At 42.1% G+C, this 288,358-nt stretch overlaps 1 protein-coding gene across 1 annotated transcript; it reads right to left on the bottom strand.

Moving 5' to 3' along the window:
- Positions 1–132,056: 132,056 nt before the first annotated feature.
- TCERG1L (transcription elongation regulator 1 like) lies at positions 132,057–251,035 on the bottom strand. Its single transcript, XM_068951385.1, has 13 exons — positions 250,678–251,035; positions 249,589–249,735; positions 248,549–248,729; positions 232,839–233,039; positions 174,829–174,954; positions 165,149–165,243; positions 159,534–159,622; positions 154,489–154,643; positions 148,530–148,599; positions 145,807–145,942; positions 139,472–139,561; positions 136,186–136,304; positions 132,057–133,038 (listed from the first exon to the last, which is right to left on the bottom strand). Exons 1-13 carry the CDS (start codon positions 250,963–250,965, stop codon positions 132,882–132,884), a joined length of 1,854 nt encoding a protein of 617 aa, XP_068807486.1. The 5' UTR covers positions 250,966–251,035; the 3' UTR covers positions 132,057–132,881.
- Between the last annotated feature and the right edge of the window lie 37,323 nt (positions 251,036–288,358).

The raw sequence follows: 288,358 nt of genomic DNA, 5'->3' as shown, positions 1-288,358 counted from the left end.
GCCAAGGACCATCTCAAACAGGGCAAAGCCTTAGCCACTAGCCAACAAACTGGCACTACAATTTGTTTGCTCCCTGGACCGATGACGTTTGAATTGTTTGCTACACAGTGGTATGGCTTCAAGCCAAGGGGCTGAAAGCGTTTGCTTCCGACAAAAGCTAATAGCCAGGGGGAGAGAGCACGTTCCCAAGGAGAAAGCTATCTACTTGAATTCTCTTAAGCTTAAGAGATGTTGAATCAGAATTCCTTATCTGGTAAGAAATCTTTAAGTAATGGACTGTTATATAAAGAGAAGGACTAGCAGTATCGTAAGCTGAGATATACTCACTAACTCGAAAAATTATTTTCTAAGTGCCCAGCTTGGAAGGAGGGCTTGGGCTCGGGCTCGGTAGCCCGTGAGCAGCCCGGTACACCGGGGCCAGCGCTCCACTTGGCAGCGGGCGCCCCTTCTGCATGGCCTGGCTCCCTGGACTCCACTGTCCGCTTGGGAAGTTAGGGAATAAATTAGGGTGTGAGGTGGCTGGCTGACAAAATGTGCAAGTTTAATTCAGGGCCTAAGGGGTAATAGACATGTATTATATGTTGATAAGTTTGTAGCACATAGATAATAAACTTACCTGGCGTGAATTACCTTTAAAACCAGGTAATTAACTCTGAAAATAGTGTGATGAATCTGTTCCGTATCTCTATAAAACCATTTGAACTTGAACTTAGAGAATATCTTCTGTGGCCATAAAACATTTTCTTTCAAACAAAATGAAGGTTTAGTTAGCAGCAAAATGCTAAAAATGTCATGATAAGATTTATATGAAAGAAATCATGAGAAAGAGCCTTGAGAAACCATGTGACCTATTTTGGTGAGAATTGTTTGTCAAAAATTCCCACTTCTGTGGATTCTTAGTGGGAGAAATTGGCTGCAGCACCAGGCATTTTTGGTAGTGTGTGTTTATCACAGAGAACATAAGAGTCTCATCTTTTTTGAAGAATCAAAAAAGAAACGGTGTCTTATCTCCCACTTCTGTAGCCTCTTTGGGTCAAGGCTTAGCTCAAAAGCTCTTTTGTTTAGTTTTTCCTCTGATTGTAGCAGTATTCTTGTCTTTTTTCTTTCTGTCTCTGACTTCAAAACCAAGAGCTTGCACATGTGCTTTCTCTATGCCTATGTTTTGATTGGTAAATATATTTATGTTATTTATGTTTGAGGGGAAAATATGATCAGCCCAACTTTCTTGTTCTATTGGAGGAGTACGATGAATTAAAACCTAAAATGGTGATAATTTCAGTGAGTATTGAAACTTCTTCCATAGCTTAGAAAAAAGGCTACAAAAGAACAAACAGGATAAATTGTAGTAGATAAATTAAACTGAAAAAGACCAGCTTTTATACAAAACAATCATTATGTACAGATCATAAATGGTTTTATATAGTATATACCACTAAAAATCCAGCCAGCTATACAAACGTTTTAAAAGGCTGTTAAAACTCACAGCTGTGATATACACTCTTCTTAAGTGCAAAAATAGGAATCATTTATAGTGCTTATTACTATTTATGGAATCATCCTTTACAGTATCTGGCAGGTTTTTCTTGTTCTTAGCGTGCTCTCGTAAGAAAACGTTATTCCCTTGAGCTTTTTGAGAGAAAATGAGCTGGCGGTCTTGCTCTTGGCGAGCTTTTCCTCAGGCTGGGTGCTTTGATGGCTTCGGGCACCTCCTTGGCCAGCACGCTGTCCCCCAGGTGCTCAGCGCCAAGAGCTGCCCTGGGCTCTGAAATCCGCTTGCGCAGGGGCCGGGAGGCTGGGTGCCTGCTATCGGCGTCTCGGCTGGGACGGGTCTCCACCAGGCTGGGCAGGCTAGCTCCCTCCCTGCCTGCAATCCGCCAGGATGCAATTGCCTTCAGCCATCAGGCAGCTGGCGTTTTGTTGTCGAAGGGGCACCTAATATTACGAGCTCATCAAACAGCGTGGTGCCTCCCAGGCTGGATGTCAAGGCGGCGGAGGAGGGTGTCGTTTGATGCACAATACACTTTGGTTCTAGTACAAAGCTTTTGAAGGATTGTCTAAATGGGTTTGCTGCTAGGCAGTTCATGGCTGTGTCTTCTAATACTTCCTTGCGTGCTCCTTGCACTGAGCAGGCATGTTATCTGGTTCCAATTCTATAGAAAATTAGTCATATCTCAGGAAAAACATTTAGGAGTCATCATCACTAAACTGATAAATATTGTATAACTGCTGAATGTTCAGCAGCAGTAATTAAGGCTGCTAGGAAGCTTGCAATTAGTAATGGGGAGAGGGGAATCATAAAAAGTAAAGCTAGTCAAATTATTTATTGCAGACATTTAGACCTTGATCATCCAGAGACCCTCATTTTTAGTAAGTGTATACTGACTAGTTACTTTGATTTTGGCTGTGGGCTGCAAGATGTATCTTTTTCTTTTTTTTTGGTAAATGTATTGTCTTTGAGGAAATGAGAATTTTTCCACACCATTTGCTATATGAAACTGTTCGACCAATGTTCTCTGAAATCAGATTCAAGCAGAGGCTTGCATATGAACTGTTGGTGGTGTGGCGTGGTCGTTCCGCAAGCTGTAACGGGGCCCTGTTGCACCATAGCTGTTAGTTGCTTGGAAGCTCAAACCCTGGTTAACTACTGCTATGTCAGGTAAAACGTGCCTTTCCTGTTGATGTGTTTTTGGATGCAGTTTGCAAATATACCACAATTTGCTTGCAAAAGAGAGTTCTTTGAACTCAGGTTGTTATATGTTTGTGCAAATATACTAGCCTATATGGGATGGCCAGGACTGTGGGAACCCGGGACAATAGAGTCCCTGTCAACAGAGATGTCAGGGCAACTGGCAACAAGGATAGTTAGCAACAAAAAACTGCTTGAACTGGCAGGAGATACATAAGACAAAAGAAAGAGGCAATGAAAAGAGAATATTATTAATTGCTGCAAAATAACCATTTGTTGCCTCAACTTGGCCAAAAGCACTTTCTCCTAACTTTCTAATTGCTTTTCTGATGAGTTGGAGATTCACTCACCCCTCTACAGACCCACCAGGCGTGGCTGCTCATATTTTCCGTATTCATCTGCCCTGTATGCTGGGGACTTTGCTTTATGAAAGTTAAATACGGATCAGTCCAGGTGGCATTTCTCTGAGTATCTCAACCTCACCAATTACTGTTAATAAACATTCACTGAATGTTTAATTTTTACTTCTGTCTGACTCAGATATCCCTGCTTATTAATCCCTGAAGGATTTGAAGATCAACTGTTAGACACAACTATTGAGTGAAATCACAGAAATACCCTTTGCAGGGGAAGGAAAGTTTCAGCTTCCAAGGCTGTGCTAGTTGGTAGGTGGCAGTTACATGATGCAGTACAGTAACTTGCCTTTATCTGAAGTACCTTTTGCATCAAACCCTCATAAAGAAATACTAATTTTCTACCACTGCTTCATTGTTTTTACTGCGGTGAAGTCACCCTCCGTTAGGTAAGTGCTGCTGGGCAGCGAACCAGGTTGTGCTGCAGTCCTTTCTTGCCTTCGACAGCCATGACAAGCTTAGCAGACTAGTTCTCTCTTCTTTCTGTATGCAGAAAGATTAACCCACAAATGCACTTGCCGTATGTTAAAGGCATCATCTGAATTAGGTGCTTTCCTACTTGGTAAGTGAAGATTTTCTTTAAGCAGCATTTTCAGTTTACATTTCAGTTTACGTTCTGGAGAAGAGAGTTGTCAGACTATGTACTGAGCAGATCAGAGGACTGCAGGCATTCATTTTTCATTTTAAGCTTTATTAAAGAAAGAATTTAAGACAAGTGTTTTATATTCAGTTTTAGTTGGTGCTAAAATGAAATCACAGGCCAAGCTGAAAGAGCATGTGTAAGAGCTGGGTGCTGAGAAGTAGACTAAGCCCATAAGGTAAATCTGGATGTGCAAATACCAAAGGGGCAAAGGGCCTCTGCTGCACGTCTGTACTCATCTGTGAAAACTTTCCGTCTGCACTGTGCTTCTTTCCTCCTTTTGTTTATTGCTCTGCTGTCTACTATTTTGATTCTGAATTATTTGTTTACTTTTACAGAGACCGGGCATTGTGCTGCCTGGGAGCCATGGATGGCTCGCAAAGCAAGGCTGCTGGTTACAGTATTGTCTTGGAAGGAGTTAAAGTATGGAAGTTTTACTCTTTGGGATGGTTCCCATTTCTGGAGGAAGAACTTTCCATTCAGTTCTCAATTCATACAATGCGTTGCTATGTTTTTGCATGGCAAAAGCTCTGTGAGCTTTAATCATTCCTGCTATTCTGAAATGTTAACATAGTGCAACGCTTCTGTTTCCCCTGCAAAGCTGTGTGCCACTCCAGTAACGTGAATCTGCCCTGAAATCAGCTTTAATGGGCATCTGGAGAATTCTTCTATGGGGAGAAAGTCCTGTGGGGGGGAGGCATAAATATGCTGTGCCCCTCCGAGATCCCTGCCCTAACTGGGGAACAGGAAGCTTTGCCGAGCTCTCCCCCTACTCATGAAGTTACTTTACCAGCAGCTTGTCAAGCTTAGTCCGACATGGTAATCCTGTTTTTGAGCTATTTGCAGTTCCAGCAATAATCCTGATTGTTAATTCGGGTACTAGCTCTCTACACAGAACAATTTTTCTGGGAGGCATCTAGTATCGTGCAACCCGAGCATCCGCAATCACGGCGTCTTCCACAGCCTCTGGCAAAGCTTCTTACAGGTGCAGGGCTACTTTGTCAGCGTTACGGGTGCTGCTCTTCTACTCGTTTTATCTCCAGATGAGTACGAAACCCATCTGCAAACCAGACCCCAGATCTCAGGTTGGGCACACGGAAGAGGAGGAACAATATCAGTAATTACCACTTCAAATTTTAATCTTTTTTATTCGGCAGCACAGTTCTGGCTATATGAATCTAGCTTTATGTTGGTATTAAATACACCCATCTGCCACAGTAGTCCAGAGGGAGAAATAATTATGTATGTAGGCGAGAGATGTTGTTATGGGTTGGAAACACGCCATAACAAACAAAAAGGCGGTTCTTTAATCCTGAGGTCTTGGCTTCTGTACTCTTAAAGGCTCCTCGTGTTTGTTAAGCAGTACAAGGTTTCGATAGGTTGTCCTCTTTGTATTTAATACGCGCGTCTCAGATTCCTGGGCAGAAAAATAGCGCTGAGTGCTGCAGTTTAGCACGTGATGGGATGATTTACAGGAGTGAGAGCAGAGGAAGGGCATATAGATTCACATTGGCATGCCACCAGCAGGCTGGAACAAAAAGTATTGATCAAAAGTACTTTTAATTGTTTTTTTTTTAGTAAGGAGATTGTTACATTAGGTTGAGTTTAGACATGATAAAATTAATATTTGTTCTTTTACTTAAATTTCACTTTCATACAGAGATTATCACAGAAAGTCATATCCTTATTTCAGCAAAATTCAAATTAACATGATATGGTAGAAGGTTGGTTTTGAGAAAAAATCATAGGAAAAATTCTGAAGAACCACTCTTTCACCACCATATTTTATCTGGTTTTCATTTCCCAAGCTTTTCTTAACTGTGACACCTGGTAGTACTGACAAATTTATATATTCATAATACTGTATGAATTGCTAATTTATGTTTTTGTCAGTCTAACATCAGCATGTGTTAGTTTATTACCAAAGTTACATTATTGGTACTTAACCTTGATCCTGGTTAATATGGAAAACAATTTTACCAAAGAACTGTATTTTCCCTTCTAAGAGCAAATAAAGGTACAAATAATTGACTTACGTCAAGCAAATTGACTTATGTCAAGAAAATCTCTTAAGCCTACATTTTCCCTCCTTGCATTTTTGGAAAGCTAAGAAGTGTCTTAATAGGATTGAAAGGAACCATTCCAGCAACGGATGTCTGTGTTGTATGGAAAATCTCAATTATCTAGGCAAAACAGAAATCCCCCCAAGTGAGGAAACACTGCTGTTTCCCGTGGCTTAGCTCGCTGGCTGGTTCCTGGGGTTTCTTGTCTCTTGCCACTGACGCAGAGAGATGGGAGCTTCCTGGCAGAGGGACCGGAACCAAACTGGATTTTGGTTCCCTGAAGACCCGCTGCGTCGCTGATGAGAGAGGGCACGTTGTAGGCAGGGAGCTTGGACTGTGCAGGGCAGTAAACCACTGAATAACAGCTGCATAGGGAAGTATTTCAACTGATATTAATGAAAAAACTGATAATTACGAAAAAGCGTTCTCCGGTTAGGATATGCAATAGGTTTTCCCTGCCTGCTTTGAAAGCTTTGCAGGTATTATCCTCAACATGTGCAACGCAGAGGCAAGAGACCCCAAAGTGCCTTTGAACAGATGGGGGCTCTAGCCGTAGGTGGAGGGAAAGGGTGTCTTTCTCTTGGAAGTGGATCTGAGCTAACGTGCAGAATTCATTTTTGTCATAAGAAATGTATACTGTGAAATTTCCCCCAAAACCCACTGTGCGGCAATTATAAGTGATTAGAGTTCACTGAATCACAATGCTGTGGTTTCTTTTGTTTGGTTTTTGTTTTCAGCAATAAAGTTTCTGTTAAATGGAAAAGGGAAATGCTATATATAAAACAAAGCACAAAGTTAGGGGAAACATCAATTTACTTATGATATTCCAGGAACAATTAGAAATTGCCCATATACTACAGATACCCAGGTATTGTCATATTTATCACAGTTCATAGTAATTTTATGACGAGAAAAAAATTGTAATGCGGTTTTAGAAGAAGCTTTTACAGGGCCAATTTTTATGCCTAGTTCAGCCCAGGGAAGGAAGGTTGCAAAAAGTGATAGATAACATATCTGACTAACTTATAATGGAAGTTACTTTTCAAAGCAAATTCCTGGGTGTAAATGAATTTTTCATACCAAATGAAGTGGATATATTTTTATCATTTTGTCTTGGCTTGAGTTTAACTTGATTTATTTTTCAGTTATCTGAAGAACTGTAAAATCACCACAGACTAGTTGAAGTTGGCAGGGATCTCTGGAGATCATCTGGTCCAAGCCCTACTTGAGCAGGGTCAGCTGGAGTAGGTTGCCCAGGACTGGGTCTGGATGGGTTTTGAATGTCTGCATGGATGGAGAGTATCTCCTCTCTGTGCAACCTGTTCCAGTGTTTGACCACCCTCACAGTTATAAAGCTTTTTCTTATGTTTAAAAGGCATTTCCTGTGTTTCAGTTTGTGCCCTTTTTTTCTCCTGCCACTGGGCACCACTGAGAAGAGCCTGGCTCTGTCTTCTTCACACCCTCCCCTCAGGTATTTATAAACACAGGTACGATCCCCCTGAGCTTTCACTTCTCCAGGCTGAACAGTCCCAGCTCTCTCAGCCTCTCCTTGAATGAGAGATGCTCCAGTCCCTCAATCGCCTTTGTGGCCCTGGATTGCTCCAGTATGTCCATATCTTTCTTGTACTGAGGAGCCCAGCACCTGGACCCAGCACTCCAGTTGTGGCGTCACCAGTGCTGAGCAGAGGGGAAGAATCACCTCCCTCAACCTGCTGGCAATGATCTACCTAATGCAGCCCAGGATGCCGTTGGCAGCCTTTGCCATGGGGGTGGGTTGCTGGCTCACGTTCATCTTGGTGTGCACCAGGACCCCCAGGTCCTTCTTTGCAAAGCTGGCCTCCAGCCCGCTGGCGCCCAGCCTGTCCTGGTGCCTGGAGTTTTTCCTCCCCAGGGGCAAGACTTTGCACTTTCTTTTGTTGAACTTTGAGATTCTTGTCTGCCCATTTCTCCATCCTGTTGAGAGGTCCCTCTGAATAGCAGCACACCCATCTGCTGTATCAGCCACTCCTCCCCGTTTTATATCACTGGCAGACTTGCTGAGGGTGCACTCTGCCCCATCGTCCAGGTAATGAATGAAGATGTTGAACAGTATTGATCCCTGGGAGACACCACTAGTGACTGGCCTCCAGTCAGTTTCAGTCCACCTCACTCGCCATTTACCTAGCCTGTACCTCATCAGTTTGTCTATGAGATGTTATGGGCGACAGTGTCAAAAGCCTTGCTAAAGTCAGGGTAAACATCCACTGCTCTCCCCGTGTCCACTGAGCTAGCCATTTCATTGTAGAAGCCTATCAGGTTGGTCAGGCATAATTTCCCCTTTGTAAATCTACGCTGACTACTCCTGTTTATCTTCTTGTCCTTTGTATTGTTTTGGTTATCAGGATTATTTGCTCCATTATCTTCCTCAGGATTGAGGTGCAGCTCACTGACTTATAGTTCCCCAGATCCTCATTCTTGCCCTTCTTGAAGGTAGAGGTGACATTTGCTGTCTTCTAGTCCTCAGGAACCTCTCCCGATCACCATGACCTTTCAAAGATAATTGAGAGTGACCTCACAGTGACATCGGCCAGCTCTCTCAGCACTCATGGGTGCATCCCATCAGGTCCCATGGACTTGTGTGTGTTCAGTTTGTTTAAGCATTCCCTAACTTGATCCTCTTCCACTGAGAGTAAGTCTTTCTTGCTCCAGACTTTCCCACTGTTTTTAGAGACCTGGGATTTATGAAGGCCAATCTTGCCAATAAAGACCGAGGCAAAGGAGGCACGTATTTTTGAAATCGAGTACCTTGGCCTCTTCTGCATCCTTTTTCACCAGGTCCCCTGCACCATTCAGCAGTGGAGCCACATTTTCCTTACCCTTCCATTTGTTGCTGATATGCCCGTAGAAGCTCTTGTCACCTTTCATGTGCTTCACCAGATTAAACTCCAGGTGAGCTTTGGCTTTCCTAACCCTGTCTTTGCGCTCTCAGAAAGGGCCTCTGTATTCCTCCTGGGTCACGTGTCCCAGCTTCCACTCTGTATGCTTCCTTTTTGTGTTTGAGTTTAGTCAAGATCTCCTTGTTCATCCATGGAGGCTTACTGCTGCTTTTGCTTGATTTCCTGTATGTCAGGGTGGACCATTCTTGAGCTTGGAGGAGGTAATCCTTGAAGATCAAACAGCTCTCCTGGACCCCCTCTTCACTCCAGGTACTCCTAGGCATAAAAAGCAACCATTGACATCTTGAGTTATGGAAAGAAGTGTCAGAAAACAAACTCAACAGCCAGAATCGATCAGAGAGCAAAGGCTAAATAGCATCTGTACTCTTTTTTCCTAGTTGACATACTGTTAGTATGAAGGACTGGGCAGTATATCTCAAGCTATTGCTCTGTAACTGCAAAAAGGGATGGATGTAGCAAAGGATGGCTTGGAAGGGTTTCTGCTGAACACTGTTCAGCAGAGTGTTTCGGGATGTATCATTGGGGAGCATCGGCGGGAATAGCTGACGCTCAGACGTGTATGAGCTACTTCTGATCTGTGCTGGAGGCAAGTCTGAGTAGGGAGGCCTGAGCCACGGTGCTGTCTGCAGGGGATGACTGACGGCAGAAGTCATCCTTTCCTGCCTTCACAGTTTTGGAGAGTAGCTCTCTGCAAGTAGGTCTCAAATCTGTAAGGCTCACCTCGGGTACTTTCATTGAACCCTTTATGAGAAGCTGTGTAATAGCGGGTGTTGTGTGACCTTGAGACGATGTGAGGAGGGAGCGTTCTCTTCCGAGTGCCTTTTCTAAGCCATGCATGTCTTTGAAGGAATTATGCCTAAGAAAAGAGGAGTGGACATGAAGTGGAAAAAAAAGTGAAAAGGGAGGTAAAAAGACAAAAAAGCGTATAGAAGCGAAAGATGCCTGGGCAAAATCCTCAGAAGGGATCAAGCAGTTCAGATACCTGACCCGACTGTCAATGAGGCATTGTGACTCATTTCTGACACCGAGTCTTGCGCTTCTGTCACCTACATGGTTTTGAAAGGGTCATCCTTGACTACTATCACATTTCACAGGATTTACAACTTCGATGGAAGAATTTGCAAAGAAAATGAGATGCCAGTAAAATGAAAATGAAGGAAATGAACTGTGGAGAAATGTCAAGTGAATTATTTCAGAAATGTCTACCATTTCACAGTGTCTTTATCTAAAAATTTGTGTAAGATAGACCCTCTAAGGATTCATATTATCTTAAATTTCATCTGACAGGAAGGGGATTAACTAACACTACCAAATGGATTTAAATAACAAATGTACACAAAAATCATTACCAAAAACATGCTGCGAGCTGCTTTTAGAAACTCTGAGCTTAATGATCAGATATGTTAATAATTCATCCTGGACAGCTTTCTGCTTGGTGACCGAGCAATCTAAGGTATGGGGTAAGGCTCCTGTCTCCTCAGGACCGCAGGTTACTCTTTGCCAGGGCTGTTTTTGATCCAGGCAGTTGCACGTGGCCGTAGGGTCCTCTGTGACCACAGGGCACTGAGAGTCTTCTCAGGTGATCCCGGAGTTGACACAGCCAACCGAAGGAGCAGTTTTAAGTGAGCAAACCGAAGGAGCATGAAAGAAGGATATACATCACCTGGATGAATTCACAATTTGCAAACTGTGCCTTAGCTGTAACAGAGCTAAGGCAGCGTTTCTTAACATTTCCTGTGTTTTGTTCATTGTCAGAGCTGCGTGCCCTGGTGGAGCCAGGACTGAGCCGGATCCTGCCTTGCCCTGGCACCTGTGTGCGGGGTAAAGTGCTGTTCAGGGACTTCGGCTCCCCGGGTCTGGCCCCCTGAGACTTCTCCTGGTGTAAGGACAGCGTGATAACAGCCGCAGGTGAAAAACCCTAGAAATACTGACATTGGAGGTATGCAGGGGACGGGCCCAAAATAGGAATGTTACAGAGTGCCGAAGGCGGGACCCTCCCCTCCTCCCAACAAGCACCAAAACTGCGCTCTGGATTTTAGAGATGCAACACGGACTCTCAATTCCGGAGCGATTTTACGTCCGCAGGAGAACGGCGATACCTGACAGGGACGGCTGACAGAGACAGGTCGCTGCCGGTGCCGTGGTGTCGACGCCTTTGTGGCTCCCCGAGGAGTGCAGTCGTTGAGGCTTCGGACCTGGAGCCATCGCTTCCTCGGAGTAACAGCCCGGCTTCCTCTCCTTCCAGTGCAAATCAATGCCATCCTCTTCGCGTCTCTCCTGAGTACCGTCACACTAATGTGCGGAGTAAGTGCTCCACACATTAAAAAAAAGAAAGTAGAAAGCCATTTATTTGGGATAAAAGCATTGCAAAGCAAATACATATCACAAACAGAAGGTGCAGCTTTCATAGGCACATACCATGACTTCCTGTCTTCCCCCTAGGTCTTGCAGGTCCCACTCAAGTTTGATACGTGTTGGGTTTATTTCTTTTTTTAATAGATCATGGCTGTCTCTTTATGCAGTTTTCCTTCTTTGTACAGCAAGCTTCTTGAAGCAGAACAAGCGTATATATGAACATGTGCAGTAGTGATTTACATTAATTACTCCCTAAGTGATTATTTTCCACAGGAAACTCGCCCACTACGAGATGTCCATAGATGGAGGCAACACTCACAGCAACGATACAATGTGCTTTGAAGATTTCATGTTCCCACTGCCAGAATTGCATTTGTCACATTGGAGAGTATCAGCCTTTTGGAAACTGCTACCCTGAAAAGACAGGCAACATATGCTAGAAATACAAACCTGTGTCGTTACATCTATTGAGGGAACCACTGGTGAAAATTAAATGCAGAATGAGACCATTTTCCATTATGAGCTTGACCATCTTTATGCATCATAGGAGAAAATGTGATATGACCACTTTGTTGACCAGTACAGATAATACAGAAATTAGTAAACCACAAAAAGCTCATAGTTCTCCAGAGTCAGAATGTAATTAATTATTTTCTTTTGGTTTTGAAGAGAGAAGGAAATGGAAATTTGATGTCATCTAAACAGAAAGATGGGAAGCTTAAACAGTAAAAAATGATTGAAAACGCTGGATGTATGCACTAACATAGATGTACAGAGATGTATAGTCTTAGGAAATATGGATGTAAAATAGTTGACCATTCTAAAAATTGTTGCAATAACAAAGGGAAGGGGAATGGAAGACAAGCTTCTAAAGCCCTTATTCTCCACTAGTAGGTGATACCCTGTGTGTTAATTGTTACAGCATGTGTTTTACTTTTGAGATTTTCCAATGGCAATAAAAACATGCATCTTCTACGGCTTTCTGGGTCTTGAAGATGCAGGACTCTCTTGGAAGTATTAATTGCTTTTGCATAAAAGCAATCACCTCCAAGGAGCATTTCCCTCTGCCTGCCTTGGCAAATGATGTGGCTATCTACAAGCTTGCATGACTTCTGCTCTCTTCTCTGCAGGGCTGCGTATGATGTTGTCTCTGCAGCTCTGCCTTGGAGCTGATATCATCTGATATGGATGTGGAGGCTATTTCTTTATGTTTGGATATTATTTGTCCCCTCTTTTCCCTGGTGCTTTATTTTGACAGTATTTTTGAAGTTCCCCGTTGTACGTTCCAGGCTGTGAATAACTCGATGCAGCCTCGTCAGACGTTTCTGTCCTCCGCTGCTTCTGGTGTCCTACATTACCGTTACTGATCCACTGACAGTGATGCTTGGAATGCTATGCCCAATCTGGCACGATATTGTGAATGCCCACCAGGCTGCTGAGCCTTTTACATGAGTAATATTTGTTGTTTCTTTATTCCATTTGGCATATTGTGTGTTTCTTATTTTCCATTTGCAATAGGGAAGATCAGGCACTCAATTTTTTCTAATCCAGCTATAGCAGCAACAGCTCATAGCTGGTTTTGTGTCAAAATTCCCAGTGAAGCCTCTCCTGGTTATTTTAGACAGCCCTAATGTGTCACTCCATTGTCCTTTAAGGTCACTATAGCAATGTGGCCTTGTAGGTTTGGGAGTCGGAAAATGCAAACCAAGAGCCCAGCTCTGCCCCATCCCTGCCCTTCCACTGGCTTGGATGCTCTGGGGACAGCGAGATTTCGCGAGTCCTGGAGAGGTCACCCGGCAAGGGCACCACACAAGCGGACGCACACATGAGTGGCAACCAAAAAGCTTTGGTCAGGGAACTATGGTCAGATGGAACTAATTTCCTTCTTTGAAAAAGTATGAGGCCTCAAGGTTAAGGGAGAAAAAGTAGAGGTTGTATAATTTGCCTGAACGGTTTATTAGAAAAGAGGGTGTGAGGAACAGAACGTTTTACCGTGCCGCTTGGGTGATTGCCGAGACCGACGCGGTGTCCTGGCTTGCTGTTCCACCTAGCAGATGCATGGTGCTCCTCTCTTTGACGATGAATGAACTAGAAAATACCTCAACTTCCTGTTACGACACAAGAACATCATTCTGCTTCTTTCTAAGTTCAGAAAGAAAATATCCATTGAATAGCCTTGATTTCTGTCCGTCACTGCTAACATTTGTTGTGCACCCCATCTATTAATGGGCTTACATGGTTCTTAAGGTCACTTTCGTTGCTGTTACACAACCCCCTCTCTGTCCCTCACAAAACCCAAATGCCCCTTGTTTCTGTATGGTCTCTACTGCTGCCAGATATACCTTTTCCCATGGTGTCTTTAACTTCACTTACCATTTCTTTATGTTTTCCAGGCTGCTTGAAATGGTAATCTGTGCCACAACGGGGAGCAGGCGTGGGATTCTCTACATTGCTGCTGTTGCAGCCAGTGAGTACTGCAGCTGGCTCCCGGCTCTCCCTTCCCTACCGCTTCTCTTCGGTGGCCTGGACCCTCCTTATTTTTTAAACTGCCATTTCACTTCACTCTGCATCCTTTTCTTTAGTTTCTGTCTTTGCATTTGCAGGCAAGAAAAGGAGCTCACTGGACTGAGCGCTCTCCCTCTTTGCCTCCTTCTTTGACCTTCTAAATGTTGCGTTGCAGGAACTTTTCCTTTGATATTTTTTCCAGGAAACCCAATTCCAAGGCACTTCCTTCCTTCCTTGCCAGAAAGCAAGACTACATTGCAGCATTATTGAAACCAAATCCCAGACATAAAATCTTTGCGCTTTTATGTAGATATATCTATGTGGGTATGTATACATGTGCACAAGATAGGGGACATATATACATATGTATATATGTACATATGTACACATACATATGTATGTGTGTGTGTGTGTGTGTATAAATAGTAATGCACCTAATGGATGATAGCGAATGCTACGTTTACCTTTTAAGAACAATCTTCTATTTTTCTAATGCATTTTTTAGAGACAAAGTCAATTTTGTCTGCAGAAAAACACTGAAAACTAAGGGTTGTGAGAAACCGGATTTGTTGTATCTTTTTGAAATGCCAAAGAATTAGAAGGGGAAAAATGCCAGTCATATTATTGTGCCCCTGGTATATTTAAGCCTTGAACTTCAAGGCCAAAGAGGTCTATAAAGCAGATTTTTAGACAAGTGTCTTTATTACTGTTACCTGGGTTGTTCTACAAATCCCTTTGGGTATGGGTGTCATTCCTGGCTGGATGTGGCAAGTCAAAAGTACAAATTGAAATGAGGATATAGTCACCCTCTCTACACCATATCCATTTACCTTCCAAATGCTCAAGGCCTGGAGGAGTAGAGCTGAAGTGTTTTTTGTTTTATTTGGCCACTCATTGACTTAAAAATAGGGGAGTTATTTGCTGAAAGAGGGAATAGTCTGGAGTGAAGTCTCTCCCAAGGAAATTGAATCTGTTTTGAGTAATTCTGCCAAAAAATGCCCACCAGACAAATGCAAAAGCTAGTTCACATATATCGTACTCTGAAACAGGCTCTGACTTAGCAATTTGAGTACTGCCATATATTCTTTCTGTTCCACTGACATCTTTGAATCTGCTCCACATTTATATTTTTATATATATATAATGCCAAGTTTTATATTTTTTTGCCAAGCTTGCAGTACATAACTAAACGTAACATTTGGGACTATGACAATGTTTGGACAGAGTAACACGGCTTCAGCGTCAAGCATAAAAAAAAAAAAAGATTAGGCAGTCCTTGTAAATGAAAATTGCTGTTCATGGTAATTCAAAGTAGGAGATAATGACTGACTAATTTGAATTAAATCAGTTAGTTTTTGCTTAAAATGGAAAACTAGAAAAATTCTAAATCTAGCACAGAAATGATGAAACAAGAATCAACAGGTCGGGGAGAGGAATTGCAATAACTGTAAAAATCTCAAAGGCAAAGAACTGCTATGAATGCCATCAGTCTCAAACTGTGACTTAAACCCGCTGTACGCGAAGAAGTGACAGCGTCATTTAATATGAAACTCAGTCCTGGTTTTCCGAAACAAAGACTTGAGTCTGAAAATTAGACGGTTAATTTAACCCACTCTGCCATTAGTGTAGTAGAAATAACTAATACAGACAAATGTGTCCTCTTTACAAGTTTTTTTCCTCTAAACAACACATCATTTAAAAATGAATTTATCCTTCAAGGGCAGTAATACCCAAGGGTATTACTATAACACAAACAGGATTGTTATTTTGCAGCAGAGAAAATCTCAGAGTTTTTAGTACAGAGGAATGTGTTAATAAATGTTGCTCAGTGTATTACAGAATTGCATAATTGGGCCCATTACGCAATTTTGTCTCTGAAGCAGTTGAATCCATTTATTTTCTAATTTAGGGTATATAAGCCATGTACTACTTGTTGCTTCTGTTGATAAAATACACTCTAAAAAATGGTTTAAGCAGTTGCCCAGTTTACCGTAGGTTTACCTTTTGCATGCAGCCCTTACGATAACTACCCAGACACGTCCGTTTTGCTCTGCGCGACGCTACCTCTCCCAGTTGGCCCGAAGCACACCCGGAGAGCCAGGAGCCAGGAGGCTTTCTCATCCCTCTTGCACTTGTTTGGCAACCTAAGGATAGAGGGGTTTCATCTGTGTCCTCCGGATTTCCTGCTTGCTGCAAGCCCAGAAGCATCCCTAAAAGGTGTGAATTATTCTTCCGTGGGCACTTCCTGACTTTGTAAAGTGAACGTACCGCTGAACAAGTGGAGAGGCATTCACCGTCAGGCTCCTTTCTCTTCGTTTGGTTAGTTAGGCTTTCTCGTTTCGACGTTTTCTTGGCTGTAGCAGCTGAGTTTATGAAAACAAAGTCCCTGAAATGGGTCTGGAAGCTACTCCCCTGCATTTGGTCACGGGGATGGCGGTGCCTGGCCGGACCTTCGCTGCGGACCAGGGTCTCCTCTCGATGCCGCGCTGACGAAGAGGTAGAGGTTTCCCAACGCGCTCTCTGCTGTGGCGTTTAATAACCCGGGACTCACGTGCGTGGGCCCAGCGCCTCAGCCAAATTTCCAGCCTCCTTATCATCCCCTCACCGGTGCCTTGCTGGTTTGGCTGTACGGACAAGGAGGGAGGTGGGGCTGACAGCCTTGCTTCAGCATAACCTAAAACATGGGCCCAGCATAGGACAGGTTAAGTGGCAGCTGGTTTGTGGGCAGGGGATAGTGAACAGTAAGGGGAAGAAAATCAAAAGCAGGATTTTTTTATGTCACTAAGAGAAATCTTTATTTGGAAAGCGGAGTGGCAAAAAAGAATGTTTTAATATAAGATACTTTTATTACAAGGCACTTAAAAAGAAGGAAGAACATCTGAGTTTAGAAGAGTAAGAAAGACCAGAATGAAAGTAACTCATGCACTTAGTTCCCTCTCCCTCTGAGTGTGGCTGTACTAAAAGAGCCTTTTTGCACAAATTCTGCTTTCCTTATTGCTGTCTTGTACAAATGCTTTCAGTTGTAATGGCTCCAGGAGCACATTGTTTATTGGCATAGATAGCACTCAGGCACAACAGCCATTTAGGCCCGTCTTTCCCTCCATATTGAGTTAAAATTGAGACCTTCTCTGCTTCAAGGGATATGTGTGTAGCACAGGCAGTACCTGCTAATATGGTGAGAAAAAATTCCTCTTGAATTGAAAAGCAGAATTACTCAGGTAAACTTCACTGCTAGCGAGCTTAGCAATGGGGTGTGTTGTTATTGCAGTCTACCTGCTGAGCTCATGGCAAAAAAATGGCATCACTGACTCTCTACTAATAATTATGGAACACACAATTTCCAGTAGATGGTTTAATTGCTTTTTCCCTCAACAAAATACGTTTTACAAACCTCAGCCTATTATTATTTATGATACATTTAGAGCTTTTTCAGTAATCTCAGCAGTGAATTATTTTACATGCATAGAACATGGGAAAGTCAGAGGTGCTAATGCTCAGCACTATGAAGCCCCATGAAGTATTTGCACTATTGCTTTTGTTGCCGTGGTTTGCTTTGCCATTTGCACATTAAAATCTGAAATTATGATAATCTTTGAACTATAAAAATAAATATAATGGCTTTTAAAATAGGTTTTCGGTGTAATGAGCTACAGCAACATCATTGTATTTCTTTATTTGCATCTATGTTTTCTAAATACTTCGGATCTGTTATCCTGTGGAGAGATAAACTTACACCCACGCAACCAGCACTTTGTTTGCAATTCACAATCCAGGCCAGCTTGCAACTGCAGTTGTTACCAGCTGAGTACTTTCAAGTGATCTAGGAGAATTATTTAGTGGCCTGTTTCAGTGCTGAGGAGAGGACTGTTTTTATTACCAAAACCATCACTGAAATCAATGCTTTGTCGGCAATTAGCTTCCTGGTTATGAAGAGCTAGATCAAAAATGGACTGGGCTGCTGTAACCAAAAAGCCCTATGGCTAGTTATGCAGTGCCAGGAGACGCTCTTGTAGCCTATCTAATGAAGAAATAGGTCCCTAAAACTAGGATTTGCGTTTGTCGACACAATTAATTTGGGAGCCTGGAAAGGAGAGTGGTTTTGGTCTCACGGCAGCCCAAGAGACCTGCAGTGCCCACCTGCAGGATACTACCTTACCTAGCAGACTGCGGGAGTTTGCAAAAGTGGCTATTTTGCACTGAGAACATTGCTTCATGAAGCAGAACGTGCTGAAAACTTGTGGGGAGGAGGGAGAAGAGAGTGCAAGCTTGCCTGGGTACCAGCACAAAGTGACGTTTGCCTGGTGCCCGCTGCTGGGAGGTCGAAGCCAGAGCTCAGATCTGCTTCTCCCAGGCTCAGGACCTTCAGGGCACCGAGGCTCCCTTGGAAGGGTCCAACTTGGCTATGCTAAAGGGAGAACTCTACTACCCTAGTATGATGTCTACAGCTACCAACATTTATTAGCTATCCTGATTTTGTGAATGTGGAAAAACACAAAAAATGATGCTATAATCTGAATATTTTATGTGGTGAATGCAGAATTTTAAGGTTTAATTTCGTCTGTAGTCCGGATAGTGGACTTAGGAGATGTCAATACTAAATTTATTTTCAGACCTTCTCATAACGGTACAACTACAAATTATTTTCTCTGTAAGGATTCATACCTCCTCCATGGTCACCTCTATGGTGACTACTCTCTAGTCAAATGATATCAGTTAAAGTCTTTCTTGCCTCATAGGAGATTTGAGTATTCAGGTCTTCTGGACATGTGACTACTTATCTGCTGTTTAAATAATGAATTCAGAACTCGTTTCTGAAAATCATTATCTTTATTGGAACAATTTTGGATTAAAGCCACAGAGGCAAAAGCACACTTTCTATCTAATCAATTCAGTGCTTTTAATTCCATATAAGTTCTAGAATAATGAAAGCCTTTCTGACTCTCTCTAGTGCTCCTGTGTGCCGACTGTGCTCTCATCACCGTTTCAGGTTGCATTAGCATGCTGAGCTGAAGCACAGGCTCCAGCATGCCGTGCCATGCAGTATGCACAGACCTGTGCGAGGCCTCTGCCGGCATGGCGGGGCATGGAAAGGAGGGTGGCCTCGTGGCTTGGAATGCCCCAGGGCTACTTTTTCTTCTAGCAGCAGGACATTTTTGCTCCGCACTGTGCTAATACTGTTCTTTGTTAACAGGAGAGCCTTCTGGTGTCTTGGCACCACACCACGTTATGACATGTAGACCTACTTTATCTCAGCAAAGCACTTTTGCAGTGACTTGAGCTACATGAGGAAAGAAACCAGCTGCTTAAGTATGTATTGGAAAGATGTGTGAAGAGGGAAAAGTGTGAATGAACCTGCTGCATTGCCCCTGCGTGAGGTGTCCCCTACAGCCATCTGCGATAGTCCTCGTGCAGAGGCCTTGCGCTATGTACACTGTGTTCATTGGCAGCTGGGGGCCTTCTCTCCCTCCTCTTTTCTTCCTTGCCTTCCTTCCTCTCTCTCTTTTTCTCTCTCTTTTTCTGCCTTTCTTTCTCTTTTCTTCCCTTTTCTTTTCCCCTTCCCTTTCTCCATATAGCTGTTACGTGACAGGGATCCCATTTGCAGTGTCAGAAGCTTTTGTTATCACATGCAATATTCTTGGGTGTCAGTAGCATTATTCCTGCTTAGCTTCTCTGCTTGAAGCTTAGCTGGCTTTACCTTGCACCAGGATGCAGCAGGTTGGATACGTGGACCGGTGCTGGATCTCACTGGCTGTGAGGGCCTCCGGTCGTGTTTTCAGCACTGCCGTGGGGAAAACGTGATGCAGCCGGCGTCACAGCTTTCCCTGGCATGTGTGTGCTACCCACTCAGTGCTCTGGGAACGCTCCAGCTGCTCAGTCATGGATGGAGCCCAGTGAACTTCTTGTTTCGTGACCTCTGTGAGACAGACCTTTAGATATCTTCCCTTATTTGATTCTTCATTTTATTGCTCCCTTGAAAATTACTTGAAATACACAGTTAATCGATACTATTCTGTACGCATCCGTGGCTGAATTTTACTTGCACTGTTGCTGCTTTGTAGGGATTTTAAACTATGCCCGTATCAGAGTAGAAGCTTTACTTGACTGCTGTACGTAGCCTGGCAAATTTGAACTCTATATAAGGAATGCAGTTTTTGAAAAGCTATGTTAAAATGAAGTTTTTAGATTGTAAAGTCAAGCACTTGAAGGTCAGATTCATGTTTGTCCTGGCAACCTTAATGCTTCACCATACATTTCCATCCTGTGCATTGAATGGAAAAAATACCGTGCGATGATGTGATTACAGAGTGTATTATAGTGCAATAATTCCTCAGAAAGACAGCTAAAGACTGACTGCAAGCTAATCTATCCAAAACTAATATAGCAGTCCCAGCACAAGCTGGACTCAGGCCAGGATGTAAGACAGAAACGGCTTTTATGATGCTGATGAGTGCTTTTTAGCTGTTGTTGTTTGGAGAATAGGCATGCCCTTTTATCCTTCTAGACCACCATGGCACGCGTTCCTGTACCTCTGTCCTGCCCAAAAGTAAAGGCAAAATCTGTAAGAACATATTGATACATTTTGAGCTTGTTTTCCAAGAAGTGATGACAGAAGATTGCATTTCTGCTGGTAGACCTGGCCACGAGTTTCCACAGACTCAGTTTCCTGCCAGGTGGGTCAGTGGCACAACCTGATTTCTCAATGTGCCATCTTTTACCGTATGCAATGCTGACACTGTAGGGAGAGTCCAGCCCTAGGAACAGACCAGCGCACAAAGCTCCTGAGGCCAGCGGCTGACTCGAAAGGAGGAAGCCACAGCGATGGACAGGGAACCGCTGGATGTAATACTTCAGTGTGATAAATTAAATAGTAGGAAGGTAAGTGCCGGACTCAAGAGCTCCGTGTTAATTATGGCAGAATTGCACGAGGGGTCCTTGGGAGCTTGGCTGCGGAGGCACATGCTGGTGGTGGTGCTAAGGCCCGTCCCTGCCTCCCTCTGCAGCTGCCTGGGGTTTCGAGCTGTTTTCGTGGCAATGTGTCTGCTGAGCGGCTCTGCCTTTGCTGTGCCATAGACCTGCAATGTAGTTCAATGTAGACCGGTCTCTTCTGTTGTTATTTTTGACAGCTTCCTGAAGGATACAATTGAGATAGAGAAAGCGGCATTTTTTGACAGTTTATAGCTCAGCTAGACCTGAAAAGAATGTAAAGGGACAAGTGAATGCGCATCTCAGACTCCAAGGCTTTGTCTTTACTGAATTTGAAGACCTGCTTCAAAGAATTGGGACTTAAAAGCTTTTGTTAAAACACCTCCATCACAGATAGTTTTCATAAAGAAAAATACAAAGGAATTTAAAAGAAAGTACTTATTATGGAATTTACTATATCATTTGATAAAATCTCCGGTTATCAAACCAAATTGAAAGAAACTTTGGAAATTTCAAGATACTTTCAGAATAAGTGGATGTTCCTGCTATGTTTCTATCTAATGGATCAGCTAAAATGACAGCTAAACAGAAAATCCATTAGAAAATTTATATGTGTACTGTTGCTTGGAAGTTGGAAGAAAACATATTTTGATGTTTAGATACAAGAAGTGTGATGTTCGGGGACTGGAATAATCCCCATAGGACGCAGTTCACTCGCAGTACATCATCCAAGGACAGGCAGCTTCAGGCGCCACTTTAATTTCCCAGTGAACTTCACAGTAATATTTATTGTGCAGACAAAAGAAACTGCATCTAGTGAATATTTATATCAGAAAGGGAAGGATTTTTTAATAACTGGTAGTGCATAAATCCATGAATAGGAGAGACTGGAACAAAAATTGAAAGGTCTAACTATGCAGATAGTTTGGTTATCGTTTCTAATTAGAAAGGAGTAGAGAAGGTAAGTATTGCAGTCATGATTCATTTTTATATAGGTAGAAGAGTAAGAGTTTCAAGTCAATATTTTGCAAGACTGTTCCCGCAGCATGCATGCTGTAAATCTGCTGGGTGTAGGCCTCGTCTGTCATGTCACCGGCTGTTGCCGGCGCGCAGTTAATAGCGTAGATCATCCTGCGCTGATGCGCCTGTACAGCGTTCTCATGTGCTGTGGCCTGCAGAGGCGTGCAGAGTCACTTCTGCTGTATAACAATGTCCTGAAAGAGAACGTCAGGAATCTTGGTGCTTGTCTTCTGCAGAAGTAAGACCCATCTTCAGATTTGGGTATGTGCTCGGTGAAACACCCCGCTAAAATCCAAGCCGAATGTTTGCATCTTTTGGCAGTTGCCAGCTCCGCATGAGTTACAGTAAGTCTGACGCTCTTTGGTCTTCATTTTTTCTCCCAGTTGTAACTCTCTGACTTCAAGTGCTGTGGCACTCTTTAGCCTCCTTAGTAAGAGAAACATAGGTTGCTTAGGGTCTTGTCCAGGTGAGTTTTGAGTATCTCCAAGGATATTGAAAATATGAGAAAATACTGGGTAATTTAGAGGCAGAAATGAACAGTAGTTTAAATAGCTAATTTTATTTGAAGTGCCATGTAAACTTCAGATTGGAACATCATAGCTTGAAAACAAAAGCTCCTACTGAAATTCCCAAAACCACTGTGCCACTTCGGATTGGCAGCCAGGATCCGTGAACATCTCATTAAACAAATCCTTCACTTACAAAAGAACATGAAAGATGAAGAAAAAGTTGCATATATTTCTGAGCAAAGGAAGATCACATGGGTAATGGAAAAAGTTCACAAGACTTGAGAGTGTGCTAATGTTGGGATCAGGGTAATAAAATCTAGCTGATGGAGAGCGCTGGCAAAGTCAAAATACCTTATGAGAAACAGTCGTTGAGACGGGCAGAAATTTCCTCGGTGAGGATAAATCCCTGAGCAGCTGAGGGAAATGCACCCGAGGGTAGAGGTGTGTTTTTCAGTTTGTTCTCAGTTTGGCTTCCACTTTGTTATGTCAAACTCCACTTGCACATTGGTGCATTGGTGCCAGCGGCAGAACTCCCCCCTGTCCAGAAAGACAGCGAGAGGCTTTTCAAGCAGTGAGCGTGCACCCTGGCAGGGGCCAGCCCCCGAGCTGCCGGGGTGCTCTGGTTGCAGCACCCACATATAATGTCACCCCTTGGTCCTGCTCACAGAGCAGGTGTGAGTTTTGGCAATTGCAAAGACGGAGGACCTCTCCTCCATGGACCTCTCCTGCAGGACCTCTCCTGTGGAACAGATGTTGAAACAGAAGCTACCACCTCTGAGCCGTCCATCCTCAGGCCCTCGGCTGAGGTGTGCTAACCGAGGACTGCGGCACTGGTGGTCCACCTCGCTGCAAAGCACAGCAGGTTAACGCCAACTGTTTGCAGCAGTGGGTTGAGCCAACCTGACTTACTTTGCAATAAATGCCTAGACCAGGTGGGGTGAGTGCATCTCGGCCGCGTGGACGGTGACGCACAGCCAAAGCGGGGTGTCTTCTTCCTCTGCCACAGCTGCTTCGTGGGGAAGCGCTTGGTTAGAGCCCAGGAGGCCCTGCAGATGCCACAGTTTTGGGGTGCTGCGACATGGCCCATCGGAGTGTGTGTGCAATTCGGACGTGTCCGCTGTCGCTCCCAGGAGTAACCCCCAAGAGCCAAAGCTGAGGTCTCAATCTGCGCTAAGAAGGTGGGCTGTGCCGTGTCTCAGAGTGAGGGATGTCCCTGCTCCAGCCTGCTTCGTCTTTTTTGAGCGAATCGTGAAGGTAATTTTAAACACAAAAATATGAAGAAACACACTGGCAAATACTGTCTCTTCTCTTTTCAACACCTGCAGATTTTTCATTGAAAAATGAATTGGTTGGAGGAGCAAATAATATTATAAATCAAGTTATATTTCTATTATAATGATGGAAAACACACTCTTTATATGCCAAATATATTCATGCCATTATATTATCGTAACATTCCTTAAATTGATGATATTTATCAGTTGGGGAAAAAAAATTGCTAGATACAGAGGAAAATAATTAAAGGACAGAGAAGAGTAATAGCAGCATCATAGCAGTCAAGTCTAGCAATGTCTTAACAGAAATATTGATGTTCTTTTGGATATGTATCAAGGAGAAATGAAAAGATAGCAGGGCAATTTCTTTTACAGCTACAACTACAAAATATCTTTAAACTCTCACAGTCATATATACTCAGGAATACTGGCTTGTCTTTGCTTTCTTTGATAGGAAAAATAAAAATCGGTTACAAGGGAGTTTTTGTTTATTTGTCTTTTTGAAAACTGTTGAATGTCATCTATGCTATGCTTAACCTAATGTATCACTGCGAAAAAGAGCAAAAAATACAATCTGCGCATATAGGGGACATTGCGGTGAGACCCAGTGGTGCCGTTACACTTATTTAAGGGGGCTATCAACTTTTTCATCACTTCTTCTCGTTTTTTTTTTTCCAGCTGCTAATAATTTGGCTGATACGTTTGCCGTGGGTGAGGCTTACTGTGTAAATTTACGGGTCAGGAGCATAGTTGTTTTATATACGTGGATTGAATTCAGCTCCGTATTGTCAAGGAAACGCTTTATTTTTTTGAGGGTAAGAGGCACACATCTGGGGACTGTGCACGTGATTCACCAGCCCGATGCATAGTTGTCCAACGACACAGCCACGTCTGACCCAGTGCGGCACCAAAACCCATGTCCACGCTTGCCGTTGCATAGGGCTAAGTCTGTCCTGCCCGGGAAAGTGTGGCGGCCGATGGGCACCTATGAGCGTGTTGTCCGTCTGTCAAGTGCTGCTGGGGGTCTAGAAGCTCACGTATACGTGCACCTAATGTATGAACGTGCCCGAGGTACCTGATGGGCCTTTTCCTGGAAGCCTGGAGTACGGGGCCGTTGCTAGAGCTGTCAGAGCGTATATCGCTAGGAAAGTAATTGTCCGGTCTCTGAGGACCTGCTCAGCGCTTTACACAACAGTTTTTCTAGGCCATAATATGAAGCGTGGCATTGATTTACTGCTGCTGCGCTTGGTAATGCCGGAGCTGACTTCTGAGGCCACCGCTTTCCCCCTTCCGCTGCGGACTCGGGGGCTGAAGCACCTCTCCATCGGCGACTGCGCGCGAGGGGACGCGAGGGAGGGAGGAGGAGAGGCAAGGGGATGGCAACGGCCGAGGGGGCCGGTGGGAGCCCGTCGGTGGAGCCGCCCGCCCCGAGGCCAGGCGCCGAGGAGGAGGCTGGAGCCCTGGCGCCCGGCGCGCAGCCTACGCCTCCCGCCGGCGTTTCCCTGCTCCCGGCGTAAACGTCGCACCGAAAACCCGCGCCAGCGGTCGCCTCGCTCTGGGGGCTGACGCGTTGGCTGCTCGGCATCCGCGGCGCTCCCGTCCCCTCCTGAAATCGCAGGCCAAACAAATAAATAAGGGAATAAATACTTGGCAATTTTACATTTGAGTCGCTCGAGAGCTCTCTCCTAACCGTGACTTCGCCCCGTACTTACCTTTGGGAGACTTGATATATTTAGGCTTATATATTAAGTACAAATAAGTGAGAACTGATAGGTTGATAGATAACTTTTCTGAAGTTTTTCTAACCCACTGCACGCTCGTTTTTAACTCTACCTTCCTTTACGGATGTTCTCGTGAGTAGAAAACAGCTCGTTAATAGTGGCAAAATGGAAATTTCCTCTGTGCAAAATAAATTTAAGCAATACATGAATATAAAATGCTCAGTGTAAAACTACACTCTTCTTTGGAAAAACAAACGTGCATCTACTTTACACAAGAAACTAATGCATTACAGTCATCAAGAAATATGTAATGTTGACTTTAATAGAATTGAAATGAGGATATGCTTGAACTAATAGAGCTGAGGGGAAAACAGGTGAATTGTATTTTGTAGCTAATGTAGCTACTCTGTAGGAGAATAATTTTCGTGCCTGCTGTGACTATAATCCATCAACAGTAGGTAAGTGAATGGGATTTTGGTAACAGCATCTATCCAAAAGTAGAAATTTGGGGTAGCTTCACACGAACGGCTGTGCTTGCACATTGTAATTAATGCAGATGAGCAGAAATATGTTTGTAAACAGTTCCTGTAATGTTACCCAGGCACATTCCCTTGCTGGAGACAAGATGTTGCACAGGCTAGGAGCAAATACGTAACACACACTTCTAAAATTTCTCTTGTTGATTGCAGGTGTAACGAGTATGTTTCTTTCAAACATATCTATCTCTTTGGTAATATCACATTTCTTACTGTTCTTTTACTGTCCAGTACCATATAGTATATACATTTTCTGTTTGCCAAATGAGGACAAGTTTTTGTCAAATAAGGCAGCAGTCATCAGTAGCCCAAACATGAAGGAATATACTGACTGAGTGAGTCAGTAAAAAGATATTTCTGAATTCTAATGGTTCTAGTGCAACATTTATGTTACTACTTACACAACTCAAAACCTGTCAACCTGGCACTGAAAAAAGTCTTGGACTGAAGTAAGGCAAGGGTATAATTTTTGCTAATGGATTATTACATTTAATTTACATGTCCTTTCTCAATAATTTTATGCATAAAAATCATCGGCCTTCTAAATTATGTGAGGCTCTTTCTTCTGTGAGGTTCAAACAATTTGTGAGCCTCATATGTGTAATTATTTTAATTAGCACTACAGCTTTAATGAGCTCATCAGTGTGTGCTGTATCTTTACTGGGTGATATTGAAAGTTATGTTTCTTGTTCAGCTGGTGGTGCAGTGTTCAGCTCCTTCCAAGTCTTTGTGTACTGTCTGATTAGAGGTAGAACATTTTGCTTTTTCATAAAACATCATGCTCTTCGTTTTGGCTGAAATGTCTGTATCCATCTAGTCTACACTAGAACACGTAAATACACGCTGGGCATGTTTAGTAAACTAGTTTTCGTAGCTTTTAAAACACGTTACCTTGGCCTTTCAGGTAATCCCTAATTATTAACGGAACACAAAATAAATAACATTCTTACAGACTGTGAACAGTGTATGCATAATGGATGTGGGGAAACAAATGCAATGCATCTTGTTAATATAGAATAAAGGTATTTCACCAAACCCAGCAAAAGCTTGACATTGAAAACAACTCTTGGGGAACTGTCAAGATGACAATAGAAAAGCATTAATGCTTTATCAATGTGCCATTAGCCCTGCCTGTGAGGCCTGACACTGTACAAAGTCAATAGATCATTTTTATGTTCTGCAATAAAAACAACAAAAAAAAAGAATGGAAATGGAAGCCAATGACCTCTAGGCTACATTAAACGAGTGGTATGAAAAAGATCATTATATGAAAAACATAGAGCCTATTAATTCCATCTGTCTGTCTGACAGTTTGTTTGCTTCTGGTTTGTTTGTTCGCCTGTCACCTGGTTATCAACGCAGAGGTGGAGCTTGGAAGCTCAAGCTCAACGTTAAGAGAGACAGAAAATTTCCCAGTACGAACATAACCACCTTGAAAGCAAACGGTGTTTGTTTCCTCTTCTAGCCTCCTCTTCCAGGGGTGATGAGGGCTGCGTTGGAGAGGCCGTTGAACAGGACGGCACCAGGGCTGGACGTGCAGCCGGCCGGGGCTGCAGGACGCCGAGGAGGCGAGCGGCTCCCCGCGGCCACCGCCGAGCCCCAGCTGCCGTGGACGAGGGACTTGCCTGAGCACCGCAGATGTATCGCTCCCCGGTTTTCTCTAGATACTGTGGTGAGCTTAGTGCTCGTGTGAGCAGGGGACTCGGACTGGGCTTCCAGGGAGTACGCGGACCGCCTGAGTTGTGCACGTTCAGCTGAACACCGAAGACACCGTCTTTTGAAACAAACCCACTTTGAATTCTGGTTTCCCTGTCTATTTTATGTCCTTTTTGTCTTTTAAGAGAAATAATTTTAAGCAGTTAAAACACAGAGAAAAAAATAGTTTTTCTGCTTAAAAGCACAGTCTGCTTTGGTTGCAAGGATCATGTTTCTACTCATCATTCAGATACCACAAGTGTGGTATTTGACATGTTAGTTCACATACTTACCACACATGCCAAGCTGTGTGCCAAGCCTAAGATGAGCTACTTTAAAAGTAAAGTTATGGGCTATTTTATTGTCAAAAAGAAGCTGTCATCATCAAAGCACCACAGTGTGTCATCTTCATTTTGTATCTGAGGGCCAAACTGTTTTGGAAGATTGCATTTTACCTGCAGATATTTGTAATAAAAAGTGTCTGAGTACTTCTTTTGTTTATGTGCTGACTGCACGGAAACTCATATAGTGCTTAATGTTGTGTTCCTATTCATTGGAGAGACAGTGCTATCAATTCAGGAACCTACTGAAATGAGAGATTTCATTTCTAGACTCACTCCTGGTTCAGATAAAGGCTACCCTGACAATAACAGTTGTTTTATATTACACACAACCAAATTGAAAAGGACTTCTGCTCGAAGAGGAAAGTGCTCCCCTGGCCCATACGACTTTCTTTTTAACGGCTGTGCTCGGCAGTGGATTCAATTGATTTTAGTTTAATTTCAGTTGACTATATTACTCCATTACATGTTGATTTCTAAACAGCTGTTTTTATTGATTTAAGAAAGTAAAGCTGTCATAATGCAGTAATAATATGATAAAACAACAATAGGTCTTAGTTTTGCTTGGCTGCAAAATGGTGTAATCTTGGAATGTGTAGCAGGTCCATGACAGAAATGTCAGCCATGGTGTTTAAAGTTTGGCACAAAAAGACACATTTAGATGGCTAAACGCGTGATCTGACTTTCAAAGGAAGAGGAAAGCTTCACCTAACATAAATACCAGCTGTGAGTGTTCACCTCGATATCAAATAAGCGGAATTTGAGTGACTAACTAAGGGTAAACAAATACGAAATGCAATATATAGGGCTGTTCTCAGACATATTATATAAAAAACTAGGAAAATTTCACAGAGGCTAATGAATTAAGCTGCTATAAAACCACCAATGAGAAGCAACCCATTAATACTTAGAAATCACCTAACTAACACGGAAATTTGCAGTAATAGCGAGTAAATGGCCAGGCAGAAAACACTATGCATGGATGGAGAGCAATGAACTGACACCATTAGTATTTTGCACAGCCTTTCTTCAGTACGGACAAAGCTCAACCTCACAAAAGTCATGCTAACTTCAGTGGCCTGAAAAGCAAAGCCCAATTAGGGATTGGTAATGAGTGTGGACCGTGAGGGAGGTTAGCTAGGAATGCCCTCTTTCCTCTTGCTTAGATAATTTCCATTATTGTGTGTGATACCTGATTTAAAACTAGAAGTTTTAACCGCTGTTTCTCATCATAGTTCAATCCAAGGTGAAGAAGATGGTTTTCACTGTTGACATAAGGGTCTCAGCTGATTCTTCGTGGCGCGTGTGCACTGCAGCATAAGTCCCCGCTGAGGGACGACGGCTTTAGATACTTTATTTGTGAAACATTTGCCACTGTTGGTATTTTTATTTTAACGGGGAAAGGGTTTGAATTAGGAGTTATTATGTCAAGTGAGAGTAACCCATTATAGACCTGAGCATAGGTTTCTGGGGAAAATTATTCGAGCAACAGGTTTTTGAGTCATAGATACGAGAAACAGTCTGGTGTTCAGAGCTGCAGTTCCTACTGCCTGGGAGGTTTGGGGACCTCAGAGGAAGAGGTTGGATAATTGTGGCTCATGTCACCAAAAAGCAGGCGAAAATGTTACTTTTTGTTTGAGCAGGAACGTATGCGGAGTTGGAGCTGGTAAAATTGTGAGATGAAACAGCAGCACAAAGATGTTCAGGTGCAGTGAAGACATAACGATTCATCCTGAAGTCTACCTTGGGGAGGAAATTCTGCGACAGCTCCATGAGGACCGTCAAAATAATATCATAGACCTTGCGAGGTGGGAATCATGTCCTGAGCCACAAGTAAGTTGGTAGGGAGTCACTGTGCTCGTGTATTCTTTTTGAAGGCTGGTGCTGTTGCTTTGCTGCTAGATAGCTAAACCTGTGAGAAGACTGGGAGACATTTAGCATGTCTAGAAAGCTTACGGTAAGAAGCAGATCTGAACTGTGACGCCCGTAATAGCTGTACAAGAGACACCTGCTATAGACGTGCTGAGTTAAATGGTTAAATGGTTAATGGTTAAACTAGTTAAATGTCAGGGCTCTGCTCCTCAGGTGGGACCAAGGAAGGAAGAAAGAGGGTCGCTGGCGACTTCCAAACCATTGCTTACTTTCCTCTCTCATACTTGGCAGCTTGGCATTTCAGTCCCTGTTGCGGGGCTGTGGCGCTGTGTCCCTTGTCCTCTCGGATGTAACAAGTCGGGAAAGAACAGGAGAGGGGAGACTGTTTTGTGCCTCATGAGCAGTGATTTATTTCTCTAATTTCTTACCTAAAGATCACTGCTCATTTCTCTAAGATACTATTTAATTATTATGCAAAACCCAGCCATTTGTGAATGTCCTTACTGAATAAAACAAAAGGAAAATATTTAATTTTTTTTAAAGGATTAATGTATTTGTTACAAAAGAATTATCTTAATCCAGTTGCAGACCTTTAACAATTTATAAATAGAGCAATGTCTTTCTGTCAATGGATTTTATTTAACCAGCTCAGATAATTTATGAGAAGATGTTTGTAATTCTGAGCCCTTAACAGTAATAACTTGTCCAAATAAATTAACATAAAAACTCCCCTGGTACCCCGCAAATAATGAAATTCTTTTGTCAACAACGTTGCACAATAATTTGCATCAGCTGTACCCGAAGTCTGTTAGAAGGAGAGACGTAAGGTGGCACGAGGTTCTTTGGATGCGGTCTGAGGGCTGTCGGTTTCCAAGTGAAATAGTTGTTGTGTTTAGCAAGGGTCTCTCATCACGTTCTTTGGACAGCAAATACAGGTCATAGGAAATTAAGGACGTACGTGTGAGATGCATCAAGTGCAAAGTGGCCTGACTGTGCCTTTTTCCTTCCCTGTGACCTGCACTTGAAGACAAGGTCCGTGGGGAGAGACACGCTTGAGGCACACGTGCCCTTCACACAGCCCTCAGAGGGCTGGCAAGTGTGCCAGCGCTTGTTTTAATACTTGAATAATACTTTAATACTGTAATATAGTACTTGTGTACAGCGTATCCGTAAGCGTAACAGAAGTGGCTTCCTCTTACAAGCCTTGCTGTGATGGCTCAGATCACTGGACCGTCCTGTTTCCAGATTGTGTTTTTTGCTAAAAGCACTCTATTCATGCTGCCATGTGGGGACAACATTTATTCATTGAACTCGGCCCATCACTTCTTCAATAAGCAGGTTCTGGTAAGAGCCCTGGGAGCTGGCGCGTCTGACGCGCGGGCCTCCCGTCTCTTCTGGAAAAACCCCTTTAAATACCCATTTCTTCTCTTCTCTGCCACCAACTCTTCCAGCTTAACTCTCACCCTTGGGTGAGTAACATCCTAGAAGTTTCAGGAGCAAAAATTGCCAAAATGCCTTTTCTTCTGAAGCCCGAATTCCTGCTGTTTGTGTAAGAACCTCGCAGAAGTACCGTGCAGGCGCAGGACGGACACAAGGATCACAGCAGAAAAGCACGAGCAGACGAAACCGTCTGATGGGGCTCATTCGTTGTGACTTCACCGATCGTTCAAGACAGAAGCAGATGGCTTTTTCTTTACTTTTTTTCCTTCAGAGATACTATGGCAAACCAGTACACACAGGTATACTGCGTATTTTATGCACATGAAAATAGTAAAAAATTTTAATAAAATATTTGAAACTCCTAGAAGATCTTTCTGTTGGGAGCTGAGCAGACTGTAAATAATTGAAGCACTAACGATAATTTCCACCCCTGGGACAAGCCTTAGCGGATTACAGCCTCATGGAGTCATTTACCTTGAGAAAAATGATGGAATTTCCAAGGACTGATGGTTTCTGGAGAAAAGATTTGAAGCACAGGCTGCACCTGGCTTGAGCCTCTCTGCTATCAATTCCAGTTCATAGAGAGGCAGTTGCTCCGATTATTATTATATCCGTGCCCTTTCTTGCCCTTGAAGTATTGGCATTGTGGCACTGAAGACAGATTCAATTAACAAAAAGGATAGATTCTGACCTTTCAGGGACTGTTATTCTATCCTTGATTTGCTTTAGGGAAGAAATACTTCTTTCTTGTATAAATATGAACTAACAAATAAATAACAAACAATTGATTTGTAGTTTCAAAAAAAAAAAAGGAGTAAGAAGAGAAATGAGAGAGTCAAACGTAGGTATCGGTATTAGCTGAAGGGCTTTAGCACCTTATGTGAGGATTACTCACGGTGCAAGTTGCTATCCATCATGATTAAAGACTTGCTGTCAGAGGATTTCCAGAGCAGTTTTTCCAGGGAATCAGGTAATTTAAACGACATCGCGCTTTTCACTTTTTTGTTAACATCGTGATTTATTTTCTGCAGACCGACGAGGAAATTTTCTACTTGCTGTGTTTTTATAAATTACAGACCGCTGTCTCATGCGATCGCTTGTCGTTGCCCGGCAGAGCGAGGCGGCTTCGGGCAGCGCGCGCTCGCTACCCGCGGACCCTGATTTTGGTAATGCTGCTTCTCTCCGCGTAGATCTGACTTCCATCCGGGCTGGACCTGACCCAAGCCCTGGTGAAAGGCCTTGGCGCTCACTTCGTTCGCCCCGGATCAGGCCCGTAGGAGTGCCATTATCTTGAAAAGCAGTCAATGCTAGTTCGTGTTTCAGTTTTCCCCAGTAAAGCTAAAACGCCTGCTCTGCTCTGAAATTCTAAATACAAAGAGAAACAAGAATTTCTCTTTGAGCCCGTTCCAACAGCGAGATGGAAATGCAGCTTTTTACGGTTTTCATGACCGGCTGAAGGAAATACACATTTTGCCTGATGTACTTTTGCAGCTTTAGCCACAAGCAAAGAGCAGTTTGAATGATACATGAAAATTGCTTTCTGCTCAACAAACACATCTGGGCAAAAGCTACCAGTCCTTGTTTCATTTATAGTCACATTCCAAAAAATGATAGTTTAACACTTCAAAACTGCTTTCTTTTCCTCCTCCTTTCCCCTCCCCACCATGTAAACACTTGGGAAAAGATCAAACGGTGCTTTATTTTTCTTTAATGAGGATGTAATTATTAGTATTAATGGTAGAGAAATTCTAGGATAATACTGCTCATGCATGTAAAAATAGATAATTCCTTGATGTAATTATGTTCATCATTGCTATGCTCTAGCGTTAAAAGTATTAAATTTAAAGATTTTTTATACACTACTCTTGAATGTGTTATTCTTAATCAGACTGATTAGTAGGTTGTGCCCCTTGCACCAGCTGGGCTGTGTCTTGTTGCTGATGGGTAGTATTTCTGCTAAAGTAACTTAAGTTCTTGACATAGATTTATATCTTTTTGTTTTTAGTTTTTTGGATTTGTGTTAGCCAGGTGGGCATTGTCTGACCCGCTTATCACCCTCCTTTGGGCAGAAAGCTGTCAAGGAGCAAGCTCAAAGTTATAGAAAGTGCATCTCCATCTTGGGCCAAATGGCTGGGCCAGCCTAAGATGCGGAATTGCACTGGTGGCCTGGGACATATTTTCTGTGGCAAATCCATGCTTGTGTATTCAGTGATGCTTTTTAATTTAAGATTATCTGCATCCAATCAACCTGATTTTATACAGCAGGATGCTGGACAGACTGTGATGGCACCAGCTGGCTGCCTTATCTCTTGGTTTTTTCTTGGTATGGTTGCACAGTGAACAGAAGGACTTTTATTCATCTCGCTTCCTTTCCTATTGGAGTCCCTTGAATCCCTCCTTTCCCTTTTCTGTCTATCTGCCCTTCTCTGACCATTTTTTCTTTCCACTTTTAGCAAGTAACAAAATGCTAAATCAGTTGCACAAAGTCTGGCAGTTCTCTGCCTCAGAGGCAGGCGTAATCATTGATTTGTGGTTGCGGTGCTAGCAGCCCACGGCACTCTTTGGGAGGAAGAGGTGAAATCTTTCTACCAGCTGGAAATAAGAGAAAGTATTTCGGATTATAAATACTCATAATTTTACAAAGAACCGGACCTCAGATTGGAATGAATCTCAAGATTAAAAAAAAAAGTGGATTCGTGCGCAAGCTATTTGTTCGGTGGACTGTTTAATGCTGGAGGCAAACAGTATAAAACAAAATCCTTCTTCTTGGACATCATGGTAGATAAAGGAGAAGTTCATTTTTACCGGTAGTTCATAAAAACCTTTCCTTTCAGTGGTGGAATTTGGAAAACCTTATTATATCATATGACTGTAATCTTAGATTATGCAGTAAAATCAGAATACTCTTTATTGGAACAACAGAATTAATTTGGTGTTTCAGACTGGGCTATTTTGTGAACAGTTGGGTAATTTTTGTGACATGCGTTTGCACAAATGCACTCCTTTTCAAGCAGCATTATCACATGACTTCCGTTACTTATAGTTGAAGCATATTAACTGCCCTTCCATTTTCTGAATTTTTTGTCAGTAAACCCAATAATATTTATTCCTAAAACTCATGAGCTACAAGGGAAGCAAACACAACCATCTCCCGAGATGCATGGTACTGCCAAGGCAGTGACGTGGCAGCGTGAGAGGGTGGCGTGGAGATGTCAGAGCTTCCCCCTGCTTCCTTGACCCTTCTGGGAACGGCAAATACAGCATATTTCACAAAAACGCCACCCTGAAGTCTGGCAGCAGCAACAGGTGTCGCCCGTTTCGCCGTCGCCACCATGCTGTGCGGCTCAATCCTTCCTGGCTTCCAGCAGCACTAAAAACCTGCCCGAGAAATCGTAAATTAACGTTGCAGGTCATCGTAGGTTACCACTCATTATGAAAAAGCAAAGAGAGAGGTGTACAGTTACGCACCTTGAGCTAATTATAGTATATAGATGATCTTTATTTTGTGTGCTGATCTGAAAATCTATTGATCATCTAGGATTTTAACTTGATGGAGACAGCCTTGGTGATTTGATTTATAAAAAAAAAAACTATTTTCTATTTTGACAGAAACTGTAGACTAATTTAAAATATAGATTAAAAGTTGCATGCTGATTTGCTACTGACTTTGAGGATTTTTTTATACTGTTTACCTCCAGCATTAAGCAGTCTGCTGAACAAATAGCTTGTGTATGAATCCATTTTTTTTAAACCTTGAAATTCATTCTAATATTATGCATGCTGCATTCAACCAGAAAAAAAAAAGGAAAACAGAAAGAATGAATTTATGCCAGCAAGTCACAATAAGCTGTGCATTGGCAAAGTATTTAATCATGCTAAAATTGTATGCTAGGCCTTCCCACAAGGCTTTATTTTGGCATTGTAAAATGCACGTTTTGTAAAGGTCAGAGTTTCTGATTTCCATATTCTTCTGTTGCTTTCTTTTTCTGATTCCTTTTAATACTCTTTTAAGTTTGATTCCTGTTAATACTCTTTTATCGAATGTTTCACTACCAGGACTTCTGACCTCCTACTGTGATTTTGTTACCTTTGTAAATGATCTGTCGTCACTGCCTATTAGCTCCGTGCATGCGTATACCCACTTACAGTCATCCGAACGCTCGAATAAGAGTCAGGCGGCAGAAGGATGCCAAAGCAGCAGTGGCAGATGTATTGCGTACACGACAGTGCACCAGCACGGTGCCGAGATCTAGCAGAGCACTCCAAATTTAGGCAAGTATGATTTGGAGCATGTAGTTCTTTAGCTGCTGAATTTACATAGTTTAGCTCCTCCAAGTTACAAAGAAGACAGAATCCAAAGCAGATGCTGTCATCGTGCTTTGGTTTTCCTCTTTGCTCTGCCAGCTGTAACAGCTACTCACCAGCTGGACAGGAACCGGTAAAAACCCAGCTCCGTTTCCGACCTGAGTGTCTCACATAGTGATACGACTGAAAGCTTTGATCTCTCATAAACCGCAAGTCAGTCTTGCGTAAACAGCAGTATTAGGGGTCTGTAATGCAATCAAATAGCCACAAGCCATCGTGGCCTTAACAAACTCTGAGAGTTAAAAACAAACACCTTCATTATTGTTATTTGAATATTAACATAATAGGCCCATTAGGACTAGAAATGGCTGCACAAATGGCCTAGGTTAGAGTCATTGTACGCAGCCGTCCCTCACCACTTTCTCTTTAATAATGTGGACGGTATCAGTTTTTGCTTATGTTTTAGCATGTCGTTTTATTATTTACTTTGTTAGTCACTGATCGTGTGCTCACTGAGGTAAAGAGCAAAGGTGATGGTCTGATAATGGTTGACTTCTTGGCTATAATTTGGCTTATATTTTCTATTACTAAAACAATCTTGCAGCTCCTTCTCGTAGCATCAGTCTAGGATCTCATATAAACTAATCTGAATGGTACTGTTTCCATAACATAATGTTTTGACCCTTACAAAATATCATCAAGCAGCCTCTTTTACACTAGACACAGTGTTGGCTTGACAGGCTTTGATTGGGATGTCAACCCAAACACTGATGTGAAACCAGACAGAAAAAATTTGCTTTTAGTTTATCATTTCAATTCGACCCGACGGAGTAATGTCAATGTCGTTGCCGTTTAATCGGAACGATAAATTAGAAACCAAGACTCCCGCGCGAGGAAACGGGTGCTGCCCACGGGGAACCTCTGTTTTTGTTATCTAAGACCAGGAGATCTTATTTACAGTGGATGCCACTTAGTTGATGAATTGTCTTTACAATGTCCAACTTCCTAAAGCAGTGATATGTTAGCACAACTGTCCCTTCTGTCTCCTCTAGACAGTAATACCCTTCTGTGTTAGGGCTGGATCTGTTCTCAGAGCTGATTCCACTCCAAACTGCAGAAATAAGCTGGAATGTGGAATCTCTTTTGTGGTTTTTGATCCTAATGATTCCAGTCCCAGATGGCTGGAAAGAGAAAAATCTCACCTTTTTTTCATTAAGTTTATGGCTATATTTCAGAACTAGATGTCTGGAACTGGACATTTTGCAGAGTCTGACACAGTTTCTCAGCTGAAGCCGAGTGTTCTTTCTTTTCAAGCCACAAAATAGCACTTAGGAAATTACCAGCTCATTTTCTCTTTCAGAAATGCTAATTAAAATCCCTCTTCTGACGAGTTCCAGTCTTTCCAGTCTCCTGTTTTTCAGGCATGCCTATTTTTCCTCTCCGTCAGCTTTCAGACATTTCCTATCGCCGATGTCTCCCAGCAAGGCTGCGCAGCAGGCTTCCCTTTGATTCTGCGTTCCTCTGTTGAATCCCTCGGTGGTTTTGGCGCTGGGAATGTGAAGAGCGATTTACTCCTAATGAAGTCCTGGGTAATTTAGAGGATTCCTGTTTCAATAGTACTTCACAGTCCTGCCTCCGGGAGGTACCGAGGGACTACTGTGATCTACCATATGTTAAGAAGAACTCAAGCAGAGTCAATTTGCTTCAGGAGCTATAGTCAGCTAAGGTTATCTAAGAAGGCTGGGACACAGCAAGGAACATGTTTCTCATGTCCCAGGCTAACACCTTATTGCTGTATCAATTTTCCTTAACAGTTGTCACCTAGTGAGTATTCTTACAAACAGTGCAGTATAATAGAAGATGAGGCTATCATTTTCTTCACCTTCCTTTTCTTTCCGTCTTCCCCCTAGATTAGGGAAGATGTTCACTTCGCCCTCTCATGAATTTCGGGAATTTGCTACTAGGGTAGCAAATTTGTCATTAATAGAAGTTACAGATAGAAATAACATGTATTTGAAGATCATATATTTTCTTTAGAAAATAGTAAATAAATTACAATTGGTAAGTAATTTTCCGTTTTGGAGATGTAAAAGAAAGAATATAATCCCTATAAATATTAAAATCACCATTCTAAAACCAAAATGCCTGACATTGCAGTACTTCTAGGAGTATAATGTGTTTCCTCATGAATGAATAGGAGCAAAAAGAAAATTAACAATTTGACCACTTAACACCAGAAGTGTTAATTTTCTACTGTTACAGCATTTACTAGCAAGAAACTTAATATATTTCTTCCATATCTTTATCACTATGTTTTCTGTCAAAGCTCTATAGAGTCTAATATTCTGCTCAGTGAACTGATATATCTCTCAATATAAAACCATCTTCTCATAAATGCATTGGGAACTGTTATGGTATATTGTTATGTACACTAGTATTACCTAAGGAAACATTAAAAGGTGTGAAGAATAGACATTTTTAGAGAGTGTGGAAAACAAAACTTCTAAATTAAAAACACGCTTTTTCATGATTTCCTTCAATAAGATATTTCATCCTCTAACAAAAGTCATACACGTGGAGGGAAGAAATAATCCTTTAAGTAGAAACAAAGAAAAAGAAAATGTTTTCCGATGTTTGGACTCCTCTGCATTGATTTGTCTCCCTCTGTTTGTAAGACTGAAGCCTCAGCTCCTGTATCTTTTCCTGTCGTTTCCATACTTTGGACACTGTGGCGTGCTCCTGACTTTCCAGGGATTCGGTACTGCTTCCAAGAGGGATGCCAGCTTGTGAGCGCGCGGCGGGAGGGACATCCCTTCCAGAATATTGCGCTGGGCAGCACAAGCCTCCATACCAGCACTTTGCACACTGGAAGGAGACTCTTCCCAGTCTTAAGAGGCTTCAGACCTACTCATGGACGGACGTCTTGCAGGACAGCCAGCACGTCACTCTTGGACCTGCTGCTCCGCCAAGGCCGTACCTCCAACGACAGGCACTTCCCCCGTCTCATCCTGCCTCCTGGGAATGGGATCGCCTTACGGGTGGAGCAAGAGAAGGTTCGTGTCACTGCTTTAAAAGAAATGTCTTGGAGCTTTTGATGGCAGACTTGGAAACAGAAAAGATAAATTTATTGTAAATAAAACATAAAAAAGTAATTCTAACTCACCAAGCAGAAATCTTTCCAGTAGCTTAGGTTGTCTTTATGAGAAAGCTTGAAATACATCCCAGTCCCCTGAGATAGGGATTTGCGGTTCACAGAAAATCTCTCTCTTCTAGATCATGTTCTTCTAAATGTCTTTCAGCTTTCTCTAGCCACAGTTATATCTTCTGGAGTTAGACTTTTGATAAAAAGTGCCTTTGTACTTATTTAAAGGTTATTTCTTTAAGTATATCACATGTAGTCAGCCAAGAAATGTGTTATCTGTGTAAACATTGTAACCGCCCAACTACAGCTCTTCTGCCCAACATTTCTCCCAAAAGAGACATCTAAGGGTGGATGATTGACAACTACAATGTAAGTTTTCTTGAAGAAAAGCCTCAATGAAATTTTCTGAAGAAAAGCAGGAGCCTTTTCAGAGCAACAATGATACTTTTTGGAACTACTTGGAAACCTTCAGGTTTCACTGCCTTTTTGAAATAAATCTTATTATTTGTTAAAACAAATCATAGACTGAGAGCTATATCCCAAGCTAAAGCTAATGAAAGTTGACCAATATTTGGCAAATGTATCACTTTGCCAACCTTAACTCTCATTCCAGACACAGATTGGGTGGAGAAAAAGCACTTGGATTGAATGAGGAGCAGCCTCCTCTTTTTCCCCCTACCAGGATCCTTGTTTCTTGCATGAACACAGGTACCATATGTAATCACCTCCTCTGTGACATTTGCACCATATGGACCATCCATTTCTTATAAGGTGTGACCCTGACACAGCTCCATCCCCAGGAAAGACATTAGGCAGAGTACGCCCAACCGCAGTCCAAGCTGGGAGACCTTTTCTATTCAAGGCAAGGTTTATAAGTACCTGGCTTACTGCTGTGATCTAAGAGAGGATGAAACATTAGAAAAATGTTAAGAACTCTGCAAATAGGAAGCAGAACGTGTTGGGGAGAAGTTTAGTGGGAGTCAGGGGTACATTGACATTCATTTCAGTAGAAGTTGGAATACTATTTGTATTTTGATTCTGTTGCCTACGGTAACATAGTGCGTGCTACTGCTTCATCCTCACTGTATTTCATTTGGGATGTTCCTTAGGCTTTGGGCCATTGAGTTTGCTCATGAGTTTAACAACAGACAGCACAACGTGCGTTGTAAATATTAGAACTTTACGGAGTGGATATCTGCAATGTGAGACTGCTAATGTAATGTGAATATGCTGATTACTGTGAAACTTTCAGCCAGGGAAAAGTCCAGACCTTATCATTTTGAGGAATGAGTTTTTTTCCATCTTATTTACAGTGCATGGTTCACTGGTAAAGACTTTTAGGACTGAAATTGCTAAAGGAACTCAACCTCAAAATATGTTTGAAGACATTCCTTGAACAGAGCAGAGAACACTCATAATAATGATAATAATAAATTCATTGGAAGGCCTGTCCTGGAAAACACATTGTTATTTGACAGTACTACAGAAATAATGTGCAGACAATGTTGGCACTCGCAGTCCTGGTCAATTTAATATTGGCATTCTGCTTTTTATGTAGTAGCCATATGAAAAATTGTAAATCTGGCTGTCCGGCAGGGTTTTTCAGTTTGGACTCAGAGGAGGGCTGTTTGACACTCGCCACGTGACAACGTTGGAGGGTAGTGGTGACAACTTGGCTGCCCGGGCTGGCGGCACCGTGTGAATGAGGGACGCTACATGGGTCTCAACCTCGAGCAACCGGTGGAGAGCAGCACGCCAAGCTTGGCAGTCCTGGGCTTGGCACCCAGGGGACACGGTGCTGGTCCCCACCACGCCAGGAGCCAGGTGGTCCTGGTATGTCCTGCGCAACAGCTAAGTTCTACAATTAGAGACTCCAGATATTTTACATTGTGCATGAGCTGACTTTGGCACCTTGGGAATATCAAGGATCGGCTCTGGGAGATCGGATGTAATACTCGGGTCTTGCAGGTTTGCGTTCTGAGTTGTTGTCTGATACTAATCTTGTTTGTAGCTACTGTCAAGTAATTTAATAGACTACTGCCTCAGTTTGTCCTCTCTGCAAAATATAGAGAACTGTAAACGTGTTACAATTACTTAGCTCGGGGGGTGTATTGAGAGTGAACTAAAATGTCTGAAAACTGTTTTAATCAGGAAACTCTGAAAATAACAAGAGTCTTCTGTATGTGGAATGGAAGTTATCTTAAATATATATTACATAAAAATATACGTGTGTGTGTGTGTGTGTGTGTGTATATAAAATATACACATATGCACACACACACACACACACATATACACATATATATATAACCAAAACTTTAATAAAAACATATCTTGTAATGAATCAGAAATTGATTTCATTTTATTTAACATTGTAGGGGTACTTGCAGCAATGCGCTAATCAACTGTTAAAGCAGTAGAACCGCTCACTCCAGTTTACCTGGACGTGATTCTACACGAGGAGGTAGATGACCTAAAGTGTTTTCATTTTTAGCATGGCTTAAACCACTGAGGTATGCTTGAAACAAAGACACTTGTTAGTACTTTGCTTTCACAATTCCTTGCTTAAAACCAACCATCTAAATGTAACTGATGGAAAGTGACAGAAATGAATAATTAAAAACCAAAAGGAGCTGAAATAAAGAGCTCACTGGGACTGAAGAGTCTTCCAGGGGGTGCGTGCTTGGTGGTGGTGGTGCCAAGCTTGGGGGATACCTGGAATGTCAGAGCAAATCTAGATTAATAATTGACCATATTTGCTCTTTCCAGCATCTCCGGGAACCCTGATAAATCCTTATGCTGAGAACTAACTCTGATACCTGGAGGATATGGAAAAGAAGGTAAGCAAGGCCAATGATTACTTCTTTTTTTACACTTATACCTCGTTCGGCCTGTGTCTGTTTCCATTATATGAATGACCTTCAAGAAAACTAGGAAGAAACATTGCATACAAAAAGCTATTGGAATGATCAGTGCATTGGAGGGAGCAGCAGCGGTCCTTATAGAAACCTCTTGCTTTTTGTTTTTTTCCGATAACGCTGTTAACTACTCTCTTCGCCCTTTGAAAAGGCAGAATAACTTGATTCAAAATGCGAGAAGTAAAACCCCGGAGTCCCACTGCTCATATGCACCATGTAACAAATAAACGGATAGGGGACTCATGTCTCCAGGGCACATATGCCGGACCTTTGCTAAGACAGCAGTACTTGCATGCACTTTGTGTGGCACTGTCTGGATACGTGAAATGAGGCCCATGCGTGAGCGAAGGTGGAGATCCAAGCGTTAAACCCACTGCTCCAGTACATTGCTTGGACCAGTGGACTTTCCTCCGTGACAGAACAAACGGACCAGATCCTCTCTTTGCAGGAACTGGTACAGCTCCATGGACGTCTCGTAATTAATCCAGCCTGTCCTAGCCGTGAATGTGGCCCAGTGTCATTCGTGAGTCTGGCGTGTGCATCAGAAGTGCCGTGTATAAGCTACTGTGTGCAAACCGACTCACTGAACAAATCGTTTGTACTGAATGTTATCTCCCAGTTTCTACTGAACACTTATTATTTAATTTAGACCGTGAAATGAATAATAACTTGCTAATAAGCTTGCCATATCTAATGTTGTTCATTTTTGCTGTTCTTTCTTTTCTTTTCACATGAAGTAGTTTGGCAGCTTGTTTTTTGCTTTAGGGAAATGATGAGAATAAGTTCACTTATAATTGTTTTGATGTAAAGAAAAGTTCACTGCAATTTTAATAACAATATCAGCTTAAGAAAATTTGAATTCATGACCTTGGTGTTATAATGAAGGCAGTTTATCTGCAAGGCTGGGAGAATTTCATTACCGTACATGGGGAGACCCAATTACTGGCACTGTGAGAACATTTTCAAAAGAATTCGGGATGGTTAATTCTGTCCTGGTTTTACGCAGTTCTGTGTCCATTAGACAGACAACATTATATAGCATATGACATTAGCTTTAGTCATAATAATAGATATTAGTTCTGGTTCTTTCTATATACATTCTTATCAACTATGAAATGTTTGGGAAAGGTAGGCCTAATTTAGGGTGTTCCTCTGTATTTTGAACCGAGTCCTGTCCATGGCCAGTGTCGAGCCATAGTCTTTGCTTCAAGTGAGGGGAGCCCTGGGGACTCAGCAGAGTTTTAGGCTGTAAGCCACTCTGGGCCGGCAGGATTACATGCTTATTAGCAAGCAGAAGCCAAAACCCTTTAGCAGTGTCAGTGCAAGGTCACCGTGTTAATATTGCTCGTACACATGTTTGCACGGTGTTTACGTTGCCTATGTGCTGCAAGTGTGAGCTCAACTGCCAATGGTCTCACGTACCTTTTTGCAAATTAAACGGTGCCAAGCCAAGCCTCGCTGGGCACGCTGCCGTTCACCCAGCATTCACGTGGTGCTCCCCATCAATCTGTCACTCCTACGGCATCCGCTACCTCGCTCAAATCCATTCCGCTTGTAATTCAGCAGCGTGTTCCTGGTGCCATCAATTAGCTTCAAAGCAAAAGAAACCTTGCCTAAGAAGTGCTGCGACAGCCCGCTGGCGTGACTTGACCTCCTCTGGGACTTCTCTGCCCAACAGTAAGTTACACAGTAAAGTAGTGGGATGAAATTTCTTTGACTGCAGCCTGTGTCGTGGTGAAAGCAGCAGCATTTTCAGGCCGTAACATCCTATCAATGTTACGTGATAGGATATCACGCATGGTATCAAAGCACGGCAAAGCTGGAAGCTGGCTGCAGAGGTCTTATGCTCTTAGAGGAGAATCCCCAGCCCTGATGGAAGGAGGCGAGATTGCCAAGCACCTGTATCTGTTGATCACCTCTTCCCTGGGTACTGCGTAGCACAACTTCTTTACCCTCCATCTCGGTAAATATTATGAAACACCTTCGCTTGGTGGATGCACTAACGTCATTCATGAAAAGGAAAATTGTTGCATCAGGTGTATTAAATGGATTTCAGTACTCTCTCTCTGTTCCATGGGAACACGCGAAGGTTTCCTCAGTGTTTAAACAATGAAAAAGGAGTTTTGGACGCAACCCTCAAAATGGAAATGAACAAGTAATGCGCTTAACTTGCAAGAGTGTGGATGTTTTAGCAAATCATGTATAAAGGAAACAGTTACACAAGGGAATGGAGTGCTTAGGAGGGTTGCAGCTGGCTTTGGAAATGCTGTGACAGAGGTTTTTGAGAACAGATCAGGCCACCACCAGCCAGAAATGACACAGATATTTATCCAGTATATAGATCCAACTTTTGGGTCTTGGCTTGGACTAGCAGATCTATGGAGATCCCTTCCTGCCTTGCTCTCTCTGTCCATCATAAGGCATTTAGCATTTGCAAATTGTATTAGAAGAGACAATAGCTCTTAACTTACTGGTAGGTAAGAAATGAATAAATTATGTGCTCTGAAATTCATAACAGCACTCAAGATGAAAATGACCTTTTCCAGGTAGGACTGAGCTCGTGTCTGTGGCTGGCCCTGTCGCAGCAACACGAAAGGACCCGTGCAGCTCTGCGGAGGTTTGCGTTCACCGGCAGCTTGGACAGCCCGCTAGCTGGGCTTCGCTCGCTTTCGGGAGCTTTCAGCTTCTTGTCCGTTTCTAGGCGCTAATTATAACAGTTAGCATGTGACAGGGAACGGTCCTCATGCAGAGCAGGGTGGGGTTTCCTTGTGCCGCAGGACTGTGCAGAGCAGGCGTGAGCTCTGCCAAGGAGGCTTTTTCTCTTTTCCTGGAGAAAGGCCAACAGTTTGCTCATAGCTCATCTTTAAATTCAAAGGCTGAAATTGTCACCTATTGAAATCAGACCAAAGGGATAAATTTTAAGTCTCTGGTTCCTAGATTTTTACTCTGTTCCATGGGGAAAGTAGTTGGCATTATACCTATACTCTTACTATATTTGTATGTTGTTAAGTGCTTTCTTCTCTATCACCATGTAACCAATACTTTTAAAAAAGAAAAACATACTCTTTAGGAAAAATATATATGCATATATATATATATGTATATGTATGTTTTAAAGCCTGTAAATCTTTTAAAGGAGTAGTTTTGTAACAAACTGAGTTGACTGTTAGAAATGGGTGAGCTGAGAGGCTTCTTTCCCCTTCTGGCAGTGCATCAGTAATGGACAAACTAGCTGACATGGTCTATAGATTTCTACCTGTGTGTTGACCTGTATGCCAGGGTTGGCTTAGGTTGAATGCGGTGCCTAAGGTTACAGAAAACAGTCAAATCAGGCCCACATCAGCCTTGGTGATTAAAGACAAAATACTGCAGTCAAAAATATTTCTGCAACTCCTGCCATGAGGTCTACAGAAATACGCAGCTGGTGGAAGTGGTTCTGAGCTGAGAACTCCTACGCGGTCACAGGGATTGCTTGGAAATGCAATGGGAGATCCAGGCAAACTTTATGTTGTATTTGTTCACCTTCAGCTGTCCCAGAGAACTGCAGGTGTTACTAGGGGCTTCTTCATATGCAGTGGGCAGCTGTCCTTATTTATGACATCCTTTCGTTAACATTATGAGGCTTCAGCCTTACACATCATAAAGCTCAAATTAAAATGTGCCCTCTGAGCTCTCACATTGTGTGTGCAAGTGCCGTAAAGTGAAGATGAGCAATGACAGCATACTGCCTTATGCCTCATAGTTAATGTTAACTTGGAGTGTATCCTGCCAGGTTTTATCTCCCATTGTACCTATAAGATTTTGAAGAGCATCCTTTAATGTTCCTTAACACTAGATTAGTTTAGATTAGGATCTATAGAGATGTTAAAAATGGTCTGTATCTATACACTCTTGGTGCCCCTGACACAACAGAAGAATATTCCCTGCTTGCAGCAGTGGGATTTAAGATAACTCACCTTCAATGAGACAGGCAACTTGTAATCTCAAAGCCTGTTACTCCGCTTTTCTCTCTTTCTCCTGTTTTCAACAGAAAGCAAGCAACACAGGTACAACAGCATGAAACTCTTCTGGTTGGAGCTAAATTTTAGATGAAGGAATAGGGGCTGGGGATTTTATGCTCCTAAACCATGGTATCTTCATAGAGAATATCTTGCTGCAGCACTTCCTTAATATTATTGGGCTTCATCCCAAATACTGGAGATTTCAGATGTGGCAGCATGACATAACAAGCCTCTCTGAAGAGAGGTAGTCCCTAATGTACCCAAAATGTCAAAGGTGGAAAAAAAATCCCTCAAGTAGAAGATATTGATCCTGGCATGTCCTAGAATGTCCTCCTAGTAGAGCCAGGATCAGATAAACACATAGGAATAAAAACCTCCCAAACTTTTTAAAATCTGAACTCCATCCAGATTCATCTCTAGGATGTGTAACAATTAAAGTGTTTTAAAATGATTAGCAATAAGCTTGGAAATGAGTTTGTCGTGTGTGACTACCTCTACTACAAAAGCAAGAGGAAGTCTGTGTAAGGGTATTTAAAACAAAAGTATGTCTTAGAATGGGAAGATCTGCTGTAACGCACTTCCCCAAATACCCTCTTGCTTGGGCATAGTGCGTCTTCCTGACCCATCTCTTGGTTGTGTGTCACTCGGAAGCAAAGCCTGAGCAGCTGGTGTACTGCATTGCAATGGGCAGATACTAGACTGCCCCATTACAGGTGACAAATGCTCAATTTCATAACACACGTATGCATCTGAGCAATGTGCTACATGCTTTAGTTCTGTTTGTGCAACTTGTTTCAATGCCAATTGCTGTCATGTCAAGGCTTCCCCAGCGAATCCACCTGGTTCTCGTTGAGAGCTGTGCCTGTGATGCTGGGAGACCGACCGACCTGTCCTCACAACGCTTGAATGAACAAAGTGCAGTGATGGCCACAGCGAGCGTTGGCAGCACCCTTCTGAACTGCTGAACTGCTGAACTCGCCTCGGAAGTGATCATGTGCAGCCATGTATATGTTCCCAGCATACTGAAAAATCCCACCAAATGGGATTTCTGTGGCAATGTCCATGGGGACGAGGGCCCCACCTCTGCTGTGCAGAAAGACATGGATGCCAGCGCTAAGTGATTGGGCTCGGATATAACTATCAGTCTGTTACTGGCATTCGTATATATTATACTGTGCTATCACTTTAAGTGAATGTCTTTAGTTTATAAGTAGAGGAAGAATAGAGATGTTTATCAGGGAAAAAAAGAACAGGGACCTGGGGTTGGGGGGGTGGGGGGAACAAAAGACTTTTCACCTTGCAGAAAAGAGATGAATATTGAAGGAGAAGAACAAGTGGATTGGGAACCCATTTCTGAAGGTTAGGATGGTTTTCACTTTTCTTTTGTTTCTCCCTTATTAATTTCAATGAGAATTGCACAGAATAATAATATACTTGTTTTGTCTGTGTGATAATTGCATTGATAATTTAGTATGATTCAAATAATCAAATGCAGAGTGTTTTGTATGGCAGAATCTGAAAAAGGGTTTTCTTTAATCTCCAAAGATGCATATTCATGATGTCATTATATGAATAGCTAAAGAAATTAGAGTGCTATTGTCTGCTTCAAACAAGTCATTCATTCTCTGTTATTTAAGAAAAAAGATGAAACAGTCAAAGCAGTGGATGATTGATTTGTACATTCAAAGTTCACCTCCTCTCACTTTGGTAATGGATTTCTTTATCTGTCAACAGCTATCTATCTTCGTCATTTAATGTCTGTCCAGTGCAACCTATACTCAAGTTTAAGTGCTATGTCAAGCAAATTTGTGCTTTGACATTCTTCTGCCATCTCTCTAACCCATGTTTTGCTCTTGCAGCCATAATAGCGTAGGACCTTAGCATGGTAGCGATGTGCGTTTTGCCTTCGCACTGGATGATGCCCATTATGTTGTAAGTCATCTTAAACACTCAGCCTCAGGATACACTTGGGGACTGCTTCTGCGCACGTGGGGCTTGAGCCAGCTGGGAATCACAGTGTCTTCATGGGTATCTCAGTTTCTCCTCCATCTGCTGTCACTGCTGGGCTTCAGTTGTCCAATGCAGGGGTCTCACTTCATGTGTGACTATTCATTTTCTGCACACAGTATATCTGTATTTTCTAGTATTTGGTATGTGTAGTTGAATTTCTGAATATTATTAAGTGAAGAAAAATAATAGCTGTAAAGATGAACACAAGAATGGCCCCACTGAAGACTGTGGGAGCCTTGCCCAGAAAGTATCTAAATGAATCGGCTCAAGAGAAACTCATTGCAGTGCATGAGGTGATGAGTCCACAGTAAGAACAACTCAGCTTTTTATGACAGCCTGTTTTTCTATTGGATTTGAATATTTACTGGATGAGGATATAACTAATTTATAGTGAAAATACTGTAGGAAGCATCTTTATTGTATAGTCTTTGCCTTTGAAGGATAAAAAAAGAGTATCTGTTCTAGAAACATGAATATAAATGTACCACAGGTCAAATATCTGTAATTCAGCTGAGTTTACAATTTGAGCCTTTATATATTACTGGGTATTAATAGAAAGATAGATTTGTTAAGAGTGACAGCCACTGACGTATATGGGTGAGACAGATAACTTGATATTGGTGAGGCCTGGCTTTGCTATGTGTTGTTACACTGCTGTCATGGGCTGCAGAGCGGAGGAGGCCAGCAGGGACCTCTGGAGATGGTCTGGTCCAAGCCCTGCTCAAGCAGGGTCAGCTGGAGCAGGTTGTGCAGTCAAGTGTCGAATGTCTCCAAGGTTGGAGACTCCACAACATCTTTGGGCAAGCTGTTCCTGTGTGTGACCACCCTCAGTGGTAAAAAGCACTCCAACTGTGGCCTCTCCAGTGCTGAGCAGAGGGGCAGGATCACCTCCCTCGACCCACTGGCAGCGCTCTGCCTGATGCAGCCCAGGATGCCTTTGGGATATGGGCATATTCCGTATAGCTCCACATATACATTCCAGATATGGAACATGCTATAGTGTGACCATTTTGAAAATCACCGCATAGTGTGGAGCAAGTTTCAAGATGCATGGAAAAATAAAATTATTTTCCATAAAAATTGGCTGATAATTGAGTATGAAAATACAATCTTGAAATCAGTTGAATCAGCCATAGACTAAGGTACTGTGTTTAAGACAAGATAAAAGACTCCAGCTGAGAAAACGAGATGTTAGAGATGGGTGACTCATTTATTGCAAATTATTTATTTAGCTATTTTTGCTTCCTTTTTGTTCACAAATTTTCTTGAAACAGCTCAGGATTTTTCTCAATTATATGAGCTTTAGCTTCCAGAACATTTTTGTAAATAGCTTACTTTGTATGTGCTATGAAAGATGCTTGTTGTGTCTCGTTTTTGGTATTTCGTTTGGTGACTATTTTTTATTCCAGCCATTGGATAGATATAGAATTTAGGCTTCCTGCTTGAGCAGTTTTACATATATTTTCAAAATGTATTCACCATTATTGTTATTTAATGTTTGCATGTAATAAAAACAACTTCCAGGAAGATGCTCTTATCAAATGAATCCATAAAACATTCACACAATGGAAACAGCAGTGTGATATATTCATATTCCAGGGGCCAAATTCTCCCACCCTTATGCTTATAGATTAGTTTTTTACACTGGCAAAAGCAAGCCACCAAAATCTCAGACAGATCAGCTTTACCAGTGGGAGCAGAACCTTGATTTATCTGAAATGCATTTAATATTTTGACTGAATATTCAGGGAAAAAATACAAGATAGTTACCTGGTTCCACTGTTTGCTTAGCAACAGCTGCTGCGAACGCCCCGCAGGCTACTCGGCATGGGCACAACTGGTCTGGGGTCTCGGCATGTCATTGCCAGCTACATTTCAATGCTGCCAACTTGAATAAAAGCAAAATTTAGTATGACCTAAGGAATAATCAAAAACAGCCAAACTTTGCTCTTATTTTATGAGTATAAAATAGCAGCCTCAGGCATTTCATTAGCATTCATACCAATGCTAGATAAGAATTAGGTTAAAATCAAGCAAAACAAGCAGAAGTAAAACGTGATTTAACAAGAACGGCTGATTCATGCATTGATGTAAACCTAGGCAGGATAACTGAATCAACAGCAGGACAAGGAGAGGATAAATTACATATTGTCCACGCACTCACCCCGATATTTTGAGTGCGCGTTACTGAGCTGCGCATGGAAAAGCTTTTGCTAGTTTCTTGCTCTTGTACCTAATTCCCTTTCAAAGCAGAAGCAAAGTTTTTTCCAGCTCGACCAGCTCGTAACAGCAGGGATTGCTGCAGGAGGGACAGTGTCGCTGGTGCCTGCCTGCGCGTGCTTGCAGCCGAGGCCGCCTGGAAAAGGAGGACGTAGCATCTCCGGCAGAGAGCAGAGCCTTGCCCGTGCCCCCCGCAGCTCCTCTCCCGCCACTGTGCCGCGCTCATAGCTAAACTGAGGGCTGAGCCCGCTCCCGGCCAGGCCGCTGTGGCTGGTGGCCTTCCTGGCCAACGTGGCTCGGCGAGGAGCCGCTCGCAATTCACCCCTTCTGCCATATAACAGTCCACAGCCCTGCGGTTGTAGGGGAGGACGGAGGGCCTGGAGGGGACTGCGCGATGAACTGGCTCCCTTGCGGAGAGACAGCGAGAACTTGCCCGCCTAGACAGCCGGTGCCCTAGGAAAGGTTAAAAAAACCCGGCTTTTTTGAAAGAGCAAACGTCAGCGTTAGTTTTGTTTGCGTGTTTTATAGCGGGTTTTCAAAGTTTATGATTATACAGACATAGTGTGTTTTAGGTTTGAAAGATATTGGCTAGAACATGTTTACTGCACTTGTAAAGATCGTTTTAAAGTTCATGCATTGACGGGAATAAGGTTGACCCCGTCCCTTGTCACCCACAGAGGCCTGGCATCGCGGAGCTGAAGGCACGGCACCGCCACCCGCCTCCCGTCGGTCACATCGTCACAGCCGCAGAGGTTTTCCCTGCCGCCGGCGCCGTGCAGACGCCGACACAGACAAACGCCGTTACGAGCTACCGCGCGCGAGTTAATCCGTGCGTGGACGAGTCTCCCGCGAAGCGCTGCGTGCAGACACGGTGATCCCTTTGGATAATACCTTTAGATTTAGCAAAAGCCCCCCCCAAACCCTGGCTGAAGAGACGGGATTCAATATTCGTTTATATTAACTTAGAATGAGATTTAAGCGCTCCCTCTTAGACTAGGGAGCTCCCTGGCTCGTTTTTCCCAGCAGAGGAAAAGACCGAAAACCAGGAAAGCAGAGTGGGGTCTGTGCGCGGTAGGAGGGCACCGGCCTCGGGTGCTGAACGGCAAACGTGGAGAAACCGTCACACCAGGTACAGGGAGCAAAGTAAGTGTATTTCTTTACTGATGATCACTATTGCAGCACGAGAACTGGTTTCTCCCTGCTCCTTGCCAAGCTCCTTCTCGTGCGGGGCCCCCTCCAGCTGGGGGGCGCTGCGGGACACGGCTGCGGGCGTTCGTGGGGCTCCTCGGCACTGCTTATTTCTCCAGCCGTGCTTGAGCGCTGTCTTTCCCCAGAACATCAGTCTTCAGGAAAGGTCGGGTGAGTATATCGGCTCCAAAGTTTCATTTGCAGTGTTTCTTTCCCCTTTGGCCTGGGCATGGTTTGGACGCTGCTCATTGATTTTGTGTAAGAAGAAACTTAGGATCACGGGAGCAAAATGCGCTCGTGCCCACGTGGCGTGTGTGCAAGCAGACGAGTGCACGTCATGCATCTCTCTGTGTGCTGCAGGCCGTTTGGACCAGGAGCTGGTTGAAGACCTGAAAATCCTGCTGGCTGGGGCCCCAGAAAGTGTCGTGCAGGACTGGACACATCATGCCTCTGTCCCAGGTGCCGGGTCAGCAGCAGATCTGTCCCCTGAAGCTTGCAAGAGATGTGGCAATAGGCAGTTCTGCACAACCTGCCCATGTCGAGGGGTCGCTCTAGCCCTTGCCACAACGGGGCTTGCTCTCAACCCCAAAGAAAGATGTTTTAACCCTGTTCCAGCAGCTGGTGTCACAGCTGCTGCAAATGGTGATGCTTCAGGAGGGACTTTGAAAAGCCACTGCTGGCTTAAGAAGAGCTAGAGCGATCCCTCTCATCTTAGGGAAAAAACAACATCAAAGGGCCACTTCTTTCCATAGCAGCTGAATGTCATTCTCTAACCAAGTTCAGTGAAGTTCAAACAGGTTCAACTTCATCTGTTGCTTAAAAATGCTCCAATAAAATAGGAGATTGTGAAGAAAAATCCTTCCTGAGGCAACAATTGGTGCAAAGTGGTGATGTGCTGAAAATTAATAACAGCACCATAGACTGCTGATTTTTTCCCTGTTGTCTGGTTGTAAGAGTTAATATTAATTATTTTTTATTATTTAATTACAGATTCAGGACTGAATTACCAAATCACTGAAAATGCTCTAGTACAAGAAATGAACAGCAAGAGAGAATTTTTTTGGCATGGCACTGCTTAATGAAGCTTAAAGTCAGGATATACATTTGAGAGGGCTGTAGGAAGATGTCATTTCTCGTCGGTTGTATTTACATCATGAAACTCTCTTCTGCTTGAACTTCGCTGATGATTGATTGCAGCAGTGGTCGTAGATGAAGGAGTTGGCTCTAGCTGACACTGTCCATCATCACATACTAAATTGCACCGCTTGGAAATATGGAAAGTCAGGACTTCAGTTTCTAAAGCAACAAAATTAATGATTCTTTTGCTTAGCTTATGAGGGCTCTGAGTCTAATTAATTTCCTGTCACATTGAGCAGCAGTTGCAAAAGAGGAAACAGTGGGGATAAGGAGATGAAGCTCAGGTGAAAGAGGCATTAATTAAAGGCTTAATTTGCAGTTTCTTCCTGGTAACTGTATTTCCATCTTCTTTTCAGACTTTTTGTTTACCTCATTCGTGACAAGTAAAGCCCAAGTCCACCATTGTATTAACTTAGAATAGAAAACTCTGTAATATCAGATCCCTGTGAGAAAAAGCTCGTTTTCAAGGTAATACTGGGACAGCATACATCTTTATCCTATCATAATCCTTAACTTAACAGCTGAAAATACTGCATTAGGCAACCAATTACGTGAAGCAGTCTTGAGAGTGATAAGTGTTTCCCCAATACACTGCAATGATCTCCTGTTTTTGAAACAGTGAGTAAGCTGAGCAGATACGAGAAATTAAAGACTACTGGGGCTGATTAGACATTGAAGCATGCTGGTTTTGCTTCACCTCACTATAGCCCATTTCCCTGGATACAGGGAAACCTGGAGCAGTCAGGCACTGTATTTTTTCTGAAAGAGGCTAGTCATTGGCATCTTTCGAATATTTGTCTTGACGGCATGCAGGTTATTTAGATGCACCCTTACTTTTAATGGGAGCCACGTTAACTGCGGCTGGCTGTGTGGTTGCTTGATAATGCAGTAGCCATCACTGCTAACTCATACAGCAAGCAGACAATAGTATTTGGGTAGCTAAGACAAGTCAGGTGCTGTTCACACAGCATGCGCATGATGTGTGGGAGGGCACACATGGGGATGGGGAGGGCAAAAGGGTAAAATTTCAGGAGATTTAACTCATATATTTGAAGCAAAAAGTAGTGATGATGCTTGGCTGAGATTAAAAATTGCATGTGTTTGTTAACTGCCTATGCACTCATGCAAAGCGAAAAATTTAAATAGTGGGTAAATTCCTCATTTTTAGTTATTTAATATTCACTAGCAGAGCACCTTGTCTTAAATGCCTTGGAAGGCTTAAAACATGATGTATCTTCTCACAGGAGAAAGTCTCTGTCTAGGAGTATTAGGGACTTCACAGCTGGAGAAAATAAACTCTGCCTTCCCTAGCTAATGCAGCTTACAGCATGAATCTAATTTTAGATTCCCTCTGTAGCCCCTAAAACTCTGCTCCTTGTCCTTCCCAATGTTATAGAGAGGCACATTTAATTATCAAGACTCACATTGGTATGGATAGGTCTTTCATCAACAAAGTATATTTATGTTATTTTCACGATTGTTGATATTCCATTATTTCTAATCTTTGAGTAACTGTATGAACATATCAACTGCATCTGCAATACCTTTTTGAAGCTGGTGATCTGAAGTCATAAGGAGGTAACTGCTTTTTTGAAGAGCTGTGTGTGTGTGTGTGTGTACATATAGATATACTTTCCATCTAACTTTCATTTTCAGTTCCTAAAATATTAGGCAAGTTTGCCAACACCTCCCCCTGGGAGGCCTCTGGGTTATGATTACTCATTATCGTTTGCACCTTCTCCCATCCTCGTGTTCTGGCTTTTAGAAGGCTTGAAGCACAGATACTGGTAATGTCAAACTCGTTATGGCAAAAGGGAACACGCCATATATAGAGGCATATATATATATCGGGCTAGTAAGTATTTACTGTTAGTATAGCCAATGCTTAGCAAACAAATGCAGACAGGATTCACGAAGTCTGAATCAAGAAAAATGAGAGATGAGTGTGAACTGTTCTTTGTCAGGTTTTTTCAGTGTTCAGGCTTCAAATGTGAACAGGTCTTCCCCCCGCTCCCCCCTTCAGTTGTGCTGAGTAATAGAGAAAATACTAAGGATATCTACTTGTTCCTTTCAAGTAATAAAAATGAGACACTTTCCAAAAGTCAAAGCACAGTGTTTGCAGTAGATTATTCCTCCCTAATCTAGTGACCATTTTACAGGGTGCCAAGAAACACTGAATAAAGAAGATATAAAGCACCTGATATAACTATCTAGACTGCCAAAAGCCTCCCACAAAACATTGCAAGAGGCTGTTAAGGATTAAATAGTAACGGGGCAAGAGGTGAAGTACTTTGACACTTGCCAAGGCAGGAAACAGAGACGGACCAACCAGGCGCTTGGCAGGGAGGCAGGAGCTCAGCAAAGGGTTGCCAGAATACACACTTGGATCAGTGTTATTTAATATATTTCTTCTGTATCAGGAGAAGGCATAAACAACAAGGTGGCAAAATGTGCCAAAGGCAAGCTACTTCAGTTAGCCAGAGTTAACAGGAAGACTGAAGGAAACTCCAGACAGATTTAATAAAGGTAGGAGAAAGGGCAGCAGGATGACAGATGAAATACTCTGCTGTCGAGTGCAAAGCAATGCACATTAGCAGGAATAATATGTCACTTGTGAGTTCCAAATTAACTTTCAAAGCCATGAAAAAGACATGGGCATCATTGTGGAGAGTTAACAGAAAACATCTGCTGAGTATGCAGCAGCGCACGAAAAAGAGGAGCAGAACGTTAGGATGTGTAAAGACAGGACGTGAACCTGAACTGTGATGATGCCACCACATACGTAGGTGATATTCCCTCACTTCAGCTAGTGTGGTTATTTCTAGTTCTCTCACATTCAAAGTCATGGAAAAGGAAAGAGATGTTGGGGAGAGCAGCCAAAGCCAAGGGAAGAGAGCTGTAGGAGTCTGTTGTGGAAAGGTGCTACCAGGTTGGGTACAGTACAGTGAAATCAAGGAGAGAGGGAGGGTTGGCACAATTCCTTCTCCTCGTCCATCCAAGCCACTTGAGGAAGGCAGGAGGCTTCAGATGATCCCTCAGTGTCTTAGTGGCTGTGGTGAGCTCTTGCCTTTCTCTTACTTCTCCCCCAAGAGCAGCTCTGTGTAATCTCCAGAACAGGAGCAATTGTGCACTGATAGAAGTTATATTAAATTTGAATTAATTTCTATTAGCAAAAAATAATCATCATTTTTCTGATGTTTATATGTCAGACTTTTACATTACAATTCTTATTATATGCTACTACAGTGTAGGTTTGTTTCAAAAATTATTTAAATAACTGTATGAAAAACAATAAAAAGAACCATCGGGTCGCAGGTCAGTGGGCACCTCTGGAGGACATTTAGACCTAACTCCTGCCCAGGTCAGGCTGCTCAGGGCCCTGTTCAGTCAAGCTCTGAACACTCTGCAAATATTGTAAGCCAGAGACTCCCATCTCGGACTCATTGATATTCCATTTAAAGAGATGATCTTCAGTCTGTAATTTTATTTTATTCAGAGCAATATAAGAGAAGTCATAAACCAGTTTGCAAGCTTAAAAATGTTCACCTGGACTGGAAGTGCTACTTACTCATCTTACCAAGCCTTACTGCCACAGCAGTTTAACACGTGTCCTACCATAACTGTGGCTTTCTTAACTTCTTTCTAGCTTTGTGAAGGAAGGGAAGCTATAATACTGCTTCAGGAGTTGTTCTGAGGAACAAATCTTCACCATAAACTAGAAGAGGATGTCTAATATATTCACTGAACTATAATGCTACAGACAAGTATCTATAAGGTTTTTTCTGTTAGCAGGACACACACTTCAGTAGTATCTGATAAGAGAGAGAGAGATAAGTTTGTGTGAATGGTACAAAAGATCTTCTAAGTACATGTTATTTTAGTCTGATTCTTTATCAGGCATGTAGGCATGCGTCACGGCGTAGGGCTGTGCCTTCCTTGAGGAACGAGCCTGCATCTTTCTGTCCTATCAGAGGAGCAGAAATGGTTTCGTCTGCTGACAATCTTGGGGAAAATTATTAGACGGTCAAGGAGTTTTGGCCCACCTCTGTTGCTGGACGATCTCCCGTGGGGGCCCTGGCCTCGTTCCCTGTCGCTGTAGCCTCGTTAGGACTTGGATGCCCTCTCAGGTGCTACCTTTGTAGATGCTGCTTTGCCAGTTCACCTGAGCTGTGGGGTTCGTCGTCCCTGCCGCCTTGTGCCTCACAGTGCCCAGCGCCGTCAGCCGGTCTGATCACACATGGCCCTTGCCCATGTTCTGCCTTGTTTTCTGCCACTCTGTTCCAGCATTTTGCCCTCAGGTCGTTCAGGTTTTATTCCATCTGTCTCCTTTGTTTCAGTCCTTTCCAGTCTCTCTGTGCAGAGCCTTGAAGGAAGCTCAGCCAGGGTCATCACCTTTGTGCCCCTGCTCTAGCAGTAACGGGAAGGTCCTCCCAACTCGGCAGTGCCTCCCATCACTCCTCAGGTCCTCTTCTGCATATCATGCTTCCTTTCAGCCATCAGCAAGCTTCCTTTGAACAATCAGCAAGAAAAAACAGAGAACCCGACTTCTGGGGCCCTTACCAAAGCAAGCTGAAGCCGAGCTCAGGAGGTGGCTCAGCGAGCTGAAAGCACGCAGCAGTTTGGCTTTGCTTGAGCCATCCGAGGCATGCGCACCCTCCCGCACAGCGCAGAGCTGCCCCTCAGCGCCCGGGATGGAAATCCCTGGCTTAAAACGTCCCGGTCTTTGGGCCAGATTTGCTTAAGCACTACTTTTGAATACCAGGCTGTATGTATCCATCACAATGCAAAGGGCTTATTTTTACTTAATCCACCGTCTTCCCTAAGAAATCTCAATACGGAGCTAAAGTGATTCCCTTTCATTTTGATCTGAGCCAAGCAAGATTTTATGCTGTTTAGATATCATTTTCTTGTCATTGGGGCTGTAAAAAACAGGTAACCGTGACACCAACACGCCGCACCCGGTAATTTTCTAATCTGCGATATTGTGCGATATCTTTAGGTGCTGTTGTGCTGACGGCTTTGGTTGTCCCCAGTGGGATGTTTCCAATGTGATTATCAGTGTCACCTGGGTACAAGCCCATTGTTGAGATACACAATCGATGACGCCTACTGAGCCACAGCATGTGACCCAGCCACATACTTAATTTCTCTTTATTGCAGTCAGCAAAGCGAAGCTAATATTGAGACATTTAGCAGTGCATATGAGAAACACAAAATAAATGCATTTTTAGGACTCGTACAGAGGCCTTTTTATAGTCAGTGCAACAGGTATCAGCGTTCTTTTTGGGAACATGCGCATTTTAGACTTTTAACAACATTGCCAATCATCAGTAGCTGTAGCTCAGTTGCGTGAGAAATAAGCTGGAAAAATCAGACAGATTCCTTCCTGTTAATTACTTAACAATCCACCGTTAACGCTGCAGGGCACATGGGTATTACTGTTTGATTGTCACATCCCATGTTAGGGAGTAACTATGGTTTTTAAACATATTTCAGCCTTGGCTCCCATTGGTTTCAACTGGCATTAGGAGACTAAATTTTTTAGGTATCTAAGGAGCTGAACAACATTTTTTTGTCATTTACACCAATGGCTAAAATATAAACTACCTTTATGCTGAATATATTGCTGAATTTTGTTTTTTTTTATTGCATTGAGGTTATTTTAGTCAGGTTCTTGGTGATTTGATGATATTCTTCAATTTTCAGAGGATTTTTGGAGCCTATTTTAATTTCCGTTTGTAATAAATGAGATTAAAATGTTTAATCGCCTGCCATGGCAGGAGATGGTTACTGCTGGCGTAATTAATTAGTTAACTCTTATTTAATACTAATTCTGTTTGTATCACTTAAAAGTTAATTCTTACTTAACACTGTCAAGAATAATTCAGTAATCTGTGGAAAGATTATAAAATGCTCAGTGCGGTTTTCTAGTTGTTTTCAGAGGACTCTCTCTGGAAGAGAGCTGCATTTTGCCTTGAGGGTATTTTACATGGGACTTCCAGTGAATGTCATGCCAAGAGCCCAAATCGGTGCCGCTGGACGGCTTTGCTCGGTGGCTTGCTGCAAATGTGAAGGCGCCAGAGCTGTTCCTAACTGGCACACGTTGCCCAGAGAGGTGGTGGAGTCTCCTTCCCTGGAGATATTCAAAACTCACCAGGATGTGATCCTTGGCAATGTGCTCTAGAGGACCCTGCTTGAGGAGGGGGGTTGGACTGGATGATCTCCAGAGGTCCCTGCCAACCTCAACCGTTCTGTGATTCTGCGAAATAAAGGCAGTGAAATATGTTATTCCTTTGCTGTTGAGATGAAACATGCCTGGTGTGCTATCATCTGAGGATAACGTTAGTTAAATCCCGCAATAATTGCGGTAAAATCTTTTAGCTGTATAATCTTGAGCTGCAGTTGGTCTCCGTCTCATCAGTCAATTCTTGTGTGGGAAATTCCCGTGGAAAACCAGCCGCGTGGCTGCGCGGTCACTGCCTGAGCGGACGACTTGCTCCCTCCGAAGGTGTGCGGCTGGTGAGCCGGACGGGCCGTGCCGGCAGCGTTCCCGACAGCCACCGGCTCCCGGCTCGCTCCTGCAGCTGGGAAACCCCCTGACTCAAGCGACACCACGGGCTTTGGAGAAGCGATTTTCCTCTGCAGCCCTGGCTGCTTTGGAAAGCAGCAGAGCACCTTCTGCATGAGGATACAAATCTGCCCAGGGTAAGCGCTGTTACAGACCGCGGATGTAGACTTAGGGGCTGTGTCTGGTAAAAGGATGGGCAGCCTGTGGCCCCCTCTGCCTTTTTGCAGGGAGAACCAATGTAACTCTGAGTGTCACATTTAAATTGAAATTAGTCTTGCCCGTTCCACCAAATGCTTCCCTGCTGGTGAGATGTTTAAAAGGAAAATAGCAACTTGCACTGTATTTTGAAAGCTATAAAATTTGCATTCTACTCGTTTTCCCTCTTCTTTTCCTTGTATTATACTGCAAAGAAAAGAAGACAGCAGTTTCTGTATTTTAGTCACCTGTGAAAACGTCACGGTGTCTAGATCTAATAAAACTTGCCAGTTTTACAACTATTAGAAGATATGATTAAAGCAACGTAAAATCGGGATTGATGCACTGAGATATTTGACAGATCTTTGAAATATATACTCGAAAATATGTCCACAGGTTTTCTACTATATTCATCCTTTACTTGACAATAGACATGAAGCCATTGTTTTCCTGTCAGCTATCAGTCCGCCACCTCAAAGCAGCAACTATAAGAGCTACTGAAATAGTGAATTCAGAGCACACAGAAGCGACACGGAAGGTGCAAAACATACGCAGTTGTGTGAAGTTCAGGAATAAAGCACTTATTATTGAAAAACCCAATATTTATGCCTGTGCAGCTTGAAGGTGAAGGTATCACAGGTAAGGCAAGGTACAGCGCAGCGGTTCTGCCGGTAAGACGGGGTTTGCCATCATCAGGCCAGCGCGGGGTGACGGGAGACGCCAGGGTGTTCGCCCACCGCTGCCCCGCAGAGGATCCTGGTTAGCAAAAGCCAACAGGAAACCTCACAGATCTCCTTTCTTCAATACATTGGCAGTGACAGTTTAAAATACTTTCTAATACACTCATAAATCCGGTGCTGTATTACGCATAAGTGATGCCTGAGCAGGGTGAAACCTCCCAGCGCTGCGTTCGCCTGGCAGTTTTCTCCGGCGGGTGGGAAGGCTGCCAGTTTTCCAGCAGCCTGGCAAAGTGCGGATCGGGGAAGTTGTGTCAGGCACCATTCACCATAATTGCAGGCGTAACTGAGGATAATGACTACACAGACAGGTCAAATCTCCGTTTTCAGGTAATTATATATGATGCATACAAAAGATGTAACAGTGCAGAGATACAGGTGCATGCAAATTTGGCAGTGATTTCCTTGGGAAAATGATCCTAAGGTTAACATCAGCTTCACTGCCTTGAATTTTAAATTATTTTAAACTCAAAGCATTAGGAGAATCATCTATCACACAGAAAAAAACAAAATTTCAGTCCTTGCAGGTGCGGACGGGAATGCCGAACACCTGAACATCGACCCTCTGCCATATTGCACATAGGCTTTCTGTCGCTGAATATCTAAGTAAATATTTGAGAAAGTTCAAGGTTTGCAGAAGCTTTTAATTCCCCCAGAGTTGGCTGGATCGAGGGATGTTTCTCAGAAATTGCATGCAAGTCTGTAAGCTGGGAGGGATAGCAAAGATATATTAACCATGAATTGTAAGGTTCATTTGGCTTTAAGGAAAGACCAACAAGAACAAAATCAAGGCCTCCGGGTATGCTCTGTTCCCACCACAAGCGGGTTAGTGGAGGCAACTCACCTGCATCCATCCTCGATAGCTTTGGAGCAGTCTATGTGCTCTGGTGTGGGGATCTGCCATGAGAGGTGACACGTACAAAAGCTCATTTCAGATTTCCAGGGTGTTTTCCTCCCCAGCTGCAACACAGTCCTCAGGAGTTTCTCAGTCTTCTTGGAAGTGCTTTGACGTGCTTCAGGCCCAGCACCCGTAGGGTGGCCCCTTCTCCAGGACGGCTGGCAGTGATGGGGACACGGTGACTCTTTCGTAGAGGAAAGACATGCAAAAAGGCTGTATTTCCTGACAAAGGCGGCTGCGTAGCTCTTTGAGCTAAAGTTGGCCACAAAGGACACTGTAGGAAGAAATATAGATACTGCTGGGTTTTTAAAAGGAAATTCCAAATCTTTGGTTTTTGGAGGAAGGCTCTGATGTTAGCTATCGGCATCAGATCAGATCACATCTCTGCTCGCGATTTCACCATCCTAGCTGTCAGCCACATTCCCAGGGTGCTCAGGCATTTCTGCCGATCGGAGGAAACCAAAGGAGGTGCAGGAGTCTGGGGAGGGGGAGTCCGGAGCCCCCCTGTGACAGCCAAGGTGCCCCTTCACAGCTGCGTACACCATCACAGAGGCACTGTCACGGGGAACGAGCAGAGGATGGAGGGGAAAGAGGTGCTGGCACAGGGCAGGTGGAGTTCCCAAGGAGGCAAGGAACCGGTGGTTCAGGAGACACATCTTTTGGAAGAGAAAGGGGTGGAAAAGCCTATGGTGCTTCCTTAAAAATCATAATGTTAACCCCTTTGTGTAGGTAATTCCAATCTGGGTAATTTTGTGGCTCCCATCTGTAGTTTCGGTGAGGCACCACGTTCTTCACTTTCTGTAGGTCTAATTGAGTTTACAGCGTGCAGCCATTAACACCTCGGCCTTATCTGAGCAGGGCATTCATGTTTCTTCTTAACATTAATGGGATTATTAATGCAACTCATGGCCGTGTAATTTCAATGCGGTGGGACCTGCATGTACAAAAATCCCCAGGTCAGGTGCAGATTTTAAACCTCCAAACACGGAGTCAGAGCTGTTCCTAGCAAGGGGTGGGCACAGACGTGGCGCCCCCTCCGCCTGCCGAATGATTGATTTGATTTGATGCTAAAGGCACTTTTTAAAGTCTTTTGATTTATTTACACTCTAGCAAGTAGTCCAGCTGTGTTATTTGTATATTGAGCTGATATTTCTGCGTTCATAACGCAAGAAATAAAACCGTATTTCTATCAGCACACATAAATAATATGGCAGCTTAAAGCTTCCGCTCTAGCACCTGAGCACGCCGTTAACCGGTGTCCTGCCGCAGAAACCTCGAGCCCCTCTCACGAGGTCTGTCTGAGACTGCAAAACAAAAATAGCAATTCAAGCATCCCCTCCAGCTCCCTGGGAGAGCCCATGGTGACAGGACGCCAAGAAATGCGCAAAAGGTGGTGGGGGGCCGAGAGCGAGGTGGGCCAGAGAAGGTGCATATTGCTCCCAAGGTATTTCACGTATCGGTGCTCTTCGTGTGCCCGAGAGCTGGTGAGCAGGGCATTGCCGCAGGTCTAGTAAAAAGGCTCACAAAGCAGTTGCTGCACAGTGAGCTTAGATACATGCACACCTGTGTGTGCCTGTACATACATGCATACACACACAGATATGTATACACATAAATATCTGTGTGTGTGTGTGTATATATATATATATACACATATATAGAGACAGCAACAGGAGAGATTTTAAGACTAATATATAAAATAGTATAGCTAATAATGAGGACTTCCTTTCAGTGAGCATCACTCTCAGTTTGAAATATCTCAGGAAGTACACACAGCGTTATTTAAAATCCTGGTAGAGCTGGCCGTCACAACTTGCGCTATTGTTTTTGCATTAAAAAAAATTAATTCTGCTGTCTTGCAAGTACTGCACAGTGTTACATGAAAACATTGCAACCAGCTTTCCCTTCTTTCCCTGGCTCCATTGTCTTGCTAACTGAATAGCTACACGGATCTGCGCGCTCTTGGTCAGTACACGCAGATCTCGGTGGTGTCAGTTGGGTGTCTCCAATGGGGTCAAATGGCAGCACAAGACCTTGTTTAATGGCCCTGTTTCTAATGTTGTATCTTCAGGTACTGAAGCACACAAACAAAAACACGTTGAATCATCGGTCTTCGAATTCTTTTTATGTTGTTTTAGCCAGACTGTTTTCTACCTCCGTTTAAGACCTCTGTGTTGTTGATGAAATGAAAATAGGTTTGTCTGGCTAAGCAGGGTTATGTAAACTGTTATTTGTATTATTTTACATATGACATCTCTTAATCCCACAGTGTTAGTTTAAGAAAACTTTTCATGAGTTTTTCTGTGGAAATTTATTATCTACAAGTATGTCTGAGTGATACTTGTAGAAGTTGTGGCATATTCCTTACACCATGCTTTCATGTAGATTATGTTGCCTTACAAATGCAGCTATGTCTCTGAACCATCAAATACATATTTTCCCGGGATAACTTAAAATACATATTCAAACTGCGAGTCAAACACCAGAGATCGGCAGCTAGTCCTAGCCCAGGGCCTTGGGCTAGGTCTTACTCAGGGAAGGTTGGACTCAGACTTTGCCCCTCGCTCCTGACTCCCCTCGGAGATGGATGCTGAACGTCAGCATCGGCAGAGGGTCTGCTGCACGCTCTGTTAGGACGCACGTAAATTGAAAGAGCTAACTCGCAGGTAAATTTTATGGGAGAAATAGGAAGCTGCTTATTCCGCATACAGAAAGAATGTTTTGATTTGGGGTAGGTTAAATTTCTGTTATTACTGAATTCTTACTTTTCAGAATGCTCAGCTCTGAGATTTTTTTTTTTATTAAACTCATCTGTCAGAGTAGAAATAGTTTCTAGAGAACACAGTGTTGTAAAGGACATATTAGATGAATGAGTGCCTATTACATCCGTAAATGTTTGTTAGAAAAATTACACCCAACTGATATGACAAAGATATGAAAAATTAGATCATAAATCTCATTAACTACACAGACACCGAAAGAGAAATGAAGCCAATTAATGCTGATAGCGCCTGTCAAAAGCGCGTGTCTTGGTTCTGCTCTTAATACCAGTCACATCCGAGAACTGAAATAACTTCACCAAGGACTACTTTTCTCCCGTCGGCAGCAAGTTTCAGTGGAGAACGAAGGCAGTTTGTGTTTTTCTCTGTGTACATCCTTTTACCTCGGTTTACCTGGCAGGTGTTATGTTAAAGTCGCCAGAGGGACGTGTGATAGCAGGGGCCGGGGCTCGCTGACCTGGGAGAGCTCCTCCAGTCCGATCTCCTGCATGTCGTTAAGTGGAATTAAATATTGGGTTGCTCTGTTACTATGGCAACTTTACTTTTCATGAAAAAAGTAGTATATGGTCTATGATTTGAGCACTTTGTGTCTATGTGGCTATTAAGCATCATCCACTTTGTCACTGGAAAACGACCCTATCCACAGGTGTTGGTGGGGGGCATCACAAGGAACTGAAGATACCTTTTGCCTTTATATGCAGCCTGAACTTATACAATTAGATTTAATTCCATCTATAGTCTCTTTAGTTATTAATCTCTGCTGCCCTTTCTGTCCTCTCCAGCAGAGTCTGGAAATGAGCTGGATACAGTGGGCTGAACCACGAGTCTCAGCTGATGTGGAAACAACAACAACAAAGTATGTGGTTGCAGAGGACATTGATCGGGGGGTGGGTGTGAGTCTCCCTCTCCCGGAGGGGTAAATCCGGAGTGATCCCCGTGGGGATGGGGTGGTGCAGAGGGTCGGTGCTGGACACGTTTGCATGGACACGTTGCGGCCTCCTCTCTGCTATAACGGGGGACACGGCAAATTCTGGGGAGAAGAGTGAAATAGAATAAAGAGCAAGGTGGGTGGCGGGGCTGCGGGGCGCGGGCGTCCCCACCGCCACCGTCCCCCTCCCAGGTGGCCCCTGGCCACGGCGGGAACGTGCAAAAAACGCTGAAAGGAGTGCTTTTTTTCCAGTGTCTTATTAACTTGACAACTGCGGGATGCTAGGGCACCCCAAAGTTTCTTTTATTTTGAACTTTAGTATTACAGTCTGGGTTTTACCATGATAAAGTTGAAATCACAGCCAGTGGTTTACTCAGACAGTTTTAGCAGCTGTCTACAAGCAGATCCGGGTTTCCTCCAGTTTATACACTATCCAGCTTAACTTGCCTGAGCAGTTCACATTAAGAGTGAGAACAGTATGGTTTGTCTTATGTGATATCAGGCGTAAATAGTGATGTTTCTAATACTTACCGGTCCTGCCTTCAATACCTGATGAAACGCTCCAGTTGAACATTTTATTTCACTGAACATCATCTCATATTATTTTGGTCTCCTTCAAACCGTCTTTCCAGGTGTGTGGTTTCTGGAAAGCTAACATGGGAGAAATGTGAGCATCCATGAAGCCACACAGGCTGAGGGCTGTGAACCTGCTGGACGTTGCCTAGCGTGCCGGCTAGTTGGTGTTACAGTGCCACCGAAAGCCCCCCTAAAGTCTTTTTTTATATGGACACAAGGGTAACATGGAAATGCTAATATATGTGCTTGTTACTTAGTGCTGATGTGGTATAACTGATTATTTTATGCAGTAAAATTATTTAGAAGTCCTCAGTGCCTGCAAAAAGGAGTATGATTCTACAGAAATTACTTAGCAGAAGTACAATAAAATTTAGCTTTTCTGTACATTTTAAAACGCTGTTGATTCTCTAAGCAGCTCCAAATATCATTCACAGTATACAGGAATTAAAGAAAGTTACAGAAAGGCTACGATATCACATTATGTTCTTTAGGACTTTTCCATGTGGACTAGGTGAGGCGGCAGTTCGTGTGGTTTCGGTCCTTCGTACGGAATTGGAGTCGTTGCTGTTATTTCATAAGCAACATATGTGCAAGTATACACGGAAAAGACAGAAAATACAATTTTCACAGCTTATTCAGCACTGGATTTCACAACGCAGGTGCTGGATATATTATCCTTCCACTAAATTTCATCCTTAGTGAATAAAGGAGCTGATCCTAAATTCAGCTGTGAGGTCCTGCTGGGTGTTTATTTTGAAATATATGGGGTTTTTGTTGTTTTGCTTTTACAATTTATTCAATAACTATTTTGGCATGCCTGCCTCTTATGCTGCCTTAATCTTCTCTTCTTGAAATTAGCATTTGTAATTTATTCGCCCAGAGAAACAAGAAAGGCTCCGCACTGGTCTCTAATGGATCGCATAACAGATCAGAGGAACACTGAGTCAGCACAACACGCATTTGACAAATAAACTCATTGCCTGCATTTAATGTAATAGAAGATATGGCAAAGAGTGAAAAAGCTTTTATGTCTGCCCTGCATTTAAAAAGATAAGATCGTTAATGGTGCTTCACATACTTGTTTCTTTAATAAGATACAGTCCCTGAGAACAGAGCATCTCCTGCAAACAGAAGCACGCGGGGAAGTGCCCGAGCGCCATCCCTGTGCCAACCACCTGGGAGGGGGAAGCTCGTGCCCTAACTGACACGGTTAAACCATTAACGGCTACGCCATTAAACTCAAGCCACTTCTTGTCGTTAGAAAAAACATTGAGAAGATGCCTATTTTCCTTTGAAATAGTGGATAGACCAGTTTTTCAAACAGTTATGTTACCAGGAGACGTAATGGCAGTCTCTGATCAGATTAATTCTTTCCCTGACCCAGCTCCACGCACGTTTGAACAAATTACCTCTAAATAAAAACAGCTCAGATCCCCACTCTACGGATTAAACAGCAGTTTCATTTGCTCGCTCTTCGCTCTCAGGATGAGTTATATGTCTTTTTATTAGCTCGAGATCTAGAGCTCTTTTACCGCCTCTTAACCAGTTAGCACAAAACTGCCGGATGCCGCCCGCGAGGAGAGCGCCGTGCCGAAACGGCGTGAAGAAGCATGGATACGGCCGGGGTCAATGCCGAACCCGGCCCGATTCGGGGGCCCGGCGCTTGCCTGGTGCAGCTGCGCCCGGCGCCTCTCCCCCGCGCGCCCTCCCGTAGAGCAGGAGCACGAGACGGCGCGGGTATTGATCACCGGCCGCGATCAGCACGGATCTTTCCTCCCTGGGAAAGTCTGCAAAGCCGCTCGACAGGCAGCCTGCCTACCGCCCGCACTTGTGCACGTTCGTCGTCGACGCTCTCATTTGCTAAAAGGTGGATTTTCTTCAAAATAGGTTGCTGGTGTGTGGGTTGTTTTTTTTTTTTTTTTTTTTGCACCCATTTCTTCTTTTTCGTCTCCATTAATCATTTTTTTCTTATTATGATGCAGCTTGAAGGACAGAGGCAGTATTACAATCAGTGCATTTCTGAGAAGCAATCCCAGCGAATGCGGTTTATGAGAGGTAATACCATTGATTTTTACTTTTTAAATGAGATAATGGGCACTTTGCATAGCGAATTTATAACCAGAAACAACCTTCCGTATCGGCATATGAAATGGGCATGACTTTTATTGCCATAGTATTTTACTGAGTTTGTAATACGCCGTTCTGCTCCAGAAGCAATAAGTCTAATTTTGCCATACCTGGAGTAAGAAGTGCTCCCATGACTGCATACTCCTGATTTACCTTCCCAGAGCCATTTCATGGGCGTGACTGGGCATGACTGTTACACCAGTGTTTTGCTATTGACACAGCATAAAAAATACAATAAAAAGGCAAAATGTGGCACCCGGGCCTGGACTCTATGCTTACCTGCGAGTCTGAATGCGGAAGCAGGAAGGAGGTTTAGAGTCCGAATCTGCCATTGCATTTTGCTTTTCAGCGATGACGTACGCTAGGGATTTGCTCTGTTCTAGGAAGGGTCTAACTTCTTCTCTCCTCCTATCTTGCAGCCCCTCAGCTCTGCGGTCTGTAGCATCACCTCCTGCACAGTGTTTCCGGAAACAGCCCGCACCGGGCTGGGGTTCAGCAGGGATGATGAACCTTATCGTGGCTGTGCACTAGGGGACAGAGGAGCAGCTAGTTACTCTTTCCAGTATGAACTACTTGACTTTTTTCTCATTTCTAGTTTGTCGTAACCGTAACCTTATTTAAATTTAGCTTTTTTTTTTTCCTTTCTTAGTGTGACTATCATAATTTCGTAGAGAATATATTTTAATAGCTTGACTGTATGCTCAGGATTTCTGTTTGCTTCTATAATTGCTTCTTAATTATTTTCCAATTGCTGAAACAACAGTTTTCATAGTTTATTAAAACGCACTTTTGAAAGCATTACCCTGAGGCATTGTCAACATTTTACTACTATCACTAGCAGCTAGTGCAAATGAATAATCAAAAGCGCTGGTAGCTTGTGTCAAACAGATGAAAACTGTTTGAGGCTTATGTAGAAATTGTAATAAAGTTTAATGTCAAACTGGAGTTATTTTCATGCTAGGAGCATAGGCAGCCTTATGCTGCAAAATGTCTGAAAACAGCTCCATTTTGATAGCTCCAAACTCCCCAAATCTCCAAGGGGTGAAACTCCTCAAAGACGAAACTTGGTAATGGTGGGTGTGTTTCTAAGGGCTCATAAACTCCTCCAGCTCCTGGACCTGCGGTTTCGGGGGGACAGGAGCTGGGCCACCATGGCGGGACTGCTGGTGCTCGTCGGTCGAGCTGTCGGTGGTGCGAAAGCCACCATTTAGGTTTTGTCTGTAGTCTTGCAGGGACCGTTTAATACGCCTCTCCCAAGAACGGAGCCGAGGGCCGCGGTTAAGTTTGCAGTTACATGTGACTAAAGGCTAGTTCTCTTTTAGGGTTAGCACTTTTCTAAATTTTCTGTGGTTCTAAAACTAGGAGGTTTCAGCGATCCTCTTCTTGGTGGCTCGTTGCCTTCTGCGGGCCTGGCCGGCGTGGGACGGCGCGAGGTGTGCAGGTGCCCATTGAGGTTTCCCTCAGGGAGAGTTGCCTCCTTCGCATGGTTGCAGTCAAGACGGGGATTTGTGCACCACCACGGAAACCTTGGCTGGATCAGCCCCAAAAGACTATTTCTACTGTTCTTTCCTTAGAACTGCAGCCCCTCTGTCTACAGACCATACGGTCTGGAGACGAAGAGCTAAGCTGAAACTCAGCGTGTCGAAAAAGGCGAGCAATGAGCTCAAGGATGTATAATAGCACCTGATACACTGATAACAGCACCTGATACACTGATAAAAGCACCTGAAATTTTAATATAGCAGAGAGTATATTGAAGGTGCTGCACAAACTTCTAGAATAATTAAATCAGAAAAAAAAGTATAACAAAGCTATTACTAAGTGTGTTTATGTTTGCCAGAAATTGCCTTAACAAGGATCTGTATCATACTTGAATACTGTAAAACTTAAACCTGAAGAAGTAGTGCCTTGGTGAAGGACCATGGGGATTTCTATCTGTGGTTTTTAGTTCATTTAATTTAATACACACTGTTTCTGCTCTTCCCTAGCTGTTGAGCGGAGCACTTTATTCACAGATACTCTTATCCCATGAGACATTTAAATACATGTTTAAACTAAAAACATAAAAGAAACCCTGTAGACTCCAAAGACAGTACTTGCACTTAGTTAAGGATGTACCTCTGGGTTTTGCTGGATCGGGCCCATGCCAAATCTGCATCTATATTCACAGGTGAGACCATGACTGAGGAAACAGCCCACAGGAAACCTGTTGCCACAGCCTGAGGATTCAAACACCCAGGGACATATGTGACGGTTGAGCTGCTGTGTCCCTGCCGAGGCCAGCAGGTGCTGGGTCCTGCCCCAGCAGCCGGGGAACGCCGCTCGCCCGCAGTTACCTGGGATGGACAGGCGGACCCTGCAGCTGTGTCGTCCTGCCGTGGTGTCCTGCCGTGGCACGTGGCTGGGAGCACAACACCTTCTGCAGAAGGTGTCACAGGTGAGCTCATGCACTCATGCAAAGGCATCTCCAAAACCTGCCTGGGACATCACACAGCAGCTGAACTGCTGCTTACTGGGTGCCAGTATCAGCAATATTTCAGTCTCATAGGCATCCTTTTTACCTCTATTTTTTTAAATGCCTCCAACCAGCCAGGCAGGTTGCAGGGAGAAGTTTCCAGGCTGTGTCACGGCAATCCCTCAAAACCAATTTAACCCGATTAGCCCTTCCAAGAGTTACAAAATGAATAGCAGCAAAATACAAACTGACAGCATTCCCTTTCGGGAGCAAAAAGAGCACAGCGTTAACGAAGCCACGTGCAAAATCTGAACTGCAAAGCCCACGCAGGAAGAGGTTGAACCATGCAAAACGTATTTCGCTCACACGTTCTTAAACACTAGACTGTTTCATGCCATTGTACTCTTTGGGGCCAGAAGGAAACCTCGCCGCGCCGAGCTGGGAGAGGCCCCCACTGCCGCATCTCCAAGAGCCCCTCGGCCCCTGTCGTGTGGGGCTGTGCTGCCTTCTCGGGGCCATGCAAAAAGAGCATCCTACCTGCTGTGGTTTTGCACTTTCCATCCCCAGATTGTCGTGTGGGAAAGCACGCTGTCATCTCACTGTTTTGCAAACAAAAACGTCCGAGACCCAGAGAAACACGACAGGTCTCCAGCACGGGCAGCAGGTTTCCCAAGCTCCGACCCTCTCACCCTGCTACAGCTGCTTTCCTCATTGCCACCTTCCTCTGGCCTCAAGGCGGTATAATATAGGCCAAATTTGGCTATCAGTATTTAAAAAAAATAATACTGGATACCAGGTATTATGCTTAGGCTCGATCTTTTTTGGTGGGGATGACAGTGGGGTATGTTTTTTACGGGATTAGCTTTAAACCAGCCAGCATTTCTGTCCTTGCTATAGTATTAATGATAGATATGACGTCACTGTATCGGAAAGCAAAATTGTCTTTTCAGAACTTTTGGAAAAATCTTAGGGCAACTACTTAAGTCAGAATTTTTTCCACTGTAATTTATTTTAGAGAATACTGGGCCTGATCTGTTTTGTTGCAACAAGCTGGAATACTGTGAGACCTACATCATTAAAAACCGAGAATATTCAGTGTATAGAAGGTATCAATTTTAACTGTTTTTTATGCATCATCCTGATTATACATCCTTTCAAACTGATACTTTAAAAGACATTAGTAGAGCTCGCATGACCTTATTCTCACCTACATAATGTTTCAAGTCAAACACTGTATAATTAAGACTTCATAATCAGAGCATTTACAAAAGAAGCCTGTTTCCCAGCTATTTGCAGGTGCTTTTATAACAGAAGGTTTTTGTGAAATACCAAATGGTGAGAGGTGGCTCAAATGGCCAGGCTGGGCGGGGGCCGAGCACAGATTTAGGGTAGAGGTTGTTTTTTCTGGAGTCTCACATCCCAGCAGCAAGCTACCAGAGAGCTCACCCAGATGGAAGCACGTCATCTTTTCCTAATGAGTCATCCTTGGCGGTGATGGTCTGACTCATAGATATGCCAAACAAGACCAGTTTCTATCTCTGGACTAGATATGAATTTCCAAAATGCAGCTCACTCTAAATAATTTTAAAGAGAAAAATGGAAAGGTAACGGATCCTTCTTCAGGGGATCCCTTGCAACTTCTAGTCCACTAAGAATTAACCCTTTTTCTTTTTCATGCGCTTGCTTAGAGGGTAGAAATCTAGAAAACACCTCCGTCATGATATATCCCATACTTCACATTCTAAAGTCTAAAAATTTTAAAAAATGGTTAGTTAGGAGTTTGATGACAAATTGACAGGAAAGTGCTGATTTGTCAAACCTGAAATCTTATAGGGAAAGATGGATTTTGCTAACTTTCCCAGAAGTAAAAAAAAAAGTGTAAAATTTCAAAATGTATTTCTATTATGAACTACTTCTGTCTACACTAAGGAAAATAATGCTCAAAACTGAAAAAAAAGGCTATTATTTATCAAGTTATTAGCATTTTTTCAAGATCTTAATCCTCCCCCCTTAAAATTGAACATATTTCACTTTTGAAAAATATCCCAAAGAAAAATAAGAAAATATTCTGGGGAACATGTCCAACCTCAGTTCTGCAACCAGCAGATTTCTGCCTAGAGAGGCTAAATGACCAGAAGACCAAACCTTGGCTGAAAGGAGCTGGGGGCTGAAGCACCGTCAGCATAAGAGCCTCAGGTCCCTCTCCCTCGTCTTGCGTAACAATGGCATTTCTTGCAGCAAGATGTACGAGAAACAGCAACTGCATGTTTATAAAGATGAGAAATAAATGTTTTGCTTATTTTCTCTTCCTATACTCTTCTCACAAACTAAATCATAAAAAGGATTTCTGGCTCACTTTTATTCAGTCCAGGTATAGCAGTTTAAAATAACTTTCTACTAAAAGAAAAAAAAAAGTTGCATTGCAACTTTTAAAAATACTCTAATGGGAATGCAGGTGGTTAGTTAAATCCTTTTGAAATTTGGGCTACCGTGGTTCCAACCAAGAGACGTTGCCACTTACCTACCGTGCTGCGAGCAGACAAGCACTGCCTGCCCTCACTGACTGAGAGGACTTCCTTTTTGTGTAATTCATTATTAAGTATGCAAGCTGTATGATTATATGATATATATATATATTATGATACCTATCCATAATATGTATATTGTATCTGCATAGTATAGGTATCTAATGATATTACATATAATATTTATATGCATATGCATAATTTCAGCCTCAGACAATTTTCTAGCTTTGCTAACAAAGTGACTTCAGCATGTCAGCCTAAGATTTTTTATTCCGAACTTTTCTTTGTGCAGCTGTGCTCACCATCTAACAAGACATGTCTTGACAGCATTATTTATATGACCAGTCTCACCAAACTGCCCTACAGAATTGTAATTCGTTATTGATTTAAGTGAAGTATGTGTATAATTACAGAATGCTTTTATGAGGTCAGTTCAAAGTACAAAAACTATTCACAGAGGGCAGGATTTTCAAAGAGGCCCAATGTTTCTGAAACTGAAATAAAACAAAGAGGTGGAGGGTCTACTACTCACAGACCCTCATGCAATTCCCAAGCGTAGAAGCTGAATTTGCACCCATTAACTTAATCTTACTGAAGTTGGATGCATACCAAGGTGCCCTTGACAGAACATGAGAAGTTGGTGCCCCCAGGAAATGGAGGGCTGTGAAGTGCCTTACGGTAACGTCCACACCGTTCAGTATTTCTGTGCTGATATTTTCCTGAATGCATTACTTCAATGCGTGCCATAACAATTTTTTCACTGAAGGTTTTTCTTTTGGGATAGCAGAGAAGAGCTGGGAATACTTTGAAAAACACTATCAACAAGAGAGTCATTTGGACCCACCTAAAAGAATTAAATGTATTTGAGAGTTGCTTTTTCAAAAAGTAATGTACAAGCTGCTGGAAACAAGAAACCCCTATGCTCTAAGCGTGGACAAGACAACCCTAAGCTATTTACTAACACTAAATGAAATCATATTATTGTTTGATACCACTTGCTATTAATTCCTCCTGTGATGGAGCACACTTTACAGGGTCCCATGAAGCATGGGTGGTGATCTCACTTACAAGATGTAATCGAGGATCCAGGCTGTCTCTTCTCTTTCTTGAGAAACAACAAATAATCCCAAAGATAACCAGTTAAGAATAGAGATGGGGATCTAAGAAGATGGCAAATGACAGAAAAGAAGGGATAAAGCCAGCTCCAAAGGCTGAAACAGTCCCTTCCAGATGTGCAGGGGAAGGATCAGCTGTAGAAAGGTGCAGCATGTGGAACCTGCATAAAAGCTTGTGAGAAGTGACCACAGGCAAGGTCCTACAGGAGTCTCTGCTTTCATCAGTCCACCACACATAAGCAGTAGGATGGTGCTGATGGATGGCTATGGGAGTGGCAGACAGGACTGGAGAACTGGCGGAGTATTGTAATAATTTACAGCTTTTTTCATATTATTTTGTGCCATTCACTTAGATTTGTCTTCAGACAAAACCGTTGGTAGCTCAGTTCATCCATGTCAGTGAATTCATTGCCCCTGTCCAGCCAGAGAGCATCTTCTGCTTGCTGCTCCACACGAAGCAAGGCAAGGTTTTGTGCAAAGGCTAAGTGTAATCCACCCAAGATGCCTGAAAGGGCGTAAGTGGAGGCAAATTTTCAATTTAGGGTTTGTGAAGAAAGAGGAACAGAGGGCGTTTTCCAAAGCCCTGGCAGATCTCCAACGGGCAGCCAAATGGCCTTCGGCTGGAGGAGGAGTGGGGCTCCCTTCCCAAGCTGGTGAAGAAGCCGTTGAGATACGGTGGTGCACCTGCACTAACACTGCCTGCACGCAGTGCTCCTTGGGCAGACTGAGGCTTGACAGACTTGCTGGCCACATCTGGGGAGTTACAACAAGGTAAAACCCCAGAAGGAGCAAGAGTTTTGGGAACGCAATTTCCACTCGATGCAGGAAGCAGCCGTGCTGCTGCATCAGCTGGTGGCCCTGCTGACTCCCAGTAAAGCGTAACCCCGATATGGAGCAAAAGTCAGCTATCAGCACATTTATAGCGGTGTAGATGGTACTTGGTATGTTCAGCGCTTCATTACTCCCTCAGTCGTAACTTTATATGCAATGTTATAGTTTATTTGCTTTTTTTTCTTTATAATAGGATAACTACAGTCATTGCTGCTGCTGCTGTAGCAAGCGATTCTCTGCACTGCTGAGATGCAGAGTTTGTTATTTATCAGGAGCATCTGCAAACAACTGAGAATGCTTTCACATACGGTATTGTACCAATGTATCATGATCCTATCAAGGAGATCATAGCAGCAAATGCCTTATTTACTCAAGAAGTGCTCTAAGGAAGAGTAGAGATTTCATCAAGGAATTTGCTTTTGAAATTGATGTTAGTTAAAGTTTATCACATGCAACATTGATTTATCTGCAATGGCTGCTAGACTGAAGCAAGATAAAAGAGAAATCTGAATAATAATTGATAACTCCATACTGGAATCGATGCTATTAGACTTTGTTGATGTAGATATTTATTTATTTTATCTATAAAGACAATTAAAAATTGAACTGAGTGAGGATCTTAAATGTTAGTATCACGGCAAGATTCATGGCTGTCAGTGTCTGAACTGCAAATTGCAAACACGCAAGCAAAAGTATCCCCTGCTAAAATGCTCAGGAGCTCATTTGCAAAGTCTGCTTTCAATGAGACCAACCAGCATACGGTGCACGAGATCACATGCCTCTGTCTGCCTCCAAGAAGGGTTTTATCAAACAAAAGCATATTCAGGACGGGCAGGCTTGTCTGTGGCGCACAGATAAAGCAGCAACGGCAATTTCCATGATCCTGTCAAACCTATCGCCTTAGCCTTTGCTATTTATCATGTTATTTTCCAAGAAACCCCCCCCACTCCCTGCATACGCGTTACGAATCTCAGTCTCGGTGCTGCACTAAAATGCCGCTGCGCAGCTGCTTCGTTAGGCACTAAGGAGTGCGGGGAAATGGCAAAGACCCGCTGACAGCGATTGCAATTCTCAGAGTGGAAATTTTTGTATTACATGATGTGCAGGATGCCAACGACGGGCTCTTCATTAAACTCATTTACCCATTAGAAACACAGAAGAGTGCTGACTCTTCAAGGATATTTCAACATAAAATTTTAAAGCCTACTTTTGGCACCAAATAACAACATGAAGCCTTACACTGGTCTAAAAGTAATACTCACATGAGAAAAAGAAGGCTCCTATGCAGCACTGACACGGTTTGGGCGTTTTGCTATTGCACCCTGAAAGCTGGTGAACTGCAGAGGCTCCACAATTTCCCCACGCCCCAACTACCTTGGGGTGGGCCAGCTCAGCTTCTAGGAGACATGCTCTTGGAGAACATAACAGAAAATGTTATGGCAGTGTTGTTGACAATCACGCTTTTTGTTATAGTGTTTATAGTTATTGTCAAAGCTGAATTTCCGGTCATGGTGATCATGGTGCAAAACCATGTTTAAGTATAATGCAGCTACCATTTTCCTTACAGCCTCTCACCTACTGCTGTGAAGATTATATTGCTTGTTCTGGGTTTGTTTTGTTTCGCTTTGGTTTTTTTCTTCATATGCCTTTTTTTTTTTTTTTTTAAAAAGGCAGTGCAATCATCTAACTGCTAGCTGGGGAGGCAGTCACAAATGGTTTTTAGTTTGCAATATCTAGCTCTGGACGAAGGCCAGACGCAGATTAAACGTAGCAAAACCAGCTGGCGTTTTTCTGTTTCCCAGCTTCCTTCGTGGCACCCACAGACCCTCCTCTTGGCTTCCTGGCACGGCTCAGGCACAGAATTAGCCTTCTCAGAGTCACTGATAATAAAAGTAATGGAGAAATAACTCTACATTTTAAAAATCATTGGCCATTTCCTCCAATGAAGCAAACGCCCTTAGCTTCCGATGAAGTTTGTCACAGATCAGCGATAACGTCGTGCCTGCTCTTCTCATCTCTCCCCTGGAGCGCAGATGGCCTTCGAGCCCGTCAAGTTGGTGGTGGTGCTTGTTCTCAAGGCATTTAAGCACCTGCCGCACAAACGCTTCTGTAAACTCTGTCAGACTGTTCGTGAATTCAGTCTAACATTTAAGCCTGAGTATCTTGTTTAACTACATTTTACCTTCTCTTGTCGATAATAACTAGTCTTTCAAACAGAACAGAAGCTATTTGATAAAGAGTAATTAAAACTGTCTTGTTATTTTAAATACTGTTGCGGTTCCTGTTTTCCCCCCTCGGAAGGAGCACAGAGGGTAGGTTCAGGCTCTCACCTGGTGGGACGTATGAAGGAAGGAGGACCTGGTCCCACCTGTAGCTGCTCACTTGAGTGAGGCATTCTTTGAGCTTCAGGGACATGGAGGTGACTTCACTCTGTTTAGAGCCTGGAGATACAGAAAAAAGGGTGATGACTTCTATCAGCAAGAATTATGTCTCAGTTTTAATTTCTTAGTTACTTTCCTTGTTGCTATTTCTGGTGTTGCAACACATGTAAGTCTACAATGTCCACGTTAAGATTCTGACAGAAGGACGTTGCCACATGCCAGATACGATGCTCATATCGCCGCTTTTCAAGAATGGTAATATAGTCGCAGGATACTGCTGCAAATGTCTTGAGATGAGACTATGCTTCTTCCTAAGCTGTGGCTGATGGCTTGCAAGAGTTCGGGCTGGAGACAGAGCCTAGGAATTACCTATACCCACTTCATAAGTGCATCGTGTTGGGCCAAATTCGCACTGGCTCTTATCAGTCTGACCCGCTGTGATAGAAAGTGCTGCTGCTATCGACGTGGGGAACAAATGCCATTTCTAAATTAGCAGATTCAAAGGTTGATGACCTTCCCATCCTGTCAAACTGCTGCAAATGTCAGTGTTAATTAAATAACCACGGAACAAATGGGAGAGCCTGGTTGTCAGAAATGTAACTCTGGGAAGACAGCAGCAGCTTTGATGAATTCAGCGAGAGTTTTCCTCACCAACATATCAATGCACAGCTGTCTCCCAGCACTTCCCAAGATGCAGAATGAATTTCAAGTTTGGAATTTGAAGCAGTGAATTGACTTCAAACTGAAGTACAAAATATGGCCAGCAGCAATGTGAGGTCTGCTTAAATTCGATCTTAATGAAGGAGGACAATGAATGCTGGTTACTTAAACAGCCCTGTTTGAGCTGCCTTAAGGTGGCAAGAAAGCTGGGTAATAAGAAATGTCAGTGTACCACAAGCGGTATGATTATAACCCTACACTGGATTCATTTGAACGAATGTTTTGATAACCCCAAGTGATTTCCTTGTGCATCTGTATTTTTGATGTGTTCTACAACACAATATTACTTTATGTCATGCTAGAGGATATAGGCAATTGTTTATCAGAATTAAGCATACACATTAACAAAATCATTTCCTATGACTGTATATTAGGAAAATACCATTTGTTTTAACTTGATACAGAGACTTCTGTTTAGCATCTTCATAAAGCAGAAAGCATGATGGATTTTACTTGGGGCTTTTCTATTTTTCCATGCTTAGTTGCTTGCTTTAACCTTATGTATTTACAGACTATTTCTATTTTGAAATTCTATGTTTTCTCAACAGTTCTGTAAAGTAAAGGGATCGGAATCTGTATTACTGCGTAACTAGTTATTTGAATGACTTACCTAAGAGAGTGATTTCAGCTAAAAAATAAGTATATGTGGATGCATAGCCACATATATGGCTTATAAAATTAAATCAAAGAAAAATAGCTTTATAATTCAGTGCTTTACGTGAAATGCTAACTAAAACCCCATGGAACCAAATTGCAAAAACTTGCAGAAGGGAAAGATCACCTGTGTTTAAAGAATAATTAAATTGTCCAAAAGAAGTGTTTCAAAGGAAGCAAAGATGAGTGCTTAAAATATACCAAAAAAGAAGGGCAAAAAAGAAATTCAAAGTTTGCCGTTACTCTTGGGGCTTAGCCTCTGTTCTATGGCACAACGTATCTGTCTTCTGCAGCCTGCAGTCCAGAGCAAATGGAGCAGAGACGACGGTCTGCAGCATTCGTGTGGTACACACTGAGTCAGACGCACGTGGTGTAACCTGAAGTCCTAACTCCTCCTACCTGGTGATTCACAACCAGTTCCAGACGCAGCTGCTTTGTTGCCACAGTCTCCAGTTTTCCGGCCAGTTGGACACTTGACTGAAGCTGAGAAGGCTTCCTGGCAAAATTATGCTGACTACGAGAAGACTCGTGATTATTACTTCAGAGAAGGGACTACGAGGGTAACAACTACAGGTGCAATCTCCTGTCATCAGCAGAAGCAGTTGCCCATGGGAAGAGCACAGTCATGTCCTGTGTGCATTTGGGACAAGCACTTTGGTTGCTAGTGAAATAATGATCTTACTGATGGATTTGAAATGTTCAAACTTGGCAGAAATATGACAAAAACATTATGATTACTTGGACAAACTGATGATTTGAGGCTCTCAAATGCCCGACATACCTGGGTTGGTCCTCACGCATACATCACCTGAATCCAGAAGCTGTCTAAGTAGCTGCAGGGGTCAGTGTGCAAGGGCAGACTGCAGGCTGGGACTCAGGTTTTTCATCAGCACAGTATTATAGATTGCTGTGGTGTTTATAAAGCCACACGTGCATAATTTTCACCATATTCAAATGATATAAAGATTACAAACAATCTTTATTTCTCACCTGAGTTTTCTTTAGCTATACCACAAACATTAACTAGAAAACAAAAGAAGAAAAGGCATAATCTATTTCTTGCATGGCTAACATAAATTCAGGGTTTTCTTGGTCTTCATCTTCTGTGGAAAATGAACATAACTGCTGAACTCTATCTGTATCGCTGCGCCCTTACTGCTCCTGAACCTGCCCATATGAAATGGGAGATGTGCCCTGGAATATTTTAGCCTTGCCAGCTAGTTTAGGAGAATTTGTCAGACCTCCAGGAAGACTTTGGGAAGGGTAATGGGGTGTTTCCACATGGGGAGCGAGAGCAAGGCAGGAAGTTTGTGCCACACAGCTGCTGCAGGAGCTTCCCACAGACTCCATGCTGATCGGGGAAAAAAGGATGTGTGGTGTTATCTTCATCAGCCATTTGCAGCATAGACTGACTCATTAAAGGGGATAATTAAAGAGAGTCAATTGCATAGTTAGTTACTGCCAACAATTAAACCTTGAGGTACATTGCAATAGATAATTGAAGGGATCTGAACTGAGAAGTGGCCTCGACTGCCCAATGTTTCTTCTCCGGCCTGAGCAGATGCTGCCACGTTCTGCCCCGGATAAGCTTTTAAAAGGACACGTTTCTTTTCTGGAATGTAATTTCCATCCTCTAGTGTAGGAAAGCTGCAAGCTATAAGCTGGAGACGGCATTTTCTGCCAAGACCCTGATTCACTAGAAATCAAAAGGCCAGTTAACCATTTCACAGTGGTTCATGAACGAGATGGAAGTCCACAGAAACGCACACGTTGCTAATCAACCAACGATAAGGCTACAAGGAAGTCTTTGTGCAGGTGGCTGCAAGGTGGAAGATCTCACAGTTACAAAGTGAAATGCATTCATCACAGTTTAAGAGAAACTTTGAAATTTTGAAGAGAAATTTGAATCTACAAATTTTTGTGTTTGGGAACAACAGAAGAGCAAGTAAGACCGAAAGGAAGAATTTTTGGCAAAATAATTTAAATGTTAATTTTAGTATTAGGTGTTGTCCATAGTACCTTGCAAAATATGCAGATACCTTGGGCTTAAATGACCTGGTTTATGAACCTGCATTTAGATTATAGCTTGCTACAAATTAAAATTACACTAAAAATTTTCTGATAAACTTAAGCTCTGATGATAATCAGTGATTGAAAAGTCAAAGATTTGTCACCTTTAAAATCTCTTAAATGGTTAGTATTCAAGTCATTCCACCATCCTTGAGATTCATTGGGAAAGACAGAGGAAGGACCACTGCAAGGCAGCTCTAACTGAGGAGAAGCTCACATTCCTGTCCCAAACCAGTGCCCCATTCAACTGATCGTAGAGATTTTCCCACCAAATCCTCCATGTCAGACCCCACAAGCCGTCTAGAAGGAGTGTATTTAATTGACAGAAAATATTTTGAGTTATTTGCCAGTTCTAAAAATTTCCTTACGTATGCAGCAGTGCCTGTATTTATTTGTGGCTATCAGAAGAAGGTAAAACGGAAGGACCATCTTTGCTATAGTGAAGTTCGGACACATCTGATGCAGCTGGTGACTCAGGGCAAAGAAGAACTGCCTTTTCACAGCTTCGGATGAAGCTTAAGAAAATGATCACGGTTACCCAGGATACAAGAAATGCCTTTATATTATTGATTCGGACTATGTAGTATTTCTGGCACTGTGTGGTGGTATCTCCTGTTGGTTGTTGACAGCACAGGATGATAAAGTTTGATTTCTTCCCCGCCCCGAACTTCAAATTTATATAAACCTTCCTACCTTTTTGCTAGCACCAATTCCAAATGGTCATTTTTCATTTCCAAAGCATTTTTGGCCTCCTTGCCAAAGCTCCCTGAGAAAACAAGGCATGTTGTAGCAGTCTACAAAAACATGGAGGTTTCACATGCCCTAAGCCCATGCATGCACCATAGCAAAGTGTTTGCAGCAGGGATACCACATTTTCCTGGGAGGCATGGAAAGTCTACCATGAAAGTCAAGCCTATACCCCAGATTTTAGACTTGTCTAGGTGTAACCCGCAGCTTTAATACCCACCCTTCCCCCATCTTTGTTTTTTTTTTTTGGCCTTTGGATTTGTTAAGCCATCTTTCAAATTGTTATATTTATTTAGGCTGACAACATGTCAGGGCAAGGAATTTTGCGCGTTTGCATAGCGCTTGACACGGTGCGGGGGCGAAAGCAAGCTTGTGTGTAGGTGCTACTGAGTGGGAGATATCTTGCTTCGCTCCTAGAGTGATCTCAGACAAGTCGATTAGGCTCAGATGCCAGCTCCTTCAGGCTTAAATCCTTGAATTCAAAGGACCTTTTGGACCTAGATGGGATTTAGGCTTTAATCATACAAGAGCTTTTTTTGCTCCAATTAGGTTGCTATGACAAGTGCCTTGCCCAAAAACAACCCATGCTGCAGCTTTCTCCCCAAAACCTCTTCCAAGCAGACCAGGGTGTTGGGCATCTCTGGGTCTTAGAGCAATGCTAAACAAGTGGAAATTCGAGGAATAACTGCCCAGGTGTTGGCTGCGGGCTGGGAAGGCGCTCCAACAGTGCGGCCTGCATGCCTCCTTACTGCAGCCCTTCAGTGAGGCGTGCAAGAGAATGGTTTGATTAAATCATTTTCCTGATTTCTAGGAAATCAGCCCTTACCGACTTTGCTTAAAAAAAAAACGCTTTGATTTGTGCAAAGCGCTGACCTTCTGTACTAAGGGCCTTCCAGGAGTATGAGCTAGAATCACCATATTTATATCTGCCCGAGTGTACCATCAAAACTCTGTAGAAATGCTCAATTTGATTTGTTCCTTGTGATCCATAAATTAAAGCCATAACCTGGTCTACTCTTTGAAGCTGTTCCAGAATAAAACACTCTTTGCCCCATATCCATGTACCTGGCCTGGAGGTGTAGCAGGAGTGACCATACAGCTGGAACATAGTTGATAATGGGTTGAGAACACAGCTGAGATGTTTGGTCTGTGCCGCTCGCTCTTTTTCCAATGTCCTAGTGAGACATTAAGCATTGCTTGGGTGGAAACCCTGAGCTCCAGGCCCTGATGGATATCATCTGCGCGGGCAGAGTTACAGAGCAAAGCTCCTGCCAGGTTTCATAAATCGCCTCTGCGTTCCTCAGCGTAGATCTGAGATGCGGTAACTCAAGAGGGGGAATTCGTTCTTGTGGGCATCAAGCAGTTTTCAGATTGGGAAAGCTGCCACTCAGTCTAGACCTGCAAAACTTACCCCCCCCGCTACATTAGGCCTGATGCAGATACCACATGGAAGTTTTACCTTCAGATACGGTAACGTTAAACAAAGCAAAATAGGGCAATAGGGAAGTTTCCCATTTACGCTGCTTCAAAAAGTGGTCAGTGGCCCATCCTTTACTAAAGCAGCAGGCTTGCTCCCTGTTTCTAAGCTGATGATTAAGTCTGTCCAGCTCAGTAAAATAATCTGTGCAGCTGGAATAAAGCTAACATTTATAAAGAGCTGTGATTTGTGCCAGTTTGTTCTTTCAGTTTTTACATACCGTTCCACTTCGGTGGGCGGTTGGTAGTATTTGCCCCTTGCTGCTCCTTAGTTTGTGAGAATATTTTCATGGCAGTGTTTACCCTAAATATAACATTTGAATCAGACTGCTTGCTCTAGCATATACTTTCTCTCTTCCACAAAGCTTTTTTCCTCCCAACTACTTCTAGAGATTGCCTTTTTACTGAGAGATATTTAAACATAAAACGGTATTTCATATCGGTGTCCTGCCATTATTCTTAATAAATGATAACCTGATAGCACTTTTTAGAGATGACAATATTAATTCTCTCCTTGCATAAGAAAGTTTTTTGTATTTTCTGGTCTAACAACTTTCTAATCTTTTTACAAGCGCAGGGAGATTTCAGAATGTATTTCACACTCAGTTGAAATCTTCCTGGAGCTGCATTGAAGACTAGCAGAGTCAAGCCAAAAAACCCACCAAAACCAAATAGAAGTCTAAAGCAAAGTCTCGGGGGAAAAAAAAAATACATATATATATATAGCAAACCTCTTAAATGTGAGGTTAGTTTACCTTTAGAGACAACCGATGTAGCAACCTAAACATTTATGTTACAAATTTCACAGCTGGAATTCTATGATGCTATTGTACCTCTCACTAACAGAAGAAAAAGCTACAATAAAGCCAGATATTGATTATCTCAGAGCACATCCTGCAGGAAGAGGAAAACATGCATTTTAATGCACTGTTCAGCTTTTCCTAAAGTGAAAGCAATCCTCATTCTGGCAGCCTAAAATACACCTATAGCCATAATATCCATTCTTATATTGCAACATAATCATTATAAAGGACCCAGCTTTAAAACAGGAGGCTAGAGATGACTTAAGAAAGCAATTCAATCTTACAAAAATCTGCAGTATCTGTTCTAGGAGTAGCTATTGCTCTGCCTGGACTATACAGCATTTCTGGGAAGACTAGCTAGGGATCCAGCATGGCTAAATACAATATATTTACACTTATCAAAATGCATCAATTGATTTCATGGACACATGGATTAATAAAACTCCAAACAGGTTGGTACTTTCCATATATTACTATGGATAGTAGCATTTTTCTGTATCGGTGTGTATGCTCCTCACTGACAGGCCATCTTACTACACTAACATTCATTTTAGTTGCATTCTTGCAAAATTATTTCTCATGAAAGGATAAGCAATTTCAAAATTTTTTCTCTACTTTGTGGTAATTTGGACCTTTTCCATTTTAAAGCTGCAGGCAGCCTGTACTCCTGTTCCGGGTGCTTTTCATCCGGAGCAGTGCAAGCACAGTACGGCCATCGTTTGTCCCAAGCTCTGGTTTTACAACATACAGAGCTCCAAAGTTTTAAGCTAGGGCTTCAGGGCTCAACAAGCGGACAGCAGGTAGGTAACAGTGTCTTTTCCCTAAGTGACGTTTACCTTGAACGTGGCACTTTTAATAGTGCACTTCTAAAGTGAACGTAGTACTGAAAGGTTTGACCTTTCCTGCCATGGTCTCCCACAGCTTCTGTGGTGGCCGTTTCCCGCGATTTCTCAGTTTAAACGCCTGGTTGATCTAAACTCCGGCGCGGTGCCTGACCAGAAGGACCCCCTGCGGGTGTTGTCAAAATTATACATTAGCCACATTAAACACATCTCACAGAGAAGGAGAAATATACCTTCAGAAGGTCACTGGTTGTATCTGGCAGAACAGCAAGCTTTTCATCTTCTCCCTAGGACAAGGCTCCCAATGGTTTCCGGACCAGCAGAAAGTCTCCTCATGTTGTATCTCAGTGGGTGAGGAGTAGAAACATTAAATGTTACAGAAGGGTGCTGAGACCTCAGATTTATATGACCAAGGACATATTTCCTCATCTGGCAGACAATATGTAAATTAGGCAAACATTTTCTGAAGCAGCACATAAAATGCCCCGAAATACCAGAATCCCTGGATAGAGCCCCATATGTAAACAACAGGGACAAAAAAATGCAGCTGGATTACACCTATCAGAGCAAAAAAAAAAAAAAAAAGAGCTGGCAGGCGATACATATGCAAAGCAGCATGTTCAAAGCCAGTTTAAAAAGCAACTTACTGCATCCTACGGTGAGACCGAGGGTGCCCTGAGCCCTGCTCCGCAGCCAGCAGTGCCGGCCTCTCCCCATCACCTGCAAACAGCACATCTCTGTCTCTTCCCTGCCCCGCGGTAACTCGCCCCACAAATAATCACCCAAGCACGTTCCAGCTAGCCATATTCTGTTATCTTTATGGAGCTAAAAACAATAAGAATTAATGTTGTTTACTAGGCGATATGCAGAAAGGGATAGGAGATACGTATAATATATATAAAAATAGGACATATAGGACATATTCATATATACCTCATATATATTTATATTAAATATATAAATTTTATATAATTATATATTTTTATGCTTTCAATCTCCAATTCTCTAGTTTTCCTGAATAGCAGAGAATGTATTTTTCTCCAAATTGGAATGTGACCGTGTCCGTGCCTTAGAAGCCCAACCTACATTCTGGGGATACAATATCACAAGCCCTCAGAGGTATGAAATGAAATATCCTAGAAATAGGCAAACTCTTAAATTTACACAGGACTGAGTTGTCATGGGGATACAAAGGGATTTCTTTGCTTACTTTCTGAATGATTTGTGCAATGTAGAAGTGATAGGAGTTGCAGGACATCAAAAATACGAGCACCTAATGAAATGAGGGACATGACCAATGAATACAAATTGATGTCAGAGTTCTGCTTCTCCCAGGTGAAACGTAAGCTGATTTTAAAAAGAGAGAGAAAGAAACCCAGTTACAACTCTCCATTAAGGTCTGGCATTGCTAGCTGATCTGCGAAGAAAGAAAAACGACACTATTTTATACAGCCAGCATGCTTAAATCCCATATTAGTAGTCTGGATAAAACTGAAATATGGTCCTTCAAGTGGACCAAGTATAAAGCATTATAAATGATGCTGAAAGCAATAGCTACTACTGCTCTGGGGGGACCATGCGGCCGGACACGTGGGTGAACCGAACTCGGAAGCAGCGAATAGCCGGTCCTGAGCCACCTCCTCCCTGCGAGCTCTGTTAATAAACTCAGGTTACAGAAGCTCCCAATTTATCTTCGCTACATATATTTTCACCAGGATAGCATCTAAAAAAAGTATACATAAATATGCATATACATATACACACACATTTGAGAAATCGTGCTCCACTTCACTTTTAATCTCATAATGATACCAGGTCTTATTCCCTTTAATGCTTCAAGCAATCAACCAAGAAGGTACCAACGTGTGCGTGTAATTTAAAATTGCCAAGCCAAAAAAAAATTATCATACTTATCACATCTGTGATGTTACTTTCCTTTATGCATTGCTTTATTTGGCCAAAGAAAATGCTTTAAACCTATGACACTAATGCAGAGTGGATTTTAGTTTATTTCAGACTGCATTATCAATAATTACAGGGTTTATATTCCAGCTTGATCTTTTCTGTCCGAGAATGAATTTGTTATGAAAGAAAGCACTAGGTACAGCTTCCCATTGCACTGTGCTGAAAGAACAGTAGGCAAATGCCATCATTTCGGTGAAATGCAGCTGGAATTACAGCATAATGTAATGAGTCATACTACTATAGTGCAAGGAGCAGATGCAGTTAAAGTGAGTTATCCTTGGCCATCAGTGATGCAGATTGACAGGAGAAAATACGAGCTAGGAAGAAGTAGCAGTTGTAATAAGGGAAAAATGAAAATAATGTAATTTTCCAGGGAAGAATCGAAAGGCCAACATGCACAAGTACTGCAGTCTTCTGTATCCTGTCTGCAGGCATATCATCTACACCTTTGAAAGTTAGTCTTCCACACACTCAAAATCTTTGTGCCAAAACAAGCAGTGCTACAGCCACTTTAATAAAAGCAAATGCTGAAAATACTGAAGGTTTGGGTACCTGCAAGCTTGTCTGTTTTCTCCCCAACAATGTGAACCGATCTAACAAAAGACATTGTGTCTCCAGCACATCTTCATTTAAGTCCTTAGGCCATTGCAGCTGTAAATGCCATTGCTAAAAATAAAATGGTATAAATTTTGATGGGGAAAAAAAAAAAAAAAAGAGTTCATTTACCCAAATCTTCCAAAATGTGGGTTGTTGCAGATAGTCAAGAACATCTCTCAAAAATAACACTCAAATTGCCTCTTGATCATGCTGGGCTCAGCCAGCCCCTTGCAATCTTGTGGTTTTGCCATACTTCCCTGGAGCCCCAGTTCCCACAGCTTTTGCTGGCAAATCAGTGCCTACAGAGAAGCTGGACACATCCCCAGTTGTCTAGACCTGGCCATTTTGGATGCAGAGGGCTGAGGCAGGGTAACTCAGCCTGGGCAACGCGAATAAGGCAAGAGGGAGACTACCTGAGTGGCAATTTTCATTTTCCCCTAATCAGTACATAGCCAAGCAACTCTCCATGCCCCCTGGCATTTTATGAGCGCATGTAACCCACACCGCAGCCCAGCTTGTAGTCCCGCTCGCTCTCAGGTGAGACAATTGCCAGAGAAGCTGGTGCAGATGTGATGAGGTTCACCAGCAGCAGGTGTTCAGTCTCCCTGTCCCTTAGCGCCAGTTTAAGGAGGAGTCCCCTCCGCTGCGTTTTGTTTACAGGCCCCCTACAGTGTCATGGGATAATTAAGAAAAAAAAAGGCAGTGACAGTGCCAAGACTTGTTATTCCTGCCAAAAATATTGTCCAGAAGATAGGATTTGGCAGCAAGAATGTTCTCACAGAGGGTGAGGAGGAGGCCGGGGCAGGGCAGCCCCTGGACCCCACCAGGCTCCCACACACTTTGCTCTCCAGCCTGCAGCAGCAGCAATATGTTATTTTATCCCCAGCCACTGAATTACATGCAGGTGGAAGTCCTCAAGCCTGGTGATTTCGCCTTGCAATAAGCAGTATGCAGCTCCCTTGCCAGAGCTGGAGGGGGGAAAAAAAAGACAAGTAAAAATGATGAAGCTACTCAGGGAGCAAGCTTTCTCCCCCCCCCCCCCCCAACTAATATGTTCTGCCTTCAAAGCCAAAGTTAACAGAGATTTCCTCCCCTATGCAGAACTGCACTGACAGCAAATTTCCTTGTCAAGTACTATTTTTGGGGTGCAAAATCACCATCAAAGGTCAAGCAAGATGACTGTTAAAGCATCACCTACCTCAACTACAGGTAGCACCAAACACATTTGCTTTCCTCCATTCCTTGAACTGAAGGATGGAATTTTATCCATTTCCTATGGTCCTTTTATAGGTACAAGGCTAATTAAAATACCACACATAGTTAAGGAGCCCCAGTGCTGCCTGACATTCAGCATCTCTCAGGAAATACTTAGCTTATAAAAGCCTGAAAGTTTTGCTGATGGGGAAGTACTGATGCTATTAATAGAGTTAATTAGATGATAGAAAATGGGGTGGGGGCAAATGCAAAGCACTTGCTCTCCTCTTGCCGTGCAGGTACTCACTCTACCCCGGTGCAGCATCTCAGAATAAGCACAGTGACCCTTGAGTTGCCACAGACAGACCTACAACCAAATAGACGTGAAGCAGGGAAGAATTTGCTTGGAGAGTCGTTCCAGGCGTCACGAAACCTGGCTGCAGCCCTGCGTATAACCAACATCTCCTGGCTCGGTTCCAGCAGAGCAGCAGTGACCAGTGTGAGAGGAATCAATAACGATGCTGCACTTAGCCTAAGTAAATGGGATTCATTAGCCTAAAAGGAATAACTTCCCTTTCCTTGTAAAGGGAACAAGTAGGTTACTTATGTTACGGCAGAAACCCACCAAGCTCCTGCCCTGACGGGTTTGCTGCTGTTGTCCTTTGTTCATGACAGCGGCCCTTCTCATAAAGTGCCAGTTCTCTCTGTATTAGTTCTCATGTGCTTTATAAATCTGACGAATTTCCCCATGGAAAACTCAGCCCTTGGGTGCACATTGTAAGGGTGCTCTGGTATGCTGCTGCATCACCCCATCCTCAGGAGAGGAGGTGTGGGACCAGCCGTAGTGGATTACTGCTACGGGGATAGTGTGCTGCATTCTACATTCACTGAAAGAAAAGGGGAAAAAAATCCGTTTTCTGCATTGCATGCAGCCATGCAGCTTTCTGATTACAAATTTCATATTCTTCCTCCTAAAGTTGACTGGTTGAAAGTCTGGAAGTTGGTCAAGGAGAATGTGCTGGGCTCCTTGCGGTAGCTAACAGGGAGCGACGGGTGGCTCCCTGCTTCCCGAATGCAGGTCTTTGGGGGGACGCACTTTGACCACATGCACAATTTTAGATGAGTCATGCTTTTCTCAGAGCTAAACCTGACTGCATGTTGATGGAAAACCCTTGAAATTTGGTAGCTGAGACCTGGTTGCACAAGCCCTGGAGGGTATGTGCGTTCAGGTAATTAGAGAGCTTCCTTAGCAGACGAAGGAGGCGGCTGTATTTGCCGTGAATGATACTCCCAAGCAGACTTTCTAAAAAAAAAAAAACAACAAAAAAGGAAGAGAGAGAGAGAGATCTCGCAGAGATCAGGTAGATGAGCCAGCCCAGGGGCTGCCGCTAGTCCTCGGTGGGGTGTTGCCCCATTGGGTGTAGCCAACAGTCAAAGCTTTTACTGCTCCAGCAAGCGCACAAGCCATTCCTGCGAAGGTGTAGAGTACACCACAAAAATGCCATTATTTGCCCCAATGTGTTCATCCCAAACGTGGGGTTTTGCCATCACAGCAACAACTCGCCCAGCGCAAAACCCACAGGCAGCTGCGAGACGGTGCTGGAGCGGGCAGCTCCAGCCTGCTCCTTAGGGGAAATAAACACATAACGACTAACCGTGTGCCACAGCCAACCGAATGCACCTAATAATTACCACTAATGGAATTTTTATTAGCACTTACAGGTTTTGCTGAAGATGATTTGTCGCTACAATTTTCCCATTAACACTCCTGATTTTTGCTAAAGCTTTCCAGTGTCTAACAAACCTCCCGCTGCCTGACAAAATAAAAGCAAAAAACCCTCCCGTACCCTGGTTAACAGGTTCGAAAGATTAGCAGAGGAGGTGGGAAGAAGTGAAGAACCACGGGGTGAACCGCTCTCGCTCACGCCGAAGCAGGTCCTTCAAAAATAACGAGTGACGGGGTCAGCACAGCCCGCCCTGGCCTCGCTCCTCAGCTCCCGTGCATCCAGGCCCCAAGGAAAATCGCCTCCTGGCACAGCCCAGAAACAAGACATCTGTCCAGACCCAAAATTGCTTAGCACTTAGGTGGCATTTATATAATGGACTCTGTGACTTTCATATTGAAAAACAAGAAGTTAAGAAAAGAAATGTGTTTTTTCGACGAGTTGCCAGCCTGCGCGCGCAACGAAGGCGGCAGAACCGAGCCGCACGCCCTGGCAGCCGCCAGATTAAGCTGCGGGCTGCTAGGGAGCTCATCTGCCAATAAATTCAAGTGTTTTAAAGGACCAAAACTAGTTTTCTTCCACCTTTAGACAAGATATACAATGCGGACTGAGCAATTCTAGAACCGAGCAGCGGAAATAACAGTCTTCCCCTTTCACCGTTTTCTGGGCCATGTTTGCATGGCTATTAACGGAGATCTTGTCTTTTGAAAGGAAATCAAAAATTTGAAGTTTCATTGGTCTGAAACAATTACATTTTCTTTCCACGTCCACTGACTGAGGAATGCTTAAATTCACTGGCCAGCGACCTGATGACTTGCAGGCGAGCAACATCAGAAAGACTTTGAAACAGGACAAACTCATAAATGCAGAAACAATCATGTCGGATGTCTCATACAGCAGGATTAGTTTAACATGAATGAATCCCAATAGTCCAGATGCTCTCGATGTTTCCTCTTTTCTGCCGTGGGATTTCCATGAGATTCAGCACTTTTTTGCAGAAGAGTTGCAGTCACAACAGATAACATTCCTGCCAAAACGAGTTTTGTACAAAACCTTTTCTGGACAGCTCTATTAGATGTCTCAGAGGTAGGAGCCCAGGGTGGAGGATATAGATGTGCAAGGCAGCTCCTGGGCTGGCACAGCTCCACGGATCCCTCTCATGCATATGTATGTGCAATATACTGGCTCCTAAAACCAAAACTCCCTAAAGAGGTGTTAAAGGCAGACAGGGGAGTTGGCTTTTGCAGGAAGTAGGTGTGAATTGCCCCCAAATAAATCAGCGTCCTATATGGCCTTTGAAAACCAGATATGTGCTCCTAAACCATCAGTGGCTCAATCCAAAACACGGTACAGACACCTAATCTGAGATGGCGGCAACGATTAGAAAACTAGTACCCGAAAGTCTTTTGGGATTTAGTTCCCAAGTACTTTTGAAAAATGTTATTTTTTCGTTTCCATGCAATTTAAAGCCGTGGGGTCATTTTCTAATTCTCGGCTGCTCTGGCATTTAAGATACGGGGCGGGTTTGTACGGCGACAGGGTGGACACGAGCTGCTCCGTCGCCACCGCCAGCCCTCAGCACGAGCGACGCCTCCGACGGCGCCTCCCGGTTCCCACGCAGGGCTCGATCGGCCCCACAGAACGGCTGTTTGGCACCGTTTGCAGGGCAGGGCGAGTCTCTGAACCATGCTGCAAAACATATTCAACGCCAGACTGCAGGAAATTATGAAAGCACACATTTTGTACGAGGAAAACTCATCCAAACGTGTCTCTGCCTGCTCATGCAAAACCAGCGAATGTTAATAGTTAAAAATCATAATCCTCTCTCCTGCTAAGCGATACACCTGATTTAGTGGGTTTACGCAGTCCAAAGCTATGGGTTGTTGTTCAAAAGCGGGGTTACCTTTACAGCAAGGGTGTTTCAGGGCTATTAACAGTTCTTATTACAACAGACTAATAAAGACTACATATAAAATAGTCTGGGACAAATGGCATTCAAAAGTCTGAAAATTAGATAAGTAAGAAAGCCTCAGTTGTAACTAACAGGTCTGGAGAATACATGTGCCAATTTCATACCAGTTTTAAAAAAAAATTCAGACACTTAAATCTAGGTATCTAAAGTTTATCCTTGCCCAAGTTAAGACACTCTCAATTGGAAATGACCTGCGGTTACATTTGGAATAAGGCAATTTAATAAAGGTTCTTTAGCAGAGCTTCAACAGAGATAGACAGAACAATAAATCTGAGATTTTTATCAGCATAAAATGGCAAAATACTGTGATATCAAGGAAAAATGTAAGTTCCTGTACAAAACAGTGAGTGGCAAAAAGCCCTAACACTTTCTTGGTTGGACTGATGACTTTACAGTTCCCTGCCCCCCTCCCAATAGCTATTATTACATATACAGATATACCTCAGTACAGAAAACCTAACTCTGAAACTGCAATAAAATAATTGTGGTATACTTTTCAAGGAGCTAGGGGAAAAGTCAAAGTACAATAAAATTATGTTATGTCACATTTAATGGTTAATTGAAGTGTAAGACATAGGGCTGATTAATATAAATGCAGCTTCACAGCTTAAAGCTTTATAGCTTTAAGAGCGATGAATGTTAGCTAATATTAATAAAGTAGCTCATAAATATCAGAAAATGCATATTAATGTGATAATTTACAAACATAGTCATCATATACTGGCAAGAAACTCAGTTATATTCAATAAGCTTCACAGTAGATAGCGTGGTATTTGGAGCTGTTATTTCACTTGATGGATGTTCCAAATCTGTTCAAGTGCTTTTCTGTTTTACCTATTTTCTTGCTGTCTCTTGTGTGTCGGACCAATTATTTTGTTACTGTGATGGGCTAATGAGTAACTCATTTGAAAGAAGAATATTTAGGCAAAGTTGCTCCTCCCTAAAGTCTTGAAACTGAGTATATCCAGAAACGACGTGGAACGAACTCTTTTAATGATCGTTTAAGAGAGTCAGAAGGGAGGCAAAAAACACTTATTGCTTTATCCCTATGTTCATGTTACGACATTTTCAGTTCTTCTTCTAATCTCTAAAATCTTAAGGATAAAGTTGTAGGCTTATTTGTTTTGTGACAAAGGCAGATTATAGCCCGACAAGCAGAAACCCCCATGTGTTGATACGCGCCAGCATTTTCCCCCACGCAGCCCGTGGGCTTTGTAGGGCAGTCAAACCTCCTGTCTTCCCTTTGGTGGCAGATTAAAGCATATTTAAAAGTCTTTAGAGAAAAGAGAAGGGAACGTAGGAAGAAAGGCTTTGGAAAGACCTGTTGGAAATATTGGCCATCACCTCCAAGACAAAGACGTAGACGAATGTGCCACGCAGCCTCCGGGGAGAAAAAGTCAGTTGTATCCGATTGTACAGATTTGGAATACTCCCAATAACTGGCAAAAATAATAACTATTTTTCCAGTAAATAACGAATTTTACATCCTGAAGTTTTTTTTTGTCCCCTGAACTTCATTCTCTCAAGCTTCGCTCCCATGGGTGGCCCTGTCCGATCACCTCTGCCTTGCCGGAAACCTCAGGAAACTCTCGCAGGCTTCAGGGGATCAATTTTGAAGCATACAAAAGCAGAGCTTACATTCGTACGATAGCCCCCAGCCTAAAACTTACTTTCAAATATTTTGTATCATCTCTTCCTCATTATAATATATATGTCAGAAGTATTCATACAACAGAAAATTAGGCTTAATGAATAGGAAAAAGAGCAAACATGAAAGCAAGTAAATGGCCCTGGAAGTTCATTTTTATCTACAGATAAATAGTATTTTTTTAGCATCTTACAGAAGACGAAGCATTCACCTGCATTCTCAATACTGAAGCAACAGTGTCTTTTGCAACCATGGCATGTCTTTCAGAAAGCAAATTTCTTTCCCTTTCAAGACTCCGACACCTGCAGAAGGCTCCTTGAGCACCACATCAAAAGAAAACCTGCTGAGCTGAGCTGAGACATGAAAAACCACCGTCAAGTGCCAACAAGGGGAAGAGGGCTGTGGAAAGAAATCAGGATATTAACATTTTATTCTAGGACTGGATGATGTAATGTTTCCTCCATTTCTTGTCATGCCAGGGTTTTTTTTCAGCTACCAAAGTGTGTATTGCAACAACAGCAATTCTGCCCACCCCTCATTGTCCTTAGACCTCATTTTACCTTGACAGTGTCGCAAAATTTGTGTAAAGGATTTTTAATAAACGTGCATCCCAGCTGCATTCTTCATCGTGTGCCAAGACTTTATTTGGGGGACCTTCACCTCCGGCCAGGCGACACCGTTTGTTTCCAGGCTGGAGAGGGAAACTTCTTGCACAGTCTGATTTTGAAACTGTGACTTGGGCTTGGATGAAATTAGTGCTAACGACGAAATGAGTTAATAGCTGAAAAACAGCACGCTCTCGAAAGGTTGTTATCTGTCACCCCCACAAAACAAGACGACTCTGCAGAGAGGCCCCAGCTGTGCACGACGGCCTTGGTAATAGCGGGTGGATTATGCTCCAAAGGTTAATCACGTAATATAATATAATGTAATATACATCTCTCCTTTTCAGATGCATATATTTCCTGTTCAGGTAGAGTTATACAAGCATTGTGGCAGCTTTTTTTCCTCCTCCGCTGCATTATTTCTCTGTTTTTAGTAAAAAATAAAGCTTTCTGATTTTGTTTTCCAAGACCAAAGCAATTCTGTTGTGCACTGTGTTTTTATTTCTGAAGAATAAAATGAGACTGTGTTCGCAGAAGGTTCGTCTTCCTGAATTTCCAGACGTAGTTAGCGTTTATCTGCTCTGATCTGTGGCACCCTCTCGGGGAGTACAGTCATTATCATGCAAATTCTGTATAGGGCAATACAACTGTCAGGTGCGAGATATTCACAGAACAACATTAATATCCACAGCTGCGCGCCTGCAGCTGACCACATACTTCAGCATAAACTTGAGATAAAGCGTGGTCAAGGAAGAAAACGCATCTGAACTCTCACAGTACAATAAAGTAAGAGTTGCAAAACCAGTGCATTGTGTCCGTGTTTGTAGAAGCAGCCCTCTGCAAGCGGCACTCAGCGCAGGCTAGCGATGTGCGCAGCCCCGTGTGGTGCAGCGGCTCCTCTTAACGCTGCTAGCAAAGCCACTGCTGGCCCTGACAACTACTACCTGTCTGCACGTCAGCCGGCGCGCCTGCTGGCACGTGCGTTGGAGAAAACAACGGATGGGAACTGGAGAGGGTCCTCCCTTCCTGGTTCCCTTCCAGATAACAACGAAAGGGCCCACTCCAAAACCTGCCAAAGCCTTTAGGAAACCTCCACCGATGCAGCGGTATGGGGTGCTTTTAGCCCTGTTGGATGCTGAGGTGGGAAGCAGAAGTTCCCAGGGGCATAAAGAAATTTTTCAGCTCCTCAAGGACTCATATTTCAGTGGCATCTCTGGAACGAAGATGTTGGTTAGATGCTGACCTTGTGTAAACGGCTGTTATTTCCCCGAAGATGCTCAGCACCTTACATCCTGACAAGGCAAAGTTGTCCCGAGTCTGCCTCAACGAACCTGCATTAACTCAGAACGAAGCCGTCCATGGACCTGCCATCATGACTCTTCACAGAAAGCCTAAAATATTTCGTATTTCAACGTCACCGTGGTCAGTGCCGTAAGAAATAACGCCTTGGCTCTTAGCGCTGAGTACTTCATTGACTCCCGCTGTCTGCCACCACTATTACTGCACACAATTTAGAGAGTTTTGTGAAAAAGGAGAGACGCTTTGGTGTTTCTCTAGTTGGGTGTGCGCGCTCAGATGGTGCCTCGCACCAGGCATGTCTGGGCTTCCCACCCCTCTGTATTTTTTTATTGGCAGCTCTATACCCAGGATCTTTTAATTTTTGTATAAGCCCTTGAGACTGCCAGAAGATTTTATCGCTGCGCACTGACATCTTATTGTTAGCCTGGTTTAAACAAAACGCTAGCATGTAGGAATGGTAATGACGTTATGCTGAGAAAGTTTTAGGGTTGTGGACACCATTGAGGACTCCTGCGGTCGTTCACCTGCTGAAAGCGGGTGCTGAATTTGATCGCAGCACACCTCCGTTTTTTACCTTCCCACGGAGATTTTGGGAAACCCTGCCAAAAACCGTTGGCTCTGTTTGCCAAAGCAGCGACACCAGGAGGGAACGTGGGCAAGAGAAGGGGAAAGAGAAGCCAGTCTAGAGTGCAACTAACGCCCAGTGCGAACATTAGGCAACTCGCACACAAAAAAAGGATGGACGCTCAGCTCGCAGCTGTGGAGTCACTGCATTTCACAGACCAGGAGACTGCTGGGCCACCTCCATCCCGCAGCCACAGAGCTGCTGGGGTGAAGCAGGGCGTTTGGAAACGGTACCGGACCAAGGCTAGAGCGGGTGTCAGACACGGTGTACTGCAAAAACCGACCAATTACTACTAATGCAGTCTGCGCTAACTCTGATTTCAAAGGCAGCATGTCAAAAGTCAGTACCTCTTCTTTAATAGTAGGTTTTGCATTTCCTTTAGAAAGCCACCAGGACTGAGCCTCTTGCTTGCACACGCCAATATGAGGCAGATAAAAAATAAGAAAAAATAAAATCGCTCTCGACGTGCGCTACAGGAAAGCTGCCTGCTAGCCGCGTGGGGAGCAGCGGAAGGAGCTCACGCAAGCGGGTAAGAACGACGTCAGCTGGAAAGCGAACGATCTGCCCACCCTGGTCTGCAAACCCTGCGGTCGAGGTCGGGCCCACGGCCACACGTTGGGCAGGCAGCGCTGAGCTCCTCGCCGGGAACCCGGGGCCCCGCTCTGGCTCCTCGTTTTAAGGACATCAGCGGCCCGTCTCCAGTGGCCATCCCAAGCGTGGGGTGAAGGTCCCGCGCCGCGTGCCGGAGGCAGGAGGACAAACTTGCCGTTCTTTGGGAAAACACCTCATCTGGCTTGTATCCCTCCTTGCAGGCTCTGAGCCTGCTCGGAAACGCTGAACGTTGCCACCGGGACGGAGCGAGACTGCGCTTATTGGCAATTTTTGTGTGGCAGGAAACCTGCGATTTCCTGCGTTGGCGCAAATGCAAAGAGTAGCAACGTCTTCCCCAGCCCCATTTCCATGCACACCGCGCGGTGGGAAGGATCTGTAATATATTCAGTTATTAAGGTACAGTTCAGCAGGTTTTTTTTTTTTTTTTTACTTTTTAAAAGCTAACAAAACAGTACCAGAGAGCTTTTTTATGATGAATATAAACATGAATTGAAAGTGCTCTTGTAAAGTTTGAAGCGAGTTCTCCCGAATAAAAAGGAAAAGGCAAATTGTCACGAGTTGCTAAGTAACCAGCCAAAGCTCATTTCTCTTCAAGGGAAATCAATTAGGCCTTTTAACCTATTTTAATGGGGGAGAAAAAACTATAAAATTTAAACTTCTTGGATGTCGCTCTGATCTCGAGAGCATCCTCATCGGGGGGGGGGGGGACTCTGTAAAGCTAATTTCAGGTGTTTGCTTCAACGAACGTATTTGCAAACTCTTCTCGAGCGAGGTGCCGAGGGGGCCTGGGCTTCGCCCCGACTCACATTCCCTGCAGGACAGGCGGCAGTTCGGCCCAAATGCTGCTCCATAAAATGTCCTAACACCAGGGACAATTACTCTCCCTAAAAGCAACTACCATCAGTTCCTGATACAGCAGAAATCAGTTAAATATTTGCAAATAGGCCTCTGAAGAACCTGGAAGCTAGATCTACGCGTATGACAAGCTTTACGTAAGCATTTTTGAGCTTTTGGTGCTTGCTTTTTGGTTTGTGAGCGTGTGTGTTCCTACCTGTCTGTCAAGTCCTAATTTCCTGAAGAGTAAGGAAGATCTATTTATTTTCTTGGAAAACAGTGGCTAGTGATCAGATAATGGGTTGGCACGGTAATTTGCTTTTTAAAGTAGTATATGGCTCCAGTATGTGGTGAGAAGGCTTGTGGCATCTGCGGCTGTAAAGAGCTCCCAGTCAGGTTGCTGCCGAGCTGTTACAAACCTCCGGAGGAAAAACTGTTTAAAAGTAAATTCTTTGATGTCCAATTGTCGCTGCAGCTCTAGGAACTCTCACCAGCCTTCAGCACAGCGCCGAACTGCCTTAAGAATATAGATTAGAGGATTTAATTGGGAAAGCGCTTCTGCTCACAAACCTCTAGAATTTGTTTAATTAAACACACCACTATTAATGCATGTTTTTAAGTTATAGAAATTCATTATTTTGTACTCTGTTTTCTGGCCCTGCAGCGGAAGATAAGAGAGAAACTCTGTTCCTGCATCCCTGACGATTACATTAATCATCAGTATTGGTGTACACACCTAATCCTCTAAACCTATTCCTACGTAAGTACTGCCAGCAGCTACTCCAGGAAAGGAAACGATGACTGATATAATTAATAGTGTTCACGAGCAGACAAATATGTACTACTCTTTTGTTATGAGACACAACCAGATTGCGACGATCAGTGCTTCTTATTATTCACCCATTGTCACAGATCTGATCAGTATTGCCGAACAGCAGCAGCAATATGAATATTTATGATTCACAGTTTTGCAAATTCCTATTTTGGCTGTGCTTTAAAATCAGCTTCAGGATGATAACAAGCGATAGCACGTCCAGCTAGAACGCACACCGGCGAGGCAGGAATTATGTCGAAGCACATTGCTAGCGAGTGCTGGTGCACGAAGGTGCAGCTGGAGAGAAAGCTGTTCCCGCAAATTGCTGCATAGGGCTCCCGACTTCTTCCCCAGGGATCCCTTAACCTCTGGATTTTCTTTCTCCAGAAGCTAAATTAAAAGTGAGGGTCAACAACCACTGATCATTGTCAAAGGCTGCAGTAGCCTTTTTCATGAAGAAACCTTAAATCAAAGTTGAACAGTTTCCTTAAAAATAACTACATACATGCATACAAAATACATTAACCAGAAATCAGGGACAGAATGCAGGAATGTGGCGTGAAATTCTGTTGCTATGTTTCTATAAGACATTTGGCTGGACAATTATAAGGATCCATACTTACCTGAAATATCTATTAACAAACTGGACCCAGGCAGGATTTTTTCCAAATCATTTTTAATCTGTTCTCCCTCTTCTGTCATGTACAGAGTCCATTCCCGCATTCATTTCCAGATGCTTACGTTCTCTATACTGCTATTTTAAATCAGTACCACTCATCTGAATTTCATATTATGCTCTGAAAACATCATATGGCATTCATCTTTCAGTTCATAGACTGTATTGATGCTCTTTTTATTTATTCCAGCTGCTGTTCTCAAATAAAGTAGTGGATCTTCAAAAGAAATCTTCAATCAAAGCACAGTTCAAACTCAATCATGCTTCTGACCAGGTTAAACATGTGACTTTCTGCCTGTAACAGAAAGATGATAGTGGAATATTTTGCTATTGGCCTCTAAAGGAAAGTCTTGTGTTTGATAATTTTCTACCTCATTCCTATTCCCTCTCATCTTCTCAGACTAAAATGTAACTTTTTTTTCTTTTAATAGAGGATACTTTGATGTTGCTGGGCACTTTGGGTTCAGCAAAATCGGGAGGATTTGATGTTTATTTTTCTCGTTATTTTCGTTGGCTTGAAGACTCCCATTTCGTTAGGAATAATTTCTTCAACTCCAAAATAATTGTGTGCTAATTCTATTCGAGGAGAGCAGCAGCGATGGGCCCCGTTTGCTGAAGGGCAGGCGGGCGGTTGAAAAGAAGTGGAAAATGGTGCTTCTCACCTCAAAAGGCAGCGAGGCAGAGCGGTAGGGTCACCTCTGGCAAACCTCCAGCATAAACTATGAGAGCAGACACTGAACTGGGGGAATTGTTAGTTGGGAGGTAGCTGCAGTCAGGGGACATTTGCTGCACGTTAAATACCCTGCAATAAGAAAAATTTCCAGGAAGAGTTCAGCATGGCAAAGCTCCTCCACATAAGCAAGTCACCCCTTGGACGTGCACAAATCAGGAAATAATTACAATAATATATAATAATATGCAATAATATGTAATAATAATTATAAGAATAATAAGTGGTTCCTAACTCCCTCGGGCACTTACAGCAGCCACTGAATTGGGAAGTATCTGAGGATTTAAGCCACTGTAGCTCGCCTGCCGAACGAGTGGGTTTTGACACTTTCATGCAAATGTAAAATCAAGTTTCATCAAAAATTACATCACTTTTTTACAACCCTGGAAACCGCCTGCGATGCTGTCAGTGCCGGCATGCATGGGAATTTAAAGAACACCCAATATCAACTCACACAGTTTATATTATGGACGATGCAGAAGAAAGTGGATTTGGCCCAAATGCAGCACAGAGCGATAACAACAGAAATACACGTAATTGGCAACTCTTTCAAAGCCCTGCAGCTATTTTCTTAAAACACTAGCTATCTTCCATCACTGACTTCCTCCAACAACAGCATGTCAAAAAGCACTGGATTTCCCCCATCCCGGCTTGCGTGGCCACACACTACTAAACTTGCCATTTTGGTCTGAGTGCCCAATTTTCGGCAATCTCAAAAAAAAAATATATATATATCAAGATATCAAGAATACGCCAGTAAACCTGGCCTCGCTACATGGACCTTTACTGAACTTGCCATATTTCTATGTGCAAAATAGCAAAATATGAGGATTTATTTCCTTAGTTTTTACGGCATTGTGAATTTTTATTGTTTTTTATTTCTGAATGATTTATACAGTGTGGTGATAGCCTAATAGAAATAGGATTTAGTACAATAATATCAATTATTCTTCCCCTGACGTTCAAAAAGACTCCAAAGATCTCAGCAGGGCTGATGTCAAGCTGTGCTGATGCTGAGTAGCCCATTTCTCTGCTAGTAAATAGAGTAGGTCTACTGGATATGCAGAATGTTACACATCTCCAGCAAAGTTAGCATTTATATAAAAAAGTGCAAAGACAAGAAAGAGTGCAAGAGCATTGCACGCTGTGCACATACGTGAATGCTAACAAATAAATCTTGATAGCCTAGATACCATTTCCCTATTGCACACAATGAATAAATATATCTAATTTCTCTGTCTGGGCTCCCTGTGATATGTATCTGTCAACAACATATATACGTATATACGTATATGTACACGTATAAATGGCAGATGTGAATCTTGCAGGCAGTGGGGCACCCCGAGGTGCTGTGCACGTGGCTGGGGCATGTTGAGTCAGATCCTCCAAAACTGGTTAAGAAGGGAGAGCACTTTTCATACTCCTTTCCTGAAGGTCTCCTTTGAAGCGTTGATCCAAACAGGATGGCATCTCTCTAATGCATGTGAGTAGAAATTTACTTCCTTGGCTTCAGTCAAGTCAATTCACTCTTCTACAACACGAGATTTCATAAGACAGAGAAATACGCACTGTTTTAAGCCAGAAAAGGTTTTGGGTTAATTACTATTTTAAGGGGAACTTCACAATGCAAATTGTTTGTCGAGGTCCGGTAGGCTGCAGGAAAGCTCACGGCTTAACATGACGTCCCGCTGTTTGGTTAGCCTTGCTTCCAAGCATGGTTTTTGACCCTTTTCGTATACGCTCTTATTCTCATTGACGGGTTTTCGGCGTTCGAGGACTTGGGTGGAAGTACTGATGTCTCTTAACATTTACAAGCCTGGGGTTTTTGCTTGAAATCTTTCGACTGTAGTTTGGAAGGTCAAGATACTAAAATACTTAGACTGAAAAATGTTAATATTTTAAGTCCTCACGTCAAAATAGAAGACCTGTGCCCTTGTCTGATTTAAAAAATTAATTTGAACAGTTATTTTGCCTCTAGTAGTTTCCAAAGTGTAGATCCTATGAGAATTGTCCAATTGGATTTCCATTAGCCTTTTTTCTTTACTACTGTATTTGTATTTGTAATTAATTCATTGGTGACTTGGAAAAAGTATAAATTGGAAGACACAAGTTAATAATAGACCTAAAGAATGAGAGAAAATTGTTCAAGCAATGTTTAGCGTTTTCTTGAAAAGATCATTATTATGACGCTGCTCAAAACTGTCAATCAAAGAACAGACATGTTGGTCTAAAGGCAAGCTGAAAACATATGTAATATGTATTCTGCCGCCTAAGCTGTAGCTAGAGGACTTGTGGGATATGATGTTCCAATATCAAAAAGGGTAAAAATACAGCTTTTTCCCCATTTATTTCCTAACAGAGCTTTTCTCAGTTTCCGACTCTTTGATGTTCTCCTGCTTACAAGCATCCTCTGTGAAGACTGGTCCGACATCGTTATTTTGAAGGGAGGAGAGAAAAGATGACTCTCCTTAACATATTGTATTTGAAAGGCTGGGGATCAAAAAGCCCCAAAACACACACTAACATGTGCATTAGCACAAAAGTCATAAAAAAAGAGAGGGAGATTTGGAACTTTGTAAAAGGAGCATTGAAACATTTGAGAAAAATGAATTAAGCAGAGAGATACTCTAAAGCATCTCTATACTTCACAGGTGACAAACGATAATATTTATCTGGACTTTTGTCAGTCTGGAGGAAAATTCAATTCTTAGATAACCCACAAATCCATGAGTGGAACGTATGAAAAATGAAAGTATATTTCAGAGCGCTGTATTCATTGGTTAGTTTAAAAGAAGAGTATCATAGAATTTAAAAAATAATAAAAACAAGCTTTTTACTTAAATAAGGAAATATTTGTCTCTGATTCGTATCCAATATAGTTCTGTGGAAGTCAGTGAAGTTGCAACAACACAGAAAGAGCGAAATTAGATTTCAACCCAGCAGTTCTGGCAGCACCAGGATCTACGTCATTAAAGAAACATCTGAGCTCTCCAAGGGAGAGGATTCAAACGTCAGCGCATGATCCAGAACTAGATCCCTGTTCTGCAGACGGCTGTATTATACAATAGAGAGAATCGTGTGTTTATCTTACCTCTGAACTGTGCTAACGGAAGGCTTGGAAATAGGGTGCATTTTAGCCAGGAAAAATATGGTCATGTGAATATTCATGAGGAAGAGAACAAAAAGGTTTGCAAATACTGTTGAAGTGGATGAACACATTTATTTCTAAGCATATTCCAAAAAAGTGTTTGGCTTGAGTCACACATCGTGAAGAATGGCTGACAACACTGCAGACTAAAAGCCATCTAAAAGCATGACAGGTGCATGCACAAAATCAGGACAATTTCTCCACATTTTTCTGAACGTGTGCTACTATCCTCTTCTGCAGCGTTTTTTTCTATAGCAGCTCACTTCCTTTTGAGGTTGTTGGTGAGATGACTATTATGATTTCTTCACCGACTTTCTAAGTATATAAATTGGCCTGCAAGAAATTAGCTGGAGGCCAATGTGCATCTTACGCATACATCTCACATATATGTCTTTACATGTCTTAACTTATCAGCACCTTTCTGTTCATTAAGCGTGTCAGACTTCTGACATGAGAACTTACTGAGAAAAACACTCCGTTATCTGTAGCAAGCACACATTTTCCTACCTTTCAGCAGTAGATTGCTTATATGAGAGATGGGCAATGGTCACCAGCTAATCTATTTGTGTTGCTGACGGTTTATTCACATGTGCTTATTTTTCAGCTGGGGACTTCAGTGGACTGGCTAACAGGGATCAAACTTTGGTGTGCAAGTCCTTCGATGTTTGCGATTTCATGGTATTAACCTGATCAGCACAATATAGTAAGAATAAGTTTGTGCTACTTGTTTTTGTCTGTGTGGGTCTTCCTACAAAGACAGAGATTGCGTTTATACCCAGATATATAAAATATAAGAATTATTTTTCAGCGAGAGATAGGAAGGATTTCTCCAAAATTCTCATCAAATAGACAACTTTGGAGAGCTCTGAGGGAAAAGAAACAGCTTATATATCGAGAGCCCTTAATTACGCATTTAATCTCAGCATTAAACAAGCTGATCCCTGTCACAGGTAGACTCTGAGTACGCAAGAATATTTGCAGAGAACAGTCACAAGTTTTCCTTCAAATCATGTGAGTTGAGATGATGGCAAGTGATGGGAAAGAGGAATATTTCATGCACTGCAGAACATAGAAATATTTGCATTCTGAATTCAAAAAATACCTCAGGGAGCTATTTTCCAACACCCTTGCCTTCCCGTATCTACTCAGGAGTAACTTTGCCAGCAAACACATGAGGCAGTTAACACAGGACACACTGAAAAAAGTACTAACAGCCAGCAACCTGCTCCCCGGTGGCAGATGTCTGCCATTGCAGCGGTGTATGAGAAGGACAGCAATGTAAATCTTTGTTTCTCCAAAGCGACAGAGTGGGCCAGCTCATTACGCATCTTCTCCACCTTGCTCCAGCCACCAGCTGCTCGCCCTGCCCACGCGCCACAAAGCCAGGGCCAGCCTGGCAGCTGCAACCCATTTGGACTAAACTTTGCTATTCACTGCCCGAACGCGGACGAGAAACTTGGCCTACGCTTGCAATAAAAGGGTCTGCCACAATGAAGAGGACGAAAGGGGGAAAACCCAGCATTTATTGCTTTAGCCTGCCGCACGGAGGGATTCTGAGAACTTACGAGCAACACGGATCAGTCTGAGGAACTTTAAAGTTCGAGTCATTATTCACGTTCTTCCACACGTTTTGTTGAGGCACATACATTTTTTGCAAAGCCAATGAATCTCTATTCAAGGTTTACCCAGAGGCATAATGATCTCTGTCAGCCAGCTACAGACGAGCACTTTGAGCATCAATAACACTTACCACGTCAGTTATGACTACAGAAGACAAAGTACTTATTCTAATATGGATCACAATAAAAAAGCATAGATCATAAAACTTGGTCAAGAAATTTGATCACTGGATAAGGCAATAGCTTTGAAATATATCTGCTCTATACACAGCCTTAAAATCGCTCCCCAGACAGTTCAGGTTGCTAAATTGAAAGTCTCTGGCGAGTCCATAAAGATTAACGTGGTAAGCTATGTTAAATACCATTACATGCCACCGTGATTGATTTAAACAGCACCGCTAAAATCTGGTTATGATGGTGAAGGTAAACTAGCCTGTGATATGGATTTATTACAATCTTAATTTCAAATTTGGAAAAAATAAATTTAAACTAATTTGCTAAAGACCATTTAATGACATGGGAAATTAGTTTTCCTAAATTAACTTATTCTTGAGTCCTTACTATTTATGAATGTAGGAACCTAAGACAGCACGACAGCTCATTGCTTGAGCTTTGTGCTACCTTCGTGCTCGGGGTAATCCATCTCTCCGTAAGTGCATAAAAAGTGATGTAGACACAGGTCTGGCAGGGTTCCTCTTTGTCCGGCCACGAGGCACCAAATGCTGCAGCAGGACCAGGCTGACTTTTTTGCAGATGCCCTCAGGTCTGCTAGACTTTCTTTGTACCTATCCAAACTGACTGTATAGTTAGCAGACCACAGTTTAACATCCCACGCCAAAATAATTTTTTACCCTGCTGAAATGCAAGGTATTTGGATGAGACTAAACTCAACAAGTTGGCCGAGAGTGAATGTTGGAGACGTAAATCTGAACACCACCAAGACCAGAGCTGGGGTTGCAATGACAGGAGTGGTTTCAGGGAGGTCGGTAAGAGCATGCACTGAATTCGGGCCCAGCATAGCATCAAAGTTCTCTTGCCCTGGGCAGTGTAAGAGCCGTTCTTCATTTACACATTTGTAAAAAAACCAGAACACAACCATTAGGAAAGTAGCTGAAATGGCTAGAGAGAAGTGGTGGAGCAAAAGGGTTTTGAACTATGAGCAGAGAAACCGTCTTCAGCCATCAGCTGAGGCTGTGCTGAGGGCCTCAGTGCCTTGCATAGTTTGTATGAACCAACCTACATCACAGCATCTGATGCCGTCTCCAAATTTCTCCTCCTCAGAAACCTAATTTTGGCTAAATGCTGCAATGACAAGCGTAATAAAAATAATGCTACAAAATGCATGAAGAATTTCCTTTCCTAAATATCAGATTTTAAAAGTAAAATAAACATTAATTCTCCCTTGTCCTGCCAGCATCACTGATATGATTCATGGCTATTCAGTTGCACAAGGCTATGTTCTTTTCTTTGAGAAAAAGAATATAAATCTTCAGATAAGCTATCAAATGGCTTGATGATTAATTCCATGTTATCCTTGAATTTAATGTGCATGGGTGGGAGGAAAAGAGGAATATCTCACAGGAGAGAAACAAAGCATCAGACAAGCTAGGAAACTCCCCAAGGTTAATCTCGCAGAATTTCTCTCTAATCTCTCCCTGGGAACGTGAAGCTTTGGGGCCTCCTGTCTCCAGCAGTCCATGTCTTGTCCACGGCTGGAAGGAAGGAAGGAAGACACACTGCAACTGTCTACCAGCAGTTGCTCACTGGCAGCTCCTCCAAGAACGCCCCATGGAGGGACTGTCATGAGGCTGGAAAGCACAGCGAGGATGCCGCAGAGTCAGCTTCTCCCTCTTCTCCCGCCATGCCTACATACACGGCATATCCCTCCCCTTCCCCTCACGGGGAGCCACGCAGCCCTTTGAAGCCCCAGGCTTTGCTGCTAACACGTCCAGCTGCAAAGATTGCTCTACAAAGGCCGTACAACGGTGCTGTGATTTTAGACTGTATCTGTCTGGCTCTGGAGAATACATACAGGTGTCTTATGAAAGGTTTAACAATCCTCTCTTTCATCATCTGCAGAAGCCCAGTAGGATTTTCCTAATTTCAATTTCAATAGGTCTGGAAATTTCTTTCTATTTGTTATGAGTTTAAAATTAAAGAGAAAATGGAAACAGTGAAGACATGCCTTTGAGTCTGACATAAGCATGGCATTCAGTAGAAACCGGTAAGAGATTTTCTACCAGCTCTTGCTTGTATTGACCACAAATTAGCCACTGTCTGCTCTGGTCTCAGGAGGTTCACTGCTACTCCGATAACTAGGATGAACCGTTTTAAAGAACGTCACCTCTACCAGAAGGAGTCAATAGCACTCATGATATATGACTCCTGGTAAAATACACCTGGAATTTTATTTCTGAGGTTCTTGTGAAAGGCATTGTCAAAGGTGGAAAGTTGTGTGCGCAGAAACTCTGCGGCAAAGGGCAGCCAAGCGTGGGTAATGCCAGCAGCGGTGCCCCCGTCCAGTGCTTAGGACCTCCCTTGCAGCGAGGAGAAGGTCGGTGGGCTCCAGGGTCACCTCATGCCTGGGCTCTCTATGAGGAGAGCCAACGCCAGTGTCGACTACAGTGAGGACGTGCATGCTTTTCCCGTGGGGTCACCTGTATATTTGCAACTGGACGGAGGCTGCTGTTCCCCAAGCTGGGAATTTCTGTCTCAGAAAGCTCAGGATTATTTTTGTTATGACCTAGAAGCTGATAGAAGTCAAGGTCAAAGTATGAATAGCCAAGACTTTCCACAGTTCAAATTGGTATCCATTACTGTCTGTGCCCTGGAAAAAAGGCCGAGCAATATAGAGGGGAAATTGCTGATGCCACAAATTACTTGAAAGCAGTCAAAGGTTGAGAAAACAGACTGTGAGAACCTTTGGAGGGCACTGACCAGTTAAGATAGTCGGCAGGATGACGGTGGATAAAGCCACATCTTGCCAAATACACATGAACGAATTGTGGGAAGAATTCACTGAACTATTACACGTATCACTGAACTCCGGATTACTAGCGCTCACTGAGGGGTAAGGCCTGGGAATCATTAGTAACAGTGAGCTCATTTTTGCGCTGTGGTATTGTTCAGTAAAAGTAAAGTGCAAGGCAACATAAAAGCTGGACAGAAATCAAACAAGACGAAACAGACCTCAGTATCCTCATCTATTGTAGCACTCCTGCCATTACCTGAGTTGATCTTTCTGGTGTTACAAAACACTAATGATTTCTAACATAAAACTAATTTTATTTTTTACTTGCTTTGTTTTCCTGAAAAATGGTACTCATCAAGTAAAGCATCGCATTTTACAAGGGCAGCATTTGAGACATTCGTAGAGAAGGACTTGACACATGCCCTCCCTAGAAACCAATGGCTAAACGATGGCCGGGCTCGTGCCCCTGGTGGCAAGCACGTCACCCCCATGGCACCACATGATGAGGATGACACCTGTAGACAACCCTGGCCCTTGATCAGAGCAGCAGGCTCCACAGCATTCAGAAAAAGCACTCCTGCTAGCAATGAAAACATCTAAGTTTACAATAAGTCAGATTAAAGCAAATAAGACACATACACCCTCATTCACCGCAGTAAAAGTCAACGATGAACTGTCTGGGTCCGCAAGAACGAATCCTAATGAAGCGGTTCTCTGCAGGAGACACCCAGCAGGAGGTCTCTCGCATCTGCTCTGAAACAACCCATCTCGTCATCAGAAGGGATGGACAGATTGATGCACAAATATGGGCCGTTACGTGGAAAAGCAGCGCCTGTGCTCAAGGGCTGGCACACGCTGGAAACCAGCGGTGGGTTTGGCCCACACAAACAGATCAAGCAACAGCTAGATCTTCAGATTGCTCAGCTTGCTCTGGCATGAAGTGATACATTTCTCTGCAAATAGGAAACACTTCTTGCAAGGCTGGGTCAACGGACTGGCCTACGAGCATGTTGGGGTAGATGTAAATAAACGAGTAGAAGGCTTAAAAAGGGGCCAGAACTGAGCAGAAACACTAAATGCAATTCTACGCAGCAGGCAAGAAAAACAGCATGGTCTCTGAATGCAAAGGGGAGCATAAACAAGTAAGAGGAAAATGCCAGTGTTTTCCAGTGCGAGTTTGTCTGGGCTGTGGTACAACCTCGGGTCCTCTTGAGAGCATCAGAGGACAACGAGAATAATTGAAATGCCAAGATTTTCAATCAGGTGATTTAAGCAATGTCCACCATATCTCCCTTACACATCCCAGAGAGAAGAAGCTTTAGACTCAGAAAAGATGTGGCTATTTCAATTCAGTTCATGCTTTTGAAAATCTCCATGAAATTTAAATAGAAAGGAGAGGATGAGAGGATGTGGCTGGTATATTTAGGAGTGACACACATGGAGAGAAGGGAAACACCAGGAGAACATCAGGAGGGTCTTCAGCGAATTCAGGAGGAAACCATTTGTTCAGAAAGCCGGATGCTTCAAATCTTGCGTCCTTCATGCAAGACTCCAGTGTGCCTGCTCAGAGCAGGGTAATGCCTACCTGACTTTCTACCATTTTATTCAAATTTGAAACACTGAGAAATTCAGGAACTAGTCCCAGTGCTGTCTGTATCTAATTCAGCTTTATTACTGCCTTGAATGTATTATACCACTTAGCACCACAATGAGAGGAGCTGTCACTGCAAGAGTGGGAGGGACGGATTGGACATTCCCGCGAACAAGGTCAAACCAAGACGCACTTAAACGACTTTGCCACATTATGAAATTTTGATTAAAGGCTGGAGTAATCTTCTTTCCCATAGGAGGAATTTTGAAGCCTAACAAGTAATAGCTAAAATTTACAACGGAGGTGGTAAAACAGCCATGGTTAAAGTAGCAGTGACTATTTACTTTTACTTGGCAGTCTGAACAACAAATATATGATGAGATCACAGCATACCGGAAAAGATATACACAGATAAATGTTCTAGCAGGTGAGTACACTGACCTGCAGGGATCGAGGCAAAAGCCTGCCGCGCACCTTTCTATCCATTAGTTTGAAATATATTCTATCTTAGACAAAAAAATGCAAAATAGAAATTGGTGACTGAACTACGAACTGAGAACAGGTGAATTAGGAATACCTAAAACAACATTAAATAATACTGTAATCTTCATTTCATTTTGCTTATGGTATTATTTTTATAACTATTACAGTCACAGGAATAAATGATTTAATTTCTGCAGCCTGCACCCCAGATAAAGTATTGCACTGGGAAGCTATAGACTATATATGTTAATCAGCGCAGCTACTGCCCCTGCCATTATCAGCCAGATTCATTCGTTTCCTGTTGTCATTCTTGATTACACATTTTTAGAATAGATTACAGCAATAACAGAGGGCAGGCAGGCTGTTCCCCTGCTATGAGTGTCCTTGGATCAATCTTTCGATCAGAGGAGAAACATATTTTGCTAATATATTGCCAATCTACTTTACATGTACTGTTACTTTTCAGTTTTGGGAACCAATTTGCAAATCAGGAGTTTTCCATTCACAAATATTTCAGGTTTGATGGCGGGGCGGTGGGGGGGATATTTTCCTATTTCTTTGTTCTGTCTTTGTTTGTTGGCTGATTTGGGCTATTCAGGTTGCTATCAATTTCTTCCTTTTCTAAAGCCACCCTGAGAAAATTGCCCCCCCAGGTTAGTCTCTGAATATGGAGCTGTGCTTTTCTCTGTGCGCGCAAGTCCATGCAGACACAGAGATAAACCAGCATCACTGGTGAAATGGCTGTTCCTTTCTTGGCTTCCTTTCTACGAAACTAGAAAAAACATTATATGTGGAATTCAGTACCGATGGATTAGCAAAAACACCGTCACGTACTACTCACTGTGCAGCGTACATAGCTGCGCTCTTTGAAACAGAGCAATTTCAGGCTTGCCATCTTGTGCAGCTTGTCAAAAGGCCACAAAACTTGGGACCTCGCAAGAAAAAACAGCTACCAACCCTTCCCTTTCGTTTCATTTGCTGTTTCACTGCTATTGCAATAAGCAAAAATCAATAGGTGCACCGATGAGTGCTAAATTTTACCTGAATGCCACTGACCAATAACAAAACCATGACTAAGGCACCACTGCCGGAAAGGAAAGGCCCCACCTTGACTTCCCGGCTCCTCTCGGGTCAGCCTTCAAAGACCATTTTCCACCTCTGCTGATGAGCAAACGTCCAATTACTCTCAGCGCTAAGGAGCTCTTCGAGACCCAAACTGCGGGAGAATCACTGCCCCACCTCCCAGGGAGCCTGGCGGCGGTCGGACACCAGCTTGCACCGCGCTTGCTGCGGTTTGGGCACGTCCCGGCCTTACGCTCTTTACAGAGGAGCAGCGGGAGACTTCACCGACACAGAAGTGCCTTGATGCTTTCCGGCAGCTGGAGCAAAATGTGGTAGGAGCCAGTCACACCTGGTAACTGGAGCACAAACGCAGGAGCAAAGGATGGCAGTACAAACCCCAGACAGATGAAGCTGGAATAAGGGAGTAAGTTGTTTCATCTTCTCGTCTCAGTTATTCACACAACGGAAAATTCCTCTTTCTCCCAAACCAACCGACTCCTTACATCACTGCAAGACGTAACAGCGACAAGGTTTGGTGGAAACCTTCTCCCTGCAAGCCACCAGATGGACCCAGGCTGCAGATGAGACCGTGCTCACCAGGCTGCTGCTCACCGGAGACCTGAGGCGGCCCTTGGCCCCTGGTTCATCCCAGCAGTAACCCTCGGGCATCCCGCGCAGCTGCGATGGCCAAGGCCCTGGGGCAGGCTTAGCCGACGCGAGAGTTCATCCGTTCCCCATCCCCTAGATGAGTTCCCGCGGTTAAGTAACTCCTGAGATTTGCTGGAGACAGACAGCGGCTCGCCCGTGGCGCTCTCCCATTTTAAACACAGCGCGACAAAACCCCGCGGCGTCCGCCAGAGCGACCTAGCGGCACGTTCAACGAAGAGCTCCGCTTCGATCCGTGACTTTCTCTCAATAATTGCTTCGCTCGTTTTGAGGGAGGAACCGCGACTCCGCTGGTGAATCGACCGCTTCGAAAGATTGGTTTCCGCTGCGGCGCCTCGATGCTCGACTCGTTTGCGGCGGCGTGTCCCAGCGCTTCGTGGCCCCGGTGGCCTGGGTGGCCCTCGCGCACGGGGCGGGGGGCCCAGGAGTGCCCCCAGCCTGCACCGCTTGCATCAAGGCCTGGCGCGTTTCCAACGTCGTGGGCTTAAGTTGTAATATATAATTAACTCCCCAGCGTTTCTCCCATTGCAGTGTGGGAGACCCAGAATTGCCTCGCTCCATGGCAAATATCGATGGAGCCTGGAGACACCTGCCCGGCGCTTTCTGCTGGGACGCCCGGCTCTCGTTCCCTAGTTCAGATGCAACTGCTTGAAACAAAATCGTCTGCCACCCATACTTGCCTCTGCTGTTTCATTAAGTTTTGCTGCTTTTTAAAAATTCTCTCCGCACATGGTCAACCCGTGAACGCCAGAAAATACTGTAAAATGTTTGACCTGGGTTAGGAGACATCGGCATGGGCGCACCGAGCTGAGCGGTGCAGGAAAATCCCGCTGCGTCACTGCGCTCTTTTGGAAATGGCTCCATTGCCCAATTTTATCACGAAACGGGGAGGTTGAACCCCGAAACTTATTTAATACCCTCTGAACACGGCTGTGCGGGAAACCTGCTTGCACCCTGCTGCATCCTCGGAGAGAAACGATATTATTTTTCCCTCCTGGTATTTCCAGGTCATGTCATTACAAGCAAGCTTCTGCATAGGAGACATGAAACCCCGACACTGCATACTTCCGCGGAGCTCTTTTTTTTAGGTTAAAGGTAAGCAGATTTGGTACTGAGAGGCTGGTCCTCCCGAGGCTCCCCGAGGAGCAGACCCAGGGGAGCGTGTTTCAAAGTTCACCGATCGCACCAAAAACCACCTCGCTGTGGCGGCGGCTCTCCATAACGTGCCCCACGGGGTCTGGGAGCCCGTCCGTAAACACCAGGCGCTTCCCCGCTCTGTTTTGTCTCTCTAATCTATCTTACTGCCCATTATAGGCTTGCTTATTCTCAGGTTTTTCATGGTTTTATCAGTTTAGGAACAGAAGTATTTGGATATAAGTCATCCTAATAGGAAAGCGATTTTAGGGGCACATATGCTGATATAGCAGATATCTATCCATTCACCAGTTACAGCAGTCCAAAAATAACTACATACATAAACTAACCAGCGTAATAATTATAAGAGATACATAACGGACTATTAAAGCTACAGAATTTTCCTTGTTCCTGCAGACTTTCATAGGAGTTTTCATACAGACTTCTAGCAAAGGAGGACCTGAAGGTACCAGCCCAAGTGCTCGCAGATGCCCCCTTTCCTCCAAGTAAATCATTTTTGAAATGAAGGACCTACCTAGAGGAGCGCTTGGGCGGAACGAATGCCCCAGGCGATTCAGATCACAGCCAATTTCCACTCTGAATTTAAATGAGCCTTTTACAAAACAGCACCATCGCAGCGATCGCCACCTTTGGCCCTTTGCTTTCCCAGCCTCTCTCCTGACACCACCACTTTTTTGAGGGCAACTTCAGCACAACCAGCCACCACAAAGCGACGGTAGAAAATCTGAATGTTCAAAGACCTTTGAGGCCAGGAAAGTAGAGAAGATATTTTTCACAGAGGCCCCAGGATTTTTCCCAGCCGCTGGCAGCACAGATTGGCAGGGTTTTGGTGCCTGCCTAAATTCAGTGACAACTCACCAATCACTGCTCCAAAGGCAGGAGCCCGGGGGCATTTCTGGGACCTCCCCGAGTGCGTCCCACCTCTGCTGGCAGGGCCCAGCCAGCACACGCAGAGGGGGCAAACAAGGAAAATTCGCCAAATTCCTCCTTAAATGTGTGGTGAGAGTGTGCTTTCACTTGAAAACACTAAAAGCAAATGAGTAGAAGAATTTAAGACTGATCTAGAAGTGAAGAACCAAGCTGCAGTTTTTTAGTGATTACTCAGATGCTTTGCAGACCGGCAGCTGGATCCTGGTAGGAATATCCCTGGAAAGGAGGAGGTGGGCTGCTGGCAGGCGCCGCGCCAGCAGGGTGATTTAAGCTCACAGCGCAGTGGAAACCCGACTGGACGGACCCTGCGGAGGCAGGGAACTTGGCTGGCACAGAAATCATAACCATTTTCAGGAGGGAAAATACAGCTAAAAAAAGAATTGTTATTGAAAACGGGGCTTCATTTCCTTTTTTTCTATCTGCAGTCAATGCAGAAATATGAATTATGAGTGGATGCAAAGTCTGTGTTCTGTTAAGCAATTGCAGATGGACATGAATAAATAATATCTCCGCAGGCACTTTGGCCCTTTTCTCCTGCTTCTCCTCCAGGCACAAGATGACTCAGTGTCTCCGTGCCGCGTCGGCACTACGGCCGAAGGACTGCCCTCCACCCGCGGGAACGTCGCCCTCCGCCCGTGGGAATGTCCCCGTCCACCTGTGGGAATGTCCCCATCTGCCTGCGAGAATGTCCCTGTCCACCTGCAGGAATGTCCTCGTCCACCCACGGGAATGTCCCCATCCACCCGTGAGAATGTCCTCGTCCACCCGTGAGAATGTCCCCGTCCACCAGTGGGAATGTCCCCATCCACCTGCGGGAATGTCCTCATCCACCCGTGAGAATGTCCTCGTCCACCCACGGGAATGTCCCCATCCGCCTGGGGAACGTCCCCGTCCACCCGCAGGAATGTCGCCCTGTGCCCCATGGATGGCCCTGTGGAAAGGGCCTGCCCCAAACACTGCGTTTCCTCCAAGTTCCTACTCTCAAATTCTTTTCGTTTGTAGGCCTGGTTTTTGTTTCCTGTATAGTATTTATTCTGTGAGTGAAAACATTTTCCCGTATTTCTAAATTACTTCTACCTCTGCTTTTACTATTATTATGTTTTCATCAGGCTTTCTAAAATCACACTCTTAAAATATGTTTCCTGGGGATGCAGCCTGACTTTGAGCCTGCCAGGAAACGTTTTTCTGCTTCTCTTGAGAGTTTTCCCTTCACCTTTTGCTTTTTCATTGCTGCTGCATTAAGACTTGGGGGAAGAGCTTTTTGTTTGGTGGGAAGGGGTTTTTTTTATGTTTTTTGTTTCCTGCCAGAATTAGAATGTGTTTGAGGGTGTTTTCTTAAACACTCCCTTTTATTGCCTCCAAATTCCAAGTATCGCAAACAAATAGATAAACCAGTGCTTTTCTCACCAGAGTCCCTCTGCTGCCGTTGCCACCACTGCACGGCACTGCTTTGGTAAAGGAACAGGAGACTTGACTCAGGGTGGAGTCCTTTACCACCAGGGAACATTTAAACTGGAATTTTTTCACAATTAAGCGTCCAGGCAAACTGGTGGGGCTCCATAGGTGCCTAGAAAATGATGGTGAGGGGAAAAGGAGGAGAAGAAAGACAGGGAAGAGGAGGAGGAAGAGGAGGGGGATGAAGAAGAAGAGGAGGAGGAAGAGGATCCTACGCTTGGGCAGTGCTATAGAGGACTTGGGTGATGAATAAATAGAATGAGGGACCAAACTAGTCCTAAACATGCTCCAGCTTTCTGATACCAACAGCCTAGTCCTGTTCTCTTCTCTGATTGAACCGAATTAAAAGGTTACCAGGGAAGGTCTGCTCTTCCGGAAAAGGGCATACGGGATTTCTGTTAAGGAGTCTATATGCCTAACCACATCCGCAATACCAGCAGTAACAAAATATCTTCCTGTGATCCTCGCAACTGAGACTAAAGCCTTCAAGCAGCCCACAAGATTAAGAGAACTACCTACACAAAGCATATTCAGTGTTACGCTTTCTGGACTGAGTTTAGCCACACGGTCAATCAGGAAAAGGCACTTCTACGACGAAAAAAAGTTTTATAGTGACACTTCTTTGCAAAAGTGAGAACTTTTCACCATAACAAAATCTGATTTTCTTTGACCTGGCTTCTGCTGGACCGCTACTACAGAAAATTAAATTAAAAAAAAAAATTGCCAAACGGAGTGTTATAAGCCACTTGTGCAGCGCCCCCCAGCTCCGCCGCCCTGGCAGCCCCCTCGTGCCCCCGCTGGCTGCGGGCTCTGCCAGCGCCGCGCCGGGGCCGGATGCGTGGAAAGCACAGCGTGGGAAACGGCAAAACGCCCTCTGGATACGGCTACTTGGAGCCACGCTTTGCCCCACGCGCTGTGCATAGCATGCACTAATATTAACGGCTGACCTTTTCTGGAGGGAAAAATGCAGCTATAAACATGTATGATTTCACAAAATCCACACCAAGTACAAAGATTGTTTTTCCAGTATGAAAATAATTATGTTTAGATTTTGACATAAAGAGCTAAGGCAAGAGATCCACATGAAGAAGCTTTGAGATCACCTCAAAGCAGACTCTAACTTTTACCTTCAGCTACACGTGTGCAAGAATTTATATACGTGAACTTCAGAAAGCAACCTGCATGCTAACACGTTCAGCTTGCGCACGGGAAGGTCCAGAACCAGAGCAAGGAAAGCAAACAACGACAGTTAACTATGATAAGAGTTTAAATATTTTTTTTCTAAAGGTTATTAGAAAGATAACTGCTTATGCACAAACTCGTTGAATTAGTACCCAAGTTAATTGGGTACTGATAATTGTGTAATTTCTATATACGTAGTTGCATATAAATATATATATATTATGTAAATGAACAATAATATTTCTTCTGTTATGAGACAGCCCACTAGCTGTTATTGCAATTTTAATATAAAATGCCATTTGCAAAACTGTCATCTGATCAAATGACTTGACTGCCTATGCTTGTGATCATCAGACTATCAGACAGCCTTTCAGCATGACTGAAGCTGCTGCTTAAGCTATATGCTGTTTTGTCCTCAAAATGATCATGAATGCTGAGACTCAGAAATCTTCACAGAGATGAGAAATGGAGAAGGAGATGTTAGGGAAGCTGAGAGTGTGTCTGAGCTGCAGACAACCATCCCCACCCTCCCGTTAACACGCTCTTGTTCCTGACCAATAAGTTCATCCAGGCCTTGCAATGCTCTGAAAAATACCCTTGATTATTGGTTAGCCATTTACAACACAAGAGACCCATGTTTCTTTTCCAAGTTTAGACTCTGAACATGCCTTTCATCCACAGAAGTCCCTGCTCTCTGGAAGTGGCTAATTTTTGGTTCATAATTGTCTAGTGCCAAAGTCATCCACAAAATTTGGTGGCCCGTTTCTGACCTGGGTCACTGAGGATCCTGCTCTAGCGAGCTGCAGCAAGGACATCCACCTTCCCCAAGAGCGACCCTGACCAGACCAGGTGGGACGAGGAGGCACCAGCTAGATCACAGACCATACAGCAAAGAAGTAGCACACTACCTTCACGTGATTCAGCTCCAAACTTTTCCCCAGTAATGTTAAAAGCGAGTCCACTTTCCCTTCCAAGGAAGGGAAATTGTTGGGTTTTTTTGATATTAAACTGTTCCCCCCAACAGATCTGCAGTTCCTCTATTTAAATAGTGACCTTGTTCTAGCCCAAAACCCAACAGATCGCAGTGCTGGAGAAGCGATGGTGTGGGCGCTTTGGAGGCAGCTGTGGGCAGATGCTGCCCAGTGCTACAGCTAACATCTGCTCCCGGCCACCGGCCAGGTGGACAAACTGCTCACGGTCACCGAAGTACAGGAGTTTGCAGACCTGCTTTGTGTCACGTTTGTTACAATCCCCTATTTCAACCAGAACTGCATGGCTTCTAACATGCTTACTGTCAGGTTTTGATTTTTTTTTTTTTTAGTTATTACATCAAAGTATAAATGATGGGCACACTAAGTGAAGAAAAAAAGAAAGAGGATGCTCAGAAACTGAGATATTACCAGTTTTAGGGAAAAATTAACAGCACATTAGGAGGAATAATTAGCTTCAAGTGCTGCTGATGAATGTAAGCATCAATTTGACAAAATTAACACCAAAGTAGAAGGCTCTGGGGAGCCTGCTCTGTTGCAAAGGAGCCCATCTGATGGGGGAAATGCAGATGTTAATGAAGTGTGTGCTTTGCTAAGTGGCACACTGGCTGTAGAAGTGGGCATTGCATGGGACTGACGCAAATTTTAACAACTGAAGTGTTGGAAAACCCTCCGCTTGCCTGTAGGAACCCATCGTCCATCTGTCACTGCGGGGGCAGCAGTGCCCGGGTGCGCGGGGAGATGCACCGGCATATTTGCACCGGTGTATTTGCACCAATGCGTTTGCACCGGTGTGCTGGTGCTGGTGCATTTGCACCGGTGCATTTTCCCTCTCCGGCCCCTTTCCACGGGGACCAGGTGGCAGCGGTCCCGACCTCCCCGCGCCCGGCCGGGGAAGGATGCACACGGCAAGCCAGGAGCCCTGCACCCAGGAGATACTCAGATTTGCCTAAGATCAAAGAAAGGAGAAGAACAACGTCGAGGGAGAGGTGATAAACAAGCAAAGGTCGCCGGCGTAAAAAGCAGTATTCCTGGCTCACCGCTTCCCTCTGTTCAGGAGCGATTTAACTGAAGTTGCCAACTGAAAACCACAGCCCAACGGACACGAGGTAACGTTTTGAACCGAGAGCACTTTTTCCCGGGAAGTCGGCGCTCTTCCACCACGAGTCAAGGCGGGCAGGAACAGAGACGTCGGCTTTGGAGCAGGCGCTTTCCCACAGCCAGCCACTTCCCTGGTGCTTGACCGCTCCGAACCGCGGCTGGTTTCCACCTCGAATAAGCGAGGCGTCACTTTTCCGGGGCGGCTCTGCGGAAATGGCGCTGTGTTTACCGTCACAGCGCCGGCCAGGAAAAACACATCTGAAAGCGCTGTGGGAAAGGAGTCTAAAAACAAAATTTCTTTTGCTTTGGGTCTCGACTAACGTCCCCGACCCTCCGGTTTTGGCCGCGACGCGCCTCCTCCGGAAGAGGCGGTGGGCTTTGCGGACGAACGGAGTCGCCCCGGCACAAGACGGGAACATCCCGATGCCGCATGTAATTCCAGGCGATTAATTCTCCCCTGCTCCCTGGAGACTTGAAATCTGTGTCCGTTGTATTTGCAAATGCAATGAAGAGTTGCAAGCATACCACCTCCGAGGCTCTTCAAGCAGTTGTTAAATATCACATGGCACCTGGGATCACTCTGCGGTCTGGCAGCGAAGCAGCCTGAGAGACGCAGCCTTCCTCGGACCGCTCGACCGTCAGGGATTTTCCTTCCAGCAGCCCAATTCGTCGAATAAGCCCCCGCAGGCTCCACGGATAACGTCGGCTGACGCAAGCACCCTGGCAGGGGATCGGCAGGCAGGGAGCCCGCGCCGCGCTCACTGCATTAACCTCGGGGGAATTGGCCCTTTTGCAGCTGTCCGGGATTAGGAGACTCATTTTCAAAGACTACATTAAAGAAATTCCCTTCAATAATGCTTTTTTTGTTTGGAAAAACACATAAATACGATGCACGCGCTTTACAGGATAAGCAGCCACATGTGAAACGCAAACTTAAGCGGCGTAATATGGTGGCAAGCAGTTTTTCGGCTGGAGCTTTCATCCCTCAAAGAACAAAAGGAGCTTCAAAGGAGGGTCTGCAAAGGCCTTGCTCGCTAAATGGGCTTATTATTTCCTGAGCTCTGTTTAACCACCCTTTTAAAGCCTGTGTTTGCTAATCGAATGCTTCCCTTTTAATCAGGAGATATAAAAGAAAGATGCTGGAAATGGTTGATGGTACATGTGTATAAGAAAGCTTTAACGAATCTGGTTGATAGGAAACCAGCTTCTTTGCCATCCTCATTTTGCGAGGACTTTCTTTTTTAACAGCTCCCCCTGAAAAAGGCCGCGGGCACCTCGTGCTGGGTGGAGGGCGTCCGCACAGCTCTTCAGGTCTTTCTTCCCACGTTTTCATGGCACAAGGCCCAAACGCAAAGTCCTGAGCGGCTTGACCTGGCACTTCCAGCTCTTTGGCGAGGGTTGCTCGCTTCTTCTCCGTGCCTACCAAACCACGCGCGGCAAACGTCCCCGGGGACCGAGCGCCGACATCCACGGGCATCTGGCAAACACGCCAGCGACGTTCAGGATTAACGTGCTTTGACCGAGCTCGTTCCCCGTGCTACTGCCCTGAGAGTATCTGGACGACGTCATCCACGCAATTGGTTGCGAAGAGCGAACTCCAGAAGCTGCGTGCGCGAGAGCGGCTGGAAAAGAGAGTTTAAGGTCCTCTGGGCAGGTGCTGCCATCAAACCCGCGTGCGGGCTCCTCTCCGGACAGCGGCAGCTCCCCTAGCTTGTGACAACCCTCGAGCTGCCCTACCACAGCCACTCGGGGAAAACCAAATCCCTCCTCTGCTCTCTTGCAGCGTGGACAGCTGCCGACGACTTTCACGTCGGCCGTGGCACCGGCGCCCTTCGACGCGTCGCCCCTGACCGCGGAGGCACGACCGCGCCTGCACACCTTGCGCCACGTTTTTTAAACAAATTGATTATTTTAATGCCAACAAGTACTGCAAGTGCAATTCACCGGGGGAAAAAAAAAATCACGTATGCTTCCCCAAATGTATCATATTAAATTGGGGAGGGGGGGACACAACGAAAGATTTATTCTATAATATTCTGCAATAATGAAATTTCATTATTCAGCGATAATGCAAAACGTACTGTAACGCTGAGAGATCTCTCACCTGCAGCAAGGACCCCAGAGGGGACCCAGGACGCCGGCCAAGGGGGTGCAGGCCGGCCAAGGCTTCGCCCCGCGCCGTGGCGGCGCCGCTTCAGGAGAAAGCAGCCTTTTTTTTTTTTTTTTTTTTTTTTTTTAACAACCCCCAAGCATAAATGACCAGTTATAAAAAGAAGCCGGGATGGAGTAGAGGAGGAGGCGCCTGGCGCCGCGGGGTGGGCGGCCGGGTGGGGAAGCCGAGCCAGGGATGCCCCGAGCCCAGGGGCGGCGGGGCGGCTCCGCGGCACCAACGCCCGGCGCTCGCGGCCCCCGAGCCTCGTCCCGAACCGGGCGACTACTCGCCCGGTCCCGAAGCCCCTCCTGGAGCTTGTTCCAGCCCATTTTCTGGGGCTGGGTGAAAAAGAGGAGCGCGTCCAGTTTGATTAAACCCGGGCAGCGCATTAGCCTGAATTATTGCTCTGGGATCGCACAGTGATGCTGTGGGGAGGTTTACTGGATATTTTCTTATTAAAAGTGTCAGGTAACAAGTGCAAGGAAAGAAGCAGAGCTACTGCATATTTCATGTTCGAATACCCTTGCAAACGTGCACCAGGCCTGTGAAGACAGCTTTATAAATTATTCTGGCTGGGGAAGGTAAGAAAAACAGGGAGCATCAACCAAAGGTGCGTCAATTGTTGGGTTTTTTGTTTTTACTTCAGAGCAATGTCACTGTATTCATATATCATGTATATAATATCTATTCATTTGCTGTAAAGCGGGTGTCAGACTCTAGCTACAAACTCAACACATGGATATGGTAATTACCGTTATTCACAGTAACAACCAAGATCATTTAATAAAGTATATATATTTAGCACAGCAATCAAAATAAATGTTTGTTTATAGAAATAGAAATAAAAACATGTGCAAAACCATCTGCTTCTGTCATTAATGTCACCAGGAGCTGAATTACTACCAGTCCCTGAACCATCAGCTTTACCATGGATTTGCGCTCGCACGACGGGAATCATCAAGGGCATCTGCACAGCGGAGCCTCCAGTTTGCTTTGCTTTGCTGGTTGCTTTTTCCTTGTCGTTTAACTGGGAATCAGATGATTTTTCACTCCGTGCTGGAGCTGGCTGGAATGAAAACCAACGTTCCCGCGTCACGTGGATGGAGACCAGCTCTGCTCTCCCGGGCTCCTGCCCCGGGTCCTGGGACCCCACAGCTCCACGGCCCCATCTGCTGACAGCTCCACTGACGGAGATGCAATGCCTTGTTCCCATAATTAAGGCCTAACAACCAACATTAAAGTAATCTAGAATCATGGATAGAAACCTAGAAACGTCTTATTCACGCAAACACGGAAAACCTAATCTGCCTAGACCTAAACTGAAAGTCTAGTCACAATAAATTAACAAGTTCTGGGCAACCTGACTGCACCGAGTACGATGTGGGTTTTTCTCAGGGGCTTCGGTGGGACCAGGATTCCCAACCAAAACTCTGAGGAAAATGCTAGTAACAAACTTCAGCAGGAAGACTATTCCTTGTCCTAAAAGATTTCCAACTTATTTTTGGCATTCTGCATCATTTGTTTCCTTTACATGCTGGGAATTGTAATACAATCTTACTTTTTGTTTTGGTTTTGTTTTTCCCTATTTTTTCTCTCATGGCAAAATTTTCTCCTAACAGAACAAGCGCAGAATATTTACAGACAACAGCAGAGCAGAGAGGGAAAGGTTGCGATTTCCCTTTTGGGTCCTCGCTTTGGAGGCAGCAAACACGCAGCTCCCCATCCGCGGAGCAGACGACCTCCGTGCTGCACGCAGCGCAGCACCGTCGGGCCTGCAGACGTGTGCTGCAAAACCCAGTCGCTCTGCAGACAGCTCTCTCTTCTCGGTGCAAACAGTCTGAACTCCGTCATCTTCTGGGCAGGCTCCCAAAGATACCCAGGCAGCTTGTGTCTTTGGAAAGGGCTGAGGCCGTGCTCCAGGAAGCGTGAGGAGCTCCTGAAGGGCTTTTCTCCAGGCTGCTGTTTGGCCACGATGCCACCCGAGCTCCTGGGCCTCTGGGGCCACATTGCAAAATTCATGAAGTTCTACATTGTCGAGTGGGACGTGAGCATGTTCCTCCTCCTTTTCCCCCGTTCATAACTAAATAAATGCGTGCACCAGCTTCGCCCCCAAGTCAAAACTTGACCGTACCGGCGTTGCGTGCGTCTTAACGCGCAGACACGTGCACGCGAATTATTTGCTGTAGAGGCTGAGTTTATCTCAACTCCTGAATTATTTCTACACCACGTTACAAGGGAAATCTGTGCCTGTGGGGTAGGAGTCGACTACAGCAAACGGCCTTTCCCGTTATCTCAAGCACTGCTAAATTACTTCTCCTTATCCCAGACTGCTTCAAAGCAATCATATTCTAGAGCCGCTTAGGTAAAATGTTATTTCTCTAGGCGAGGTGTCCCTACACGCCGTCAACTACCAACCGCAAGGGCTGGTTTCCCCACGAAACGCTTCTCACCCAGGCGGCGTCACTGAAGGGGGACCCCACGCGAGCTGGGACACGCGCGCCTCGAGCCCGCGACACCGGTGACCCTCTCAGCAGAAGCCACCGCTCCAGCAGACGTGCACCGGCAGAAACGGGCCGGGGAATTCAAGGCGCTCCCGCGCGGCGCAGACGTTCGGCAAAAGGAGGAAATCAAGATTTAACACGAGAAGAAGATGTCATTTATTTCGGCAATCTGACACATAGACAAAAAAAAAAAAAAAAAGAAAAAGAAAAAACCCCAGACGAACAAAGAAAACCCCAAGGCATCGCTGTTAGCCAGCCGGCTGGCGTGACGTTGCTCTGCCTCCTCGTGCGCTTCAGCTCAGCGCCGCGGGCCCGCGCCGCAGGGTCAGCGCGGACAGCCGGGGGGCCAGGCTCCAGCACAGGCGATAAGCGAGACCCTTTGGCCAGCCTATAGTTTAGTCTCTTTGCATTTTATTTGTTGCACTATTGGTATTTTGGTTATTTTACTTCAATAATTTTTTGGGGAGGAAAAAAAAAAAAAAGGTGCCGACAGAAAAAAAGTACTCCTGCGGTTCAGAGGAGCAGCTGGGCAGAATATTTGTGCTCTTAACTCCTCTTTGAATTTTGTCGTTTCCAGTTTTTTGAAAATGAAATATGCAAAATAGAATACATTTTTTATTGCCTAAAGCAAACGCTGCAATTTTAAAACAACACACTAACGTGCTTCCTACAAAAGCAACTGGGAGCAATAGAGATTTTGGTGCAATAATTCAAAAAACTGTCATTCTAGGAAACACTTTTTGTTTGCAGCAACTGCAGAGAGTTTAGCACTATGGAGAGATGGCAAAGATTTGAAGGATTTACTAATTTTTAATTAGCCCGTATTTGTGCAAATTAGCACTGACAAAAGTATTATCTGTAGATTGCATCTGTCATCCTTAATTCTCCAGCATGGAAAGCCAAAGCCCCTGCCAGTGCTTTTCTCTCTGCTTGTCTAGTTTAAATGTCAGAAGCACACAAATGAGCAGTTCTGCTTTACTGAGACCTTTCATTGCTCATCAACACGGGTAATTTATTACTCACTCAGCCAGGACCCACCTAAGTTATTCCAGTACAAAGGAATTAAGTTCATTTCTAGGCTGCCGGCATTAAGTACTGTAACGCGTAAGGGGCAGAAACCCCGCACGACCGAGAAGGAGGCGGCAGACCGAGCTCCCTCGCCACGCTCCCGGACCGAAAGCGGGGCTCACGCGGACACAGGCTTTTGCCAACGTCCTTTGTCCGGTCTGCGCTCTGGTCAGCTGCAAGGGCTGGGAGTTACCACCTCAATATATGTGGTTTCCAAGAGAGAGGACATTTCAGCACTGGGTGTTGTTATAAGTCTTCTCTAAGGAGGCCAAACACTTTGAAAATCTGTGGCATTTCAGGCAGAGGAAATAGGAAGTTATAACTTGCAAGAAATAAACACCAAAAAGCGTAAGACAAGATCCCAGGCTGTAGGAGACCAGCGTTGCAGATGACAAGCAATAAGTACCCTCAAACCAATTAAACACGTAGGAAACCACCTAAAGAATATATTGCTATACAACAAGTGTTTCTGATTTTTTTTTTTAATTATTAATACTTTTAGGGGTAATTCACAAAACTATCATCCTCTTATGAGTAAATCCCAAGATGTTTGTTCAGTCCTCAAAGGCAGGGTGGAGGGTCCCTGCAGCAGGGCGGTCACAGGCTGGACCCGGGCCCCGGCGATGCCCACCCCGGGGTGCTCCGAACTCGAGGGGACCTGGCCCCAGGCAGCTGCAAAATTAATGTTGGCATTATATGCTTGTTTATGGCCAGGAACCCGAGCTGCTCATTAGGGCTGAGCAGGATATTAATTTAAATCAAACATATATTCCCACTAGAAAGTATTAAATGAGGAAATGGAACAGAACGGAGAGGTCTCCAGCAGTCTGTAAATAGTATATTTTAATTAAGGCCAGAATTTCACCTTAGGTCACTTATAAAAAAAATTATGAATGAATTTAAATGTCTTTAATCTCCTTAAGGATTGTAAGTATTAAAAAGCAAGAGAGTGGAAGCAAAAAGCACTGCACGTTGTGCCACCCAAACCAGGCCATTAGTCTTGCTAGAGCTCTTCTAGTGCTTCTGTTTTTGCCGTTTGATTATTTCGCTGTACAGAACATCTGCATGTATTTCCATCGGTCGGGGGCGAGTTATCCTGCGAGTCCGCACTCTCTGCCTGCGCCTATTTCCGACTCCGCGAGGTCGGAGGTGAGGAGCAGGCTGCTGCTTCTTGCAGGCATTTCTGCTCCTTTTTAAAATCCTCCCTGTCGACTTATTTGCATGAAAGACAAAGTAGGTTTTTCATGCTTGTCCCTTCTTCACCAAAAATCCTCAGCCTGTAACCGCGAAACACGCAAAGCCCCTCTTACTCCTTTTCGCGCCTGCCTGCAGCGACAGCGACCGGCGCTCTGCAACGAAACGCCCAACGAGCTGCCGTGGGAAAGAAACGCCCCACGCTCTATAATGCTGCAGCTAGGCTGATTATTTCGGCGAAAATACTAGCAGCTTTTGTTTAAAAATAAAAACATAACGTTGCAGTTTGTAAGGAGAGCTCTGCCATTTAGAAATAACCTCTAGTTGACTGTAATGTTTGAATTATTAAATAAATATTTTATTCTTTTTGAAGGGAAAAATATCACAGCTTATTCAGAATTATTTTTAATGCAAACAAAACACAGGCCCTGGAAGTCTCAGCCTACCGCGCTTACAATCAGAGCCTTTGCAGGCGTCGACAGTCTATTACTAATGCTCTTTAAAGTTAAATGTATTCTTTTTTATGCAGTGCCTGTTCCAAGCAGAATGCTGCTTTCTTGTGATGTCAGAGAATAGCTTTTCTCTTCCCTCCAAAAAAAAAAAAAAAAGGAAAAGGAGAAATACCTACAGAAGACATCGTGCTTCATCTGGTGAAACCAGACCTAGGAACGCGGCAAGGTGACTCTTGGAGCTGGCACGGAAGCTGGCGCTGCACCGTTCGCTATTTCCTAACCCGTATCTCTTTTTCTCCCTTCAAATGTTTTAGTGGTTTTTAGATAACTAAGACCTGATTTGATAGCGTTCGCAGGTTACACTACTTGCAAAGTTGGGGCAAGGTGATGAAGAGGGAGGTTTCTAATGAGTTGTTTTGTTTTCTTCTGTACGTGTGAACTTGACTGCGTCCTTCAGGTTGCTCTGCTCGGTGCGGCGCCCCGGCAGGACACAGCGCGGGAGACGCAGGAGACATCGGACCGAGAATCAGCTGAGGCTCTTCCGGTAGGAACGGCAATATTGGGATTTAAGCCTCTCCGCGCGTGGGATTAGCCACGAAAGTTAGGAAGGACTGAGCGTCGCAGCAGAACAGCGAGAACGGGTCCCGCTCAACCTGAACGGCTCTCACAGGAGACGGTGCTGCGTTCAGAATGGTTTCGGTAAACACCAGGAATGGCAAAAAAGAGCTAGTCGTAGGAAAAAAAAAACAACTTTGGATCGTTAATCCCAAACTGATCTGGTTTAAAGTCGATGGATGTCTACACACAAACAGATTCCAAAAGCCAAATATGAAAACATTAATTTAGAAATTAAGATACAGTCTAGACTTTACGGCACAGCAACTTGTGTGTAGAGTAGAAGTGGAAACTCTTCAATTCCACTGAAAAGCTATCTGAAATTTGCACCTCAAGCAATAATGAATACTTATAAGGATAGGTTCTTTTTTCCTCTCTCGATAAATAAAATGCTCAAAGATAGAGCTCAGAGCCTACAAATGGAAAAAAGGCTGACTCAGCAGAGAGCTGTATCTTTATCTGTCAGAAGCTAACAAAAAAAATCTACAGAAGTCATCCTGAGATAGAGCTTGAAAATTCCTGTCAGATCTAAACAAATACTGACAAATTAGTTATATAAACATAGAGAACAAATAAGGGAGTGTGTGAGGATGAGATGATGTGAAAGGCTATCTAACCATAGTTAACAAAAATGAATACTTTCATACTTTCCTTCATTTTTCGGCCAGAAAGAAAACCATGCTGAACATCTGAGATAAAGAGCTAAGGAACAGGTGTATGGAAACACAATTAATCAGAAATGCGCTGGCAAGCAAATCCCAAGATGTTTGATATGATCAGAAGTCAAAAATCTTCAAAGGGGAGAAATGGTAGGAAATGCAATGCTCCTAGGAAGGGTGAAGAATAAATGGGAACAGAGCAACTTGCAGCTCCAGGACCGGAGGGCCAGGGAACTGATTTCCTCGACCATTTCTAGGCAAATGTATTATCTGCAGTACCTCTGGACCTCAGAAGAGTTTTTGACAAGGATGCCGCATTAGCTCAGATGGAGACAGTGGGAATTGGCACAAGAATGGTAAAAAAAAGAATTTCAGGAAGTAGCAGAATGGGAGAGAAACAGGGGAAGCGCAGAAGGAAACTCTGAGGCTCCCTGGCGTTTCCCTAGGGGGTCTGGGATGGTCTCCATCGTGGCCTAACCGCAGGTGTGCTAATGAAATCTAAACTGACACAAAGCTAGAAGGCTTCACAGCAAGAATTTGATAACCTTGAGGGTGGGATGAATAGCAACGGGAAAGGTTTATCCATATGAAATGTCAGATCAGGCACCTAGAGAATAATTTCTGCTAAAACAAAGGTGCTCATTAAGTGGAAACATGGAAGACTTAAATTTACTTCATACCTGTATGATGACTGCATCTAATCATTGCGTGTTGCTCTGATCACTGAAAAAAACCTCCATAAATACGAACTGTAGTAGGTGCAAGTGAAAAGCAGAAGACAATTAGGAGAAAGGAGCATCTAACCCAGGACGAGAGACCGGAGGGTCTGTGCCTGCCTCCGGGTAACGAGGGCAGAGGGGGCAACGACCCCTTTCTACGAACTCGTTAGGTGAACAACCACTAAAGGAAGAAAAGAGCAAATTGTCGTGTATTGTCTGTGATTGAATTTGGGCTGGAAATCAGGAAAAAAAAAATTGTCACTATCACAGGACTGAGGTCTGGGAAGGCATCCCACCAGGAGCAGGGAGGCAAGAGAAGGGACTTGTATACAGGAAAGAGCTGATAAAATAAGAATAAAATCTTCCCAAAGTGTCTGCATTCCTTGCTATTTAAGCAGTTACAACCCAAGAGGTGAAGCGCTGACTCTGTTGATGTCAGCAGGAAATTTGCCAAAGTGCTTTATCTATGCATTCATTTTAAATTACCGGTTCTTAGGTTATTAAGGCATTTGGGTGCTTAGAAAGATGTAAACATACTTTTCTCAGCTTCACGTACATTCAGCCAAACTAGCAACTGCAACGGCCTGCGTAACACATAACGACTCTTACGAGGTAGGTTCCCAACATGCATTTTGATACATCTAGCTATATCATTTACGTGGCTACATATTTTATATTGCATTGTGGAAAAAAAGACGCTAATGCACATTAAAGCTATGGTCACCTGCACACTTTTGCCCGCGTATCTTACTGACTCCAAATTGGTAGAGGTACCACTAATTTGCAAATACCCTCTTTTACACAGTTTCCTGCATTTATCCCCATTGACATCAATTTTCAGCAAGCATGGAAGAAGGAGATAGCACAAGACGTAGGCATACAACGTGCCAGATACCACACGCATTTTGGACACTAGCTTCGGAGCTGAAACTCTACCCTACTGTGCGGCACTCGAGAAAAAAGGGAGAGAAGTCCAGTTTACACCAGTTTTTAATCATACGGCATTTAGTCAGGGCTAGCCTGAGCATCTAGTTTACCACCTCAAAGGTAACAAGTCTTCAGAAATTAAACACTCAAAATCAGTTTCAGATATTATACATAAAAACATGGTAAGGTGAGAAAAATCGGTCCTTTTCACGAGGGAATGCGTTTTTGCTGTTTCTAGTAGATACCCTGTTTTCCTTCCACATGTGCAGACACTACTAAATACAAGACAAGTACCTCAAGACAAGTAAATAGAAGAAAGACATATGAAAAACTATCTGGATACAAAACAGCTCCCGTACAAGCCAACTTGCCAGAAGCGTATTCATTATGAAAAGCACGTGGAGAGGCAACAATTTGAGATGTCACAGACAGTGCTGAAGAAACACAATATATAGATATTTCATTGATGGTTGGGAGGATAAATCAAGTTAAATTGCTCACAGAAGCAAACCTAAAGCATCTTGCTGTGAATCTAGAAAACTACATTTGTCGTCCCCTGGGAAAGATGCCATCATTTGTTTTCATTTCTTTGACTTCTCTTCATTTATGCTAGAGATTAGCTCTCCAAACAATGATCACAGCAATATAAAAACGTGTTCCCAGAGGAACGGGATGAAAATAATATTTACCAAACTAAACCCAAGTGAAGAAAACAAAATAGGAAGAACTAAGTTGAAAAAAGAGCAACAAACTACTTAGGAGAGTAAAATAAAACAACTTTAACTATCATTGAGCCACTAAACTTCCACCCCAAAATGTTTAGCCTCTGCTGGCAAACCCAAAGACAGAAACAAAAACAAAAACAAAACAAAACAATCTGTCAGCAACAGTCTTCTGTATATTTTCGCTTTGCCCATATTTGTCAGAATTTATTAGCAACACATTTTTAATTTATTTTTCATTTTCCCTAAAGCAAAAACATTATTGCACTTTTTGTTTCTTTCTACTTATCCCATTTGTAGCTGGATACAATCCTACTAAGAATTTAAACAGACAAATTACTTTTTGAAATAGCATTATTCAAATTAAGTGGTTATTAGTGTTTTATCAGCATGTGAAATTAATAGGCAAGGAGTTCAAGCTTTTGGCAGTGCATTTCACCTTAGCTTTGAATTATAGCTTCCTTCATTTTAGTGTTTTGTTCTTAGGAGAGGCAAAAATAGAGCTCCACCTGAAAATTTATTCTACGGTAAGTTTAAATTCAGTCTTCCTCCTCAAGAGGCTTCCCCTTGACCTGCTCAGTTGATAAATATACAGTACACATTTCCTGTTCCGTACAATTTTTGAGGTTTCAGGACTGTTCTCTCTATGCTGTCGCTTGAGCCTAAAAATCAGTAGATGCTTTGCCTTATCTTTTTCACCTTGAAAAATGAGAAAGACCAGATTTCCAAAAAAAAAAAAAAAAATTAAAAAAAAAAAAATCAAGGAACGCACCTGAGGAAGAGGAGACCAAACCCATCCTGGTGTGAAATCACAGAGCAACTGGAGAGTCCGAGCAGGAGCAGCGAGGGACCACGGCAGATTGGAGACGCTCCCTTGGCCACATCCTTGTCCCACGCCAGGACTGAACATTGCTCCGGCAAATAAGCCAAGCGTTTAAACCTGGCAAGAGTTCCCAGGCAAGAGGGAAAGAAAATACTTTGCTTTCCATGCCCATTTGAGACAGAATGGACTTAAATTGCAGCAAGAGAAATTTATGGCAGAAGGGGAAAACCTTTCCAGAGAAGAGTGGCAAGGCAGGGGAATAAATGGCCTGGGAAACTCTGAAATCTCCATTTCTGCAGATTTAGGGATAGGAATTAGCCGCACGTCTGTCAGGAACAATTGCACGGAGCCGGGGCTGCTCGCTGAAGACAGGGAACGGGTTAGGCGAGCAGTGTGGTTTCTATGAATCCAGCCTCATTTCTGTGGCTCTTTCTACAAAAGAGAGCAGGATCTGCTTTACTCAAATACCCCTGAGAGACCCTGCCTGTGCTTAGCAAACACTGCAGGATCAAGCTCTTCCTTTAGATAAAAGTTTCTCTTCTGGTCCCAAGAAATCCAGCAGGTGGAAAGCTTCACCACTGCCAGCAGCTTCTTTCTAAAGGTGTCCTAGCTCGTTCTCACCAGCTGCGTTAGCAAATGCAAATACACCTACACCTGTGTTTAGTTCGGCCCCTTCCTGTAGTAGCAGGTTCAGACTGCTGACTGTATTTAGTTTCCTTGGTAGTCTGAAACATAGCAAAGATTTTCTCTCCCTTATGACAAAGAAAGGACATACGCATTAAAAGTCTTGCTGAAGATGTAGCTTTAATGTAGTTTTAGGTTTTTTTCTTTTTCCTGCAGAAGTAGCAAAATGAAGGCTGTAACCCAGAGTTTTATTAGCTTTTCAAAGACCATAAAAGGTCTTTCTAGAATTTTTGTTTCCTAACTCTGCTACCAGAAAAAGGTTTTTCTTTCCACAAAATCTCCCACTACACATGCTCCCACCCCCCCCAGCTTCAAAAGCCTAGTATAATTTGACCTTTTGCTGCTTTTAATGGCCAGATCATCTCGGGAGAAAGGGGAAACAGCCCTTGCTAGCAGCCTAGGAGCAGCCCTTTTCCAAGCCCTGGCCCAGGGGCAGGTAACTTGTTGCTGGGATGTGATCAGGGCAGAGCAATTAGGAGCCAGGTGCACTCATGAGCTGAGCAGTGGCTGCAGGCAGGGGTAAGCCTGCAAAGTCAGGCTAACCCGGCCCTTACCACTGCGTTATTCCGGCGATCTGGGACAGGGGAACATCCTTCTCCTGCACCCCATCTGTGCAAGGCAGTCCTGGCGATACCAGTCCTTGAAAGTGAGATGGCAATCACGTGAAACAAGTGCAATCCAACTTCTAAGGACTGGTATCGCCAGGATTGCATTAGAAAACATGCTGTCCCTGAAGATTTGAAGATGAATAAAATTTGTAACAAAATTATTGGAATGAACTAGTAGCAATCCACCTAGGCTGCTATTTTCTAAAACCATTCTTAAAAAAAAAAACCTCAATGGGTAACTCAAGTTGGGAGTAATGAAATTTTCCTCTTGATTACCATCGTTTTAAAAGGTAAAGAGAGCATCTTGGAAACTTAACTCCTGAGTCATCAAAATCAGTTTATTCTGATATGTCCTTGTGCAGTTTTTCAGTTTTAGTAAACCTCGTCTCCTTCGATGCTTATCCCCTCCTAGTGTGACCAGGCAGAACAGTGATTTCCCCTTCCACACTGAATTCAGCTGGCCAAACAAACAAAAATCTGAGGGTCTTTTTTTTACTTTTCTCCCACCTTAGGACCTCCACTTCTCTTCTAGTGTCCTGCAGTCCTCTCATCAGGCTCAGGCTCTGCATCACCTATGGTATTGTAACACAGGTGACCACGATTCAAAACTGCCTACAAGCAGCTCTTGCCAGTGATGCAATGGTATGAATATCTGTCTATCCTTAAATATCTCAGCTAAAGCACTTTTGAAGTATGCATCCAGAGCAGATAGAAAAGTATCTATGTTTCTGAAAAGAAATAACTCATTCCCAACAAACGATATATGCTTTTTTTTGATGGGAGACTTTGCAAAACTTCCGTGAAGTCTACCTTTTGAAAGACCTGCTTATTTGTGAGAGGTTCCTGCTGTCTCACTGTACCACACGCGCAAGTGAACTGCATTTGTCTCTACATGATAATCCATGCATGACTCTGAGGTAGACACAGGTGGAAGCATACTGGGGTCTTCCAGGGATATAAAAATAATCATCACAACAAAGTCTTGAGGGAGCAGATATGACAAGTCTCCAGCCTGGGGTGATTCTCAGCAATGGATCTTTGTACAATGCAACATTTGTAAAATCAACCTGTGTCTGCCACTGTGCACTCCAGCTCACTCTCTCCTGAATGAATCCAAATAATAAATCTCACTTTCAGAGATGAGACCAAAAATTGGCAGCATCTGTTTAATCTGAGAATTCTAGCACTACAACATATTTTCTCACTTATAACTATATAAACTTTGGGTCAAATCTTGCTCTCGTAGAAATAAATGAGAATTTTTCCATTCAGAAGCAACAGGAATAGATCCACTGTAGATCACATTCTTCTCTACAGCCTAAGGTTCATCAGAAGCGTTTCTGAAACCAGAGTGGAAGAAAGCCAGAAGAATGAGCATGAGAGGAAAAAAAAACCCAAGCAAACATGGAAACATGGAAAACATGAACAGTTTTCACTAAAATTGTTTGGGAGCTTTGGCACTCTACACAAGTTCTAAAATATGTCTTATGTTAAGCGCTCGTTTGAATTATTTTGAGTTCACTTTTTCAAAGCATTAGAAAATACGCTTGATTAAAACACACCCAGCATACATCTAAAGAAAAATTACCATTAGTTGGAGAAATATTGGTATCACTCCTATCAAATAGAAGTCTACAAATCTAATGAGTAACAGCTGAAAAATCAGGACAACTGAGAAAATGATTACGATCACAGGCAGAAGAAAAAGGATAGCGTATTTTTCATGCAGTGTAAAGAAAAGGAATATACTGAAATTCAGTGGAAGCTGTGCTGATTTCCTCCACCTGCTTTATGTTATCGTCACAGTCACATAGGCTGCTCTGCTCTCAAAACGCTCATAACTCCAGTAGATATTAGTGAAAATTTGCATACAAATCAGGAGTGGTAGAAACTTATGGTTTCTCTTTGGTATATCACCTCTCGAGTAAAAACTGAGAATTGTATTGTTCTGTCCAATACTTCCAAGAGTTGAGAAACGTAAAAAAAACCTGAAAATTGGCTTAAAATATTTATTAATTAAAAAAAGTTAAATATTTATTTATACAAAGATGATGAGAAAAAAATCTCATGCAGACTCTTCACATACAATAACATAAATCATACCATGATGGTTTTACAAAATAACTTCTTCATAGTAACTTTTATGGAGAAGTGTTGCTATCACCTGCGTGCCTGAAAGCACCATTCACAGTAATTAGAAAGCTATTTCCGAAATTTATAGTTTTGCTATGAAACATATGCCAAGATTTTCACACTCTTCACTATGATTAACAATCAATATCTTATTACAACTACTCAGAAAACTGGACATAGACATATGAACACTGAGTAATGAATTCCTGCATACCACTGTACTTCCAAACAATTTATGTTAATGCATAAAGTTGCCAAAAGATTGCTTTAGATAATTCCCCTAAATGATGAAAATATCTTGAGATCGTTATGGATGGCATCTGTTTCTGCTTAATTACAAATCTGCGTTGGATTCATAATTTGTGTATATTACAACTAATTTGCATAATTAAAACAATTAAGGGATTGACAATCATGGCAATTAGAAATGCATCAAACTCTGAATGTTGTACAAAAGAGAGCTTCAATATGAAACATTAATTCTTTGAAAACAAAATATCCTTCAGATTCCCGCAGAACAACCTGGCTTCACAACTGTAATATATGATCAGCAATCTTCATTTAGAGAGTTTTTCTCAGGGATATCCGGTTCTTCTTTACGCTGCTGGAACTCTAACCCCAAATGCGTTTTTCTTCATTTTAATTTCTACTGCTGTCACAGCATTAACTTGTATATTTATTGCCAATTTCAAGAATTTTTATCTCATTTTCCGTAGCCTTATCCTGTTTTCTTTGTCCCTCTTTTTAAGAATAAGTATGAATTGATTGAAAAAATGCTCTTGGTCCTTCTTCTTTTGAACAAGTCGAAACCGCTGATCTCTTCCATATTTCTCTGCAAACTCTTTAAACGTTGTTCTGCAGAAAAGAAAGACATTTTAAAGTTGCAACTTTGTCAATCCATTTTCAGACTCTTTGACCTGGATGCCACGTTTAACTTTTGATAGAGATACTAAAAATAAGAATGCGTCCTGGGAAACATTTACAGCAACATCACTGCAATCCCTGAGACAAAGAAAGCAAGACCAGTGCCAAAATTACTTGTGCTTCTCATTCACTTGATCTCCTTGCAGTAGCTACTTTCCTTTTTGATTTTGAGAAATCTGTGTGATCATTTACCAGACAATTTACAATCATTAACACAGTATTTGTTCCACTGCGGGTTACTGCTGTCTCAATCTATCCTTGTCAGTGGCCTGTGCCCAGGTTTTCAACGATTAGCCTCTAATGGAGTAGAAAAACACCAGTAAGTAACTAATTAAACAAATGCATTTTGACTATCAGTAGCACATGAGACCTGAAGAAATACTATAGTAGCTTGATCTTTCTTAAAAATGGCAACAAATTAATTGTAAATGTGATTATTTATAGGCATAATAATGCAACTGAAATCCCCAGGGAGTTTCAGCTGAGCATCTTCTAGTCAGGTCCAACATTATCAAATGCAGACACTGTACCTGATAACAAAAATGTTCAGTCATATTTTTTTTCCAAACACCTTCATTAACTCAGGTAAACAGCTAACCATGTTTGGCCCACGCAGTGAGGGGGTACATTTCCACTGTCTCCCCCCAGAATTTGGCAGCGGAAGAGCCAGGCATTATCACAGAGCGGTACCATAATTCAATTAAAGACCAGTAACAACTTTTTTATTTTTTAAAAACTCTTGGACTTTTAAAATCACTTGGCTGTACATTTTTCTAGCAGCAGTTTTTAGATTCATTTTGTTTTAGGTTACATTTACATTCCTATGAGGAATGATGGAAAACTAGAGCTAACGAAGGAGTGGAGAAAAGCAACGGAGATAGGAAGGCCAGAAATTCCTGTGCTGTGCTCTGCTGCAGGTCTCTGCCCGGGTCAAAACCACTCAAGAGCAGCACGCGGTAGCAGAACCCCCCGCGGTAGCACTCTGGTGACCAGGAGCCACGTGCACAGACCAGTAAGTGGCGTCCCTCTGACTGTTCACGCCAGCTAGCTGGGTAATTGCCGTGGTAACTGCGTCCCAGCAGCTCCCTGGCGCCAGCCTGTTTCAGCAACAGTCCCTGCCAGTATCTCGTCTAAGCTGGGACCAGCACGTCTGACTTTCATCCAAGGGGAGGAACGAGGCGGAGCGAAGAGGCCAGAACGGGTTAGCGAGGCAAGGGAGGAGATGAGAGTGCGCTCTCGGTGGTGTGGAACGCCGCTGGAGACAGAAGGGAGCAGGACAGAAGACCACGACTGAGAACGGTATTTCAGTGACTGCAGGAGGACTTACAGATGTGGATGAAGACAGGCAGGCAGGGAGACAGGCTGCCCAGGGACGCTATGCCGTCTTCACCCTTGAAGACCTGACCGGATGAAGCCCCGAGAAGCCTGGTCTGACCCTGCTCTGAGCACGAGGTTGGACTAGATGACCTCCTGAGGTCAGGTTCATCCAACCTGAATTTTTCTATGACCCTATGAGTTTCATCTTGCAGTGGAGGAGATGATGAAAGCAGGAAAGGGGATGACCATTAACAGTTTATATATAAACGAGTGCATAGTAAGTAAAAAGAGTGACTACCACAAAATTTAGTCAGAAGAACTGAATACACTTTATAAAAGTTTAATTATGAAAAGATCCAGAGTTTTACTTGATTAACCAAAGGCTGGATAGTTATATCAAACTGTTGTGGGGAAAACTTATAGTGACAGAAATGAAACAGTCATCACCATGTCTTATGTTTGGATTCTGAGCCTATCTAATTTCTATCATTTACTGTCTATGTCAATCCAGACAGGAATATGGAGGATCCTGGAGACATGCCAGGCCCTACTCACGTTTACTTTAGCAGTGCCAAGCCTGGTTACTCTGTTTACAGAGCCCACGTTGGGATGATTTACACTGCACATCTCTGTCGTTATATTGGCACTTTGCATCTCAGTTGCTGCTTCCTTGTTTGCTTACTTCGTCAAAGATATCGTTGAGTGACTGTGCTCTGCCACATGAATTTTGCAATATTTATTGTTGCCTGAATCTGTGCTCTAATTAGCGTGTAGATTTGTAACAGTCACTTCGGTAAAGGTCTGTTTTTCCAATTTGAGTCTTACTGCAGTATGAAAACAAAGCCAGAGATGACCACAGGCAGATGAGTTTCTCTGACTTTGGGCTCTCACATTTACCTCAAGACAAACATTAAGGCATACAATGCTCTCTGTTCCTGTAGGCCAGCATGGTTTTGCCCTTGCGGACTGAAAACATAACTGCTGGGGACAGTGTCTAGCTGTTACAGAAACCCTGATTATTCTCACTTTTGTTGTCAAAAACTTACTTACAATTATTTCCATACAGTCTGATGTGTTGTTTATATCTTTGCGTCTAGGCAGACAGTGCTGTACAATTATCTGCCTATTTTAGTAAGAGAAAACTGTAATTTCTTAGTTTCAACAATTTAATCAGAATTATAATACATCCGTCTCTTTATTTTCATGTAATTTACAAATAAAAGTGTTATTCAAAGCACTGCATTTCCTCTTGTGGAATTTTGGATCCATGACTTAAGTAAAAAAAAAAGTAAAAAAAAAAAAAAAAAAGAGTGCATTACAGGTTTTATTTTAATTTACTGATGCGTTAATAATAACTTTGTTAAATAATGTTTCGCTTTCATCAAAGACAAACCAAAATAAGTGTTTCTCACTAGTTATACCTGTATGCTGAATATTAATAATGTGACTTAACATTCAAGTACTAATTTTATATAACTAATACATGTGCATTATAAAAATATTATAAAATAAATGTTACGCAAAATATTACACACAACTGGAAAGAGAGGAAGAGAGATGATATATTCCCTTTCCCAGTAATATAACAAAATAACTATAAAACATTAGGAAGAAACAGCTAAGAGAGCATTTTAAGAACAGATGTATAAAGTAAGTTGATGTAAAGAGTATGTTCAATTTTACAGAGTTCCAGGACTCCGTAAAGCATAGCCTAATTTGAGAAAACTCATTCTAACAAATCTTCATAAGGTAATATCATACCTTGGTGATAACTTGGACTCTTCAAGAAGCTTTTTAAATTCTTCTTTGGCTAACAGTAGTTTATTTTTTTTTTCTTTGTACTCTTCTCTTATCCTGGTCTTGACAAACTGCTCAAATATCTTTTCAAAAAAGGAAAACAAGATACAGCATTTATTAATAAAGATGCTATGGTCTTTATGCTTGATCAGAGGGTTTTTAATCGCAAGAACTACAATTCTTATCTGCACTCAGTATTTCCTGACTCACATGTGGTTGAAGCTGCCTCATGGATGGCTGATCATTTGTTTTCATAAAATAAGCAGCTGGAAGAAGCTAAAATTTGGACAGATAATATCTTCATCCAATCACAAAGTGCAACATAAATAAAAATTTCCCAAACTAGGTGTAGATTACTTGGTCTTGCTCACATCTTAATGCTGACAGTATTATTTATTCTTTCTAGCTTGTATCCATGCAACAGACTTGTTTGGATCTTGCATCTTTCCCAACTTGCTTGAATTCTTGAATACGTCGATAACGCTAAACAGCAATATTCTGTAAGTCACCCAAAAAAAGCCTGAAGACTTTTCAGTTCAGTTGCCACAAAACATGAGCGTACACATGATCCTCTGTACAAACATACACAACAGCATTAATGTGTTTGGAAAGGTTGACAGTCCTACTTCTAACAGTACTTGGCAGCTAAATATGCAAGAGGGTGCTCAGCATCAGGATTTTCAGTTTCATCAAGAGCAGTTAAGGACTTAGGTATGTCTGGAAGTTCTGCCGATTGCTTTAATCACATTTTTATATACCATAAATCTGGCCCTGTCAGTTCGGTGCTCTAAGAAGTGGGGAACACTAACCCGTTGAACCAAAGGAGCTGTTCCTCCAAATGCTATTAGCTTTCCATATTCACCGTCCTTTCCTTGTTGCAACAAAAAGTATATGCATCAAGTATGATTACTACCACAGTCACTCTCTCTTCACTCATGAGGATGCACAAGTGCAAATCTACATTTCATGAAAGCTAAAGTAACCAAAATAAAACTGAAACTTAGTATGGTATGCAGATAAAGGAAGAAACAGCCCTGGAAAAGTAAACATCAAAAAAAAAGATATAAAAGAAGTACTGTGAAGACCTAGGAAAACTCCATTTATTATATTGTACCTGTTTAAGTTGAGTGTAAGAGCAGACTGGAAAAAATGGAAGAAATAAAGTAGGTGACACTGTTACTGCTCGCCTTTCTAGTATCAGTGAATCTATCATCGTGAACATAATAAATCAAAATTAACAGATAGCTTATTATCTAGTTTACCTATTATCTCCTTTACCCTTCACTGTTCCTTGACTTAAACACTGTAACATCTTCTCACAGTTAATAACCCCTTAGGAAATATTGATGAGTAAGGAAATCAGTCTGCAAATATCCAATACCAGCTCGTTGTGTTCCTCAGACAGCGCAAGGACACACACAAACACTGGAGTTTGCACTCCAAACTCATCCAAACAGAAGTTCAAGTCAAGAGAAAATTCCTTGAGACACTTGCAAGATAAAATGCAATCAAAATGCCTACCCTGCTCTTTTCACGCTACCCATTCATTCATTCACTCGCTCACTTTTCATTGTGAGCCAGAATTCACCTCTAAATCCTCCAAACATCAGTGCGTTTACATAATTCAAAACGTATTCAGATGCTCACTATTTGGGCCACACAGTCGGCCTAGTCAAGTCAAATGTTTTCTTGTATCTAAACAATTTTTTCTGCTAATTTTAGTTGTACTTAAATAGATGCATCCATTAAATCAGTGATCCATTCTTGTCCAAGTCTAACTTTCTTCTGAAATTACTGTTAGAGGAAAATGGGGTCTAATTAAATTAAACTGCTTAGAGCAAATGTCCATAAATCCACTACTTTTAAGTTTAGCAGCTAAAATGTATTACATACCCGGCACGTGCTCCCAAGTTTAATATTTTTTTAATCCTGTTTTGTAGAACAGCAACTAATGATCACCCTCTTCTACCTTAGTTTGGAGCTGGAATTATTGTCGCTCTCAGAACCGACATCAACATGACTACGGCTTGCTACGTTTAGGACTGCCGAGAACTTGCTTTTCATAATCCCTTTCCTTGGGCATTAAATACAGCCCACAAACGAGGTCCATGTCAGCAATGCTTTAGCAAAGGTCTGTGTTATATTATGTACATTCATTATATATTTTTATTAAATCATTTCCATGGCTGATAAAACAAAAGTAGTAATGAGTCTTGACTGACTGACCAAGATCTATATTTTGTCCTTGGCTGATTCACTGAAATAAAATACAAAACTCCTTCCTCAGTAACTTGTTTATCAAGATTTTCCATTCTACCAGTTTCTCTCACATTTTCATTCCCATATTTCATTATTATTTTATTCTACTTTTTATCTTACTACCTTATTGGAAGGGTAGTAAATGAAAATATATATGTCCGCAGTCCCTCAGTAAATACCTACAGGAAGCTCTCTGGAGAATCAATAAGACAATACGGGCCACAGTGCAATGGAATATGAACAAGTTCATTTTTCACCTTAGCTTATTTCAAAAATTGATAATTCCATATTCCAAATTCTTCCTTCTCCAAGATGACAAGAAGCTAGTAAGGAACAGAAATAACTACAGAGTAAAAAGAGTTTACCCCCTCTGCAACATCCTTGCATCTCTCCAAAATTTTTAGATTAATCTGCGACCCTGGGGTCCTTTTAGACCCCTAGTGATAGTTTTTAATGCCCAAATAACCATGGTAGTAAAAACTCTACTTCCCTTTGCGGCTTGCCAGAAAAGCTATACCCTTTCAAACAGACACAAGCAGAGCCGCTGTGCTCTATCCGTTTATGTCTACCAAGTTTAGTTATTGCAAAATATAGCAATAAATACTACCAACTCCTAGAAAACAGTCTAAGTAATAAAAATGAAGTAGTCCCTCTACAATATATAATATAAATCACAGCAGAAACATTACCTTATGGTCATTACCCTTTCTGCAGCTGAGTTTCCTAGACTCAGTAGGATTTGTTCCTACCACCTAAGGGACTCTCTCTCTTTGCTATGTGCAAATTCACTTGCTACCATCTGTTTTTCAAAGAAGGAGACCGCATCTTCTTAGGAACAGAACCTCAGCTATGAGTCTCACGGACAAATTTAAGAAGGACGCTTTAATTCTATTCCGTTCTTTTTATCCTACCAAGATAATTACTTTGTTATCACTGTTAATTTGGGAGACATCTGTTGACAAACAGAACCTATACTACAGATAACACTCACCTGTTTACGTTCTTCAGAATTCAGTAGAAGGTAGCGTGGATCAAATACTATTTTGTGTAACTCTTTTTCCCATGTAGAAAATGCTGAGACCTGTGAAGTATAAAGTTGAATTGAAGAACTCTATTAAGGACCTAAAATAAGGAAATGTTCCAAGGTGAAGCAAAGAGTAGGTCAGAAAGCTAATGAACCCTCTAAAGAATGCCTTGGGCAGATGGCAGTTGAATTTTAATGTTTCTGGCAATGCTCTGGCCCTCCCACGCTATTACTATTGATTTGCTCTAGGTGGTCTGAATGAATATCTAGGAGACATTCATTCCACAACTGTTAATGGAAAGACTCTGTAGTAGGAATGGAAACACCCATTTTACTATCTCCTTTGGTAAGTATAACAGAAGCTTTGAATTCCAGTTATGCAATTATCTCAGCTTTAGTCCCCCCTCCACAATTTAGGCTCATGCAAGCTAAATGCATCGTTTTTGTACTGATAATATGAAATGAAAATGTTACACTAATAAGGAAGCTTTTCTATGTTCTCAGATAAACTCTTCAGCTCTGTAAGCTGAACAAACTGTAAGGACTATCTGTGGCAAGCAGGTAGCCTATTCTGTTGCATTGGAACATTATTACCCTTCCACTACTCCTGGCTGGACTCTGCCACAATCAGTTACGTTACAATCAAGTATTTTCTTTCGCAGCCTATTTACCAATATTAAAAACATCACCAGCTAAGTAAGATTGTGAGGCCAAACAAATTTGAGAAGGTCCCTTACTTTCTTCTTCACCTTTGCCCAGGAAGTTTTATGAAACAGCACTCTGAAAGCATATGGCTTAAATTCCCAGCCTGGCTTTGATAGCTTACACAACATCACTGTTAATTAGTCTGTTACAGAAAACTCTGGAGTAACATAAAATATTTCATCTAATTACAAAGAAGCATAAAATCACTAAAAAAATTAATTATGTGAAGTATAAAATAGACTAATTAACAATCAAATAGGAAAGCTCTGATGATGCAAAGTGAGCTTAAATAGATTAGCTTTCCTACTAGAATTGTTAGCACTGGGAGACAGGAAATTTTGAAGCTGGACGCTAACTTTTAGAATGCAAACTGAATAACTTACCAATCTTTCTTGCTGTAAAATAATACCAACGTAAGTAAATCATTGACTGAGAAAGAACATGAAAATACATGAATCTTGAAACAAAAATCTTTATGGCTTGAATGAAAAAAGCTTATCTGAAAACTTATCTGTGGACTAGGTATCAGTGCAGATTGTATCTGCAGGGCAAATAAAGGAGTACAGAATTATAGGATATCCCATATTCAATTTTAAATTGGACTAAGTGTATTACTTAGCTAGCGTGTACTGAAAAATCATCCGTGACAAAGATGTTCTCTCTTCATCACACAAACTATTTAATTCAAGTTGAAGACAGACTCTGTGGAAAGTCTGCTAAGAGCTGTCCCATCCAATTTTTTTCTTCTTGCCATCTATGTTAATGCCTCCTTGTCCATACAGGTGGCTAAGTGCTGACTCTCTTCCATATAGAAGAATCAGCATTAGGAAGCCTTTCTCAGGATGTCTTCTAGACTCCCTCTTGGACATCAGCTCTGTTCCTAGTACTAAGCCCAGTTTGAACTCAAGGCTAGTTAAAGTAAAGGCAATTTACCATATAATCATTCATTTGTATGAAAGTTTCTGCAGTTTACATTTCACATATGGCAGACATACACCTAAAAAAATGTTGCTACTGATATTACTTATAATTTATTTGTAGCTACACATATCAGCTGCTGTTCAGGATATTCATTTTAGACCTTTATACATGAATATAAAATACTAATGGTCTGACTAATCTCCAAAACAGTATTCGATTGTGGTCTTCTTCATTACTATGTGACATTCAGCCATTGAACAAATGTATTGGGAGTGTTGGGAATGGCATCTCCTTACAGAATAAATAATGACTTCTGCGGCTCAATATCAACATACACCAAAGAGAGACCAGAGAGCTGAGTTTAACTTTGTTTTTCAGTTCTGTACTCCTGCTTTTAACCTGAATCCAAAGTATAGTGAAAAAAAGCGTATGAATATTGAGTTTGAGAAGTATGCTTAGAAGTGCATCCTCGCGATCCTGGGCAATGTGCTCTAGAGGACCCTGCTTGAGCAGGGGGGTTGGACTAGATGATCTCCAGAGGTCCCTTCCAACCTCAACTGTTCTGTGATTCTGTGAAGTGAAAGGGCATGAGAATAACTGATTTTACTTTTTCTTAGCTCTGGAAGCCCAAGCGCCCAGGACTTCAATTTAAAAAAAAAAAGTTATAAGAAAAGAAAGGTGAAGTATCTGATATTTACACTAGATCCATTTACCTTCAACAGTATAAAACTCATGGTTTTAATGAATCTTTGTTCTGGTGAAAAACAATGCCCACACCTGGCACAAGCTACCAAAACGTATGCAAAAAATAGCAAGAAGAATATAGTGACAGAGGACAGAAAGGCTCATTGATTCCAACTTTCTACTATCACGGGCAACCATGCCTAGTTTACAAGGTCTGCAGAGCTGAAATCCACTTCACGTATCAGCACCTACTGTTGGCTGTGAAATACTTTCCAGCATCCCAAAACAAATTAAAGACCTGTATTAAAAGATACTAAAAAGTGGGATTCAGTTGCCTAAAAACAGGCACCTAGCAAATTTTCAGACAGCCTAGGTGATCGAGACATCTGCCTAGAGCTGGCAGACATGACAGAGGAGCCAAGCCCTTAGGGACTGGCAGCTGGAAGCCAGAGAGGCTATCTTATGGCATCTAAAGGTCACAACCACACATGTCGTAGGAAGACAAGGAGAAATTAAGAGCATATACAATGCACTTGTTAACTACACCTCTCGATCTGCCATGGGAACCTTCCCTCATCACTCCCACCGCCACCTGGTTTGACCCTCAACACATGTGGCCTGTCCTTCTGGAAAGGGAGTTCTCTGGGTCGATCTGAAAAAACAGGTGGAAAAGCAGCTGGGGAAAAATAGGAAGAAAATCAAACTAGCCTGTTTGTTTATTCATTTATTTGGCAAAGTGTTTTGAGACCTAAGTGAGTTACATGCTGTTACTGCATGACCACAGCAGTAAGTCCACAGCGCATCTACACCATGATTAAAGCAGCTTAGAATCTAACTCCACTTATCAATACACCTCTTTGTTTACAAAAAAAGAAAGTAATATATAAATTAACCCTTCACACCCCTGCCAAAACTTAATTCACAGACAAGATCATCTTTGTGCTTGTCAGGAAGTGCTGTTCAGCAGACTTTGAAATCCTGAATCCGGGAAAAGTTGAGTTACAGTAAAGGTGTGTGCATCTGAACTCTATCCTCTTCAAGGACTGCTTCAATATTCCCCTTTCAAATAAAAACACTTAGCGGTAAACTTTACAAGTCCCTTATCTATCCATTCACCTTTACAGACATAAACATAAAGTGTACCATAAGCTTGCACAGCAAGAAAAAATGTATGTAATAAAGTGTAGACATTCCTGTAAGCGTAGCTCCAGGACTGCTCCAGTTTATGCAGCGTTACAGTATTGCCGCGGGGCTCGCAGAGGGTCTAGGGTTCAGCGGACAGTGCCCACGGGGTGCTAGGGGCCTCGAAGGCTGCTCCCTTCCAGTGGCAATATTGTCACTGAAGACCACTAGGTTAAGGCCCTAAAGAAGGAGCCGAAGTCTGACTTTAGAGCTGTAGCCTGCCGAATTTGAAATTTTTATTCTTCAGGATACTGTCTAGCCTGTAAGAATTGTCTTGAAACTGGCAGGCGGGGGTTTGAGTCCCTTCCCCCCTCACTTTTTTTCTTATGCTTTCCAATATAAAGAAGGCAAAACTATTAATTTTTTATTTTGTTAGCCACATAAAGTTATATCCTGAAAAGCCTTTATACCTTGAATGCAAAGCAATGTAAAGCAATCAGAAAGAAATTTAAAGGAGGATCATATCGGAAATTTCATTTCTACGTAGGAAATCTTGCCAATGACTTAAGAACAGTGCTATTGTCTCGGTGCTACAACAAAACCATGTTTTATTTTTATGTTACAATGAATATATTTTGTTTATATATCTTCTATGTACGGTTCACAAATAGAAGGCTCAGAACTAAGTGAAAGAGCTTTATCTAGTTAAGGTACTTGGTAATGCTTTCAGGTACCTTCTGGGAAATAATAACATTATGAGAAAACGGCAGGAGCCACTCATTTAAATAATCGGTTTAAAATAACACTAATGGCCTCACTACATCTCAAAGAATGACAGCCAGCTGGGACTAACTATCATCTTGTCTGGATATTAAACAAATGCTTTGGGCTAAAGACATAGAATAGCCTATCATCTATATGCTTTTTACACAACAGCAAAAACAAACAGTAAATTCAGTGAATTTCTTATTTTACAAGCTAGTCTGAATCTTATACTTAGAGAATCATATTATAGAATATCCCTCATACCTTCAAATTTTGACTTATATTCCCACGACTTAAATATATTAACAGAAGCCTTCAGTCAGTCTTCACCTATGGAACTTTGCATTTTTTCAAGCATCACCAAAAAGATACATTTATATAATAGTTCTAGCCTGAAGATAGTTAAGCTTCTGACATCCACATCTCTAACTATAGGCCTCTAAAGTCTACTGAGTACTAATGGTAAACATTACATGTTTTATTGCCTAACAGCCACCTTGAATTTTTTTAATGGAAATTACATAGACTTCTATGGAAAATATGTTTTGACGGCACTGGAGGGAGGTGTAAAATCTGCTTACGCGAGTCCATTATACACCTATTTACATTTGCAGGATCAGGTCCTAAATGTGTTCTTTGCATTAATTTCATAATGTTCATGCACAAAATCATTAGCTCTCTGGAAAGAGAAGGGACGCAGTGAGATGGATTTTTGCAGAGGTGATTTTATGTCTTCAGATAACTGTCTCCAAAATTCCTTATATTGATGGTAATCTTCATGAGGCCAGTTCAGCACAGGTTTATAACTGCTACTTGCGGAAAGCAAAAAATCAGGCCGAAGCGCTTTACAAAATCAGTCACTGGATGCCATTCCTATGATTTGTAATTCATATTTGACTGTTGGTCATGAGGCTCACAGCACTGATGTGGTCTATTTGCAAACTGAATTTATGCTTCATCTCCCTACTCTTAATCTTCATTAGGTCATGGTAAAATGGCTAAAATAACTCTGGTATCAGCTAACTAGTCCGAAGGATTGCTCCGAACTCAGCCACCAGCAGGACGGCACCGGGGACCCATGCCTCAAGGTGTTCTCGCCTGGCTGGCTGCAGTGAGATGGATTGTTTTCTTTTACAAGTTTGAATAAAAACCTCAGAGGGTCCTAGGCAGTTACTCCACCTTCTGCACTTCTGCATCAACTGGAATCGCCAGGTTTTCTCAACAAAGTGAGAAAGTCCAAGGAAAAAAGCAAGTTTTCTTAATCCATGTGTGACTCCAGGATCACCTTTCTTAATAGAGTGGAAGTGTAGGCCTTTCATCTTTGGAGATGAATAGTGGGGAATTTGGTTTTCCACTGCTGGGATCAGGGGAGCTGACAGTGATGAAATCTTTCCCAAGTTAACAAGAGCAGAGCTTGCAAGGACTATTTCTCAGTCTTGGGCTGTCCTTCAGGTGACACACAAGAAGCATTTTTCTTCCTCTGTTCATCATCTCTCGCGACCAAGTTCCTTCACATACTACTGAGCCACTACTCTGAGCTGGAAAGAGTCCCATTTTTGGTTATGTGTGTACGTGTGTGTATGAATTTATTTAAAGTTACACTTAAAAAGTGAGTAGTGTTCTGGATGGCCATATATTACTGCCTGGCATCAGAAGATATCTAAATAGCCATATAAACCTAACATTTTTGGACATGACATCAAGAAAATATTTTTAAATAAATGCTTTTATGGCAGTGCCATATAATGCATTTTTTACCTTGGCTCCTTAGAAGCCAATACTCCAAAATAAACCTCAATTCTATTACAATATTGCCAGTGTGAGAATACTCAGAAAAATCTGTTTTTTCTAACTTATTTTAAATTGCAGTGTATGCAATTTTATGAATTGTTGCAAATTTCTCCTTTATTCACATACCAGTAACAAGATAATATTCACAAGAACTGAGAAATACAGTAAAGTAACATGGGTAATAGACCCCCCCCCTCCAGTAATTGTTTATTTGACTGCTAATTTATAATTACAAAATGATTTCTGTAGTTACCATATATGGCGCCATATTTTCATAAAAGAGATGTTTCAAATAATGTAATCTTATTTCTTACCCCTCTTTCCAGAAGCATATCACGGAAATGGGTAATGCGTTCTTCTAGAGGAAGCATAATCTGATGGGCTGAGGTTTTCACATTTTTCTCCTCTGCATCATCCTTCCTCTGGTCAGCAATTTGGGAATCTTCTGTTCTTTATCAAGGAAAGAGAGAAAACAGTTCAGTAATTGTAAACTTGGGAGTGCATTTTAACCCTCTACTTTCTCCGGAAAATTCTGCAGGAACGTAGGATTTCTCTGTTTGCCCGAAGCAGACTCAGTGTCAGCAGACACAGACAGCTAATGAGCTCCCCAAATCGGCAGTTAGTTATTAAACTGGAGTTTTCTTGAGGGTCCTTCCCAGAGAATATGACAACTCTTTATGTCGAAGTACGGTATATCTGTACGATCAAAGAGCATAACTGAACAGTGAAATACTACCCTATGTTTCAAGCTACAGAAAAGTGACAGGTTTATATTATGTTTGTCAAGGAGTGAAGATTTTAAAGGAGTCACTGAAGAAACTCATCTTGTTATTTTTTTCTTTTGTTTTCTCTCTTTTTATGCCCCAAAACTTCTTGACTTCAAAGAACTAGGCAAACTCAGTTCCGGAATTCGAACTTCTGATTTGGGTCCCCCCTATTGTTTCTTAGTACTTTGAGCAATGAAGGGATTCAAGCTTTACTCAACTCGAACAAAAAATTAAAGATCAGGAGTCTGGAAATGACCACAATGTTCAAATCAGGACAACGAAAATAAGGCATATTGATTTTTAGCATCTTACGAGGAAGGGCTGCATTTTTAGCAATGCAATTTTCACTAATACTAAACAATACTTCTGTTTGAGTTTTTGACGTGAAAACACTTTTCTACTTCCAGGGAGTTCTATGATATGAAAGTCAAAATTTGCGTCCAAGAAAGTGAATCACATCAGTGTGTAATATGAATCCCAACATATTGCCTTCTGTCTATGAGTAATTACATTACTCTTAAATTTATCTAAAATTATATTATATTAGTGATTTGAAAGATATCAAATTGTTATTCTTCACAGAATGATAGTGACTTTTTATTGTATTAGCAATTTTAATTCTGTAATATGATCCACGAAATATCCAATCCAATTTTTAGTGTGCACAAAAGGCTTTGTCAAGGTGAAACTTAGAGAAATATAGAACACTACTCCATCATTTAATCATGAGGAGAGACCCTCTTTCCTTCAGTACGGTTAATTGAAAATGATGCTGCAAATCATACAGACTTTCTTTTTTCTCATGCTAAGAATTACAATAAAAAATAAAATATTCTTTAGCCAAATAATACAATAATCTGTAGCCGAAGGAATACAACGAACTATCTGACTTCGCAGTCAAAAGGACACACATACACAGCCTGCTCTTCGTTTTCTACTATCACAATTTTGGAAGCCCACAGATCTCAAAACAGATAGGACAGTAATGATGTAATACTGTTTATAATAATATTGTAATATTGCTTTTAAAATCCACATATCTGGTGACAAGACAAGAGGCAATGAGGACAAGCTGAAATACAAGAAATTCCATCTAAACATAAGAAAAAACTTTTTTACTCTGAGGGTGGTCAAGCACTGGAGCAGGTTGCCCAGAGAGGTTGTGGGGTCTCCACCCTTGCAGATATTCAGTCCCAGCTGGACACGGTCCTGGGCAACCTGCTCCAGCGGACCCTGCTTGAGCAGGGCTTCGACCAGATCATCTCCAGAGGTCCCCATCAACCTCAACTCTTCTGTGATTCTGTGAAGAAAACCTAGAAAACCTAAGTTTCTCTGAAGATTTGTTTCTTTTGTATTTAGTACTATTAGAGCATTGCCTAGGTAAGAATTTGACCGAAGTATTTTTAAATAGTCTAATTACCCCTCAGTGAAACAATAGCAAAATGTAGAAGTTCATAGATAGACCTTGAAAATGACTCATTTTTAAAATAAACTGACCTATTATTAAGGAACTACAGTCTAAATGCTTGTTTAAATGTATTAATATTGGACTACAGCTAACAGTTTATGGCAGTAGTTAGACCCCACTGATTTCAATAAAACGAGTATTTATCTCATAGTATCCGATTCTTCCTTCATAATTAATATAAATGCATGGAAATGCTAGGGATGTCAACAGAATTATCCAATAAGATAAGAATAAGAGAGAATAAGAGAGAATAGAATTATCTTCATAACATCCACCTTGAAAATACAGATATTTTTGTGTTAACTGGTCAAAATAACCCAAAATTCGTAACATAGTGGCCATACGAATTTATGTTACCGGCAATTGTTTTCATTTCACATCATTATCTTATGCAGATCCAGCACTTGTGAACAGCTGACCGTATTTGCAGTTACCTGGCCAGAGGTTAAATAGGATGACATGTCTCCAAGGTGCTCCTTAAAAAGCAAACTGTTTAATTTTTTTTTTTTTGCTTTGCTATTTTGGCAGGGATGAGGGAGCACTAGACTTCAATGGAGTTAAAGCTTTCATCCAATGTCTTTAATAGAAGTACATATCCTTACAGTTCAATCTTTTCATTAATTTCAGTATAATCAACAATAACAAAAAATGGATGATGGCTACGGAAAATACATATTTTAGAGGATCATGGAGTTTGATGACTTTTATCCATAAGAAAGTATTTTTTTTTATCTTTGCACTTATTTGTAGATGACTTTAGCTTCCCAACACTACAAATGGATAAATAAACTTTACAACTTACTTATTTCTCTTAGTTTTGATGCTAAGATCATCATTTTCATCCCCTGGGCATGAACTAACACTTTTATCTGCTAAAAGAAAATAAATAAAATTAGGGTGATTAGATTTGAACTAAATAAATGGGAATATAAATTCCCCAAATTAACCTTTCACTTCCTGATCTTTGGTGCCTGCTCCAGGTATTTACTATTCTCCGATGCGTGTTTTAAAAATAACATACATCTTCATCAGACACTCAGAAACGCTTTCATCAAAACTTAAGTGACAGTAACAAGAACAAACATTTTCATTCTGAAAAATTTCTCATTGTTCATTTGTGATGTGTTTTTTTTAAATCATGTTATTGTTTCACCTGATACTCCCTTAAAATTGTAACTACAAAGATGTTACCACAAAAACATTTCAGGCCTGACAGCCTGAATAATTTGATAGCCTAATTCACATCAGAACTTCACTCTTTTCCCATTTTTCCTTCTTACATAAGGAAATGCAATGGAATAGTATAGAAAGGCTACGTGGATATGAAGAACCTCCACATTCACAGTGCTCCACAATAACTGCCAAGGAATGTCCCACTCATACTTTTGCCTGGATGCTCTTCCATATACGACTTTGAAGTGGTATGTGTGGTTATTCAGAATGAACGTCAGGTATATGGAACAGATACTTATTTATGGAATTTTAAAATACTAATCTTTTTTTTTCAAGTATACAAACTACAGATTTCATCAAAATTCAGGCAAACAACGTGCCAGAATTCATGTCCATTCACTGTTTGGTTTGTGTTGGGGATTTTTCAGCAGATCAGACATTAGCTGGGGACAATAAAAGTCAACCTGTATGTGGTTGGCTTTGGACTATCAGGGATACCAAACTTGAGCTTTTTGGTATTAGACTCATAATAAAGACAGGTCTGGCTATATAGGAAATTATGAAAAGATAAAGAAAAAAAAGTTAAAAATAAATATAAAATTGAACTCAGTTTATGGAGATAAAAATGGGCTAGCTGCTTGGAACAATTCGATATGGTGAAATCTGAGTCCACTGAAGTCAATTAAAACTCTCCTAGACCTCAGTTAGATTAGGATTTCACCTCCAAGGGATCTAATAGAAAAAAATTTAATACAAGTAGAGAATGGTAATTATTTTTAAACTTATAACCTAATTTCAAGTTCTTATTTGTGCTGGTCCAATCTTCGCAACACTGAGGCTAACACAAATTTTATTTCAAATGGGACATAACTTAGTTCTTATCTCATTCTGTTTCCCTATTTTAGGGAAATTACTTGCATATTAGTGCGCTTTCAGCAAATGTTACCTTTTAGCTATATTAAGTGCATGAACACTTCTTGCTAAATTCTTCTTTGGGAAGCTCAGTTAAAAATATAAATAAATAAGAAAAACAATCTGCAGACCTAGATGGTGGAATATAATTCAATAGGCATATTATAAAGCTATTAATCAGAAGTTAAACAAGCTGTGGAGGCAGCAATGATCTTAACTTCAATAAATCCTGATGATGGTAATATGGAAATAAGAGAGTACTTGATGTTGTTTTTTAAAGAGAACTGAATTTAAAGATGACTCTAGGTTCGGTGATGAGTGGGCAAGCACGATCTTATTTCTACAAAATCTACTCTTGGTTTTAGTGTTTATTTCCTTCTGCTCATACATGACCTAGCTGAAGTTCTTCCTCTGAAAAATGAAAGCCTACTTGCAGGAGAGAGACAAATCCTTCTTGCTTTACTTACATGAGTGACTACTGTGGGAATTCTGTCTTGAATGGAACAAAATTAGAGTTAGTATCATCACTTAAAATTTCAGTGCGATAGAAAACTTGGTAAAACATGGCAAATGATATCTATACTCCCACTTAGGAAACCATTGAACCGCAGCGTACCATTGGGCCTCTACGCAAGGTTATATACTGACTGAAAAGGAAGGGGGGCAAAATTGGTTTAAAGCTTGAGGAAGAATATTACCTGATTGTAATCTTGCCATGAAATCATGAAGCTGAGCTCAAGCCCAGTCTGACCGTCTGCCAAGCTTAATTCTAATTAATTAAATCAATCAACTAATTCCAGTCACATAATGAATTCTAGTTCACCTTCCAGAGCAAAAAGAAAACACCACTCTTTACCAATAGACTTCAATCATTGTCAATCCATTGGCAACACACAAAAATCTGATGCGTAATTTTGTAAAGAAACGAAGCATAAATATTTCTCATCTAAGGCTAGGCGTTTATGTATCATATTTATATGGGCTATACTTCATATTTTTATCTGAATACTAATGAATCCAAAATATTTGTGGGAACAGAGTGGACTAAGTCAAAACTAACTGTGAGTATGGATCAGGATCAAATTTGAATCAATGTGAAGTTTTGTGTATCTAAAATGTCAAATTTATTTTATTCAGCTGGGGGGGAAAAAGAACCTCCTCAGCCTAAACATCCAGACAAACTGTTTTTTAAAAAAAAAGAAAGAAAAAAAATCTTTTTTTTCAGCCGGAGGCTTTTTTGCTATTACAGGGGTTTTCATATCTAATTGTCCTACTCGTCACTGTCCCTTAGTAACAACTGATTCCTGTTGCACTAGCTTTTGGGTGTTCCCACCATCTTTTTTTTTTTTTTTTTTCCATTAAGCTGGCAGAAATTCTGATAGTTATGATGGAGTGAAAATAGATGGCCGGAGAGGTTAAAAGTTTTGCTCGGGATTCTTTTCCATGGTGCTGTACTCGCTCTTGCTATAATGAGTAAAGTCTATGCTTAGTTGTTAGACCTGAGGGACTGCAGAGAAGTTTGCGGAGAAGGGCAATATCAATCAGAAGAAAAATATGATTTGAGTCACATCAGAATTCTGGAACAAACATTAGATTCTCCATATAGCCCTTACATTTAATACATTCCTTGCAAATGCAAGATGTTCTTGTTCAGTAGTTCAGAATCCTTTCCTGAGGCCCTGCTGGGTAAGTTGTAGTCGTCATTTTGTCTACTACATTTATATACTCTAATGACCTGCACAGATTGATGACTTTGACTGCACAAATCCCCGTGGACATATATTTGGGTACCACATGAGTTGAGAGGAATCTGAGTAGATGAAAATGCCTTTTCCACTGTAATAAGAAACATTTCAGGAAATCTTTGAGAAGAGAAAAGGATATTATGGTCAGTATACGATCCCAATAAGATACAGAGGAGTAATGATAACCAGTGAAAAGCAAATATGACTGTAATGAGAATATGTTGCACTACTCTGTTAGACAGCTCTAACTTGGTAAAACCGAAGATCAAACTATGCAAGTCCGGGAAACACCGCCTCCACCTTAGCCCTACATTTTGTTAATGAGGTATCTATTCAGTTTGACAGTCTGTGCGCTTGCAGGGAAACAAGGCTGGTGTGACGCCACTGAAGCCAGAGAAGAGGGGACGAGCTCCCACGTCCCTCAGCTGCGGAGCGCGCTGAACGCCTCCGTACGTGCCTTATCACACCCTGGCTCCAAGCACGCTCGCCGATTCTGGCGACAGCCTCCTTTACGATTGCAAGGAACGGCCTTATGTGAACCCATTAGTAAAGAATCATGACACCTTCATAAATCTCTAAGAACTAATACTTTGTGGAGACAGAATAATTGATAAATGAGTAATTTTTCACTTATGACTAAATTATAAATGCACCTGATCTTTCAGTGGAGTGATGCACAGACAAACTGTAACACTCCGTGAATAATTATGCTTGCTCACATTTTTTTTGTGCCTTTGATTTAAAAATTCTAATTAAAACTCCACAGCAACAACTAAACTAAATAAATTTGGCAACCATTGTTGCAAACATACAGCTCATTTCTTTTATTTATTTACCCGAGATTACAAGCTAAGAGCAATAGTATCAAATAATTCCTTTGACCTCACCAGCTAATATACAGTAATTATAACCTGATAGTCTCAAATACTGAGCAACCACAAGTCCTAATTATATTAAAGAAGATGAAGACGATTAGCACCAATGAAAACCATAGTCATAAAGAGCCTGGTGTATGAGTCAAGTCTTAATAGTACACATACATAATAGAATATAAAGGATAGAATGCAGAATAAAAAATAAACTTTAGAAATGACATGTATCAGCAGTGGCCTTAGCTCCTTCTCAATAATTAATGATAGATCGTGAATGATGACCCTTAGTCTTCTTTTTGCTTGTCATGCCCCCAGCTAGTAATTCATTGATCTTTAACTATATCCTGCAATATAAAATTTATGCTATATTTTTCTCCTGAAGAATGAACTTCAGCAGATATGCTTTGGAATTATTAGATATTTATCAAAACTTGCTCAAGTCATTTAAAAAAAGACATGATTTTGTTTCAAGCCTCCTACAATTCAGATTTATATTGAAAAATGTAATGCTATTATATGTTGATAAGGACTACATAAATAGAAAACCACTCTCTGTAGCATTTCTTCAGTAATCGTCTAATAATGATAACATAAATCCTAATGATCACTCGCTTGTATCTACCTGTAAGCATAGTCTTTCAAATCTGTAAATGCACACTCACACCTTTTATTTTGCAGGAGTTAATTGGAAGCTGTGCCTGCATATCAAAGCATACATTATGGCCCCCAGTGGCATGAGTGTAAAAGACACGTCACTTCATGAGACTTGCAGACGTTACGTTCTTTTTAGTTACAAAATATTACACTTTTAAATAATAATGAAGGTCACATCTCATTTCCCCCTCCATATTTCTAGATCTTGCCACTGAAGAATAGCTATCAGCTGAAGGAGGTTCTCCAGTGAAACTACTGTTAAGTAAAATATTTGTGTTTGCTCCAAGTAAGAATCCCCCGGCATAAACTGCTCATCAAAACAAACAGGATTTCCAAAGGCTGGCACAGATTCGGATGACTCCTCACAACAGCAGATCTTACTGACACACAAATGCCAGTGGAAGGAGCTGGGAAACAGAAGAAGCGTCCACACTGAACGGAGCAGCTCCCAGTAACAGAGCAAAGCGGGTAAACATCAACCGGTGAAACAAAATTTTTGGAGAGAAACACAGCTGAACAAGCTATGTAGCCACTACTACCCTGGCAAGGTCAGGCTGACATGCTGGGGCAACCTTTGAGATGGTCACCAACAAATTAAGCCTGGGCTGAACTATGAAATGATGGATAGCAGACTGAAACGACAGCGTGGCAAGGAGCAAAGGGGTGTGGATGCAATGGAGGGGCATGGGAAAAATCAGGCTGGAAAAACTGTCTCAGTAAATTGGCCTGTCTAGTGAAGGACCAGATGGCAGACTTTGGACCAGTGAAAAGCCATAGTCTTTCTTTTAAACTACATTTTGAACCACTAAACATGTATTGCTGTAGATCAGGAAATTATTCTTTAGTCAGTGCCAAGAATATCCTCCTCAGGAATCCACAGTGTCTAAAAGGTGATTGGCAGAGCTACGCTTGGATTGAAGCAGCCATGTTTCTATCAAACCTTGTAGCACTCATTTGAGATTTACTATTGGGATTTTTTTTCCCCTCTACAATTTGGCTGAATAATCACTAACCACAGAGCATCTCCTTTCTCAGAACAGTCAATAGGATATTTGGATAAAGAAAACTATGGTGATGCATTCCTAATGTACATCTTGGAAATATAAGTGTAATAAGACCAAAAGGCAGTGTCTTCCAAGATGTATTTTATACATCAAAGACTCATCCAAAATAAGAAGCCATCTATTTCTTCATTGGAAATAATGAAAGTGCTCTATCCTCAAGTTTAGCATTGCAGTGAAAACAAATATTTAGTAATAAACATCAGTTTTAACATAATACACGAAATCTCAAAACGAAAATCATTCTAATTATGGTTATCAAATTTTCACTGAATGTATTCAGTGGTCACGTTTCATTTAACATTTGAGTTTAAATAAATGCAAATAATCACAGCATTAGTTACTTGCTGAAGTTTCCAGTTTGCGTTTATGTGGTGGGTCTTCAATGATTCTATTTATATCGCCACGATTCTTTAGATCCACTGGTTTCTCCCATACTGACAGCTGCATTGTAGGGTTGAAGAAGAAGACTCTGTCATCTCCAGTCCAGACTACACACCTATTTCAATTGATAAATTATCCTTAGAGAGTATCAAATACACTTACGAACAAGAAATTAACTCATAGCTAGCTTATCATAGCCTAGTTTACAGCGCATAGGTGAGACTCATTTCAAACTGACAACCTGCACAAGGCCCTGCTACCCCATTCAAGTTATTTTGAGTAGAATAACTCTTTCCACGTCAATAAAATGCCATAGAAATGGTATAAACACTCCATAAGAACAGCAGGTCAAATTTTCTATCATGGTAGGAAGAAAGAAACAGGACAGGAGGAAAACAGGGGTGTTTCATAGCAAAAGAAGACACAGGAGAATATATTTCATATTTTAAAGATGTTAACTCTGAAAGTAGGAAGCCACAGAAATCTTGATAGCTGCTGAAGAAAACCAGCAAATACTATATATGCAGTCTGATTTATACTCGCACACGCACACATAATGGGAAGATGTTAGTCTCTCTGAAATATAGATACCTGGAAGGAAATCTTATTACCGGAAGTTCTCCAGTGCTTAATTGTTATTAACACAGTAGGAAACAAAACTGTTTAATAAGAAGTCTGGTCTGGGTAAAAGACTGCAAACATGAAAAATGCTACATCACCACAAAGTATTCTCACAAGACACTTTGAAATTTTCTGTATACTACTGGTAAAACATCACCGCTGATCTTGCCCATACATATAATAAAGAATATATTACCTTTGTAAGAAATGTACCTTTGTACAATTATATAGTGCAGAAAGCAGTTCAATGTAAGAAATGTGTTACTGAGTCTGAAGATCAGAGTAATTATGCTCAAGAAAGTCAAAACATTCACAAGACGAACACCAGCGTAAAAGCAGTTGAACAAACTCAACTGCTGGCTTTTCAATTATACAAGTATAAGTTAACTTATTAAGTTTTGGCATCCTGAGTTTGGTGACATGGACACGACAAATATTTTAATAACTTCCGTATCATTTTAATATACAAATTTTTTGGATCAAAAACCAGCCTCACAAACAGATGCTCTGTTTGCTTTCGAGGCAATGATCAGCTGCTATAATTAGCATGCCTGACTTTGCATCTCAGAGCTCAGGATCCCCTGTTCTACCATAGACACTGATTATCAGGTCATGAACTGTAACTGTGCCATTAGCCACAAGTCTCTCCTGCATAAAACACCATGAGGGCCTTTTACAGGACCATTTTAGAATGAAGACTGCACAATACCGTAAATATCACCATCATACTAGAAGGGTGGAGAAAAAGTTTAGCATTTAGGTGAAGAGGGCAGATTTAGCTGATTAATGTAAAAGGGTTATATTTATCCTCTTATTAAATATTAGACTCACAGCGAGGATATAGGTCAATCCCAGAAGTAAATGCCTGCTTTGAAATGTCCCTTACTGTAATTTATTTTATTGGCAAATAAGCATACTGGAATTTGAATCACTAGGGGAATTACTTGTAGATGAGGGTAAACTTGAAACCAGTATGTTGCTTAGGACTGATGAAGTTATCACACACAGACGGGACTATCTAAGCTATTACTTGACAGAGATTCTAATCAGCATTTACAGAAGCTCGTGTTTTGTCCCTGCTTATATCCTGATGTGCTTACTGCTCCTCTGACCGCTCAAACAGATATTGATGTTGCTCATTAATCTCTGAATACCACCAGGTCTTGCTTGCCATCACCCCAAGTTAGAAGGTTTGTGGTCCTTTGTGATGCCTCTTCATTTTTTCATTTTTCTGCCACTAATGTAATTTGACATTTAATTAAAAATTAGTGTCTCTTTCCCCATGTAACATCTCACCTGTCCCTCTTTGGTATAATAACAGTTTCAATTATCCAAAGGGGAAGCGTGGTATTTTGTCACAGAACATAAGCTGCAAATGCAGATATTGTTATGCTCATTTTTCCATTTAGGAAATTGTAACTTCAGTATGAGTAAGATTAGGAGTAAGAACATTATAAGATGATAATATTTTTATTTATTTCATAAGGTAAATAAGGAGGTCTGATAATAAGGTTTGATAATATTCTTGAAATTTTTTCTGCTACTAAAAATTACAGTCTAGCTAATTATGGTAGGTCCTCTGCCTTCCATTTTTTTTTGACTTAGGCACTAACTTGGTGTCTGGAGACACCGATGAGATATGAAGACCTTAAGTCACTGATCTTTTGGGGTCGGACATTACTGTCCTAGTCTCCTCGATAACCAACTTCGTCTGAGTCTCGGCAATAGACAACAGTTATCTCAACGCTTCTGATATTACCAGAGAAACATGAAAGTGGAGAGAAAGAAACAGGAAGAGAGAAAGGACGTCCAGCTGCACAGTTGTCGGGCATGCAAGCAGTGCCTATGGAAGCTACAAAAACAGATGACGATAAGGTAAGCACCGGTGATTTTATTCATTATACCAGCAGCCACTTCTGCTTGTCTCTAGAGAGGTCTCCCCCTCTGGCTCTATCCCTTTTCCATCAGCTTTTTCTTCTTGCTCTTTCTCCTTCTGGAATGTCCAGAGACTTCTGAAATCACCTCCTGTCCTTCGTCTACTTGAGATCCTAAAAACACGTTGTGAACTTTAGCCTCACCGTTAGTCCCACTGAAGCTAACAGATGTATGCAACTCATAAAGCACGACAACCTTAGCATTAGTGCTGACAGCACCACGAGACGGCAGTATAAGAGCTATGATTCCTTCCACTTTCTTCACGTGGTGATCCTCATTCAACTGGGAAATCTCTAACCACCTCCTCCAACTTTCTCCATTCCTTAGGATCTCTTCTCTCTCTGGTACCCTAACACCTATCTAGTAACCGAAAAGCTAGCAACAGTAGAATGCGAGACACTTCTCAAATGACTGCTAGCTGTTTCATCAAATCCATTCAATGCCCATCTATTCTAGACACTGATCTCTATTATCAGATTAAACTCTTCTGTTACAAAAGCGGTCAGCATTGGGAGTGGTAATAATGGTAATTAATTTATGGAAAACATAATTATAGATAGCATATTATGTGTAAATGGCTAGCATCCCACAAGTTTAAACACATCCTAAAACATATGACTTGTTACTTTTGAAAAAAAAAATTATAAGATCAGCATCCACCAAATAGTCCCATCCTACTTTTTTGAATAAGGAGTGGAAGATCACATCTGGAATTATCTGAATTCCATTGCCTTTTGCACTATGTGCTGAATGTCCTGCAAGGCTAAGAGGGGCTGGTAGCACATTAACAACTGAAAACTCACCTTTTAATTTGTTCTAAGTGGTACAACCTCCAGCCCCACTCAGATTTCCTGCTTCTGCTCCAGAATGACACCCCAGCATATGCTTGGTGATGTCACATCAACCATGGATCCCGCAGAAGCATGGAGCCAACCTATAGGTGGAGAGTGGTTGAAGTGAATTCAGGATTTTGTTGAATTTGTGTCACACAGCTAGTTTTATAAGACTTTCCTATCCAAAAAATTGTAAATTATGACTGAAGCACCTGACAGGCATGCTCTGTGTTCCATTACGAGTCATGGTGCAGATTAGACTTTGTCACATCAAAGGGGGCAAGTGTCAGCATGAGGTCTATGCAATTTTCTTCTGGTCCCAAGAGACCAGATTTTGATGCCTTCTCTAGCACGCTGAATACTGACTTGGTCACTAAACAGTCCTCTTGAAACCATCAGGAGACTCTGAAAAGTAAGGTTATGCCTTAAAGATAAAAATATCACCAGTTTGGATGTGAGAGAGTGGTGTACTTTCGATTAGTGTACTCAGTGCCCACTCACCATTCAGCATATACTGCTAAAGAAGATGGAATGCCATGGGTTCCCGTTGTGGATTACCATCCACTTATGCCTCTTTTGAATAAGGATCACTGAAGCTATAAACCGCTTACGACACTCCTGGAGTCAAACATTTCGTGTTTAGTATTTCATATTAGCAGCAAATGTCATGAAGAGAAATGATTAATGTAAATCACAAGTTTATGATATCTAATTTATGTATGACATCAAATGGTGTTTACAACACTGGTTTGCAAAATGGCACCGTGTAATCATAGTAAATAATGGCTAATATTTACAGAGTCCTTTAACTAAAGATTCCACAGAATTCAGGAACTGACTATATACTAATATGATTATTTTGTCCAGTGTAAAATGCATATAGGTAAAGGAGACAAAAATGTCCATCTAGTGAACCATTCAGGACAGAAAGTGAAGAAAGATTTGTTTTTTTTTTTAATTTTAAAACCACATCAGAGTTTTAGTTAGACAGCATGGGAACTGGGTCAGGAAACCTGGGTCATGGGACACAGCCTCTTTTCACAGATATAACCTGAAATCAATATCAATCTTGCAAGGCAATAAGAGTTTTCCACTGCCAGTGAAATAATTAGGAGATGAAGAGGATCTGGTCCTAAAAAGCACGACCATTTCTTACAGATCTTATATTTTCCTTTTGATCCATCCAAGCACTTTCCAAGCTGGATCCTCAAAATGTGTGAGGTCTGATAAGATCTGAGCCCTAAAGAACCAGGCTGAACATTAATATAACACTGCTTTACAGAATGCAAGAAGCGATACACAGCAACAAAATTAGAAAGAAAAATAATCAATTACATTTGGCAAGAATTGATTTCTGGCTGTCAGTAGCACAGTCCACTTACCCTCTAAATCTCAGGGAGCTGGCTCATACTGTGTTTGCCGCTATGTCCTCTCATTTTCGTTAAGTATATGATTAATGATGAAAAGCTGCAGTGGAAGCTTGCAAAGGAATACAGCATTGCTACTTAACATCCAGTGCAGCATATTTTCCCCACATAACAGACCGCTAATACATGTTTGGCTAGAGCAATGATACTGACAAATAACTTTTATTAGGTCTGCTTGCACTTGCTTACCATGGTGATCCTGGCACTGGAGTGGATGCCACAGGCTTGTTGCCATTTGCTGTGCTGTCATTCTCGTTTAGTAGTTTTAAAGAATGATCCTTGAAAGACAGATAGAGATTAGTCAACAAATAAAGCTGATGCATAAGAATGTTATTGTCATACAAATCATTCCCTTCAACTTGAAGTGGATTATCCAAATTGCCATTATTCCACTAGTGGTTATATTAACAAGCAGCTACCTTGAGAACAACCTAGATAAACTGGAAAGAATAAAAACATTGCCCCACTTCAGACAATACAAATGAAAAACCAGTAGACATGCTTTTGTACATGCCAACAGCTCACTTGGGATAGCATGTGTAATCCTGGATATTGCAACGCAAACAGGATAGGTACCTTGTCAGAAATAAAATGTGTGGAATGAGAGACTAAACTCTTAATGAGATCGAGATCTGGAACCAGAAGGAAAGCTCCAATTACTGAGTGCTCTGAGGAATCATGCAGAGCCAGAGCAACAGCACACACATGCGAGCAGTAGGGAAATGGCAAGGAAAAAGGGTGCTGGTGACACAAGTTGGCAAGTAAACACTTTTACAAACTTTAGTGCTTTAAGTAGCACTTAAGGACTGAAGGAATGTGACTGAAGGAACTAGTTTGTGTAACTGAAGGAAACAGGACAGAACTGGAGCAGCTGTGAGTGAGAATCCAGGGAATACAGAGTACTGTGCAAAGGTTAATAGTATCTCTGTGATCACTAGCTGTTTAGTTATTCACATTTTTTATGGTACTTTGCATAGCCTCAAGGCTAGCAAAAGCAATTCTCTTTGGCTTTGGCCAACCATACCACCCACTTGAAACTATGCAGGGGCTTGACGCATGGGGATCTGACTACACTTCTGTTGCTATCAGACAAACACTTCTGTTGCTATCAAACAAACTTGGGATACGGTTCTGGCCATTATTCAAAAAGTCAGCCTGTACAGATGGTTTAACAGATAATATGGCATAGCTGAACAGCTGTTTGTATGGTATTTCCGAAAAGTACAGGCAGTAAGTGTTTTAATGGTTAAAGAACAGCTATTTATTGTAGTAGCTTACGGAAACTAATTGAGGGGAGGTGGCATGGGAAAGGAAGGCAATGATAGCTCAGTACAATATCAAAGCTTGAGAAGCACATATATAATTAAAAAATAATAAAGTCTGTATACTGAGGTCTTCTTTACAACTTAAAGCACTAAGGAACGTGCCTGAGCACCAGTGCTGTAAATATGGGGAATACCCGCAGAGTCTGAGGGTAGACAGAGAAGTTTTGGTTACAGAAAGCACAGAGATGACAGCATGACAGGAATGTAACAAATGAAAATAAATTGAACAGGGGCTCAATGCACATTTCCTCTTCTTGCAGTTACAGAGCTCCTGATGTAAAAGGCAGGTAGGCAGGAAGGGCATGGTTGTGGGGGAACAGAACATGCCTGCTGGAGGACTTCAGGGCAGTAGCTTTGAGCACCGCATCTACTTTCTGAGACTGAGATGCTCTTCCACACCAACATACTCAGATAAAGGTTTCCCTCTTTTAGCTTTAGCCATTTTCATGATGCCTGTATGAGCTGTGCAGAAAGCAAACATTTCCATTTATTTCATAGAAGTTGGGACTAGGATTTAGGTCCTTTTCCTTTATACAATACTAATAATTTAGTTTTTTTTCAAAAAGCTAATGAAGTTACAAACATATAAGATTACCCATCTGTAAGTTACACATAATATTTGTTTTCCATTTACATTCACCTGTCAGTTTTCTTTAAAGATCAGTCATGGGACCCTTAAATAAGGACTATGCACAACATTTGTTAAGAAGTACACAGCATTTTAAATTAGTAACATCAAAAAGGACATGGGCCATGGACAAATTCCTCCTTGTACATGGGGAGGTGTATACAGGCATTTAGAATTTAAAGCTCTACAGGGACTTAACAGTTGGAATCTGGGAAACACTCATTCTTCTAGACATTTACACTGCCCCCACAGAACTGGGCTTGGCTACGATACTGATGTCCCAGCTGTATCTCCCCAACACAAGGTTATAAAGCAAAGAGGTAGAGAGCAGAATAAAAATGCATCCCCCATAGTTGGTAAGACTATTCCAAGGAACTGAACACCAACCTGGTGAGGAGAGCTTTAAGCTAGGAGTGATGGGGGAGGGAGGTGATGACCCATTATCAAGTGAGGAAGTCATGGACCGGATTGGCAAGCAGGGATGCCAGGGTGATGTGGACAACAGAAAGCTTGAGAATCACAAAACAGGCCTGAAGGGTGCCCACACCAAGCATATATACGCAAACAAGGAAGTGCCAAGAGGACAACATGATGGGGAAAGAGCTCATATTTCTCACAGGAAATGAGCATGAGTGGGTGCCCATCTGAAGTGCCTGTACAGGAATGCATGCAGCACGGGGAACAAACAGGAGGAGCTGGAGGTCTGTGTGCAGTTGCAGGGCTATGATCTCCTTGGGATGACAGAGACGTAGTGGGATAGCTCACAAGACTGCTGTGGCTGGGTACAGTTTCTTTAGGAGGGAGAGGCCTGGAAGGCGAGGAGGGGGAGCTGCCCTTTATGGGAGTGAGCAGCAGGAATCCATGGAGCTGTGCCCTGGGACAGAGGATGAGCCTGGTGAGAGCTTATGGGTCAGGATTTGCAGACAGACCAGCATGGGCAGTGTTGTGGCGGGTGTCTGCTACAGACTGCCCACTCAGGAAGAAAAAGTAGATGAGGCCTTTTTCAAGTCACTGGTTCTTATGAGGGGACTTAACCTGGTATCTACTGGAAGCGCAACACAGCAGGGCACAAGCAATCCACGAGGTTTCGGAGTACACTGATGACAACTTCCTCATACAGGCGATCAAGGAGCCAACGATAGCAGCTGATCTGCTGGACCTCATAGTTATCATCAAAGAAGAACTGGTCAGGGATGTGAAAGTCAGGAGCAGCCTTGGCTGCAGTTGCCATGAGAGGGTGGCGGCAGTCAGGATCCCGAGAGAAGGGAACAAGGCAAAAAGCAAGGATCACAACCCTGGATTTCAGGAGAGCAGACTTTGTCCTGTTTAGGAATTTGCTTGGAAGAATCCCCTGGAAGAAGGTCCTGGAGAGAAGAGGGGTCCAGGAGAGCTGGTTATCTTCAAGGATCACCTCCTCAAAGCTAAAGAATGGTCCACCCTGCCACACAGGAAAGGCAGCAAGAAGCCTGCATGGATCAAAAAAGAAGCTTCTGACTAACCTCAGACTTTAAAAAGGAAGCATTCAAGAAGGGAAGCAAGGTCAGGTGACCCAGGAGGAACAAAGACACCCTGTTCAAGCACCCAGGGATAGGGTTAAGGAAACCAAAGCTCATCCGGAGTTGAATCTGGCGAAGCATATGAAGGGCACCAAGAGGAGCTTCTACAAGCATTATCAGCAGCAAAAGGAAGGCCAGTGAAAATGTGGGCCTGCTGCTGAATGGCACAGGGGACCTGGTGAAAAAGAATGTGGAAGAGGCCAAGGTACTCAGTTCCTTCTTTGTCATCTTTACTGGCAAGACTGGCCTTCATGAATCCCAGGTCTCTGAAAACAGCGGGAAAGTCTGGAGCAAAGACGACTTACCCTCAGTGGAAGAGGATCAGGTTAGGGAACATTTAAACAAACTGAGTATCACAAGTCCATGAACCTGATGGTATGCACCCATGAGTGCTCAGAGAGCTGGCCAACGTCACTGTGAGGCCACTCTCAACGATCTCCGACAGGTCATGGTGATCGGCAGAGGTTCCTGAGGACTGGAAGAAAGTAAATGTCACCGCTGTCCTCAAGATGGAGGCAAGGAGGAGGATCTGATCGGTCAGCCTCACCTTGATCCCTGGGAAGGTGATAGAGCAAATAATTCTGGAAACCTTTTCCAAACATGTTAAGGACAAGAAGGTGACTGGGAATAGTATACACGGATTTATGAAGGAGAAATCCTGCCTGACCAACAGGGTAGCCTTCTACGACGAAGCGACTGGCTCAGTGGATGAGGGGAGAGCAGTGGATGTTGTTTAGCTTGATTTTAACAAGGTTTTCAATGCTGTCTCCTATAACATCCTCACAGACAAACTGATGAAATCTGAACTAGATAAAATCGATAGTGAGGTGGATCAGACCCTGGCTGAACTGCCAGGCTCAGATGGTTGTGATTAGCAGCATAAGATCCAGCTGGAGGCTAGCTGCTAGTGGTGTGCCCCAGGGGTCAACACTGGGGCCAATACTGATTAGCATCTTCATTCATTACCTGGATGATGGAACAGAGCAAACCCTCAGCAAGTTTGCAGACGATACAAAACTGGCAGGAGGGGCTGGTACACCACATGGGTGTGCTGCTGTTCAGGGGGGACCTCGACAGGCTGGCGAAATGGGCAGTGAGGAACCTCATGAAGTTCAACAAAGGGAAATGCAAAGTCCTACCCCTGAGCAGGGATAACCCCAGGCACCAGGACATGCTGGGGGCCGGCTGGCTGGAGAGCAGCATGGCAGAGAAGGACCTGGGGGTCAGGGTGGATGGTGCACACCAAAGTGAACGGGAGCCAGCAGGGCATCCTCACGGCAAAGGCAGCGAGCTGTGTCCTGGGCTGCCTTAGGCAGAGCGTTGCAAGCAGGTCAAAGGAGGTCAAAGGAGGTGATCCTTCCCCTCTGCTCAGCGCTGGGAGTGCTGGGCCCAGTGTCAGCGCTGGGCTCCCCAGGACAAGAGACTGAGACAGATTTCCTGGAGCAAGTCCAGGGAAGGGCCACAAAGACGATTGAGGGACTGGAGCATCTCTCACACAAGGAGAGGCTGAGAGAGCTGGCACTGTTCAGCCTGGAGAAGAGAAGGCTCAGGGGGGTTTTATCAATGTGTATAAATACCTGACTGGCGGGGAGGGGCAAGGGTAAGGATGACAGCCAGATTCTTCTCCATGGTATCCAGTGACAGGACAAGAGGCCATGGGCACAAATTAAAAAATAGTTAAATAGTTTTTTTCTTCTTTTTTCTCTTTTTTTTTTTCTTTTTCCTGTTGGGGGTAGTAAAACACAGGAACAGTTTGCCCAGGGAGGTTGAGGAGTCTCCATCCTTGGAGATACTCAAGAGATATTCAGTAGGTGACCCTGCTTGAGCAGGGGTTGCACCAGCTCATCTCCAGAGGTCCCTGCCAAACCCAACTATTCTGTGAAAATCACAGACAATCTGTTTTTTTCAATTTAACTTTCTAATGCATTAATTTTGTCCTAGATTGTGTTACATCTCCACATTTGCACATAAACATACACATTCACACAACAGAATCAAGAATCATTGATTAACTGTGCTGGTTCTTTGTTTTATAGCAGGGAGAGAAAATCAGACATGAATGTCCTTTCTCTAAGTACTTTGATGCTGCAGTGACAGAGCTCATATAAAATACCAAGACAGATTAAATAGACAGATCAAAATAGACTAAATAGACATCTCTTTAAAATCAGCTGTGGGGAACTATCCTATATTGATAGCAAAGCTCTAGATCACAGAATAGTCCTTTATTCTCACTCTAATTTGTGTAGTTCAATATTAAAATTTGTTTTTTAAAGAAGAAAATCTGCAACAGACCTTATTGTCATCATTCTCCACTGGCTTACTTTTTCTGTCAGCACGCAAAATCAAGGTCGGTGGGCAGGAGGGTCTACTTGATTCTTTGCCATTATCTGTGAGGGCAAAATATTTTTTTAAATGTACAATAAATACATTCCCAACACTCCACCAAACTGTCTCACCATCTCATACAGAACCTCTAGGAGAGAATAAAACAGCTAGTGGGCCAAAATGTTTCATTATTTAAAATTGAAGACTGTGGCTTTTGGCAGGAGTGATCTTCTGCAAGAGCATGCTACCCTAAGAATTTTACTGGGGAAAATAAAGTCAGTAGGCACTGTTGTGTGTTCTCTGAAAGCAAGGAAGACTAAAGTCTCACTAACATTGCTAACTCAGGGATAGGGTAGACAGTTTGTAGTACTGAAAAATATGGGAAACTTTAGAAGCATTTAACGGCCAGACCGATTGGAGCTTTGCACTGTGTGCTTATGAATTTCACGACAAGACTCAACCCGATTCATACCGAACATGTTTCTACAGGCCAGTGAAAAACAAAGAACTCCATGTGAATCAATCTCCCCTGCTCTTTTGCACTCTGTCGTGTCATTTACATACACACATATGTATGTGACACACACGTGTGTGACAAGGATCATACTACTTTTCTAAATAACACAAATTATTTTACAGGGACACATCCAAATACTTTAGAGTGAGGTTTTTATTGCGTTGAGCTTTTTATTCTACTTTCCCTGAAATCAAAGCAGAAACTCTCTTTTTTGGGGGAACAGGAATATATCTCACGGAAATTATCAACTGCTTGAAGCTGCTAGTAGCACTCTTCAAGTTCTTGGAAATTCATTTTCCCCTTAGTTTACTAAATTATCACCTCATCACTAGAATGAAAGTGAGAAGACCCATGGAAGGGGAGAGAACACTTAAGATAACTTAACAGAAGTGATGTAATAAAATCAAAACAGATTCAATGGGCCTGATAAAATATAGTTCCTTAAAAAAAGTTCATAATCAGGCAGTCTCAAAATGCATGTGTTATTTCTCCTTTTAACACTGTATAAATTAATTGCTTACGCTTACACTGTAAAAGTTGACAGATAAGAACAGTAGCATCTTTCACTACTTAGTATCAGGCTGTACCTTTGGGGATGAAAAGATGATCAAATGGGAGACTGTGCCTCTATCTTTTCTTGACATTTATACCACATTAGTTCATATCTGCTTATCTGATCATTAGCTTGCCCTAAGCTATCGCAGCATACATTTGCAGCAGCTTTAAACTGGTGGAACTCAATTGCCCTTAACTGAGGATGTGGGATTTACACCAGTGAGAACATCTGGAATTAATACATTACGTACAGTCCTACAAAAATTGGCTCTGTGGGTGCTGTGCAGAACAATAAGCACATGTACAGTGAATGTAGTTGATGACTAGAAGACACCACCAGTAGCATTTGTAAACTCTGTCTCCCTTTGAAGCTGGAAGATACTATTATGCTCTGGGATAACTTGCATGGAAATTGTGGATGGGCTTTTAATTGCATTTTAATTGGAAACAGTTGCAAGAACAAGCTCTTCTCCTTTATAAAACAATTGTTGTCTCCATCCTAAAAACAAGTCTATACCCTTAATTCAAACTAAACCACATGACTAAATAACAAATGTTTCCACAGAAGTGTTTCCATTGACTACAAAATGTGTGTGTCTCGATAATAGGGAAGCAATAAGGAACAGCATGGAAAGAGGTAACAAGTATGAGACACCGACTTAGCAGTCAGAGAAGTATTTCTCTGACAAAGAAATTGAAAAAGAGAGATTCTTTTTTATTTTCTGTAACATAACTGGGGTTTCAAGCAATGATATTCCATCCCACCTGTGACAGGCAGGACATCATATGTTCTTAGTAAGTTAATCAATCTTTAAAAAAAAAAAAAGCTATCTCCCACTTGCTCTTCCTAACTAAAGCAGTCACCTTTTCTCAAGTGAGACGGAATTAACCGTTATTTTGCCCTACACATAGTAATGGGTTCAGTGGAGAATATGCATGGCCTGTGATATACAGATGATCAGACTACATGATCTAGTGGTTCTTCTAGCCTAAAAGTCTACAAGACTGTGAGCAGGGTCCCATGCTATGACACTTTGAATTCTACCTTAAATTCCTACAACATTTTAGGCATAGTTTAACGACAGACAATGATGATGTTTCAACTCATCCACAATACGAATTCCAAGAGCTATATATAATCATAACCAAGCGTTGCTGTGCACACATACCTGAAGGGTTCCAGCCTGGCAGTACCAATTATGAAAGGCGGCTCAAAACACTCTAAAATGACTAACATAACTATCTCTACACCTGTATTTTTGTACAGTGCTGCAGACGCCAAGCAGATGCAGTACCCACGTACCCACCGGCTTTGCAAGGAGACATCCATTCCACATTATCCCCCCGCATTCACACTCCAAACCCGGGCAGTGGCTTGAGAGATCTCCTTGCAAACTCCAAGTACAACATTATAATACAAATGGGAGGTTATATTTCCTCTGTTAGAGTGCTATAAAGAGGACAAACCACCATATATTCATCTCACCTTTCAACCAGCTCAACTTAAAAGAGACAGGGAGAATTTTCTGTCTGTCAGAGAGTCTAAAACTTTGTTAGGACCTTAAAAAGACTACTTGAAAGCACAGCTTTTCTAGTAATGCATATTATGCAGCACATTCACATGCAAGGCTACTATTCATTTAATTTGTAAACTGCTCAGCTTACAGAAGCATAGTTTCATACATGTAACATGAACTACACTGACAAAAGCGTTAGAGCCCGTCAAGAATTTCACTCCGCTTCATCAATGAATATATCATAATAGAAGTTAAAACATGCCATTTTTCTCAGAAGATGACTTACTCAATTTTTATGGGTAATTGAAAAAGACAATTTACTAACCATATCAATTAAATTGCACATTAAAGGAGCTAGGAGCATGGAGTGGATAATACATATCAAAAGCATCTCTAAATTTAGCTTTCTTCACTAGACCTTTGTTACTAGAGAATCAAAGCATTACCTGATGAATTCGTCTTTGATTAAACACAGTAAAGCTACATCTGACTTCAGTTTGACTGTAAGTGTTCAACCTATTTTTTATCCTAATGCATTTCTAGAAAAGGTTAGAGAAATCATAGCTAGAATAGCTAGAAAGGTCAGAGGAATCAAAAGAACAATACAACGATTCTGCTGGGAATTTCTAAATGGTTAAGACAGAAGCAAGGGTATGCATATAGCTGTGCCTTTTTGTGCCAAAGAACACCTGAAAAGGGTAAGAAAAAACTGCTGTGCTGGGCTTTTGTTCTTATGCCAAGAAAATAATCAGGATCCTGCTGTCAAATAAGAAATATTACATTTTTTCAATTTGATTTTGTTTAACCTGAAGTAAAACTACAGTCTATACTAAGGCAATGCATTCTTGTTTGTGTTGGAAATGGTGCCACAAGCAATGATAAAAATCCCATCAAAAAGCTCCTTGTGGAGAAAACAAGGAAAGAAAAAAAGACATTTGAGAACCCAACATTTTTCTTGCACTCAACACTTCCAGTAAAATTTCTCACCACAAGAGGAGGACCTAGCTTAGACCTACCTATGCTGCATATGCCAGAGCTCTAGAAGATGGCCGAAGAAAGAAGATGGGCTATTTCTTAACTGTTTCACACAGATATTTTGTCTTGCTTATTTTCTCTTTCCATGGCATGCTACAAGTCCACCGCTCAGATGCTTCTCTGCGTGAAACTGTAGGCGCAATGTGTTAGTTACAAACACCCACATTTCTGACATGGCTTTTAAACCAAAGTATTATTAGTGCGCCTTCTGGAAATATGCTTGTAGGGCATGAAAGAAACCTTGAGATGTCTCCCTTTGTAGTAAATGTTCCTTTACAAGTCATTGGTTTTGCAGCAATTTAGAGGCATGCGAATCATCCCGAACACCCTAGGTTTTAGATGGCTTTTTATATGCACATAATTGGCTCTGGTGATCTGCTTATTGTACTATAGCAGAACATATGCTGCAAGTCTTTAAGGATAACGCTGCTAAATGGTATGATACGTCTCCGTATTTCTTGCTTTCGGCTCTTCTGGTCCTGCCATGAAATAATCCCTGAAGCAATAATTCTGGAAGGCAAATTACTTCATGATGAAATAGTCACAGACAAATTACTGCTTAGATAAGCCAAATCCCCTGATCCTGTAACTACGACAAGAAGCAGCAGAACATGGAACAACACTTCCGACGAAAGACGCTCAATGGACGGGAGATTCTTCTTTTAATAGCGAAATCACAATAACCCCCTTTCAAATCTGCCTCTTTCTAGCTATTTCCCTAATCCTAGGGAAAAAAACTATTTTAATTCCTTTATAGTCTTAATTACCGTACTGGTTTAAAAAATAGCCAGGATCCTTCATTCTTTTATAGGCATGCATGAGAAACAAAAAAAAATATTAAGACGTGTTTACCTCATTTTTAAATTAATAATTACATGTATTAATAAAAATATATTAATGTCAATTGTTAAATTTAAAACAAACTGTTGCACATGTGAAATGCACCACAAATGTTTCCCACAGCTGCCACTGAAGAAATAAAATAGGTGAGATAACCTAAGATATACTCTTAGAGCTGAGGTAGTTCAGATGCGATAAAAAGGCAGGCACACCAAATGATGCGATCGCTCTTCTTACCCCTCTTTTTACCCTCGTCTTCAATAGCTGACGACCGGCTTAAACTGTGAAGCCCAACTGTACCGCTGCTAACCAAGTCGGAGATCCTTTATGTACATCACAATTTTTGCCCCTATTGGAACACACTCTGTGCTGCTAACGCCCGAGGCACCTCTCTTCTCCTTCCCTTCGAAGAGCTCCCTCACGTTATCCCGAGGGGAAAGTCGCAGCCTCAGGGAGCGACGTAGGTGCTGAGGCGTACGCTAGAGGTAGGTATCATCAGCGCAGAGCCCCTCTGAAGTTTCGGAGCGCACGGTTCATTAAGCGTTCACATGTAAAATATACTTCCACAGAACTGTGGACAGTGAGCACATTTAAAGTGAGACGGAAATAAAAAGAAATTAAAATAAAAAATTTGGGCTAAACTCCTGAAAGTCACGCTGCACGTCAGGAGTCATTTACCTTTATATTTGCATTGAACATTCAGATGTCTTTCGCTAAGTATAACACCAAGATCAAAACATTTCAGGCTTGCGTTTCCTCCATCTAGCTCGAAAGCCTGCAGCTGAACGAGCGACTAGCTAGCCAGGAGACGTGGCATTAACCAGGGAACCTCAGCGCGTGGAAAGACACCCAACGGGATGGAAATTGCTGAGGCTGAAGGGAGGTTTAGGTAGGCCGTGCTGTAGATCGACAGACCTGTATTGTCTTTAAAGGGGAACCTTAAAAAGACCGTTGTTAAGCCTTCCTAGATCATTCCAGATTTCTTCTCACCTACACGTGCTGGAAAAGGACCCTTGGCAAGATGCGTGCGTACCCCCTAATCGCAGCCGGTGTGCTTCTTTGCTCAGCTTTGCTCCTTTCTCATGAATCAACCTTCCTCCCATGCCCCCTTAACTAGATTTAAGTGCATAAAGCATACCGCAGTCTGACAATTAAGCCACCATGACATATTTTCAGCATAACTGCAGAGCTTTTTTACCCCTAAACTTAGCACTGTAATTAACAATGATGTGCTCCTGCAGTTGTTGTAGTGCTACCAAAGGATGCACTGGAGACTGGTGAATAAAGTTATCTGATTGCAAAGATTTCGTTGAGGTTTCGCTGTAGGTAGTCGCATGAATAATTCACACTGCAAAAGTAAAGGTGCAGTAGCAAAATTATCTGGGGTATATTATAGAGGTTGCCTGTATATGATTATAAACATCTTATTAAAAACAGAAGGAGAGGAAGAGGAAGAAAAAAGGAGGGAGGGAAGACTGATCCAGTCCATAAGCAGCTATGGGTAAGAGACAGTAAAAATTAGTTTTCTAAAGCTATTTAGAGACCAAGCTTTCATTAATCTCAAAGGAAGTTTAAATAGGTTTAATTTTTTGCCTTCACATGTTTTAGAGAGAATTGGATTTACATCAGCTGCACGCATCTAAACGCTCAGTTCTCTTACTGCCCCACCAGTATCTCTGTAGGTCAGCTGCTCTTCTCCCCATAGCCTTACTGCTTGTGGGTTTTTTCGAGATTAGCCTAAAAAACATATTTGATTGATTCACAAGTCCTCCCCTGTTCCTTCTTGCCCAAGATAAGCATGGGATTTTAATGCTGGCTATGTCAGAAGCAGATTACTAAAATCTCTGGGCTGCCTCAGCCTTCACGACAAACAGGGGATGCAGGAGCAATCTGCTGCGCCAGGGACCGCGCAGGCACAGGCACGGCCCTCTCTTCTCGCGCCTCCCCTTCCCTGCACAGTAGGCAACTACTGAGGTCCACGTATTTGCCGTCTATTTCTACCTGTTCTTTTGTTTTTCATTTAGTTTAAGCCACGGGAGTACTGGGCAGCTTCCCTCGCCAGCTTTTCCCATACTGCCACAAGGCTGGTTCCGGCTAAACTACATCCGGAGTCGCCCGTTTTGCTAATTCTTTCTGACACGCTTTCCTCCGCTCTCTACTTGGGATTCTTACTAAATATCAAGTTCAAGACCTTGGCCCTGATCTCCAAGGCACTTAACGGCCTCCGCTCCGAGCATGTATAAACTGTGCAAGGCTTTGTGAGAGCAGCAGTTAACCACTCCACTTCTCTCGTTGCTACAGCTAGGGAGGAAAAAAAAAAAAGATCTACTTGAGACAAGACTTTCTCAGCTTTCAGTTCAAAAATAAACGCTTACCAGAACCCAGGACCATTGCAAAATTTACTACTTCTGTTCTAAAAGTAAAGAAAATTGTATTAATTTTGTCTTCAGTAAGAAGGACGGATTTTTTGTGTGTTATCATGAGCAAAATACAATTGTGACGCCTGTGACAGGCCCAGCGTGGTGGTTTTCCGCCACCGGCATTCAGTGCATTAGCTCAATTGTGCAACGATTTCCTCAGCGAAGAAACAATGCTGAGACGACAGTATAATACATCTCCCATTTTGAACGCTCACAAACGATCTGCCCGGCATGAGCGCTGCTAATCCCCAGGACAATTGGACACTCCAGCGTGCGGCTGCAAAAGCTAAAACGTGCATTGATTTTTATTTTTTAAACCCCAAACTATTTGCCCAGAGCAGCAGATACCCACAGGTCCTCTGCACATCAGGTAAGAAAGGACTTCCTTCTCCCCATTTTGCTTTCCCTTCCTAGTTCACCTCTCGGCTTGGTGCGTGCGCCAGGTTAGCAGGCGACAGACGACGACACAAAGAGCGCGCTCGTTCGGCCGCCGGCCGCGGGAAGCCCAGCACGGCCCGGCTGGCGAGGCCGGCTCTCTCCCGGCGCGCCTCCTCCGCCTGGCCGCAGGGTCTCGCTCCGCCGTCCGAAGCTCCGTTTACGGATACCTACTGCTTTTGTGCCATTTGCGTCTATACTCGATACGTCAAGCCCCCGGCTCTCCAGCTTTGCGGCCGGCTGCGCGACGGGGGGAGCTCGCGTGCCTTTGTCGAGCGCTCGCGGTTTTGTAGCAACTTTTTAAAGCGCACGTTTGCTTTTCTGAAGCACTTGGAGACGGATGCATGGGAACACCTTTATTACTGTTATTTGCTCTTAATTATGATCCTTACTTCGATTGTTTTTCCAGTGCAGATAATGACACCCTGTAGCAACGTATAGAAAACAGTGTGATCTCCTGAAAAGCATTAAAGAAAAATCCATACTATACTCCAGTGAAATTGCCATTTTTCTGTTAAATTCTGAAGCTGGCAGCAAATCAAACAAGACAAGCACGTGTGCTTTGTATTTTGAAGAAAAAGCTAGAAACAAAAATATAATGATCATCTTATTTACATTAGTGGTACAGATGTGAAAATATAATGATCGCTCTTCCAAGACTACGGCATCTCAGTAAGCCTAGTACCGCCATTTGCTTTAGGAAAACTATTGACCAAATGTCATGATGGCCTTTTAATGGTCATCAAGAGGCTTTATACAGTTAAATCATCATTCAGCATGAGGGATCAAATCAGGAGGATATGTATTTTCACTTCTACCAATGAGAAGGTTATGGCATATATGTTATATGAAATATATTAGAAATCATGACTTCTAGCAACCAAACTGCATATCAGTATGGCTCTTGCACAAGTCTTCATCTTTCTGTCAATGCATTTTTTTTAAACAGTAGTAGTATTTCCTCCATCTGACCTGCTTTCAGCAAGAAAGCAAGTTAATAGTATTCTCAGTGATCCTAAGGAGGAACGTGCAGGTCTTTAAGCAGAGTAACTATAGCGGATGGTGAAGGACAGTAGGTGTTTACCGAAACCAAACCAAACTGAAAGAGAAACTTTAAACTGAAGTAAGTCAGAAGAAATGCATGTGAACTTTTCTTCTGTTTTAAGGTGTCTGTGTTACCAAATTTTCAGCAATTCCCAGATAGAAATGGAATACTCAGTAAAATAAAGTCCATCCCACAATCTTATTCAGGATAGCTGTAACTATCAATTCAACCTACCTCAAAAGGAGACTACAGCTCCATTTATGGATTGGTCTCGCACAGCTAACCACGAAAGATTTTATGAAACTTTTATGTTAGCTGTGGGTAAAGCTTGATGTCCACACAGAGCAAACACTTAGCTGAATAAGTAATAGTTTTTATACAAAAAAATCTGTATATGATCAAATACACTATTAGTACTAATATGCAACCCTCCAACATCTCCACAACTGGGCTAATATTCCCTAGGTGTAAGAGATCAGATAAACTACACCAGTACTGAAACCTAATAATTCTTGATAAACACTCAAATTTTTTATTAAATATACCTTTACAAACATGTGTTCCCATCCACATGATAATAAATATAGTTACCTTTCGCTGCACTGCTGCGTGCATTCAAGTGAGCGAGAGGAAGCATTTTGTTTAGTCCAATAGTAATATTTCACCTCTATTAACAGGGTTCCTGTCTTCACAACAATGACAGTATTGTAGGAAGAATCTCATGTAATTAGGAAAGACGTTCGCAATTTTCCATCAAAACCCGATCTTTCTCTAATTGTGATTTGTGATGTGTAAATGTGAATCTAAATGAAGCCGTAAGACCTTTTCCAGCCTTTGGGAATAGCATTTCCTCTCCTTTCACTTCAACACACAAACATTTAGATGGCAGTGAATAAAATAGTTTTATCACACAGTACAGCATAAACCATCCTCTGAGACTTAAGCCAATGAGGCTTCGTGGAGCAACTAGCCAAGAGATAACATTATCACTGTAATGCTTGTGAATACCACTGGGGTGGGAAATGAAAAGCCAAGGGACATTTCAGAAATTTGCCTTTGTATTACCAACTACAAAGCTACTGCCAATTCCAGACAGAGTAAACAGGGTCTGAAACATTCTGAGCACACTCCTAACTGGCTAAAGCAAAATCCATACAATCTGAGCCGATTTTTAAGAGTCCCCCTTTACTATGTAGTATGGAAAACAATGATTTGGTTCAAAGTACACAAATACGTAACATACGCTTCAGCAATATAATCAGTACATTTAAACATGAACACACCTGTCAATGTCTGATCCATCAAATTGGTTGCCATGAAAGTCACAGCTGGTGCAGACACAGCAGTTACCCTGGTGACTTGAGCTGGCACCAAAGGATTCATGTGAGCATCCATTCTGGAGGCAGAACCTGCAGTCAAAGCACAAGGAAATCAAGTTTTCCCCCTCCGCTAAACAAAATTACAAAAATTTCAAAAACTCAACTTTTTTTCCAGCCTGATTTCACAGTACCTTTTTTTTTTTTTTCCCTGCTGCTAAACATACTGGGGAAAAATAAAACATTTCTCTCTGAATATCTATACACTTGTTTAAAGCAATAGGCTTTGTGTTTGTTTTATCTGAATTACTGGTCTTGTCTGGCCAAGATATCCACAGAGGCATTGAATCTCAGCAAATAATCATAGCTGGAAATTTAAATTAATTAATATACAGTCTCTCAGAACAAGAATTTACAAGGATGTATTAACAGATTGAGAACATACATACAGTAAGATCAGTTTTCTCGTTAAACACTAAATAAGGCACCTCCAATTTCTACTGTAAATTACTCAACATACACGGCGTGTGTCCCATCTCATATACAGACAATATTTTGCAAATAATTTAAAACAGGAGCTTTATCGAAGCAAATCACAGTCTGCTCACAGCCAACTCACAAAAGAGAAAATTGCTAAATTGATCAAATGCATTATTTATGATAAATTAGTCATCCAGGTCTGTTGCCAAAACTATGCTAATGAAACTAGGCTACTTTAATCCTTGAGAATTTGTGGCTGTTGCCAACTTTGGGGTCAAAACTTGAGCATTACTTTCCCATTAACTGTGAGTTTAGACACTAACTCTTCTTTCAGAAACTACAGCACACATTTCACATCATCTCATTTTGGATATAAATTTAGGTGTCCCATTAGTAGTGTACACATGCTATTTATAAGCCACCTTTTCAAGACTGAATTGACTGTAGGAACCTATCCCTAGTTTAAGATAGACTCTGAGAATAGTGTCTTTTTTCCCCAAGCATGATTCAACATCTGAAGAACTTACTACACTTTTGTTTCCCTAAATACACTTAAAAATACACTTATGCTATCAAACAGCTGTCATCCAAACTTCCCGACATTATGCAGTAATATGGATCATTTCTGGAGCCTTCACTCTTTACTATAACCGCTCACTTATAGTCTGTACACTTATTTATTGATTTTCACTTCTCAGTTTCCAAATGTCAAAGCAGATTAACAAACATAACTCTCACCAACATGGAGAATACCGATCACTTTTTTGAATGCAACTATAACTCTTTATCCTAAGACAAGGTTACTTTGATATTCTTGTTCTTCTTCAGAACTATAGTCTTGGGAATCACCTGGTCTGGGGATAGCACAAGAGGGTATTTCCTCACTGGTTTGAGATGTAAATGAGCAAATATGGAGTTTACGTGGAGACTTCTCAGCTGGGACCAGAAGCATCTCAGTAACTTCTGTAAGCAAAGCTGCGAGATGCATCCGAGTCACAGGCACTTGAAAAGGCATACTGCATTCAAAAGGGGCTATTCTAGTAACAGTAACAATGATGATGCTAATAATGCTAATATTGTGCATATTTTGCTGCTAGGCAGATATATTTTCTGTTGAATATACATCTGAATTACTTATGAGTAAAATGAAATATTCATTTTGAATTTCTAGTCATTTCTTCTTCCTCATACTCCCTTGTCTCCCACCCCAACAGTCAGAAGATAGCAGTGCAAGCGGTAATCTCTCTAAGAAAAGATATATCTGAATAATTTGTAATAGGGATGATTGTTGAAAGTAGAAACCTGGGCTACAGAAAGCCCAGTTTATGCCAGTGAGAGGCCCCTGGAAATAAAAACATAATAACTCTTACTACAGAAGTAAAGTTTTATAGAATTAGAAAGTCACATTCCTATAAAGAGTTGAAATGACTAAGGAACCACCCAAAGGAAAGTAAAGCTGCCAAAAATAACAAATATCTGCAGAAAAAGTAGGAGGTATTTGAAGCTTTAGGAGCTGGGATCAGGATTCTAAGTTCACTGAATGTTAAATAAAGCATTTTCGTGATATCAACTTGCTATTAGCCAGGGTATCCTAAAGACATTAGTAGGCAAAGGATGATTTATTAATTTTAAATTCATTTTCTTTTGTGCTTCAGAAACCACGACCTCAGAAAACTATGATCCCAGTCCAGCAAATAAAAACCAAATGAGCATTCAAGTGTGCTGAATGGAATAGTCTGAACAGCAATTCTTAGAAATCCTAGGGATTCAACAGGCATTTTGTTCTAAGAGCAGATGGCGTTTTCTTTGATACAGTTCGCAAAGCTACTTGTATCTTACTAAACAGGTTTGGAAATATATCAAGTTATTTTAACAAGAGGTTCAAATCATGCTAGGGACAATTCATGCATTCAGTCTTGCCAGATGAACTCCCCAGCTGCAGCTGCGTGCAATGGGCAGGCCGGGAGCCCGGGAGGCTGCCCGAGGCCTGGCTGCAGCAGGACGGTCCCAAGGACCTGCCGTCCTTCCAGCAACGGCAGCATGGCCTTGTGCTCTGCTCAGGTATTTCTGCATAACTATGTTGCGCACTGACTGGTGAGCCCAGCCTGCACAAATATGGCTCCCCGTCATCTGCATTTTTTTAAAAATACTTGGCAATTTTTCAATATGAAAAAGGTGAAAAGGATTATTATTGCCAATAAGCTGGGAGGAGCCATTCATTAACCTTGTACTTGCTATTCACGTCTTCTCCTAAGAGGATCTAATAAATTCTCACTAGTCAGAATACCATAAAAGTATAGTATTATTTCTCTCCAAGATTTGATAGCATTATTCAGATCAGTCCCTGAACTTCTGGCTTCACTGATGCAGGATCAGACCTTCAGACAACTGCAATGCCACCTTCAGATGAGTGTTCTGCAAGCAAACAATAGTTGCTACAGGCACCCACGCACATTTTCGTGTGCTTATATATCACCAAGGAACATGCGTGCACACAGCAAGAAACAAGAGGCCCCATAGCTGTTGCATAATATATCAGATCTTTACATTTTTGTTTTGCTGCCCTCCTCTTAAGACACTTAAAAATCGAAGGAATGTAAGGAGCATATTTAATATATTTATGGCCTTCTTCCCACGCTTCATTCTTCGTCTACTCTTGTTGTCTAAGACTACGGTCTGAATGCCTGAACGTGAAGCTAATAGAATACGGCCCTCCTAGAACGATTAATTAGACGTGTACTGTGGCGACAGCCCAGTTGCTGTAAGTGGCAAAAAAGCAGGAAACAAGAAGACCGTGTGGAAACTATTTTAAGCTTCCGGGCATAGCAGAGATTTGTACAAGACAGACAAATAAAGACTAAACATCTCAAGACATACATAAAACTGTATACATGATGTACAGATTTTCTTATGCAATCACTCTTATGTTGTGTGTGCGCATATATATATATGTGTGTGTGTATATGCATATATACACATGTGGCTATACAGAAAGGGCACTGTTATCACTGTACCAATCTGAACTGGTTTCCTTTTGCGTCTAGAATAGGGCTCACTAACTAACTTGTGGACCAAGGGAAATAACCTGAAGTTGTGAAAGGAACAGATATAGGTGCGGATGCACTGACTTGCCAGGGCAGAGATCAACAGTTCCAAAACAACAAATGATACTTTAAACAACAAATAAATACAATTACATACTCCCATTAGCTATTATGTGATCTGCAGGCGATAGTTGTTCATTTCTCATAGAAACCCAAACAGAAACGTGCCTGGAGGGACCACCAGAAAGAGAAGCGAGCGCTTTTGTAACCAAAGGCCCCCCCCAAGTACACACAGCAGCACAGAAGAAAGCAAAACAGATAACGAACCAAGGTCCTAGACCGTTAGCAACAACAGAGCAGAGGGCAGGGGAAGGAGGAGAAGAATAAGGACCTCTTTGTTCCACTAAACCTCTTGATGAAGCAACTCCTTGCCTTTTTCCAAACGCTTTCCTCCCCAGGACAGAAGAGCAGACAGCTGACAATTATCCTTGCTAAGTCAACAAGAGCTACCTGAGGGAGATGCTGAGAGGATTAATTGCAAGCAGCTGCAGGAAAAAACACCAGAAAAGGAAATATTTTATTATTTCTCCTTATTGTTAGCAATTAAATCAGAAAAGAGAAATTCCTGCAAGACATTAGCAGTAGCTTGAATAAGGATTCATTTTGCAGTGTACTATGATAAATGTAATCCACGTACACTTTGAAGGAAGGAATGTAAATAAAACATTTACAGACAAGGAATAGGATGCTGTGATGTTTGCTGTGCTGTATCTACAGTACAATACTGTAACTGGAGGCACTTTTAGCTTGGCCATCTCTAACAACATTCTGCAGCTTGAGATGATGTTCGGACCTCAGGCAGCAGTGGTTCTTTTTTCTTCTGCTTCCGTCAAATCTCTTGGTAAAACTATTAACTCTGATGGGCTCTTTGGAGCTAAAGAAGCTCTGAGGAGCCACTGATTTTCATGTAGCTTCTGACATTGGAATCTAAGGTGCCTCCAGTCATATGGAGCAATCTGCATGCAACAGAGCATTCAAACCACCCCCCCCCACCCCATCTTTATGAAGATAGCCACACATACGAGCAGAGTAAAATTCTGTTTCCCATATATTTGGAGACTATTTCTTAAACTAGGATTTATATATGCATCTTAGATGTACAATACTACAGAATGAATTCCTTGGATAATACTTTACAGAATAAGGGTTATTGGGTGTTCTTGGGATTTTCCTATTAATTTTAATGAGAACAAAAAGGACCCTTTCATTCTATCACTTTCAGAGTTACCAGAGAAAGGTTAAAATGGCCTTTGGTCTTCTAGACTCTTCTGGTTTTGGCAAGGTATGTACATACTGAATGTTTTGCTATCTGTGAGGGAGAAGACTTAGAAAAGGAAGGCAGCTGTTTATTCAGAATGGCCATCTTTAAAGATAACAACAAATCCAGAAATATTGGAGATAAGCGTCACTGGGCATCTCAGGCTTGTCCTTTTCCACCTTTAACTTTGTAAGAGAAGGGGAAAAGGTTCATGCCTACAGATTTGAACTTGCCACTGCGGTTTTGCCTACCAATTGGATTTAGCCTAGATGTGCCTCTGGCTGCTGAAGAACTTGCCTGATGGGATAGCTTTGTCTCAGAGAGTCCCCTACCTTTTGGGCAAACTATTTAAGAAACGGTAACCTGACTCAAAACCCGATCCCCAATCATAGCTTGGTTTCATGACTCACACAAGAGCCAAGAGAAGAAGACTGCATTAGAAAACTGATTTAGACTGCAGATGAGAAAATTATACAAGTAAAACAAATACCACAAATCCCATGGTTCATATTTCATACTTACAGGAGAGAGTGATATCGTTATTCTGACCGTGCAGTGTTGAACGTACAAATGAACTACATGTTCAGATACAGGAAGATTCACACACAACTTCTGAGCTGTTCGGGTCACATCAATGAAATGCAAGCACACGTTCAGGTAGATGAATTTCAGTACACAACCTGAACTCTGTGCACTTAAAATTGGAATAATTTCATAACATGTGCTTATGATTTCATGTGCTCCTTACAGTTAAACATAGGCCATTTGAGATTACTTCCGTTCATTTTGTCAATATAAGGTATGTTGCATGTTGAAATATGAATTTCCATTATATAATTTGTAAGTGCTTTTTCAGTTGGATTTATTTTCACATTCCGGAACAAAAAGAATTCATACCGCAGCTTTCAATGCGATGGAAGCAGTTAGCTCACAGCTTCCATCTTTGTTTCAGTCAAGCACATATATATTTTATTTCATATATGCAGACCAAGTTCAATTGCTTCATTTAATTATATCTTCTGCTCACCAAACAAGCTTGAATGATTTAAGGCAATCACAACCTTTAGGGAATAAATATTTGTGCTTTTTAGTACTTTGTGTTCATAAAAAAGCAATCTTTGCAATAGACTGATTTGGAATACAAATGCCAAACAAACTCTAAGGATTTGGTTTAAGGTCATAATCCACCATAAGCTCCCAATTCCAGCTCCCAGGTGCTGAAAATAACCTGGGCTGGGATAATGCCTAAACAAGAACCATAAAGAACCTACACCCACCTACACATACTATGTGCATTTTATGATTAAGTTCAGGCAAATTTTACTGTAAAACAATACTGAGAAGGGGGAGGATAAAACTGTTCTTTTCTATGAGGTTTCTGATTATTGTTAAACCCAAGGAAGACCGACTAGGAAGTCATGCACTTCGAGAACGTCTCTCCATCTTTAAGGTTACTTCACTGCAAATACATTCTACCGTCACCTAAAAATACAAGCAACCTACATCTCAATTTAACAACAACAAAGACATTACAAGGACAAACGAGGGCAATATTAGATGAGTTGATGGTTTAGAAAGCTGAAGCTCCTATGAGCTAAGTGATATACTGCCCCAATTTGCATACTTGATGAACACGCATTGATTTGCATCTCGATTGCTGGAATTTAGAGCTGACAAGGCTGCAGGGATGCAAACGTTATTACAGCGCAGGTTCGCTCTGAGACCCCTATGGAAGTATTCACATTACTCTGCCTTTTCCCTTTGTTTCTGCCTCTTATTTTGAAGCAGCTAGCGTGCCACTGAGGTGCCGAAACAGGAGAAAAACATGATTGCCGCCTTCTATTAGTAGAAAACACTCCATGGAGAGTGGTGATGCCTGATCTGCTTGTTGTCTATAGGCTCTGGCCTCCCCCCGTGTATGGGAAGGGGAGAGGGTCCCAGGTGCTCCCCTCAGTCACCTCCTGCCTGCTAATCCTCCCTCCAGCCACGCTGAAACGTCTGATGCCAGTGATCCTGGCGTGCCACACAGGACTACACCAGGCACACAGCTCCTGTGCTGCAGAAGTCCTGCAGCCTGCCTGGGGGAGGCAGAGGGCAGGCCGCAGGGAGCAGGGCCCACCATGCTGGGCATTTCAGGCGAAGGTCACCCTGAGCCCCAGGCTAACGTTTTGTCTCTTCTCTGCTCCAAATCAAAGGACGATAAGCCAAGGAGGGAGGAGAGAAGCTCTCACTCCACATAAACTGGTAATCTTCGAGGAAGGAGACGTATACTGAGAAAGAAGAGGAAAAGAAACCGAACGAGTTGTAAAAGATGGAAGAGCCTGTAGAAAAGGGTCTTCTGGAGCTTCGCACTGGAAGATTCCACGTGTAATATCAGGGACGGAGCCACGGAATAAAATATTAGCCTATGGAATCTAATGAGGAAAAGTAGTTCATCCCTAAACAAAAAACTGCTTTCATTCCCTAATTTCTGTGTAAAGCTGGCAGTGGCATTGTTGGGATACCTGCTGCGGACAGAGAGCCGATTAAACTTTCCATCTCAGCAGCTCAGTCATTACGTAGGCGATCTGGCCCGTCTCCTCCTACTGCAACGGCAGCTTTGACGTGGGCTGTACCTTCAGCACGTCCCCACGCAACGTCACCGAAGCTGGGCGCTTGGCGTCTGCTCAAGCATTTTGCAAAATGATGGTTCAAAACATAGCCCTGTGCAAGAACAGCAAAGAAAGGCAAAGCCTGATGGCATGGCTGCTTGAATTGAGAAGGATAATAAGGGACAAGGCGGTTACCTGAGATTTCTAATTATCACTGTTTCATTGTTGCTTAAACATTTGAAGAACAGAGTGGGAACTTCCTCTTCACATAATTGACCTTGCCTTTAGCAGAAAACACTGTCCCCAGAGATATACCAAGAGTCCATATTAAATCAGATACTAACAGGCAAATAAGAAAAGCAATCTTTAATTAAATGAATCCCATTCCTTTAATTTCACAGGTTTCACTTCTTTAAACTTCTTAAATCTAATCTATTCATGAATTATAACTCTACTGTTCCCTATGGCATTCACAGACACAATGTAACCAGAACAAACATTTTATTTGTTTCTCACAAACTTTCACTCCAAAGATTAATACAGGGTGATAAATAAGAAAAGCAGGGGCTGGAGTAAAGGAGATTACTATCATTTGGTAAAAGATATCCCTTTCCATCTCTTATTTCTCAGGATTTTTCTACAACAGATGACTAATTTTTCCACCTTTGTTATTTCTAACTAACAGTATTACAAGGCTCTTTATTTTTCACCCTGAATCATAAAGACAGATCACTTTTGCTGGCTCCCTTGTCTACTTGCTTGTGGCCAAAATAGACCTTAGGAGAGGGAGCAGATAAATTACTAAAGTTCACGCTCTAGTTTAAAGGATAGATTTTCTGGGCAAACCTATTTTTTGTGATGCTTAATCTATGCCTTAACAGACCTATCATTTATCATCACTCTGTTATACAGAGCACGGATGTTGAAAAATCCACGCTAATAGAAGTCATATTGCCAACAGCAGAAAAGCATCACTTGAGAATCAGCCCATATCACAACTAGCCAAGGCATTAGACACTTGCTGCTGTTGCTTTTAGTTTTAATTCACACATGCTCCAATTGAATCACAGAACTTAAAAAGTAACTTAAGCATATTTTTTGTTTACATTAGGAGTTTGGTAAGGGTTTCAGGCTTATTTTCCTCACTGTGATTTAAAAAGCCTATAATAGCAGTGCCCCCAAAAAGGATACGGGCCATATAATTTATTTTAATGCATTCATACTGAAAATATGTGTAGCATGAGCCTAATCTTGGACTCAGTGAAGTCTTCTGGTTGAGCTTCATGGGCATCGATTCACACTCTTAAAACTAAAGCTATTTTAAAAATTATTTTTGTTTCTTGCTAAGCTACTACTTATTCCATTGGACAAAAGATCTTAATGCATTATTGAGGAGCATAGTTTGTCATTTATATTTATATTAGCTGAATATATGTCAGAACTTGTTTTTATTAATAGCTTTGTAAAAGTGCTTTATGAATGGAATCAATTCTAAAAGAAAAATCTTTCCTAGGTGATAGCATATGCACTGTGCATATAATTATTCTATATATTCTAACAGGCATACCAACTATAATAAAGTTCTCAGTTTACATGAGAGCAAATTAAGACGATATTTGTACAAATTTCTAAAATTCAACTACGTTGTTGCAATACTTGTTTGGCGAGAAAACGTGAAACAGGGATTTTCTTTCAAAGAATTATTTGTGTTTTTCTGAAGAAAAGGTGCGGAGGGCAGGAAAGGGATATTATTATTCTACGCCTCCGACGCAATTAGAGGCACTTTCACCCTGCGTGCGACAGGAAGACAGAGTGCCGCGGAGTGGTAGTGGCTAATTGGTACTTTTATTTATGTGTTTGCAGCCTTTGTGAAGTTCCCTAGCTGTTTCTGATGCAATTACTTTCACTGATACTGCGTTCTCCAGACCGAGATAGCGGGCAAGTAAAGCCTTGCTGGCTGCTATGGAACATACAAAGGTAGTTATTTATGTGCTCGCCTATGTACGTAACACCTTGGAAGCAGCTTTCAAAGTTTCGTTAAGAGCAAAGAGGTGACATCTTTAGCCAAAGAGTTCTCTCTCACTGGCTGTTAACAACTGGAAAGACAGGATTTTTCCTGAAAAATATATGAATACAGAAATCAAAGGTGTAAGTATTTGACCAAGGCAGGCAGTTCTTAGGATGAAAACAGTAAGCTTTATCTGCCAAGCAAAGAATCACAGTTCTGCATTTCCAATTATACTGTCACAAGTGTAAGAACAGGCTTTTGAGTTAGTAATTAAAAGCAAATAAAGGTGACAAACTGCATGTGCTATTCCACGCCTTCGTTGGTTTAGTCTGTCTGACTGGGTAAAATTAATAGTTTTTGTAATAATTTAGGAGCGAAGATTATTTTTATTCCAAGACAAGCAACTTAAGGCCTCCATTTCCATACTCTTATGTGTGCAAGAAACAGGTGGATACTTTCATTAGAACTATCATTAAACAAATCCTCAAGATATCTACCGAACTTTAGAACCTGTCAGTCATCAAATTGATTTCAAGACCAAACAACTTCCATTTCAACTGTGCAATCCCAAGAGAGATCCCAGAAGCCTGCGTGCAAGAAGTAATATGCTGCCACAGAGTATGAACTGGCGCTCTTTACCACCGACAGTAGATGCTATCTAGATACATGACATGCCCACATAACCTTTATCAGGTCACACGTACCTAATTAGGGTTCCTCTAGCAGAATGCTTTCTAGCCAAAAAATACAAAAAAAAAATTATTCATCCTATTATCTTTCAGTAATAATTGTCTGCCTGCATTTGATTGTCCTAATTTTGGCCTACCATTAAGACGAAACAAAGAAAATGGAGGAGCCCTATTTTTTACTAGGATGAGATGAGAGCAAACGTGCCCTCAATAAATCATATCCAACAAGGGAAATACAAACTAATTTTTCAAAGTAGGAAGGAATTGCCTGGAGGAAGGAGGAACTCCATAAAGTGAGAGAGTCACTCTTCCCACAGCTGACTTCTGTAGCGTTTCTGTTCAATTCTGCTTAGAGAAAGACCATTGCTTTGGGGATTCATTTCCAGCAATCTTTCTTACTTGAAAACCACTTGAGAAATCCAGAAGGAAAGCGTGGCATGCAAATGGGACTTTCAGATCGTCACTAAAACAGTGAGAGAAAACTCATCTCCAGTAGGGTCTTATATATGATGCCGTCAGGCTTCTTCCCGAGTTATCTTCCAAGAATCCGGCTTTGTGATGGATGATCCTTCTGACTGCCTTCAGTTTTGGTTGTTATTAAGAGATGGGAACACTCAATTTTGTTCTTCTGTTATAGATACTTCCGTGAATAGTGCTTCACTGGCAGATTTAGCAAGTCACGGGCCTATCTCTTAAAGACAATACTAAGACAAAGACTAAAGACAAAACTTAAAGACAATATTACAACCACACAGTCACCTGAGGAAGCACAGAAAAGCCTCACAGGCTACACTTGGCATCTCATCATTAGAAAAGGATACATGTTCTTGCCAGCCCAGAAACCTCACTGAAGAACAGTTCAAATCCAATCCAATATAAATCTGTACCCTTAAAAATTACTGGGTAAAAATATTCATCAATCTCTTGTTTGAAAATAGGACAATAATTCTATATTTTTATGAGTGAAAGCAATTAAGAATAGCAACTTACAAAGACTTCCTATGTAATGAAGCTTAACAAGCTTACACTGCTTCATCTCATTTTTGCTTGCATAACGTGCTAATAATTTTGCTGTGTGCCTCTTTGCACAGTATCCTTGCACTCTTAAGCACACTCAGGACAAGCATTGCGCTTTGTGCACTCTGTTAGATTTCTATTGTGGGTTTGGCTTTTTAACTGAATCATAGTTGTAGCCATTTGATAGGACTTCGTGGCCAACTATTAACACCGGAGTCTGAGGCTGCATTGTTTTCTTCAACGCATGCATATGCCCCTCTGCTGGAAGATGACAATGACAGACTGTTACTGCTCAATTTGGTTTGAGCTCTTGGAAGTCTCCCAAGTGCCCTCCTGAGTTTAGGATTAAATGAAGGTCAGGTTGCACCTGGCTGGCGCAGACGCATGACAGACACCAATGGCATGACCTGCGGTGAGAATATACCAACTAACACAACGATGAAGAGCAGGTAGACAGATACTGCCCCTGGGGAACACAACTTTCCACCTGAGAGTCTGTAAACAAAGGCTTGGAGGTATAAGAATTGTATACTGCAGCTGACAACAAAAATAAGCCTAGGAAGCACTTACCACAGGCACCACAATAGACGTGTGTTGTAAAGTAATCCTGCCTGGAGAAATGCCACCGGGCTCTTTGCTGCTGGCAGACACCATAGGGACATATCTAAAGGCTCTAAAGGCTGCTTGGAGAGCACCTGCATGTGGTGATTCAGGATCCCTCACTCTTAGAGAGCCCACAGAAATGAAGGAATGACAATTATTGCAGTTTATTTAAAATTCAAGTTGCCAAAAATCCTCGTGAATCATTTTGACTTCCCTCTCCTATTTGCTCACTCTTTTTAGTGAAAATTTCTTTACACTGAATGACACTGAATTAACCTAAGACAAAATACAAACGAGATGATAATAAAAGAAAAAGTTGTTATGCTAACTGTGAATATGTCACTATTTATTGACTACCTTTATTTGAGAGGGAAGGATAAAGGTCTTAGTGAGCAAGTTCTAAACACACTAAAAAAAATAATAATAATTTAGTTAAGTGTAGAAGGAAAAATGAGGAGGAAGTTGTGAGATATTTCTGAAAAATTACGAGAGACTTCTCACTAGTGTGTAGCTGCTGGTACAAAAGGATTCCTCGCTCGCAGTCACTCCAGTACAGCTACATGAGCAAAAAGAGCTGAGAACAGACAATGTCTCTAAAATATTTATTCTGGCTACTCAACGCGTTTTGCAGCCCACCTTGAACGCCTGGGCACACCGGGAATCTCATCGCCCCCGCTGCTGGAAGCGCCTGCGCATGGTACACACAACACCTAACACTTACCATCAGCAGCACAGCGTGCCGTTCCTGGGAAACGGGAACCGAAGCGTTGCGGGAGAGAAGCACACAGCCAGTATTTTGAAGACGACATGAACCTGCTACAGCTGCCCTTCACGTGACTGACTTAATAAAGGTGATTATGTTATAACTTACTGAAAAGCAGAACCATGTTTCTTCAAAAATCTGTCAGTATTTTTAAAGTCTGTAACAAATGCAGCAAGCCCTTTTACTCTACTGCATTCTGCTCATTTCAGTAGAAATCGTCTTCTTTGTTGTTTTTGAAAGACACAATCACCACAGTCACTGCATCAGGCTTTGCTTGCGGGTGCTGCTCACCCAGCCCATTCCCACGCCAGCACGGCTGGGGGGTTCGCGCGGCGCTCGGCTTCACGCTGGCAGCTTCTCTGCCGGCCACTCGCATCGCCTGCACTGCTGCAGCGTTGCCGCTGTGCGCGAACACAGCCCTTCCAAACACAACAGCCTTTCTTCACAAAATGAAGACATGTCATATGGAATCTTAAATCGTGCCAAAACCTGACAGAGGGAGGACGTGGCATGGAATATTTTCTGTTCGAAACAGAAATCTCTGAAAGCACCTCAACTACAGGAACAATTTGGCTCAAGAAGACAGCAAGCAAGATGTTTAAAAAGGCTCGTGTACCCCAGGGTGGGACTCTAAAGCACAATGAGCGTCACGGGTACACCTGAGTCTGACCTGCTTCTGCTGCACAGGAGAGTCGTGCCCAGCTGAGGGCACTGAGGCCAGCAAGAGAGTCCTGGGAGAGTCCTGCAATAGGGCTGTGACGGCGAAGATGAGGTCAAGAGAGAAGCATTGCTTTCATCAGGAAAAATCGGAGGCACAAACAAAGGAAGAATAAGCTCTCCAGTGGCAAAGTTCACGAGTAAAGTCTTTTGGAGTCGAATGCTCACGGAGGCAGCAGCTGAAGCAGAGTGCTGAGGAAGGAACGGCCGCAAGCACGCGCTCGCGGAGGAACTCACAGCTTGTTCCCGAGAAACCGCAGTTACAGCTTGTAAGTAAGAATGATTAAGCAGATGAAAGGAGGGGAAAGAGGGAGGGAATGAATTTTGCTGCTCATTCGCTTTGCATTCAGCTTAATTCCTTCAAATAAGGTATGAAATGCAAATGCTTCTCCAATGGTTTAATAACCTTCTATCCACTCGCTTTCTCTAATAAACCCCTCCATGATGGACCCCTGCTTACTGCTGTTCCAATGCTCCTTTTCGCTGCAGCCTGAACTGACAAAAGTATCTGGCCTTTGCACAGGCAGAACCCCAAGAGCTGGACAGCAAAATAACTAGCCCTCAGCCACAACTTATTTTAACCACTCACGGACAGGACACGGTCAGCGCTCTGCTACACACACCCCTGCCAAAAAGCTCTCTACTGGCTCTGGTGCCTAAGGTCCTCTAAGGTCAGCAAGGGACGGGGATTCTGGAGAAGCTCATGGTAGAGGAAATATCATAGGTTGCCTAATATTGTTCCTGTTTGTCCAGTTTGTAACAAAACAGCTGAAAATCAAAAAGAATGAAACTCTCTCAGTTATTTTTTACTAGAAAATATAGCTAAACGATGGAAGGAGAGAACATGGAAACACAGGAGAGAAAATAATTTTCCACTGGGAACTCTGGTGTGGAGATGTGTGAACAGAAGTTATACCGCGAGTCTCAGGCTGAAGTCTGAAAGATGCACAGAGAGAAGGTACCTTGCAGCTGATTTACAAACATAATTGTAAGCTTACCTTGGCGGACTATACACCCACACTGAGGACACCCCCAACACTTCTGAGGGAAACTAAGACTGCTCTATGTTCAGGAGTCTTATAACAAATTTGGCTTTGTAACAGAAAAGCCTCAATGTTTTGGTGCATTTCAAGTTAATTCTATGATATTTTAATGAAATCAAGGTGCTTCATTAACATACTTGTTATTTAAAAAGACTGGCAAGGAGTTCCACAATCTGCATATCATATATCTTGTTTGTTTTTATGACACTGTCTACTAGTTTTGTATCTTGTAATTCTTTTATTGGCAAGGCATGGCCTTGCAGACCTCCCTCACGTCCTCTCACATCTGCCCTTTGTCTCTTTCCAGCTGAAGAGCACAAGGTTGCTTATCTGCTCTTCTGATGTTCGGCTGAACGTTATGCAGCAGAAGTGCAATGAAAACATAAGAACCAAGACCTACATTTAGCTAAATATATCTGGCTCATTCCAGAATAAACAAACTATTTTAACAATCCTGAATTACAAAAAAGCACCAGCAAAAAGCTTTAAACAGTGACAGAATCTTACCCAAATTGCCAGGAATTGCTGACAGGAATATAAAACTGAAGAGTAGATGAATGAATTCATCAGTAGATGTATTCAATACTCGATTCATCAGAAGGACCCACTGAGCATATGCACATTGCAGGGCTGGTACACCCTGCAGCACCTGGTCCTGAACCTGCAGGATCCCTGTCCCGCAGGAAAGACACAGCCACCGTGACCCAGACTTGGTGACATGGATGGAAGAGGTGTCTACCCTTGATGGAGTACTTACCTTACCCTGTCTTTACGGTGACTGTAAAGTCTGAGAGATGTCTGATACTGAGTTCTACAACACAGAACTTGTCTTATTTGAGAAACGTACGTAATATCCAGCTATAACTAGGTAGCTAAATCATTTGACACTAACTAGCGGGAATGAAAATCCAATGTGTGATGCTGGAGGGAAATCGCCGTATAGCCACTGACAACATTTCACATTTATTTCATTTCTATGTACTTACTAGCATCTCCTGTAGGATTGCTATTGGAATTTAGAGAAAGGAACAGGTATAAAGCTCAAAAAAACTTGAAAAAGAATATAAAAAAAACCCCAAGAACTTCATAATTAGGGTTAACTAGCCCAGGCAACATAGGTCAGAAAGAAGAGCACTTGATATAAACTAAGTATTATACAGAAATGTAGCATTCCTGCCAGTGAGAAAGGTCACAGGCAGAAGAGACCACTGCACGATGGTTTGTTAATAAGGAAACAATAAATCCGTATCTGGTCAAATTCTTGTATTATTTAAATATTAATTAGGAGGAATTTTCCTGATTCCAATCCTTAAACACCATGGTGACTGAAATCATCACCCGGCAGCGAACTCAAAACAACAAAATAATATGAATATTTCTGATCTTGCCCACTTGGACTCTTAGTGAGTGGTGATGCCTTGTGACAGGGAGCTAACTGAGGGGGGATTCGTTTTTGAGGTGAACAAAGCCAAGTTTTGCTAGTCCTAATTGTCTTTGCACTAATTTCTTCACTGCTGCAAGCAACCTAGGGATCCTTTGTATGCTCATGTCCTCTCTCGAATAGCTAGTCAAGCAACATATTAGTTAACCCTGCAAACTGCAGGTTCAATGCCTGCTGGACTGAAGCCTGGCAGTTTTCTGCATTAAGATACCCAATTTGCTGGTCTGGCAATAATGTTGTCAGCAACAGCGAGGACTGTTCTGTAAAAATTCCTTAAACGTAAGCATGTAGTTTAATTTTGAAAAGAGGAAAACAATGAAATAGATAATTTTAATAATCACTGTATCTAATAGCCAGTAACAGAGTTGGACAGAGAAATACATTGATTTACTATTACTGCTATCTTATGACCCTAGTGGATAGCCAAGATCAGGACCTAGGGACTTACTTCCCTTGGAACGAACATATGTTATGATCAGGTAATTTGGGGTAATACTGCTTATTTCAAAGGAGAAAAGAAGTCTGTTTTCTTGAACAAAAGAGGAATCGAGCATAAAAAAAAAAAAATCAATATTTGCTCACTGTTCAGACTCCTGCAGCTATATTCAGCCCCAAAGCTCTGTTTTTTATCTTTTTCCTCAAGGTTACACTACCTTTTTCCTCAAGGCCATTTTCTAGCAGCTAAACTTGAGGCTTCCTAGATGCTGCCTTTATTGACTTCTTTTTTTATTCCGTTTCTTTCAAAGGCACAGAAACATTCATAAAGACATTCAGCATCTTCTGAATATCTTTTTTCCTTCTGTTTCAGAGTGCAAAATATGCGTTTTTTGAGCAGACGCTCCTATCAACAGTGTCTGAAGGAGTTTGCTGAATTCTTGCCAAAAACTTCTGCACAGTGGGCAGGTAAACATCCCAGCTGCAAACCATTTTAGCAAAGGCTTTTGTGACATTGTCCACATAGCCCTAAGTGAGCTGAAGGCAACGGCTGAGGCACGACACAAGCGCTCTGAGGGACATGTATTGTCCTCCTTTGCAAACTCCCCTGCCCTCAACTTTAAAAAAGCATAAAGTCAAAGGGGGAAGAGCTGCAGACATTACAGAGCAAGCTGACGGTGGGGCAGTGCCAAGCCCTGGACTCGGCGCTCCAACTCCATGCTGCTGGACTTCCTATCAGACCATCTGCTTTTCGGAGCCTGCCCTAATACTAAATAATCTATTTAGAAGGTCTTACGTTAATCTGCTACAACAAATCTATCGTGTCTCCCCTCATTTAACTCCAGCATTAGATTTCTAGAGAAAATCTCCAGCAAACTGGAATATATGACTGTTCTTAATAGGAAAGCATAGTGAGTCTATGCCACCCCCAAAAATGCTAGAAGCTGGGGAAAAGAAACCGGCAATTACTGTTAATAGTTTTCCTTGGTATCTACCATGAAAGCAGCTATACAAAATAATGATGATTTATGGCATATGCCTGTGTAATATTTCCGAGCGCTCCCTCATCTGGAACATACTAATAGCCCATTGATGTCTCATTTGGAAGCCAGAACGAAATTGAGGTAAATTTAACAATAAGATGCAACTGGATTTGTTTGTTTATTGAGAAGGACAGACCATTTATGAATAACATCAAGACTTTATAAAGCATATTTTTAGCCAGAGACTTTCTCTGATCCAGTGCAAGTCACAGCCAGACTTTCTTTTTGAACTGGTGGGTGAAACGGTGCAAGGATTTGCTCTTGTTCTTCCCTTTCCCCGTTGTGTGATGCTACAAGTGTAAAATGGGCCATCTGTAAGCAGTTTTTGTTTGCTCCAGTTACTGTGATTGAACTGGAAGTCAAAGCAAAGCCAAATATTTACTGGTTCATTAACTAATAAAGAAAACAAAAGGGTGGCAGTGACAAGAAACATCTGGAAAGCTAGTTAACACAGCAAGGACCTTGTTGAGCATGAAGCATAAAACCGTCTCTACTTCTAAGCAGAAGATTTACACAAATTTGTAATTAAAAGGGACAATTTCCATGATTTTCTTTAGAGGAGATACAGTCACAATATGATGGCTTATGTTGAACGTATCCCAGAAAAGATCAGTTGGACTCCTAGAAAACTGCATTTTATGTTTTTCAAGGAGATCAAGATAACGTCAGTTATTTCATTGCCCTTTCTTTCCCTGCTTTTGAAGTAGCTACACTTCCATTTGTAAGTACTGCTGTGAAGTAGTAGTCCTTAAAAGCAGTACCACTATTACATCCACATGGTAAAAAGCTGAGGTATGCAAAAATCATCCAGAAATTCCTGACTCTGAACTTTCTCAAGACTGCCAATCACAGCATGTTGGTTAAGCTTTCATATTCATTTTCTGCGAAACATGAGTTGACTGTAGCCCACTACTACCAGTGACCTGTTCAGTACGTGTAGCACTCAGGTAAAGAGGGAGAGAAGAGGAGGAGAAGTTAATATATCAAGACTTTCCTTGTCTTCTTTTAAATAGAAATAGCAATTTCAATGCTGGTAGCATCACTGCCTTCTGCAAAATGAGAATGTGAAGGTAGTCTCTCAAACGCTGCCTAGAGTCTGCCTAGACTGCCTTGCAGTTCTTTATCCAGGCTTCCTGTGGTTTTAATTTTTGAGTTTTCCTATCTCCTCTTTGATTTGAATAAAAAATAAAAATAAAGGCACCCTGTAATTCTGTGCATTTACTACCAATTGCTTATTTTATTTTTCTCTTTGCACTACAGAAATTATTATTAAAGATCTGTTTTGCTACTGCAGCAGAGAGTAGCAGAAATAATAGACTGGACGGCCTGGGACGGAAATACAAGAATGGTAATGACTTGGAAGGAGGAGAAGGTGATAACAAAATGAACACATGCTTGTAGAAAAGAAGAGCTCTCAGCAGGTTGAATTGCTAACTTCTTCGGACACAAGTGAGGTAGCGACATGATAGCAAAGAAGAAAGTGAAAGAAGTATTAGATGGCTTACAAATTTTGACTCTTTTTTTTTTTTTTTTTTAAGTTAATAATGGACAGCGTAGAAGCTTGGTCACCTCATCGCTATTCTGTTAGATTAATAAATTGTCCTATAAGGAGATCAGAACATTAGTACAAAGTTTTCACTCTTTGGTTGTATGATAAATAGTAAGATCACAAATATAACTACATACATATATATATATATATATATATATGTACACACACACATCCAGATACAAATATACAAACAACCACACATATCTATAACTCCACAAAAGAAAGACAATATGGAAAACTACCTTCATCCATTTCTAAAGGATACATCCATTTTTCCACCTTTATATTGTAATTCAGTTAATATGGAATTAAGTTGAAACATTTAATTAATGTGACATCAAGAAATTCTGACTTTTTCATTACAATTGTTTGATTCTCTCCAAATAATAGCTTTAGAAGGTAAAATCTGGCAGAAAGCTTTTCCTTTGTAAAACACAACTACCTGCTCCCCCAAAACATTCAAGGGATTTTCATGCCTCCTTGGTCTCCTCAGGATTTTACGGGGAAAGGAGGCTGGTGGGAAGGTATTTGGATTCATGCCTGTTTTGCTAGCTCAGTCTCTCAGAGCCTTGAAGTGAGACATGTATATCCTTTATTGTATATCCTTTATGAAGATTTTGATGCTACAGCCTCACGTTCTAGCAGCCGTGCACACACTCGCCATAGCAGGCAGCCGCTCGCCCGAGAGCGCAAGGAGAGGCACGGAGAAAATAAAGGTTTTAGCTAAGGTTACTTGGCTAGCAGCAAACTCCCTTTCTCCGCACTCCCATTCTCCTGCTTGCTCCGCTACAGCGAGCTGCGTCCGAATAAAATTTTGTCCACGGCTCTCAGCTCAGCGGCGGCCACCGGCACAGCAGGAACTTCACTCCGACAGGACAGCGCTACCCAAAGGCTCCGCTCGCAGCCTGCCGCTGCTGTTTTTACAGCCTTCTTCCAGACAGGCCTACAGTATACTTACGTATTTGACACACAAGTACACACAGGTTTGAACACAAGCGCGGATTGTGGATACGTCTGAACACGAACACAGGTTGCAAACACCTCTGAACGTTGGTGAGGCGGACGCAGAAATACGACATCCGCACCTAGCGTCCAGCGTCAGCCGAACTCCCCTCCTGCCTCACCCTTCACCAAGGCCTTGGCACGTCGAGCAAGGAGCTGCCTCCCCGCGCCTCCTCCCGGGAGGCCGCCGGCGCGCCGCTCCCCGGGGCGGCGGGCGCCTGCTCGGCGGGACGCTCGCGCTAGCCTTCCCGGCACCACCCGCCCGCTGCGCGGAAAGGTTGCTCTTCCAAAGACTGAATTACGTACCCCTCGCGTTCACGCAAAGCAGGCCGGGGTGGATGAGAGGGATCCTGTAAGTACCCGGACTGAAAGAAGGCAACACCTCTTCTTCTTTTAACTGCCAGAGAGGCCATAGGGAAAAAACTCTTCCGAATGTCAAAGAAGCTTCAACGGACCTTGGCACTTTTTAGCTAGCAGGAGGTATAGCTCCGTGGGACCTAGCCCTCGTTAGCTCACAGCCCAGGGAACTACCTAACGAGGTAACTGCCAATCTTCTCGCAGCTTCTTGGCCAACAGACATTGCTATTTTGGCAATCAAGCCAGCTTGTCTGACTGCCGGTTGCATTATCTTGCTTCCTGAAAGCCTTGTTTTAACATCCTTTATCACGGAGGAACTAACGGCTGTTTTGTTTCAGCTGTGACTGTTCTGCCTGGATTTAATTCCTGGCTACAAGGAACGGGTGATGCGCGGCAGTGAATTACGCTTCTTGCGCCTGCACCCACTGGCAGGTCCCCCGGAGGGCCACCCCGCGTCCCCGCCGCGCGGGCAGCACGAGCCGAGCCCCCGCGCGCTCCGGCCTCGTCCGCACAAAGCTGCACGTAGAGCCCCCAGCACTCAAGGACTAGCTCAGAAATGATCGCACCAGATGTTTGAACAGTATGCTTGGGTAATTTTCGGATACAGCAGCTGATTCCAAACAGAAAAGGCGCTGTGCTGGGAAAATATTTACATTTCATTAAAATGATCCTTTGTTACACTTCTGAATGGAAGTTAAGCGCTGCATAAAAACAGACTGTTGGAAAATATTTTTTTCCACGTTATTCGTAGAAATCCGTGTAATGAGACAATTCCAGGGATCACGTACACTACAGCTGGGTCACTTCAACACTGTCAAACACTGTAACTCTGAACAGCGGGAGTCAGACTACAAGAGGGTAACAGAAATCAGCAATATAGACAAGCGCGTATGAGATGACTCCGCCTGACTAATTCTGATGAATTCTGGTGACTTTTCATAATAATCTGTAAAGCAAATGGCAGCGATGAGTGAAGAAATGTGCTTAGAACAGATAGATTCAGCTCTCAAAGTACAGTTAAAGCAGAGAAGAGAACTTAGTAAAAGCAGTAAACACGCTTACTTAGGTTAAGTAACGCTCGTAAGTAAGAATGTGCATATTTATTACGGTGGTTCAGCAAAACAAACTTAGTATTTCTTTTTGTTTAGCTCTTAAAATTTAGCCCTCTGGCTGTGTAAGCATTTGAACTTAGGAATCTGCTAAGCTTCTCCGCTGCTTTCAAATGGCCAAACAGTAACGCTAATGCTGTATTTTCTTATCTGCATCCCACCAGAAAGCTAATATTTTTCTTTTTTCATATTTGGATTTTCAAGGGAAGTGGTTTGGGACCTTTTTGATTGGCAGGCCCCAAAAGTTATCCAATGGAGAGGTGGGTATCTAGGCAGGAAATTCAGATCCACTGAGAGTATGATCACCTTTGGGGATCTACGAATAAATAGCCTTCAGGCTTCCTAAGATGGGAAGATACCTTCATATCAGTTATTCTTTCAGTATTTCTACAGAGTTTAAGTAGTTCAGCATGATTAAAAAGAATACTCCTTCCTTGTATTATTTTGGCAAACAGAACTGAACAGACTCATGGCTGTACTTAAATTTAAGATTGACCCTCCAGCTCTTAACATCCTCCTACATGCTAACTTAGATTTTCTTCCACAACTTCCTTCCTCGTGGGATTATGAGACAGGACTATTGTTGCATATTTCAAATCACTTCTGGAGAAGCTTCTCAAGATACAATCTCACTTAGAAATAAAGCTATTACATTAAGTGTTAGGTCTTTATTTTTGCACACACCTAGGAAAGAAAGGAAATCTTCTGCCTTCTCTTTCCTCTTAGGTAGCTCCCTCCCTCATGCTACCTTTCGGAAGTTACCAACCCAGAATGTTCTTGGAAAGCAATGTTTAAAAAAAGGGGGAAACGCTGGCTCCATAACATGGCTTGACACAACTTTCTGTGCTAGAGAGTCTTTTTTGATACTACAAAGTGGGACCGCAGCCAAGCTGCACACCACGGTGGTTTTCAAGCAGCCTGATATCAAAGTAGCTGGAGAGGTTGGATGACATGCTGCAGCCACTGAACCTGAGCGGCACTAACGGTGCGAAAGCATAAAAACTGTCCCTTGCTCTCCAGCTACCCGTGTCGTACACAGGAGTTGCTGCCTGCGCTGCGGAGGAGGTGTCTGTTGAAGTTAGACTCCGAGAATTCAGGTGATGAACCCCCTTCCGGTATTGAAAGGTTCGCTTTCTTCTTAATTCAGCCTTCTGAAAGGGGAAGAAATACTTCCGTCAGCCTTGATTAGTTTTTTAATGGTTTGGGGGCAGTAAAGTTTTTCAAGGATTTTTTTCCCCCAATTTAGTACTTTTTCTTCCAGAGCTAGCTTTAAGCTGAAAACGCATCTTAAAGGTGCTGCTGTTAACCGCCTATAAAATACTAGTTAAAAAGTTACCTTAGTAATTGTTCCTACACCACTGGATTTCTGTGATAGCACAACATTTCTAATCAGGAGATGCGTGAAAATATGCTGAATAGCTTGTTTTGACCAAAAAGGCTTTTGTATTTTACGGATATTTACTGCAGAGACCTCATGAATAATGAAAGATTGTGAATTAAGCCATTACAGAACAGTTAGAACGCAATCGCGGCATGACTGGATTTCCACTCGAAGAAAACAAGCAAATTAACCCGTCACACACAATCACTCGGAACAAAAGTTACCCGAAGTGGTTGCTGGTGGTGGAGGAGCACGAGGTGCCTGGGGCGAACAAAACGACTCCGTTCTACATCTCTTTATTCATCCACTATGAGCAAGTAGCTTGTGCTAATTACAAACTGACTCATAGTCAGGTAAACGTCCAAAAACTCTTCCTACAAAGTTTTAGTTTCGCCGATCTCTTCTGACTCACAATAGTAAGCATACTAGTGTGTTGGATGTCTGGCAGTTCAGATTTTTCCAGGGGTGGCAGAAAACATCCACTGCTCTGTCAGTGAGAACTTCTCTCTGTAAGTATATTTGCTCGTGATCAATTTATAAAGCTAAGTGGCTTATTTCAATCACGACCCACCCCTTATGTATAAATTGCTCAAAAACCTTAACTGAATCAATACTTATATATGCAAAATAAAACTTCAGATACAAAAGCCAGAAAACTCAATCCCCTCTCTGTAATTTATTCAGATTTCCAACCTTCATGTTAGCATATTTTCCTTTCTGAAACAAACCTAAGCAAACCCTTACAGAAACAAACTGGACAATGTGACATCAGTGTGACCGGAGCACTACGTGGGCCAGGGTCCGGATTCCGTTGCAACCCGAGGTTTTCTACACAATTCCTCATCAAAGGACTCTATTTTCTTCTTGGCAATCATCATAACTAGAACGTAATAAAAGACCTTGCAGCTTACAGATTTCCTTTTCAAATTCTTTTTTCAGCGTAAATCTATGGAAATCTCTACAGTGGGAATACTTTCTAAATTATTTTGCTGTTATGTGCTATGTACTTTCTTACCATGTTTCTGTCTTGGAAGTATTGGAAATCTGCTTTTCTGGAACCCATCCGTTAATTTGCAATGCCTGTGGAAATTTGTTGGCTATACTCACTGACATATAGCAGCTGTTCTATTCAGGCTGTAGTCATCATTTCTGAAATCTTTGTTTGAAGAAACAAATCAGCAACATCAAAAACATACATTCAAAAAAAAAGATAAAAGTGCCAAAAAAAGATAAAAAATGAGCTCCTTCTGGAGCCAAACCGATCCCTAGTAACATACACTTACCAGAATGTTACACTTGGACTTTCCGCCACTTGTACAAACAATTCTGGGCTAGCAGCATTTTTTATCGTGAAATTTTAAAGGAATCAGAAAATTGAACCAGATCTCAAACAGCTGAGAGGTATGAGTAACTGCTATATGTTTTTCAGTAAAAATACTTTTTAAAAATATGCCAAACGTCCTTAAATTTATAGATGATATTACAGTTCATTAAAAAGAAATTACGGATCTTAACAAAACAAATTTGGCACTTTTTTTTCTCATTGGTATCCTTTCTTTTCAGTGGTTCTTAGGACTTGCAAGCACAGAATTAGACCATGGGCTAGCTACAACAGGTAAGAAAAATAAGACGTTTCACTAGACATCAAAATTGCAGTAATTTATGAGCTCATTTTGTTGTGGACGAATATCTCCTCCCAAAGCCAGGGAGTCTTCGAAGTGCTGAAAAACTCCCATTCCCTTATTTAAAGGGCACAACTCACGGTTTTCATTCATGGCATTTTCCCACGTCACAATTTCACTGTATAATGAAATATTCTATGGTGAATTTTACACTGGTCTCCAGGATTTCACAGGTTCAGTAACTCTGACCCAGTAACAGTGCTATCGTTGCACAACCCATAAAGCTCTGATTTACAGATAGATTTAGGAACCTGAATATTTAACTGCCATTGACTCCACGAGCTTTAAGGCCAAAAGTGGAAGCGATAACTGGTTTTCTGTTTGTCTAAAACAAAGAAGGAGAAACCAAATGAAAACACATCTTCATCGTAAAAGCCGACCTGTATGCCAAGCAGCATGTCATGCATCACAAATGAGCAGAAACGGAATTGAAACTTTTTGCGAACAACTGTACATTGTGCTTGTACAATTGACATTACTTGCTAATATAGATAGTTAAGGATGACAGTGCACATTATTAGGGCAAAATCATCCCATACACTTCTGTTTAAATCTCTGAAAGCCAGAAAACACCGATTTCAGGCTTACACCAAGCCTGCTCTGCAATCATTACCATTTTCCTCTGAGAAATGCCTTAATGTTCCTAGCAGACAGCAGAGTTTTCGGTTTTTCCATTTGCTCTGGAGCACTGCAGAACAGAGCGCTTGGAAGTGTCAGGCTGTTTCAAATAACAGCTTCAGTAAGAAAAAAGCTGCATTTAGGCGTCAGTTTCTTGTACATCCAACTTTTCAGATATTGCTTTCCTACTTCACCTACATCGCCAAACACACAAACCATAAAGTTCAAATGTGATGATTAAGCTGGGACGTGTCTTGGAAGCCACTTGTGCAAACAGACTCAGCTTTGAGCTACTACTGTTACTCCAGATTGTCATTAGCCAGGCAAGACATGCGCTTACAAAACCTGCCTGTGAAGGAATAACGGCAGGCTCAGCTTCACTTAGTCTTGATACCACACCACCGCGGTTGTGCTGAAATGATCCTGCTGCTCATACAGCAACCTACCAGTTGAAAACTGTGATTATTTGTTTGTCAATGAGCGATGGACTTAACCTAATAACAAATATGCTTTTTGAAAAAGCATGGATATTCTTGGTAAGTTTAAATAAGTCGCTGTCGATAATACAAATTGCTACTATTCAAAGCCAGAATTAGCTAGCTATAATTTTTCATTCCAAACAAGTGCTAAAAGTAAGAGTAGATGCTTTATGAAAACCGACTATTAAGCCCACGTGTTAATGGAATAAAAGTACTGCTGTAGCAAATCTGGGTGCAGCACCAGCCCCGCTGCCAAGAGGCACATTAAGGCATCTCCATCTGCCCACAGCCTGTGCACGGCGCTGCACCAGGCCGGCTCCTCCCGAAGCGCAGCTCGGCTCCGGACGCTTCGCAGTCGCCCGGCCGCCGCGAGGCGCCCGGCCCCGCTCCTGCCTGCGGGCCACCGGCCAGAGCCTCGCGGTGCAGCGCCCGGTGCTCCCTCTCCTCCGGACGCGGAGGCAGGCGGCTCCGCGCGGGGCTCCTGGAAGCTACCCGGCCCGGCTCCCTTGCGCCACTGAATTTGTTAATCGGCAGATGTGACAGTCGGGGCTGCTGAGACATAGATAATAATGTTTGGGTTGTCTCCCACGCTGCAGCAGAGACAGGGGAGGCGCAGGATGGCATCACGCGGTTGGAATAAACTCCCAGCACGAGGCGATCCTCCCACGACCGCCCGGGTTTGAGCTGGGACGGCTCTGATCTGCCGCGGCAAAGCACGGTTGTAGCCGCAGCATCCAGGGCCTGAGTCAAGTCGTGTAATTTAATGTCTGTCTCCTTTAAAAGGCGTGGGAGCATTTCTGCTTGAAAACTATCCTTTCACCTTTATTCTGCTGTTCTTTTGGATTATAAATCTCAAATTTTATCTCAAATTTGGACTGACAAAATCTGCAGGCTTCATCATTCTTATACATCCGCACACAAATCCAAGAACCCTCTCTGCGCTGATCAGAAGCAACCTGATGCCACAGTTACCTACTCATGGCTGACACTAGAAAGATATTATTACTTTTCAAAATATGCTACCCACATTAATGCATCATTGGTTTTATTCTGAAATATGCTTAAACTATACTAAAGCAAGTAAATGAACTAAATTTTGTAATTCTTAATTTGTTTTAATTGCACTTGACGCTTACCCTGAAATCACAAAATTTAGTAATTTACAATCATTAGGATCAATTAGAGACGCTCTACTTAAATTATCCAGAGAGTTCTTTGGGTTTTAATCTATTCTATTAGTTTGCTAACTTTCAAGATTAAATATCGCATCAATGCAAAACATTGGTTTCCTGTGTGAGGTCATGTATACCCTAGAATATTACAGCAGCCACTTAAAACAAATAGCAAAGTATCTACCTGTCATGGAGCTTTGCAAGCTCAGTGTTTTTAAAACACTTTAAAAACATCAAATGTAAAATGGCAAAAAGGGAAAAGTTATTAGTACTGAAGAATTTATTTCATAACATATTCGAGTAATAATTCGGGAAGAGGATTCAGGATTCAGCAGGATTAGTCAGACAATCCAGCAAATATCTAGAGAGATCAAGCTCTGGACTTGGAGTTTTCTGGAGGCAAACCTTACCTTTTTTGTCTGCGTGCTGCCCAGCACGCTTCGGCTGCTGACACAGTATCAGCACTAGCACATAAAATCATTGCTCCTTTCCCCTTTCCTAAATCAGCTGTCACCTCTTCCAGTATCTGATAAATTAACCCCAACAACACTGCAGCTCTACGTATCTTTCAAGTTGGTCTATCAACGTCAAGAAAACGTGAAACCTGTATTTTAGGGATAGGAAGGATATATTATATGGTGTTTTTGGTGTCTCTTCCCCCCCACCTTTTTTTGAGACAAAATACTGGTGGAAGAGGGCAAAGTATGACCTTGCAGCATGAAGCCTTTCAAAGACAGACCCACTGTTAACACTGAGTTGCCACGCCAGAGCCACCGACAAGGGACTGTCTTCATGCTGTCCAACTTTTAGCCTGGCTGTTAAGTAGTAAAACAACTTCCAACCACTTTCTTACACTTCCAACATGTTCAAAATCAATACTGTTCTGTTCATAGTTGGTGAAACGCTTTGATCAGCTTCAGGATGCTGAAGTAACTCCAGACAACCTTAGGAAGGCAGCTCCTCAGTACAGGAACGAGCATCTTACTATGTGCTCCAATGGGCACCTGTGGCAAGAGAGAGGAATCTTAAAATACAAGTGATCCTCAGAAACCAAAGCCAAGGGTAAACAGATTCGCTTCCGCTGGCCTTTTAGGGAGTTTAAATTGCGTTGGGTAATACCGCATGCTTGCAAACCTCACGCCAGAACACAAAATGTACCTTTCGGAGGCTGACAGGTTTTTTTTTGTTCCAACAGCAAAGCTAAATCTGGGATAAACTAAGTTTTCAGGTCTTCTTGCTAAACCACAAAAATTGAGATTATAGCCTTAAAAATCAGTGTTACAAAAGAAACAGATTTTCTGCTCTGCAACTGAAGCACTGAGGCATAGTCTTCTTGAACAAACAACCACAGGACGTAACCAAACAGATGGTGTGAATAAGAGCAAAATACGCAGGTCTGGTTTGGTTTTGAGGTGTTGAGGGTAAAATTAGCCACTTATTTACATGCAGACTGAAAATAATTCTACTGTGTTAAGTATATTAGAGTTTAAAAAAAAATGATAAACTTAGATTTCAGAACTTGAGACTTCCTTCCTCTGAAGGCCATTATGTTCAACAAACATCTGTTAATGAACCATTATTTGCTTAAATATAGCAGCAGAGCTGTAAAATTTTATACCTGCTCTGATCATACTAAAATAAAGCAGTGCTAGGTGACTACTGCAGAAGCTGTTTCAACATAAATGGCTTTGCCTCCACGGTGAGAAGAGCAGAATTTTATTTAGATTGTTTTTTAATCGAATTGACCTGGTGTATTATTTAAAGAGGAAATTTTAAAAGTTTCAGTAAGAATTTATGTGATTCATGAGCTTCCCTTTTGTATCCCAAACCTCTAACAACTGTTTCAAAACTATTTAAATCACAACATGGCTCCTCCACACCACAAGCAAAGCTTTGCTGATTATTTTCAAAACTGGATGCTAATCCTTCACACTGTGATTACTCCGTGTAAGTTAAAATGCGAAATTGAATGGAAATAGTCACAGTAGCGAACCCTATGTTTGGAGAGCTCAGATTTCTGCTTGGAAAAGCCAGTTATTTTCTGACACTTGATGGAGTTAGCTTTTGCTTCCCTGTGTTTTTATAATTGTGCCTATCACTGCAATACATAAGTGACAGCAGCAAGTTTTGGGCTCGCACTAGTGGGTTCCTGCAGTCCTGAGCCAGCTAAGCCGAAAGCCGTCAGCAGCACACGGCAGCCTCAGTCGTCTTTTGGAAAAATCCCACTGTACGATGGAAACAGCTCCTTGTTGGTGGTCATGCTGGCTGATGCTGTGCTGACTCTTCAGTGAATGTCCTCTCCCTCACAGGCTCTCCGATATGTGCCGAAGCCTTGAACTTGGCTTGGTGTTTGGCAGAGGACCGAAGCCCAAGCAAAGAGGGGCTGCTAGGTAGCCTGCCTGTGTGTGTGTGCAGAAGTGACTGTGCCAAGGCTGCAATTCCTTTCTTAGGCATGGTGCTTTTCCAGGTACCAAGGGTGGGATCTGCACCAGCAGGCAGCACAGCAGCCAGGCCCGTGTGCGGCGCGGTGCAGCCATCTGCCTGTCCATCACCTTTCTTGGAAGCAAGGCTGGGTCCCAGCCGGACCAGTTTGCTGTGCTTTGCTGAGTGAGGATGACTTCAACATGATGCAGCTGAAGGACAGATCCACAGAGAGTAAATGCCATCCTCCTCCTCCTAGTTTACTTTCCTATTTAGAGTCATTGACTGAACTATGCTTACTTGAACCACCACACTCGTCATTTTTTGTATTTATCCGGAATAATAGTCACAAGAATTGATTAGAGGGTTTGAATAAGGACAAAGATGCAAGAGAGAGGAGTGTCAGCTATGTCTCCATCTCCCCTGGCCATATTCTGACTCCTGTTGATCTTACACATCCGTTTTTGCGTCCAGCAGCCAGCCGTGACCCATGTCACAGCTGCTGCAGGTCACTGCAGCATTAATAACGGGCATTGGCTCGATACGGGTGGAAAAACACATCTCAGCTCCTGGTAAAGAGCAAATTTTAAGTCCTTCTACGTGCAGAACCCCTGTCTAAGCAGGTCCAAGCCTATCTACCATCAGACTGAAGGACCAAGTAAAGCCAAAGGATTTTTGTTATTCGTCACCGCACCCAGAGCCAGTTTCGCCTCCTCCCTGTGCTTCGCGGTTGGTTCACAGGCAGACTGACCCTTCCGCGGTTATAACCCAACCTTACCAGCAAGAGTGACACTGCAGCCTTAATTGCATTCAGTATCTTGTAGAAGAACACATGAAATGTTTATGTTTTGCCCATCAGGTTCAAGAGCTCTGAAAACACTAATGAGAACAACTTTAAAACAGAGCTACTGAAACGCACATCAGGGTACGCCGAGTACTCTGAAATAACAAACTTTGGTACCTTTGAGGTAACGGAGGGATACCCAGCTCTCAAACTCGTTTGTTTTCCAGCAAGCTTGAAAGCTTGCAGTTTCACCTACACAGGTTAGAGTCAGTCAGCATTTTGTCATAACAAACTCCACTGCCGCAGGCCCCGAACGAAGCACAGTAACAGCCCCTGTTCCAAAGACTGAGACAAGTCAGAAGAATATGCATCTATCAAGAAGGTGAATACAATAATTAAGAAGTAGAGCAGTAAATAAAGAGAAGAACGAACTCTAAAGTATTTTGTTTTGCCTTGAGGCAGGGAGACTGGAGGATGGTAAATAATTACAAGTGTTAACTTAATGTTTACTGTGCGGACTCAGTATGGAAGGTCTTTCCCGACTCCACATCACTGATTACCAGCTACCTCCAGAGAAAGCAGTAACGCCTCAACATTGCTGGTTTATAGAGACAGATCTATTTTTGATCAAGCAGGACTTCACAGCTTTACTTTTCACTGCTTCATATTACTGGGAATGTTCATTTTAAATTGAAGATACAATTGCTTGGTTGTAAACCAAGAAAACCATCCCAGGGACGAGAGAAAAACAGCGAGAATTTTCTGACTCTGATCATCAGAATTATTCACGCATGTTCTGGAAGCGCTTGGGGAATCCAAGGCATGAATTGCAAGTTGGACTTCTCCAATTATTTCGAAGTTGCAGCTGAGATAAAATGAATGATTGGCAGTAGCAGATCACACTTAATGCTGTCTCTTAACACTGATTTTATGGTACCTGGGAAGTTCAGATGACTGATTTTGCTAATGACTACCTGAGACTGAAGCCACAGTAAGAGCTCACTGACTACGCTCAGTCCTGGTAAAACATGACATATGACATGGTTGGGGAAAGTAGTCTCCGGTGTATCTGATCATGACAGACTCATACCATAGAAACCTCCACTGCCACCATTAGACATCCAGCTTTTAATTAAAAAAGCTAATTAAGAACTCACAAGACTCAAAATTTACAGCCTATTTACTTTTGACTCATTAGCAGTGTTTGGAGGGTATCATTCAGTGTCCCTCCATACTCAGCTGAACCTTTCCAGGAAGAATGCCATCAGTTCCTAGGGAGAACTAAAATTCACAGGTAGGAGCTAGCTGTACTCAGGGGATTGTGGCGTAATGTTCTCCATAAGCTATACTGTTGGCTCCTCCACGCTGCTCTACTTTGTGGTTCATAAATCCCATAGTGAAAATTAATGCAGGATTTTTTTCAACCTTTTCCTCTACCCTTGTGTACAGTGGAACCAATCACCTAGGGCAAATGTCAAGCTCTTCTGCACCTCTGCCTTTTTGCCTTCGGAGCTATCGATGCAGTTCACAGGTCTCCCATGGCACAGAGGTAAGAGCGTTAGTCTGTCCCACAAGGGTAATTTTGCCATGAGGGATGCAACTCTGCAGCTCCCTTACCTTATCTAGAGTTGTCTTTGAATTCATTTTTCAAACTTTGCTATCCTCCAGACTTCACATCGAACAGAAGCCTAAAACATAGGATGTGTAGGCTGTAAACTTAGGTGCCATCTATTTACAGACACTTCTGAGCACATAAAATGGAACTGTTCATTTATATCGAAAGCCTGACTCTGGCACTGTTATTTCTGTGCAATGAAACTCACTCTGCGTAAGGCTAGCAGAATCAGACCTTTATAATTAACAGACAGAGTTCAGGTGCAGCAGGCTAAATTGTACAATTCAGTATTAACCTCTCTCTAATAATTTATGAAGCAAGTCAGTGGTGGTTCTGTTGTGGTTATTTGAAGTAAAAACCTTGGAGCTTTTTTACACCTTCTAGCTATATTTTTGTTGCCTGAAAAACACTAGCTTAAATCTAATCTGAATTTTTTTGTCAGAAAAGAAATGCATGAAGTTTAACAGAAAAGGAATATGATGAGGTGCCGAGAAACTTATAAAAATGTTAAAAAACATTTGTGAGTTTATGATTTTCATGTTGTTATGTCCAATAATCACTGGTTCCCTTAGAGTTAAAATCAAAAATAAAGTATAATGTCAAAATAATTGGCAAGCTGTGTGCCACTATCAGTTTCAGAGAATTAAGTGAGATATATTTTGGAGCAGAGCCAAATCCTGATAGTATGGTAATTATATAGAGCCAAATCAAGATCATATACCGCTCTCCTCCTGCGTCTTTATTACTGTTTTGTTTTAAACTTGGGTTTTAAACTACGTCAAGAGCTTTCGGTGAAAAAAAAATCACTGTTTTCATATAGCTTCTTACTAATTATAGGCTTAGTGTTGTCCTTGTGAAGCACTACAGAGAATGTGCATACCATTTTTGAATGATTTGCCTGAATGCAAGAAGCCTGCATGAATTGAACTACTCGCAACCAGATGGAGATGGATGGAGCAAGCGTCCCTCCGGCGCACGAGGCTCCCAGGGGAAAACTTCCATCTCAGGAGGTCTTAGGCCGCACGCATTAATGCAGAGATGGGCTGAGTATCATTCATTCCTCCTACCCCTTTTCTTTTTAAAAAGTTTGTTAGCTCTGTGGAAGCCAAGTCAGGGTTCAGACAACAAAGTAAAAGTTCAACAGTCTCAGTTTAGGTTCCCATTTTGAAAGTCCTGACCTTGTATTTCCCCCTATATTCCTACAGGACTTTCTCCATTACCAGTTTTGTGCAACGGCTTACTCCACAAATCATCCCTGGAACTGCATTTTTAGTAGCGGGAAGCTCAAGGTTTGTCTCTGAAGACTGATTTTGGCTCTTGTGTGTGCTATGAATAAAAAAGTATTGATACTCTGGTCACCTTGGTACAGCCCTCTGGAAACGTGTATTTGCTCTGATACCCTGGTCACCCTGGTGCAGCCTTCTGGAAACTTCTATTTGTTCCACCCAAGCCCAGTTGTTGATGAAGAGGAATTCCCACATGTCAACAACTCTGTTCCTTTTCCTTTAAAAAGAAATGATTGTGATGACTGTTTTTATATCCCCTGAGCAGACTAGAAAAATGTTCAGATTGCACTATATGATTGCAAACTATGAAACTACTCTATAATGTACAATTTTATTCACTATGATTTTAACAAGACAATTGATTTTAAGGGAAGAAGAGGAAGTATGATTTCATTATCTCATTCCATGCCAATAGATTTTACAAGACTCAAACTGTAAAAAGGACACGGCTACAAATATTAAACCGCAGTCTAAGTTAGACTGGCATTGTTTTAAAGTACTCCTCATCTGCTAAAGCTGATCCGGAAAAATTTTGCCTTCAAAATGATCTGTATTGTTATCAAATATATCTTACAGATACACACACACGCACAAATTTAAGCTGAGGGGAATAAGAGAAAAATCAGCCATTTTTTTTTTGTGATAAGAAATATTTAACAAATTATTGATGGTATCCAGGTTTGATTTCCCATTACCCTAAACCTTGTAGAATGGTTATAAAATGTGCAAACTGCTAGCCAATTAAAATGACAGTATTTAAACTAACTTTGCACCTGGTTTGGAAGTTATTTCACAATATCCAAAAACATAAAATCATATACATAATCGCCTTCTGTGATGTGCTGCAATGACTTTTCTTCTTCTAAAAAAGAGGAGACAAAACTTTCAGAATAAACCCTATGAAAAGATTACTTAAGAAATCTCCAGGAAATGCAACCCAAAACCGTGTGTGATATAGCTGTTAGCTGTTTACACACTGATAAAATTCTTACTTTTTATAAAACAAAGGGCAAGATGGCAAAATAAAAGGGAGAGTGGTGCAAGACAGAAATACTCTTATGAGCTGTCCACGGCTGCAAGCTGCAGTTCTCACTCTAGCCCTGGGACTGTTCCCTCTCCGCAACAGGAATTAGGAAAAGAGGAAGACAACACTAGTCCAGTTCCTTCCAACTTCATTCAACAGAGTATTGCGCATGCCAGAAAAAAAGTTTTTCAATCTCTCACACAACCTTAAGGCCTGGAACATCAAAAGCTGTGGAACAACTGTGTGCCACAGGAAGAGAGCAGAGGAGACTCATCTCCATACTCCAGCCCTGAAATAAAGAGAATTTCTTCAGGTGTAAAAGACGAGGTGACCAAGAAAAAAAAGAGACAAAAAACCAAATGATTCTTATCAGTCTGAGTTGAAGAATTCCTTCCTGACTTCAGACCTGGAGGTGAGTTCAAGTTTGTTACGTTCTTGAAAAGCTCCTCCACCTGAAGCTCTTTAGCTCCTGGAAATCCTGGGCTTCACAACCGTGGCCCACTGCACGTGGCACAGGTCTGTGGGCCAACCTTAGCCTTTTCCTGAGCAGATGCCAAGTAGTCTCAACACGGCCACAAATAGCATTTACACAGAGGATTGAGAAAATCTCCAAATCAAAGGAGGCTGGTGCACAGAACAGTGTCCAAATACATGAAATGTTGATTTTAAAATACACATATATGTGTGTGCATACCAATTCTAAAAAAGGGAAGGGACTGAATGTGCTTGACTAGGTGCTTTCATCCTTCTGTGACTACGCATGATACACAGGCTCATAGCCAGCTCCAAATTAATAAACAGTGGTCATCACTAAAACCGTCTCCTTTCTCCTTTACAGATAATTAATGCTGCAGTAGTGATCACAAACCAGAGCAATGCTAGTGAAGTCCAATGTAAAAATCCTAATAGAGGAGTAAATCTAAGGGCATCTAAGGGCAGAATCTGGCTCTGCATGAAGGCTGAATCAGGAAGTTTTCTAAGCCTTCTGATTACTGATTTACATAAATTTCTGTAACTAAATGAATTTGCCAGAAAGTCTGAAGGTACAAAAGGTTACAAAATGCAAAAACCACATGAACTGGCCCATCCAGCCACTGAGCTGTGTTTCCCAAACATTTGCACTTCTAGGAAGGTTTCATTTTCCATTACTTTGCTCCTAATAGAAGATAAAAGCTGGGTGAAGATATCAAACACAAAGCTGAAATATATTTTGTGTGGGCAATCAATGCACTCAGCCTACCCGTGTAGGCCTGTCATTGAAGAGGGCACGGAGTACAGCCCCCAGTGGTGTGCTCAGGTTAGTTTTGAGTCATCTTTTTTGAAGAAAGATAGGTAGCCATGAGGGAGTGATCCTTGGAGAGAACAACTAAAATAATCAGAGAACAAGAAATCAAGACCTCTGATGAAAACTTGAGTAAACTGGGGCTGTTTGCCCTAAGACACTAAATGCTGTGTGTGTCCAGGGAAGGGAAAAATAATCTCTAAATTCAACACAAACCAGTGCAAAAATGAAGAAATGATGGGGCAGCAGCCATCCATGGTGGGTAGGAGAAGAAGAATTGGTCTTCCACTGCAGCAGGGAAGATTCAGGCGACGTAGCAGGAAAAACTGTCTAGAAGTAAAGATGGAAAACACTGGCACAGACCCTTGGTGGTCCCCTCTAGCCACTTCCCCTTGCGTGGCCCATCCCTGCCACCAGGCTACCTTGAAGAGCGGCCTAGGGAAGGAAAATAAAATGCAAGACTGATACAGGGCTTTATTTTCCTTCCAGTGGTACCTAAAACATCTGTTACTGATTTGCATTAATGCTGCCATTATGGAAAATAGCCTCTATCTGGAAGGGGCTTTCCTCTCTAACCTGAGGGAGGTGGAAAGTCACAGCAAAAAGCCACCAGTCTGTATTGTATTCCCAGTCCTTTCAGTCCAGATGAGGAATGACACAAAACCAGTACTTCAAAGGCTTCCTCGATTTCTACCTTCCCACCTTAAGAGAATAACCCAGCAGAAAGAGCAGCCGGGGCATCACAAAATGGTCAAGCAAATCATTAAATCTCCAGGGTATACACTAAATCACAACCAATCCGTTGATTTGATTACGCATGAAAATATTCATTGAATGGAAGGCTTTCAATGTCAGAAGCTCGTTGAAGAAGAATCTTGTATAAACCTTTCTTTGCTTTCCCTCTCCTCCATGGTTTTGCCATTCAAAAGATGTTAATTGCAGACAGTTAAAACTAATTGCTTTTTGAAAGTTTTGTTGCCACATTTGGGAAAGCAAAAGCTTCATGATTTAAAAGATTCCTCAGTGGAATTATTTTTAGATGGGTTTTTAGCTTCCTATTTCTTGCCTTTTTGAGGAAAATGGTTCAAAAAATCAATATATTTTCGCTGAGACGTACCCTATTAGAGCGTTTGAGTGTGTTCTGCTGCACCCCCCCCCCCCCCATCTTCTGACACTGCCTTTACAGTATGCATGATCCAAGTCAGGAATTAATCCCCTTTGTGCATGAAAACAGCTATCTCCTCTATCTGTGGCATTTAATTGAAAAAAAAATTCAGACTTAAACTAGAGCTTCTGTGACCAGCAAAAGTTAACACCAAACCATTTCCCAACTTTTAATGAGATTTCTCATTGCAAAAACCTTAGAAGTGTCATATATTAATGTTATTAAAATGGCATATTTAATAACAAAAATAACAAGATTACTGAACATCACCACAACTTTTGAAGACCCATGCTTAGAAAAGTGAATTATGTAAATCCCCAAAGTCTCAGCTAGTGTCCTCTTCTAATTCCTCAGCTGTCTAAACTTGTTATTCCTAATACTTGAGACATTTTGCTTGATTAGTTTCCATATCTTCATATGATTTGAAAATACAAGTCTCGCCAGCAAATTTCAGTCTTAATACTAGCAGATACAAAAATGCAAAGTTAATACACAAGCACTTCCAAGAGATCTGATACCCCTGAAAGCTTTTTTGCATCCTTTTTTTAAAAAGATGAATAGTATAAGCCAGGAAATTATTAACTTCTGATCCATCAATCAGTGATTCTCTATTTGAAGCTATAAAGATAGAATTCCACATTTCAAATGTTTCATGTTATCACGCAATTCAAAGGACAGGACAATCAAGAAGAGAACTGAGAGAAATGCCTGTACGATTTCAACCCCAAGTCAGATCTTGATTTATTTCATAACAGGATTCTTAAACATCAGTTGAAGTACGCTTCATAACAGTTATATAAAATTAGATTACATCGGATTGCCTACTTTTGCTTTCATGAGTTGCCTCTTTGAATCTATTTCAGTAATTCCAAAGTGTACAAAGTCCAGGATAGGAAGTTTTTGGTGGAGCTCCATCTCTCAGCTTTCTTGCGATGTTGTTTCTCCGTCTCTTCGCTTTTCTTTACTTACAAAGATTTCTTCAGAACTCCAGGCTATAACCTAGGCTGTTCTCCCAATGACTTAAAATTTGATTGTTATTCCATACCAAAATGAAGGCATGTTCCTTCTTTCAAAAACAAGTTCCTTGGAAGTTATTATATTTTTCCATCTAATCTTACCTAGTTTAACAAGAAAGGGAAGGCAATTGCAGAAGAACGGGGACAAGTATCAGAAAGACTAGAGGAAACTCATATATTTGACGCAAGTAAACAGAGTGGACTTCTAAAAAGCACCACTCAAATCTCTAAATTTCAGTATCACCATTTTCAGGTGAGGCTTGAAGCTCTCTAATATTTATGCTAAGGGGAAACAACAGTCCAGTGAAATTTCTCCCGTGAGCCTATTCATGAAATCTAATGTGAAAATGTCACTGCTTATAGATTAATTATTAAAAAGGAAAATAAGTATTTGTCACAATTCTAGTCAACAAAAAATTAGCACCAAATTTTCAATCTCTGCACCCTGCAATTCTCTGTAATTTTCATTCTCGCAGACTCCTGCTCTAACCACAAATAAGCAGCCTGTACTCAAGAGACAGCTGGAAAGGGACAGAAAAGGTGACCGCACGACAGAATGAAAAGCCAGTCCTGATCTCCAACGGGACACCTAAACTGCACCTGCTTCATTTGGCTCAAAGCAGTTGGATTAATCACTCATTTTCACGAGCACTAAAATCATCCACACATTTGCAAAACAGAGGGGAAAGAAAAAAAATGGTTTACTTCCTATCTTTCAACTACACACGGACAAGGCACTGCAACAAGGAACGATACAGATGCGCTCAGAGACAGTCCTTCCATTTCCTGGCACTGGTACGTTGCTGTGCTGTAGCCTCCTCCTTTCTAACGCAACTCCGCAGCAAATGAGCAATTGCAGAAGTTGCTTTCCAAATTAACTTCCCAACTCTATTTTTCTGGTAACACTAAATGAACACTGATGTGGTCATAAAACTCTGCTAAGCTAAATCAGTATGTTCTTCTGAGATTAAAAAAAGAAACCTTTTGTTAGACAGAACTGATTAAAAAATATTCACTAATGAAAATTAGACTTAGTCTTTTCTCTTTCTCAGAGATAAACTGCAGAAGTATAACTAACTATTCTATATTATTCTGGGATTGACCTTAGAGAGGGGGAACTAATCTGATTTTGACATGCTATAGATCTACAATGTATTTATATGTGGTAATTTCACTACGAATTTAATCTCAAGGCTGAGGAAACCAAAAAGACACTATGGATCAAATAGCTTGCACCATTTCTCCTAAACTCAAATAAGTTAAAGGTGTCCTACCAACCTTGCAATCTGTCCCAGAGAAGTAACTGAGTAACCTCAAATGTATATTTATATACATATAGATACATAAATGTATATACACACACCCCCCACACACTATTTATATAATGATATCAAACTTTTCCAGGGATATTCTTTTCCATGCTTGCAATTTTTATTGTAAATAAGTATCAGTTAAGCAGCTGAGAAATAATACTGCTGTCTCTACTGTTTAAAGTTCTACAACATGGATGTTGCGTTTGCTTTTTCCTTCAATCGAGGTTAGCGTGGGGGGCTGACAGTTAGGTACCTTGCTCTGTTTCCTAAAGCCCTGAGCCCCAGTGCTGCCTGCCCAACGTCACGTGGCTCCATCGCCCCACGCTGCCATACTCTGGCTCTCTTTATGTCTGCTGGGCCCATTTCTCTTCTGCACCCTTCTTCCGGCTGTTGCTGTTCTGCTTTCAACAGAGTTCCCTTTACACCTCCCTCAGTGGCATTAAACATCTTGATCCTCCAGGCACTCACACCAGGAGTCATCGGGGCTGCTCTTCTGCAGAAGTCATCCAAATTAGACAAGAAAGCTCCAAGTACTTGGAAAGCAATTCAAGTACGTAAAGATAAATCCCACATTTAACTACATTTTTTGCTGCGTAATACACATTCTCCAGAGTGTTTAGACTGCCTTGCTATCTCCGCTTTTCCTAAAAAAGCAAACAACAGCCAAAATGTTTTTCTGACAAATTCTGTTCCTAGTTACATCAGAACAACGCTGTTATCCCTTTGCTTTCCAAATACTGGCATTATAGTTACTAAAATGATTTTTGTAAAGTGCATCAGGCCTAATCTTCATTTTCATTTCCATAAATTATATGAACTTAGAAGCACACAGAAATAATTTAAATAGATTCATATATCTTGGGTATGTGTAGCTAGTACCGTATGCTTGCAGAAGAAATGTACACAGTGTTATTGAATTGTTCTGCAGTGCACAGCAAAAGGACAGTTATCTTTATCCTTTCAAAGTGATTACAGCCTTCTAAAACCAAGCAACCCAGCAAATATGATCCTCTGGAAAGCAAACAATATGCTAATTCAGAAAAAAAAATGCAAACACTACCATTCTCCCAGCAAAATAATCGTTGCCTACAGTAAACAGAGCACACCTGTTAGACATAATGAAAGAAAGGACACTGCATCTATGCAATATTGTACAGAAAGTCAAACGATTCTTTTGTTAAAATGTTTAAATTTTGTTAAAACAGGGTGCTTATATCGTGTGATTTACAAAGGCTGTAGAATTAAATCCTCCTCCAGATTTAGCATAAATATAAGCAGTGTATGAATTGTAATCAAACATTCTGCTCCCTAAAAAAATAAAATGGATTGTTTACTCTTTTAATTCAAAAGGCTTTCTTCTTTTCTGTGCCTCATTTTGATAGCTAGTAAAATCAATGCCATCTGACAAAAGATGGCAACATGTAGAGTTTCACTTCTAAAGTGACTTCACATTTGTGCTGGTGGAGGTGGTAGCACCTGCCTCCTCCTACCCAGCCATGAGTCACGCTGCACTTCCACACCCGGTGGCTACGAGGTGGGCAAAAAAGCCTAGATTTGACCTCCCTGACACCAGAGGAAATTAGCGGGATTCCTGAAATGCAAAGACCCGATACCGCTGCTGTGCCGTGATAATTCATTGCCGCCTGCCTTCCTTCGAGAAACCCGCTGCTGTTCCGAGCGGCCAGGAAAGAGGACCGCACTGTGCAGGGCACGCTGAATCCCTGCCCCAGCACCCCTGGCCAACAGAAGGGCAATGAACACCACACTCCAACTTATTCTACCCAAGTATCTAATAGATCCAGAAGCAAAATAGTATGTTTTCAATACTTAGATGATGTATTGATTTTAAAAATAATTTATTGACATTAAAGATCAATAATTTAATTACTTCTAAATTCCCTGCCTTATGACCCTTTAAAGATTACTTCCTCTTTATTACCTTCTCCAAAAGACATACTCAAGGTGCAACTATTTTACTCCTCAGCGGAAAACAAATGAGACGTAACTGATAGTTCAGAGAAGTGGCACCTGAGACACGGTGCTTTTCTAACAGCAGTTCACGTGCTTCCAGGGACACAGCTCTAAAACTTCTCTGAAATCGTTTTAAGCACTGCTGGTTCTGTTTTCTTAAAGAACACAGCGCAGTACCATTGGAGCAAAAGAAAAAGTAATGCTAGATTTTCAGCAAGTTTCTCAATCCACTAACATCTAACGCAGGTGGATGCCTCACAAAGGGGGACTTCCCTAACTGAAGAACGTGCAGTCGCATGCTTGATGAAAAAAAGGTTCTTTCTGAATTATTCATTCGCTCCAATCAAGTCCCCAAACCAACCAGTACTGATTTATGTCTAGCGCAAGTCTGCACACGTCACAGTTAACCAAGAGGCTCCCGGGCTGTACAGCGCAGTGGCTCTCTCCCTTAAACAGCAGGGGCATCGCATGGGCTCGACCTAACGCTTCTTCAGCTGCAGCTTCCACCATCCACAAGGCACTGGGCTGAGTACTGAAACGTCTCGGTTTTGCACCTTCAGTAATCAAGCGCCCCAAGAGTGGAGGAAAAAAGCGTCTGTCAGGAGCCGGAGGCCACCAAGGACCCACCGAGGTCCACCCCGAGCTGAAGGACGAATTGGGCAGAGGGAGGAAGCTGCCGTGCTGTTTTTGCCACGCCATCGGAGGGACACGTACTAGCTCGGGTCCTGGCTGGAAGGCTGCCTCGGACAGACAGCTCGGGCACAGCAAGAGCTCCAGGCCTTTACCTTCACTTTTCAAGGTGCCTGCAGTCCTCTACAGCTCTGCTCTTCTTTTTCTAACCAACGAGGCTGCTCTGACAGGAAGTCTCCTTTATTTTAATTTTCCCTCTGAAGCCGATCCGCACCCGGCCCTCTTTCAAAGAGTCGGCAAAGGAACGCTCCTGTCTTCTGCCCCGAAAGCAAGCCGTGATTCTCCCCGTCGTCCCAAGCGCACCGCAGAGGCTGAGCTGCAACAGCAGCACCTCGGCTCTGCCTGAGCTCACTCCTCTTTGAAGCCAGGGCAATTGCTCACCTGAGTAAAGGCAGCAGCACTTAATCCCGGATTATCTGATCCAAAACGGTTCCTTGCTAATGGCTTGTGCTTCTCATTATTTTTCTATATGCTTTAGAGCTAGATACCAGTGTCATTCCTCTAGTTCAGCCTCCTTGTTATCCTTTGGCTGCAAATCAGTAAATTTAGCATATGATAGGCTTTTTCTGATCTCTAGGCTGGTTTATATTACCTCTCTCTTCCCTTAGGCTGAGAGCACGCATGCAGGTAGGGGCCAGGGCTCAGCTGACACAGTTTCTTGCTACCCTGCAGTAACTTGCTCACATCCGAGTCCATCAAAAAGCCTGCTTCCTCCCTCCCCTTTTCTCCTACGTGTGCAAGTGTTTGGTATCTCCAACAATTCATTCCCAGGAAATGAAGATGCTTGGCACACAGCTTGATTACTTAAAGTATTTCATCTTTTGTAATACTTGCCACTGCTTGTTAACATATTCACATTTGTAAAAATTCTGTAATTTATGTCCAGTCTTAAGAAAACTAACTCCAGCAAAAAATTTGAATTTCTTGGTTTAACAGGATGCAACTCTGAAAGAATACAATAAATTACGCAGTACCAGATCTTTGGAACTTCAAATTTCCATCTGTCATATCAAAGCAATTATTTCTGCATGAACTAAGCTGTTGGTATTTCAGAGTAAAATCTTTTCAAATATATACCTCTAGGACGATTTCAGTTACAAATAGGTCTGGAATTTTGAAATTAATAAAGTAGAAACTAGAAATGTGATTATCTTTTTTTATTTCTTATATACTATTTTTATGATGGTGTCTGAAGTGAGATTTAAAATAAGTGGTTCTTGGAATTATAGTGTGGAAGTCAACAAGAGAAGAGGATATGACAGTTTTCGTGTTCTTTTTTTTTCCCCTCCCAGAAATGCAGAGGTCTGGTTAGATTCCGTCTGCTTCTCCGAGGTTCTGCAAAACAGCAGCAACACGCCCCGACACTCTCCCCTGGGGAATTTTCTGCCACTACATCAGCAAACCAATGAGAAGGGCTCCTTCGGTAAACCTTTAGCTGAATACTCTCCATTCCTTTCTCTTCCATCATATTTTCAGATGTGTCTAAAGACTTGTTCATTCTGGGATCACAATAAACCCACCTCTAAATCAGATGCGAGTGTTTCAGGCTGTGTGCGAGTCGGATGGCCGGTGCTCCACACCCTTGGAGCATCAGCACCTTGGCGCATCTCGGACAAATAATGCCCCAGCGACAAAGACAAAACATCTCTGTGTACAGCTGCGGTAGGGGACAGGAATGGCTTTTCACACAGAACCAGATAAAACCCGCAGAAGAGTTTGCGGCCCAGTGGCCCAACAGACCATGGCGAGCCTCCGTGACATGGTGGCAGCTGCCTTCAGCTTAAATCAGTCCTGTACGTCAGATGTCGAGACGAGTTTCTGACGCGACTGCCGGCAGAGCCTCCTTCATACTGATGATGGATGTTGCAAATTCAAAGAAAGTTCTTTATCCAAATAACTTGTGTTTGCCTTTTGTGAAGTGTGATTGCAGGAGCAATCAGCTTTCCCCAGAGGCCCTGAGAGCGCTCCTGCCTTGTTTAGAGAGAGGAGCATAATCATCTAGTTTCGAGCACAGTAAACAGAACTAAATTTGCAATAAAATCAATGAAATTCTATTTAGCTACTCCAGGGAAGCATCTACAGCACACTTAAAATTGTGGAATTTAATTAATTTTTCTTATTTATATTCTGCCCAAACAGCTAAGATTCATTTCACTTCATTAAATTTATTTAAACTTTCATAGTGGGGCCTGACTGAGAAACATGTGAAGTCAACTGGAAAACATTCACTGCCTCCTAACTTTAACTAGTTCAAGATACCATGAAAATTGCTATAAATTTGTTTTCTACCATCTAAGAGGTTAAACGAGCATAGTTGTTCTACTGGTTAAATGAAAAAATAATGATTAAAAAAATCATTATTTCCTGTTTACTCTCGTCGTGTACGCTAATTATGTCTGGTGTCCCTTGTGGCACCAGGTAGAAGCTGAAGGACTGAAACAATTAGTAAATGGGACAGAAGGCCCATTTCCACGATACTGTTCTGAGATCTAAGCATTACAAATCTTACACGTCTGCTTGGAATTGCTAATGGACAAGAGCACATAATTGCTACGGTTCACTGAAATTTATGTTTACATTCGGTTTTCTTCAGAAGAAACTTCCAAAGCAATAGGTATGTCTATATTATTCTTAATTTCCTAGATTAAATGTAACAGCATTCTTAAATCATCTGAAGCATGCTTTTGTGGCATGGAATTTACTCACTGTCCATTAAGTTCACAGTTACATTAAGGTAAACTGTTTAGGAGAAAATTAGCAAAATTTTGGCCTTCTTCAAATGCACTCAATTTCATGGAATGCTGTAAAATTATTTTCTAACTAATTATCATAATAAACACCATCTACAAGAAGGCAGACAATTCTGCAGAGGCAAATTCCACAAGAATGCATCAATTCACAGAGACCAAAGAATTTTTTTCTCCATCAGACTTGGTTTGCAGTAGATTTACTGGTTTATATAACATACAGACTCGATTCAGTATCACAGATCAAAATCAAGCTTTGAGAACACGTTGATTCAAATCCACACTGCAGCTTTTTTTAACATCAAAATAAGCCAAAAATATACTGAAAAATAAATTTGGCTGAAAGTATTACAAAAAGCATTTAAATGACTAAGAAAAAGCATGCATGTAGTGCAGCAAAGTAACATCATAACTGTTCTAGGTCTCGGAAAATGCATCTGAAGTTCCTGATGGTTTGATTGCATAAATCAATTTAAGGAAACGACTTCAGCAGTCACCAAAACAACCCTGTTCATTTAGCTTTGATTAAAGACCTCATGGTCGCAAATAATAAAAAGTCATGATGACAAATAATAATTCTTGCCTGTACATGTTCTCCTAGAAGGGGCAATCTAATGACTCTCCTTGTCTTGAAACTATTTCCTTGCATTCTATTTCTTAGTTTTAGGCAACTTGCTTTTTTCTCTAAGGCTTCCATATACTTACAAAATGCTAAGTTTAGATAAGACTCTGCATTAAACAATAGAAATCTCAACTAAATTTTAGTCTATAATAAAAAGGACATGAAGTAGAATTCCCGATGGAAAATTCTTTTGGGGAAAAAAGAATGGTATCTCACAGTTAATAAGGAGGCAGTAAGTTGATTTGCTTAGACGTTTCTATGCATATGTAAGTGTATAAAACAAATACATCACATGTGAAAATCAGCCCAGCTTACAGATATTACTATGATAATGTTGGTGGGTATATTCGCATCCTAGAAGCTATAGGAAAAAGGAGATCTTTCCCCTCATGGATCAGCAATGATCCAGTTTCTACAGATGAAATTAGTCCTTCGGAAAGGACTGTGGAAAAAGAATTGCTCTCATAAGATTAGCCAACTTGAGACAGCACAACACACCTCCTAGCTGTACTGCCGGGGAGGGCTCACCTGTGCTTGGCGAGCACAAGAAAAACTCTCATGTGGCCTGTCCCTACTGCATGAGACACTCCTTGCTCAGTGACGTCCCTCTCCTCCTCCATCCGTGTATTATGCACATTGATTTTTCACAGGTACCCCGAACTAGACTTACCGAACAGATTCCCAAACTAGCTGACCAGTCTTAAATTCGAGACCAAGAACTGCACAGATTCCCACCAGTCTCAACCTCGTACCCACCCCCCCCCCATTCTTGTCTTATGCATGAGGTCAAAAAAATACTAGGACGTACAAGTCCAGCCAAGGCAGGAGCTCAAAAACCCTGGGATGGACATGAAAATATCACGAGGTTGGCCAACTAATCACAAAGCATGAAGGATAAAGAACAGTTATGTTTTTTGTTAGCTTTTAAACTTCACAAACTGTGCTTGCTCTACCTGACTTTGCATGAAAATACAGCTGGAAATGAAATATGGAAGTTGGCTGCCAAAACACAGAGCCAGGCTGTCATGTGAAGCTGCTCCCTGCTCTTCCCTTTGACTTTGCTCAGCTGCTCGCAGCCAACGCTGCCCGCCCCAGGTTTGCTGGGTGGGCTCCTGTGCCCCATGCTGCCCCAGAGCGTCGTAGCGTTGCACTGTCCCAAAGCCAACCCTTGCAAGCAAAGCTGGTCACATCCTTCAGCTCATATTCTCCACTGATCATAGGAAACTATACCAGCTGTAAGTGTGCTAACCGGGGCTGCTCTTCCAACAGCTAAATCCTCCTCTGTGGGTTGAGTCGTGGAGGGAAGAGGCTGCAGATGCTGTCTGGAGAAGTAGAAGTAAAGCCACGGTGGTAAAGGGCTGTTGCCAGAGCTGTCGCCCACCACAGGGCAAGAGGCCAGCCTCAGGCAGGCCAACAGGGATGCTATAACTGATTCAGGCAAAATGTCCTGAAGTACCTCTGCTTTCCTCAGGGAAACTGCTAAGTGTTATATTAGTACTAATATCCCAACTATCAGCAACAGTAATTGCCTACATCTGCCTCACTTATTTGTCCTCTGAATGGGAAATACAGGTGTTTTACAAGTATATATGCTGCTACTAACATGTGAAATCCGGTTTAAAGCATACTCCTGCAACAGCGCTGCACTGACATTTTTTGGAGGAAAAAGCCCTACCACTTGTTTTAACAAGTAGTTAAATATATAGTAAATTAAGTCTGACTTTCGTGACATTTACCAAGCAAATAGTTGGGCATGAATGAAAGGATTTGCCTTGTTTGCCTTTTCTAACCACTACATGAAATATTTAATTAAGTTTTTGCTATTGTCAATATCTTGATATTGCACTCCAAACACTGAACCAGTTTCTTTTGGTTCACACTACAGAAAACAGTTGCTTATCTAAGAGGCATGAATGAAGGAGAACCAATTTGTAATGTAAATCAGCTTGGTCACATGATTCCTGGAAGAGATAAGATAAAGCCTCAGAGCCCTATATTCCCTCTGCAAGTGTATTTTTACCCTGACAGAAGTACTTGCCTTCTATTTCTAGTTAGTCATGTCAATGCTACTCCAATGAGAGGCGCATAATAGATGTATTTTCATACATAGATACGTAACAGAGACTCATATGGAGTTTATCTTACTGCATTAGAAGTCATAATCTATTTGCAAAGACTAGCTGAATCAAGATCCATAAAGCCCATTTAGATCTGTCCATCTACACATTTGCATCAAAGTTTAACAACTGACTTGATTTTTCAATGGTGATGGTGCTAAAGAAATTGCAATAGCAAAATTTCTGCCTGGTATTATTCTGCAATTTTTTATGTAGTATGTTTACCTTTGTAGCCCTTTCTCATTATGAATGCCTTTGAGCTTTTTAACAATGACAGAAAACAAATGGCTGAATTCTCATACAACGCGTGAGAATCATCTTAGGAAAGAGCATCCAATTTTTCAGGGAGACTTAATTGGGAAGCTGAGCACTTGCACTTTTCAGCACAGATTTACCGTGCAACAGCAGGAGCAAAATCGACACTCATTTAAATGTGATCTCTAGCATTACTTTAGCTCAGAAAACCACTGTACGTGCATGCCTTTCCTTGCATGCGCCAACACAGACATGAAACTGAAAAGTAATTTTATGCTGACTATTAGCTTGAGTAGGAAGTTATCACTTTAATAACTATAAACATTCATTTGCCTGCTTCATTACACAGCATTAAAGCTGGGCAGATAATTTACAATAAGCTTGTTAAAACTACTCAGTATTCAAAGTCAAGCTTTTTTAACTGCTAGACACATAGGACAAAAAAGTCAGCTTCCTGGGTAGATGAATATCATGTTTCTATTTTGAATATTCGAGAACTGCTCATTTTATTTTCCATAAACATTATTTTCTTGCTCACCTAAAATCTATGATTTCTAGTATATGTACTGGCTAGTCTCTCTTAAATAACAAATGCACAAGGAAAATTACTGATGAGTGAATTGTCCTACTGATTCGAGTGACTGTCAGGGGGAAAGAGAAACAAAGACAACCACAACCCCTGCAGAACACCCAGATCAACAGAGCATAAAGAGACACTCTGAACGCCCAGAACTGTAAAAGAAGGTCTCCAAGTATTTAAAGCTCTTCCCAGATTAAAAATAAAAGATAAAATCAATTGTTGGACTAATTTTGTTTTTTTTTTTTTCGCTTTTTAAAAGAGCAGATTGAACTGTTCCTAGTTTCAGTAGAGGCTGAACAAACACACCTTGTAGTGAAATGAATCCATTATACTCAAAAATGGCATCAGGTTTCCTTAGTCAAGGGGGCTTCCTCATCAAATCCAACTGCACAATCGGAGTGCTGTTAATAGTGACAAAATGCATAGACCTAATCCCTAGATGACTTCAAGGTGCTAGAGCTTACTAGCCTTATTCTTTAATTGAAATCCAGAAAAGATGTTTGTTATGGATAAATTTTATCTACTCTTACTCTCACTGAAAACTCACATCACAGGTAAGACTGAGTGATTCTAGCTTTAGGAAAGATTACTGCATTTAAGTGTTTCACATTAGTAAACCCTCCATCACATTAATTTTCCCCCAACATACACTGAAACACTAGTAAGTACTGTGACCACTGTGAATTGACCATCATTTCTGTTTACTGTGGAAGAGAAACTGTTTTTCCAGAAAATTTTTCCATAAAAATAACTGAGTAATTGTTGTTATGAAAGTGTGTCTTATATCAGCAGAATTTCCTAATGAAGCAAGCTGACAGACACATGAAAGACCATGTAGAAAAAGTCTGGCATTAAGAGCTGTTTTTAACATACAGTGTTGCTTGGCTCTTAAGTTACTGATAGGAAAAATACTTAGTCACTTCCCAGCTGTTCTGCGGCAGGCTAAAACATTAAATTTAAACTATTAAATAATTCTGAAAGCAAAAGAACAGGTGGTAAATGGTTTATATGGCAGATGGTGCCTTTTTTTAATATTTGTACTCACTGCTAATTTACAGAGTCCATAACCACAGTCTCATATTTCACCTTTTTTCACTTGAATAATTAGGAAATTGTATGCGAAAGTATGAAAATAAATACCACAACTCAAAAAAAGATAAATCATAACTTCTGTTATATTGACCCAGTAGCCATAGAAGTGGTATATTAGGGATTACTAGATACCCTATAGCCGAATTATACCACAAAACTGTAAATTCCAGAAGCTTACTGCAAGTTTTCGTATTGTTTTTCCAAGACAGTCCTCCTCACAGATTTGCCTCGGTAGTGCTGGAAAATTAAGTTTTCTCTTAAAGAGTAGAGCAAATAAGATTGAAGCTGCAGTACACATCGCTCTGACTAGCTGTATCTCCTAAAGCTCCTCGTTAGTCTTTACGTTAAATCTGGCACAAAAACTGCATTAATAGCAAGAACAACATTAAATATTAAACGGAACATTTTACCTGGCACATGCATAAGCAGATGAACCAATGAATGAAAAAAGGAAAAATAAAAAAAGGAAGAAATAACCTAAACCTGAGCTCCAACAGAATTTCTGGAACTTTCTCCATTTTACCTCATTTATGTGAATGAAGTTTTCCCTATACTCCACAGAAACCACAGAAATATTGTGCTAGGGTATTCCTCTCTAAATTGTGTTTCTGAAAGACTCCGTCTGAGGTGACTTGAATTTCATGCCATCAAACGTACCCACATAAGGTAAGCGAGACAGAACTGTCACCAGCACTCACAGTTTCTGCACTGGAACAAAACCTGTTTTGAGAGGGAACAGGAAAGGACATGAGGCTTTCCCAAGGCAGGGAGAGGGAAAGAGGACATTCTCCCGAGCATTATCATAACCGGGCTCCATTCATCAACCGTTCCAGACTGTACCTTCCCTTTGAATCTCTTCCTACTACTTCCACTCATAGGTTTTTATCCCTCTTCTAACTGCCCCTCTCTAGCACGTGACAAACAGAATAAAGCACAGAAAATGCCTCTCAAATCACACTTTCTTGAACAGACTTAAATGTTCCTATCTACCTTTTAGCTCTTCAGATAAAATCTTCTATGAGGTTGTGTCAGGGAACTCCATCCTCTGTTCAGTCCCACCGAAAATGGAGAGCTGAAATAAACTTTAGGAATTAAAGCATTAGTGTAAACTTTCAAGACTGAGGAAGCTTTAGAGTTTTTCAGAGAAAGAAGACTTTTTTTTCCAAAGAAGTGTTGCTTACAGCATACACTGCTGCTTGCAAACAAATCATAATGCTTAAATCATAACGTTCTCTAGAAAAGGATGAGCAAGGATGATCATTTGTTAAATGATCATTTAACAAAAGAACTACAAAATGTCCAAAACACGTTATCTCAGGACAGGGATGCACAAGTTGTTCAAACGATCAGGTTGCCATTTCTCAAACTGGTGTTATCAGATTCACTCAGCTGGCTTCTCATTGTCTAAGGATGGACTTTTTTTTTTAGGGATAAAGTGTACAGAACAGAGCAGAAGCACAGAATAGTTGAGGTCAGTAGGGACCTCTGGAGATCATCTGGTCCAGCCGCACCTGCTTAGAGCAGGGTCACCTACAGCAGGTTGCCTAGGATCGTCTCCGGTTCGGTGCTCAATATCTGCAAGGATGGAGACTCCTCAACCTCCCTGGGCAAACTGCTCCAGTGTTTCACCACTCTCAACAGCAAAAAAAAAAAAATAAAATAAAAAAAAAAGCTTTTTCTTTTTCTTAGGTTTAGGAAGAATTTCCTGTATTTTAATTTGTGCCCATGGCCTCTTGTCCTGTCACTGGATACCATGGAGAAGAATCTGGCTGTCATCCTTACCCTTGCCCCTCCCCGCCAGTCAGGTATTTATACACATTGATAAAACCCCCCTGAGCCTTCTCTTCTCCAGGCTGAACAGTGCCAGCTCTCTCAGCCTCTCCTTGTGTGAGAGATGCTCCAGTCCCTCAATCGTCTTTGTGGCCCTTCCCTGGACTTGCTCCAGGAAATCTGTCTCAGTCTCTTGTCCTGGGGAGCCCAGCGCTGACACTGGGCCCAGCACTCCCAGCGCTGAGCAGAGGGGAAGGATCACCTCCTTTGACCTCCTTTGACCTGCTTGCAACGCTCTGCCTAAGGCAGCCCAGGACACAGCTCGCTGCCTTTGCCGTGAGGATGCCCTGCTGGCTCCCGTTCACTTTGGTGTGCACCATCCACCCTGACCCCCAGGTCCTTCTCTGCCATGCTGCTCTCCAGCCAGCCGGCCCCCAGCATGTCCTGGTGCCTGGGGTTATCCCTGCTCAGGGGTAGGACTTTGCATTTCCCTTTGTTGAACTTCATGAGGTTCCTCACTGCCCATTTCGCCAGCCTGTCGAGGTCCCCCCTGAACAGCAGCACACCCATGTGGTGTACCAGCCCCTCCTGCCAGTTTTGTATCGTCTGCAAACTTGCTGAGGGTTTGCTCTGTTCCATCGTCCAGGTACATTAATTTTTCTAGTATTTTCTAATATTGAAATTTGGGTAATTTTGTTCACCATGCACTAACCATTGAGGCACAGTGAACAAAGTGTCACAGCGTTCACATAACTACACTATATATGCAAGAATGTTTAAGTGAACAGCTTATGAATGACTCAAATATCAACATTTTAAACATTTGTTTAGCCAACAACATTTGTATTACATCTCCAGCTTGGCGTCAGGCTTATCTCAAGCCTTCATTGATAAAATGTAAAGTAAAATAACTAAATTACACGTTATCTTCTGGGAGTTGTCAAAAGATAATTACAAATGCAACAGCTTAAGCATTTTAGGATTACACGCTAGCATCTTGAATGTCCTTCACTCCAAGAGTGAATGTTGGCGACCACAACATGCACTTTACTCAAAACCTTACCCTGGATGTTGGCTTTGATGGCTTTTTGCTGGAATTCCATTTTTTCCAAAAGAAGCTATAAGCTTAACAGCGTTTAAAAGAAACTGAAAGTGGTGCCAAAGACAGAATTTTATTGTTGTAGAAGTCACCAATAATTACCTATTATAACCACTTTCAGAAGTCATAATATTCAGGATATTCATCATTAGAAGATGGTTAAACCAGCTGCATTGTTCTATATAATGTATGGAAGATACCACATAGTTCTTATTTCTTTCAAGCTTAAAACTGGAAAGACTGCACTCACTAGTCAAGTTATTGGACGTTCTGCGGGGGCTGCAAACGCCACTCAGCATTTCAGTGTATTATTAACAGAACTTATTATAAAGCAGTGATAACAGATACCATGTTAAACACAATGAAATCTCAATAAAAGAAAATAAGCATATCAAAGACTCTGTCAACTACTGAAAATAGAAATGTTTACCTTTGTTTAAAAACATCAGGAAAAAAAGTACTTTCATAAACAAAAATGGCATCAAAGCAGCATTCTAGTTATATTCAGCTTTTGTTAGGAAAACGCTATCACATTTCTAGACAGAATTCTACATTCCGAAAGACTGAAAATAGAATAATATATTCGGCAACTGTACAAATATATAACAACCACATAACACAAAAGTGTTGTCTTGAATGGTTTGAGATCAACAGTTGCTAGACGGAAATGGCTGAAAAGGAAAAGATTTGGAAATCAAGTCGGAGGGACAATGTTTTCATCTGGAAAATTTCATATATTATTACAGAAACAAATTTAGCCACTCTCCAGAATAAAATTCTGTTACTTACACAGGTATTTCACTTTTTTTTTTTTTTTAAAGAAAGAAAATCAAACGAGAAATGAATAAGCAAGCAAAACCAGCCTACAAAACAGGAGCCTACAACTAAAATGCTTTCTTCCAGGTGTCAGAAACAGAAGCCTGGTGACCGCTGTATTACCAAATGACCCTTTACACCTCCCTTTGGGGCACAACTAGATGAACCAGCCTAATTTGCTACCATAGTTCAGGTAGGCTTCTGACTCTGCACTCTATTTTACAAACTTTTTCTATGATATTCTGGAGTCTAGCTGTCTCCAGGAATCATTAACGTTCCGGACTGCATGACTTGGTCGGCATTTAGCTTTATCCTTCTGCAACAATATATACAAGGAATACAAGATTTTTCAGTCATAGCAAACACCTACTCATCAATTATAAATATGCCCCTATAACCATTCCAGTCACTAGCAAAACTCCCATAGATTTTAACGAGACAGAGGTAGGACATCGGTGGTTTTGGAGGCCTTTTCACACTTCAGAAAGCTGAACAGTGAATTTTTTTCTTTTTTTCTTTTTTTTTTGAGGAGCAGGGAAGTTTATATTAGATGGCTAAGAAAAATAATTTCGCTCTATCTAAAATCATTACCAAACTGGAATAAAAAAAATTTGAAAAGTACTCAACATACATGTTCTCCATGTACATTCATCCAATTCAAGATTTTTTTTAATGTAAGTAATACTAAGGAAAAAGAGACTCACCAGCCTGCTCACTTATTTTTTGCTTCCAGTATAATTCCGACTCTTTTCTCTCATAAAGTTATGTCAGCAGTGACTCAGCTGAAGTGATCAGAAGAACTGGGTTATTTGTGTTTATCTCTGTGCAGCTCTAACGCATTATTTTCTAAGGCTCTTTCTTTAAAAACAACATGGAAATAGTGAAGCCATGCCCCAAATGATTGACTCCCCTATTTTTAAGACAAATTTGTTCTTTGTATGCATCTGTGGTGAAAGCAAGAGAACAGCATTCCTCATACACTCCTCTAATTACACTATGCATTTACACAGACCAAAATCATGATGATGGCCAAAACTAGCTTTTATAGGCTGGAAACAATTGCTTTCAATCATATGAATAGTAAATGAACACAAATGCAAAATTATAGTGGTATTCAATTTCAACCCATATAGAATCAAGACAAGGACTGGTAATATCAGCTTATTCAACTGCCTAGGTAATACTGAAATTAAATTGAGTCCTTTAAAAATCAGAAGCCCAAATAATAACATTTTAAATCTCAAGTCCAGCAGCACTAATAGCAGAAAATTGATGTCCTATACTAAGAGGAACTGCATGCTACAGCGGGCTCCCAGGCTAAAGGAAATTTGTGTCCTGAGGCTAGAAAAAAGAAACAGACGCCTTTCCAACTTACTGACCACAGGCATTATTGATTCTGATAACATCTGTTATTGGGTGGAGACGCGTGCTGTGAGTTCACGTTTCTGTGGAGCGGGTGATCGCAAATGATCAAACATCACTATGTTTTTGGCTCAGTTATACCTGCTCTTTTGGGGGCTACGCCGCAGTGCTCACTGAGGCTTATTTTCTCAGCCTAAGGTGTTTCTTGTCTGAATTTTGGATCTTAGCACAGAGGCACCCACTGAGCAAGTATTTCTATGACTTCTGATGAGCGTTGATTGCCTGGATGCATAGATATGCCTCCCCCTTGCCCACAGTTTCCGTAGTTTATATAGACCTAAATGTTATTCTCCAAAAGAAAAAAAATTACTCTGACCCACAGATCTGCTTGCAAGGCAGTTCAGTTGTATTTCAAGCACTGCACCACTCTGAAGCTCCATACAGACCCACACGCACCTGCCTCGACGTGGGGGCTTCTCGTGCCACCGCGCCTCTTTCCTCGCCCTGCTGACTCGCTGCCGCTGAGCGGCAAGACTTGCCCAGACCAAGACCAAGCTCTGCGTATGGCTCTGGTCCCCCACTGCACCTTGGAACTCTGGTGAAACGCCAATATAAAAATGGGTACGTAAACATAAATATGCGAGAACTTATGAGGGTGGCAAGGCTTTCTCTAGCTGACGAAAAAGACTCACCAAATACACGTGTGATATTCCAGGGAGAAAGCGTACATCAGGGCAAACCCGTCAAAGGGCAAGAGAGCCTGGCATTTAGCGCAACCCGCCCCACAGGTTTCTTCCTCCCCCCATCGCTGTAGGGTGACCGAAATGCTGAGCACCACCTGCCACCCAGCGACTCCTACCACGGCCGCAGACACGGAGGCTGCGGGGACTGCTCTCACCCAGGGGAGCTATCCGTGGGAGACATCATTCTTCAAGAACATCACAGAACATTTGCTTCATGCAGAGATAGAGAGTTTCCTGGAAATTAAATATTTTATTTTTTCATAAATCTAGTTTATCATTAAAAGTCTGTAAGATCAGCGTGGTGCCAAGTTAATACATAACGGTAAAAATTATTACAAAAGTTTTTCATATCACAGACCCCTTACACTTACAGAGAACCGTGCTACTCCCTCTCCTTGGAACAGGATTAGTGCATCTGCTTTTTACTGGGGGGAAACGGGCATGTAAGCTCAAGAGGGATTTTTTTATAGAATCCTATACAGGAGAAGGCTGCAAGAAGTTTTAAATTCCCCAAATATCCTCATATCTCTATTTCTGATTTTATTTTATAAAATATAAACTGAATTATATTAAAATGACCGTGTAAAAATTATCACAGCATTCTGAATACTTAAAATTCTTCCTTGCCCACAGGAACTGGTGATTTGCTTTCACTTTCCAAACTCATTTTTCACTTAAAAGAAAAAGGGGGGGGGGGAGAGCCCACAAAAAGACACAGATTCAAGGAAATTCAGATTCCAGGTATCAAACCTGCGATGCAGGAAATCTGTAAGATACTGGAAATTCTACCTGCCAGTAACTGCTGGCATATGTCACTAATATCCTCCTTTTTTTCCTAATTTACTAATTATTACTAACTTACTAAGCTTACTGATTAAGTTGCCAGAAAGTAACACAGCTGAACTGTAAAGCTGCAAAAGTAATCATTTTTAAAAGCCTCTTTATGAATAAATATTCAGTCAATTAGAACATTATTGATCAAACAAATTTCACTCACACTGCAATTAGAAATACAGTATTATACAAGGTGGTACTGTAATAGCTTATCTCCAGTATAAGCAATTAGCAGTTCATAATTAAGCACACAAATGTTTAGTCTTATAGATAACAATATGCATGCAGATTTAAGATGGATATAATCTACTCTTGTTTCCTAATTCATTCACAGTATGGGAACATTGCCTTACATAAACTTTAGACAAGGAAAACATGGGAAGTGCATTAATTACCATGTTTCTTTATAAATCTTATATAAAACAAGAAAAATGCAACTGCCCCTAGGGTCCACAGATTATGTTCTTCCAAAGATTTATTTTTTTTGGAGAACAATAAGTCATCTTTAATACATGTCAACACATTGATGTTTTTAACTCAAAGGCAGACAGCTTTGTAAAATATATTCTACACTTGGGACTATCTGTACATTAGATTTCCTTTTCTTGATGCTTTCCCAATCATTAACTTATACGGCAATATAGAAATGTCATTTTGTTTTTGACAGCAGAGAGCTGCCTTTGACCAACTGACCATTTTTCTCCTGTAAGTTAAATCCAACTTCAACATCTTGTCTGCTGTGTATTTCAACAGAAGAGATCACAGGTAGTCACACTGCAGCAGTAGTATGTACAGAGTGAATGTTTTTTTAAAACGTTTCTGCAAAGGATTTAACTGGTATGTTCTCAGTTAAATTCAAGGGCTCTTTCCATCCATGTCTATCAAAATTCTGGTTCATTCACTAGCATTTATGAAAATCTTCATGCCTTTTTATCAGGTCACTATACCCGTATTTTTCTATGAACTTAGACAACGCCAGCACAACTTGAAAGCCGTACCTATTCCAACGTCGTACGACAAATCGTGCTTCCTCACCTACTCCATAATGCACTGAACTTAGGAAGTTCAGGAAGCTTTTTTCATCAACCTCATATTGACAAAGATAATCTAAAATGAATGCCTTAAAGTCCTCTTCACTACTCGCACAATAAAAAGAAATTTCATGAAAATGCTTTATAGAAATCTTTGCAAAGTACATAGTCAAGTCTCTATAGTGAAGGCTATTAATAGAGAAAAATGTTCAGGTGAATCTCAAGTTTATTTTACATATATTGGGCATTTTCAAGCTTTCTGTTTTTTAAAAGCTACTATACATTCTGTAGGAGAAAACACCCAGTTTACTGTGAATGATTGACAATAGGATGACTGCTCAGACACTCAAAACACGGTATTTGATAGCCTATCATACGCTCATTTGAAAGGAAAGCAACAGTTATCACGGCCTGACGTTTATCATTGCAAAGCTGAGCCAGTTATCTAAATGGTATAGCTTCTCAATACTACAATATTCTATCATGTCTAACACAATTCATGCAGAGCTTGCTAATGCAGTTGTAAATCAAAAGTCTTGTGACTGCTGCTGCCTAGAATGCCTGAGCATCTGAATTCAGGGAGGATCTTGTCTGGAAGAACGTATCTGGCATGTAATTCTTTTCAGCACCAATGAAGAATGACTTTTCCCCTTCTCGATTCTCCTCAAAAGATGCTTACTTTTGAGGATGCAGAATAACTTCTGTGGGTCAAACGAGAACCCTGTGGGAAGTCCCACCAACAGCCTGTCCCGTAGCAGCGCTTAACTGTGCTTCGTACCTTTATTTCAGTACTCTCCTTTCCTAACAAAGTCTAAAAGACTCCTACCTTCTCATTTCTGTGAGCCAGTTTGCTCCACCTACTTCAAGCTCCCTATAAGCTTCATAGAATCAGTACAGATAACAACTTCTTCTAACTGTACTTTCCTGGAAGTCATTCATCTGAATGATTCTAATGACTGCTCAACAGGAACAATGATTACTGAGATAATTTTTCACATGATGATTTCATTTGAACACCTAAAACCATAACTGTATACTTTCCACAAATTTCTAGCTTACTGTTTTTTGCTACGTTACACTTCAAATACCAAAAGATGATGGAAAATGCACCACTAACATAATTAGTATATAAAATTTATAAAATTTGGCCTTAAGTATACAAAATACAGTTTCAAAAATAACCCTAAGACTTTAAATCAGTCAGACTTCTATAGCAAGTTAGGGATGCAGTAGTATTTCCTAGGTGTATATATATGTATCATATTCAGGATGCTGGTACATGTCATGCTAAGAAAACAGTACTTTTTCCAGTAAACAACCACATCATACAGCACTGTGGCCACATTCTTTGAGTATATTTTATAAGCTCACCCAAACAATCTGCTTCATTCTTAGTCAAATATTATTGCGTGTCTAGTAGATAACTTTCAACTGGCAACATTACAGATGTAAGGTCTTCTGCAAAGACTTAATGCCATTGACCATGCCATCTTACTGATCACATAAGTCAGAAGGATCATATATGGATAGTATATGAACCGAGTTACATCCTGCATGTCACTGCTATCATAAAAATTGAAAACTTATATAGAGGAATCTGAGTTTTGAACTAATTTTTAAGACACAATTTCAGAGGACACCTCTAAATAGCATCAGAAAAAAATAACTTTGTCTTGAACACAGTAATGCGATCTGTATCCACCAAGAGTTTAACAAAGAACACCAAGAACAAAACTCATGCTCAGAAGGCTCTCCCTGCGTTCCAAATTCAATAAAAGCCATCAGGAGTAGATCTTACCTGGAAAAGGTGAGGTCAAAACTGGAATTTTGATTGGTGACAAGGTCAGCACATGGTATGGTTGGACACTTGTAGATGAAGGTCCCTGAGGTCTTTCAGAATCTACTGACACCATGGTGGTGGTGGTGGCTGCTGCTGCAGCAGCTGCTAACGCAATGGTTTGATTACCGCCAACTGGCTTAAGGCTATTCTGGCAACCACCTATGGAAGACAGACATGCAATATATTTTATTTTTAATTGAAAATGAATGGGTTTACATAATATTTTTTCAGCATTCTGAATTTCAAAACAAAATGAAACAAAATTATTCACTATTTTTCACACGGCCTCCATCGCATGCAATGTTCACCTTAATGAGACACTAGTTTTTTAAAATATTTTCAAAGGACTAAAAAGCCATGTAGAACTCAAAGTCAAAAGCATGTGTAATAGCACAGTTTAAGAAGAATTTTTATGCAATAGCTTGTCCAAGCTCTATGGCTGAGTCACTGATTTGGTGCAACAGTTTTCTTGCAATAGTTCATCCCCCAGAGTCTCACCCCTTTCATAATTCTTATTCTAAAAATCCTAGTTTGTAGTTGGTACGTCTTTAGAGATTAAAACGTCCATATATTTTAACTTACCATTGTAACCTCGAGGGACAAAACAAAAAACCGGTATGTAAGTCATATATAAACTCTGTAGAGTTACCACATTTTGTAGAGTCACCACATTTAAATGAAAAATATACATAAAAAAGACAAATATTTGAATATATTGGTAGGTGTTTTCAGTTCCATGGCTTCCTAACCTTGCATGAACAACGTTTTTTTTTGTTTTTACCTAAATATAAGTTGTCTGATTTCAAATCAGACTTTTTTTGTTATATTAACTGTCTATTGTTAGTGTTATATATTGGACTGCTTTCTTGAGGCAATAAGCATGCAAATATCAGAGTTTTGAAGGTTGCTAGTACATACAACTTTTCTCTTGAAAGGATCTTACGTAGGAAATTTCTAATGATTTTAAATGAAAACTGGTAAGAAGTCTAGCACATCCAGGCTCGAGCACACTTTTCACTATGTAACATTCACCTTTAAGTGTAACAAGCTTAGGGGAAGACCTTTAGAGCTCAATCACGGCTAAGTACGTTAAATAAACAAGAAAATGAATAGCAAAAATCTTAAGAAGAAAACCTAATTTGACAAACACCAGCTGTTACTCTCTCTCTACACTGAGCTATGTATTCAAAAATTAAGCAATCATTAGCTTATTATGTCATTTAGCAAATGTTTTCAGTGCATGTGGAAATCCTTCAGGCAATAAGAGCCAACTGGTAGTTCTGCAAAAATCACTGTTTGATCAGAGTCATCACTTTAGGCATTTCATAAGTTTATGGAATTTCTTTTCCTAAGTGTATTTCCCTTTTTTTTTTTTTTTTTTAATATAGCCAGCAAAGGGACAGGTAAGGCCAGATCAGGACCCTCGTATGTAACTGTGCACTGGCATCGTGTATCTCCAGCAGTGGAAAACAGGCTGCAGCGCGATTTCCCTGGCAAGGGGAACTCCTGCCTGGCAGCTGGAGGCCATGGTGGCTGTGGAGCAGAGGGCCAGAACGAACTGGGAAGGCCAGCGGCTCGTGCGCGCTGCAAACCGACTGCTAAAGCCTCTCCCTGGGGCCCCGGGCAGCCAGGGAAACAAAGCACGCCCTGCAGGCCCCACTCTCCACCCCACGGATATTTTCCAGGATTTCATCCAACGCCTCTTCCTTTGGTAAACACATCAGCCCCAGACTGGGATTCTCAAGGCAAAGGAGGGAAGAGCAGCGGGATTTCCCATGTCCTGGGTGAGTGAGCCAGTCACTGCGCGACCAGGAGGCGCGCGAGGGCAGCGGGAGAACAGATGAATCAGCCTTTTAGAGAGGTTTGAGAAGTCTGACGGCCAGAGCTTTCAGCTGAGTGACGTAGCCAGGCTGCGACATTTCTGCTACGGTTAATACAGACAGCTGTGCCCTGCACGTCCCACGAAGCCCTCCTGAGCAGGCTGGCTGCTGTGGATCATCTTCCAAGGCATGCAACTCCCCACGCAGAGAAGAGGAGTCCAAATGTCTAATTCGGGCTTTTAGATTCTTCTCTGGATTCAGACATCTAAAGAGTTTTGCATTGCAGATGCCAACTGCTGCTACTGTTCTCAATTACTACGGGGAAAAAAACTGGGTCAGTGGTTTTTGGAAAGGAATCTGCTTTGCTTATAGCTATGAAGGAGATTGGGACTCTTGAGGTTATCTATACTGTCCAACTTTTGGCTGCTTTGCTTCTAACTCCCTATAAACAATTATTCCAACAAAATAAGCTCTCTGCATCAGCAAAATAGAAGTCAGATGTTTTCAATAAGCATCACAAAAAACTTCTATTATTTCCACCGTATTTGTCAATTCCAAACATAATTCCTTTGAAACACCTGCCTATGTATTAATACAACAGATACACAGGCCATAAAAACTCCTCACTAACAAATACTGCTACAGCTTTGGTCATTCAGCCACGGATAGACAAAAATAGATTATCCTACCACAGTTACAATGGAAATATTAGAAAAACAAATCAGTGTCCAACTAATTCAACTGTTTGGTACATTTTGTTGTTTATTTACTTGAGGAATAATACAGATCATTAGGTTAAACTAAACATCTGGCTTCCAAAAGACTGTATGCATTTCTAATTCCAGGAGTTGTCCGTACTTTAAAAAAAAAAAAAAAAAAATCAACAAAATGTCTTCCGTAACTCTTATGAAAACTAATACTGTATGGAAAAGTCACTTTCCCACTAGCTTCCATCAGTGATTCGTAAGCAGAAAGGTTGTTTATTGCTTGTTTGATTCTTTTATTTTGGGGAAGAAAATGCAATTCCCCAAAGAGTCTAGGAAAGCAGCAAAATAATATTAGCCTTAAATGCATGGATAGCCCAAGTCTTCTGTGAGCATATATGAGTATAACTATTGAAGCAGTAGGAGTTAGCAGGGGTTCCTTATTAAAGTTGCATCAATTTCCTTATTAAAGTTTCATCAATCAGCTGAAAGAGGAGTTGTGGTGATTTCCCTGCCTTTGATGAAGTTCACTCTCTTCCTCCCACTCCCTCTTGCTAAATAATTCCATGAAGAAAAGACTATGCCTATAATTGTTAATACTTGGGAACCTACAGCTGGAAGGGTGTTTTAGGGTCAAGTCCAGTCCCTTGCTTTGCCGTCAACTGAACAATTCCTATCATCAGTTTATCAAGCTCTAACATAAAATGAGATATGATTTGCCAAAGCAACTCTGCTGGAAGCTAGCCCAGAAACCCAACTTTTCTATACTTAGGGATTTTCTCTTGCATTCAGCTTAGCTGGAGAGAAGAAGTTCTCAGACACAAATCCAATTTTGCAAGGCTATAAGCATTTCCAAATACTGACCCACCACTTATCCAAATGTTAAGAGTCAAATACCTTGAAACTAGTAGTAAAATACTATCACCACTATATCCTTGAGGGGGGAAAAATTGCTAGTCTTTACCTAACAACGGTTGTTTCTCCAAATTTGTTTTTGCCTAGACATGTTACATCACAGGTAATAACTGTCTGCTGAAATAACAAACCTCATTTTAATACTCTTCCCCAGACTTCCGGCTCTGCTCTTCATAAGCAGTCAGATTAGGGGAAAATATCTGAGGTGGTCAGCACATTTTCATGTGAAGTAATTGAAGAGCAAAAAATAGCTGAAGAAGCAATGAAGAGACAATTCAGGGATAATTAATCAAAGATGATGAAATGAAGTAAATGAAGACAATGAAACAATGCAGCAAACCCATTACAATGGATGACGTGATCACAAATATCTACCTGGTAACAGCCTTGTAAAAAAGTGTCTATATGCACAGAAGGAGAAAAGTAGCCGTTTCTGCCGTACCTTCTTTTTCATTCCAACCTAGCACCATCTACATAATTTTGTGAACTGTACCTTATTCCTTGTTTTTGACCTAGAAGACCTGTTTTCACCTGGCAGGTCTGTGCTTGCAGATTACATCATGTACCTTGAACTCCCAGGTACAACTCCTGCAATAGTATCGAACGGTTTGGACCACGTTACGGCACCTCACCAGCATGTGGCTGGCCAGAACAGCTTAGTTTTCAGTAGCTGCAGCTCATCTCTGCCTATGTTCTTCAGAAAGCTGGTGAGACCCTCCAGCTCTTCCATCACCACTCCTTTCCTGCAGGCTTTTCACACATAAGTATGCCAACCTGATGGCAGACGGATGCGTGCCACGTGACGCACGTGAAGTCACACAGCGCGACGTACTGTCCTCGGGCGCCAGGCTCCGCAGCCTGCCAGGTGACTGGAAACAGGCCGGTCCCACTGAGAACCATCAGACTCAGCACACTATGCAGTACGGAGTGTGCTCAGCTTCCTTGTCAAAATCCACCAAAACCCAGTTTCTCTCTTCTGCACTAATACCCTCTTTAAATTCATGTAAGATTTCTTTAACTAGGTAGAAGTCTGACTTTTGGCTATTAATATTGTGTAACACATAGGAATTCCTATATTTTCCTCCTTGAAGAAAATACAAAAGAACAGAAATTACCTTCTTTAACAAAATAAAAGACTACCAACACTTGTAAAATTTGAAGAGTCATTCTTACTCAAAAAGGTTAGTTTGAGCCCTTCTCTTTCAGTGAAAAAAAGCAGCTGTATTGTGAAAATTTAGAGCACAGCTAAAATAATAAATTTAAAATTGCACTGGATAATGATAGTCCTTCAGTCTTTTTCTTCAGTTTTGCCTACAGGAAAACTGTAAACAGATTTTACAAAATATTCCTATCATTCCCAAAAGACCTAATAAAAAATTAAAAGAGCAAAACAAGTCAAGCAGGTTAAAGGCTTTTTGAATTTGTTGGTTGTTTTGGAGGAAGGAAGAATTAACACACCTTGTGCATGGTCTTTGCAACTTCTTTTAAAGATCAAATGAAATGTTGGCTTTTACTTATACTTTCAGCACATTATCTATTGTAAATGCCCAACAAAGGCACTGTAAGAGCTCTATTGCACTAGGAGGTGTCCTCTGTTTGGCGAGGACAAAAGCACTAACTCAAGACATTGACTTTGCTGCCTTTTCTTTTCACTTGAAATAGCTGCAAGGCGCAAGCACAACTGGTTCCCACTTCAGTGTACTGATCTGTTTCCACCTAGCTAAACACATGCCAAATATATGGAACGACACAACGCTTCATATATATCAAAGCTTTCCAAAGTATTTTGGAAAGCTCTTTGGCAGCACCTACCTTACACACACAGTCTTTGCTAGTTTACTTTGGGAGAAATAACACCAGAACTCAACACTATTAGGAAAAAAACATACTAAGTATTGTGTAATGTCCTAAGGGAGCTGTAATATTTTCTACGTATATTTAAAATACCATATATTTTGAAGGCTTTACACAGAAATGTGTACACTATGGAAGCTGTATAAAATTAAATATCAATTCAGTTGAGTATCAGTTAGTTACATATTTTGGCCACGATGTTAACAAAAGTTAGCAATATGGAGGTCTTAAACCTCATACACAAATATGAATATCATTTTCTCTTCTTTTTGAAGTAATATATTAAGTTTCTTCCTTTAATTCGTGAAACATTACCACTAACATCTTAGTTTTCTGCATCCTTGTTTCTCACGAGGCTCAAGCCAAGTTATTAGTCAAAGCCCTCCCAAACAGCAAGTCTGCATTTGAAATACGTATTGTTCATTATTCCTTATTCCTTTATCCTCAGCATCTTAGTAAAGGAAAAACATACTGAAGTCTTTTAGGTGACAGTTCTTTATTAAACTTTATTAAACTGTTACCAGTATTAAAACTGATACCAACTGCCTTTTGATGGGGAAAAAAGAAGAACGTAGTTAAAATAGGCTAAAATGACTGTTGTTGATCGATCCTCCTTCCTTGAAGACAAGTCATAAGAAGGAGAATAAAAAGGATAACCAAAAATATTTAAAGATATGTTGTTTCTGTCTTAAAGCTTATTTATATTTACAGCTCTTCTGCTACAAAAAGAGGCAAACTTATACCAGCACCTGACAGATTAAGATGTTGCTCTCAACCACCTTTTCTTGACTAACAGGAGCACTTCAAGAGAAGCAGTCTTTGCTAGCTAAGCAAAACAACTATTAAAATATAAGGTGAAAAGAAAGAACAGGACAAAACGTCATGACTTCCTCAGGAAGACAAGCGCTTTCTTGCCTGCAGGTGCTGCAGGAGCCCCACCGCCCGGGCTGGCGGCTGGGCATCTGGGCAGAGCCCCCGGGGGCCTGGCCGCGAGCCCAGCAGCAGCAGCTCCCGGCTAACTGCTGCCCTGCCTGGGCTAAGAGACACCATTTTCACAAAACTAGTTCAACCATCAGCTACAAATCAGGTATTTCTGAAAACCCTACATGCTGGATCATTCGCACAGTTGATAAAAATGATCAGTTCTATACAAAAATGATAGATAGGATTAAATTATACTGCTTACAAAATATTACAAGTTTAAAGACGTGAGTATTATTTTAATTATTAATATAGATATTTACTCTACATATAGATGCATGTAAATATACTGACTTCAGGAAATTTCCTAGGAAACGCTAGTTGGATTAGAGTTTCCCACTATTTAGCAAAGGTGGGCATCGTGTAAAACAGTCCTGCATATAAAACCTTCTGCATGCACCAAATGTTTTCTGAAAAGACGTGGAAAGCCCAGGGGCTGCCTGGCGCTCGCCTGCTCGTGGCTGATCTCCCCGCTGCACCGTTAATGCTGCTGCGGGGCGCGCAGACAAGCAGAGAAGGCAGAACTGAAAGGCAGCTCTCCCCTCCTACGGCTGAAAATAGTGGTAATTTTTTTTAGATAATTCCCCATAAATTGATAGCCTCTGGAGATAGAGGCTACTTTTATTATTGTTTTATTCACCACTAGGATTAAAAGGCTGTTACATGTCATTGGGATCAAATATTAGTTAACTTTCTCCTTGCTTGCTCCACTCAGCTCTCTACTATTTTAAAGATGATCTTCTGGTACCATGAAGTCAATAGGACCAATATGCCAGATTTTGGTGGTCTAAGACTTCACTCCAGTTGAATAACAGAGTTATCACTATTTCCAAAGGAGTAAGTGTAGCTCTAAGAAGGATACACACAAACTATCCATAAAAATGTGGTTTACTTCTCAAAAACAATAAAACCTTTGAAACATTTCTCAAATTTGTTTCTACAGATTCTATCATCCATGTTGCCACCCACGTCTGTTTGAAAGGCTGAACATCAGTTATTCGGGATAGCTGGATGTCTGTTAGACTTCACTGAAGACAACTGACTAGAGTATTTGCTACAACAGAAAAACTTACATAAACATTTACAAAAGGAAAAAGTAAATGAAAAGCGTTACTTAAATTGAACCTATCCTTATATAATAGTCTGCTGCAGACTTAATCTGGTTTATCACTAATTCTAGAAATTTGGGAAATCTTACTTGTCTAACACAGGATGCATTCCAAACGAATACAAAACTTGCTTCTTTTATCAGTAAAGTGCATTTTAGAAATTTCGGATTTAAGATTTGAATTATATATTAAAAAGATGGGGACACAGTAGCTTCTTAGTTCCCTCCTGTCATTTCTTGTGCAATTCAAAATTCATGGAAGAGCAATTTATAAATGTGCCGATCTACCCACTCGCCCGTGTGATGCAGCTGCATCTTGGTTTCTTTGCTTTTTCTCTCTCCAAGTGTCCATTAACCACCTGGAATTTGCGCTCAAATCAAACGTCTGCATGCAGTGTTCCTATGCAACTACCGCATACACTAAGTTTTGACATCCTTTGTGATTTCAATAGGAACCACAGGTGCCTGTTGCAAGGAACTCTTCTCATCAAGCACAAATATTTGGAAGACCTATAGCACATAAATTTATAGGACCAGTATTTTTACTTGCAGAATTCAGATTACTGAAAATCTGACGGCCTTGTCACCTAAAATGCACATGGTTTGAAATTTCAGATGTTAAATAAGAGTGAAGCAATATTTATCAATAAATAAAATGAAGCAATGGGTTGACTTTATTAAATAGCATACATATCTCAATGCAAAGGAAAATATATAGATACTTCTGGTCTTCTGTTGCCCAAAGGAAAAAAAAATGTTAGCTTTTATATATGTAAATTCCTTCCACCGCACGTGTCTGCCAGTAATAGCACCCCTAATAGCTTACTTTCCTGCCCATATGAGGTAAGTACCTTGCTCTCACCAAATAAAAACAGTCTTTGCAAATCACTGAAAGATATGAATTTCTTTACAATGGGGATCTTGGGATCAGAGTAAGGCAATATTATGAACGAGTCAGAACTACATGCCTTTTCCAAAAACATATTGCATGTAGTTTTCCTTATATGGATTGAAGTGAAAAAAATCATAACTGGAGACAGAAATTGGTACTCCATTCAGGTAGATCATACAAAAAGCACAAATTCATCAGTCAAAACAAAAACTTCGTAACGGCTGCACTTAAAGTTCCAAAGTCAAGCAACCCCAGAAACTTAAATTTAGCGTTCATCTCCGTAGTGCCTGAATGGTCGACAAATAAAGATGGGTTTCCATGACGCTTCTGGAATATTCAGGCCCCTGCGTTATTTTGTTTTACATGTGGGGAGCTGTAGCACGTACACATTAAACACAGAAGAATCCACAGATTTAAGGTGTCCAATTTGGGAGGCCCAAACCCTGACTTTTTATATAAACTTGACATTAAAAAGGGTGATGTGCTCCAAATATAAAGCCTGCAACGTTTCCGTTTCCCAGCTCCTTGGAAAATCAAGAATTTGTAAATAGGTTAAGAAAACAAGTAGAGTATTACCTGTGGCAAAGGCAATGAGAGAATCCTATCTTTTAGAACCGAATTCAACAACTTTAACAATAAAAGTAGACTATCGCCAGTCCCCTACCATATGCCAACTCTTAGTTGCAGATTTTCAGATTTCCCAGCCTCCAGGCCTAATTAATTCTAGTGCTCATAATCTGGCTCTTCAGTTCCCCTAGCCATTTCTGCTTCGACACGCACCTTCTCTTCCAGGCGCAGAGGCCACTTCCCCTCCTCAGCCCACTTATCATCCCAATTCTCAGCCTCGGTGCAGACCCAAGAACGAGGAGGCACACTGTCCCCCATCCGCATCCGTCTGTTCTCAGCCTACTCAAAACAGCTCGTTTCTTCTCCCCTCTTTACCAACAAGGAGGCATTGAAAGAACAACAGGAGAAATATCTCCCAGCTTCATGGAACTTGAACAGGTCTCTTGGCAAGCTACAACCTGAGCTACAGTCGAGGAAAATTCCCATCTGGAATACGTGGACACGTCCTTCAGCAAAGTAGTCGCTAAAATCTTAACAAGTGACCATGTGCATGCTGGAATTTTTCAAAAGCCTCAGGCTTAGCCCAGCTTAGGAACCCTTTGACAGGACACCTGACAAAAAGATCTCCAAACTTCTGTATTCCAAATTTGTTAAAAATTGTAAGTCGTCTCAAAGAGAAGGTGACCAAAATCTAACACACAAAGCAACTGCATTTCTTCATGGATTTATAGGTAGAAATGTCTGAAATTTAAACTGAAATTATCTAGAAAATTTTATCTCTATATATACATGTCTATACATTCTAACACAGATACTTGCCATTGGCTCAGTTCTGGCAAAGTTAATAAGATTATAAGAAAGAAAAAAACAATAATAATAGGAAGCATCAAGTAGTTTAAATCTATATCAGACTGGTAACACTAAAGCAATGTGATGAAAAAACATTTATGAATTCATTCATTCTTACGTTTCTGATTTCACTATCAATGGATGAAAGAGCAAAAAACTGCTTTTTGAGCAAAGAGACACTGTTGAATGCAAAGGCAGTAACAAAATTTTTGACTTTGCCAAAAAAATACTTTCTACTGAAAGATCATTCCATGAAAAAAGGTCTCATTTAAGAAATACTCTATTTTCTTTCAAGGAAATCAACACTAAAGTCTTCATCCAGGTTAGTTTGGCCCAGGTAATAATGAAAAACAGTAAATACTCGGAACATTTTCAGGAAAGATCAAAACCATTAAAAGGCTTTCACTTCTTCAGTATCTCCCTACCACATTTACTGCTCTCACTGACAAGACTCCCTGAAGGGGAGCAAAGTATTTGGCTGTAGTGCATTCTTCTACCCGCTGCTTAGGAGGTATTACTAAGAAGCCTGCAGTACCAGGACCAGTACAATACTCCTAAGATCAGTAAGGAAATGCAATTTATGCTGAAATGTGCTAAAAAAAAAAAAAGTTGAATTTGAGGAATATCAAATGGTTCAAAGTGAAAACAGATTTTCCAGTGTTAGAATTGTACTTAAGCTCTGAGTAGGAACTGCAGAAGGCAGTATCCAAAGCTTCATTTACCCAACAAACTAACTGAAGCTCCTGCATTATAAACACTACATTTTCAAGGTTACACAGGTCTCCAGCTAGCTGGATGGGCTGGCCAACCACCACGTTAACCCTTAGAAACTCTGGAGCGTATTTATTCAATAAGTCATTGGGAACATTAATAGTAACAATCTTTGGTTCTGTGCCCTTGCATCTTTGGCAGCGAGCGGCCAGGTATGGTTAGAAAGGCCTGAGGATCTCCCTACAGGATTCCCAAGTCTGTATACAGATCTACTCAAAACAAAACACCCTGAAATTAATTCCAGAATATGAACTAAGCAGCTGATTGAAGAACCATATATTTTGCCTGTTCTAAGACTACACAAATTCTGAAACGTACAGTGTATAACTTCCAACAAAAGATAACAAAGTAAGCAAAGATGAACTGCTTCTCCTGTAAGGATTCCCCATGATATCCTCTAATTTCTAGGAATAAAAGCACTGCACTCTACCTGCTAAAGATGACTGAGAGCACTTAAACTTGCACAGCTAGCTTCCTAATGTATGCCATAACCCTTGCCTAAATGATTCTTTTGTTTCTCTTCTTCCTCTCCCCTTACATACATGATGGGTAAAGACCTGCTTGTTCACCAGCAGCACAACACACGGCAGCCAGCAGCTCTGTATTTGTGAGACATCTTTTGGGCTATAAAAGGCTGTGAATTCTGTGAAGCTGTTTCTTCTGAGCCTTTCAGAGAAAGCAGGCTTTTTCCAGAATTCTTGAGTCATGTTATATTTTGTCCACATGAAGAGGAAAAAAAGAGCACCCAAAGCTTCTGCCATGCCAGGGCAGTTTTCCCTGGGCCACCAAAGCAGTGCTAAGTACCATTTTAAAGGTCCAAATTCTGTTTCATTATTTCAGCCATCCCTTTGCCAGGGAAGGAACGGCTTCCTCTCTTCTTTCCCCTTGATTGCACTATTTCCCATCCTCAGAGATTCTTTCCTCCAAATTCTTAACATGCACGTTTTCCCCACAAATTGTAGAAGCTCTTGTCCACATGTCTGCCAGGAAAAAAAAAAGAAACAGGGGAGGGAAGGGGGGAATCTTTGTGCAACTTTTATCATCATTTTTCTCTGAGTTTCATCTAAACAACATTGCCTTCAATAAGGAACCCAGTAAAATAAAGACGTTATATTACTAGTTTTCTCGGCATACCTACATCCTCTTACGTATGGCTCCAGCACATATTGAAAAGCATTTTCAGGAAAGTCAGCAAGTTTTCAGTCCCTACAAATTTTGGGACCGTGAGAATCCCCACAAAAAGGTAAGAATTATGGGACCTTGCACAGGAGATACTGCCTAGCTAACCTTGCATTTCACGGTCACCCTTCAGCAAGCAGAAGTCATAGATGGAATTCAAGGGCTTGTAGGGTCAAAACTGCTATCCCAAAATAAGAAAAGCACTGAGTTGCTTTTGACCCCAATCAGGATACTTCTTTTGCTCTCCTTCAGTGCACCAGCTCTTGCACTGTAGGCTGGAGCTGCAGCCTACTTCAATATTTGCTCATGCTGGTTCTAACCACCAGCCATGTAACCGATGGTTTGTAAAGTACTCTTTGCAAAGAAAGATGACATCACATTTCTATTTTTATCTCTTGATCCCTCCTTCACAGAAAACTAGGCGAAAGGCTTGTTCTCCCAGGTTTCCTTGGAAAACCTTCCTGAACAGGCCAATAAGAACACACTGCTTTAAAAGGAATCACTGTGGGCAATGCTCTTGAGAACCAGAAATGCCAAACCACAAGATTGTACTGAGATACATTTTAAACAGCTTTAAGGGTATTGACAATCATAAAAGCATTAACCATTGAGGATCTGGGGCTACAGCTTTCATTTGAATGGGACAACTAAGTAGTCCTGCAGGTGCTCCAACACCACAATTTGGGCAGGCCACCAACTATACTGAGAGATGCTAAATGCAAACGGAAAGGAGGGCAACACAGCCCTCTTACGACCCTTTCCCCAGCGTAAAGTCGTGCCTCTGGATGCTTCTCCCCAAAGGAAACTCCATGCTGAAACCCTAGCAATTCGGTGCAAAACAAAGAGCTAGTTCTGAAAAAATTCACCAGGACAGCTAGCCGGTTCTTTCAGGAAAGCTTCTCAGCTTTCACTCAGGCTTCAGCCTGCCTCTCTTCTCCAGTGGGGATGAGAGGGATACCACTGGCAATGTAGGCATATCTGATTCATAACCAAACCAACCATACCAACCATGACTTCATGCCATATGGCAGATAGGAAAAAAAAAAAAAATTAGTCCTACTATATTGTACATTCTGTTGCACAAATATCTAGACACTGCCTTCCTCACAAAGAAATACAGTAGCCAATAAAAACAGAACAAGCTATCATTTCTAGGTGAGAAATTAAAATATATTAATATTCGCTTCAGATGCACAAAATTGTAAGTATGTAATTTTATGTTTTGTAATGTGTTAGCGAATAACAGTAGCTTCCTTTTCTGAAAGAAAACACCACCTTCCAGTAGGTGATACTTCCAGCTGTTAGGTTATGTGTATTGCCATTCAAACTCTAATATTTCATTTCTTTATTTCTCTAATATTACTGATAAATTGAGAAAACAATTATATCATTACTGACAACTGTGGAAAACAAACCTTCCTGTAAAAAAATGCTTTCAAAATGAATGCAGTCATATAGTCTGCAAAAAGCTTACAGACTTCAGTTTAAACCATCTATGTAATTTGCCCTCAGTTTTCTCATTAATCTTTATAGTAGGTGTAAAGATTATACGGGAAATAGTTGAAGGACTACCGTAACACTTCTTCAAAGCTTTAAGTATGTCTGGAAACAGATTCTGATTATGGTTCAAAGACACAGATATGACATCTTTGCATTCTTGCAGCAACGTCATAAACTTAAATGCTTGTCTTCATAAGCTCTAGAGTTTGCAAACTATGTGGGATGTTATTTGATTATCATCAGCTTGACCATATCCTCCAACTAGGCCAATCTCCAGTAGCCTCGTACAGAGGAAGAGCACGACAGGCGCACTATCTCCCAAAAGACACTGTATTATCAAAGTAACAACGGACTCTCACACAAGGCCAGAACCATTGAAAAGATATTCTAGATCAGATCCAGAAGTTAATCTTACATGACTTACCGGCTACCACAAACCTATATCAAGAAGCTGGGAAAATCGCACCCAGGAGAAACCCTAAAATCAATGTATTTTCCCAAAATACATTGAGAATAGTAGAGAGATTTTTCCTTTTTCTGTAAATTCACAAAGGAATGGTATGCCCATAGAAATTCACTGTCATTATAAAATTTGCAATGACCAAGTGCTGTCTGAGACTATGAAGTGCTTAAGCTTAAAGATCAGAGAGTTAGCTGTAGCATCAACATGTGCATCTGAGGACTCAGAAGAAGATGGTATGTTGCAGTACTGAGTGACTATGCACAGTATTGCACAGAATTACAGAACACAGGGAAAATGGTACGGAGCATGGAAACAAAGGGAAAAGGCCAGGGGCTGAGGAAAGAAAAAAGGAGCAATGGAGTGACTAGGCTGCACACTAGGTTCAATCTGAAAGGTAAGTAGAGCTAGGTCAGACAGAATTAAAAGCAGACAGACTTTGTAGCAGCAGAAAAAAGCATGTTCAGGATAATGCTACCAGCAGCCTTTCACAGCAAGAGACTAAGAAAGGAAGATGGGTCTACAGCAGCTTGATCCATCCAAAGATCTCTTTAGTGAAAACAGACTGGGCTGCAGATCTTGTTCAAAACAGAAAAAAAACCCAAAACTTCTTTTGAAACAACCTAGCTTTTTTCTGCAATTTAGCAATCACAAACTTGGAATTGGGCTTGGAAGGCCCACAACAAACAATTCCTAATCCACTGCCAAACAAACTCTTTCTTTATATGGTTTCACTGTGAGTATTGCCCGAGTTGACGCTTCAGGATAGAGTCCTCTTCATACGCTGTCAGAAACGGCACCTACAAGTCAGCATACACATACTTAAGCCAGTTTACTCTTTACCAGACTCCCAACCTGTCTATCAAACAAAGCATTCACTCAGACATGTATAATATTTCCCTCACCATGGCATTTGTCCTATCCAAGAACACAACTAAATATTCCTTATCACATCCAGGTAAGGATGCATTAATATAATGTTTTTTTGTTTGTTTGTTTGTTTTTATCCTTGGCACTATTGTTTATGCTTGCTATCATTCATAATAGAAAGCCAAACAGCACTACAGTTGAGCATCAGAAAAATACTGGCAAGAACAGAATGCAGTTTACTGTAAAGTACTGTTAAAAACATTAAAATACAGAATGGATTTGAGTTGTTCAGCATGTTTCAATACTGAATAACATTCATTGCTAATTAATCAGTCTGCCAAATTAATCCAAACAGTAAGATCTCTTCCAGCATGCTCTTACTGAATCTCTGCATTACTGGAAAAATGTAAGAAAACTTTGTGTGCTATGCAGTTTCTAAATAAGAAACCATAATAAGATGACCAAGGTAACAGGGGCTTTGCTATCAGCTGAATGAACATTGCTTTTGCTCTAAGAAACGTAGAAATAATGTCAGCAAGCCATTAAGAATAACCTGATTTTGAATTTGAGAATACATGGTGGCGGTTTAAATATCAGTAGCGTTTTACTTCTTAACCTTTGCTATGAGGCAACTGGTATTTCAAATTAACACAGTAATACAAAAATAGATAGAACCATCTTTATAGTGGAATATTTTCTGTTCTTTTCCAAGGGTAAAGCTTAGCAGTAAGACTAAAATCATTTTTCCGGAAACAGCTGTAACATACCTACATCACGCAGATTAATGAAATATGTTTCACGAATACAGTCTTGCATAACTGAGTTTTAATGAGTTGATGGATCAATTCCTCTTCTCTACTAATAGCTGTCTACATAGGCTACACCAGAGTCTTAAAATTAGCAACCAAAGAGAACTACACATGAACCGGACCAGCAATTTTTTTAGTTTGAAAATATACCAGATGTCCTGTGGGTGTTTTGCCCCTTCATTTTGGAAGAGGACAGCTGGTTACCGGAGAATCTGTTACAGCTGTTCTTTTCTTTCTTTAAAAATAATTTAAAAGCTTTTCACAACCAAGGTTCCAGCAAAAGATTTTCATATGAATGGAATGAAGCTCTTACTTTAGATAATGACTTACTCATCTCTGGGAGTCACTAAGAACAACTAAAAAGAGGTAAATATTTATTTACTACTGACCTGGTATAAGCTGAGGTGCCAACACCACTGTGGGAAGAGGCCTTGAGGCAGTAGCTGGTCTAGCTATAGCCATAGCTACTTGATTTGTCATTAATAGAGGTTTCTCACTTCCCTGGAAGATTCTTGATTCCTCAGGGTGTATCCATGCTGAATCCAGAGCAAATGCATTATTTAAATATATCTGCCCAACGGAAATAAATAAAATAATGTTAAGGATGAAGATAATTTTTTCATATTTTTATTTCTCTGAGGTTTTCTATCTTTGACTCAATATTATGATGTGGAGAGTATCTCAACTCAGGGACAAACTCACAAAAATAGATTGATTTATGCTCCATAAGTGTTGTAGGCAGTGGTTAGCTGATCTGTTCTAAACCGACAGGCTCTTAACATGACTAATCAGCTTACAGAGCATTGCAAAAAGAAAATAACAGATCATGCCAGCTGTGCCTCAGATATAGCTACTCTAGAACAAGCCCAGCTGCAGCAGGACAAGTTCAGTATTTTTCTAAATTGGAGGGACAGGGGATGAAGAGGGGGGAAATGGGATAAAATAACAAAATCTAACTTTAATTATTTAATTAAATTTACACATGCACATAACTACAGGCAAAGTTAAGGCCCAAGCTGGTGAAAGTGAAATTCTGGCCCCCACGAAACTGGCAAAACTCCCAGTGATGTCACTGGCACCAGCATTTCATCCACTATATCCCTTCTTTGAGAAAAAAGCAGCACAAGTGTTGAGAATAGAAGGAAAAGCGAAAGCTCTCAAAATCACATTCTGTGGTTATAATAAAACATTTTACTTAAAATAATATAGATTAAAATATCTTTAATGTTTATCTTTTCAGAACTTCAGAAAACTGAAGATCTGTAACTACTGGAACAGCCTTGCTCCTTAATCGTTCCTTACAGCATTCCTTCGCAACAGGACTACTGACCTTTTGCATGCCTCCACAATTCACAAAACTCGTAATATTTTTCAGCTTTTAGAGCACACATTAGCCTTAAAAATACCTCAACACAGAGATCAGACTTACTTTGCAATTCGGGAGCCTTTTATCTATCCAACTTTTCCCAGGGTGAGGAGGAACAGCAGATGTGTATGCAGGTGGAAACATAGGAACAAATTCCACGCTAGAAGAAGGTGAAAATCCTACGACTGGGGAATGAGCTCCAAATATCCACTTAAGAAAGCAAGAAAGAAAAAAAAAAAAGGAAAAGACATTAACAAAGTCATTTTACACTGTATAAATCAATGTTTCTCATAATTTCCTAATTACAAAAAAAGAGGAGCATGCAAAATGCCAAAGGCGTCTCTTCGGTCCAGCAAGCGTTATTTTTGTTTTGTTAGGCAGGAGAGGGTGAGCATCGTGCACGGGACTGGCACCACAAACTGCTTCAGAAAGCCATCAACCAACAGCCTAGCAGTTAAAGGGCGCCTGGTTAACGGTTAATGCTCATCCGTGACGCCTGGCTTCTCCCTGCTCAAACAAAACCTCACACTCCAAGCAGAAAAGCGTCCACAGAAAGCGCTTTTAGAATTTGTCCCCAGACGCAAAGGGGAACCAAAAGAAAATCAGGCCGCGGGCCCGCGGGAGAGCAGGGCCAGCGGCCGCACCGACGAATAACTGGGATATCCAGCAGGGTGAGACGTCCTGCTTGCGCTGCTACGATGCGAAACCTCTGATTCTCAATGCACACGCCACAAAAAAAAAACCCAAAAAAAACTAAACAAAAAAAAAAAACCGGGACGCCTGGCATTAAACCCACCCCGCTGCTGCTGGAGCATTTCTTCGTTTCTGCTCTGTTTCCGCAGCGAACCGCAAGGGCGCTGCGAGGGCTGAAGGGGCCAAGCCGGGCGGCGGAGACGCACCAACCCGCTCCCCTCCCGGGCGAAATAAATAAATAAGTCAATGAAAATAGAAAACAGAGAGGAGGTTTGTGAAGCTGGCGGGAAAAGGCGGTGCGCGGAGGCGCTGCGCACCTCTAGCGGCCGCTCCGGGGCAGGCACGGCAGCGCTCCGCCAGCCGCGGAGGCAGCGAGCAGCGCCCTGCGCCGGCCGCTGAGTCGGCTCCGGCCGCGGCCGCTCCGCGCAGCGCGGGAAGTTCCCGCCCGCCCGCGGTTACCTGTCCGTGGAGCAGCGCCGGGGGGCCGCGCGCGGCGGCGGCGCGGTGGTCGGGCGCCGAGAGCAGCGGCAGCAGCGGCTCGCAGGGCACCGGCCAGCCCGCCGGCAGCAGGGCGCCGGGCGGCGGGGCGAGCAGCAGCGGCGGCGGCGGCAGCCCGGCGGCCCCGCCGACGCGCACCAGCCCGGCCGCGCCCGGCACCATCCAAAGCCAGGGCGGCGCCGGGGGCTCGGCGCTGACGGGCCAGAGCAGAGGCGGCGGCGGCCGCTTGGCTGCGGGAGCCGGCAGCATCCTACATGGCACGGGGCGCCGCGCCGCTCGCCGGGGCCGCCCCACGCTCAGCGGCAGCAGCGGCGGCAGCGCCACAGCCGAGTGAAACTCCACTTCGCGGCGGGGCGCCGCCGCCAGGCCCCGCCCCAACGCCCGGCTGAGGCGCCGCCCGGCCGCGGGGCGGGCAGGCGGCTCCCGCCCCGCGCGGAGGGGAGAGCCGCGGGGGCGGCGCCGCACCGCGCCGCGCGGGGGAGCCGTCGGGGGCGGTTGGGCGTCTCGCTCCGGGAAGGGGCCGTGGGGCGCCGGCTGCCCTTGGGGAAGGGCGCAGGGGAGCCGTGGGGGGCCGTTGGGCGCCGGCTCCCCTCAGCAAAGGGGCTGTTGGCTGCTGGCTCCTCTCGGGGAAGGGCGCGGGGGAGCCGTTGGGGGTCGGGGGGGCCGTTGGGCACCGGCTGCCCTCAGCAAAGGGGCCGTTGGGCGCCGGCTGCCCTCGGGGAAGGGCGCGGGGGAGCCGGTGGGGGTCGGGGGGGCCGTTGGGCACCGGCTGCCCTCAGCAAAGGGGCCGTTGGGCGCCGGCTGCCCTCGGGGAAGGGCGCGGGGGAGCCGTTGGGGGTCGGGGGGGGCCGTTGGGCACCGGCTGCCCTCAGCAAAGGGGCCGTTGGGCGCCGGCTGCCCTCGGGGAAGGGCGCGGGGGAGCCGTTGGGGGCCGGGGGGCCGTTGGGCACCGGCTCCCCTCAGCAAAGGGGCCGTTGGCTGCCCTCGGGGAAGGGCGCAGGGGAGCCATTGGGCTCCGGCTCCCCTCGGGAAGGGGCCGTTGGGCACCGGCTCCCCCCAGGGAAGGGCGCGGGGGAGCCGTTGGGCTCCAGCTCCCCTCGGGAAGGGGCCGGGCAGGGCGCAGCGAGCCCCCGGCGGGCAGCAGCCCCCGGCCGCAGCCGAGAGGAGGGAGTGGGGGAGACCTTGCGGGGAGGGAAGGGGGGGGGCAGGTGAGTAGCAAAAATACGCAATTTCGGCAGCGGCAGAAGAGCCTGCCCGGCTGTGGACTGGCCGCCTTTCAGAAGATCACACGAAATAATAGGACAGTCGGCTCCCGTTTCTGCGCTGATGCTTTGCTTTTCGCTGGAGGATAAAGGGAGAAAATGCCTTAAAAAGAAAAAAAAAAAGCGAGCATCCAAAAACAGCCCACGCAGACTGCGGCTTTAAAGGCGCTCTTGCTACGCCAAAGTTCCCGTACCTGTACCCGTGCGCCTTGCTGTGCCTGCCGCAAGTGCTGAGACCGCTCTGCCTGTCCACACCACCAGGGTGCTGCTTTTCCTGTGGTCCTCACAGAAATGAGCTTTGAGCATCACTCTACATTAGGATTTTACACCAGCTCTGTGCATCTCGGCACTTCTTGCCCTACAGGAAAAGTCTCTCCTGCTTTTGCGTGAATTACTACAGCCCAGCTCGGATTTCAGCAGGCATGAGCTGGAGAACGGTGCCTGAAGGAGACGTGCGACGTGACAGAGCAGCGCCTGACCTGTGCGCCGCGTCTCCTGCTCTGGATCTCCCAAACCTTCACCCCAATGCTGTATACAGGGCCATAGCAAACTGCCCTACGGACGACAGTCGGGGTGGTGCCAGCCTCACACATCCCATGGGTGCTCCCTTGAATGAGCCTCTTCTCCCATCTTCAACGTAGCAATAAAGTCCTGAAAAAACTATTTTGGTCACATACGGAATAAAAGACAAACCCGCTGCCATCCCTTGCTGCCGGAGAAAGGCATTTTCCGAAGCAGGTGTTTGGTGTGGCGCTGACCTCTGTTGGCACTATCCGCTAAAGACATCCGAAGAATTGGCTGTTCCCAAGGCACGCGCCAGCCGTCCGCCTTGGCCAGGCTTACCGACTGGTTTTCCCAAGTTGTGAAAGAAACTGTTGATAACATTACTTGCTCCTCATTAAAAATTAAACCTTCAGGGTAGGATGTTGCCCGTTATGCTGTGGTCACATGTAAGTTCTAGCAGTTGAGTAGGTCATCATACTTAGTACAATGGTTTAACTGAGGAAAAATAGTCACCAACTTGCTCTGCTAACAGCAGAAGACAGACCTGGGTCAGCAGGTCCCTGGGGTAAATAACTCCTTGCGTGGCAAGCAAAGACCTCCTTTTCCAGCTGATTTAGCCCATGGTTTCAGTCATAAGTTAGCAAGCTGCTTGCTTTTTCCTACCCCCGCCCCCCAAAAAGGGCATTTAGCAGAGGTCAGGAAAGATCCTTGCCCTCATATTTTCAAAGCTGTAAGCATGTTTTTCCTCCCTCTGAAGAGTGGGCACCTTCCACTGCTGAAGCAGGCGATGAGCTGAGCAAGTCTCTTTTAGACTACTAACGACATCCTAGCTTCCAGCATCTCTAACAGAAATTAAAGCAATGAATAACAATAAAACAAGCTGAGCCTGAATTCATAGAACATATGAACACTTCAGCTTTACAGTTTAAAAATCATTGCTTACATTTCTCTGCCAAAGCACTAGTATTATTCCAGTTCTTCATCATAATGGCAAGCCAAAAGCCACACAGTGAGAACAAGCACATATCCAGCTGCCCTAACTCCTAAATTTGTAAATCACCAAATTCCCAAATTGTCAAAAAGTAATGGAAACATTATTACATCAAGTCTATTCAGCTGTACATAGACAAACCCGAGACTTCTTAAAGCTGCATGGAGCAAAGTCAAAGGTCTTAAAATTTAATCTATCCTCCTCAGCCTCTCTAATTTAATTCTATGTGCAAAGGAATTGGATCTCTAATGACAGTGAATAATCTCAGTAAAGGTAATTCCCAAGAAGTTCTGTAATCAAATTATTGTATGAAATGTAGATAAACACAAGCTCAGGAAAATATATTGCTTACAATTATACTCAGAGCGACACTGGGAAATGCAGATTTGAGCAATCTACAAAGTGACAGAAATCAGATAAAGAGAAGATCACTTCTAAATATTTTAGCGCCTGGGCTATTTTTTAGACACAAAAATCACTTCATGTTAAACATTATTGTAACTGAACAGAGAAACAGAAATATAATGACAGAAAAGAAAAGAAAAATGGTTGTTTCCTATGAAAAGCAGTAGTCCCTAAGTAGTCTGTCTTAAATGCAGTCATTCATCTATAAAATACTGAAAATTACAGCAAAATAGCAAATTGTATTTTTGTTAGTCTTAGTTGCTGAAGATTTATTTTGGGAGAAAAAGGGTTGAAGGAGAGTTTGAAGAGTTTGCAATTGCTTCTGTCTGTTCACCTTTGCATTAGGAGGCATGTTTTCTCCCCTTCTGTGTACAGCTTTGCAAATTAGTGGGATACTTACTTTTTTCCAATGACAATATAACTTTTTTTTTTTTTGAAAGGACCATAACTGTCTTTGAATATACTTCTCTTTAAGGTCCAGGAGAAAGATCGTTTCTTAGATACTTTATTTCCTGTGTTGAAACCACACATTTCCATTCCTGTTTATTTTTTCTGCCTCATCTCAGACTAACCTCATCCCTGAGAAATTATCATAGGCTATCCTAAATTGAACATCTATTTCATTATTTAAAGCAAAAATCAGAGTGTTATTGTTCAGATCAGCAAAAGCACCAATTAATAGATCAAAATTGTAAGGGTGAAAACAAAGTTGCACTTGTATTTCAGCGTGCTTGTGGATCTGGGGCAAAGACACTCTTGCCACTTAACATCCAAGGTGAAACATGGGTCAGTCCAGTCACTGACAGCAATAGCAACAGCCTCTTGGCATAGCTAGAAGCCTCTACCAAAGATGTGGGTACCCGGTGAGACGATGTTTCAACTGCTCCTTCCATCCTCAGCAGTTGCTCTTGGGCAGGACACATGACTGGAGAGATAAACATGGATCCTCATTTCCCTTTCAAAAATTAAATGGTCAAATAGGCTTATCAAGGAATGGCAAAAAGGGCTCAGAGAAGCAGGAGTAGACAGAGATATCTGACTTACAACCCTGGCTGAGAAAAACCTCACCTGTCAGCGTTAAGATTTAGCAGATATAGGTTACCAAGCCAAGGAGATACATATATTTATACATATTTTGCTCTTTCCCCTTACTGTCCTCTGTAGATATGCCCCTTTTTAATCTAGAGCTGGCTAGCATCTCCACACAGACCGCAGAAAGGATACTTCAGTGAATAAAGTTGCTTCTAGGGCTTGCTTGAATACCTGGGAGAGCCGATAGGCAGCAAGCCCAGAGAATGTTCCATGAAGTTGCCTACATCTTGCGAGGTGCTGTTGTTCATATTTATCTTCTCTTACCAAAAATACACATTATTTTCCACAGGGAATGGCCTTACCAGACTCTACTTACTGTTAAATTCCAGAAATTATGTGGGGGTGGGTGTTATTGAATATTTTATTAATATTAGATGGCCACGTTTGATATGCAATGTAACTTTAGAAAGTCCAAGGTCACTCAGGTCAGTTAAAATCAGAGGACAGTTCCCCATCCGATAGAAGTGCTTTCTGTAGCCTGGTTGGATGCACATGCACACAAACACCAACTGCTTTTCTGCTTCAGCTTCCTCCTTCTACACTTAAAGAAAATTAAATTAATGTTCCTTTCCTCTCTGGACTTGGGGAAATTGTTGTCTATTATCCAGTCTAATTGTATGGCAGATTTATAACAAGCCAATATGCAAGACATTCAATGTGGTTGAAAATTAGTACTTTCGTTCTACAGCCTGGTAGGTGAGGAGATTGCTGCAGAAGTGACAAGCTTGATTACTTTTAAAACCCAGGCTATTTACACTGCTCTTACTCTGCTTTTCCTGGCCTATCCATTGAGTGGCAGTGGTGTTGAGTTCAGCCTGAGCAACTGGAGATGAAACAAAAGCACCTAATAACAGCATTCAGACAGCGAATGCCGTTCCTGGGGAAAAGCCCACCTATAGCCTTCAAAGGGACAGGACAGACAAACTCCTCCTATAACCTGCGCAGAGTACTGAGAGCATCGGGGTGACAAGCCCTGTGTGCTGACTGGCTCTGAAGCCATACTCCGTGAAGTGAAGAGGCCCAGAAATACTTTTCATATTTTGAACTCACTTCCCCTGCCAGTATTCACAAGTTTTGTACCATACTCATCTTCAGAGTGTGGAGCGCCTTCTGAGAAGGTATTAAGCAGTGTATCTAATGCCACTTACCCTGAGATGTTGGTTCCCTCACCAAAATACCTGCAGTAGACCACTTAGTTTTGGTAGGGGGCTTCAACGAGCACACATCTTCCTTGTGCACTGCCCAGCCTTTGTATTTTCAATGAAGGGACGTCCTTGCATTTGAGAGAAAAGTAACACAGAGGTTATGGTAGTTCCTCAGATTCTTGTGGAGCTTATGCCAAAATTCATGATATTGGAGTGCCCATGAGAATTATATTCTTCCTCTGCCGACAAGCTCGTTACACATTTTTGTGAACCAAAGGAGCATTTACTGTCATCTTAAAGCCTGATGTGCTTGTATTGCTGAGAAGATGGTACGGTAACCCAGCTGTCATTTCAGCCCTGATCCCTTCCAGTCACTCCAGCTACAGTACTAATTGACTCTGAAAGACTCTCTCCCCAGTGCTCTGTGCTAGAGGAAATTCATGACAACGATGCTAGCTGGCTTGATATTTGGATTGCTTAGTCTAAAGAACAGAAAAGAAAGAGGAAAGCAGGGGCATGGTAATAATCTATAAATATGCAAAAGGGCTGCTGACAAGAAAAAAGCATTAATCTGTTTTTCATGCTCCTGGTGGATAGAACAAGAAGCAATAGTCTTAAATTGTGGCAAGGAAAATCTAGTTTGGCTGTAGAAGGTATTTTCTAACGGTGAGAAAGGGAAAGGATTCCTGGGGGAGCTCCTTTACTTCAGACCTTGAGAAACAGGCTCGGCAGCCACTTTTGGGAGCGACCCACACATGGCACATTCTGCCATGAAGCTAACGGACAACGTGCATAATGTACCGGCCTCGAATTTATAACCAAAGTGAACACCTCTCATGTCAGCAAAGCATTTCTGTTTTTCACTTTTACGTGACAAAAGGGAGAATTAAAAGACAGCCCATAGTGCAAGAAAAGAGAAATGTTTGGGCATAACTTTTTGCAACTATTTTAATTTCAACTTGGAAGTGCCTTGAGGGGGGAAAAAAGCATCTAAGATAGTTAATCAGCCTCGTGTCTGGTCACACATTACCACTTGAATACCCTGAAGAACGCTTTAGATATCCAGATGGCCAATTTAGCACTGAAATCAAAGGATTAGACCCATCATCTTCATTTTTAGGTCTGAAAAATGGGTCTACAGCGTTCAAAAGAGATCCTTTTCCTTAAGATCTAAATTATAGACTTAGAATATAGAATTTCTTACTGAGGAAATTATTAACCACTTTTCTTCAGGCTGAGGATGTCTCATTATGAAATGAGACTATAGCAGGTAATGACTGAACTTTCTAGTGGTAATGCATCAAACTACAAAATAGATAGCATAACTATCCTTTAAGAGCACAGTAGCCATCCCTAGGGGCAAGTTTAATTTGTTATAATAAACGTGAAGCAAGCTGTACTGTAGAATGCCTATGCTCTAGAAGGCGTTATGTAGAACCTCCTATGTATTGGCACATGTGTAGTCACATATATGAACCCATGCGTGCACGCACGTGCCTGAGAGAGCAGCTGTCCCTCGGGAGCTGTGTAGGTGCTGGCAACATGCTCAAGTCCCCTGCAGATGTTAGCACTGACCAAAATCCCCACAGAATTACATGCTTCAGCTAATCCCTAATAAATAATTTTTTCCAAGCTTCTTGCATGCTGTCTAAGCACAGAGTGTCCAAGGGAATGAGTCTTCTAGCTATCTTTGCCAGTGCCTGCCTCTTAGGTTAAGCTAGTAATTTTATACTGTGCAGAGGGGCTGGCACGAGAAGAGGGAACCTCATCTGCCATCTTTAAGTCTCTCGTGCTGTATAAGAAAGCAAGCATGAACGTAAGCAGCTTTTTCTTTTCAGGTGCTGAAACACCTGATTCATTCACAGGAGTAGAGCAATCAGGAACCTCATCTTAGGAGCTCTAATTTCTCTCCAAGTAGAGCTGTCAAAATACCCAGCCAAAGAAATGACCCAGCTAGGTGATTATTCTGTTGAGTTTTCTCATAACAACATAGACCAATAGTTTGTCTCTTGGGTTAATCCCTATCTACTGCATTAGTCATTTGTTTCCAACAGTGGTAAATAGCAGATATTTCACAAACATATGAAATAAACCCACTATGCACCTAATTGTGCAATACTGTACCATAAAGGAAAACAAGCTTCTGATTCCAGCTAGTGATCAGCTTATAGTCTGTGGCATGAGGACTGATTGTCCTTACATTTTTTATTCTAGCTAGCAGAATCACAGATGCAATTTTTATTCTTGTATGCAGCTCCTCTAAAGCTTTGACAAATCCCCTCTCTTGGAAATGGTGGCTACCATAGCGTAGTCCCTTTATGCCTAAACAGAGGAATTAAATCCCAATGTCTAAAACTGTTAGGTTCTCCTATTATGTAGCTGCTAATACCTGTGCCCAAGGATAAGTTATGCAGTACATGTGAACGCTGGATGATGGAAGAGGTTCCATGTGTCTTCAGAGCACAAATCAATCCCTTGCTGAACAAATTCCTCAAAGCAAACGCATCAAACCAAACAGAAAATCCTAAAACAAAATGACCTTCGCTTCTATTCCTGCAATATGAAATATTCAATCTCTGACTGCACACTGTTGCCTTTTCATGCTACAGAGCCCTGTGAGCCACGTTCACTGAAGGCTGCATGACCCAGGACAATGCCATTCAAAGGATGCACGCAGTGAAATTCAGGTTTTTAGTGCACAGTTTTCATTTTTTCTGGCTAAATATGGAGTGCAATTATTCCTCACCTCCTCCTACCTGTCTGCTTTCTTGCATACAGTGAAGTAGGAGTTTTCAAAGGAAAAATTGAGGAAAAGTTTAGAAATACTCTTCCATTAACACTTTCACATTTCCTAATTAGCATTTACTCCCTTATCTCTTTGTCTTCAAACTTGCCTATTTTCAGGTTTCTTAATGGCCACATCAAGAGAGTATAGTAAATCTTAACCCTGCTGGGTGCTAGATTATCCAAACAGCAGTTTGGACAACTATCAGAGAAGCACATGATTGCACAAAGATGATTACTTGGCAAGCTACAGTTAAACTGTAAAATACAAATTTCCTCATCATTTTACTTCAATCAAATTGTTTTCCACTGATTTATACAGTATTCTAAAAAGCAGTTATTTTTATACAAAGATGGAGTTATCATTACCAATGTTTCAAACTCTGATTATTTAGGAAGGGAAACCGCATTGCAGTTTCACTGTAAATTGAGAGCAGGAGCGTGGAAATGATGGGCAGACGTCTGTGACCGTGACTGCTAGGATAGCTAGACTTGTTTACTAAAATCCAAAGTTCATTCTAATCATACTGGATTCAGCAGTCAAATATGCTTTTTTGCTTTAAAACCAGAACTAAAGCACAGTCCAAAATAAAGCTCTGCAGGGTTTTGCATACAGGAAGATAAATTTGGGTAGTTAAGAAAAGAAATAAAAGGGGATTCAAACAAAGAAAAGTATTTAAAATGGCTTAGGTATGAGCACACTAGAGACTAAGTTGTTGGGCGCATTTTACTTTACGAGTTGGAAAAAAAAGAGCATAGTCATTGGAAGAATGATTTGCTTTTTATGTAGTCAGATTGAATAAATTCAGGTAGCCATTCCTAGCTCCACCCCACAGTAGCAGAAACATAAAGGTATCTAGAGATATCTACCTCTGAACATCCTTTGTCCCAGAGAGCAGGTTCAAATCACTTGGCTCTGGACCTTTCTTTACAAGAGTCCAAGAAGTTTCCACGCTGCTTGGTGTTTGACCAGTCTGTAAATGCGACAGCCTCTTTTCCTTCTACACCAAGGCAGATCAGATGAGGATGCCTAAAACCTAGGCAAGAGGAATCCTCAATATGAATCTAGAATGTGTGCAATATAATCAGGGTAACGCTGTTCTCCTCCTGCACCATATGTCAGTTTATGAAATTAAAAAGTACGCTAGCTGCTTTGAAAAAGCATTAGATGAAGGGAAGGGAGCTTCTCCCTGATGTCAGGGAGGTGGTTGTGTTGTCAGGGAATAGACAGCAGGGAGGAGCTTCTTCCCTGCCACATATGTTCACCTCCCCTTAAATGCTGCGAAGGCTTGAAAGCATCGGTGATGCAAGTATGCTGTGGGAAGACTCTGGCTACATTAGTTTGCGAAAAAATCCTCTGTCATGTCCTAACACCATTCCTTTGAGAACTGCCAATTCTCAATAAACTTGTCTCAGAAAATCTACAATAAATCTTTGTATGGATGAGCTGTTCATGCAGCCAGATATCGTCTGTCAGATAATTTAATTGTATTTTAAAATCATTTACATATGCAATTAATTGGAATGTTAAAATTAGACCGACATAAAACTTCTTACCTGGCCCTCCAGAACGTGTTTGTGCCAGTCCATATGCTCAAGAAGGGCCTTAGGAGCTTTCCATATAAGATTCTCGTAGTATGCATAGCTGACCAAATAGAGCGTAAAAAGACAAATTTTATTTTTCCCTCTCTTCTCTCTTCTGAACTTACTGATTGTCTGGAAAAAGTCTATGGATTCTTAGAGGAAATATACTGCAGAAATGTAATGTTCTTTAAATCAAATTTGCCGCTTCTTAGTCCTCCAAAACATTGAGGCACATACTGGGCATCAAGACTTTGGTGAAAAAGCTAGATTGCAGCTAGTACACTCCAAAAGAGAATCAGTAAGGGCATCTATTTTTAACTTTCTAGAAGAAAGTTTCTTCTTCTTTCTAGAAGAATCCTTCAGCCATCACCAAAAGCCCAGGGATCTGGTTCTCTGGCCCACTATGCGTCTCTCATGCAGTTCAGGTACCTCTAGTGTGACACTCACATGTCTCAAAAGAAAAGTTGAGCGTTCTCAGGGGAGCCAGATCAATGAATTCACTCACAATAACTTGTTTAGAAATTAACTGTTTCATGAGTTTCAGCAAAATATGCATGTGATAAGCTTGAACCATCTAGCCAAAAAGCAGCGGATGCCAAAACAGCATAAACAACAGATGGTGCCATCTCCCATCTACCTACTACTCTAAAGAGATGCTTTATGGAGAGTCAGATGAATGCTCTTGCAGAAAGCTTAGCAGTACGTTATGAAGTACAGGATTCAAATATTTTTTTGGTGTCCACTAATAGCTAGTTTATGAATAAAAGATGAAGAAGAGTAATCAAATCTGCACATCCCATAGCACTAGCAGGGCAGGCAGGAGATGCTACAGTCCAGCAAAACAGCCTGTCATATACTCAGCAACTTTCTTATTTACTCTCAAAAGCAAGTGGCATCTCCCCCAGAGGGATATAAAATCTTCATAGGATGATGTTCTTACTCCTGTAGACCACTCAGCATTTTAACACACTGTGGTTCACATGGAAGTCGAGAGATGTCTTCATATCAGTACTTACACTCTTAAACAAACATGTATTTGTTACTGATTATTCCCCAGTTTATAAAGGATCAGTTTTCTAGAAAAGACATAGAAACAACACTGCATTGATTAACTAATGAGACAAACAGCAGAACAACCTCACAGTTTAGCTGATAGTCACAAGGCACTTCCTGAAACCTGTTTTATTCAAACTCAGTGATGAACCTCATAAATAAATATCTGGAAAACTGAAGGGTTTCTTGTTTTCATTTTCTGACATGGTCTGCAAACAGGAGCAACTCTGAAATGCAGGTAGCATTAAAAGCGGCAAGAAAATGGTCAGCTTTAAAATTGGCTGGAAACGATCTGTAGAAGTCATGCATCACGTTTTGTCTTATAGAAAGTCTTCAGAACTGCCCACAGGACACAATTTTCTGTTTCGGACCCGCTGTTTCCAGCATGTGTAGTGACTGCTGATCTTCAACAAGTGATTATGTCATTCATCAAACAAGGGGGAGGATTCTGGATGCCGACGTGATATCCCATAACGACGTTCTGGATACCAAGTGGGAGTGTTTGAAAGGTGCTGCACCCACCCACCACACTACTGTCGTACATCACATACTCCAGATCAGTTGGTGAGTCGATAGTAATATTTCATGCCAAGGACAGACTTTTCCTACAGCACCTAATTATCATCAGCCTACACACTATTTTCACAAATTGCTTAGAAGGGCTTATTGCAAAGACAGCATTATGAGACAGTTGGTACGCTGAACTTGGGTTGTTTAAAATACATGGTGGGGGGTGAGTCATGGGCACTTTGGTCACCACAGAAAGTGGAAAATCATTACTACCTCTACTTTTTACACATTTTTCCAAGCTACACATACATGTTTTAGCCTCTTAATTAGGTATTTTACCTCCTTATGTTAACATGGAGGTCAAAGCCTGCTACAAGTTTAAAACTTCATTTCGTCATCCAAGCAAATTCATTTTTATGAGCTTTATCCTCTTTGCAGTAATTTTAATACACTGCTGTAACCTAATTATATTTCTCTTGCCAGATTATTGCTCTTAAATAATATTTCTATTAGTCTGCATTCAGTGGCGGAGACAGCACACCAGATCAGAGATCACTTATCTCCAAAACCATTTTGGGAACCAAATGTGGAAATAACAGTGTTAAATTACAGAAAAAGTATACAAAGAACCAATTATTATTTTTGGAAATCTTCAGATTTAATTTCACCAGCACTAAATCTCCTGCTATGTTTCTTCAGGCATTCAAGCATAATGGGTTCTGCTCTATTCTCAAAAGACTATCCCACTGTGCTTTCAGGACGCAGCTCCCACAGCCTCTCGCTACGGCAGCTACCTTTGGTTACCAGCTGATTACCCATTTCAAGCAGGATTATACTTTGCAGTTGACTTGATTTAGGCTATTTATTGCACCCTCAGTCACTTCTCCCGCAATTCTGGGAGACAACTGACAAGCCTACGAGCAGAGCTCCACTCTTTGTTGCGTCCCTCACCTGCACCTCTGCCAGCTCAGCTGTACCATGCGTGCTCCCTGCCTTGCAGAACAGGCTTTCGAGCAAGGGACCTCCACAGGGGACAGCTGCGTTGCTAGCACCCAGCTGGCAGCTCCACACTTAGAGTGCAGAAGCCCAGGGCACGTGCAGAGGTGTTGCCTTAACCACTGCAGCGGTGCAGAAACACAGCAGCAACAAGCTACAGCTTCCTCTGCTTTCAGCCAACAGCTAAGAGATGCTGGAAAGTCTGGTACACTTCGCTCAACTCGCATGTTAGGCACAGGCATCAGAAATCATCTATCTGGTCCTGCTGTATTTGCAGCAGGTGCAGGCAGAAGATGGATTGATATTTTAAGGTGATTATCCATCACAGAAGAGCAAATACAGTGTCTTCATTAGGCCTTTTTTTCCTCCAGCTAACAAGAAATGCCAAGTTTTACTAAATATCAACAAGATTCAATGAGACAGGATTGCCCTTAATATGGCAGTCCTTCTTTTCCAATTGTGCTGCAAGAGCCTACTTTTATTCTAGGCTTCTACTCATTAACCAGCCCTCCCCCCCACCTTTCACCCCAAATCCAACAGCAGCTAAAGGTCACTCATAGCACATTTCCTCTTTCATGAAAAAGATACCCACATTTTCTATTTGGGAGTGGGGCAGGGGGGGAAGCTGTGCTTTATGCGCTCTCTCTTGCTGCAGTTGTTTGAGGTTACAGTCCGGCACAAAACAAGCATCACTTCCTTAGCTTGATCAACAGTTAAGACTAACATTATATGCAGAGGAGCTGCTTATTAGGACTCACAAGCAGGTTCTTGAATTTTCAAGGAAGAGAGAGTTACTGGGCGCTTTTCGCACAAGTTGTGAACAACAACTGCAGCTTTCAGCCTTGAAATTAGTGCAGGGGAAAAAAATTGTAAGTAATTGCTTTCTTATTTATTAAGAAAAAACTTGTTGCTCAGAAGGGACTACTGTTAAAAACTAAGAATTGTTCAGCTGGCTTATAAAACAGCTGAATGCAGACATCAGATGCCAAGATGCTACTGATGTTCCTGCCAGCTTCCAAAAAGTGGAATGTGCATGGGCATGACTTCATGGCCTTCAAGAGATGGAGAGAAAGCGCTCAACTCATTCCTAAGGGTAAGACTGAGAAAGTTTATAGCAAGTGATAGAATTGTGGGTATTTTTTTGCTTTCTTTGTTGTATTTAAATTACTCTGGAGCATAAAAACTCATCTAGTGTACATTTTCGCTTGCAGTTCCTCACAATGCCGTATCCTAGTACATACCATTGACTTCAGCAGCAAATGTGAAAGATAATTCCCATCACTCAAGATCAGTCACTAGAATCCTCTTCAATATTACAATATTTCTGTGGACACCTTGCAGTCAGCCTCTGTCACCCCTTCCCTGCCTCAGAGATTCTCTCCGAAGTTAGTTCTTTGTCGTGTTAACCTTTGTTTTCAGGTCTATTTTTCCTTTTCTGAGATGGTGAGGCTGATTTACCTTCTCATTTTCCCTTGTGCATCACCCCTCACTCTGCAGAGCCAGGCATCCCAGCTGTTCTCAGCTGCTTGGCCAGCAGCTCCTTCCTGCATATTCCTACTTTCCTTGCTTGCTCCTCAGCCAATTCCTGTTCCTTTTGGCACTGCACCTCCATACTCCCTGCCCTTGTTGTTTTAACCCAAAACTGCTCGTTCTTCCTCCCCTCCGCAGCCCCGACTTGCCCAAGCCTGCCTCATTACTCACAGCGAGTCACTTCCCTCCAGGGCCACAGACAAGGGGGAAGCTGCACGTGGGCTTCCTCCTCCTGATGGGCTGGTCTGACCTTGTGCCCTGACACCTTGGTCAATAAAAAAAGAAAAAATATCAATCCTTAAAGTTTTTCTTTAGCCATACTAGGTAAATGCATGTACTATACTCTCTAGAGAGATCTAGAAGCTGTGCATCGCTTTCTTTGGGTTGAACATTACCAGAATCATAACTTATTTATGTTTTGCTCAACTGAAGAGGACAACACCTACAATGTTAAAAAGAAGTACTGGAGAGCAGAAGAGAGCATTATTTTCCTTCTTGCATTCTTTCCTTAATTAGCTAGAGACTTTCGGATCCCAGTTTTCTTGTTCTTTTTGTGCAATGCTTTAAGGAGAGTCTGCAGAAAGAGCCCACGCTCTTTCAGCCAGGGCAGATGCACTTGCTGTTTTAAGGCAATATTCCCAGCTGAAACTTCTTCACAATATGTCATTCACGTCACAAGCCTGGTTTATATTTTGTTTGCTGCTTGGAGAGACAATTTTGTTGAATAACCTTCCTTGTGTGAGAACTTCTATTTTCAAAAATGATCCATGAATCAGCTCATCTCTTAATGAGTTTTCCTACAAGCTATTAGCTGACACCAAGAACCTTCTTCGGTTGGCTTCTCCCCCCTGCCAAACAGAAGAATTCACTTAAGATGCCAAAGTTAGCTCTCTGGTATGGAAGAAACAAAGCCACACAAGACATGCAGCATTACAAGATGCGCTTAGCACAAGCAGTTTTTTGAGATCACACAGACAAATCCTGTTATGGCAGAGACATTTTTAACCCAGAACAAATTCATATTTTGAAAGATTTCACAAGATTATATTTTAACACTCATTGTGTTCAGCATAGATGAAATTGAACCATGTAAAAGTGCAAATCTTATGTACCTTTTAATGTGATCTTGAAGATTCAACAGGCTTGAGTGACAAAGTGTTTTGGGCTGGTCCACCAAATTGTGGGGGCTATTGTAAGAACTGGAATCCTTGTAACATGCCTTTGGAGTCCTATAAGTATGCACTGTGTTTATTGGGGTGACCAAGGGTAACTGTTTACAATGTCCAAATGCTAGATTTCCATTTCTTTCTATTCATTTTTCCCATCTTAATGTCTAAGAAAAACAGATCCATTACACAACTCTAAATAGTTCTATAGGCTCTCATCTCAGAAATCCGTATACTAAGTATTTTACATTAGTTAAGCTTAAAACTGGATAGTCTTTCTCCATTTATTTATACAATTAGACAAGATACTCAGCAGCTTAATCTTTCATAAAATCTACGTTTTTCCCTCTGTTAAAGATGATCAAAGGTCCAGTCCTCCCTCCCTCCAAACGCACACTACCCCCCTTCAGTTCTTCCTCCCTTGGAAAAATACGTAATTTTTTTCCCCTCTGAAGTCTTGCTAGCAATATCATAGAAGTTTTATTTTGCTTCAGAATACTTCTGTTGTATGTTTATAATCTCAATATATCAGACACATCAGGCTTACCTAAAAGAATTTGTTGGTCCAAAGTGTTTCTGGCTAATCATTATCGTTAGACTAAACATTATTGCATACAAATCAGTTCCTTTTCTTTAAGCAACATTCTTTGTTATTTCATCCATCCACTTCAATGACACCTTCCCAGCTTTATTTTTATAAACTTAGCTCTTCAGAAACATTAAAGTATATTTTAATATACATACTAAGAAGTCAGACAAAAATCCCAATTATTGCTTTCTTCCTCTATAGGAAAAGGAATGGTTATTTTTAATGTAGAAATGCATATGTTCTTCAATTTTAATAAGAAAGGAACATGAAAAGAGATACAGGGACAGAGAACAGAATTTCTAAGCAGCTTAAAAAAAAAATCAACTAGTGCAGCTCTTCAGTAAGGATACACATCTATTCATCTCAGTATTGCTCATTATTGAGTAGTAATAATGAATATTTTTAAAGACTTGTGCTTGGTCTTGTAAGGCAGTTTAACTCTCCAGACTTGAGGACTGACAATTTAAGCCAGAAACAGTAAAGATTCTCATACAAACCTCCCTCCCCAAAAGGCTGTTTGCAGAGTACCCCATTTTTATGTTTAATGGACTACCCAGAAACAATCTTTTTCTTGCATCAAAGCCATCATATAATCCCACTGAGGTTACCACTCCCATTCTTGGGGCAGGAAGACGAAAAAGCAGCCCTGCAGCTCCAGGGCAATGTGACCAGCTCTGGGCTGAGGCCACAGCCTCATTCTTCACTTTTGGTGCATAAAAAACACCAGGATGAAGGTGAGTTTATCTCACTTTGTAATGAGGAAAAGGCTTCTGGCTAAGCCCCTGCTAAAACTTTATAAGCCCCTTTCCAGGATAAGGCTGCATGAAGGCACCAATCCGCTTGGGAATCTTCCCATTACAAACCACTCACTCTGCCGACGACTCTGGATACTGCGACATGCTCTTTGGCGTAAGGCCAGGAACAAGGGAGGAAAAAAACCTGCCTACATATTACCACCATAGACTTATTTCAACCTTTCTTCTCCGCAAAGATGGCAATAGGTGGGGAAAACTGTCTGCTTTAGGTTTTTGTTTTGAGAGAGACACAGAGTGACCGAGTTGCTTATTAGAAAATTCTGCTGTTTGGTTTAATTTAGAAATAGCCTAAGCATTTGCTGGCGGTGCTACTCTAAAGGGGGGGGGGGGGGAAACCAAGTTGCTTTTTAGGATATTTTTGAGCAGATGAAAATTGAAAGAGAAAGAAGTACTTTAATGAAAGCCAAGCTCAACTGATGTGCAAGCTCCTAAAGGGAAAAAAAAGTAATCAATTCAAGAGGGTCCTGCTGGTAGACTGCAATTACATCCTCCACAGTGTTTCTTTTCAGTAATTGAGTTCCACATGTCTCTTGCTGAGACCCCCAGTGAACAGAGTGAGATCTCCTAGCCCATCAGTCTTTGTGTTAGGGGTGGACACAGTGGGAGGAGCAGAAAGGGGTGTCCAATTAATTCTCCAAAAAAAAAAGGCCAAACACAAATATTTGAGTGAGATTGCAAGCCTTTTTAATAATACAGGTAGCAGACCATGAGAGTTTGATGTTGATCCTGAAGAATTATTTATCCACTTTGGCAATGATGTGATTCACTTTGACCTGCCCTCTAAGTCCTCTCATTAAAAATCCTTTTACATTTATGGTAACAAGACAACATAACTCAAAGTTTCTCATTGAGTGAATAAGGTGTAATTTTCTAGCAAAGACTACCAGCTTGTTCTAGGTGATGATTTTATCCTACTTAGCCAAATGAAGCAGCAATCTTTCTCTAGGAAAGGAGAAAAAAGACAAAAATACCCCAAAGGCAAGAAAAACCCGAATTCAACTAACTGGCATTAGACAAGCAGTGCTCTTCAGCTGTGGCCAACATAAGCCAGCACTTCCTATAAGCTTCAGCCAGAGCCACTCCTGACACAAGGTTAACCTTGAGATTTAGCCATGAGCATTAGCCTCCACTTCTCAGACCAAAACACATGACTTCTTTGGAAGCCGCTTTAAGGTCCTCAGAGGAAAAGAATTACCTGTCCCTATCCATGTGGGAAAGCACATGGACATTTCTGTCCTGCATCACTCAGTGAATGTATTTTCACATCTAAAACTCCCACGTATGTGAACATGTTTTATAGACATTAAGTATCACATTTCAAACATTTTAACTATCTACATCTTAAAAAAAATCCCATAATTTCAGTGCTACTTTTATACTCCTCTGCAGTGTCTCAGTTTTGCTGTTACTTTTGTACATACCTTTCTTATTTCACTTTAGGTCTATCAATTATATTTCCCTTCTGTATAAAGTGGAAAGTTGTCCCTATCACTGATCCCATGAACAACGCTTCTTTCAGCCTCTCCACATATCCTAGTTTAGCATCCCACTCCAGACCACAGCCTATCTGCTCTCACGGCACCCTGATGCCTGCTTTCTTTTAAACCTTCCCTTACTCTGTGTTCTATACTTAAGGAAAATAGAAAAGTATGTACTTACTAGTTTTGACAAATAAATGACCAAAGTTTAATTTTTTCTTCATTCTTTGGGAGTTTTACAGCCATCTAAAAATTTAACTGCAATTGGACAGACATTCCTTGTTACTGCATCTAATATTTCAGCAGGTGAAATGGGGTTCAGCTCCTAGACTCTCCTCTGATATTTTAAGTCACTGAACAGTTTCTTTCACTCCCCAGTCCACAAATTAAACTCAAACTCTCCCCGAGCAGGAACAGGGAATTATTTGGTGTTCCTACACTGCTATGAAGCTGCAGGATTTTATGTAAGAGCTCAGTATTATTATGCAGCAATGAGGGTGAAAAGCCACATGCTCTAAACAAAAAATCTGCACAGATCCTATGGCAGGGAAATGTAGAATTCCTACAGCTCTACTTAAAAATGGTAACATTAATGCATTATCAAACTCTCCAGTTTGTTCATTTTCCATAGTAAAAACTGCCAGAAGCACAGAACATTTCGTGCCTTCATCTTCTAGAAATAATTTGACAGTAGTTGAAGATTTGATCGCTCTGATTATATTATTGTTTGTTGAATACCAATAATGGCAGGCTTTAGAAAAAATTCTTTTCACTACTTGGCTTGTAAAAGCAAGATTTGAAATGATGGGCAGTCAAGGGAGAAACATCACATTTCTCATAACTTCTTCAGGAGGCTGCTATCATTTGCAAGTTTGAGTCAAGCAGATGAAAGAGAAGGTTTCCTGTGGGCTCCTCTGAGCCAGTGGGATGCTCCCTTGGGTGCTGGCCCCACTTGGCATCAATACAGGGAACAACAAGGTCCGACCTGGACTCAGGACAAGCCACAGCTCTCCTTGACTGAGCACCCAGCAGCGCCAGAATTTCACTCTGCATGAACTGGAGCTGCTCCTCCAAACGGGTGTCTATGCACTTCACACATCGGGCAAGTCTGCTGAGGATGGTTGGGTTAAAAAAATTACTAGACAGTCTTCCAAACCATTAATTTTAAAGAAATTGGCTGTTTCCTACATCCAAAGTGACATGCCTGATTAATCTCTAGATGCTGCATATCAGGGCTTTGTCATTAGAGAGCTCTTTCATATGCATCACTTCCTGCAGTGATCAAGTAACATTGCCAAGCCACTCTGTTAAGGCAGAGTGCTGTTAACTCTCTGCAGAGTTAGTGCCCAAGTAAGGGTGGCGATGAGCGTAATTGTGCCTAAAGTATTAGGAGTAATATTTGTGTAGCCATACGAAGGTACATTCTTTGTGTTGGGGGCCTGTCCATACCGAAAGAAGGTAGGGAAATCATCCATCTTTTAACAGCAAGGCTTTTATCCAGGTTTTTCAAATATGTTGCAAGCCTGCAAATAAATACTATTGTCCCCTTCTTCCCAAACTTTATGCCCTTCCTCTGCTTTGCAATCTCATTCGCAATGACGACATCAGCATTGCCCTGCCAGCTGAAAATGAAGATTTCAGCTCTAAATATACAGCAAAATCTGAAATAAAGCAGATCTGATCAAGTCAAAGATGAAATTTTCCATCTATTCTCCAAACCATGCCAGCACCACAAGGGCAATGCCCTCCAGGACAAGGTGGATGCTCAGACCAGGGCTGCACAGCCCAGACCACCAATGTAAGAGCAGAGAGCACCCAACGCTCACTGCAAGAGGCTGAAACCTCTTATCCATTTCCAGTATGCTACCAAACTGACTGAAGGCCTTTAATTCATTATCCACCTCATGCATCTGAAACAGCAAACAGCAGGACCTCATGAGTTCCCAGTGCCAAGCAGTCCCAAGATGGAGTTAATTTTTCTAAAAATTTTCCTTCCTATGGCAAGTGTTCACACTCATTTGACAAAAGGAGATAGAAGAATAGAGTACTTTAAAGGGGAAGTGAGTGATAGCCAGTCCGTATCACTGTGACCCAAATATATCTCTGTATAGGGCTTGAGGGTGGTATTTTCATATTAGGTCTCCACAAGAAAAAGCCTGTATGTGAATACCAGAATAGTTTACAGGTTAAAAACCAATGTAAGGGCTTTTTGCTACCAAATGAGTACTAACAAAACCATCAGGTTTTGTTTTAGGTATGGGCTTAAATAAGTTACCTTTAGAGATGTTCTTTAGAAGAATAAATCCTCCTGAGGAGCTGGAGCACATTTTTCATAGTGCCAGAGGGGTCTGCCACTGCACCATCTCTTTTTCACAGTCAAGTATATGCAAACGCATCCTGGCCCTGGTGTCTGCATCAGGCAGAGCCAGTCTCACGTTTGCCTCTGCTATCATGAATACCGTCACTAGCTGAAAACTGCCCTTTGACAATTTTCTGCCTGGCTAGTGATTAACGTCTGGATCTCACCAGATCTCCGAGGAACAAACCAAAAGTCACTACCATTCCCCAAAGCAGCTGGGCCCTGCTGTGTGGACATGCCTGGTTCATTGTGCGTAAGAACCACCAGGATTTGGGTCTTTTTTCACTGCCACTCTGTGCTGTGCTGCTGCCGCACAGCGTGGCGGTGGTGTTGAGTGAAAAATCTCTCACTTAGAAGGCCAGAGAAGATGCCAGACAGTTCCTGCTAATGGGATTTTTGCTGTTTCATGCTCTGCAGGCCCCAAGACGACAACGCAGAACTTGTGTGCTTGTTCAGATTTGTATTGCAGAAGGGTTGCTGGGAAATGTGGGCTACTCCCCTGGAACCGGTGCATCTTGATTGTAGGAAAGCACAGATGGATAAAGCTTTTCCATCGGTTTTCCTCACTTTTAAATTTGTCACGCAAGCACAAAATGGATCACAGCACAAGGATCACAGAAGAAAGTTACCCCTAGCTGAAGCAAATTCCCCAGACTTGCTTTCCACAGACCCTTCCCATAGACCGCCCTTCCGAACACAGATCACTCCATACATGTAGGGCATTTCACGCTGACAAATTTAACTTTGAAGGAAAAAAGTTCCATAAACTATTGGCATAACATGGTACATTTTCTCTTTTAGAGCCTATCACACCACTGCCCACAGAAAAAAAAATCCAGTGTATATGCAGTTATTGTGCAAGTTTAGAATGAAAAGCACAATCAGAATAAAAAATATCTCCAGCTCTGAGGAAAACTGGACCACTACTGTTTCTGGCATCCAAGAATATCAGAACATTACTATAATCTCTCATTCTAAGTGGTTACCCTGAACAGTATAGATTTGTGTTGGGATCTTCCCAGAAAGAACTGCCAAATCATAAGATCCGATCAAACTGCTAGTCATAACAGATGACAGAAAACTTATGCTGGAAGCTTCTACGAGGGATAAGTTTAAATTAGCTGTTAATGATTTGGAAACAAAGCAAATCTCCAGTGAAAACTGAATTCTGATGACATTTAACAAGGCAAGGCAAGCATTTGTATGTCTGCCGCAGTGAAGCATGACTTGCTCAGAGACCTGTGTATATTGTGTGCGTATCTCTCCACAGAGAAGTTTCCTAAATTAATTGATACGACATTTTTATGTTATGGCTTTATTGTTGAAACCTCTTCTATTGTTAGAAAAAACATTGGATCTTCACACTAAACCAATTCTAATGGCAATACAAACCTTTTTTAAAATAAATTGAATTCTTCAAATGCAAGGTGATTTTTCTATTAGTCTCACTCAAATAGCATATAAATGTGGGACTACCGCATTGAAATACAGACATGAAAAATTAAAAGTTGCATAGCTTGTGGCTAAAAGTGATCCAGAGTCTAAGTGTCCTTTGTAAACTATTGCTTATCTTCAAAATGCATATAAGGCATTGGAACAAAAAAGTCTATGTTTACCTTAGATACATATTATTATATAAAATACATCAAGTATATTATTTGGCATTTATAAAGTATTTATAGCTATATAGGCTAACCAGACCTACCTTCCCAGCCCTTCTTGGGTTTCCTTCCCGGACACCCCCAGAAGCCCCCCCAGGAGGATGATTTGGGGGAAAAAGCATTGCCGATCCCCAGACAATACAGCAGGGACCACAGCAAGCCTTGGCTGCTGTCACCATGCGGCAACCCCTTACGTCCCCTTAGAAAAGTTTAAGAAACATTTAGTAAACATTTCCTTTCTTGCAATAGCTACCAATAAATGATATTCAGCAAAAAAAAATTTACATCACAGCCAACCCCACGCTGACAAACAAATTTTACTTGTCTGATTAGTCTGAAGTCAGATGAGCAAGACGCAGAATTGGTCTTGTTATTTCTTTCCTCACAGCATTAATTTTCCTCCTTAATCCAAACTTAGCCTTATGCAGTTATTAAAGTAGTTTTAATCCAATAAGACATAAGCAGCATGGATCAAAGAATATCCTAGAGGCACAACTCACAGAAAACAGCTCATATAAAGTTCAGCAAAATAAAATGCAAAGCCTATTTACTACGTAGGTAGACAACTCAAAGATGGAAGAGAAGAAATCCGTACAACTTGCCTGTCAAGCTTTATTCCCTGTACCCTAATGCTATTTATCCAGCTAAAGGGCATTTGACTAATCGCCAGTTAACACAGTACATGTTAAATTAATTGAGGTAACATATTATACAATGATAATACCGTAACTTGTTCTCAGATTAAGTTTTAAATTACTGCAGAACATGCTCTTTCTTAAATCAGAGAAGACAAGCATTTTTTTCCCTAACATAGGCTTTAAATTCTAGGAAAGGTGGAGTCAAGTGAATTCATAGGTCTCATGAAATTCATGGGTCCCAATTCATCTCAGAGTTCCAAGATTATTTGTGTGCTTTTTAAAGGGCACCGAGATGAGAATTTGATGTGGAAATACTCCCAACTCCCTGTCATGGTGCTTTTATCAGCTTAACTGGAAACCCGAGAACCACTTCCTGTGCTTCCATGAGATTGTTCCCACAGTAAGGCAGGGTAGCATGGGGGACTTCCCACTGATAGGTCTTTGCTTACATTTCACACTGTCATCGCTGAAATTGTTCTGGTCTACCAGAAACCATTAAGAGACAGACAGAAAGAAAAAACACCTTCAAAACAGCAACACTGGTAAAAATGTAAGAGTCTATGAAAGAGTCATGAAGCACAGACAGAAAAGGAGAGACACGACAGAGCAAGGGAAGGAGTCACCAGCAAGAGGCTTTTCTGCAAGAGGTTGCCCAGTTGTTGGGGCTGGGGGCTCGAGTATGTTAATTCTTTACCATTCATCATCCCTGTGCGGTAGGACAATCATCTAGCAGCTTGTCAGTGACCTACAGGATACTATTGTCAGGCTTACCAGCGTTTATGGCATCAGCAGGCACAAGAAGAGTCTGGGGTCTGCCCCCAAGAGCAAGACTCCCATTAACACCCATGAAGGGTTGGTATCTCCGTCCAGGACACAACAAGGCTATATCTGACCCAGAGCATCTTCAAGGTGACCCTGCAGAGACCGTCTGTGCTTACTCCCAAGCCGCTGGCCGACTCAGTGGCTTTCTGTATGCTCCTACACACAGGGACACCAAAGCCTGCTGCTAGTGCTTTAATCATTGCTGAAATACCTCCTTCAGGTATCTCTGAGTTTCCACACTCGGGAACAGTTCTCCAACATTCACTGATTTTGATCATGCGCAATTCTTCTCACTCTGTAGCAAAAATTACACTTACCTGCCTTTCTAAATCGCCAAGTCCATTAAGGCTCATGGTAGCTCTCTAGAGCAAACAGTGCTTTTGGTATGTTTTCAGCATAGCAGAGATATTACCAAGGCAATTGACTGCAACAGCACCAGCCAGATCGGAAGTATTTTGTCTCTGTGCAGAGATTTTCTATCTCATCGATTTTGAGCACCACCAAATCGTGCACATGGGACCAAATGGCACCTGAGCAATTCCTGCAGAGGGCTGAAGAACATTCTCTCCCTTCACTTTTGTGTGGTTTTGTTGATGGTTGAAATGAGAAACTTTTCAGTAGAAGTGCAGAGTGGGATACAGCTCAGAATAGTGAAAAACAATTTAATACCATCATTTATGAATAACAGAAGAAAATATACATTACCCAGGCTGAACAGATCCCACACTTTAAAAATCTAACTTCTCTAGTTTAGAAAGAAATTCTAACTTCATGAGTTGAGGTCAAACCCTCCTAATCTATTTGTCATAATATTTCTGATAGGGGTGGCCTAATCAGACACTATGTTGAACCAGCTGGAAAATAATCCCCATGAAAATCATGACAGTTTTTCTAAGGAGTCCGGTTAGTGAAAGGACAAATAAAATACCAGCATTATTTTCAGCATTTGAAAGTTTCCTTTCTCAAGAGTTGTTTTAAGTGGTAATTAATCAAATCAGTGATATTTTTCCAGGGTTGATGATTCATTACTGCTGTACTAGTTGAAACCAAAGAGTCTGAAGTATAAATTAAATAGATCATATTTCTTCCATAGATGGTCAAGCTGCATTTGCAGGATAGACAGACATTAACTTAAGTCAAATACATTCTGAATCACCTGTTTTCCCCCTTTGAATAGCACTACAGAATTAGCGAGATGAGATTGCCAAAATGTTCTGCTGACATCAAAGCAGCATTTAAGCAGTGCAGATCAGCATTGCCAGGTTCATGCTCAAATGTTTTTTTAGACTATATATTCTAAAATTTTAGCTAAACAGACAAGAGCCCCACACAAGGCTAAACAAGCTGAAGGTCAAGAATTCACAGCAAGGTCAATACATGAATTCAGTCCTTTTCATGGAGGTCCAAAAATCTTATTCTGATTGCAAGGATGTGGAAGAGATTTACAAATTCAAGGCTAGCAACAGGAGTCAGATTTCTGCCCAAATTAAAAAATAAAAAAGAAGGGTGAGAGGGAACAACCTCCCTCTCCGAGGTTCTTAAAAATGTGTATCCAGGAAGTGACACATAAGGAAAAACAAAGAAAAGAGAAAGGACACTAATAAAAATGATCAAGAAGGGTAAGAAAGTGTTAGTCAAACTGAGGGAAGAGAGATGGATACTTAAAAATAGATGACCAGCAGTAAGATAAAGGAAAGAAAAGAATGAAAAGAGCGCTATTAAGGACAATTAGAAGAACAAACTTTAAACCACCTTGCAAACAAACATATTCCTTACATAAAGAAATCAAGGTTGGGCAAAACTGGATTTTTTCCCAGCTCAAAGCACTCACCTTAGATGACGTTCCACAGTCTGCTAGAGTTTCTGTTAATATTAGTCTTGAATATGTCTGAAATTAAACAACCCACTAAGCCCCTAAATAACATCAGCTGTTACACATACAAAATCACTGTACATGGTTTGCTTCTAGGTATTACCTAAAACCTGGTACCAGTCTGCACACATTGATGTCAAACACCAGCCAATTTAATTTATCATCATATTCCTAAACAAATGCAAAAAGGCATTAAGCTAATGCAACTGAAGATTTGAAAAATTTGTCTTCATCAACAGAATAAAACATGCAGGTCTTCCAGATCCTCAGCTGAAATAAAATATTTGCCTATGCTCACTGCCAATCTCAATGCCATAGAAACACAGCCTAGGAGTTAACATGATGTTGCTGCTTTTAATGTACATCTTTAGAATAAAAATTACCTTCAAAAACTTCTGCCTGCAGTTACAGAATCACAGAATTGTTTAGGTTGGATGGGACCTCTGGAGATCATCTAGTCCAACCTCCCTGCTCAAGCAGGGTCCTCTAGTATATATTCCCCAGGATCGCGTCTAGGTGGGTTCTGAATATCTCCAGGGAAGGAGACTCCACCACCTCTCTGGGCAACCTGTTCCAGTGCTCTGTCACCCTCACAGTCAAGAAGTTTTTCCTCAGGTTCAGGTGGACCTTCCTGTGGTTCAGTTTCTGCCCGTTGCCTCTTGTCCTGTTGCTGGGCACCACAGAGAAGAGGCTGGCCTCATCCTCTTGACACCCCCCCTTCAGATACTTGTACACGTTGATGAGATCCCCTCTCAATCTTCTCTTCTCCAGGCTGAACAGGCCCAGCTCTTGCAGTCTTTCTTCAGAGGAGAGGTGCTCCAGCCCTCTAATCATCTTGGTAGCCCTCCACTGGACTCTCTCCAGGAGTGCCATGTCTCTCTTGTCCTGGGGAGCCCAGAACTGGACAGAGGTGAGGCCTCCCCAGAGCTGAGGAGAGGGGCAGGATCACCTCCCTCCACCTGCTAGCAACACTCTGCCTAATGCACCCCAGGATCCCATTGGCCTTCTTGGCCACAAGGGCACACTGCTGGCTCATGTTTAACTTGTCGTCCACCAGCACTCCCAGGACCTTCTCTGCAGAGCTGCTTTCCAGCAGGTCAACCCCCAGCCTGGACTGGTGCATGGGATTATTCCTGCCTAGGTGCAGGACCTTGCACTTGCCTTTGTTGAACTTCAGGAGGTTCCTCTCCGCCCACCTCTCCAGCCTGTCCAGGTCCCTCTGAATGGCAGCACAGTCTTCCGGTGTGTTAGCCTCTCCCCCCAGTTTAGTATTATCAGCAAACTTGCTGAGGGTGCACTCTGTGCCTTCCTCCAGGTCATTGATGAATACGTTGAACAAGACTGGAGCCAGGACTGCCCCCTGGGGGACACCACTAGCCACAGGCCTCCAACTCGACTCTGCGCCATTCACCACAACCCTCTGAGCTCGGCCATCCAGCCAGTTCTCAATCCACCTCACTGTCCACTCGTCTAGCCCACACTTCATGAGCTTACCTAGGAGGATGGGATGGGAGACGGTGTCCAAAGCCTTGCTGAAGTCCAGGGAGACAACATCCACTGCTCTGCCCTCATCTACCCAGCCAGTCATCCCGTCATAGAAGGCTATCAGATTGGTCCAGCATGATTTCCCTTTGGTGAATCCATGCTGACTACTCCTGATCACCTTCTTGTCCTCCAGATGCTTAGTGATGACCTCCAGGAGGAGCTGTTCCATCACCTTGCCAGGGATGGAGGTGAGGCTGACAGGCCTGTAGTTTCCTGGCTCCTCCTGCTTGCCCTTTTTGAAGACTGGCGTGACACTGGCTTTCTTCCCGTCCTGAGGCACCTCTCCTGATCTCCAGGACCTTTCCAAGATGATGGAGAGTGGCCTAGCGATAACATCCGCCAGCTCCCGCAGCACTCGTGGGTGCATCCTATCGGGGCCCATGGATTCATGGATGTCCAGTTTGGACAAAAGATCTCTAAGCTGATCCTCCTCAACCAAGGGAGAGTCTTCCTTTCTCCAGCCTTCCTCTCTTGTCTCCAAGGTCTGGAATTCCTCAGGACTGGCCTTAGCAGTGAAGACGGAAACAAAGGCAGCATTCAGCAACTCTGCCTTCTCTGTATCCTTTGTCACCAGGGCACCCGCCCCATTCAGCAGCGGGCCCACGTTTTCCCTAGTCTTCCTTTTGCTATTGATGTATTTGAAGAAGGCCTTCTTGTTGTCCTTGACATCCCTTGCCAGATTTAATTCCGACTGGGCCTTAGCCTTCCTTGTCGCATCCCTGCACACTCTGACAACGTCCCTGTATTCCTCCCAAGTGGCCTGTCCCCTTTTCCACATTCTGTGTACTTCCTTCTTCTGCTGGAGTTTTGCCAGGAGTTCCTTGCTCATCCAGGCAGGTCTCCTGCCCGCTTTGCTGGACTTCTTCCTCAGAGGGATGCACTGATCTTGAGCCTGGAGGAAGTGATGCTTGAATATTAACTAGCTTTCTTGGACCCCTCTTCCTTCTAGGGCCCTACCCCAGGAGATTCCCCTAAGTAGGTCCCTGAAGAGGCCAAAGTCAGCTCCCCTGAAGTCCAGCGTTGCAATCCTACTCATTGCCCTGCTCCCTCCTCGTAGGATCCTGAACTCCACCATCTCATGGTCACTGCAGCCAAGGCTGCCCCCAACCTTCACCTCTCCAACTAGACCTTCTTTGTTTGTTAGTACAAGGTCCAGCATTGCACCTCTCCTCATTGGCATCTCCACCACCTGGGTCAAGAAATTATCATCCATGCTTTGCAGGAACCTCTTTGACTGTTTGTGCCTAGCTGTGCTGTCTTGCCAACAGATATCAGGGTGGTTGAAGTCTCCCATGAGAACCAGGGCCTGTGATCGTGAGGCTACTTCCAGCTGTCGGTAGAAGGCCTCATCAATGACTTCCTCCTGGTCAGGTGGCCTGTAGTAAACCCCCACAACAGTGTCACCCATGTTACCCTGCCCTTTAATCCTTACCCATAGGCTCTCCACTTGCTCTTCATCCACCCCGAGGCAGAGTTCCATACATTCTAGCTGCTCCCTCACATAAAGAGCAACTCCACCACCTCGCCTTCCTGGCCTGTCTTTCCTAAAAAGCACATAGCCATCCATGACAGCATCCCAGTCATGTGAACTATCCCACCATGTCTCTGTCACTGCAATGAGATCATGGCCCTGCAACCGCACACAGATCTCTAACTCTTCCTGTTTATTCCCCATGCTGCGTGCATTGGTATACAGGCATTTCAGAGAGCCAGTCAAGCATGCAAGCTTCCCAGGAGAGGTACAAGAGGAGCCTCCATAGCCACGTTGCATACTGTCTCCCCTGGTTGTATGCACCCGCTGGAGGCATCCTGACTTGAGCGGTGTTTTACTGACTCCCCTGCCACTATACCACTCCCCTTCCCCCATCTTGCCTAGTTTAAAGCCCTCTTACCAGGCTGGCCAATCTGTTGGCAAAGACACACATGCCCCGCTTGGTAAGGTGGATCCCATCGCTCCCCATCAGCTGTTGATCTTCAAACAGGGTCCCATGGTCATAGAAACCAAAGCCCTGTTGCCAACACCAGCAGCGCAGCCAGTTGTTCACTTGGAAAACTCGTCTACTCCTCCTCCTGTCCTTTCCCCTCACAGGCAAGATTGAGGAGAAAACCTGGGCTCCCAGACCCTTGACCACCATTCCCAGAGCTCTGAAGTCCTGTTTGATGGTTTCCATTTGCCTTTCGTGTTGTTAGCACCCACGTGGAAGATCAGCAGAGGGTAGTAGTCCGATGCGTGGACAAGCCTTGGCAGTCTTTCCACGACATCCCTTATTCGAGTCCCTGGCAGGCAGCAAAACTCTCTGGACAAGAGGTCAGGTCGGCAGATAGGTGCCTCTGTCCCCTGTAGCAGGGAGTCACCCACAACAATCACTCGCCGTTTCTTCCGGGGGTTCCTGCACAGCACAGGGTCTGCCAGGCCAGTTGCCTCCCTTGGAGCCATGCCCAGCTCCTCCTCAGCTTGGAGGGTGCTAAACTTGCTCCTCCTCAAGACTTACCCTTGAAGAACAAGAGCCTTTCTCCTTCTACGAGAGGTCACCAGCTTCCAGCCCTCTTCAACAGTTTTATGATGCACCTTTACACACTGTGCTGAGCCCTCTGACAACTCCGCTGCAGTGGGGGCAGGGGACTCCCGGAGCTGAACAGTCTCCGAGAACGCCCTGTCAATCTCCCACTCATCCTCTCGGATGCTACGCAGCCTACTAACCTCCTCCCGTAACTCCTTTATCTGGTGACGCAACTGGTCAACCACAGCACACCTCACACAGGAGAGCTGACTGTCAGCCCAGGCCCTACGGAGAGGCCCCGGGCACTCCTGCAGCCTGACACCTGCAGAGCTGCATCTGCTGTCCAAGGGTCTGTCTGGGTTGAAGCCTCAGACACAGCCAATGCAGCACCTCCAGCAGCCACGGGGGAACGTGCTCTGCGGCATGTCATGACCATGCCCCGGGGAAGGACACACCACTGTGCAAAATGGAGAGGTGCCTTCTTTGCCTTCTGGCGCCCTTCTGCGTGAACTGCTGCGTCTGTTCGCTGCCTCTGTTGGCTGCGCTCTGGGAGCTGCGCTCTAGGCCTGGCTCTTATATAGACCTCTGCCTAGCAGTGACTCACAAGGGTGCTTGACCCACCCAATCAGGAGCCACTTGAAACAAAAGCCCCAACTCCCTCTGACCAGGGCAGCCCCACCTAGCTAGAACTTCCCAGGAGAAGTTAAGTCAAGGCCCCCTGCAGGAGTCCTTGCCCAGCTCTCCCTTCCTGCTAGCAGCAAGCACTGTCTAGTTCCTCGGGGGTTCCCAGAAAGTCTCCGCAACTTTCAACAAGGCCCACAAAAGGCCCAGGCAGAGCCCAGACACTGCTGCGCAAACTGCTGCGTCTGTTCATTGCCTCTGTTGGCTGCGCTCAGTTACATAAACATAACCTGAAGACTGTTGCAAAAGAAAAGATGTCAATGAGGCCAACACTAGAATTGTTCAGTATCTCCAGTTTTAACTGCCTTTGTGCCATTTAAGGCTTGCTAAAGATTACACAATGTTATGGGTAATGTTATACTTAAGAAGCATTGCTCTAATTAGCAACCTGGTTGAGATCAGACAGAAGAATTATCTGATGTTGTTTTCGGTGTATTTGTTCAAAGCTAATCTAGAAGTATTCATAGTAATTTGAGTATTTCACCATTTCAGGGCAGAATGGAGAGTTACGTTTTTCTCCTAACACTGGGAGGCCTAAAACAAAGAATTCATTAATATTAGAGCTCCCATTAGACTGTTCCCCATGAATTGAGCGGCTCTAGTCAACTAGGTACCACTTCACATCCCATTTATGTGCTGCTTTGCAAGACCAGAAACATCAGCCTCACAATCACATGGCCAGAGTATCAAGCATGTTGATACTTGTCATTTTCAGAGGAAATGTTATATCCTAAAATATATTAGATGATTTATCCACCCTCCATCTACATGAAGCAGAAGTTGAGCATGAAGTGCAGGATGAGGGTCCACCACATTCCTCTGACTGTATGAATAAGTCCAGACTGAGGGATGTTCCCAGAGCTCTGGGATGGATGCAAGCCCAGTGCTATGTCTTTGTACTTGTACCTTTGCACTTCAGCTGAACCTCGTGAAATACAGTGGTGGCCCTTTACAGATTGGTGCTCCTTCTACCGAAAGCAGAAGGTGACCTCCTGCCAACTTCTGCAGGGTGGTATCAGAGACTGAACAGGAGCATTCTGCACCTGTGCAGCATTCTTCACTGCACACAGGTACAACACCTTGCAAGCACTGACCTGAGACCCAGATAATGATATTGCTAAGGGTACAGCCCAGCAAATGAACATGGAAACATTTGGACAGAGATCTGACATGTTTTTGCAATTTTTCATTTTATAGAAAAAATATAAAAATACAAATTATGGACCACATCCTGCACTTCTCATTTGGGGAAAATCCTAACCCTTTTAGACCTCAGTATCTAAAATTGCTACAAGCTACAGAATTGTATGGCCGTCTGTCTAATGTGAGGCTATATAGGAAGCTTCTGATATGTATGTGCTAGAACAACTAATATCTGTATTTTCAGTAACATTTGAGGCATGTTGAACACAGCTTTCAATCAGGCACAGAGCTTGCATAGGAATTTAGTGATTTCTACTCTTAAACAATAACAAGCCTTTATTTAAAATCTGTATAAAAGATCAGACTAGCCAAGTGAAGGTAGGAGGTACTTTTCAGGAGGAAGTACATGAAAGAACACAGTAATGGAAAAAAGAAATATTGACAATGCTAAAGACCTCCCTGAAACCCTTTTTGTGGTAGCTGGATTTGATAAGACCGTTCAAATTAAAAGCATTTTAGTTATATAGCTAGATAGATAAATATCTCTCCCTATCTATCTCCCTGCTGCTGTTGTAATGTTGATTACAACCCATGGAAATGCTCCTCCTGATGTTCTCTCTTGGAGACAGCTTCATGCTGGTTTGCCTCCTAGTACCTAGCTGGAAATATTCCCTACAGCCTCCCATCCAGATAACATTAATATTTTCTCAAAAGGCATGTATCTTCACAAGACTTTTCTACACTTGTAACTGGTAATTAAAAGATGCAGAAAGCCTGCAGGACTACACCCACATGAGACTCACATGGCAACCTGCTGCTGCTGAGCCCCTGATAATAGTCTAGTTAATTTGCTATAAAAGAACAAAGTTGAGTAATCACCTCTACAAACCAGCTCTGGTTTCATTCCTCCCTGACCTCCCCAGCCATGCATGAGCAACCAAACTTAGAGATGGCAACAGCTCCCGCTGCAGGAAAAACATGGCCAGAACTTTACTGAAAGAATTTTTGTGGTTTTACGTGGACTTTATTGGATTTGTGACCTTTTGTTAAATGTCTCTCTCAAGGCTGTTCTACCTGCTCATGCAGATGGGAATGGGTCTTCCCCTCATTTCCTGGGGGGTGAATTGAAGCAGATGGACAGACATGGTTATCACCTATTGCACCAGCACAGCCCCTTTCCCAACCACTGGGTACAGATCCACTCTGCAAATTTATTTCTGGGAGATTTCTGTCCAGCAGCACAGAAATCAGCACAGACTGAGAAATGGACTTAAACTTTAAGGGAAAAGGTCAGGTCTAAATTAGCCTAAAATAAAAAGAGAACAAATTGAAATGTTAGAATAATTTATAAAAAACTATTGTTTAATTTACAAATGGGTCTGTTATCTACTTTGCAATCTTTGCAGCAGTGGCAGGAAAAAAATAAGAGCATCAGATGAGAATTATAGGGTAATGTTATTCATAAGCAAGCCTTATCAATCTCTATACAGCTTGCATATTTTTAGAAATGGCTAAATTCTTTAACTATTCAAAGTTAGGAAGCTGAAAGATTCATGTCTCACCTCATTTCTCAGAGGAAATAGATTTGTCTCTCATACAGCTGAGTACTAATTAGTCAGAGGTTTCAGGCTTGGTGATTTTGATGAACCCTTCGCAATATTGAAACACTAATTGTGTAAATATCAGTAAACTCCAGTCACTGAAACTCTCCTCGGAAGTGGCAGGCAAAAAAGGAAAACAAAAAGGGTAACTTGCTGACAAAGCACCACTTCTGATCTATGTTCACTCAAAAGAAGCTCTTCAGTTATTGGATTAGGCAATGCAAACAAAAATGGTGCGTTTTCTTCCCCATTCACTCCTCCGCATGTAGATTCTTCCACAAAAAATAGTGGAAATCCAAGCAATTATAAAAATATTCCTATAATCAGGGATAACAACAGCTTTAAAAGCTTTAACTACAAATAGAGTCTAGTTTTTAATGTGCTTAAAATTGCAGATTAAAGTAGGCCACTGTCATTATGACTTTGTCTACTCTAAAAATTTTAGATGGTTTAGAGTAGCAATTTTTTTAATAAGAGAATGCTCAAAAAGTCAAGAGAATGGTTTCTAGGGAATATATCATCTAGCTGCTATAAATATTTTCTTCAGAATTGCTTTTCATAATGTACTCAATCTTTTATTTTGAAGGAAGCAATTTAAAGAGAATTTTTCACTGCAGTTTTAGTTACTAAGCTAACATGGCTTGACTATTTTCACAATTTCTAAAGGCAAATATTAATTTTGCCTCCACCTACAGGAATAAGCATATGATTCCAGCAGCAGCATACATTTCAAAATAAGAGGGGAAAAATGGGAAAATAGTGTATTATTAATCTCATAACAGCCCTGTCCTTATCTTTCAGTCTCTTCCTCAATCCCTTGGACTTTTGGTAGCTGGCATTCACCCTCTGTTGTAGGTTTATTCGCTAAGGCAGCTAGGTCAGCCCAAGCTTGTCCAACTGCCTTTGCTCACCTCGGTTTTTACGCTAGCTACTGTGGAGAGGAAAGAGGGAAAAGGAGGGGAACCCCCAAATATTTATTCTTGAAGATCTCTTGGTACCTTACTTGTTTGCCTTTACAGGATATTTGACATTACAGTATTCAAACACAGCTTCCTGAAGGCAGAGACTTCACAGAAATCAATGACTGATCAACTTAACTAAGTACACATGGAGGCTATGTGAATTTAGCACCCTCCTCCCCACCCCCAGCGCTTTTTCTGGGTCAGTTAATATTATACATATATGTATGTATATATACATAACTATAACAAATCACATTTAATGGCACCCACAAACAAGACTAGCATGGAAATCCAGATCTTTGAGAAATGGGCACTAAAATAACTTCACTATCTTAGGACACAACTGGGAAAGCTCTTGGCAATGCTTGATTTACTGGTAAATGGCACCACTGATCTTCAAGTGTAGCTTCTGAGCTCGGGATCTGACCTTGACTTGGGCCTTTTTAGGTTTTCTGTGAAACAGTATTGACTAGACCAAAACTAAACTTAGCTTTACTGTACTGTGCAGAGAAAAAAGTGAGTAATTCAGTTCAGAAATTTATGAACATATTCAGTCTTTTGTCATGCTGCTTATCTAAGCTTAGTTTGAACTCTTAGTATCCTGAGCAAAGATAGCTTTCTCTTGCAGTAAGCGACATATTCACACAATGAAGTGCCTAAATATTCTCTTCAAGAAAAGCAATTTTAAACAGGGGAAAAAATACAATGCCTCTTTTATTATATGGGAAGCTGAAAGTCTTGCCCTGGGTTACACAGGTAACTTAAAGATACAAAATCTGAACTCAAGCATTTACAGCCCTTATTTTATTAAGGCAATTCCTTGTCTGCTGCCGTCTGTCCCTCACTGGATGGTAGTATTTCAGTCTTTCATGCTTAGCAACAGGCCCTCACAGCTGTAATAAACATAGATCCATCCCACTTTTCAATAGGAAAAATAATAAAAAGACAGACTAACTTTTGCTCCTTACCTATCTTTAACATGCTCAGAGATGAAGGAATAAAAATATATCGCAGAAAGCTCTCAGAAACCACATCCAATAATTTGAAATATTTACAAGACACTTCACTAATGATTCGTTTAACTTTGAAATATCTTGCATTTGCTCATTTTGTGAAACTAGAATTATTCATAAGACAGTTTATTACAAATTGATTAATATTCATTGGACACTTTGCAGAAGATGTATGGTTAAAGTCATTGAATTGTTTTGCAAAAGAAAAAAGCCATCATTTTGTGAGTTTTGGACAGAACTGATTGCAATCAGTATTATCCGCAAGTTCATTAGGCAGCAAAATGCTCTGCCTAGAAAGGCATCATTTAAGTTAATCACTACCTGGTTGTTGAGCAGCGAACAGCTTGCTGCGTTCAGTGCTTTTATAATCTTGGATTGCACATTACATCTCCCTGAAAAACTAGGATTTAGAAATGTGTTCATACCACTGATAAGATAGAGCTTATTAGAAGCAATATTTTTGGTTTACATATAGTCTGCTATGGCTAATTTCTAAAGTATTTTTAAAATAGCAGTTTCCAAACAGAGCAAAATGGCTTAAATCCATGAGCTTGGAGGCTCCTGAGGACAGCTCTCCTTGCCTGCCTGTGTTGATGGCTAGGATATATATGCCCTTTAGTGAGTTTTGTGTTTCCATGGGATCTACAACTTCAGTCCCCAACTCCGCTTTGTTTCTCTGCTCATTGGAATCATTGGCCAGGTCATTGCAGTAGCTGCCACTAGGAGACTCCCACCACTGCCGGTATCAGCATTTCTCAGAGATACACTCATTCTTTCAACCCACAGCTGTTTACATAAACCAAAAGTTTTCAAAAAGGCTTTTTTCCCCTCCTTTAGAGCCTTCATTTCTACATCCAGCTACCTTTTAAAGATACAAATGTTTCCTGTATGACTGCCTTGTGTGAGACCTGACATTACAACTTTCCCAGACATTCCTTATAACATAGGAAGCTATAGGCAAAAGAATTAATAAAAAAGATGTCTAATAAAAATTCAATCCATACATTACCTGCACTTCTGCTGGGGGCTCGGCACACCATCCCATGGGCCACTGGCGAGGAGAGGGCTCCACCAGGCTCATGCCATGGGCACGAGGGGAGCTCCAAGGACTGCGAGTCCCTCAGCAGCCCTGCACAGGCACCACAGCATCTATCCTTGCAGCCAGGACAGAGGAAAAAGGTGAAGTTATAAAAACCTACTGCTCACACTTTTTTTTAATGTAGTGAACAAATGAACAAAGTAGAATATGGAACAATAATAGCCCATGCAGTCCACGCTGCAACATCTGTGCTTTTCAAACAGTGCAGGGTGGGTTAATGAAACAAGTGCTTTCTGCCAGGCTTCTGACCTCTAGCTGGAAGCTTTTTTGCATTTTCATTTTTAACTAACCAAGCTTCTCTATTATAAGCCATAGAAAAAAACCTTTCAATTAACATTGCTTCCTTAACCCACCTTGGTTTTCTCATGTTACATTGTGGAGGATAATATTTTTCAGAGTGAGACTAAGTCTAGAGCTTGTATGAAAACTCCCAAGTATTACTGTTTTCTTTCTTACAAAGAACATCTGCCCTACGGGGTTTGTTCTCTCAGAATCCAAAAATTAAAAGTTGAAGTTGTCTTAAAAATGTGCTATCCCATAGATCCTTTGTTTCCAAAGCTTTGGAAGCATGGAGTGCCTGCTTGCAGGAAAGCTCATTTGTTTTGGTTAGGTTCATTTTGCTCTTAATTTGCACATTATTATATATTATAATAGATACAACATAATTGCATTATATAATGCACATTATGTGTTAATTTGGCAGGCAGATAAGGCCAGCTTTAGAAGTGGGCAAAACTCCACAGCCAAGGGGAAGGCCCACACACGCTGCTGTGCAAGCAGGCGTGGCACCCAAAGTTGCTCCTGCAAAACACACACAGTTCTGCTCAGACCTACAGGCTTCCATCATGCCACCGGGAAGCTATTCCATTATTGAACTGGTACCAATCAACACTCAAATGTGTTAAGAAAATCAAACCCTGGACTTTGTGACCTTGAACATCAGAGAACCAGGAAGAAGCCTTAACTCCCATCTCAACCGCTGCAAAATATTTTACATTGTCTGGATGGTTCACAACAGACTGCGTGCAAATCTCAGATCCATGCTTCCCACTGTATGTAAGGCCATTTCAAGGACTCACACTCCCTTTTTCCTCTCCAGGAGGCTGTACAGAGCAGAGTTGCTTCAGGCTGCACCTACCCATGGGTCTTCAACTGGCTGTGCCGCTGCATGACCATCCTTGGAGACAAGGGCTGGTGCCAAAGCTGCTGTCAGGCAAATCCAGCACCCAGGGCACCATGGGACTGCAGGAACATTCCCTTGTGGACATTTGCAAAGCTTGTTCAATAGAAAGCCTCGCCTACTTGAAACTTCCTCTGTGTGCAAACCCTACCACTACATATATAACAGACAACAAAATAATCAATGTTCATGCAGATGCATGCCTCAGACTGATCATGGCAAGCATACTCAAGACAAAAGTCATTTTCTCCTCATTGTCCTCAACTGCTAGATGGGAGCATCTTTCACACTTGTGTTAGCCATCAGGACTGTGACTGCAGGAAGTTGTGCAAAGCTTCTCCTCAGTCTCCTCCCAGCAGTGCATTAATGCCATGTTTCACACATGGCTGCAGAAGTCACACTGTGTAACATTATCTGATAACATGCAATTAATGACAACAGCTGCAAATGAATGTACCTTGCATCATCACATAGTGCTTCACTTGGGAAAATTAAATTTAATTGAAGCTTTAATTGAGCCTTTAAATAATACAGCAGTTATAGCTACATTTTAGCTAGTAACACATTCCTTAACAATTCAGCGTGCTCTGCTCAATAGGAAAAAGATTTAAAGCTTCTAAAATGATATACAACCCCAATTAAAAATACATATACATATGT

Source organism: Struthio camelus, chromosome 7, assembly GCF_040807025.1.
Source record: "Struthio camelus isolate bStrCam1 chromosome 7, bStrCam1.hap1, whole genome shotgun sequence".
NCBI lineage: Eukaryota > Metazoa > Chordata > Aves > Struthioniformes > Struthionidae > Struthio > Struthio camelus.
Note: the sequence above shows the minus strand (reverse complement) of the source record. Positions and strands in the feature narration are given on the sequence as shown.

What these genes read in the sequence shown, in the direction of transcription:
- TCERG1L (XM_068951385.1), bottom strand. Translation starts at nt 250,965, where the DNA reads ATGCTGCCGGCTCCCGCAGCCAAGCGGCCGCCGCCGCCTCTGCTCTGG. An exon ending in CCAGTGCCAGGATCACCATG is followed by an intron (nt 154,644 to 159,533) that starts GTAAGCAAGTGC and finishes CAATTGAAATAG; the next exon opens with GTGTGTAGTCTGGACTGGAG. An exon ending in ATCAAAACTAAGAGAAATAA is followed by an intron (nt 145,943 to 148,529) that starts GTAAGTTGTAAA and finishes TCCTTGATAAAG; the next exon opens with AACAGAAGATTCCCAAATTG.